Source organism: Elgaria multicarinata, chromosome 16 (assembly GCF_023053635.1).
Source record: "Elgaria multicarinata webbii isolate HBS135686 ecotype San Diego chromosome 16, rElgMul1.1.pri, whole genome shotgun sequence".
In the NCBI taxonomy this organism is placed as follows: domain Eukaryota; kingdom Metazoa; phylum Chordata; class Lepidosauria; order Squamata; family Anguidae; genus Elgaria; species Elgaria multicarinata.
The window spans coordinates 30,974,902-31,245,666 of NC_086186.1; the positions used below are offsets into that span (position 1 = coordinate 30,974,902).

At 53.3% G+C, this 270,765-nt stretch overlaps 21 protein-coding genes across 28 annotated transcripts; 9 read left to right on the forward strand and 12 right to left on the reverse strand.

The window, feature by feature from the left end:
• Positions 1–7,813: 7,813 nt before the first annotated feature.
• SEMA4B (semaphorin 4B) lies at positions 7,814–23,665 on the forward strand. Its single transcript, XM_063142765.1, has 14 exons — positions 7,814–8,076; positions 12,773–12,933; positions 14,145–14,207; positions 14,374–14,472; positions 15,639–15,750; positions 16,001–16,117; positions 17,470–17,627; positions 19,060–19,238; positions 19,406–19,556; positions 19,791–20,001; positions 21,066–21,181; positions 21,825–21,994; positions 22,105–22,184; positions 22,379–23,665. The coding sequence occupies exons 1-14, from the start codon at positions 7,983–7,985 to the stop codon at positions 23,128–23,130; spliced, it is 2,463 nt and encodes an 820-aa protein (XP_062998835.1). The 5' UTR covers positions 7,814–7,982; the 3' UTR covers positions 23,131–23,665.
• A 1,141-nt stretch (positions 23,666–24,806) lies between these two features.
• On the reverse strand, positions 24,807–30,206 carry CIB1 (calcium and integrin binding 1). Its single transcript, XM_063142395.1, has 7 exons — positions 30,104–30,206; positions 29,586–29,620; positions 28,499–28,601; positions 27,697–27,850; positions 26,669–26,787; positions 26,460–26,548; positions 24,807–25,428 (listed from the first exon to the last, which is right to left on the reverse strand). The coding sequence occupies exons 1-7, from the start codon at positions 30,152–30,154 to the stop codon at positions 25,407–25,409; spliced, it is 573 nt and encodes a 190-aa protein (XP_062998465.1). The 5' UTR covers positions 30,155–30,206; the 3' UTR covers positions 24,807–25,406.
• A 153-nt stretch (positions 30,207–30,359) lies between these two features.
• GDPGP1 (GDP-D-glucose phosphorylase 1) lies at positions 30,360–31,858 on the forward strand. The gene is made up of 2 exons (XM_063142279.1): positions 30,360–30,456; positions 30,542–31,858. The coding sequence occupies exons 1-2, from the start codon at positions 30,368–30,370 to the stop codon at positions 31,710–31,712; spliced, it is 1,260 nt and encodes a 419-aa protein (XP_062998349.1). The 5' UTR covers positions 30,360–30,367; the 3' UTR covers positions 31,713–31,858.
• A 2,537-nt stretch (positions 31,859–34,395) lies between these two features.
• TTLL13 (tubulin tyrosine ligase like 13) lies at positions 34,396–45,160 on the forward strand. The gene is made up of 15 exons (XM_063142378.1): positions 34,396–34,798; positions 35,093–35,133; positions 35,430–35,548; positions 37,641–37,771; positions 38,055–38,211; positions 38,378–38,521; positions 38,874–38,959; positions 39,733–39,958; positions 40,956–41,140; positions 41,617–41,805; positions 41,927–42,110; positions 42,839–43,039; positions 43,479–43,842; positions 44,202–44,439; positions 44,536–45,160. Exons 1-15 carry the CDS (start codon positions 34,494–34,496, stop codon positions 44,546–44,548), a joined length of 2,583 nt encoding a protein of 860 aa, XP_062998448.1. The 5' UTR covers positions 34,396–34,493; the 3' UTR covers positions 44,549–45,160.
• A 1,260-nt stretch (positions 45,161–46,420) lies between these two features.
• Positions 46,421–48,732, forward strand: NGRN (neugrin, neurite outgrowth associated). Its single transcript, XM_063142253.1, has 3 exons — positions 46,421–46,700; positions 46,782–46,892; positions 47,006–48,732. Exons 1-3 carry the CDS (start codon positions 46,609–46,611, stop codon positions 47,484–47,486), a joined length of 684 nt encoding a protein of 227 aa, XP_062998323.1. The 5' UTR covers positions 46,421–46,608; the 3' UTR covers positions 47,487–48,732.
• Positions 48,733–50,164: 1,432 nt separating this feature from the next.
• HDDC3 (HD domain containing 3) lies at positions 50,165–52,038 on the forward strand. Of its 2 annotated transcripts, XM_063142277.1 has the most exons (4): positions 50,165–50,361; positions 50,503–50,558; positions 50,749–50,989; positions 51,503–52,038. In XM_063142277.1, the coding sequence occupies exons 1-4, from the start codon at positions 50,247–50,249 to the stop codon at positions 51,631–51,633; spliced, it is 543 nt and encodes a 180-aa protein (XP_062998347.1). In that variant the 5' UTR covers positions 50,165–50,246; the 3' UTR covers positions 51,634–52,038. The 2 variants fall into 2 exon arrangements, with proteins under 2 accessions (XP_062998347.1, XP_062998348.1); XM_063142278.1 differs by lacking the exon at positions 50,503–50,558 and having other exon boundaries at positions 50,174–50,361.
• A 584-nt stretch (positions 52,039–52,622) lies between these two features.
• VPS33B (VPS33B late endosome and lysosome associated) lies at positions 52,623–65,835 on the forward strand. Its single transcript, XM_063142204.1, has 23 exons — positions 52,623–52,722; positions 52,852–52,932; positions 53,964–54,025; positions 54,230–54,279; positions 55,122–55,189; positions 56,162–56,207; positions 56,462–56,556; positions 57,039–57,143; positions 57,681–57,777; positions 58,448–58,525; positions 58,719–58,792; positions 58,996–59,082; positions 59,174–59,264; positions 60,738–60,812; positions 61,273–61,337; positions 61,432–61,486; positions 61,580–61,626; positions 61,851–61,983; positions 62,088–62,161; positions 62,230–62,331; positions 62,479–62,554; positions 63,035–63,151; positions 65,281–65,835. Exons 1-23 carry the CDS (start codon positions 52,627–52,629, stop codon positions 65,358–65,360), a joined length of 1,854 nt encoding a protein of 617 aa, XP_062998274.1. The 5' UTR covers positions 52,623–52,626; the 3' UTR covers positions 65,361–65,835.
• Positions 65,836–68,900: 3,065 nt separating this feature from the next.
• On the forward strand, positions 68,901–76,537 carry PRC1 (protein regulator of cytokinesis 1). 2 transcript variants are annotated; one of them, XM_063142755.1, is made up of 14 exons: positions 68,901–68,917; positions 69,292–69,424; positions 69,806–69,928; positions 70,021–70,254; positions 70,347–70,517; positions 70,606–70,755; positions 71,043–71,190; positions 71,294–71,430; positions 71,561–71,656; positions 71,756–71,902; positions 72,310–72,420; positions 72,676–72,777; positions 74,044–74,223; positions 76,405–76,537. In XM_063142755.1, the coding sequence occupies exons 1-14, from the start codon at positions 68,907–68,909 to the stop codon at positions 76,480–76,482; spliced, it is 1,821 nt and encodes a 606-aa protein (XP_062998825.1). In that variant the 5' UTR covers positions 68,901–68,906; the 3' UTR covers positions 76,483–76,537. The 2 variants fall into 2 exon arrangements, with proteins under 2 accessions (XP_062998825.1, XP_062998826.1); XM_063142756.1 differs by having other exon boundaries at positions 74,044–74,146; positions 76,405–76,531.
• Positions 76,538–76,874: 337 nt separating this feature from the next.
• RCCD1 (RCC1 domain containing 1) lies at positions 76,875–86,188 on the reverse strand. Its single transcript, XM_063142677.1, has 10 exons — positions 86,183–86,188; positions 85,072–85,134; positions 80,705–81,110; positions 80,208–80,420; positions 79,974–80,127; positions 79,758–79,879; positions 79,402–79,509; positions 79,097–79,258; positions 78,065–78,094; positions 76,875–77,973 (listed from the first exon to the last, which is right to left on the reverse strand). The coding sequence occupies exons 1-10, from the start codon at positions 86,186–86,188 to the stop codon at positions 77,831–77,833; spliced, it is 1,407 nt and encodes a 468-aa protein (XP_062998747.1). The 3' UTR covers positions 76,875–77,830.
• Positions 85,687–100,225, reverse strand: UNC45A (unc-45 myosin chaperone A). Its single transcript, XM_063142678.1, has 21 exons — positions 100,177–100,225; positions 99,209–99,653; positions 98,569–99,109; positions 96,236–96,272; positions 95,957–96,132; positions 94,514–94,606; positions 93,779–93,946; positions 92,853–93,021; positions 91,999–92,169; positions 91,739–91,910; positions 90,916–91,216; positions 90,715–90,809; positions 90,315–90,456; positions 89,077–89,217; positions 88,733–88,860; positions 88,170–88,236; positions 87,954–88,067; positions 87,651–87,766; positions 87,440–87,557; positions 86,948–87,103; positions 85,687–86,574 (listed from the first exon to the last, which is right to left on the reverse strand). The coding sequence occupies exons 1-21, from the start codon at positions 100,223–100,225 to the stop codon at positions 86,311–86,313; spliced, it is 3,663 nt and encodes a 1,220-aa protein (XP_062998748.1). The 3' UTR covers positions 85,687–86,310.
• Positions 100,226–103,010: 2,785 nt separating this feature from the next.
• Positions 103,011–132,322, reverse strand: MAN2A2 (mannosidase alpha class 2A member 2). 4 transcript variants are annotated; one of them, XM_063142748.1, is made up of 23 exons: positions 132,168–132,322; positions 131,455–131,712; positions 131,112–131,256; positions 119,564–119,735; positions 115,215–115,342; positions 113,713–113,886; positions 113,120–113,306; positions 112,670–112,847; positions 112,192–112,394; positions 111,890–112,072; positions 111,667–111,781; positions 111,454–111,521; positions 111,156–111,321; positions 110,446–110,682; positions 110,205–110,327; positions 107,869–107,983; positions 107,634–107,767; positions 107,388–107,532; positions 106,921–107,054; positions 104,587–104,664; positions 104,172–104,366; positions 103,860–103,970; positions 103,011–103,665 (listed from the first exon to the last, which is right to left on the reverse strand). In XM_063142748.1, the coding sequence occupies exons 1-23, from the start codon at positions 132,297–132,299 to the stop codon at positions 103,510–103,512; spliced, it is 3,537 nt and encodes a 1,178-aa protein (XP_062998818.1). In that variant the 5' UTR covers positions 132,300–132,322; the 3' UTR covers positions 103,011–103,509. The 4 variants fall into 4 exon arrangements, with proteins under 4 accessions (XP_062998818.1, XP_062998819.1, XP_062998821.1 ...); XM_063142749.1 differs by having other exon boundaries at positions 103,012–103,665; positions 107,388–107,529; XM_063142751.1 differs by lacking the exon at positions 104,587–104,664 and having other exon boundaries at positions 103,012–103,665; positions 107,388–107,529.
• A 1,488-nt stretch (positions 132,323–133,810) lies between these two features.
• On the reverse strand, positions 133,811–153,985 carry FES (FES proto-oncogene, tyrosine kinase). The gene is made up of 18 exons (XM_063142870.1): positions 153,755–153,985; positions 149,862–150,035; positions 149,601–149,697; positions 148,627–148,810; positions 148,340–148,477; positions 148,110–148,235; positions 147,579–147,701; positions 145,523–145,709; positions 145,100–145,186; positions 144,700–144,909; positions 140,518–140,640; positions 140,346–140,399; positions 139,686–139,804; positions 138,833–138,927; positions 138,002–138,125; positions 137,411–137,568; positions 136,995–137,117; positions 133,811–134,223 (listed from the first exon to the last, which is right to left on the reverse strand). The coding sequence occupies exons 1-18, from the start codon at positions 153,977–153,979 to the stop codon at positions 134,081–134,083; spliced, it is 2,490 nt and encodes an 829-aa protein (XP_062998940.1). The 5' UTR covers positions 153,980–153,985; the 3' UTR covers positions 133,811–134,080.
• Positions 153,986–157,378: 3,393 nt separating this feature from the next.
• Positions 157,379–179,780, reverse strand: FURIN (furin, paired basic amino acid cleaving enzyme). 3 transcript variants are annotated; one of them, XM_063142777.1, is made up of 16 exons: positions 179,642–179,780; positions 173,504–173,833; positions 167,294–167,392; positions 166,277–166,372; positions 164,547–164,675; positions 163,362–163,438; positions 162,981–163,069; positions 162,652–162,824; positions 162,343–162,555; positions 161,551–161,651; positions 161,280–161,383; positions 161,062–161,179; positions 160,159–160,338; positions 159,948–160,072; positions 159,238–159,354; positions 157,379–158,892 (listed from the first exon to the last, which is right to left on the reverse strand). In XM_063142777.1, exons 2-16 carry the CDS (start codon positions 173,681–173,683, stop codon positions 158,339–158,341), a joined length of 2,355 nt encoding a protein of 784 aa, XP_062998847.1. In that variant the 5' UTR covers positions 173,684–173,833; positions 179,642–179,780; the 3' UTR covers positions 157,379–158,338. The 3 variants fall into 3 exon arrangements, with proteins under 3 accessions (XP_062998847.1, XP_062998849.1, XP_062998848.1); XM_063142779.1 differs by lacking the exon at positions 179,642–179,780 and adding an exon at positions 179,394–179,457; XM_063142778.1 differs by lacking the exon at positions 179,642–179,780 and adding an exon at positions 175,263–175,400.
• A 9,239-nt stretch (positions 179,781–189,019) lies between these two features.
• Positions 189,020–194,397, forward strand: MFAP1 (microfibril associated protein 1). The gene is made up of 9 exons (XM_063142152.1): positions 189,020–189,157; positions 189,314–189,533; positions 189,740–189,869; positions 191,008–191,199; positions 191,448–191,552; positions 191,637–191,797; positions 193,317–193,476; positions 193,687–193,776; positions 193,880–194,397. The coding sequence occupies exons 1-9, from the start codon at positions 189,076–189,078 to the stop codon at positions 194,060–194,062; spliced, it is 1,323 nt and encodes a 440-aa protein (XP_062998222.1). The 5' UTR covers positions 189,020–189,075; the 3' UTR covers positions 194,063–194,397.
• A 490-nt stretch (positions 194,398–194,887) lies between these two features.
• HYPK (huntingtin interacting protein K) lies at positions 194,888–199,503 on the reverse strand. The gene is made up of 4 exons (XM_063142419.1): positions 199,289–199,503; positions 196,300–196,355; positions 195,250–195,301; positions 194,888–195,113 (listed from the first exon to the last, which is right to left on the reverse strand). The coding sequence occupies exons 1-4, from the start codon at positions 199,472–199,474 to the stop codon at positions 195,018–195,020; spliced, it is 390 nt and encodes a 129-aa protein (XP_062998489.1). The 5' UTR covers positions 199,475–199,503; the 3' UTR covers positions 194,888–195,017.
• A 3,638-nt stretch (positions 199,504–203,141) lies between these two features.
• SERINC4 (serine incorporator 4) lies at positions 203,142–211,520 on the forward strand. Its single transcript, XM_063142679.1, has 12 exons — positions 203,142–203,207; positions 206,038–206,205; positions 206,465–206,643; positions 206,789–206,868; positions 207,658–207,751; positions 207,860–208,071; positions 208,948–209,043; positions 209,127–209,253; positions 209,813–209,885; positions 210,541–210,592; positions 210,901–211,048; positions 211,257–211,520. The coding sequence occupies exons 1-12, from the start codon at positions 203,142–203,144 to the stop codon at positions 211,465–211,467; spliced, it is 1,506 nt and encodes a 501-aa protein (XP_062998749.1). The 3' UTR covers positions 211,468–211,520.
• Positions 211,521–217,684: 6,164 nt separating this feature from the next.
• SERF2 (small EDRK-rich factor 2) lies at positions 217,685–218,580 on the reverse strand. The gene is made up of 3 exons (XM_063142288.1): positions 218,519–218,580; positions 218,280–218,388; positions 217,685–217,953 (listed from the first exon to the last, which is right to left on the reverse strand). The coding sequence occupies exons 1-3, from the start codon at positions 218,523–218,525 to the stop codon at positions 217,884–217,886; spliced, it is 186 nt and encodes a 61-aa protein (XP_062998358.1). The 5' UTR covers positions 218,526–218,580; the 3' UTR covers positions 217,685–217,883.
• Positions 218,581–218,677: 97 nt separating this feature from the next.
• Positions 218,678–224,165, reverse strand: LOC134409774 (peptidyl-prolyl cis-trans isomerase FKBP8-like). The gene is made up of 8 exons (XM_063142680.1): positions 223,635–224,165; positions 222,554–222,723; positions 221,939–222,027; positions 221,593–221,810; positions 221,080–221,252; positions 220,730–220,807; positions 220,388–220,501; positions 218,678–219,310 (listed from the first exon to the last, which is right to left on the reverse strand). Exons 1-8 carry the CDS (start codon positions 224,107–224,109, stop codon positions 218,678–218,680), a joined length of 1,950 nt encoding a protein of 649 aa, XP_062998750.1. The 5' UTR covers positions 224,110–224,165.
• A 6,724-nt stretch (positions 224,166–230,889) lies between these two features.
• PDIA3 (protein disulfide isomerase family A member 3) lies at positions 230,890–243,178 on the reverse strand. The gene is given in 16 exon segments (XM_063142681.1): positions 230,890–231,288; positions 232,521–232,578; positions 232,790–232,869; positions 233,113–233,241; positions 233,366–233,474; positions 233,800–233,982; positions 235,545–235,670; positions 235,766–235,882; positions 238,385–238,514; positions 239,315–239,419; positions 239,615–239,732; positions 240,090–240,168; positions 242,182–242,439; positions 242,441–242,533; positions 242,745–242,991; positions 243,136–243,178. Coding segments are annotated over 16 exon segments (1,995 nt in total). The 3' UTR covers positions 230,890–231,168.
• A 1,913-nt stretch (positions 243,179–245,091) lies between these two features.
• On the reverse strand, positions 245,092–247,184 carry LOC134409776 (zinc transporter ZIP1-like). The gene is made up of 3 exons (XM_063142682.1): positions 247,067–247,184; positions 246,856–246,989; positions 245,092–245,879 (listed from the first exon to the last, which is right to left on the reverse strand). The coding sequence occupies exons 1-3, from the start codon at positions 247,182–247,184 to the stop codon at positions 245,229–245,231; spliced, it is 903 nt and encodes a 300-aa protein (XP_062998752.1). The 3' UTR covers positions 245,092–245,228.
• Positions 247,185–259,600: 12,416 nt separating this feature from the next.
• CKMT1A (creatine kinase, mitochondrial 1A) lies at positions 259,601–269,319 on the reverse strand. The gene is made up of 9 exons (XM_063142153.1): positions 269,163–269,319; positions 266,285–266,483; positions 264,726–264,821; positions 261,978–262,199; positions 261,474–261,559; positions 260,848–260,971; positions 260,448–260,582; positions 260,101–260,226; positions 259,601–259,820 (listed from the first exon to the last, which is right to left on the reverse strand). The coding sequence occupies exons 1-9, from the start codon at positions 269,312–269,314 to the stop codon at positions 259,704–259,706; spliced, it is 1,257 nt and encodes a 418-aa protein (XP_062998223.1). The 5' UTR covers positions 269,315–269,319; the 3' UTR covers positions 259,601–259,703.
• Between the last annotated feature and the right edge of the window lie 1,446 nt (positions 269,320–270,765).

Genomic DNA, 270,765 nt, shown 5'->3' on the forward strand with positions numbered 1-270,765 from the left:
ATCAGAATGGTCCAGCTACGCCCAAACAGCATACTTAAGCATCAGCAACATACCAGTAATGTAGTAGGGTAAATAAAAACTCTGTCGGATCAACGCGAGCTGCCTGCAGAACAACAAGGGGGAAATGGAACGGCCTGCTACCGCTCTGGCCTTGGAAGGAGCACACGGCTGCCCTGCTGCTGACACTGCGGAGGGAGAAACACTGCAGACCCGTGCAATGGCTCTGCGATTGCTGGAGGTATAACTGAAACTTGGTGGGTGACTCCCATGAGTGGAAAACAACAATTGAAGGGTATAATTTGTTTTAAAAGAACAGAAGAAATAGAAAGGGAGGTGCAGTCGCACTATATGTTAAAAAATACCTATCCCTGCACAAGCGGATGAGCCTGGGAGCCCCATTGAGCCCCAAGTAAATGGGGCAAGGAATAAAAGGAGCAGGACCGTCGGAGTCTACTACCAACCACCCAATCAAGGAGAAGACGAGGATGAAACTTTTGAAAAGCAAATTGCCAGTGTTTCAAGTGTAATGAAGTAGTGATGGGGGACTTCAATTACCCGGATATCTGCTGGGAGACAAATTCTGATAAAAGTGGCCCCTCCGAGAAATTCCTGACATGTGTGACTGATAAATTGCCTGTGCAATTTTGGAAATGAAGCCTAGTGGGCTCCTGGAGCAGGGATTCCGCCTGTGGCAGCAGCAGCGGCAGCAGCAGTGACAAGCACCAGGGAGCAGCCCGCCAATGGGTTTTGAAAAGAAATTCTGTGTTGGGGGTGCAGGGGGGGCTCCAAACATCTCCCCTCTAATTAGCTCTGCCCCTGCCCAAGACTATGGAATAAAGAAGTGAAGAAAGAGCCAGGATAGGGGAGGGAAGAGGAGGAGGAGGAGGCGCTCCATGTTTGGACATGGAGTGCAGCGAAGAGAATCCTCCAATTCTCCCGACAGTTTCCCATTCAGAGGGGAAATGTTTCTGCGGAATTTGGGGAGGATTTTACATCCCTTAATTGACTTTACGGGGTGAGGTGGTTGAGGCCTTTGTCTTGCTTTTTGAAACTGTAAAACCTGTTTAAAAGCCCTGAGCCTATTGGCAGCCCTATGAGGCACTCTGATGCAGCAAAGGCCTCTCTCTCCTTTTGGTACAATCTGCTGCCCGCAGTTATGTAGGAGAAGTGAAAGGCAGAGGCCAATTAAACCCTTTGCTCTGCAAAAGCTACTGAGCTTCTGCAGGAACCAAATGTCCCAGTCTAGGGCAATAAAATCAGATGCTGTGTAAAAGGCCAGTATTTCACTGATGGGGTCCTCTTCCTGCCCTTTCCCATCCCTCATCAAACTGCCGTGGCACACGCTCTCCCAGTGGGCAGGTAAGAGCAGGCTGTGGAAGGAAAGGCAGTGGGCCTCCCGACAGTGAGAAAGTCTCCTCACTCCCCGATAAGCCAGTATAGGTTTGCAGCCTAAATGTGTGTGTGTGTGTGTGTGTGTGTGTGGTTACAGAAGCTCAATTTATTGTTTTTCCTTTGAACTCATTATTTTTTCTACAATAGAACGGTTGTTCTTCCGAAGTAAATGTGTTTAGTATCAGGGCAACAGAAACAAACTTCATTTTATTTGGGTCGTCATGATGCTGTCAGGGTTTCAGGGAGATTCAAGTGTGGAACAGCACGCGCTCAAAGTCCTCTTTTTACCAGGGTTGGCAAAGTATTTTGCTTGCTCTAACGTTTCAGGAATGTAGACGCAGATGAGCCCTTTGCCGGTCCGTGAAAGCAGGGGTCGGCCACGGAACCCGAGCAGCGACTGCGCTCTTCGCTGGAGGGTATGTGTGTGTGTGTGGAGGGGAGAAATCCTGCTGGGGACTGCCTCGAAGATGCCTCTCCTCACCCAAGGTACCAACGCTGTGTCCCCACTGCCCACTAGAGGGCACTGCGCCCTCACTCATCCCAGATCGTGTCCCTCCTAGGGACTGCATTCGATGATGATGATAATAATAATAATAATTTATTTCTTACCTGCCTCTTCCTCTGGATCGAGGCAGGGAACAATATCAAATATAAAAATACCATAAAATATATAAAACTGATTTAAAACATATAAAATTAATACATTATTAAAATAACAGCCAGACATTTTAAAATTCAGCTGGGTAGCAGCCGTCGTGTCCGCAGCTGGGTGACGATATTCATGTGCCTTTCCAGAGTCATAAGAACATGGGGTTCACGTCTGTGGCTTCCCCTGCAGGGCTGGTGCAACAGGGGATAGATTATAAATTGAAAGCCACATGGCTTCTTGATGATGAACCCGTCCTTGGTGAGAATTACTACGCAAACTGCCACCTGACCCTCCTTACCGGGAAACTAGGGCCTGAGATCCAAGGCCACTCTTAATGAGGGAGACGAATTCCAGCTGGAAACGGTGGGAATGCTCCCCTTGGGAGGGAGGGAGGGACGGAGGGAGCCCAAGGAGAAGCTCAAGCCCAGACTGGCGGAAACCTGTCGTTCCACTGGTCTGAGCTGTGGGAATAAAAATGAGTTAGCAAGCTGAAGCCTTCATTTCTTTGGCCCTTATAATGTTGCAAGCGACCATCGTCTGGCTGGGCAAGAAACCCGTGTTCCAGCTAGAGGACAGGTAGCCAGGTTTTATTTTTTTTGCTTCAAGTTGCTCCGGTGAACCACTTGTCTGTGCTATTAAGTTTTACTACCTTTTAACAGTTTTATTGCTGTGCTGCTACTTTTAGTCTGTTGTTCTAACCACTTCCAATTCCCCCTTCCTCCCCTCTTCAGTTTATTACTGTTGCTTAAGGCCTTAACCTTTTTAATAAATCTCTTTAAGCCTTATTTTGGTGTGGTTATTTCTAGGGCTCTTCTGGCCTAAGTCCAGTGTGGGCTGGCTGGAGGGAGGGGGCTGGCTGTGTTGTTGGGTGTTTGGCCCAGGCCTACCTTGTAAGGAGGGTGCAGAGGCTGCATCTCATTCGCATGGTGGGATCGAAGCCAGTGCCCTGGAATTAACACAGGGAGGAGGTACAGAAGTGTTGAGGGTGAGCCCTTGTTCAAAGCAACCGAAGGTTTGTTGTTTTGCTAGCCATGTTAAGGTGGCCAGAAGACCCCCTGTCTATGGGGAAGAGTACACCAAGCACTCACGGTTCTGTCACCCATACCCCTCCCTTCTCCACTGTTCATTAATAGGCATCAGAATGCAGCCGCCCGGTTGCTCAAGGTTGCCCTGCACTCACCACCCCAGCAGAGCAGGGTTTAAGTCTGCTCGGCAAAATGTAGCAGTTTCCAAAACACAGCTGCTAAGCCTTGGATTCTGGATCCAAGTTGCCACTATCCCAGACACTTCAGCACACTGCTCCTTGTTATCACCCGAACCATGTCTGTCCATCCCCCAATTGGACAGCAAAGTCAGCGGTCAACTTTGCCCACCCTTGGCATGGGGGGACTTATCTAGTACAGTAAGTTACATAAATGGGACATAATTGTCACAATATTATGTATTGTTAACTGTTAGAAATAGTTTCATTTATGGAAAATGTAGAACACTGCAATCAATAAGGGATGGGAGGAGGGAGGAGCCATGACCTCATCAGGAGGGGCAGGGGATGTTATAAAAGATGTTGGTTGTGGATGATGGGTCAGAGAAGCTCGTCTTCGACCCATCAAGGGTGAGTTTCCTCCTACACATGTAGTTCAATAAAGAAATGGTCACTGCATCTGGACTTGTCTGGTTTTCCTGTTCCCTCCCATTTGGTTGGGGTTTTTACCCTAACAGCCAGGGGAAGGATTCAGAAGAAATTCCTGGCCAGGTTTTACAAGTTACGTCATCACAGCCACGAGCGGCACAGCTCCCAGTCAGTGGCCAGGATGCTTCAGCTGGAAGGGAACCATTGGCAGAGGGCGAGGGGCTGATGGGGCTGCCAGGCACCTGGTGGCCATTAAGTAATCTTGCCAAACCCAACACCAGCAGCGGGAGCCACCAAGGTAGTGCTTCCAGTTGGCAATGTGCCCCCCGCCAGCGGCAGGAGATCTATCAGCAACAGACGCGAGCCCTGGAGCTTCAGGTCGAGGCTTTAAAACTCCAGCTCCAAGTTCAGAGGAAGGCGTGAATTGCCCAAGCTAGACCATGGTTTCCTACTTATCATCCTGGACAAGATGTTCAGGTGAGGGGGGGTGTTTCTCCCTTTTTGAGATGGCTTGCAAAGATCAGGGAGTTACTGGGCCCCAGAAAATGACTGTGTTGAGGGCACAGGTGATGGGAGAACTGGCAGACTTGCTGGGTGTGGTCCCTCAGAGGGACACACAGGACTGTGCCAAATTTAAGCAGATGGTGAGACAGTGCTTTGCCTTGTCAGCCAAACACTGCCGACACCAGTTCTGGGCCCTGAAAATGACGACTCAAGAGGGCTTTGTTGTGTTGGCATCACAAATGGAAAAGCTTCTGGACTCCTGGCTGGAAGCAGTTGACGGAAGCTGTCTGGAGAAACTGTGGGAATTAGTAGCCCTAGAACAGTTCTCCCTCTTGCCAGAAGACTTAGCTGCCTTGGTGAGCGATCATCTGCCCACCTCCTGAGAGATGCAGCTTTACTGGCTGAGTGGATGGGAGTGTACTGGAGGAAAGTCAGTCTGAAGCAAGGCCTAGTCGAGTGCCCTGGAGGCCTGGTGCATAGAGGTGGAGAGCGAGCTGAAGTCGGTCGGTGATGAATTACCCTCCCCCTGTGCCTCCTCAACACTCCCCCCCCCCCCCCGTCTACTGGGTGTTACTATCATAAAGGAAAGCCACCTTAAGCATCAATATCCAAGACTGGCAGAGCAGCCATCGCGAGAGAACCCGCTGAGAATAGGGGCGCTGTGGCGGACCCCTAGGCCGTTCCCCAACCAAAAAGCCTCCAGTTGGATTGTTGTTGAAGAAGCTAGCAGAAGAACTCTCAGAACCACTGTCTATGCTTCACAGTGGATTCCTGCATTGAGCAGGGGGCTGGACTCGATGGCCTTAGAGGCCCCTTCCCACTCAACTATTCTATGTTTCTATGATAAGATCAGCTCACCAATGCCCATGACTCTCCCTCACCAGAGCTGGGTAGACCTAGAGCCTCATGAGTTGCCGTCCTAAGGAGCTAGTCCGGGAGAGAAGAAGGCCTGTGGTCATGATGGAACTGTTGCAAGTGAGTTCCCTGCCCCGACCGAGCTCCAGCTTGGCAGAGTTGCCTTCATGGGGCTGCTGCAACCTGGACAACATCAGTGGAGCCAGCGCCAGTTCAGTGAGTCCATCAAAGTGAATGGCATTGAACTCGAGGGGAGAAAGGACTCTGGAGCCACGGTGAGAACTGTGAACCGTGAATACGTCAAAGCCCATCAGATTTTGTTGGGCCAGACCTTGATGGTTGCCCCCTACAACTCCCCCCCCCATTGAGATGCACCTCACCCGGATGCCGGTGGTGTTCCAGGGCTGGGAGGGTAAAGTGACCGTCCTTGTGCAAGAGCAGGGAACTCCCTATGGTTGTTGGATGTGATTTTGAATGTCTTGCTGCCCAGAGAGGGCCCCCTGTGCAGCCTGTCAGCTCAGCCTCAAGAGGAGAGCAGTTTCATCCACCAGTGCAGATAGGCGCTCTCCCAGGCAATTAAAAAGCTAGCCACCTGGAGGAGCTACCTGTGAGGTGGGATGGCCCAGCCACACAGGGGCCTTGCTAAGCCAGACCTGGGTGGCCCGTTTGGCCAATGCCTCTGCCAGCTTGCAGCACTGGGGCGGGGTGGAGGATGTGGTGTGGAAGTCCCCGGGCCCCTCCGGCCTCAGGGGGAAGAACAGCATCCTGTCCCCCACCCTATGCAGCAGGGAGGGGCCAGCCTGCTCCTCTGATTTTGCAACTGGAGCTGCTTGCTCGGTGCCCTGGCAGATGCCCTCAGGGCCACTTCTTGGCCAGGCCTTCCTCACTCGCTCTGCGCCCGCTGGCTGGGACCTGCTCCGCTCCAAGGCTGGTGCCCGATGCTCATTGACCCGGGGCCTGCGCGCTTGCTCCATTCTCAGCAGCTACAAATGGGGCTCTTCTGTCTTGTGCTGGTTGTCATGGCAAAAGCAGGGGCTGTCATTAATAAGCTGTTTCCTTGGGAACTGCTTGAGGGAGGGAGGGAGGGAGGAGAGGGAGGGGAGCAGTTGCTACTGTGCTTTCCCTGCCCCCTCCGCCACCATTTTTGGGAAGCCGACTCAAGCAGGCCGGCAGCCATGTGACCCAGAGCCTTGGAAAGCAGGCAGGGGAGAGGAGAAGTATTTCGCTGCTGCCCCTTCATTTACAGGTGCCAGAGTGGCATTCAGAAATATAATCCAGATCCCACACAAGACAGGATAAAAAACATAAGGCGTCAGTGGTGGATTAAATGGACTTCTGCTCTGAGCTAGCAAAGCAGCTATGACGGAGCTCCCTGTTCTGAGAAGGAGTGAGAGAGACTGTTTGCACTCCAGGAGGCCCAGTGGCGACCTTGGAGGAGGGGAGGAGAAGGGTGGTCGGCCGGCAGGCTGACCGACCAGTAGGTCTGGCAGAGCCAGGGGCTCAGGCTCAGTAGATTGCTTGGCTTTTATGCCACTCTTTAACCCAAAAGCCTGCTGGCGTGGTGTACAAACCTCAATAGCAAGCCAGCCACGGCCTCATTCACAGAATTCAGGGGAAAGGGGAAAGACTTCCACTGATAACCCGTTTCCCCACACTTCTTCCATCTTTTTCTTACCAGAAAACTGCAAAGGCAGTTAGGATGGAATGGCAACACAATACCTTTTGAGTGTTAGCACTAGGAGCCCTCCGTTGGGAAGAACACTAAAAGGCATGGCACACAAGGAAAGAGAAACAGGGAGGGAGGAGGAAAAAGGCAAGCTTGTCAAGTTCAGGACCTGCTGGGATGGAAACAGTCCAGGCAGCCTGGTGGAATGGCTGCTATCTAGGTGACAGCTGGGGAGAGCCAAAGGCAGCTCTGGAGCTGTGGTGGGCCCAGTGCCAGGGAAACAAGCAGGAGCCTGTTGCAAGCCAGGCACTCTGAGACGGCCTTGCCTTGGCCTGAGAGCATGTTTGCCTCTCCCTTACTTTGCCAGTCTCTGCTGGGAGCATTGCCAGGGCAGCATGGGCATGGCGATGCCCAAGGGAGTGTCGCAGTCTAAAGTTCAGCAACACTGGCACGGCAAAGTGGCTCCCTTTGGGATGCAGCCTCCCCCCGCCCCACTTCCTTCCCATGCGCCCCTGAGAAAACTGGCTCAGCCCCGCTCCCAGGAGCCATGGGGAGAAGGGGGGCACCACCAACATGAGGGCACCTAGGAGGAAGTCTTGAGGGGGGAGGGGAAGTGCCCCGGAGGCGGCCCAGATCCTGCTAGCCAGCGGGAGAGAGCAGAGCAGGCCCGGCCTGTGCGGCGAGGCGAGGAAGGCGCCGTCACGGCCGCTCAAGCGGGTGCGTTCGTGCCGCCATCCCGGCTCGGCCTCCTGCACGCGCTCTTACGGGGTCGACTGCGCCTTCCCTATCGGATTTCCCCACCGCTTCCTGCGCGTATTTCCTACCAGAAAATATCCGCTCAGGAGGAGAAGGCGGGATCGCCGCTGGTTGGGGCCAGGGGGGCCGGGCCGGGCCGGGCCCTCCCCTCCCCGGAGATTGGAGCGGCTGGGGAGAGCTGCTGCTGCTGCTGCTCAGAAAGGAGCGGCAGGGAGGGAGGGAGAGAGGCAGGCGGGCCGGCGAGTCCGGGCGCGCGACGCAGGGCAGGGCAGGGCAGGGCTGGCAGGCTCCGGGCGGGGCCTCGGCGACTCGCCGCCCTGGCTGGCCACCCGCTGCTCCTGCTCAGCTCCGGACCTGCCTCTCCCACAGGAGGGAGGCGGAGGCGCCGGCCGACGCGGGCGGAGGGAGCGGCTAGAGGCACAGCGAAGTTTTGCAACTTGAACCTTCGCCCCAGCCGAGCGAGCGAGCGAGCGAGAGAGCTTAGCGGCTCGCCGCTGCCCCGGCCACGCTCTCAGCGGACCTGCTACGCGATGGGGCTCCGGACCGCGGCGGCGGCGCTGCTGCTGCTGCTGCTGGAGCTGGCCGCGTGCGAAGAGCCGGTGCCGCGCCTGAGCCTGCGCTACGGTGGGTGAGCGAAGTCCGCGCGGCTCGCTCGGGGATGCGGCTGGCTCCCACCCGGAGGCTGGCTGCTGTCCAGCCGACGCCCCTGCCTGCCATGGGGGACGGGGCGGGCTCCCCCTCCCCGATGCAAGGCGAAAGGGGGCGGGCGGCTCGAGATTGCGCGCAGGGGCGAGGAGGGCAGGAGCTGGGCCGAGCGCCGGCGGCGGAGGGGGCCGTGAGAGCCCGCGGAGCGGCCTGCGCCCTTTGGCGCGTCTGCTCCTCCGCGTGAAGCTCGGGACCCGGGGAGGCGGCCCCGGAGAGAGCGCCGAGAGCCGCCGCCTGCTGCTTGCGCAGCGCCAGTCCGAGGGCCGCGTGCTCGGCACCGCGCCGTGAAGCGCTAGCGCAGGCCGGCCGGCCCGCCAGCCCGCCGCGCCCCTCCCGCGGCCCCTGCTGTGGGCACCAGAGGCCTTGGAGGAGGGCCGGGGAGCTCGCCTTGCCCGGCGGGAGGGGCTCCAGGAGCGTGGCTCCGGCGAGGGGGGCGAGCGGCCGGCTGCCCTGTTTCCCAAAAACAGCCGCACCTTGGGAGTGCTGGATCGGGTCGGGCGCCTGGAACTGGCAAGAGCTTCGCTGGTTTCGGCTCCACGGCCGGCCCCTCCCCCGCAGCCCAAATCGGCCCAGTGGACTTCTTGGGGGGGGGGGCTCGCCTCCTGAGCTGCCTTGGGGAAGCCCTCTGGAGCCGGGAGGGGCAGTTGGCTGGGTGGAGTTGGGCGGCCCTGGGGAGGGGAGGGTGAGTCGGCGGTGCAGCAGCCCTGGAAACGAGGCGATCCTGAGCTGGCAGCCTCGCTCGAGGCCAGCTGGCCGGCAGCTCCTGGCCTCCCCCTTGCAGGAAGCCCCGCATCGCGGCCGTGCGTGTGGCCACCACCGCTTCGCCTGCGCTTGGGAAGGGCTCAGCTACCTCCCCCACCTGTTGCTGGGCGCAGGGGGTGGGGTGCAGAGAGGCGGCTGCGTGCCTGTTTCTGGAAGTGTGCCTCTCCTCTCCTCTGCGGCAGGGTCTGCTCTGGCCAGCCAGGCTGGTGGTCAGATAGGTTTGGTTGTCAAGGGCCTTCCTCCCCCCACCTCCAGCATCCTTCTCCCCACCTCTCGCCCTTGGTCTGAGGCACCCTGTGGCAGAAAACGTCCAGGGAAGTGGAGCACCTTCCCTCCCTCCCTCCCTCGGTCCAACAGGTTTGTCTGAAAGCAGCCGGCCTGCCCCAACACGCTTTGCTAGCAGCAGCGTTCTGCATGGTGTTGCTGAGGAAGAAGCTGCTGGGCCAGCTGGGACCTCCAGGGCCCTGGAGCAACTTGTTCCCCTCCACCCAGCTGGGAAAGAAGAACCGGGCCGCTCCAAGCCCCATCAGGACAATGTGGGCAGCCAGGGCTTGGCTGGCTGGGCTTGCTGACTAGGCTGGGCCAGATGGAGCCTCCCCACTGTCTCGAATGCTCTTGAAATCAGATCCTTCCCTTCATGCTGGCTATGAAGCAGGGCTGGCTGGCTGGCTGGCTGGCTGGGCGTGGGCTCCGTGACCAAGAACCCCCGAACAAGGGCAGCCCTAGTATGGAACACCCACCTAACATAGCTGCTGTGTGCGGCTGGGCACACCTGGTTCCTTGGATCTCAGTAGCTCATAGGGGTGGAGAGACAGAGGCAGCAGCTGCTTGCCCTTGCAAGCCCATGCATCAGCCCCAGAGAAGTCTGTTTCCATATACGGCAGGAGGACAGGTTCAGTGGGTTTGGGGAACAGATGAGGACATGTGTGCTCATCTCTCAACGACAGCAATGTCAAGTGACAACTTGCCCGTGGGAAGCAGTGATCACACACTGCAGAGTATCTGTACAGCCCAATGTGTCCTCCAAAACAATGCGCCGCCCCCCCCCCCCGGAGAGAATCCTCTGGTTCCATTAAGGAGTAAGCCACAAAAGAATGGGGTGCTTTCCTCCCCTGTGTGCATCTGCCCTAAAGCACCAGTGAGCCTGTGCTGAACCAGGCAAGGGTGCTCCCTGATCTCCGTGTTCCCCAGCCTGCTGACTGGGATTGCAGTTATTCCCCAAAGGAGAACCAGCATAACTAGGGGGACCCTGGTTGGAACCCTCCCAAGCCGGTTGCACAGCCCTCCCTGCAGCTTCCACAAGAAGGTGGATCCATCATAATGCTGCATCTCACATTCCTCTCCTCTGATGATAGTGATGGCAGGTATATCTGTGGTAATCATTACTGTGAGTGTGTTCAAAGGACTGCGCCAACGGCCACGTTCGGGCATGCTGGGTCTCTTGGTTGTGTGTATGTGCCCTTCTGAGGCACCTGTTAAGAAGCTGGTTGGCCGAGGCTTTCTAATCTCATCGAGAGCAGCAGCAAAGGCCGCTGATCCAGTGTGGTGCATCCTGGTTCAGAGCAGGACATTCGTGGCTTGGATGATCTGCCTCTGGGGCAGCCTTTGTCCCTCCTTTCAGACCCCCGACACAAGCAAGGATGAGAGGAGGAAATTGCCAAGCTCTTTTCTCCATGCTGAGAGAGGAACAGAGTTCCAGGCCCTTTTCAGCAGGGAGAAAGGTGGAATGAGGGTGGGTGGGTGCTTGACATCAGTGGGCGTGACCCTGTCCACAGAGAGCTGGCGGGGGAGGGGCAATTCGTGCCCCACTCGGCTTATGTACCTGCTGTCAGCCACCTGTCTTCATGGTTCAGCAGTTGCAGCTGGGAAATTTACCCTCCTCCTGAGTAGACCCCAAGTGAAAGGATTTTAGGGTGGCCAGGTGGGAGCTACAGCGATGACTCAGAGTCCCCCACCTGGCCTGCTGGCGCCATGGGATGTGAGAGGAGCATTGAGAAGCAACGCGGGCTTGGGATGGGGTAGAAGGGGCTCTTTGGAGGCCTGGATGAGACCTCCCGGGCAGAGTGCCTCAGGTCACCCTTCACGGTGTTTGGGCGTGGGATTTGCAGTGGAATCTCCATCCTCCTCCTCCGCTGCAGAGGGCTCCTCTGGGCTTGGCCGGCTGGGGGCCTTGCAGCAGGGCCCCTGGCTTGCCAACGATGGATGTTCCCAGAGTCGCTTCCGCCGTTGTGAGCTCCTCACCCATGCTTTTGTCACCAAGACTGATTTTCATCTTGACTGTGGGAACCATTCTCTTGTTCCATTCATAGGGACGGCACTGTTCAATTGGCATCATACTCAAGTTAAGACAGTCTCACCTGTCCAATTTGTACTGGATTCAGGCATTTTCTCCTGGTTGGGGCTTTTAGGGCCTTGGATGAGACTTGCATTGCTTTGAGATCTGCCTGGAACAGGAGAGCTTCATGCAGCTGGAGAGAGCTGAGCCCCTGAAGCCTGTGCTTTGGATGCAGTGATGCTGGATCAGCCGTGAGAGCGTCCAGCCGGCCATTCGGTATTGGCAGGGATGTCCCAATTATAAGAGCAGCTCAGCTGTAAAGCGTGCCGACAACGGCGTTTCTTGGCTCCGCTAAACAGGGTTGCAATAAGATTGTTGTTAGCTGTGGCAAGACGGGCGAGGAATGCCATGGGGCTCAGGGCCTTGTGTGCGGCTGAGTGAGTTGAGGCGGGAGGAGGGCATTGCCCCAGGGTGCTTCGAGCAGGTGAGCTCACCCCTTGGGCAGGGCTGGACAGCTCCCGCCATCCCGTAAGCAGGCCCGAGCGAGTGTTTCGGCCCTGGCAAGCCGCAGCAACAGGCTGGAACTGGTCCGGCTGCAGTGATCCGGCACGGGCTTGCGTCGCACAAATGGAACAGGCGGACCTGGCGTCACGTAGCAGGGAAGGTCACCCAAGGCCATTTGGGCTGGGCTTCACAGTCAAGCGTTGAGGCATTTCCCAGGCTCTGCAGCCAAACTCTTAGGAAGCATCACCCAGGTGGTTGCCTTAGCCAGGTGCTGGGGCCCCACTGCTATCTCAATTGCCAGGACATCCCAATTCTGGCTGTCTTTCCAGAATGAGAGGTCCCGGGACTCAGGGCTGTGCCTGAGAAGCCGGGGCGGTGTGCCAGTTCAGAATCCAGGTGGCCACACTGAGCCGGGCCGGGTGACTCACAGCCCCCCTCCCTTGCCTGCGCAGGGTCCCATCCCACAGGGGGCTGCACCTGCAGGGTCCTGGCAGCTCCGCCCACAGGGGCGCGCCGGCACCCGTTCACAAACACCAAAGGGGCTTAGGGTCCCCAGGGGCCACCTGGGCTTGCCCCACAGCCACACCCCACTTCATGGCTCGGGTGGATAGTGACACCCTGAAAAGCAGCAGCCCATGCTAGGCAGCCCCATAGAGTCCTGGAGTTGGAGGGAGGCTATTAGGCCATGTAGTCCAGCCTGCCTCCCCCACCACCACAACCGATGCTGAAGTCATTCATCATGGGGACCTTTTGCCCCCTTCGAAATTCACCACCCTTCCTCCTTCGACAGGGCTGCTGCAGCACTGCAGCCCCCCTGTCTAGGGAGGGCTGTCGTAGAGACAGTGCCACAGAGGCCCTGGGCAGCGGGAGTCCTCTGCCATGGCTGTGCCAGTGGAAGGACCTGTGGGCCCTCATGACCTCTGCTGGTACGGCCAGCTCACCATGGGAGAGAGGGAGGGAATGCCTGAGTCCGGCAGCCTGGCATGCTCAGGACACTGCGGAAGGGCGGGATGGGGCGGCCCTCGAGTCCGGACGGCTACTCACCGGCCATTTCTCCTTCCGTTGCACCCCCAGGCTCTCCACACCGACGGCTGAGCCACTTTGAAATGCCCGGAATCACCAACTACACCACAATGATGCTCAGCCCAGATGGCGGCCTCTTGTATGTGGGGGCCCGTGAGACGCTCCTTGCCCTCAACACCAGCTCCTTCTCCCCTGGGCCACAGCACCGGAATGTAAGTGCAGGGCAGCCGTAGCTCACTTTGCACATCGCACAGACAGGTCCAGAGGTGCAGTGAACATTTTCAGCAGTGGCACTAATGGCTGGCTCTGTCCAGAGGGTGGTCTCAGTCCGATAAGGCCAGCAAGGCCCGGCATCCAGTGTGGACGGCAAGCACAGGTGGGCACCTGTCAAGGAGCTAGTCCCTCAGCATTGGCAGCAGGGCAAGCACTCCTCTCCTCTCCAGGAGTCCCTAGTCTGAGAGCAGCAACCGGGGTGGGGGGATTTGTTCAGTTTCGCATTTTAATTCAAATTTACCCATTTTTGTACCTTCAAACCACTATGCAAACCAAAACTCAGTTGTGCTTCAAAACTCTCAGTTCTCCACATTTCTAATGGATGTTCTCAAATCAAAAACTTCACACAAAAATGTGTCTGTATATGGTAGGCAAAGATGCAGGACTTAGGAGGAATGGGCACAAAAATGCTTATGACTTTTCATGCAAACTTTAAAAAAACAAGTCTCATTGTCAGGATGGACCACATTTAAGACTGGAGAAATGGGAAATTGAAATGGCCCAGTTTATCCAATCTGAGTCAGGGGTGGCACATCCCTGATTGCACAAGTGCTGGGTTTGGTTTCAGGCTCAGAATCCAGCAGCCTGAGAATCTTGGCTTTTGAAGGAAAACTGTTTAGCCTTTGACTGGGAAGAACAGCTTAAATGCTGGTCAGCCATGGATGAGCAGTCAAAGGAGGGCTGGGCAGAAATTGTGTGGCCCTGGGCTGGACCTCCTTTCTCTCCCTGGCCCTGCTGCTGCTGCCACCCCTGGGAGGTGGAAACAGACGGAAAATGCCCTGTAGGTTCTAGCATTTCGCCTTCCTTGGGGTAGAATTTGGGTTGCCTTGAGGGCCGGAGATGGCTTCCTTCCTAGCCCATATCCAGCCCCGGCAGGGGTATAACTGGACTGGCATCTCTGCAGCCAGTGGCATGGCATGGTGGGTGAGCAGCTGCTAGAAGGGCAAGAAGCAGGCCCACTGCGAGGGGGAGAGGCCCTAGCAGAGCTCCCAGGCAGCTGAAGGGCTGCAGACGCGCCATTGCCCATCCGCCTCCCTGTAGGGCAGGTGATGCTTGCTAAAATGCCAGGCTGGGAGCTGCCCCCGTACAGAGGGGGGCCGTGTGATTGCTGCCCCCAGCCCCCCACTAAGTGACTCCCCCTCTCCTGCAGCTGCTGTGGGGTGCTGAGGAGGAGAAGAAGCGGCAGTGCATCTTCAAAGGCAAGGATGCCCAGGTGAGCACCTGCCCCTCCCTCCCTCCCTCCTCCTGAGCTGCTGGTCCGGGCCAGGTTGGCTCCACCTGCTGCTGGGACCCATCCATGTGTGGCAGGCCCTGAGGCCAGCAGGAGGGTGGGTCCTTGGGAGTTGGACAGTGCCTGACATGCTCTCCGCCTCTTGCAGAGAGACTGCCACAACTACATCAAGATTCTGCTGCAGCTGAATGACACCCACCTGTACACCTGCGGGACCAGCGCCTTCAGTCCCACCTGCACCTACATTGTGAGGACTCGGGAGGGCATCTGGTGGTCCAGGACCTCAGCACTTGCTCTTGTCTTCTAGGAGAACCAGGAAGCGCTTGGGTTGGGTCTTCAAGCTCAGCCCCCAGCCCCACCCACCCACCCCTGAAGCAGGGCAGCCCAGACCCCTCAACTTCGGCTTGAAGCGTCCGCAGGGGCGATGTCTGCCTCACAAGGAGGTTCCAAGCCTCCCTGGACAGGCTGGGCCACTGCTGAGCTCTTCACACCCTCCCAAAGGAAGCCCAGAGCTGCTCGCTGCGGGGGGACTTGGGCTGAGTCCCGCATTCCGGGGAGCAGCGGCCACACCTTTGCTGCCATGTCAATGCACAGCGCCACGCCCCCGCTCCACATTCAGCCTGGGAACCCCGGGCAGGATGCGTTCCTGGCAGCTCTGTGGCTGCGCAGGGATCCTCCTCATGGAGCAGGGCTCCCCGAGAGGAGGAGAGGGGGGATAGAGAGAGACTGGGAAACCACAACGCTCCCCAGTGGCTCAGTCTGATGGGGGGTTGGGGCTCAGCCCCTGGAATGGCTGCGGCCCCTCTTCCAGCCCAAGGGCCCGTTTCCAGGAGGCCACGGTCCAGGGGTGGGCGGAGCCAAAGGCAAAAGGGGCGGGGCTGAGAGACCCACCTGCTCTCGCTCGCTTCAAGCTCTTTCTGCCAGGAGCTCGGCCTGTTCGGACGGGGTGAAACCCTGCGTCGACGCCAGCCAGGAAGCCACCAAACCATCCGTGGTTGGAAGAAAGGAGGTGGGGCCTTCTGGGGAACCCTGGAGGCCTCAGCTGGGAGGCCAGGTGGGCTAGGCTTGGCTTTGGGGCCTGCCCCCCTGTCCCAGCCCATGAGCAGAGCCACAGGTCCGTCGAGTCCAGCACAGCACTCTGTTCGCACAGCGGCCAACTAGCTGCTGGTGGGAGACCCGCAAGGAGGACATGAGGGCAAGAGCACCCTAGGGTGCAGAGGCATACCATACCGCCACTCACACTGTGAAGGAAAGGAGGTCCTCTGAGCATAGGCAGAGTTTCTTCCTCAGCCAGCCCCTAATGTTTGGGATTAGTAGGAAAGGCTTCCAGGCTAGAGGGTGTGAGCTCCAGCATCTTTCTCCTTCGAAATCACACACGCCACCAGCTCCCTCATTGCATGATCTTCCCTGCAGAACATTCCAGACTTCAGCTTGAAGCGAGAGGTTTCTGGGAAGCTGCTCTTGGAGGAGGGCAAGGGACGCTGTCCCTTTGATCCTGAGTACAAGTCCACAGCCATCATTGTTGGTAAGGCGCTCCCCGCCTGGGGTGGTGGGAAGGGCGGCTCCTCACCCTGTGGGGCCAGAGAGTGGAGGGATTTGGCCATGGCGGGAGCAGGAGGAGAGGTGGGGCCTTTGGAGAGAGCCCCGTCCTGGGCCTCGGACGCAGGCCATCCACCTGCAGGGAAGGCTCTCCAATGGCGCCCGGCCCAGCAGGGGATCTAGGGGCGGCTCCGCGAGTGCCCTGCCCTAGTCCTGAGCAGGACGCTTCCTTGCAGATGGCGAACTGTACACCGGGACAGTAAGCAACTTCCAGGGCAATGAGCCAACCATCTTCCGAAGTCACGGCAGCCGTCCAGCCATCAAGACAGAAAACTCCCTCAACTGGCTGCAAGGTATGTGCAGAAGGGCGGCAGTTCTGAGGGCTGCAATGGTGGGGGGGGGGGAACGGGGCCAGGGGAGAGGGAGGCCCGCTGTGGGGGGAGTTCAGGCCTTTGGTGGGATCAGGCAGGCAGCCCACACTGGGGCTGTAGGAGTGGCTCCGGAGAGCACGGAGCCTCGTGTTAGCGAGTCATGAGCCCCAAGTGCGTTGTCCGGCGAGGATGACAGGTGGGAGGGACCACACGGCGAGGGATTGAAGTCTTCCTTGGTGGGGCACTGTCCCAGTTGGGATGGGGCACGTTCTCCCACTACAGGCCGTTGCCTCTTCCTAATTTTGAGTATTTCACTTGGGCTGCTGTGATGGTGGTTTGTGAACTCTGAGCAATGTTTTAAAGTTGCTGCCCATTTAAGTTTATTGCAATCATGTGTTTAATTTTAATGATGATGTGTTTATATTGTTATAAATTGTTAAAGTTACGTATAGGCTGCCTTGCATGGAAAAATATCTTAAGGGGTGGGATATCCATTTGTTCGAAAAAATAAAATAAATGTTGGCCAAATCCGTAAAAGATGGATGAATGACAGCGGTTTAAATTCTTTGCCTTGAAGTGTCAGAGTCTGGCGCTGGTTCCCAATGTCCAGCCCCACTTTTGCCCACCACCTTTCTTTTTTTATTTTTTGCCAATTTAGCAAATGTCCCTGCAGGGGTCTTCCTTTTGCAGACTTGGTGAAAGTATTACTAAAGTTAGGTTTCATAGTTCCCCCTTTAAATGGGAAAGAATGGAAGAGTGAGGTATGACAAGCGCGTGTCTGACAGGCCGATTGAGGCTTCTCTGGTGGAAAAATGGCTGAAGCGAAAGCCAGTCAGTGAGGGAAGAATGCAGTGGGCCGTTGGGGGGGAGTGAGAAATGGAACAGGGGGTGGGGAGAACCTGGCTGCAGGTGTGGCGTGCGAGAAGGAGAAATGCCCCTGGGGTGTACCTGTGCGTGCCTGCCTGCTAGGAGAGGAGAAGGGCTGGGGCTGCCGCTCGCACCTGTGCTGGAAGGAGAGGAAGAGGACTGGGGAGGAAAGACCCAGGGGAAGAGAGGGCGCCCGGAGTCTGTGGCGAATGGGTGACCATGCAGAATGGGCTCGCTGCTCAGAACATGACACAGAACTTGCAGCTTCCTGTTTCTGTGCTCTGGGGGCATGAGTGAATTTAGAAGAGCCTTAAACCAAAGGGATTCTGCTGTCCTTATGCGGCTTCCATCAGGAACACCTTCAGCTGATCTGGGCTGGGGTCGCCATCTGGGTGGATGGATGGGGAGGGAGGGAGAGAGAGGGAGGGAGGGAGCTTCTCACCCGCCTGTCCTTGCTGTGGCCACAGACCCGTTCTTTGTGGGTTCGGCCTACCTGCGTGAGAGCCTCCCACCCAGCAGCCCCCAGAGAGACGATGACAAGATCTACTTCTTCTTCAGTGAAAGTGGCAAGGAGTTTGACTTCTTTCAGAACGTCGTTGTGTCACGCATTGCACGCGTGTGCAAGGTGAGGGTTCCCCCCCCCCCCGCACAAGCCCTTTGCCAGTTGCCCACATCCCGTTTTGCGCCCCTGCTCTGGCTCTGCGGTGCCCCCTGGTGTCCAGCTGTTCCTGTGTCACGTCTGTTCGCTCGCCAGCCCGGAGCCTGCCCTGGGCGCCAGCAGCAGATGGCAGCCTGGACAGAGGACTGGCCTGGACTTGGAAGGGCACTCCAGAAATGGCCTTCATGCCCCAGAGAAGAAAACCCTTTCAGGAGAGAACTAGGTTCCAATTCTTGCATGATGTGCAGGCTTACCAGCAAGAGCCGGGGCCAAAGCGTGGTTTAGGGGAACAGGAATGCACCTTGGCTTATGGAACGGGGGTGGGGATGGTGCTGAGCACCCATGGCCAGTGCAAGAACTGTTTTCCATACAGTGAGCGTACAGTTCCTTCCCCCCAAAATCCACTCTTGGTTTTCTCCCCCAAACTTTGTTAATTAGAAATGAACAGTGTAGTTCAGAAAGAAAGGAGAAAGGGCCTTCTTCATTGTCGCTTCGGTTAAGCCATTGTGCGTCAGAAACCCTTGCGGATCTACTACAGATTACCCAGAGATCTGCTTGTAGATCCCACCCTACCTTTTGCTTGCCACCCCTGCTTTAGGCAGAGAGAAGGCGGGGGCTCCGTTTCTCCAGCGTGACCTTCCCTGCACCTCCAGCCCAAGTCCTCCGTGTCTGCTCATGGCCCACACGCAGCCTTGCCTTGGTGCAGCAGTGGCCTTTCAAGGACGCGGCGCTTGCAGTGCTAATGTGGGTGGGAGGTGGCGCGGAGGAGCGCCTGTCCTTGGGTGAGGATCAGGAGGCCGGGGGCAGCAGCCAGGAGACGGGTGGCCAGGCAAAGGAAAGGCCGTGGCAGGTGTGCTGCCCAGTGCTCCCACGGGTTGCCCTTCGGGGGCTGGGGAGGGGCCCCTGAGCTGCTTTCCCTTGCTGACTCCTCCCCAGAGGGCTGGGGCAGAGAGGAAATCCTCTCTGAAGGCGCTTTAGTTGGGCCAAAAGGAAATCGCAGACAGGATTGGGGTGATGCTTCAATTTAGGTAGTGGTTCCCCACCACCACCACCCAAAAAGAAACATGCTCTCTGCCCTGGAATCTTTGCTCTTTCATGCTCCAACTGTGGGTGATGCAGCTTTCAGTGATGAAGGGTGTCACTCTGCATACACTTTGGCCCTATCCCGAATGATTCCAGGGGTCAGATTTCCCTTTCAGACATGTTCAAGTGCAAACAAAAGCACCCTTCCTTGGTGAACTAAAGGATGGAAAACACCTGGAGACACCTGTGTTATCTTGAACCTGTGTGGACTTCCCAGTCTTTTCCTTCATCCTGGATTCAGGGCGTTGCAAGTCAGCAAGTGTTGGGACTGCGGCCACTCATCCTCCCTCCCTCCCTTCTCTCTCCCCGCTGTCAGGGTGATGTGGGGGGAGAGCGTGTGCTCCAGCGGCGGTGGACGACCTTCCTGAAGGCCCAGCTGCTGTGCTCCCACCCAGAGGATGGCTTCCCCTTCAATGTGCTGCAGGACATGTTTGTGTTGACCCCAGGCGAGGCCGGGCGGGAGACGGTCTTCTACGGGGTCTTCACCTCTCAGTGGTGAGCGTGAAGTGGGCGGTGGGTGCTCTGTAGGGACTGAGGGGGGCATCAGGGCAGGGCATCCAGTGCAGAGTAGCTGTCAGCTTGTGGGTGTGGCTGGTGGTGGGCCGCGCGCCTGCTCTGGATATCTGGTTGCCCACTCTTGATCTCCTGCTCCTCTCTCCCAGGGATAGGAAGGGCGCTGGGGGTGCTGCAGTATGTGCATTCTCTCTCTCGGATGTGAAGGAAGCCTTCAATGGGCTCTACAAAGAAGTCAACCGGGAGACACAGCAGTGGTACACGGACACCCGCCCTGTGCCAGAGCCCCGGCCAGGAGCAGTACGTAGCTTGCACAGGCTCCAGCACCGCGTGCCTGGGCTCGGTCGGGAAGGCCTTCCTGCATTGGGACTGAGGCGAGGGGACCTCTTCGCCCTTCCCCTCTTCGGCCCTAGGGTTATTTCCAAGGCTTTTGCTTGGAAGTAAGAGGGCTGGCGAAGACCTCTGTCTGAGCTCTTGGGGAGCCAGCGGCTGGGCCCACCTCAAGGCCGTTCTTTCATTACAATCCCTCCGCAGTGCGTCAGCAGCCACATGCAGCAGACGAAGATCGCCTCTTCGCTCCAGATGCCGGACCGGGTGCTCAACTACCTCAAGGACCACTTTCTGATGAGCAGTGCGGTACGGAGCCAGGCACTCCTCTGGCAGGGCCGCACCCGCTACCAGCAACTCAGTGTGCAGCATGTCCAGGGTTTGCACCAGGCCTACGACGTCTTGTTCTTGGGCACAGGTGGGTGGCAGGGCTGGGAAGCATCCCCTGGCTAGAGCCTGGGCTCTAGAAGACATTCTGGAGTCTTGGTGAATCGTATTTTAAAGGTGTACAAAACGATCACATCTGGTGCATTTGGGGAGTGAACAGAGGAGGTGGGAGTGACAATCAGTGTCACTGCAGAGGTGCACACGTGCCCTCCAAAGCCCCCACCTGTCGGAGCAAGGTGGTAGGGAGCACCTGCACTTCTGTGCTTCCGATCTGGATTTTCCCAATTAAGAGGGGGGAAATGGGTGAAAGGGAGATAAAACACGGGCTGGTGACTAGTGGATGACGGAGATGTCTGAACACCCCGTGCAGCGGCCATCATGGACTGCGACCATTGCACATTAAAAGGCTCGTCTGGAAGCACCCAGAGGCTGGGGCAGCGGCTGCCGAGAGCAAGGGCGCTGCCTCCGTTGTGTTTGGACACGCCACAGCCTCCCTTGAGGTGGTCAAGCGATCGTCTTCTATTCTGGACAAAATGCTGTCCCCCATTTGGGTAGTCTTTTATTCGGATGCTGGTTTATTTGATCTGGCTGCTGCTGTCTTTAATATTTTCTATGTTAAATATTAACATACTGTGATCCTGTAAGGACAGACTGAGTTAGGTTAAAAATTGTGGCAGCTTCTGAGAAGAACCCTGCGTGCCAGCTGCTGGGAACCTGAGTGGGAGGTTGCCGCTGCTCAGGGGCATCTGCTCGGCCCCGGAGTGACCTGAATGCTGCCTGAGGCCGGCCTTGGGCCTGATGCAGCTTCCGGTCTCCTTTGAGGCTCTTGTGAGACTCCGCCTGCCTAGAGGGTGCTCAGAGGCCAAGGCCGGCCTGGCCGAGACGGGTGCCTGGGCAGCTCCCACTGAGCCGCCGGCAGCTGCGGGGCGGAGGATTCCCAAGGGTGGCTGGGGCCTGCAGGCCGCCTCACACGTGCCGGTTCTCTGTGGGCAGCACTGGACCAGGGTGGAGAGGCTGGTGCTGTTCTCCCGTGTGGGGCAGGCAGGCAGGCAGGGGGACAGGCCCAAATCACTGGCTGCCCCTTCTGCATTGCAGATGACGGCTGGCTGCACAAGGCTGTGATCGCAAGGCGGCAGGTCCAGATCATTGAGGAGATCCAGCTCTTCCCTGCCAGGCAGCCTGTCCTGGAGCTGCTGCTGGACCCCACCCAGGCAAGGCAGAGAGGGGAGCGTCTTGGGCAACTCCAGCCAGGATCTCTCTCAGGACAGGGAGTGGGCCATTGTTCACCAGGCGTGAGCTGCGCACAAGCCCCCACTAGAGGGTCAAGCCGCCGGCTGGGGGCTCCTTGTACTGTTATGTGCCTCTCATTAGACCTCAGTCCCAGGACGTCAAAGCAGCTGTTCCTGATGGCTTCTTCCCCCACGTTTTTCTTAGCTTGCATGGACACCTGGGCTCTGCTTGAAAAGGGCACGGAGGATCTTGTCTTCAGCCCTGTGCTAGGCCGAGGTCTGGCCTTAGTTAGCAGGAAGCAGACACCCTTGGTAGCCAGATGGAGCGTTGAGAGGCCAGGGAACCCCTTCCTGGCTCGGAGGCCAAACGCAGGGCCTCCTTCCTGCAGCTGGCGGGCAACCCAGAAGAGCCAGGTGTTGCACATGCTGCTGGGCTTCGGGGAAGGGCTCCCACCTACTAATGGCCTGCATGGGAAGCGGGGAGGCTGGGCAGACACGCCCAAGGCCATTGGCCTGCCCAGGAGCCCAGCAGCAGCAGCAGCAGCCGCCCACAATGGCAGCTGGAGCCAGGGCTGCTGGCTTGCTGGAGTGGCGCCCAGGCCAGCCTCTCCTCGTCTCGCTGCAGGGTCTCCTCTACGCTGCCTCCTACACTGCGCTGGTGCAAGTGCCGGTCGCCAACTGCAGCCTGTACCAGAGCTGTGGAGAGTGCATCCTGTCTCGGGACCCATACTGCGCCTGGAGTGGAGACGCCTGCCTGACCTCTGCCCTGAGCCACATGAGCCCGGCCCGTGCCACGTGAGTGCGTCCCCAGGGGGGCTGCCTTCCCCTGGAAGGGCGGCTGCGGCTGCAGCTGCGCTTTCCCACTAGTCCCGGGCTTCAGCCCTGTTGCCTGCATCTCCCACCAGGCTCTGGCTCCAGGATGTCGATGCGGGCGACGCACTGCGGTTGTGTCGGACCAGCCACGTGGAGCTCAGCCACTCAAGAGGTAAAGAGCGGGGGGGCAGGGGGGGGCTTTTGAATGCTCTAGGAAAGAAAGGGATTTCGAGCACCCACTCAGGGGTCAGAAGGGGAGCGGCTGCTTCTCTGCCTTGCCTCCTGCCCGTGGGCCTCGGTGGCTCTTGAGCGATCCTGGCCTCGTGAGAGCCACAGCCTGATCTGCTGCACGTTCTCCCCCTTCAGTGGATGAGGCCCAATGCCAGCTTGTGGTGCTGCACCCCAATGCCATGAAGCCGCTGCCCTGCCCACGGCTTTCCAACATGGCCTCCCAACGCTGGGTGCGCAACGGAGCCGCCCTCAATGCCTCTTTCCTTGTGCTGCCGGAAGGGGAGGTGGTGTTGGTGGGCAGCCCGGACCAAGCCGGGCACTACGAGTGCTGGTCTCAGGAAGGCCACTTCCAGCAGCGGATGGCCAGCTACTGTGTGAGAGTGGAGCCGACACCGCCGGCCTGGCTCACGGCGGTCCAGGACCCGCTCGAGACCATCAGCACGTCCAGGAGCACCTCGCCTGGGGCAGCCAGTGGCCTTTCTGCACTGCTGGAGGGCAAGACTTATTGGACCGAGTTCCTGGCTGTGTGCGTGCTCTTTGGCATCGCCACAACTCTGCTGACCCTGTTCCTCTTGCACCGGCACCGTGATGCGCTGAAGGCCGTCCTCGAGCGGAGCCGATGCCCCCGCCCCCAAAAGGCACGGAAGGCCGGGCTGCCAGCAGAGAGCCTCCCCCTCAACGGCATGCCCAGCGCCCTGCCGGACCACAAGGGCTACCAGGCACTCAAGGACAGCCCTCTGCAGGACGCCCCAGCCCACCCCAGCGTGGCCTTGTCGGAGTCCAGCCGGCGACCGCTCAGCCTTCACGACAGCATCGTGGAGGTCTCGGCTCCTTCCCAGCGGCCCCGCGTGCGGCTCGGCTCCGAGATCCGGGACTCGGTTGTATGAAGAGCTAGTAGAGCCCATTGTGCCAACAGACCCTGCTGTGCTGAGCCTTCCTCGGAACCGGGCTTGGGGTTCCCAGTGCCTCCCATCATTAGGACGGTCTCAGATGGCAGTGCCCAAGCCTGCAATATGGAGGAGTCTGGTCAGGAGCTCTGCCTCTGGGCTACAGATGTGCACAAGGGCAGGTCCCACAGGGTGAAGAGTGGGCATCCTTTCCCTTGGAGGAGGAGGGGATCTCCGGCGGTGTGGCTGGGCCCAGCCGGGTAGAAGACCCCATCCCCACCCCACCCCGGAAGAGGCTGTACTTCCAGCTTGGAGGAGCCCAGTGGAGCAGGAGAGCTGGGAAGGCCGCACATGGCCTCTTCAAAGTCCACGGGCCAGGGCCACGGGCCAAAGTCCATGGACCGGGGCTCCCACTTCCTTAGGCTGTCCAGTTAGTTACTGCACCTTCTTTCTAGGAGAACACCTGTATGCCAAGGCACGACACACATGCAGGTTGGGTGTGGGTGTGGAAGGAAAGTCTTTTGTTGGGGATATTCTGTGCCTGGAGAAGGGGTGGGGTGGGGTGGGGTGGCTAGGGTATGGCATCTTGGTCTGGCTTCTCTGAAACTGTTACTGGGGAGAGACAAGGGGTATTTAGAGCTAGGGCCACTGTGTTTTGTGCATGGGGGTGGGAAAGCCAGGGGAGGGGGCTCTCGTAATATCTAACATCCACAGACAAAGGAAACAGAAGGTTGGGAAGGCATGTCTGTGCTGAATGGCTGCCACTGTGAATTCTGCCCGGGCTCCAGCACCGAGCTGTCTCCTGTCTGGGCCAAGGAGGTGCCTGAGCAAATTGCCGTGGCAACAGTACTGCTGGCCCACAAGTGTATTTGCCCAAACATTGTGGCAGTTGTGTGTACTTTTACATAAATTTGATACGTGTCCTTTGGCACCTGCATGAGGCTGACATCTTTTCATCCATCCCTGGGGAGTCCCACTTCAGAGGGGATCCACCATATCCAGCTCTGCCCTGCTTCCTCCGGAGTCACTGTTGAAGAGGACAGCGGGAAGGCCTCTCCCTGCTCCTCTAATGGGTGGGGCTCCACCTGGCAGGCCAGATTCGGCCCCCGGGCCGGAGATTCCCCATCCCTGCTTTAGGCTTCTGAACAGTGGAAGTTCCAAGAGCAGCAGGCACAAGTAGGGGTGCTTCAGCTGCTCTGAGCTCCAGCCCTGCCAGGACACGGACACCCTCCCGCCCTGCTCAAAACAGAGTCCTGGCAGTAGCAGAGGAGGCTGCAGAGCGGGCTCGCTCCAGCGTGGCTTCTCCCACCCCTTCCCATAGTCCATTGGAGACATCTTTGTTGTCAGAGGGCTAAACTCCTCCCCGCTTGCTCTCTCTGGGCCCTCCCCCTCCAGGGTGGCTTCCCAGGTTTTGTGCAGCCCCTCCCCCGCCCCCATTCTAAAAGGCTTCATTATATGCAGTATTAAGAGTTTTAAGCTGCCACCACCTGTTGGGTTTTGGGCCCCGCCCCTTTTACATTTGGCCACACCCACCACTGGCACACAGGCCCTTTGGTGGACAAGGGTGCCCCACGCCAGCTCCAGACCATGGGGCGGGGGGGGCGGGGAAGAGAGGGAGGGTGCCGGCCTGGGAGCTCCGTCGCAGGAAGAAATAAACGCCACGGAGAGCAGCAGGATTCCAGCAACTGGATTTTATTAGGAGTGTAGAAGCCAAACATGGCCGAGCGAGGTCTCGGGAAAGGCTTTCAAAAGCGGGCAGGGCAGCCCCTCTCCCAGCTCACCCAAGGACTCGGAGCCCTCAAGAAGTCAGGCAGGGCTCCCCTCTCCTCTCGCCAGGGGAGTGCGTGGCTGGAGGCACAGCCCATCTCCAGGCCACAAAGGAGGTGGTGCAAGGCCACAGCCAGCTCCAAGGCGGCTGCAAAGGCACAGAAACCCTTGACGCTCCAGCCTGGCTCTGCTGCCACGGCAGCGCTGGGCTTCCAGCAGCCAGTGGCCCAGAGTGGCAAGTGGGAAGGCCACACGGAGGACAGAAAGCTCCTGGAAGTGTAACTTCCCACTGCAAGTGACACAGCCAGTCATTCCTCACTCCACTCCCTTCTCGGCAGAAATGGTGGCTGTGGAAAAATGAAGACCAAAGACTTGGCAGGGCCAACACCCGTGAGCTGCAGGAGGGTTGGATGGAATGCTGGTTTCCTTTGGACGCAGCTGTCTACTTTGGCTAGAAAAAGGAGGGTCTGTCGTCTTTGCACAGAGGGAGAGGAAGACTTGGGAGGGAATCAGAGCACAATTTTGAAGGAACTGGAAAAGAAAGAGGGATGTTTATTTATTTACAATATTTATATGCTGCTCCTCATTCAGAATTTTGGAGTGGTGGACAAAATAAAGTAGAATAAAAACACATTAAAAGTACATTTTAAAAGAAACAAAGTGCAAAATAAACAGCGGCTGGTCATTAAGGGAAGGCTTCCTGGAACAACAAGATTTTCAGGAGGCGCTGAAGGAATACAAAGTTGGCGCCTGCCTGACCTCCAGAGGCAGGGAATTCCATAGGAGGGGGGCCACCACACTGAAGGCTCTTCCCCCAGTGGACACCAATCCATGATAGGTCTATGTGGAACCACCAGGGGCGTGCCCTCGGATGCCCTCAGTGACCAGGCAAGCTGATAGGCGAGAAGGCGCTCTCTCAGGTATCCTGGTCCCAAGTTGTTTAGGGCTTTGTACACTAGTACAAGAACCTTCAACCTGGCCCGGTAGCGAATAGGCAGCCAGTGCAGTTCCCTCAGCAGAGGAGTTACATGCTGGAAAGGGGCAGCTCCAGACAACAGCAGAGCTGCAGCGTTCTGCACTAGCTCCAGCTTCCGGAGCAGCTTTCAGGGCGGCTCCACATAGAGCACTTTGCAGTCATCCCTTCTTGAGGATACTAATGCCAAGCTGTCCCTGTCCAGGAGAAGCTGTAGCTGGCAAACCAGGTGAAGCTGGTAAAAAGCACTCTTGCGCTGTAGCAGCCACTTGAGCTTCCAGTGACAGAGATGGATCTAACAGTGCCCCCAAACTGCGACCCTGATCTTTCTGAGGGAGCGCAATGCCATGCGGAACAGGCAATGAGCCTCTCTCCCAGACAGACTCGGGAGACACCCACAGGGCTTCTATCTCACCAGGATTCAGCTTCAGTTTATTGGCCCTCACTGGTTCATACTGCTGAAACAAGCTCCTGGAGTACATGCATGTCCCCTCCACAGGGAAGGGGTGGGGACTAGGTGAACCAGGGAGCAAGCCATCCATCCGCTCAGCCCAACCCAAGGCGAGACAGAGAAGAGGGCAAAACGTACCTGGTGAAGTCCGGTGACCGGGAAATTATGTGCTGGAATTCAGACAGGTTGATGGTCCCATCTTTGTCTATATCCGACTCCTCTAAGATCTGCAGATATGAAGGAGCCTTGTTGGTCAAGGGCGAGACCAGCTCCAGCCTTCCCTACTGCCCTGCCCAGCATCATGAGCGACAGATGTGATGGGGCATCCTTTCGCCCTCCGCACTCACGTTCTGGATGAGCTGGTCCATCTCCACGGAGTTCAACCTGCTGTCTTCTCCTTCCCCAGTCAGGCAGTTTACCAGGTTCTCCAAATCTTTCTTGTCTAGAGTTCCATCATCATCAAAATCTAGCAGGAGGGAGCAGGAAGAGAACCTGCCATCACACAACGCTCGCTGAGCTACAAAGCACGATGTACTCCTGCAGAGGCGCTTTAGGAGGGGGTGCTTCACCTCTGTCCTGGCCCTCCTTGCAAAGGAGCATGGCCCCTTCCCCACCATATTTCAGCCTTGTTCAGCAGATATAGGAGGGGAGTGCTAGGCTTCTGCATTGCTCTGCTTTCAGGGTGAGGGATGCCTGGAAGGGACGAAGTAGCTGAGGGTATGGGTTAGGGCTTTGAAGAGGAAGAACCCTGTCCTTCTGTTCCATCTTCACTGGAATTCCGCAGGTGAGAGTTCGGAGAATTGGTTGAACTGAATTTACTGTTCACACAGGCACAACATTAAGCCCAGAGACCTGCTTGGGTCAGAGGCCTTCTCCATGGCCAGAGCAGCACCAGGGCCAGGACAACCTGGAGGGTACAGCAGCAGCCAGGCCGGCTCCAGGGGCCTCCGCTTCCTCTCAGTCAAAGCCACCAAGTCCAGAGCTGGGGACCTGGCCGGCGGCCTTCCAGATGTTGTTGGACTTCAAAGCCTACCAGCCCCACACAGTATGGCCAACACTCGTGGGTGATGAGAGTTGAGACCAACAATATCAGGGCATTTGCCTCCAAACACAGGCTTCCACTGCTCACCGCAGAGAGTTGCCATTTCTCTGCCGTTCACTGGCTTTTAAAAAGCCATCGAAGCCACTGCCGTCGTCACTTATTTAGGCAAAGAATCACATACTCAACGTCCCTGGATGACCCCTACGTTTTTCAGAGGGAAGGGTGAAATGGCAGATGCAATATCGCCCAATATAATCCCTGCCCAGAGGCTGTCATCTGGCAAGATGCTCCTTTCTCTCAGTGTCTCTCTCACACACACAGGCTGACACTCACCAAAGATGCGGAAGGCATAGTGTGATTTGATCTCTGGTGTAGCAGAGTCGCTAAAGACGCTCAGCATGTCAAGAAAATCCTCAAAGGACATGCTTCCCCCTCCATCCTCAGCTGTAGAGAAGACACGGCAGATCCGGTGCCGGAAGGGGTTTGCCTGGGGTCACAAGGAAGAACCGTAAGGCCAGGAAAAAGGGGGAGCCCTGTTGCTGCAGGAAATAAAGCTGAACCTCCACCATTAACTATTAACAGGGGACTCAAAGTGTTAAGACCCTACTTGGAATTTCACACCAGATGCCCAAGATCACCATTTCGTGCTCTTATGTCAATTAAAGTACACTTCTGTATTTGGCAACGATCAGCAGTCAAAAAGAAAAAGGAAACGGTTGGGCTAAGGGTCAGGCAAGCCACCTGATGCCCTCTAGAAGTTGCCCTCTGCAACTCCCATCATCTTACCATAGCCACTAGCTGTACCTGATGGGAGTTGTAGTCCAAAACATTGGAGGTGCCAACTTGCCAACCCTTGCATTAGGTTAAATCCCTAACAGCAAGCTGGACCTACAGCTCTATATGGGATCCAACCCAAGCAGGCCACAAGTCATTCCCAAGGAAATCTCATCAGACGCAACCCAATTTATTTATTATTTATTTATTTATTACATTTATATACCACCCCATAGCCGAAGCTCTCTGGGCGGTTCACAAAACTCATGGGATTATACACCACTGCCAGAGCCTACCCAATGCCTCTGGGCTACCCCCACCTCTGCCAGGTCCCAAGGCAACCCTCCCAAGCCCCACATACCCGCAGCTCCGGGAGCGTGAGGATCTTGCTCTTGGCGACCCTTGCCATGAAAGCCTGGTCCCGCGCCTCCTTGGACAGAAGTTCACTGAACCGTCTGTGAGCCCTGGAAAACAAACTAACAGTGGCACTTTCTGGCCTGGAAGAATTCGCCACACAGCTGGTGCCACCATCCTAGGGTGGAGCAACAGGGTGTACTTGTATATTTAAGCATGTGGTTTAAGGTTTAGGTTTGCTGCGGACAATTCTTTTCTTTTCAGGAAATAGTAAGTAAGTGGGAGTGGCGAGTTAGAATGGTGAGATGTGGAGAGAGAGAGAGAGAAAGGAAGCAGGAAGTGAGAGACAGATTGGCAGTTAAGAGTTAGTCAGGGTTGGGAGTTAGCAAGGGTTGTAGTGAGTTGGGTTTATGAGAGGCTTGTTTCAGAATAGGATTAGGAAAGTGGGGTTATAGGATTTGAAGGTGGTCAGTATTCCCTGGGAGGCGGAGGGAGGTAGATTAATGTGTACAACTTAAACGTAAAGTGTCTTTTTAACATCTTTTACTTTATGAATAAAGCACATCTGCTCAGTCATTTACTGAGTTGGTAAATACACACTCACACTCAAACAAGTAATTAAAAGAGGGTTTATGATTCTCTCATTCTTGTAGAAGACGAATAGGGTGGTGGCAGCAAAAGAGAGGTTTGCATAGACGTCACAGAGGCCTTGGCAGTCCACCAAGCAACCCTGCCTCGTAGCTGCCCTCTGTGCCTTGGGCCCGGCCTGCCTTGCTTTGCCCTGCCCGCGACTTCTCTGCCCCACACCGCACCTGCTCCTCCACCCTCCCCAGGCAGAAGGCTGCACAGAGGTGCCCCAGGTTGAGCACACAGGCGGCTCTGGGTGGCCTCTTGCCCCTGGCGCTCCCTGAGGCACTCGGGGCTCCATGCCCACGGGGGAGGACCCATACCCGGAACCTCATGGAGACGGGCGGGGCTGCTCTCCTCCGCTGCAGGCGACCTGCCCGACAGCCAAGGCCTCGTCGCCCTCGCTGTCCAGCACAAGCCCCGTGGCTACCTGCGCGCTGGACCAGCTCGCCCTCCAGGATACTCACAGCAGGATCTCCTGTTTGCTCAGGAAGGTCAGCTCCTAGGAAAGAGGGGGGAGGGTTAGTCCTCGGGGGGGGGGAGGTAGAGGGAGGGGGAGGATTAGTCCTCGGGGGGAGGGAGAGGGAGGGGGAGGGTTAGTCCTCGGGGAGAGGGAGAGGGAGGGGGAGGGTTAGTCCTCGGGGAGAGGGAGAGGGAGAGGGAGGGGGAGGGTTAGTCCTCGGGGGGAGGGAGAGGGAGGGGGAGGGTTAGTCCTCGGGGAGAGGGAGAGGGAGGGGGAGGGTTAGTCCTCGGGGAGAGGGAGAGGGAGAGGGAGGGGGAGGGTTAGTCCTCGGGGAGAGGGAGAGGGAGAGGGAGGGGGAGGGTTAGTCCTCGGGGAGAGGGAGAGGGAGGGGGAGGGTTAGTCCTCGGGGAGAGGGAGGGGGGACCCCCGTGCCCCCCCCCCGCCGCCGCCAGCCTCGGGGCCGCCAGTGCTCCGCGGAGCCCAGGGCGAGACCCCTCCAGCCCCGCTGAGCGCCCCGGGCACCTGGTACTCTCCCAGCAGATCCCGGGGGAGGCGACTGCCGGAGACCCCCATGGCGGCGCGAAGCGACCCAGCTTCCAGCCAACTCCGGGAACTTCCGCGTCGCCCCACCACAGACGTCACCGTCGCCAGGCAACGAGGCCCCGCCCCTTAAAGAGACAGGCGGGGCCGGCGGGGCGGCGCACGCACTTTCCATGGGAAAGTAAAAGACCGACAAGGGAGGGTTACAAATGGGAGAAGACGACATCTGGAGGCCTGTAACACCCCATGCGTGAGGCAGGGCAACGACAGCCTGGCCTGGAAGCACCCCAGAGCATTGGCAGCATTTGGAGCCCTCCATCTGGAAGCACTCAGAAGTAGGAGCAACTCTTTTGTGTGTGTGCGGGGGGGGGGTGCTATTCTGGGGCACCCTCTGCCCGTCTTTATTCTGTTCCATTTCAGGCCTGCAGCAGAACCTCAAGCTGTCTCCAGCATGGCAATGGGGCTGGGCACTACAAGCCAGGATCCACTGAGCCCCCAATCACAGGACGGGCCTGCCCTCTCCTCTGCAGAAGTCTTTGTATATGATGAGGGGGACTTTGTGCTGCATGGAGCGGAGTGGCAGGGAAACGGCCTGTGTGGACTGGCCAGGGGCCCCCTGTCCCGCTTTGACAGAGCCCTGCAGTTGGGCTGGAAGGACAGACTGAATAGGGGGCTCTTCCGCTACCACTTGGGGGAGCTACAGACCCGGATCCTGCCAGGGACGGTAGGGTTTGTGGCCCAGCTCAATATCCAAAGGGGGGTGGAGAGAAGAAGACCCCAGGAGATCCAAAGTGTCCAACAGAGATTTGACCCTCAGCAGTTCAATTTCTGTAGGATCCAACCCGAGGAGATTCTTTTCTGCATGACCAGGAGCTGCACTCCCTCAATGGAAGGTGCTCCCTTTATCCTCGTAGTGATTAACATCAGCCCTCTGCAGTTTGGACACAGCCTTCTGATCCCCGAACCTGCACTCTCGTTGCCCCAGATCCTCACACCGGAGGTCCTTCACTTTGGCCTGGATGCCCTGCTCCTCAGTGCCCATCCTGGATTCCGCATTGGTTTCAACAGCCTTGGGGCTTTTGCCTCTGTCAATCACTTGCATCTGCATGGTTATTATCTGGACTGGGAGCTGCTGGTTGAATCTGCCCCCTGCATGCCCCTTTTGCCTGAAGCAAACTTCTATCTACTGCAGGGGGTCCCAGCTCCCGGCTTCCTCTTCTACAGTGATGGGCAGCAGTTAGAGAAGTTGACACACCAAATTGGCCAAGTTACCAACTACCTGGTAAAGAAGGAGATTGCACACAACCTGTTTATAACCCGGGGTGCTACACCCAGGGGACCCATTCGCTCAGGAGCTCGGCCTGGGATCCGGATCATTGTCTGGGCTAGGAAAGCCTGCTTTGGTATCAAAGAAGAGTCTGCATTCAATGTAGCCCTCTGTGAGCTGGCAGGCCACCTGCCCATCAAAACTGCCAAAGATTTTGAGGGCCTCACAGAGGCATCAGCTATTCACACAATTCAGAAATACCTCCTCTCAGACTTTCAGTTTGCCAAACTACAATGTGAGCTAGTGGACCTCCTCAAAGGGTAGCATCCCAAAAGTGATTGTCCCATTTTAGATATGCTGAGAATTTGTACCTCTTTGCTAGTTTGTTCTTTGCAGGGCAAGAAAGGCCTCCCACTCATGGTGGGAGGACATGCAAGATTGCTGGCCAATAAAGCACAAGGTCAACTGGACTAGTCATTGTTCATTGGGGTCATAACTGGTAAGGAAAGATAGAAGCCTCTGGAAACATTTCTTTAAAAATGCTTACCCATCCAGGGGGCTTAGAGAGGAACCTGAATTTAGTGCAGAAGCTTCTGATGGAGTAACATACCCAGTGTGGAGCAGTATACAAATGTAAATAAATAGCAGAGCTTCATTTCTACAAGGGAGAGCCATACTCCTTTTGAGTCAGTGTCCCAGCTACTGGTACCACCATTGCCAAGTTGGGCCTGTATAATAATCATAATCATAATATTTATTTCTTACTCACCTCTTCCTCTGGATCGAGGCTGGGAACAACAAAATACAAAAATGATATAAAATACATAAAACTAATTAAAACATATAAAAGCAATACATTGTTAAATAACAGCCAGACTGGGTAGGCTTGCCAGAAGAGATCAGTCTTTATAGCTTTTTTATATTCAGAAAAAATATAAATCATTCAGAAAGAATCTCTTCCGGCAAGCCATTCCACAGTCTAGGAGCGGCAGAAGAAAAGGTCCTCTGGGTAACAGTTGTCAATCTGGTTTTGGCTGGAAATTCTTCCCAGAGGACTTGAGTGTACGGGGCAGATTGTATGGGAGAAGGTGATCCCCAAGTTAACCTTGACCCAAACCGTGTAAGGCTTTAAAGGTGATAACCAACACTTTATACTTCACCCGGAAACTAATTGGCAGCCAGTGAAGTGATTTTAAAATTGGTGTAATATGGTCGTCGTCATCCCCCAGGTGTACTGGTGACCAACCTGGCTGCCAGATTTTGAACTAGTTGAAGTTTCCGGACTAGGCACAAAGGTAGCCCTATGTAGAGTGTATTGCAGAAGTCAAGCCTAGAGGTTACCAGCACGTGCGCTACTGCTGTCTTTAGGTCTTCCAACTCTAGGAAAGGGGTGCAGCTGGTGTATCAGCCAAAGCTGATAGTAGGCACTTCTGGCCATTGCATCCATCTGGAGTGATGGATCCAGGAGCATCCCCAAGCTGCAAACGCAGCCTTTGAGGGGGAGGGTATTTATTTATTTATTTATTTTATTTAAGGATTTTTATGCCGCCATTCAGCCAAAAAAGGCTCTCACGGTGGCTTACAAAAGTATTTCTTGACAGTCCCTGCCCAGAGGCTTACAATCTAAAAGACATGACACAAAAGGAAAGGGGATTGGGAGGGAGGAGGAGGAGGGGGGAAAGGAAAGGAAATTCAGGCGCTACAATCTTAGTTGCAAAGTTCAGCAGTTGCAGTTGACAGCAGGAGGGAGGGGGCGCAAGGGGTGTTTTGTGCCCCTCCTCCATTGGTTGAAAACTTAAATCCATACTAAAAAGTTGACAACCAACCCGTGAGCCAGATTAGTAGAGATGGACCAATAACGTGGCTTAGGGGAGCTTTGTAACGGAGGAGAAAGCAGATACCGTATTTTCCGGCGTATAAAACGACTGGGCGTATAAGACTGATTTGCTCGTGCAAATCAGGAGCCGGACGAAGGCCAATGGGAAGAGAGCTTCCGTTTGCGTCACAAAGAACGTCGCACGCTGATGGCGCCGCAGCCGGCGCGGAGGCAGGCGGGCTGGCGGCGCTCTAGTCCCTCGAGCAGCCCTTATGGTTGTGACGTGTCGGCTCTCCTCCGCGCCGTCGCCCGCCCAAGGGGCGGAGCCCGCTGTCGGCATGGTGACCGCGTCAGGGCCCGAGGGAGCCCGAGGCCCAGGCGCCGCCGCTGCCCCGGGGCCGGTGAGGGGGCGCGCGGCGAGCTTGCGGGCGGAGAAGCCTCCGTGGCACGCCGGCCGCGGCGAGAGGAAGCGCTTCCCGGCGAAGCACGGCCAGCCGGAGGAGCCCGGGAGGTTCCCCCGCTGAGGGCGGGCGGGCGGGGAGTCGGCCTCCCCCCCCCCGGCAGGCGGTGAACGGAGTGTGACGTCGTCCGGCTTCCCGGAGGCCTTGTGGGAGTCGCACCGCTCCCCGCGCTCTGCACCTCTGCGAAATGGGGCCACTAAGGCCCCGCTTCACAGGAGCACGAGCAAGACGAGCATCGCAAAGCGGCTGCTGTAGCAGCCGCGCTAGATCCGCGATGAGTAGCCCTATCGCTAAACCTGATCCGAAGCCTGATTAATAACGTTAAACCTGACCCTTTGCAGCCCTGGGCGAGCCGTGGGCGCCTCCTTCGCGTCAGGCTGCGGCTCAGCCGCTTGTAAGCTCAGTCCCCCGGATGTGCCTCCGAGCCTCTCCTGGGACTGGGAGGGCTTCAGCTGCTGGGGAGCCGGTGCTGCTCTCAGCAGAGACCAGTGGGCAGGGCGGGCCGCCGCGCTAGGTAGCCCGGCTGCAATATGCACTTGTTTATTATTTCACCTGAGAGACCAGTTTCCAGTTGGCTTATAAAAAGTGAGAATTACAGTAAAACACATTATAACAAAAGCATTAAAACACCACAATATAAAGGGCACTATGAAAAAGACAAGTTCTGATTTGGATTTCATTATCAGTAATAATGTTGCAGATGCAGGCTCTGCTGACACAGAATGCTCTGTGACAACAGAATGCTGGACTAGATGGCCTCTTGGTCTGATTCAGTACGGTTTTTATGATACCTTCTTTCCTGTGCTCTTTGTAAGAGTGCCTGAGAGAATGAAGATCAACACAGATGAAAGCAGTGAGTCTGAGAATGAAACAGATGAAGACGAAGAGGAGGAAGAGGAAGGAGGTCTGTCAGATGAGTCTGCAAATGAATGCCTTAAGAGACTGGAGGCAGAAAATAAAGTATCGCAATACAACAGCTCTCAGGACAAAGAACAAGCCTTGAGCCGAGGGCACCCTGACCAAGCAGGCAAGAAGAGGGACCAGCCTGGTGTTTCCCTGATAGATCTGGAAGAACAAACAGCAGAAGATTGTGAGCCAGAAGAGACAAGGAGAAAGAGAAAGAAAAAACACAGGTGCATCTTATCTCCGTGTTTAAGACCCCTCTGCACCCATGTCGTATTTTGGGAGTGATCTCTGGGCTTTTCATGCACACATCCTAGTGCATTCTCCACCAGTGTTGAAAACCTCCCCGCCCTCCCACAGATCTTTCGTTTGGCCTCAGAGTCACTGTTTGTCCTGGGCCATATGGGCTAAGGGGCTTCAGCCTTTTGGTTTGCAGGGTGCATTTTTCTCCCAGCAGTCATTGCTTTTCACAGACCAGTTCTCCCCAGCTATTGAGCAGTTGCTTTCTCCCATCCTTTTTCTAGGCTGCTGTCCATCAACCTGACCAACTGCAAATATGAGAGTGGTAAGTTATGGTTGCTTCGTAGTGGCTTCGTCCTAGCTGGAGAGCATTGCCCAGAGCCTTGGTAGCATCTGGGGAATTAACAACCTGCAAGCAGCATTCAACAGTTGCTGTAGGGCCTGGAGAGCCATAGGGCACCTGCACTAAAGGAGAAGTTTCCAGGGCCACTACTGGTGATTCTTGTGTTTAATTCCTAGGGGGATGATCCATGCTGCTCAGATGGTTGCAGCAGGCAGGGCCCAGAGGAAACCCTGAGGCTTCCTGGAGCCCTCCATGGCCCTTTCCTTTTCTTGCTGCAGTTAGGCGTGCTGCTCGACGCTGTGGTCTGAAAGAAGTAGGGGAGGATGAGGAGTGGACTGTTTACTGGACTGACTGCTCAGTCTCACTGGAACGTGTTATGGACATGAAGAGGTTTCAGGTACCTGTAGTAGACTCTTCGAGTCTTATAGGAGCCATAAGGTATTACCTTTGCAAAGAATCTAAACAAGGGAGCTTGATCTGAGTAAAGAAAGTGTTCATATCCTGCTCCGATATCTCACTACCCTAACTATGCAACCTTAAGAATTGTAAATTTATACCAGTAGAAGTATGAATCATATTATTTGCATCTTTAATAGCAGAAATAACATTTCTATGTTTTTGGTGTTTAAGACGTCATGCCAAAATTTTACCAGGACATTCCCCATTTTCCCAGTATACCTGTCTCAAACAGGTTAGGGCAAATTCTGCTTGCTGAGAGAGAAAATATTATTTAGTTCACATTTAACTTTTTGTAACTCCTAATACAGTTGTGCTGATGGAGTACTAGCAAACTGGGTTATAAGAGATTTCAACTTCTTATCTAAAAGCACCTGTTGTGCTATTCTGTCTTTTTTTAAATGCTGCATAAGCAATGATTCGGCCCTGGATAAAGGCTTTGCTGGCCTCCCATTCCATGGCACAGGAACCCACAGTACCCTCATTGATATCAAAATATTCAGCCAATTCAGCAGTAATCTGAGATTTGAACTTCTCATTATTTAAAAGAGAAACATTAAAATGCCAAAGTCCAGAAGGCGTTGGCAAATTTGAGAACTGGACCAAACATACTGGGGTGTGATCTGAAATTACTAATGTATCGATCCTGTAAACCTTTATATGATGCAATAAAGAAGCAGAAACCAAGAAGTAGTCTAACTGAAAACAACAATGTTGTTGTGTTATAAAAAATCTAACCATACCAAAAATAACCAATACCAAATAAACCAAACGTGTTTCAGCATAGTCTTCCATAGTCTTGCATATAAGAGGTGCGTCCAAAAATAAACACAAATATATAAAAACACATTGTATGTATACATACAGCACAGTTATCAGTATAGGCCACTGCAGTATTTAAAGTGGTGAATACACAAACAATATTATGTTTAAGAATGCTTTTAACATAATTGTATTCTTTCTTGTTGGTTTGATGTATATTTTTATAGCACAATAACAGCATATTCTTACTGTTTTATGTATATCTTTTAACTATATAGAGTAAAAATATTATTAGATTTTGTTCCAATTATATTTACTGTCACCAGTCTGCCCAACCTTGTTGTTTTGTTGCTGTATTTCTAAGGGGCTGGGAGAAATCTCCTGTTTTGGTTATTCCAGAGTGATGTACATAAATAATAGAATGACAAATACTCTATTATATCAATGACGAAACTACAAAATGAGAGGCATATTCAGTTAACTAGCCAACCAATGAAGCCACCCATTCATCTAAAAAAGGCTTAATATTTGAAGTACCTTCAGCAAGGAAGAAAGCACAGAGGGCACCATATATACCTCCCTACAGAGCCTTTTCCAAATTGAGACAGTGTAGTCCCAGGTTATTTAAATCTGCTTCAGAGGCCCCTTGAGAGGGAGTTCCACAGCTGCGGCAACATCACCGAGAAGACCCTTACCCACAGTTACCTTCCACCTCGCCTCCGAAAGCAGATGCAGTCGGAGGAGGTAAGGTGGGTGATGACTGGGGCAGGGTCTTCTCTGTGGAGCCCCCTCCCTCCTGAGGGGTTTTCACTTTGTTAAACTTTAGATGCCAGGTGAAAGTGGTCCTTTCTGTGCTTCTAGTAGATCATTAAAAGCTTTTATGGTCTGATTTTATTGTTCATCTCAATTTAACTTTAGGCTGGTTTTGCTATTTTATGCTTCATTTGTGTTTTGTCCTTTTATTAAGTGTTTTGTCATTATTTGTATTTGGTTTTTGAAGTGGAAAATGCCTTGGATTTTTTTTGGGTAAAATTAAAAAGTGGGATAAAATACCCTAAATAAAAAAAACAACCAAATAAAATATTCAGTGCAATCCTAGGCAAGTTGATTCAGAAGTAACTCTGAGTTAAATGGGGCTTCCTCTCAAGTAAGTGGGCATAGGAGGACTTGCAGCCTCAGGGAGATGTTCACAAGAGCGCTTGAATCCCCTTAGTCAGGTGCGGGCGATCTCCTCCCTGTTCTGTAGCTCTGCTGCTCTTGCTTCCTTCCAGAAAATCAATCACTTCCCCGGCATGGCAGAGATCTGCCGCAAGGACCTGCTTGCCCGCAACCTCAACCGCATGCTCAAGCTCTTCCCCAAGGAGTACAGCATCTTCCCACGCACCTGGTGCTTGCCTGCAGAGTGAGTGAGGGAGGGAGGGAAGGAAGGGGCTCCAGCGCTCCGGTGGGACAATCTCTGGCCAGCACAAGCCCCACCTCAAGTAGTGGAGCTACAGCAAGGGCAAGCGATGGACTGCCGTTGTGCAGGGACGCCTGTCACGTTCCTGCCTGGCTCTGGGGTCCCTCCTCCTCCTCCTCTCAGATCAAGAACCATTCCTGCCAAGGGCTTCGGAGAGGGAACTTTGGGCAGCACAGGATTGGGTGGGTGGTTCACTTGCACACCAACAGCTGCATTCTTTGTACAGTTATGGGGATTTCCAAGCTTATGGACGCATGAGAAAAAACAGGACATACATCTGCAAACCAGACAGTGGCTGCCAAGGACGGGGCATCTTCATTACACGTAATCCCAAGGAGATCAAGCATGGCGAGCACATGATATGCCAGCAGTATATTGCCAAGGTAGGCAGGCAAACAGGACCCTTTACCCAGTCTGCAGCCACCGCAAGAGCTCAGCTGCTGCATGCCTAGCCTGGTGGGCTCTGGGCCCAGTGGAGAGAGTTGCCCTCAGCTGAGGGGACATCGAGTGCCCCCACTCGCAGTCACTCCTCCGCCTGTCTCCTTGCAGCCTTTCCTCATTGATGGCTTCAAGTTTGACATGCGCATCTACGTCCTGGTCACCTCCTGCGACCCACTGAAGGTCTTTGTGTACGAGGAAGGGCTGGCCCGCTTTGCCACCATGAGGTACATCGAGCCCAGCAGCAGCAACCTGGTAAAGAAGGGTTGTTTCCCAGGAACTGGCAAACACTGTAGGATAATAAGCTATGGGTGCCCGATGGGGCTTCTGGGGAGAACGTCCAAGTGGCACTTTGCATGCTGAGGGGCATCCCAGGTTTAGTCCCTGGAATTGCAAAGCTCCCAGGGTTGGGAAAGGGGGGGCTGTCTAAATGGATCGTGGACCTGGCGCAGTGTAAAGGCAACTCCTTGGGTGCAGCATTGAGGAGTATGGAAAGCAGGCTTGTAATGCTGCTGCGGAATGGGGGTGGGTGGGTGAATGCTGCTGGTCAAGGGATGGAAAGGCCTCTAGGCGTGGAGAGTGAGCCCTCCTGCTGTCTCTCACTCAGGACGACATCTGTATGCATCTGACCAACTACGCCATCAACAAGCATAATGAGAACTTTGTGCGAGATGACAACACAGGCAGTAAGAGGTATTGTCCCTGCCCAGCCCTCTGCAGGAGCAGAGCTCGGCCTCCTGCTTGGGGCATTTGCAGCCAGGCACTGCTGTGGGGCTCTTGGGCACCCAGGAGGCAATTGGCAGCTAGTGGGTGGATTGTGGATGTGGGGGATTGAGCCCCCCACTCTCTGGAAACCCAGAGACTTGCCCAAGACTGCCCAAGACATCAATAAAATGAGCAGGTTATTCTATAGCACTTTCCTGCATATGAAGTCCTAGTCTGTTTCTAATGTTTCTATTCTTTCTATGAGACCCTTGTGAGAGAGAGGATTTGACACAGACAGTCTTGGTCTTGGGGTGGCGGCCACAGCTTGCTGCCAGGGCACATCCTTCACATGCAGAAGGTCCCAGGTCCAATCGCTGGCAGCATCTCCAGATAAGAAGGGACCTTGGACAGCAAGGCTGGGAAAGACCCCCCCCTTCTCTGCCCATGGCCCCAGCGAGGTGTTGCCAATCAGGGAAGAAGCCTGGGCTGCAGTGCCAGCTGTATACTGCAGGCTCCTCAATCCATTGCTGCACCCTGTTGTGTAGGCCAAGGTGCCAATCCTAAGCATAGCACGCTTGCTTGGAAGCAAGCCCCAATGCAATGAATTTGGGATGAGGATGTACCTGTGTTGGTTGGTCTGCTTTGCCCTGGCTGCGTTTGCCCTGTTCTTTGTGGTTTGGAGGACAAGGCTGGGGCTTGTCCTTTCTCAAGGACAGGGTCTGTTCTTGACATACCCTCCTCTCCCTAAATGAACCCAACAGGAAGCTGTCCACACTGAACGCCTGGATGCAGGAGCACAGCTGTGACACATCAGAGCTGTGGCGGGACATTGAGGACATCATCATCAAAACCCTCATTGCTGCCCACCCAGTCCTGAAGCACAACTACCGCACCTGCTTTCCCAACCACATCTCTGGCTGTGCCTGCTTTGAGATCCTGGGCTTCGACATCCTCCTCGACAGGAAACTCAAGCCTTGGCTCTTGGAGGTGAGTGGGTTGCCTCTGTCTGTCTGCAGCAGGGTCCCCAGGAGAGGACGGCCCAGCTTCCCACCGCACCCCAAAGCACAGGGTTCCACCCAGGTGGGCTTCTTTCTAAGTTACTTTTCCAGGCAGGCTACCTGGTCTTTTGCATGTATGGCCTGATCGACTCCAGTGAATCTTGAAACGAGCAGCAATGGCACCTACAGTGATTTTGGAAGTTCGAGATGAAGTGGGAGAAGATGGATGTCTTGCATACCTTCAAACTGATCCCTTGGGTAGCAGCCATGTTAGTCTAGTGCAGTGGTTCTCAACCTGGGGCACTCCAGATGTGTTGGACTGCATCTCCCAGAATGCCCCAGCCATTCTGGGAGTTGTAGTCCAACACATCTGGAGCGCCCCAGGTTGAGAAAGGCTGGTCTAGTGCAACAGAAACACCAAAGACTCTTGGACTCTTGGACCATTGTAGAGATTTTCAGGTGTATATATCGAACCTATAGCCAGGTTTGCGGGAGAGAAAGAATTGTGAACTGTGAAGTCAGAAGGAAATTAAATGCAGAAAGTGTTGACAGTCATTTTATTGACAGCAACATGTGAACAAATACTTTGCATTGAGCCAGGATGCTGGATGCCGATCGAAGTCAATGGTGCTAACCTTGCCCAGCTGCGAATGTCGAATTCCTCCATCCCCAGGGTTCTGCCTTCTCAAGCTCTGCCCCAAGGAAACACGCTGTCCCTGCCTGACTCACCCATGTTAATCCTAACTACTCTTTTCTTTCTACTTATCTGAGTCTTTAATGTAGCCGTAAGAATTTTATTTTATTTTTTTACATTAAAATCAGAACTGATTTAGTTGTTCTAGAAAGAGCAGGACCCATGAAGTTCCGTCCCCCAGGCCAGGCCAGGCCAGGCCAGGCCAGGCCAGATCCTAGAATGGCCCCCGGTCTCCCAGGGAGTGCTGCTTCTGTCCTGACCCAGTGAAGGTCCGTTGCTCTTTCCCCTCCAGGTCAACCACTCCCCCAGCTTCACCACAGATTCACGGCTGGATCGTGAAGTGAAGGATGCGCTGCTCTGTGATGCCATCAATCTCATCAACCTGCATGCTTGTGACAAGAGGAAGGTGTTGGAGGAAGACAAGAGACGGGTGAAGGAGCGTCTTCTCCAGGCTCACCAGCCGCCACGTGAGGCCAGGTACGCCAGTGAGGACAAGCACCACAGGGCCCCAATAGGGTTAGCCATAGGAAGGGCCTGTCTGGGCCATTGGCCTTGCAGTCTTTCGTAGCTTCCAGTCGGACCAGCTGCCAGGATTTCTGGGGCCTCACCTTCGGAGACCAACGCTCTGCCTTTCCCTCAGTCCATTTGCAGCATGCTCGGGCTGCGGGGCACTCCCCAGCCACCACAGGAGAGATGAAATAGAGCAGGCAGAAGACATCTGTTTGCCTTTATCTCCCTCGGATGGGCTGCATGGCAGTGTGTGAGGGCTGGTCTTGGTTGAAGCTGTTCACTGCACCTTGCCTCTTGGGGGGAGGGGAGTAAAGAGGACCATGTTCCTGGATGTGGGCTTAATACCTGCTGGCTGGAAAGACCAAGGGAAAGGACTGCGGTGCCCACAAGGCCCCCTGTCCCAGGCAGAGCCTGTAGAGTTTCTGACATCTCTTACTTTGCAGGCGTGAACAGATGGAGAATAACCAGGCAGCCTGGCTGGCGCAAGCAGAAAAGTATGAGAACTGTCACTTGGGTGGCTACCGTCGTATCTTCCCATCACGTGGCACTGAGAAGTATGCGCCCTTCTTCAAGCACAGTGGATCCCTCTTCCAAGAAACAGTTGCCTCCAAAGCCAGAGAAGAGTGTGCCAGGTAGCTGGGAAGTGGGCGGGCAAATTGAAGAACGTGCTCACCATGCAGGGCTGGTTTTCTCAATTCATGCACATGTGAAGCCCTGTGTCGCATCCACCCAAGATGACTTGTGCCCTGCCAGGCAGCAACTGGAGGAGATCCGCCAGAAGCAGGAGCAGAGGGAAAGCACCGCCGGGAAGAAGAAAAGGGACGTGAAGGAGAGCTTGCAGGGGGAGTCGGCGGGGGAGAAGTCCCACGAGAAGGGCAAGGGCAAGTCCGCCCTCACCCGCCTGGCGTACAGCCACAGCAAGACCTGGAACCCAAAGGTAGCCCCCAAGCGGCCGGTTCCCTCCCTCCCTCTCTCTCGGTGCCAAGGAGGGGCCTGGGAAGGGCTGTGGATCCCATTGCCAGACCAATCTTCTGTACCCATGTCTGCCAATTAAAAACCTGGTAAATGTTTCATGCAGTGTTGCATGCTGGCTGGCTTGTATTGACAGAATGACTTCTTCCGCCACTTGTCATGGGAAGTTGTGAACAGCACGGTAGTCTCCCTCCCTCCCCAGATGCTTTAGCCAGGCATTGCCCTTGTGTGCCGTTTCATCCCATTTCACCCGGCATTCTAGAGAGGCTAAATTCCGCCCCCGTGCCAAGTGTTGCCCTTGGGCAGCGTGATTGCAGACTGGAAGGGTCTGGGCAGAAGAGCCCCTTTCCACCGCTCCGCTGCCTTTTTCGCCCAGTGAATGAGGGAGGGTCTGCTTGTGTGGCTCTAGAAGAATGGGCCAAAGGTCCAAATGAAATACAGATTAGGAGGTGGGGGGAGGCAGAACACCCCAGCATCCACCCTGGCCTTGTAGAATGGAGGGAGTCTGGTTTTGCGTTCATGATTGGGAGGAACAGATGTTTTTTGTGGTGGTTTTGTTTTGAAGTTCGTTATGTAAACTGCGTTGCAATCTCCAACTGCCAAGTTGGACTTAAATATTTTCTAAAGCAATGAATGAGCACCATGGGCTCAGCTCCTCTTCCCAGATCTAACCCGGGCTGTTTCCTTCCTCAGATGCCCTCTTTGCCCTATGACAGCATGACTCCCCAAGCCATAGTCGAGGAAGAGGAAGTGGAGAGGGTCAAAGCTCTCCTGCGGCGTGAAAACCTCATCCGTGGGCTGGGCATTGTAGACCAGCTGACCCGCCTGCTCCGCAACACTGAGCCCAAGCCAGTGGAGATCCAGAGGCCCCACATTAACATCTCTGAAAGCCAGGTGGGTGCATGGCTCATGCAGCCATTGCAAGTCTAGGAGCAGGATTCTGAATACTGCCAAAGGAGGTGAGCTGGGAGCCAGTGTGGCCTCGTGGATAGAAATCTGGCCCTGCATCTGGTAGACATGGGTTCCACCCCTGCCACGGACGTGAACGTCGTTCCCTCTCAGCCCGTTCCCCATCTGGAAAGGAGAATCCCAAGTGCCTCACCTCCAGGGGCAAGCATTGGTGCTCCATAAATGTTCAATACCTACTTTGGGGATGAACACGCCTCGTGGGAGAGGACAACATTCCAGCTTTGAGGAGCACAAAGAGCATTCTGCTGCTGCAATGTGACGGGGTCACTGCAGAGAAGCCTCAAGTGAGGGAAGCCCGGCAGCAAGAGGTGACTCAGGAGGGCTGCCTTTCTACAAACCTCAACCTGCTGCTTTTTCCTTCCAGCCCCACTTTCTCCAGGATGTGTTTAATAACCGAGAATCCCAGAACCTGATGACCCTCGTCCCCCTCTCCATCTTAGGGGGCTCTGTCCAGGAGCTTGGACAGCAGATCCTGCAGCAGCCCACAGCGCAAGGCCAGTTGCTGAGCCACCAAGGCTTCATCCCAACCATCCTGGGTGCCTTGTCGGGCCTTGGCCCTTCCCAGGAGTCCTCCTATTCCTCACACTTCAAGCCCCAACTCCACATCCAGCCGCCCAAGAACATGAGCTGGCTCGGCACGGCCATGGTTGGTGAGCCCTGCACTCTTGCCCGGATGCTGAAGGCCGGAGGACGGCGATTCGCCAGTGCCAAGAACAAGGTGGATTGCAGTGAGTATCAGGGGGAGGGGGCATGGGGGGCATATCCCCCGGTACTGCGTGGGCTGCTTTCTCTCTGTGTGCTCAAAAACATCAGCACTCGGGTACAATGAGAGCCCGTCTTCAGGGGAGACAGGGCAAACCAGTATCCTGGCAGGCGTGTCGGGCAGTGGTGCCATGAGACAGGCACGCAGGAGGTCAGGGGCAAAACGTGAGCTAAACGTGCCGACCTGCATTCTTCAGCCGGTCTTTTCCCCACCCTACTGAGACCCTCCCAAGTGCCTAGCATCTCCTTTGTCTGCGAGGACCCCTAGCAGCAGCCATGCAGACCAGCCGGCCATGCTTTTTGCTTCACCTCGCTTCTTTTCCAGGCAGCCCTGCCAGCAAGAGGCCCTTGTACCTGAGCTCCGGCTCCCTGAGCTGCCTGTCTCACAACGGGAAAGCACCGAGCCACATGTACAGCAGCTTCCCCTTCCCCTCCGTGGCGGCCCCACTAAACCGCTCTGATGTGCACGGACTAGCCATCAACTCCGCTTCAGCCCCCCTCGTCCGGCGCACCAGTCCACACCGCTCCAACAATGTGGCCACGCTGCACCTCAACCAGCCCAGGTAGCACCCTCTCTCCCCACCCCCAGAACTGGGGCATGCTGTGGTGGGGTTGATCCGAACGCTCCTGGCTCCTTCCTTGGTCTTCTCCTCCCACAGGAAAGGGACTTGACGACTTCTCAGCAGAACAGCGATCCTAGGAGCAAGAAGAGCTGGGCTGGGGGATCCTGCTGCTGCTGCTGCCGCCAGTGCCGAGAGGGGCAGAAAGGGAGACGGAGCCCCTGCCCTGCTGCCCCTGCTGCCCCGTCTCCCGGTGGCCCTGGACCCCCACATCCCTCTGAGGCCACCTTCCGTGAACCCCTTGAACACTCGTTCTTCTAGTGCAGAGCAATGCAGCCAGAGCACTTTTCCCTCCAGGCAGCAGCAAGTTCTGAGAACCGTCTTCAGCACCTTCGGCTGTGTGTCGTCATCCCCTGCCCTCCGGCATGTCAGCTTCCCTGTCACAGACGCCAGTCAGCCTGTCAAGGCTCAGGCGCCATTCTGGAAGAGCACTATGGGCTGGGAAGGGGGGTTCTTTTGTAACCGACTTTGTATTAAAGTTTTATACAGTTATACAATCTGCGGTCTGCCAAGTCATAGCATATAGCTGCTTCCTTAAAAACAGAGGAATTGCCCAGCTGCATCAGTCCAAAGGCCCATCTGATCCAGCACCCTCTTTCCTATCGCAGTCAACCAGATGCCTCCGGGAAGCTCCCCTGGGGGCAACGGCCCTCTCCTGCTGCCCTTTCCCAGCCACTGGTACTCTGAGGCAGGCTGCTCCTGACTCTGGAGATAACCTATAGGGCCTGTTCAGACAACATGCCAAGCCACGGTTAGGCCGCTGACCCTTGTGCAGCAAATGGTTAGTGAGCGTATTTAAGGTGTGGTTATGCAGCCACCATGATCAGGAATGGGTCACACAACCCACTAAGTCATGGTTCACATGACCTGCTGAGCCACAATGTTTAGCTCAACAGGCTTAACCGCCGTGGCTTAGTATAGTCATCAGAACAGGGCCACCGTCATCAGGACTAGCAGCCACTGACAGCCTTATCCTCCATTCATTTGCCTAATCCCCTTTTAAGGCTGTCCATGTCGGTAGCCATCAAGAAATCCTGCGGCAGTGAATTTAACTGTGCGCTGTGTAAAGAAGTATTTCCTTTTTTCTGTCCTGAATGTCCCACTGTTCAGCTTCATGGGGCGAGAGAGGAACAAAAACTTCTATCTATTTTCTCCACACCCAGTATAGGGTCCATCCCCCAGATCGAAACTGACCTGGACCAGAGGCCTGGAAAGGGAGATGTAACAACAGTGACTCTTCCTTCCCAACCCTCCAACCTGGGCTCTGCTGAGAGACTCCTTTCCACAAGGCCTGTGAAATAAAACCAGGTTAGCTCCTCATCCACATCTGAATTAAGGCTGATAGAGATTATGTTTTGGACCAACCCAGCATTCAATAACGCTAGTTGGCCAGAGGACAGCCTGGTAAGAAAACCAAGAATCTTCTTAGAATCATAGAATAGCAGAGTTGGAAGGGGCCTACAAGGCCATTGAGTCCAACCCCCTGCTCAATGCAGGAATCCACCCTAAAGCATCCCTGACAGATGTTTGTCCAGCTGCCTCTTGAAGGCCTCTAGTGTGGGAGAGCCCACAACCTCCCTAGATCACTGGTTTTGGATAAATAGCCCCTTATTTGAGATCTTTATGAACTCCTTGGTGGATACCCTGTGGACCTGCTGATTCTGTAAAAAAAAAAGAAGTTTCTTTCCCCTTCATATTATCAATAACTTCTAGAAACTCCGGGGCGCGGCCAAAGGCAACATGCGCCAGGGCGTCGCCCCGCCTTCCGAACCCGCCCGGGGCCCCTCCGCGGCTGCGCCTACGTCACCCCGCCTCGCCTTCCCGACCGAGGCGCCCATCCAGCCCGGGACCTCAGCAGCAGCAGCAGCTCTGACAGTCGCGGCCGAGGGAGGGCCTTTGCCTCGCTGCCCCGGGGCGCGGCGCACGCTTGGAGGCGGCGCGCCGCTCAGCCCGGCCGCTCGGGCTGGGGCCACCAGGGCCGGCGCAGGCAGGCAGGCAGGCAGGCAGAGCCCGGGCCGGGCCCGGCTCAATCCCGGGGAGGCAGCTCCAGGGCCGCCGGCTCGTTTGCCTTGCCCCGCGCCGCAGAGCGGGTCGGAGGCAGCCAGGTTCAGGATGGGGCCCGGCCGGCTCCCCTTCCTGCGGAGGGCCCTTGCCCGGCTCAGGGAAAGCCACGCCGAAGCTGCACTCCCCGAGGATGCGGAGAGGTAGGACCCGGTCCAAGCGCACCCCCCCCCCCCCACGCCGCGGCCTCCCCGCAGGCCCCGTCACCGTCTCTCTCCCCGCAGGGTGCTGCGGAGCCAGGCCAAGGCGGTCCGCGCGCGCAGGCTGCGCCAGCTGATGGAGCCGGCGGGCGCCCCGGAACGCGCCTTGACTCGCCAGGCCATGGAGCAGATGCGGTGAGCGCGGGGGGGGGCGGGGGGGGCGCCTTGCACGTGCTCAGAGGGCCGGGCCCGCGGGAGCCCTCCGGCGCTTCTGAGTCTCTCCCTTCACACCTGCTCCCCCGCCGCAGGTACCTCAGCCGGGAGTGGCCCGACGAGTGGCCCGTGGTCCGCCTGGCGCGAGGCTTCCAGGTGCAGCCCGAGGTGGTGCGCAGGGTCCTGAGGAGCCGCTTCTCCCCTTCCCCGGAACGGAGACGCGAGCAGGACGCCCAAGCCGGCGGCGGCGGCGGCGGCAGGGGCCCCCTGGCCAGCGAGGACACCTTCCGGCTGCTGCCCGCCAGCTCCGAGGGGGCGCTCGCCCGGCTTGCTGCGCCCCCGGCACGGGCTGGCCACGCTCCAGTGGCTGCGCAGCGAGTGAACCGGGACCGGGGGGCTCCGGGCAGCGGGGCAAACTGGGACGGGCAGCTGGCGAGCGAAGTGGAGCTGGCGGCGGCAGGAGGGCCGCCCCAGCGAGGCGTCGTGCAGAGGGGCCACGAGTTCTTCGACAGTGACGGGAACTTCCTCTACCGGATCCCCCCAGGTGCCGCAACCTCCAAGGAGGAGAGCCAGTGATGCGCCAAGCCCGCCTCCACGCCTGGTTCTGGCAGCAGCCTGTCCGGGCATCCTTACTTGCCACCATCCATGGCCTAGAAGGGAGGCCCACATTCGGCTTTGACTCTCAGGGAAGCAGTCAGCTTCACGCCTGCAGACTGGCAAAAAGCATCCTGCACTGGAAGCAAATTGCCTTTATGTGGGAACCAGGTCTGTGCTTCAAAAACACCCTGGTTCATACATAATGCCAATTCACGGGTAATTCAGCGCATGAATGGACAGGAGTGAGCACGTTGCCTTTTGCACACTTGTTGCTTCCATTTTTAATCAGCTGTCATCAACAACTTTTTAACTCTGGGCTATTGTAGGGTTAAAACCATGGGCAACTGTTCAGTTAATCTCTGCATTGTATAATCCTAAACAATCCAAAATTTCGAGTTTGGAGGTCACATCAAACAACCCAGGAATAGGGCATTGCTGGGTTGTTGATAAAAGCTAATTCAAAAGCACTCATTTTCCCATTCACTGTTTAAACAACCCATGGGTTGAACTCTCTGGCTGAGTTCGGACGACACGCTAATCGTGTCGCCTGAACTCAGCCTCTGTGTGTTTGGTGAGGAAGGCAGAAGCTAGCTAGCTTTTGCAGTATGAACTTCTTAAGAATACCACTTCCTCAGACTTCAGTTCCCCCTTCAATGTACCTTGAAAACCTAGCTGGGAGATCACTCACTCAGGGTGTAGAAGCAGCTGATTTGTTCTTTTTGTGGCCATGAGAGAAGAGTTTTCCAACTTGCACTGCAAACTTCCCAGGTAGGGCCGTTGTTGCTGCAAATGGTACTCTCTGTGATGTTTTACTGTTTGTTGCCAATTTGTATAATGTGTATTTGTAAATCAGTGGAAGAGAGTGGAGAGAATGTGAAGTGAATGCTGATTGGCTGGTGGTTCAAAGGTCTGGATTGGTTATTAGTACTGAGGGGGAGGAGAGGCAGTAGAATGTATGTGTGAGAGAGAGTTAGTTGGAGTTCGGGTCTGCTGAAGTTGAAGTTAAGATCTGGGGTTTGGCTGAGAAGGTCTAGTGAGACTGTAGGAACAACGGCTTTTATTATTTTGGGCACACATTGATTGGGAGGAGAGTGTGTAGAAAAGGGGTAGCATAGGCAGGATTGCAAATGAAACTATGAAACAAAACAGCATTGAACCAGATGAAACCATAAGCTTTGTAACAGCATAACCTTATTGCTAATTAAAGTTCTTTCGCTTTCATAAACGAGTGGATTCTTGGAGTACCTAAGGTTGGGTAGTGTTTAATGGTGGCAGCGGTGAAGGAGAAACAGAGAGTGCTGGGCTGCCTGCTGTGAGGCCAAAAAGAGTCAGTGAGTCACAGCATCAGGGTGCAGCATTCTGATGACCCACCCCAGAGTTGGGATCCTTTGATTTAAACAGAGAAATAAAGGAGGACCAAAGCGGGGTGGCATCACACTCCCCCTCCTCCCGAATACAGACGTATAGCATGCTGGGCTGTTTGTTTTGGCACCTGCTGGGCAATAAAAACTCCAAGAACAATATATGTAATAATAACTTCTTGCTCTTTTGTGACACCCAAAATCAGCTGCTTCGCCTTATCCTGTGGTAGGGCCAGCCCAGGTGTTCTGCTGGCAGCATCAGCCCTGCAGTTGAAGAACTGGGCTCTCAGTGCTGCTAGAGGACATGCAAGTCCCGCTGCCTGGCAGCGCCTTGTCATTTCTACTGTGGACCGGACCTTTTCTTGTCCCATCCCTTAGTGGTAATCCGGCCCTTCAAACAAACAAATGATCCAACTGAATGTTCTAATAACATTATCCTACTGAAATGAGACACCAACTAAAGACTTGCTTGTAGAAACCATCAAAGAACACCACAGACACTTCCTTTCGCCTCCCTTCAAACAAGGAAAGTAAGAGCTTGCCCGTGCGGGATTGCAGGGAAGGGGAAGGCAGGAGCAAATAGAACTAATTGTTTTTGCTGGACAGAAAACGTATGGGAGGGATCCACAATCCCACTACTTTCGCCGCTGAGGGTGCCTAGCATTTGACTGGATCAACATTGAGTAGTGCTTCTCCCAGGTGTTTAACAGCATTTAAAAGTTAAAAGTGCTAAGTTTGTTTTTTAACATGCCCCAGAATTGTTGTTTTTTAAATGGATACTCTTGTTTTTATACTGTAGTTTTTAAGTTTCTGGTGGTTTTTAAATTTTGTGTACTTTTTAATGTTTACTGTTTTAACTTTTGTGAACCGCCCAGAATGTAATAAATAAATAAATAAATAAATAAATAAATAAATAAATGGCAGAGCCAGGCCCAAAGAGCCCCATGTGACGAGTAAAAGGCGCCAGCAGCCGCTTGGAGAAAGCGCTGCCACAAAGCCTCCCAGTTCCCAAAGGCTGCAGCAGCAGCAGCAGCTCCAGCTCCCCCCGGCGAAAAGGCCCCTGCGCGGCCCTGCAGCCCCGACGACCCCGAGGGGCGCTTTGCGCCTGACCGGAAGCGCAGCAAGTCAACCCCCGCAGGGCGCCGGGGCTCCCCTTGCGCGAGGAGGCGGGCCTTGCTGCCCCTCCCCCGGGAAGGACCGCGCCGCCGGGGTCGGCAGTCACGGGCAGGCTTCCGCCGGATCGAGTCCCGGCGCCCTGGCTGAGCACCTCCCTCCCCGCGTGGCTCCCGCCGACTGCGCCGCCCGGGCTCAGTCCGGAGGCGGCTTCGGCTGGCCCGCAGGTTCCCGCGAGGCGGCCTTCGGTAGCGCCAGGGCCGCCATGAGCGCCCCCGATGCGGCGAGGCTGCTGGCCGCCGCCGACTTCGCCGCCCGCAAGCACGCCTCGCAACGCCGCAAAGACCCGGAGCGCACGCCGTACATCAACCACCCCATTGGTGAGCTGCCCAAACCGCCCCCCGCGTCTCTAAGCATGTGTAGAGTGCGTTTTCCTCCTGGGGCAGCGTGCTTTCCTTCCGAGTAGGCTTCTGCTTCAAGTTCCTTTTAGAAATTAAGAACTGCACTCTGTGTGCCCGCAGGTGTAGCTCAGATATTGGCGCAGGAAGCTGGAATAACGGACATTGCAGTACTACAGGTAAGGGCACCACCTGCTATCACATATATTCATCAACCCGACCCAAGGCTTCTAAGCACAATCCGTCAGGGGTCAGAATAGGTAATCGTCATAAGTGCCATTCAACACTTTACCCTCGAATTTGAAGCACAGCCAGCATGCTGGAGACACAGGCAGGCTTGAGCTTCGGCATGTCTCTTTCTATTCCCAGGCTGCCCTCTTGCACGACACAGTCGAAGACACAGACGCCACTTTCTCAGAGATTGAGGAGAGCTTTGGGGAGGAGGTACGGCGCATTGTGGAAGAAGTGACAGACGATAAGACGTTGCCGAAGATGGAGCGCAAGCGCCTGCAAATTGAGCATGCTGTGCACAGCAGCCAAGCCGCCAGGCTGGTGAAACTGGCTGACAAGCTCTATAACCTACGAGACCTGAACCGCTGCACCCCCCAAGGTGACCACAAAATCATAGAATAGTAGAGTTGGAAGGGGCCTATAAGGCTATCCAATCCAACCCCCTGCTCAATGCAGGAATCCACCCTAAAGCATCCCTGACAGATGGTTGTCCAGCTGCCTCTTTGCCTCTAGTATGGGAGAGCCCACCGCCTCCCTAGGTCACTGGTTCCATTGTTGTACTGCTCAGACAGTCAAATACTTTAAAAAGCATAAACTATCCAAGTTAAGTTAGGCAAAATAAAATCTAAAACCTCTCCAAAATTAAAACATAGGGTTTGACAAAAAGTGGGTTCAGACATTAAATCATGTGCCATTTTCAAATAGGCTCTGTTGGATTGGGTCTGCTAGATAAGGGAGCTGGACTCAGTATTCACCCCTCTTTCCAAGAGGCTCTCTGATCCCCACCTAAAGCAATAAGCTGTTCTGTCACAGTGTGCAGGCAAAGCAGCTGCTGCCATTGTTAGGTTTGTCATGTGTGTGGCTGGTTTCTGACTATTCTGTCTTTGGCCAGGTTGGTCTGAAGAGCGGGTCCAGGAGTACTTCCTTTGGGCCTCGAAGGTGGTGAGGGTCTTACATGGGACAAGCCCGGTGCTGGAGGAGAAGCTGTGGCTGCTGTTTAAAGCAAGAGGGCTACCCGAGTGAACTGCGGGACACAGACCTTGCTAAGGTGCTGGATCTAAAATGAAGAGATGTGTGGTCATTCGATTCCAGTTCCACTTACTGTTCCCAAGTCTCAAGAGTTCTGGTCCTGCCCACTCCATCCAGTGCCAAGTGTTCAGGTACTCAGAACGTGTTCTAGAAACAAGGCCACCTCTCAGAGGACTTGTCCATCCTTGGGAACAGGCTACTAAAACTTCTAAAGTTGAGCAGAAGAGGAAGAATTGATCAGAGAGAAGGCAGAAACCCTTCTCAGCTCATAAACTACATCTGCGGAGTCCAAGAAGTGCAGCAGGGTGTCCTAGTTCTTAGGATTTGTTTTTAGTTTGGTGGATACTGAAAGCATGCCTGTTGATAGTGGCCCTCAATAAAGCCCAGAGCAAAGTGTGACTCACTTGGCATCAGTCTCATCTTAGCAACCCTGCTGGGAGGGAAATTCTTTGACACCCCCCCATGAGATGGAGGGGTGGATGCTTGGGGGGCGGTGGGGTGTGGGCGGGTGTTCAATACCAGCAGCGTTTCCTGGTGTAAATAATGAAGCCAGCCCCCATTTCCCTGCCGCCTTCGTTCTTGAAGAGAGGCGAGGCCCCGGCAGCACCTTGCTTTGGGGACAAGGCGACCCTAAGCGGTACGTCTGCGAGTCCCGGCGCTAGCCGAAGGGCAGGAGCTGCTTTGGGTCCGAGGGGCGCGGCGGACGCCCCTGTGGCCGCTCGCCCACGGCTCCTGAGCCTAGAAGGGGTCGGTGTGGGAAGGGCCCCGAGGCGAGGGGCACGACGACGGTCCCGCCATGGCGAAAGCGAGGCGGGGCTCCGGGCTCCGAGCGCGCCCTCGACTCGCCGCCTCGAAGCGTGGCGGAAGCGCCCGGGCGTGGCGGAAGCAGGCCGAGCCTCGTTGTCATGGTAGCCGGCCACTTCCGGGGGCCTGAGGGCGGCTCCGGCGGCTCCCGCGCCCGCTGCGTCTGGTTCCGCCCGCTGCGCGATGGCTTCCCCCGGGCACCGCGACGCGCCGGAGCTGCCCGATTTCGGCCTCTTGAAGCGCCTCGCCCGGGACCAGCTGGTCTACCTCCTGGAGCAGGTGCAGAGGGCGGCCCGGGGCGCGGCGGGGCGGGGGGCTGGGGCGGGGACGGGGACGGGGACGGGGGCTGGGACGGGACGGGGACGGGGACGGGCTGCCTGCTGGCTGAGATCGGGCTTCTCTCCGCAGCTTCCCGGCAAGAAGGACCTGTTCATCGAGGCCGACCTGATGAGCCCGCTGGACCGTATTGCCAACGTCTCCATCCTCAAGGTGCCCTCGGCAGCGCAGGGACTTGGCGGCTCAGCCCCGTCCGTCGCTCCCGCCCCGGCAGGACTTCTGCCTCTGGCAGGCAGGAATCCAACCGGTGCAACTCTCCCTATTCTAGAGTGATGGGAGGTGTCACCGGAGCTGTTGCTTTTCTGCTGGGCCCTCAGTGCCAGAGTAGGAGGCCGCCAAGGGAGCCGTCAGCTGGGAAGGGAGGAGAAGCCGGGCTGAATTCGCAGTGCAGGGCGGGGCCGGGCCTGAGGATGGGGAGTCGAGGCCCTGCAGTTGCAGGTCGCATCACTGAGCATCCGAGCGGCCTCTTGTTTCCATCCGCCCTGCTAATGGGCCGCTGCAGATCAGTCTTGCTGCAGCAAACTTCAGGGGAAGTGGCAGGGCCACCCGAGTGACCTGCAGGACACAGACCTTGCTAAGGGGCTGGATCTAAAAGGAAGAGACGTGTGGTCATTCGATTCCAGTTCCACAGGAAACAAGCCCAGCTCTTCTGCAGGAGCCCCTCCTCAAAGCCCCCCCCCCCGGAATTGTGCAGGATGTTATTATTATCATTATTATTATTATATTTATTTGTATCCCGCCTTTTGCCCAATGCTGGGCCTCAAGGCGGCCTTACAAAGTTTAAAACCTACATTGGGGGGGGGAACAAAACCATAAATGTTTAAAATACACAACAAAATTATAAGACATTAACATAGATGGAGGGCCAGATTATTCTCCAAAGGCCTGCTGGAACAAAAAAGTTTTTGCCTGCTTCCAAAAGCCCATCAAGGAGGGAGCCAGCCTAGCTTCCCCGGGAAGAGAGTTCCAGAGCACCGGAGCAGCCACCGAGAAGGCCTTCTCCCATGTTCCCACCAAGCGTGCCTGTGAAGATGGTGGGGACTGAAAGAAGGCCTTCTCCAGAAGATCTCAAAGCACGGGCAGGCTCATAAGGGAGAATACGTTCTTTCAAATAACCTGGACCCGAGCCATAGAGGGCTTTTGATGTTGAACTACTTACCCCTCGGTTTCATCTTTCTGTGCAGCAACATGAAGTGGACAAGCTTTACAAGGTGGAAAACAAGCCAGCCCACAGTACCAGTGACCAGTGAGTGTGTGGCACAAGGTCTGCTCTGCGTATATCCCATGCTATATTCTGCTTGGCAGGAGCACATTCTGCTTGGGAAGGGGGCGAGGGTTGTGTGTCTCTAGAGCGCTGCTACTCAGACACCAGAAAGGGGATGTAGCAGAGCCATTTTCCTGACTGTTCCCCCCAGATTGTCTGCTTTTGCTTCTCTCTCTTTCTCCCAAGATTGTGCTTTTTGGTCCGGCCACGCATCAGGAACGTGAAGTATGTGGCAGGTGAGTTGGTAGCCAGCAGAACTGGTCCAGGGGAGGAGGAACAACCATTGCAGCCCTCGGAAGGTGCCAGTTTGGACAATCTGTACTGGGACAATCTGTTGCTCCTCCTGGAAGGGATGTCAGCACTGCATTATTACATGGGTGGCCTCCTCTCAGCCATAACCTTGCAGTGGAAAAGACTAGCCAGGCTAGGTTGCCAGCCTTCTTTGGCTTGCTCATGGTGCAGTCTTCTGCTGGTACCAGAATTCATGTGGATGCTGAGTAATTGAGAAGTATGTTTTCCCCCTGTCATTTATCCTAGTTCCTCATGGGCTGCCTGGGGGTAACATCTCTTGCACCTGGCTGGGCTCACACACACACAAGCTGCAGGAATGTTGGCTGGTGGGCATCTTACACAATTAGACCAAGGACAGAAACGCCACAGCCCTCAGGATAACTGCATTCAATCTATCCTTTGGGGAATGAACTCTATTTTGGTGGGTTCTCACACTAGTGAGCAGCCACAACTGAAGACAAGTAACACCCTGACCTGCATATTCTGGCCTCTGCCTTCAGCCAGGGGACTAAGGCTGCTGGGAGGCTGCCCTCCCTGCCTCCGAGAAGAACATCATAGCAGTGGAGAGACCAACCTGAGAGAGAGCATGAGTTCTGGGGAATTTTGTATTGTACTAACCTGCTGTAAGCCTCTTTGAGAATCATTCAATTGAAAGGCTGTGTGTGTCAACATTTTGTCTTAAAAACAAACAAACCCAGGTATCTTGGAGCATCTTCTTTGGGCTGCCTAGGACAGGGATGGGAAGGGCCTGGCCAGCCTCACCTGGCACTTGATCTGTTTCTTTCAGACATAGTGAACGCTGATAAGGCAGCTGGCCGGACCCGCAAGTACAAGATTATCTTCAGCCCTCAGAAGGTATGTATATGACACACGTCTTCCTTCAGCAGGGAGTTTGGCTTCTCAGGAGTTGCCTTCTGAGTTCTACTTCTGGTCCAGGGATAGCTCAGCAATTATGTGTTACCGTCTGGAAGTTCTGCCCAGTTGACCTTTGTATTGTGGGTCATATCTTGAGCTGGGTGGACTCTCTCTTTCCTGCTCTTCCTCAATGAACTTGTGCTGGCTTTAGCATGGGTCATAGGGGTGTGTGTGTGTGAAGAAGGACACCGTAGGGGGAGAAGGGAGGAAATCTCCATGCACAGAAGTAAATTTTATTTGAGCCCGACATGTTTTCAGTTGAATTCTTCCGAGGCACTGTGAGACACAACTAATGTCAGGCTTTGCCACGGTTTTAGCCTTTAAACTAAAGGCTAAAACTAGTTTGGCTGTCAGTGCTCCTGAAGAAGAATTCATTTTGAAACACATTGGTCACAAATAATCTCATTTCATTCATTGCATTTTATACCGCCCAATAGCTGAAGCTCTCTGGACGGTTTACAAAAATTAAAACTACAACAACATTTAACAATATACTAATCACCAATACCACAATAATATTCAAAAATATACTAAATACAAGTTTATAGCAAAACAAACCAGATGAGAAGATAGAAAAGAAAAAGCTTGATTGGAACAGCATTTCTCCCCCTGAAGCAGCAGCGCCTCCCAACCTACAGCTCCAGCCTTGCTTTTAAAGTCTCCAGGTGGGGTGGATGGGAGGGGAGCAGGTGGAATAGCTCACCCTGGATGGAACAGCATTTCTCCCCCTGAAGCAGCAGCGCCTCCCAGCCTTCAGCTCCAGCCTTGCTTTCAAAGATACTACTGTGTATTTAGAGGTAATCTCCCTTTTTTCCTTTCAGAAGAGAGTAATTGGTACCTGCTGGGAGGGAGGACCAGGGGAGCTTAGGGTGGGTGTTTTCCAAGGCTGAGTGTCTGTCTTGTTCTGTGCAGTTCCACACATGTGAGATGGTGTTGGAGGAAGAGGGGATCTACGGGGGTAAGTTTCAGGGATGGGGAACAGGGATCTAACTTCACGGATCTAACTCAGCCTCTGTTCAAATCAGGGGATTAAGTCTGGGGAGGTTGGACGTGCAGTTCTTCCGCTCATTGTTGGCTGTCCAGCAGCCCCTTCTCCGAGCTCAGCAACCCCTGGGCAATCACCTGGGTTATGTCAGCGGCCAGTCAAAGACACGGGAGAAGGCTTAAGTGTCAAAGGCAAAAGCCCCCCTGTGCACTCTTGGCCCCCTCCAGATGTGACCTGGGATGAGTGGTCCTTCTACCTTCTGCCTTTGGATGATGATATCATCAGCATGGAGCTGCCAGAATTCTTCCGTGATTATTTCCTGGTCAGTACTAGGTTCTGTGTCTCTTCATTCCCCCTTTCCTGAGCTAAGTGGGAGTCTTGGGCCTTGGGATGTGTTATTCATGATTACAGATAGACCTGTAGAATGAAATTGAGCCATAATTATATCCACTTAAAATAATCATGTGTTAAATCACAATTTCTTAGGGCAGATAACTGACAGGTGGACTTCAAACTGCAATGTTGATTAATAAATTAGTACAACATTTTTGTATGCTGTTAATTTGATTTGTTTTGATAGCTTCCAGAAATGCTTTCTCCATGATTAGAAACTGTCACTGTTTTTCAGTGTTTTCCAAACATCAATTTTGCTGCAGTGAACTTGTACAAAAGAGATCCACATCTTGGTGATGGAGTAACATTATCAACAGCGTGAACAAAAGTGTTAAACTTTTTCCTTGATGATGGCTTTGTGTTGCTAACCTTCTGGATCAGTCCCATCTTGTTGCTCCTGTGCTCTTGCAGGAAGGTGATCAGCGCTGGATTGGCACTGTGGCCCAGGCTTTGCAGCTGCTGAACTCCCTCTTTGGCCCATTCACCAGGACCTATGGGATCGGGCGATGCGCCAAGGTAGGGACTGGTCTCTCGGGGGCTGCATACCAAGGGGATATTGTCCCACTAGGAGGGCTGGCTGGGAGAGGGGTGTGGTCCAGAGAGTGACACACCTCTGATTAGGGGTACATTGGCATCCGGGGTAGAGCCAAGCTGGAATGGCTGAGGGTGGGGAACCCCTGGTCTGCAGGCTGGCTGTGGCCCACAGGGCCTTTGGATCCGACCCACAGCCACTCTTCTTTCCTGCTCCATGGAGCCATTACGAAGCCCCCATTTGCATGAGGGAAAGAGAGGGGAAAGGGTTGGCCCTGAGTGAATGCAGCCCTTGACATGGACATTCGGTGTCCCCTGCTCTACGCAAAGATGCTTCTGAAGCCCCCCCACCCCCAGTGGAAAGGCCTTGGCGGCGATGCCTTCTTTCGATCGTGGGGTGGGGTGGGGTGGGGTGGGGAGCAAGTTGTGCACAGCAGGTGAGTAGTTGGATTCAAACAGGATGCCTCCCTTGCCTGGGGTGCCCTGGACTGAGCGGCCAGACAGGGTCTTGTTTTCTCCCAGATGGTCCATGAACTCTGGCGTGATCTAGTAGAGGAGAGCGAGGTTGACAGCGTGGGCAGGAAGCCGGAGATTGGCCACATTTTCCTCATGGACAGAGGTAGGGGCCTGGGAATGCCTTGATGTGGGCTGTGTGTGTGCGTGTGCGTGTGTGTGCTTGCGCTCCTTGCCTTGATCCTGGCGTCCTTTGCTTGGATCCCTCAGCTAGCTTGCTCTGAGCACCAGCTGGTGAGGTGCACCTTTCCCAACCTGTTTTTTATAAGTCAGCAAGTGAGAGAACACCACACGAGAGCAGTGCTTCTCTGAAATAGGATGTGGGCTGCAGGAGTCCTGGGTTACAGAGAGCCAGGTGAGCAGAGAGAAGGCATCGAAAGGAGGGGCAGAGGCAGGCAGGCAGGCAGGGCTGAGGGGAGCCAACTGTGAAGGAACAGGATGGCTGGATGTTTCTGAGGCTGCCAGGCTCTTGGGCCTAATGGAAGCAAGCTGAGCTAGTTCTGCTGTGCTGAACTCTACCATGCTAGAAGGCAAAAAAGATCTGTGTGACATGGGAAGTGAGGCCTCTGGCCATCTGCATAGACCGGCAGCTGCTCGCCAGGTGTCTTTCTCAGCTGTGCCCTATTGCCTGCCAAATGTGTGTTCTGCCACAGAGCTATGATTGGTGGAGGTGGTGGGGAGCCCAGGAGCAAGAGACCCTGAGAGGCGCTCTGGAGGGACTCCTGCTGGGCACGCACACACACACGCCCGCCCCAATCCAGTGTCTCCCTCTTCAGATGTGGATTACGTCACAGCGCTCTGCTCTCAGGTGGTGTACGAAGGCCTGGTGGACGATACGTTCCGCATCAAGTGTGGTAAGTTCCCCACCCCCAGGCCGGAGCCCTTGGTGCGGCCTTCCTGGCTGCCCCTTCTCCATGGGCCAAGGTGTTCACCTGCCTCCCAGAATGGCCCCTAAGTGGCTAACACAACAGTCCGCCTTTGGAGGAGAGGCCACTGACAGGCCGAATGTCTGTGGGCGGCGTTTCCTGGGGAATTCTCTTTCTGCAGGGAGTGTGGACTTTGGCCCAGACGTCACCTCCTCTGACCGAAGCATCAAGGTGCTGCTGAATGCCCAGGACAAGGTGAGCCTGTGCCTGCAGCTCTTTTGAGACCTGGGAGCCATGGATCCCCAGGCTTGCTCAGATGGGTGAAGGATGTGGGAGGTGGCCTATGGAGGGAGCTGCTGGTTCCTGGCCAGGGATGGTGCAGGAGCCTTGGCCATGCTGTCTGCCCCCCCCACTCTCTCTCTCTCTCTCTCACACACACACACACGCTCTCTCTCCAGGTGTTCAGCCAGATCCGCAATGAGCATTTCTCCAGTGTCTTTGGTTTCCTGAGTCAGAAGGCACGGAACCTGCAGGCGCAGTATGACGTGAGTGGGACCGGGCAGGGAGGGGCAAGAGCAGGAGCCGGGAGGGGTGATGCCTGGCGGGCCCAGTATGCAGCCAATCTCTCCCTCACAGCGACGGCGTGGGATGGATATCAAGCAGATGAAGACCTTTGTCTCCCAGGAGCTGAAGGGCTTGAAGCAAGAACATCGCCTGCTGAGCCTACGTAGGTCTCTCTCTCGCTCCCTTTCCAGGTGGTGGGTGGGGTGGCAAGGGGGGGACCAAACGGAAGTGCCCATTTTGTAGCATCGAAACCTCACGGGGCCCTTTCTGCAGGCATCGCCCACGGCCCTCGTTCATGGGGGGTGACCCTTGAGGCCTCCCTGGCTGGCCTGCAGTGCCACTCCTTAGCCCCCACCCTGCAACAGGTGGGCTTTCTTCCAGCCTAATGGCAGTGGGGGGTGGGGGTGGATGAGATTTTAATTGCTGTGAAGGGGTGTGTCTGTATATATGTATATTTTATTTATTTTATTTATTTATTGCATTTATATGCCGCTCCATAGCCGAAGCTCTCTGGACAGTTTACAAAAGTTTAAAACAGTAAATATTAAAAACAAATATACAAAGTTTTTAAAAATAAAAAGCATAAAAATAACAGTATTAAAGTCCATTGCTGTGGTGTCTCCTATGATGTTGTAGGGTGGGCACGACCCCTCCTGCCATGCTGCACACTGGGTGCAGATGACACGCCGACCCATGGGGTAGCAGCATGCACAGGGGCAGGGGGAGCAGCCAAGGTAGGGGCTTCCCTCACTGCAGCCATCCAACCGTGCCCAGTGTCTCCCTAAGTGCTGGACGCTGGGGCTACGACATGAAGGACGACAGGCTTCCCTGTTGTGGCAATGGCCGTGTTCAGGGGTTCATCACCCCCACTCTCAAGCTGCTGCACCAATTCTTCCGAAACGCCGTAGTTTCTTTCTTAGGGCCCCCTTTGTGCTGTTCCTCATTTACAGATGAATGCTCCACAAGGAACGTAGGACATAAGTGCAGCCCTTTTTGGAAACCCTCAAAATGTAATGGACAGACCTCCCTGCACTTATTCATCTGGAACTTGGCGTGCACAATCCCCTAAGAGGCAACGAAGCCTGCACATTCCTTCCAATTCTTGTTGAGCTATAACCTGAGCCCAGGTCAAAATCCAGTACAGTCTTTACTTCTGATTTCCTTCCTCCTACAGACGTATATCTCAAGAGCTCACTATAGTCTCTTCTCATTATAGTCTGCGTCATGTTTCTGGGAATTTCAGGGGAGGCTGGCCCAGTACCTCAGCCTTCAGGAACTGAAATCTGGAAGGCTCCGGGCAGGGCCTTTTTCGTGGTGGCACCGTCAATCCCAGGCACTGTCCTCAAGCCACCTCGAACAATTCCGTTTAGACAAATTCAGCGGCAGCTAACACGATGAACCCTTTGTGTTGTTTTGCTGGGCTTTCTTTTCTTGTTTTGCTTCCGATGTTTTGTCTCAGCGAACCAAAACCTTTCAAATTCACCTCAAATGTTTTGCTTCAGGCGAAACGTGTCAGCAGCGTCTAATGGTTTTACTATTTCTGGACGATGGTTCCGTGTGTGTGTGTGTGTGTGTATGAGTGAAAAAGTTCTGCGCTCCCACCTACCTAGTTCAACAACCTTCCTTATGTCTGCAGATATTGGTGCCTGTGAGTCCATCATGAAGAAGAAAACCAAGCAAGATTTCCAGGAGCTGCTGAAGACGGAGCATGGTGAGGGGGACACCAGCTTGCCCTGTGGTCACCCAACAGCCCATTTAAAATATACAATGAAGAGCTGCTGATCTTGACTTTGGGGGGTCTCCACTGAGCGATGCCACTGTTGGGGGGGGGGGAGCCACCATGCTTGCCCCGTCACTTCAAAACTAGTTATTCCAAGGAAGTTCTCAGCCTTAAGACCTGTAACAAAACATCAGGAAGGCCTCTTAGGTGGGGGTTGTCCTGGTCCTTTAATGCCTCTGCCGCCCCTGCAACTGGTGAATCATTTGGTCTTTTTGGTTGCGATCTTTTGGCATCTCTGAGGATGGCTGTTCCAGGGGTGCTGCTTGGAGGCACAGGGGCTTTCTTTGGACTGGTGAGTGATCAGAATGGGACAGTGAGATCTGTGCAAAATCTGACAGAGCTGGAAAGAAGGGGGGGCTCTGATCTCCATTCTCTCCACTTGTCCCTGCAGCCCTCTTGGAAGGGTTTGAGATCCGCGAGACCATCGGGTTCATTGAAGAGCACATCAACCGACAGGTATGGCGGCGGATGGGGCCATCGCTGGGAGAAAGGGCAGTCCAGGGCTCTCCACTGACGTGCTTCTCTCTCCCCTGCCCCCTTGCTGGGAAAGGTCTCCCCCATTGAGAGTCTGCGAATGCTGTGCCTGTTATCGATCACAGAGAACGGTGAGTGTTTCCCTGCTGTATGGAAAGGGGTCCTTGGGAGCATGCACGGGGCAGAGCTGTGCAATGACTTCTTGGCGTTTCCGGTTTCTCTAGGGCTCACCCCCAAAGACTATCGCTCCCTGAAAGCCCAGTATCTACAGGTGAGTGGGGAAGAGCAGCCTTCCTCTGGCAGGTGTGGGGAACCAGGTGCACAATTCTCCATCAGTGCTTGAGACTCCATCCGGGGGCTGTGCCGTCCTGTCCCCCCCCACTCCCAATGGCACATGCCCCTCCGCTGTGGCTCTCGAGGATCCCCACCTCATGCAAGCGAGCTTCCTTGGCGATGGTCCTGCCCTGACACACACCTCTGCCCCTCCCCTGCTAGAGTTATGGACCCGAGCACTTGTTGACATTCCACAACCTGAAGCATCTGGGGCTACTGACGGAGCAGGTGCCTGGGGAGACCTTGACAGCTGTGGAGAGCAAAGTCAGCAAGCTGGTGACTGACAGAGCCGCAGGTAAAGGGCGCCGTGGCCCTTCTGCAGCTCTGCTTGGCCTGAGGAGGGGCATCCTTTTAATCCCAGAAGCTGCTCAAGCTTTTCCTTTGCCGTCCTCCTTCCAGGGAAGCTCTCGGATGCCTTCAGTTCACTAGCCAAAAAGAGCCATTTCCGAGGGATAAGCAAGAAGCTGGGGCTGGTGAGTGCTGAGCAGGGTGGGGGTGGGGCAGCCGGCAGCCTGGGATGATCAACACCCTTTTCCTGCAGATCCCACGTGCGGATGGGGAATACGACCTGAAGGTCCCCCGAGACATGGCCTACATTTTCAGTGGTGCCTACATCCCCCTCAGCTGCAAGATCATAGAACAGGTGCCTGTCTAAGTTCGCCCCCTTGGCCCTCGCCAGGTGATTCCAGATTGCCCTCTGCTTGCAGGCAGAGGGGGGCAGGCCTGAGATGCCCTTTCCCTGCAGGCGCTACCGGCGCCACCCGCCTTGACTGCATTCTGCCTTGTTCAGGTGCTGGAGCGCAAGAGCTGGCTAGGCCTGGAGGAGGTGGTGCGGCTGCTTGGTGGGAATGAATTCGCTGTTATGGGTAAGTGGACGGGAGGCGGGAGTGGAAATCAACACCCCCCCTCCTGAGGTCGACCACGTGCCCGTCTTGAACCAGAGGTGCCTTGTCCCTGTGCGTGCTCTTTCTCGCGTGCCTGGCTTTGAGGGTGGAGTTTATTACCTATAAATAGGTTTATAGCCTGCTTCCCTGCCCTTTTCAAAGACACAAACCTCAAATATTTATTTTTTAAAAAATATAACATTTATTGTACATTTTTTTCAAGCAACAGAACCACTTAAAATCAGCCCAGCTCTGGTCTAGCTGGCCTCTTTCCAGGTTAACCTAGCAAGATTGGGTTTATTTATAGTGGCAATACTTTAATGTTTTCTTTTATTTAAAAAAATTGCAAGATGGGAATATATGGGCACAGTTGTTTTCATCCTGCCTGCCTCAAGGTTGTGCATTCCACTGAAATGAATTTAGCAGATGGTGAGACCTTGTCATGCTGTGTCCTCCTTGCAGATGCAACTGCAGAAGAGAACCTTGCTTGGGACTGCCAACGTGTTGTGCTGGCTGTCTTCTTAGGTGGCTGCACCTTCTCTGAAATCTCAGCTCTTCGCTTCCTTGGCAGAGAAAGAGGTACAAGGCAAACTTGAGTTGGAGGGGTCCTCTCCTTGTGGGGTGGCAGGGAGCCTGCCTGGCTTATGATCCCAGATGGCAGCTATCTGGGGCACCATTCGGGGTTTTTTTACAAATGACTTCAAGTTAAAAAGAAAGTAAGTTTCTAGGCCTTATGAGCATAAGCATTATTATTATTATTATTATTATTATTATTATTATTATTATTATTGCACAATCAACGTACATGATGCTGTACATAGTAAAAGAATAAAACAGCAACACCCTGCCACATAGGCTTACATTCTAATAAAATCATAATAAAACAATAAAAAAGAGAAGGGAATGCACCTAATAGGCACAGGGGACAATAAAACTAACAGTGTGAAAGTAAGAACAAAGTCAAGTTCTAAAAGCTGTAGAAAAAAAGAAGTTTTCAATTGAGCTTTAAAAACAGTAATTGATTATGAAGGAGACAAAAGTTGAGTGTAGCCATACACGTACTCTGGATTTTAGGAAAGCTGATTTTAATAAACTCAGAACTATGATAAGTAAGGTCCCGTGGCAAGTGAGCCTAATGAGAAAAGGAGTGCAGGATGGGTGGGAGTATTTAAAAAAGGAAATTTTAAAGGCACAGTTACAAACAATTCCAACAAGGAGAAAAGATAGAAGACAACAGAGGAAACCAATGTGGCTCCACAAAAAGCTTAGAGATGACCTGAAAACAAAAATGGATACATATAAGAAGTGGAAGGAAGGTCAGGGTACAAAAGAAGAGTACAGACAAGTGGCGCAGAAGTGCCGAAATGGCGTCAGGAAGGCTAAAGCTGTGAATGAGCTGAGATTAGCGAGGGATGCTAAAAGCAATAAAAAGGCTTTCTTCAGATATGTGAGTAGTAAAAGACAGAGGAAAGAAATGGTGGTTCAACTGCTTAATGAGGATGGCAAATTGATAACAGACGACAAAGAAAAGGCTGATGTGCTCAATTCCTACTTTGCCTCAGTCTTCTCCCAAAAGCAGGTCTATGACCCCCCTGGAAAAAGTGAAGCAGAAGTTGAGGGGGCAGGATTGCAGTTTGAGATTGATAAACAAATGATCAAAGAACACCTAATTTCCTTGAATGAGTTCAAATCTCCAGGGCCCGATGAACTGCATCCTAGAGTAATGAAGGAGCTAGCGGAAGAACTCTCAGAACCTTTGTCTATTATCTTTGCAAAATCATGGAAGACGGGTGAGGTGCCGGACGACTGGAGGAGGGCTAATGTTGTCCCTATCTTCAAAAAGGGGAAAAAGGAGGAACCTGGGAGCTACAGACCAGTCAGTCTGACATCCATCCCTGGGAAATTTTTGGAGCAGATTATAAAGAAGTCAATCTGCAAACACCTTGAAATCAATGCAGTGATTACTAGAAGCCAACATGGATTTGTCAGGAACAAATCCTGTCAGACTAATTTGATCTCATTTTTTGATCGGGTAACCTCCCTATGAAGAGAGACTGAAAGAACTGGGCATGTTTAGCCTGGAGAAGAGAAGATTGAGGGGAGACATGAGAGCACTCTTCAAATAAAGGTTGTCACACAGAGGAGGGCCAGGATCTCTTCTCGATCCTCCCAGAGTGCAGGACACGGAATAACGGGCTCAAGTTAAAGGAAGCCAGATTCCGCCTGGACATCAGGAAAAACTTCCTGACTGTTAGAGCAGTACGACAATGGAATCAGTTACCTAGGGAGGTTGTGGGCTCTCCCACACTAGAGGCCTTCAAGAGGCAGCTGGACAACCATCTGTCAGGGATACTTTAGGGCGGATTCCTGCATTGAGCTGGGGGGTTGGACTCGATGGCCTTGTAGGCCCCTTCCAACTCTGCTGTTCTATGATTCTATGAAAAAGTGTGCAGAAGCCTGAGGGGACCAAGCAAGCCTTGATGCAGTCTGTGATGCTCTGCAAAGCTCCCTGTCCAATAAATTATGCAAATAAGCAAACCTATGCAGGCTTCCTGAGCTGACAGTTTCAGGACAGAGACTTTGGCTAGTATTCAAGTAAACTTTTCTAGTGCAGCTTGCCCTGCTCATCTGTCTTTGGCACAAAAAGGTGGGCTGTTGTTCTGAGCAGACCACCTTGCAATTTCACTTCCTATCTTCCCTTCTCTTAGGGCTCAGGTTCATCGTCCTGACAACAGCCATCACCAGCAGTGCACGGCTGCTAGAATCCATGGTAGAGATGAGGGCGTGACAGCCTGCAGCAAGGAAGGGATGACGGGGATCCTTTGAGTGTCCTTGGTGTTCTTTCTGAACCTGCAGCAAGTCTACCAGCAAGGATCCCTCCCTGCAGAAAGGAAGCTGGGGCATCTCTATCCTTCACCACTCAGCAAGAAAGGAGGGCTCAGCTGTGCTTCCTTCCTGGTTTAGCCCAACTGCACTTCCTGGTTTAGCCCTGGAGCACACCTGCAGGAGCCCTGCCTCTTCAGTTGCAATGTCATACTTGAAACTTGGGCGGTCTCCTTCCCTGCCTACCCGTTGGTGCCAGCCCCTTATGGCATTTGGCTCTGGGATTCCACTGGGAGATGCCAATTGCTGCCCCCACCAATGTGACTTTCCCTATTGTTGATTTTCATGCTGGTGGCACCATGCAGGATCCCAGAATAATGGGGGGGCTACTCAGGTATGGGTGGCACCTGCCTTGTAATAAAGATTTGTCTGGCCATTAACATATGATCTTGAGTTCCTGTAGACAGGGGAGATGTGGTGGATATCATTTACTTGGACTTCTAAAAGGCTTTTGACAAAGTCCCTCACCAAAGATTCCTTAGCAAACTTAGCAGTCATGGAATAAGAGGAGAGGTCCTCTTAGTAGCTGGTTAAAGAACAGAAAGCAGAGAGTAGGAATAAATGGTTAATTCGCCTGATGGAGGGAAGTAAATAGTGGGGTCCAAGTATTGGGACCAATTCTTTTCAACTTGTTCATAAATGATCTGGAATTAGGAGCAGTAAAGTGGCCAAGTTTGCTAGGGGATCGAATTATTTAAAGTGCATTTAATAGTTAAATGGAATTCAATGTAAGCAAGTCTAAAGTGATGCACGCTGGGTCAAAACCAACTTCAAGTATAACCTGATGGGATCTGAGCTGGCGGTGACTGAACAAGAAAGAGATCTTGAAGTTGTGGTGGACAGCTCAATGGAAATGTCAACCCAGTGTGCAGCAGTTGCAAAGAAGGCAAACTCCATGTCAGGCATTATTAGAAAAGGAATTGAGAATAAAACTGCCAGTATCCTACTGCCTTTATACTAATCTATGGTGCAACCACACTTGGAATACTGTGTACAGTTCTGGTCTCCACACGTAAAAGAAAAAGGATATTGTAGAGTTGGAAAAAGTGCAGAAAAGGGCAACTAAAATGATGAAGGGGCTGGAGCATCTCCCCTGTGAGGGAAGGTTACATCAACTGGGATTGCTTAGCCTGGAAAAAAGGAGGCTAAGGGGAGACATGATAGAGATGTTCAAAATTATGCATAGTGTGAAGCATGTGGATGGGAAGACATTTTTATCCTTCTCCCATAATACTAGATGCCGGGAACATCCCATGGAGCTGATAAGTAGGAGACTCAGGACAGATAAAAGGAAGGACTTCTTCACTCAGCACATAGTTAAACTGGAATTCGCTACCACATGATGTAGTGATGGCCACCCATTTGGATGACTTTAAAAGGGGGCTGGATAAATTCCTGGGGGGAGAGGGCTATCAATGGGTACTAGCCTTGATGGCAGTGGCAAAGTGTGACCTCCAGTATCTGAGGCAGTAAGCTTGTGTGCACCAAATGCGGAGGAACATGGGTGGGAGGGTGCTGTTGCACCATGTCCTGCTTGTGAGTCCCTAGACGACAGCAGGCTGGCCACTGTTTGAACAGTGCTGGACTAGATGGGCCCTTGGTCTGATGCAGCATTAGGGCTCTCCTTGTTTTCTTGTTTCATTAGTAACACTGAGGAAAGGGGGGCGGAATCTACAACATTGAGAACAGGAGGTGGCAGCTGCTGCTTTCATGGATGGTCCAATTTTATTTTACAGGGTTAGGGCGCTTCTGGCCTGTAGGAAAGTGACAAAAGCTAGTGAGAAGGAAAGTTGGGGGGGACGGGGGACAACACGTGCTGCACAGAGAATGTCATAAGGAACGTCACATTTATATACAGCACTGTTGGGTGAGGGGAGATATATAGAGTGGCGGCCACAAGCCTTCTGGCGCTCGGTCAGGGGTTGGCAACACGGGGGCTGCTGGCTGCATGTGCCCACCCCTCACCCCCGCGGGTTTTCTGCAGTTCTGCTGCACAACAAGGTGCACTTCTCCCCACGCTTTGGGTCGTGGCTCCCAGTGGTCTCCAGGGGCGATGCCCGCCCCCCCCCACACACACACCGGACATGCGAATTAACAGAAGCGGTGCAATTCCTGACCGGAGCCCCTGGCGACAGAACTGACTCACCTGCCGATCACCCTTTGCAGGGCCTTCCGTTGCAAAGGCAGGGGGGCACCCTGGGAGGCCGAGGCATCCCGGCCCCGGCTTTTGAAGCTCGCCTTCCTGGAGTCCCTGCATCTGGACGCCTCAAGGCCCCTGTGAAGGAAATGTTAGGGAAATTCCCCCAAAGCCAGTAGGGAAGGAACAAACTCCAGACTGGTCCAGATGCATAGGCTCTTTATTTTACTCGGTATGTAGGAAAACAGCTCATCCTCAGCAAACCGAAGGCAGAACTCTGCACCCATCATCCACATCAGCATACTTTTATACTCATCAAAGTTGCTCTGATGAATTCATACTTTCCCCTCCTCCCTCCCCTGACTGATCACAAGTCCCATACATGTTCCATAAACAGAAACCCATTCTTTCATAAAATGTTGCATTCTGTTCTTCTATGATAAGCACCTTAAGGAGAAATCGGAAGTCCAGAGTAGACCCCTGAGCCTTCAGAAATGCCTAAATAAATGACACGACGCGCCTGCAAGTCTGTGTCACACAGCCTGGTCCCTAACCACGAAGCTTTCCCCTTGTTTAAGGCAAAAGCAACCCACGACCCTGGCCGACCCTGGAGCCAAGAGGTCCGGGCGGCCTTGAGGCGTCCTGTGTCTCTGAATTCAAAAGCGAGGAAGGCAGGGGAGAGAAGGGGGAGGGGTGCTCGGGCTCTTCCCCACATCAAATTGAGGGGTTTCAAAGGGGTGCTTTCAGATTTCCTTGGAAGGAAGGAAGGAAGGAAGGCGCGAGCGAGCAGCGCGCTTGGCGCCAGCGGAGGGCTCCGCCTCGGCCCTCGCCTCCACATCTGCCCGTTGGGCGCGTGGGAGAGGAAGACGGCCGCTCTGCGCCCGCAGAGCCACGGGCGAGGCAGGCTGGGAGGCGGCGGCGGCGGCGGCGGCGGCGCCCCCACGAGCTGCTCGGGCGGCGCTGCGGAGGGACCAGGCCCGCTGGGCCAGGGCCGGAGAAGCGCTCCGCCTCCAGGCCATCCCTGCTCGCTCTCCAGCGCGGGCTCTCGCCTCCTCTGACGCTTGGGCAGAACGCACGCGCGGGGGCGCTATAAAGCGGAGGGGTCGTGGCTCGCACGGCAGTTGCGGGCGGGGCCTGTAGAGCAGCAGGCGGGGCTCCGGCGGCGGCAGCAGCAGCCAATCAGGGCGCTGGTGGGTTTGAATCCGAGTTTGAATCCGAGGCGGACGGGAGCCGGCTGCGCCACGGCAGCGGAGCGAGAGGCGGCGGCAGCAGCACAGCAGCGGCAGCGCCGTCGGGCGTCCTCCTCGCCGAGCCATGAGGAAGAGGTGAGCGCGGGGCTGGCTCGTGCGGGAGGCCCTGGGGCGCGCGAGGGCCGAGGCTGCCGAAGACCCCGCCTGGCTGCCCCCTCCTTCCCCCGCAGCCCGTTTCTCCGCCCGCCCGCCTGCCTGCCTGCCGGCCGCTCCGGCCGGACAGCGACATGGCGCGAAGGAAGAGGAGCCGCTCGCTGCCCACTTGCCCCCGCGCAGGCGGGCCGGAGGGCGAGGAGCCGACGCAGCTCCGGGCGGCGGGGCGGGGCGGGGCCCGCTCAGGGGGCGGGGCGGGGCCGGTGCTGAGGAGGCCCTGCTCAAGGGAGCCCCGCAGGCTGGCGGCGGCCCCGTCCTGACGCAGCTCCCCCGCTCCTTCTCCTGCTGCCGCCCAGCGAGATCCTGGCCAATGAGTCGGTGGCCTGCCTAAACCGGGCGCTGAGCCACCTGCGTGACATTTGGGAGGAGATCGGCATCCCCGAGGACCAGCGGCTGCAGCGGACAGAAGTGGTGAAGAAGCATGTCAAGGTGAGCAGCAGCGCAGGTCTCCCAGGCCGCCTCCGGCCCCAGGCCCAGCGCGCTCCCTCCTGCCAGAGGGGCAGGTGCCTCCCGCCCTGGGAGCCCCTGCGCCTTCCTTCAGCCCAGGGAGAAGAAGGCAGCGGGGCGGCTCCGGGTTCCCCTCACCAGGTCTTGCCAAACAAGGTCCCCATTCAGGGCCCCCCAAGGCAGCAGCCAGGCGAGCTCCCTGTGGCTGCACCTGCTGTCTTGTCTCCGTAGGAGGGGGCGGGCGCTCCTGAAAGCCAGCCAGCCAGCCGCTTGTGCTCCCTCTGAGTTCTGCAGCCGTTCCTTTCCTGGGGCCAAAGCGGTGTTCTCTTCTGCCCAGCCTGTCTCCCTCTTCCCGCACCCCAGGGCCTGCTGGACATGATGGTTGCTGAGGAGGAGAGCCTGAAAGAGCGCCTCCTGAAGAGCATCGCGGTGTGTCGCAAAGAACTGGCTACTCTCTGTAGGGAGTTGCAGCTGGCTCCTTTCGAGGTGAGGCTGGTGCCAGTGGGCTTGCGGGTGTGGGCTGCCGCTCTCGCTGACCCTGCAGAGCTCAGGGGCGCTCTGCTCTGCTCTTCTCCCAGATGGATGAGGACACCACCATTCTCCAGCTGGAGAAGGACCTGCGCACCCGTGTGGAGGTGATGCTGAAGCAGAAGCGGGAGAGGAAGCAGGAGCTGAAGGCGCTGCAAGAGCGGGACCGGGACCTCTGCGACTTGCTCTGTGCGTCTCCCTACTGCGTTGACGGCGAGGCCGTGCCCAGCCTGGCGGAGCTGGACTGCTTCCGGCGCCACTTGGCAGCACTGGCAGCTGAAAAGGTGTGTGAGCATGGGGGGGGGTGCGCGTGAGCATGAGGCGTGTGTGAGCGAGCATGAGGCGTGTGGTGGGTAATTTTCCTTTTGGCCTCCAGGAGCGCCGGCAAATGGATTTCCTCAGCACCAAGCAGCAGATCATTCTTTGTATGGAGGAGCTGGAGCACAGCCCCGACACGAGTTTCGAGAGGGACGTGGTGTGTGAAGAGGAAGCTGCCTTCTGCCTCTCAGCAGCAAACATTGCCGCTCTGAAGGATCTGCTGCAGCAGGTGGGTGGGCCGGGTGGGGCGCTGGCCTGGGGAATTCTACCTCCCCTCTGCTTTCAGCTTCGTTAAGGTTGGTCTCTCTGTGTCCCAGCTGGAGGTTAAGAAAGGGCGGAAGGAAGCCCTGTGTGAAGAGCTGCGCTCCAGAATCCTGGTGCTGTGGGAGCGGCTGCAGGTGCCTGCGGAGGAAAGAGATGCCTTTTCGCCATATATGGTGGGATCCAGAGCCAGGACCATGAACGCTGTAAGCAACACCAGCTGGCCTTGGCCTCCCTGCTTGCCCAGTTCCCGGAGGTTTCTTCTGAAGCCCTTTGCCTTCACCGGGCCCCGGCACGATAGGCCAGCTGCCACCTCCCAGGCGGCCTCGTGTCAGAGGCTGCTGAGCCCGGCAGGCCCTGGCTCTCCCGCTGCCCGCGTGGCGTGCGCTCTTCCCCTGTGCTCCCCGGCACATGCCTAGGAGGGGAGAGGGCAGGCGCTGCGTCGGAAGCCGCACTGGCCAGCCTGGTGAGCCCTGTTCGTCCTCTGGCCTAGCTGCAGCTGGAAGCGGACCGCCTGGAGGAGCTGAAGCTCCAGAACCTGAGGAATGTGGTGGAGGCCATCCGGGCCGAGCTGGCCGACTACTGGGACAAGTGCTTCTATGGGGATGAGCAGAGGCGGGCTTTTCGCCCCTACTATCAGGGTGAGCCAGGGGCTGAGAGGGTTCTGCCTTGCCTCTGATGGGCAGGGAGCAGCTGCCTGGGGCACCTTGTTCCTGCTCTGTAGCCCGGCCTTTTTCTTCCTAGATGACTTTACTGAGCAGTTATTGCAGCTGCACGATGATGAAATTGCACGCATAAAGCACTACTATGAGACACATCAAGAACTGTTTGAAGCGATCCGCAAGTGGGAAAACAACTGGCGCCTCTTTCAGGAGCTTGAGGTGGGTGTGAGCCAGGAGGGGGCTGGGCCAGGCGTTACTCTCTTGAGGCCCTGCCCAGGTGGGGAGGACAGCAGCAGGAGCCCCGTCTCCCACTGCGAGGGGCTCTCATCGCCAGCATTTTCCTTTCTAGAGAAAGGCAACCGATCCAAGCCGCTTCGCCAACCGAGGAGGCAACCTCCTGAAGGAAGAGAAGCTGCGAGCCAAGCTCCAGAAGATGCTTCCCAAGGCACGTGGCCTGCTGGCCCTTACCGCCCAGGGAGGGAGGGAGGCTGGCCAGCTGCTGCCCCCGGGGCAGCTCAGCTCAGTCCACTGTCTTGTGTTGCAGCTGGAGGAAGAGCTGAGGGGTCGTGTGGAGCTCTGGGAGCAGGAGCACGCTCAGGGCTTCTTGGTGAACGGGCAGCGCTTCATGGAGTATGTGGCTGAGCAGTGGCACCTGCACCATCTGGAGAAGGAGAAAGAAAGGCAGGAGCGTGTGAGTTGGGGCAGCCTCGGAGTCTGAAGCGGAGCACATGCGGCTGCTTCTGTCACTTCACACGGCATCTGCCGCCTGCTACAAGCCACCGGTTGTGTTTGTTGCAGTCGGATCGGGTTGGGTGGGGGTGGGTCTGTTCCTGTTCCACAGCTGGTGCCAGAGGGTAGCTTGCCCAAGGCTGCCTGGGGTGCACCACTGGCCATCTCTAGCATGTGTTTGAGACCCTGACCTGAGTGCCTGAATGAGTGATGTGAGCTGGACCTACTCTGCCGTGGCCCTAAAGCTCTCTCCTGCCACCACCTGAGTCGCCCTGCTGCTCAACCCTAAGCCAGGATCAAGAAGATCCAGCCCTGGCCTTGAAACTCTGCAGCAGCTCCAGCCATCGGTCCCTTCTTTCTTTCTTTCAGCAACTCAAGAAGTCCCGCCAGATTGAAGAGGAGATGATGTATGGTAGCACCCCCCGGACCCCCAACAAGAGGCGGGTTGCAGGTCACACTACACCTGGCAAAATGCGGAAGGTAAGTGCGGGATGCAGCATTCCTGTCCAAAATCTGAGGCTGTGCCCATATTTAGAGAATCACAGGCAGCTGTAGTTGCTCCGTGCATGTGCACAAAGAACAAGGCAGGGTTGAGGCGGGGGTGGCAGGCCCACTGGGGCCGAAATGGGAGCACGGTGCCACAGCTCCTCTACGGTTGTGAAAATGGAGGCCTGCTTTGCCACCCTGCTGCATTAGGGAGCACTCACTGCCGTAACCCTTGGCTTTTCCTTGCAGCTCAACGTCACAGCTACCACCCCCAACAGCACCATCCGCTCAGCTCTGGGGGGCTCAGTGTTCAATTCCCCAGCATCCCACCCACCGCTTTCTGGAGGGAAGGTAAGCCTCGAATTACCACCCCATTGCAGAGGGACTGCTAACATTCAAGGATGGGGAGTGGGGGAAGGACACCCCCCCCCCAGCCCAACTGAGCTTTGGCTAGAGAGGTAGTTTCCTAGTTCACACCTACAGAAAAGCTTTTCTTGTAGCTTAGCTGAGATTGGGCAACAGAGCATCCACCCCCCAAAGGGTAGAAAGAAGCAAAGAGAAGGACGCCATCTTTCTAACTTTCATTAGCCATGCGAATATAAATGCCATTCTGCATACTGCAGGCTCAAAGGGGCTGGGAGGGAGGGGGCGGCTCATGAGTGCCCTGCAGTGTAGTTCCAGCTACGGGTCAGATTCTGAGGGCTTCACAGGTGCCCGTTGCCTTTCTTGCAATACAGTTTGCTGTTAAACGGGTCAGGCCAGATTAGGAGGTAGCTGGTTTCGGTTCCCAGTCAAACATCCTCCTAGGTCTCAGGTTGCAGCAAAGGGTGATGTGCTTAAATTTCCCCCTCAGATCTCTCCGGCCATATCCAGCACTCGGTTGTATGCAGAAGCTTCACGCTTCATTAACTTGCATGTAGACTGGTTGCACTTTTAAGTTGCGTGTGAAGTGAGGCCCGAGTTATAGCAGTGGTTTCTCTCCTTGAAGCTAACGGGGCATTCAGCACTCACTGCTAGAGTTGCAAGCTACCATATACCTACCAGGGATCTTTTGCAATGCTGGTTGGGCGTGATGTGCCAAAACAGAAGTGTCTCTGCACAAGAGGGGAAGCATCAGAATTAGAGGAACCCCGAGATTTGTAGAAGTACAGAAACTCTTTAGCAGCTGTGTGAGCATGGAGGAAATGAATGGAGTATTCTAGAGGAGATTTGCCAACTGAAGCAGTGAGTAGAAACACTCCACACTGCAACACTTTTTTGCCGATCTCATTTCTCTCCTGCCCTGCCCCATGGCTCTGTGGTGCCTGTCACTGTAATGTTTGGTGTTCCTGAGCATAAACAGAATACTCCAGACACAGAATATAACAAGATAGCTTTTACTGAGGGAGTGAATCACAATACACACGAACGTTCATGCCTGCCTGCGATATCAGGTGAGTCCTTTTAGTGTAACATCATTACAGTCACAAGCCAACAGATATTGCAGTACAGGGGACTTCAGCAAAAACACAGTTGCAAAGTTGATGCACAGAAAGAAAAGGGCAAAAGTCCGTCCCCCCGGGCAGTTGTCAGCTAGACCACTAACCACCGTTGCCTCCCTCTTCTCTGACTTGGCAGCTGGTCCGGACTCCCAGGCGTGTGATCCCAAAGCCCTCTCACCACGGACGCGTGGAACGCAACAAGGAGAACGTGTCCCAGCTCAACGGAACAGCTCTGAGCGGTGGGTGCACCCCCACAGCCCCTGTCCAGCGTACCTGCAGCATTAATTCTGTTGCCAGCACCTATTCAGAGTTTGCGGTAATTGCTCTCTTCTCAACACATCTACCCTTACTGGTTCTGCCTCCTGCACACCACCCTCTGCCCCAGCTCACTCTGCAGCTGCCTCGTGGAGCCAGAAAGCACCCAGCAGCGTGACCTATTTTTTAGCTTTTCCTCAGTGGTGCCCTTGCAGAGGTCATGTCCAGGCTTCTGGCAGGCAGCTGGACAACCATCTTGTCAGGTATGTTTTAAGGTGGATTCCTGCATTGAGCAGGGGGTTGGACTCGATGGCCTTAGAGGCCCCTTCCAACTCTACTCTGGGATTCCTTGGAAGGCCCACTGTAGGTCCCGTGGTCTCTATGGACTGAGTGGACGGCAAGCATGGTGGGAAGAACCGCACTTGCCAGCGGGTGTCATTTTCTGGCCTCGGAAGCAGAAGTGTGCTGCAACTCCTCCCTCTGTTCCAGCACCTGTGTGTGCAGTGGCCAAAGCAGAGGCCAGCCCTCTCCTGCTCAGGGGGCCTCCAGCATAGACGCTGCCTAGTCTTGCCACCATGGAAAAGGGGCACTTTTGCAGGGTCTTATGAATTTGGCCCCTTGATAACTTTCAGCAATCTGTAGTTTGCATATTTAGGAAGCCTTTGGCTGCCAGTTAGACTACTTCTAGCCAATCGAGGCAAATATTCACCAAACAAAACATATACAAAAAATTGTGTTCAGCAGGTTCAATTTTGATTTTGTACTAAAAGGACAAAAGGAAATTCTTTTTTCATTTTTATTAGAAATATTTTTGTATCCTTACATCAGAATATATTGTGTATATAACTTTTTGTAAAACACAGCATTGCTAAAGATCCTTGGATCGTAATAGCTGAGAAAGGAGATATTTTATTCTACGTAATAAGTTCCCATTCAGTACCGAATAGACTATTCAGCAGACAGGCACTTGGGCCTGGTGAGCTTCTAAGTTCTCGCTTTCTAAAATCAGCATATATTTATAACATTTTTGTGTCTAGAAATTAACTCATAACTAAATTAACTCATAAATTTCATTGTTGTTAAAACGTTCTTACAGAATTAGAACATACGTAAAAGGCTTACACGCACACTGTTTGTGCTAGACAAGTTCAGTTTTGAATTAGACCTTTGAGAAGACAAATCTTTACTCAAAATTTGCCAGTTAAACCCAATTCTTTACATTTTTCTAGACATTCTGTATATCAAGCTTTTTGATACGTATATATTTTGCTCATTAATTGAGAAGCTTTAACTACACTTTTTACATGAAGTTATATAGTCTCACTCCAGTTTAATATTCAAATAGTGTTTTAGCTCAAGATGCTTTAACTCAGCAGGTTCTACATCCAGGTCAACTCTACCCTTATTTATTGTCAGTTACCCAGAATTCATTGTGAACATGTAACTTCCTTTCAATACAATTATTGTTTCCTTATTTACATTTTCAAATTCTTAATTATTCATCATTAATTTGTGCCATTTGCATTTCATAAGACATTCTATATACTAGCAGGTGGGTTCGCATTTTCTCAATAGACCTCCCAGCAAAACCAATAAAGTGAAATCTGCTATTAACTAAAAACCCAGGATAGGGAAACTCTTGTTACACACAAGCATGTGCAATAAGCCCCTGGCATCTTGGGCATGGAGCAGCGTATCTGGAACCTGCGTGGGTTTTTTTGGGGGGAAAGGACTAAGCACCCCTGTGCCTCTCTCAAAATAGATGTTTATTTTTCCCAAAATAGAGAAGTCCTCGGAGCTTCCTGACTGACGCCTTTTTGCCGCTAACGTATCTGCGGCTTCCTGTCCTCCAGCTACTGACACGTGTGATCTGCGTGAGGAAGGTGCTGCCGTGGCCTGGGCTCATGGGGCGCGTCCCTCACCCACACAAGCGCCCCTCACCCACACAAGAGCAAAGGAAGGGCGCCTGCTGCTCTTTGCGCCATCTTGCTTGGCTATTTATTTATTGCATTTTTATACTGCCCAATAGCTGAAGCTCTGCTGTCCATTTCACTCTCACAAAAATTAAAATGTTCAAAGTGTAAAACAAACACTATAAAAGCATGATATAAAATAGCAATACAAAATAACAACCAGGGTAAAATCAGCAGCAGTGCAGAATGCAAATTTAAAATACAAAGTAAAAACAGCAAAGTTAAAATTGATTTATAGACTGTCACATGCGTCTCTCTCCTTTCTACAGCGCGGACTTTCAAAGGCTTCCAAATCTGAGTCCAGGTCCTGCATCCTCAACTCCACAGCTTCCAACATCGAGAGCTGAACAGGAATCGTCGGCGGCACGCTGCAGGGAGGGAGGCCGCTCCAAGTGCCCCCAGTTGGACCCTCTTGTCTAGATTGCATGGCAGGGTTGGGCAAAGCTCTGCTGCTGCCACCCTAACCCCACCTGGTGTGGCTGCCCCTGGCAGTGGAGAAGGGCTGCTTTTAACTGTTGTTTTTATTGTAATATGTGTATATATATATAATTCCATTAAAGAGAATGAGCAGATGTTGAGTCCAGGCCACCTCTTCTGCACAGCCTGATGCCTCTGAGGGTTCCAGCAAGAGGCCTGGCCTCCCAAGCCCTTTTCTGCCTCTCTGCTAGGCAGGTGTGTGGGGCTTTTCCGTCCATCCCATTCGTATAAGGGAATGAAATGGGAGAGGGGAGGAGACCCTTCCTTTGTTGGCCGCTCTCTTGTTCTCTGTGGTGATTTCTAACAGCAACAGGTTGGTGTGGAGAAGCTCAGCAGGCAGCTCTTCCCTCTGCTTGTGGCAAGTGATGAGAACAGGCTCAGGGGCCTCCAGGAAGACCCTGCTGGGATCTTCCATGGCTGCTCCACAGGAAGAGAGGACAGCAAAGTGCCCCCCTCCGTTTCTCCTGGGGTTGAGAGTGGACGTTGCCATCTGTACCTGTTAGATCAATGTTCTTCACCTAGAGACGAAATCCAAACAGCCCCTAAGCACAACTCCACACTTTCAGCGATCTTGTTTTCACTACAGTCTTGTTATTTATTTTAGGAGAGCTATTCTGTATATGGAATCATCAATTGTATTCGGATTGCGGGCTTGTGTGTATGTGAGAGTGGGGTTTCTTGCTCCAGCCCCCCCCCCCCCCACTTTTCCTGGGCCTGGTCAAGTGGGCGCAGTTGCTTTGCTTCATGGATCAGCCCTCCATTCTTTTCTTTTTTAAAAAAAATTATATGATTTTATTAGTTTTCCAAAACAAAATCAACTGAATGAAAAATAAAATACATTGAATTTAAAACAACAGTGACAACGCGTGATCCATTTTCCAGCTGCCCATGAGGCTGGAGTGTATCCTGACTGCAGGGGCAATGGGATAATGACAGCACCTTTCTTAATGCCCCTGTTTTCCCCGGTGCCTTTTTAGCTCTCTTTTTAAGCTGAACAACTCTCTTCATGTGGTTGAAAGGGGGTCCCTGAGACAAAGCCACGGATAGCTGGAGCCACCGGCGGCACGCAAGGAGAACTGGCTTCAGTGCAAAGAGGCAGAGGTGGGTGCTGTCTTCGGAAATGAGGGTGCGGGGAGGCCCTCAAGGAAGAGAAAGTGGGCCTCCTGTTCAGACCACCTCGGAACAAGGGCTCCCAGTCCGCTGCTATCCTCCCAGCTGTCATCGGCCCACAGCATGAGTGTAAGTGGTCCATGGCCCACAGACCACATCAACCACGCAAAGCTTCCAGTCTACAAAGTAGCAAACCCTCCTTGGCTGGTCAGAGCTGGCTGTGTCCCGGTGTCCCAACTGACCATATTTACCTACGGACAAGAACAGCTGTTAGTACTGTGTGCCTTGGCCTTGGCCACGGCTGAAAGGGAGGGCAGGCAGGAGGGCCCCTCTGTTACTTACCCCAGCCCCAGGTGTAGAGGTCACCAGTGCCTGAAAGAGAGATGAAATGGACAGGTGGCAGAAGCTGCTGGCCAGCACGGTACAAGGAATGCCCAAGGCTGAGCACATGAGCCTGCAGTGTCTCTGCATTTCCCAGCGAAGAAAAGCACCAAGGAGGCAAACTTGCAGAGCTGAAGGATGTGGGGCTATTTGCAAACTTCTGAATTACATTTAATGTATCCTGACAAGGTGCTTCTTTCCTATTTAGCTGGGTCACTTAGTAGTAATTATGCCCAAACCGCTAATTATAATTCAAGGTCGTATTTTAAAGCATCTTTGTGCTTCTTTGGTTTGTGGAATTCCCTCATTTGTTCTTCCACAACAGGCCACTTGCCAGCTGACTGTAGTATAGCAATAGCCCTAGAATTTCTTTCTTGGTGTGGCGCTTCCCTTCCCTAAAAAACATAGCCTGGGGGAGATAAACACCTGCCTGAAATTGTGGCACTCTTTTTTTCATAAGGCCTTTACAGCCCTGCCCTTTCAGACAACGAAAACTAACTATGGAAGGAACTAACTAAGAGCATCCCTAGGGAATGTTTCTGTGTTTGTGGTACTCAGTGCTTGAGGACAATATACACTACATGTTACACTGCAAATTATATAAAATTCTGAGACAAATATCAAATGAAATGTTTAGCACCTGTAGGTAATCTTAACGATAGGGATAAAATTATGTATTTGCTTAAGCCCATTATGTTTAATACAGCTAGATTTGCAGTAAAAGCAGTCCAACTCAGAATAAACATTATGCTCAGTCTCTGCAATTATATTTTCTTAATGCACTGGCTATCTGTACATTGAATTTTAACTTGTCAATATTTGTATTAGATGGTTGCTTGTTGTTGGTTTCTTTGGCTATAACTTGTATTTCGTTGCCTAATAAATAAATGGCAATGTCTTGGTATGTGGGCAAGGAAGCCCTGGGATAGTTAGTTGTCTCAGCACTCGGCCACTCCATCCCATTCCAAGGGTCATTGAACATCATGCACTTACTTGTCACAGCAGCGGTGTGCCGTGATCCACAGCTGACCTTGCTGACTGCTGCTTCACAAGGCATGTCCAGCAAAGCCGGGAAGGGTTGGATTGAAATGAAGGCAGCTTTGTGGGGGCTGTTGGCTGCTCCTTGTGACCGTGCCACGTTCAGCGCCACGTCCCCTAGAAGCAGGCAAGCGATGAATAAGTTGAGAAAAAAGCAACTCTGCCCAAGAGATGTGAATTTGCCCTGGGCCAGATGCTGCAGCTGAGAGCATGTGACCCAGCCCCAGAAGTGCCCTTCCTTCATGCTCGTGGCCTCTCACCTCTGCCAGCCCCCACCGCAGTGGTTGCTTGACTCTCAGCCACCGCTTTAGAAGGCAGCGCAAGCTGTCCTGACTCATTCCAGCCCCAGATGTACAAGTCACCTGCCTCTGAGACACAGACACACACACACAGAGAGAGAGAGAGAGAGAGAAGATTGGATGGGCCATTTTGGCTGGCATTTTTCCCTTCAGGGAAGAGAGCTCAGGTGGGATGTATCAGGCAGAGCACCAGAGATATGGCAATTAGGTTCAAAGACGCCTCTGCTGGGGCGGGGGGGGGGGGGCTCCGCAAAAACTGCCATTGCTGAGACCAGGCGCCGGCGTCGCAGCCTCCACCCCCACCCGCACGTCCTTACCGCTGATGCCAGCCGAATGCCAGCCGCCAGCTGCCACGTCCGCCACCTCGACCCCGTGCAGGGCGTCCACGAGCAGTGGCTCCGCCCTGCTCTCCAGCTCCCCGTGGCCAAGCTGCCCGTGCCTGGAAGAGAGGACGCAAGCCGCGCCAGAGATCAGTCGCGCGCCGCCCCGCCCCGCCCCGCCCCGCCGCCCGCCGCCGCCGCCGCCGCGCTCACCTGCCGCCGCCCCACGAGAAGACGGTCCCCGCCGAGCTCAGCAGCACCGCGTGCTCGTGGCCCAGCGCCAGCTTGCGCGCCTGCAGCGCCGCGGGCAACGGCGTGAAGAAAGGCGGCCGGGGGGCCACGTACCCGCCAGGCACCAGGGGCAGATCTGCGGGCACAAGAGGCTGTCAGAAGCCGGGCGGGCGGCGGGGAGGGGGCGCCCCACGCGCGCGCCCCGGCGGCGCCCACCTGCAGCGGCCGCCTCCTCCGGCAGCAGCGCCCGGCGCCAGGCTGGCTGCCCGTCCAGGACGCCGGCCCAGTCGCCCTCCGCCGGCAGCGGCCAGCCTTCCAGCGCCGCCTCCCGCAGCAGCAGCACGTGTGTCTCCGAGGGCAGCGCGTCCAGGCAGTCCGGGGGCAGCGCCGCGCTCGCCGCGCCCTGCAGCAATCGCCCCGGCGCAGCGCCTGTGGAGGGAGAGCGGCGGCGGGTCAGGCGGCGGAAGACCCCGCCCCGCTCGGCCCCCAGCGGCCGGAGTCTCCCAGGGCCGCCCCGCCCCGCCCCGCCCCGCCGGCGGAGGGAGGCCGGGGCGCTGCCGGGCCACGGCGGGGGCGCCTTGGCACCTGCAGCCTGGGCACGTGTCCCGCGGCCGCTCCTGCAGCGGAGCGGAGCCTCTGAGCACCGCATTGCGGAGCCGCGGAGCCGCCCCTGAAGCTCGCCGCGATGGGCATGGCCGGGCGCGGTGGCTCACCGGTGGCCAGGATCGCGGCAAAGCTCCAGCTCGGCCTCACGCGGCGGATGCGCCCGGCCTCCCCCAGCGCCACCGGCGCCAGCCCGGCCTCCGTCGCCGCCCCGAAGCAGAAGCCGAACTGGAACCAGCCGCACGGAGCGGCCCGGCCCTCGCCGGCGCTGCCCGCCATCGCTCGCGACGCGGGGCCCGCCGGGAGGAACGCGGCTCGGCCCGCCTCCTGGCCCGCCCTTTCCGCCGTGGGCGGGCTCAGGGGCAAGCAGGCCGCGCGCCCGCCAGGCCAGGCCGGACCTCCATGGCCACCGCCAGGCGCCTGTGGGGCAGCGGAAGCCGACGGCGGGCCCCCGAGTGCCGCTGCCCTGGCAGTGAAGCCGCGTCGGCCCAGGCTCTCAAGGAGCCCCGGTCTTGGCTGGGAATTGGGGCAACACAGCACCGGGCTCGTGACACCCGGAACGGGTGGGTGAGCGGGGGCTTCCGGCTGTTTCGGGCTGCACCACCAAGCTGGTTAGGGCTGCTGGGAGCTGAAGCCCAACATACTCTGCAGGCGTTCGAGCTGGGAAAGGCAGGCTGCTGTAGCTGGAATAGAGGCCTCGCTCGGCAGGGGCTAGAGAAGCCCACCTGGAAGGCCAGTCAGCGCCCACCTGCTGTTTGGGTCCATAGGTAGATCCGTAATTAGAAGTGTGCACGGACCCCTCCCTGCGCCACTTTAACTCGGACCAATTCTGCAGTATTTGTTTATTTAGAATATTTATATTCCGCTCCCCATTGAAAAATTTCAGAGCGGTGTACAAGGTAAAATGAAAATAAAAACAGAAGAAAACAGTTAAAACAAAATTTAAAAGAAGCAAATACAGAAATCCAAGGCTGCATGTTAAAGAAAGGCTTCTTGGAATAAAGATGTTTTCAGGAGGCGCCGAAAGGAGTACAAGGTTGGCGCCTGCCTGACTTCCAGAGGCAGGGAGTTCCACAGGAAGGGCGCCACCATGCTGAAGGCTCTTCCCCTGGTGGATTCCAATCGGAGGATGGATCTATGTGGAACCACCAGGAGCAGGCCCTCGGATGACCTCAGTGTTGGTAAGGGAGAAGGTAAGTATGAAGAACTTCCTGCTTTTTCTCAGGCCATTTTGGGGGTGGGGAGAGTTTTTAGGTTTCCTGTTAACTATCATGTGATTTATTTAAAAAAACACTTTTTTCTCAGGGTCAGAATTGCATGATGATTGCAGGCAGAGTAGCCCCTTAGGAGGGGATTAGACCTGCCAATAACATTTTTATTCCTTGGAAGAATTGGATAAAAAATTCAGGATTCATTGCCCCACCAGAGATCATGTCTGCCAAACTGCAGACACGCAGTTTTTCTGTGAGGCGTGCCTTAGCATTTGGAGAGGCTACAAAAGAGGACGTTCCCAATGAGTCTGTTTTCAGAACTAGGGCTGAGTTATGGAGAAACTCCTAGCATGTACTAAGTGCCTTTCCCTCACCACTGAAGCTAGAGTTCATGCAACAAAACAAAACCACAAATGACAAAACATGCATAGGACTGGGCTGAAAGGGTAGTCCATTCATTAGACTGGAATTGGCTGGGCAGCATATTATGCCTGCAGTGCCATGCTCACAACTCTGGACTTACATCGGAGTAAACACACAGGAGACTAGGCTGCAAACCTCCCTGCAAAAATAACTTGTGCTGGAATCCTATGTATTTTATGGAGTTTTTATTTGTGTTGTACCTCACCTCGATCCAGAGGGAAAGGAGGGTAACAAATAATTTATTATTATTATACACACTTTCCTAGGGGTAAGCCTCATTGAACATAATGGGACTTACTTTTGAGTAGGCAAACAACCCTGCGTGGGCCAGAGGTTGCTCTCCCCTGCTTTAAACGCTCAAATAGAGCAGTCTGCAGAGCGGGGGAGGGGAGCAACATGCCAGGATCACTAGGAATCCAGTTGTGTGGAATAAGAGGGGTCCTCTTAGCCCACAACTTCCCTAGGTAACTGATTCCATTGTCGTACTGCTCTAACAGTCAGGAAGTTTTTCCTGATGTCCAGCTGGAATCTGGCTTCCTTTAACTTGAGCCTGTATTCCGTGTCCTGCACACTGGGAGGATCGAGAAGAGATCCTGGCCCTCCTCTGTGTGACAACCTTTGAAGTATTTGAAGAGTGCTATCATGTCTCCCCTCAATCTTCTCTTCTCCAGGCTAAACATGCCCAGTTCTTTCAGTCTCTCTTCATAGGGCTTTGTTTCCAGACCCCTGATCATCCTGGTTGCCCTCCTCTGAACACGCTCCAGCTTGTCTGCGTCCTTCTTGAATTGTGGAGCCCAGAACTGGACGCAATACTCTAGATGAGGCCTAACCAGGGCCGAATAGAGAGGAACCAGTAACTCACGCGATTTGGAAGCTATACTTCTATTAATGCAGCCCAAAATAGCATTGGCCTTTCTTGCAGCCATATCGCACTGTTGGCTCATATTCAGCTTGCGATCTACAACAATTCCAAGATCCTTCTCGTTTGTAGTATTGCTGAGCCAAGTATCCCCCATCTTGTAACTGTGCCTTTGGTTTCTATTTCCTAAATGTAGAACTTGGCATTTATCCCTATTAAATTTAATTGTTTTCAGCCCAGCACTCCAGCCTATCAAGATCACTTTGAAGTTTGTTTCTGTCTTCCAGGGTATTAGCTATCCCACCCAATTTTGTGTCATGTGCAAATTTGATTTTGTGTCATCTGCAAAAATTCCCTGCACCTCCTCGTCCAAATCATTAATAAAGAAGGTTCCATTGATAAGTACTTTGAGTCCGATTCTGTAGCCAACTGTGAATCCACCTAATAGCTGTTCCATCTAGCCCACTTTTAGCTAGTTTGTTATTCAGAATATCATGTGTTACTTTGTCAAAAGTTTTGCTGAAGTCAAGATATATGACGTCCACAGCATTCCCACAGTCCACAAGGGAGGTTATCCTATCAAAAAATGAGATCAGATTAGTCTGGCAGGATTTGTTCCTGACAAATTCATGTTGGCTTCTAGTAATCACTGCATTGTTTTCAAGGTGTTTACAGATTGACTTCTTTATAATCTGCTCCAAAAATTTCCCAGGGACGGATGTCAAACTGACTGGTCTGTAGGTCCCAGGTTCCTCCTTTGTGCTCTTTTTGAAGATAGGGACAACGTTAGCCCTTCTCCAGTTGTCCAGCACCTCACCCGTCTTCCATGGTTTCGCAAAGATAATAGACTCGGATTCTCCTGGCAATTGACCAACAAGCAGTCATGCCTGTGCGCCCATTTCCCCACAGAATCTTGCTTGTGCTGGAAATGAGGGCACATGAGGAGTGACGGAGTGCAGCTTCTTTCCCAACAAGAGCACTGGAAGGAGGGAAAAGCTAAAGCCTCGAGAGGCTTTTGTGGCCGGGTGGGTGTGCACAGGAGTGGTCCCAGCTGTCCATCCAATGCCCCATGTGGGCCTCAGGGCCATGCAAGTTGCCCATCCAGGTTCTAGGTAGACAAAGAGCAATGGGGTGAAGAACATCAGGTCCTGTCTCCAACGCAATGCTGGTTTTCACAAAGAGCATAGTGACATTGTTTTAAACTACCTCATTCAAAAGTATGCCCACCAAAAAACCTGCATGGTGGATTTGTTGATCTCTCATCCTCTTTTGATTGGATGGGTTTTAATACATACAGTAAGGGGAATAAATGAAGGCTGTCCCTTGGCACCACTTGTATTTAATCAGGACCTTTCCCACCAATTGGTAATCAAAAGTTCCTAAGTTGACATGGACCTTATTTCATTATTCCAAGTAGACATGAGAAGACTGCTTTCTACATTTGGGAATTATTGCAAACAGAGAAGTCTTATCTATGTACGTATTTAGTAAGATCAAAGTTTGCTACCTCATATGGGTCCTAGAGAGTCATAGAATTGAATAGTGTCATTCATTTAAGTATTTAAGGATTCGTTTGTGTGAAAACAATTTATGGCAGACCCATTTGGAAGCAATTAAATCTTCATCTTTCCACATCACTGGGACCTATAAGGAAGTTTTATTATACTGAGGGGTTATTATACTGAGAGGTCATCATTTATTAGAACAGTCAAAAATTGCTGAAAAGTTTTCTCTCATTTGCTATATGGCGCAGTAATGGTTCGGGCAGTTCCAGTAGAAATGTACTTCGCACAATTCAAAGTGAGCTCCTCTGGTCACTTCTGGTGCACCCCTCAGACCGGCCACAGGACTCCCTTCTCTAAAAGCATACAGCCACAAATCTACTTTTCTATATGTGGTGGTTGGGGAGGAAGAAACCTTGCATTCATGCTGCTGGTGCCATTGGGACCAGCCCCAGGAGTGGGACACTCAGTTCCTCAACTACCAGTGCCTCTTTGACTTTCTTAATGCCCACCCGGATCTCCATGTGCAGGTGCGGCTGGCGGGACTCGTGGGAGGGGGCAAAGGGCGGTCAACAGAGGGGAGGGGAGGGGAGGGATGCTTCCCACACTGGAGAGAAAGGGGGTCTGCTCCACAGAGCCTCTCTTTCAGCCGGATTCCCTTCGGGGCTCTCTGCTGCGGCCAAAATGCCTTTTGCTTTCTGCTCACCCATAAAACACCCCACCCCAGTTGTTGGGTCTTCTCCAGGTGTAAAACAATACAACAGCCGTGCTTTTAGGACACTGACATGCTTGAAAGCAACGAAAACTTCTGGATCTACATACTCAGAACTCTTAGTATGACCTTAACCTGGGAGACCATTGACTAGCTTTATGCCACTCATACCTCACTGAATTTTCAAACTGCCACTCTTGGTATCCATTTAACTTCACAGCTACTGACAAGGGCTGAAGCCAAAATGCTTAACAATTACGTTTTCAAATTACTTTGTTGTTTGTGTGTGAGTGTTGTGACTTATATTGCAAGATGACTTGATCTTCAGGCACCTGCTTGAATACAAGGTGCCCTTTTCCCTCCCAAGCCATCATCACACCACTAGTTTTGGGGGTTCAAATAACATGATTTTGAGAACTGAACTTCCTTTACAGAAAGAAACACTTGCATAGTTTTTTTACATTTCATACAGTACATCACATTATTTCCTATTTATATATGTCATGACAGGCTAGAGAATGCTAATACTAGGGCTCTGCCACAGCATGCAAGAGCAGGAATGGAACAGAAAGAAGAATTGTGTGGCAGTAAGGCAGTTTCCCCAACACGAAGGCAGAGGAAGAAGCCACAGGAAGTGCATGTAAGACAAAGGCTGTGCCTTCCAGCAGCAGCAGCAAACCGTTTGCACACAGCACAAGCAGCTCAAGCTGCCCATGGAAGGCACGTGCTCGGTGGCACCACCACCACCACCACCGTGCAGTTGTGGCAGCACCAGTGAGGGGTTCATTCTCCAGGGAAGGACAGACAAGAACAGCAGCAGGCTGCGTACAGCTCCTGCGGCCACAAACACACAAGCCACAGTAAATTAGGAAGGTGCCTACAGTCATCAGGCCGTGGCTGATCTACAGGAAGTGCCGTCCATCCCTTTTCTGGCCCCAGCTCCCAATTCCGCAACAAGCCCCAGTGCCCAAGCAGCTGCGTGTCCAAGCAGGCTGGAAGCGGGCGGCTCTCACTCCCCGCCAGCAGGATTGGCCTTGATCAAGCTGTAAGCCATGGCCTGAGCCAGGCACTCCTTGGCCATTTGAGCCACCTGGGGCTTGTCGTTCAGCCTGGCCATGACAGACAGGATCTCCAGCGTCTCGCTCTCCATAAGTTTCGCTGCCACCTCCTTGTCAGCTGCCACCATGTTCCTTACCACCACTACACCACGGTGCTGAAGCTCTGTGCTGGGGCTGAGCAGCAGGGCCTGCAGGATCTCCAGCCAATCAGCTGTCTGAGGAGAGGAAACATGAGAAAAGGCTGTGCTGTGGGCAAGGGGGCAACTGCTAAAAGGAAGCACTATCCAACTAGCTGCTACACAATGCAGTGATAGCTACCACTTTGGATAGCTTTGCAAGAGGGCTGACAATGCCTAGTGTACGCAAGGCAGGGTGCCTCTCCAAACGCAATGTCGCCCCGATTGCGGCCTTCCCATTCTGTGGGAACAGAATGCTAGAGTGGATGGGCGTGTGCTCTTCTGTTCTGCTTTTAGGTGAGACCTGCCACACTTGCTAGGGCACACCTAACAGGGCAAGGCCACGGGAGACAGCAGAGAAAAGCTCAGGCAGGCTGACAGCCAGCTGCCTCATAGCAAGGGCGGCACTCACCACTTGAGGAATACGGGGGCAGATCGGGGGTAGCAGCGACGTTAACACGGCCAGCGTCCCGGAGGCCGCCTGCCGGAGCCGTTCATCCTCCTCCCCGCTGTACAGAACCAGCAGCTTGAGCCGGTCGCTGCCTTCAGCTAGAAAGAGCTCGCCCACCTGCAGAAAAGACAGGCGTAAATGAGGATTTGGATGGCTGGAAAAGGAGGCTGCATCAATTCCTGGAGGAGAAGGCTATCCATGGCTAGCAGGCCTGATGGCTCTGTCCTACCTCCAGTATCCAAGGCCATAAGCCTATATACACCAATTGCTGGGGAACATGGGTGGGAAGGTGCTGTTGCAACGTGTCCCGCTTGTGGTTTCCTGGTCGACATCTGGTTGGCCAGTGTGGGAACAGAGCGCTGGACCTGATGGACCCTTGGTCTGATGCAGCCTCAGGGCTCTGATAGTCCCTTCTGGCACACGCGCAGCCCGGACACTCCGTCCCCTGCTCACCTCTCGGCTCAGAGCCAAGTTGCACATGCACTCGGTGGCTGCCAGGCGGATCATCTCATGCTCCTCAAACATGTAGCCCTCAATCATGGGCACTGCCTTTTCCTTCACAATCTTCTGTCTGTACAAGAGAAATATGTGAGGCAGCAGCCTGGGCCCAGCTTCGACCGGTGGACCTGGCGGGAGGGACACAGCTCAATCGTGGAAGCCTTACCTGAGCCGCTCGCTGGTCCCAGCCAGGTTGGTTAGGGCCATCAGCCCCTCAAAATTCTGCAGGCCAGTGTGGTTCAAGTGCAGGAGGCCCACAAGGGGCCGGACCACTTCAAAGATCTGCAGGAGGAGAGTGCCAAACTCAGAGGGCCGCCTGTTCTTTTGAAGGAAAGGCTTGGTAGCCAAGCAGGGGCCACAAACCCGTCGTACCGCCTCGTTCCAACGCTGCTGAGCTAGTCTGTTTCCTCAGGCGGTGCGACTCCCACAGCACAGCCCTCCTCCCACCTGCACGCCACCCCACACTGACCCGCTCGCCAGGGAAGGCCATCTCAGGAGCCGTCGTGATGGCGATCTTGGCCAGGGCTTGTGCTGCCTTGGTCTGCCCTGCTTCAGTGCCCTCCAGGGCCAAAGGGATGAGAGCCTAGTTGGGAAGAAAGCAGGAGACCAGCAGGAGTCAGCACTGCAGCCATCGGCTCTGGAGAGGCACAGCAGGGAAGAGGAGTGGAGTAGCTCTGAGGCTCACCTTCCCCCCTCCAGCAGCTACTACAGCACCTCTGTCCTCCGGGTCTTCTACTACAGCCAGGAAAACCCTACAGCACCAAAGAGGCACAATGAAGGGACTGGGGGGGGGGGGGAGACACAGCTCTCCCCCTCCCAAACCAAACCATTTGTCAAGGCCAATAGCAGCAAGCAAGCGGCGACCATCACACCTGTGCTGACCTTTGAGCAATTCAGCCAAGCAGGTACCTAGACAGCCATAGGGAAAGGGCCCACTTGGTTTGGCTCCAGTCCGCACACTTCATCACAGAGTATATGGAGTGTTCACCTGTGACGAGCAACTTGGGGGGTGGGGGGAGGAGGCACAGGTACAAACGCATCCTGAGGTTGAAGCTTACTGCTGGGCAGTTTTACTGTGCTGCTGGCTTTCCATGCACAAAGGCCCCTTGGGGCTGCTAGTCCTCTCTGGCTGCTGTCTGGGGCAAGGGCTGGAACACCAAGCCCCAGCTTGCCCCTCAGGCCAGCAGACCACAGCTCAGGAAACTCTCCCCCGCCCACCCACCCACCCACCCACCCACCAGGCCTTACCTAGAGATCAGCTCACGGCAGGCAGGGCTCAGGGAAGGGCTCTCGCTCTTCACCATGCAGGTGAGCGCTGACACCACGCCAGCAGCCAGGAGCTTCTGCACACGTCGGCGCACAAATGCTGGCTTGTCCTGGACAGGGAGAGACAAGGCGGGGGGAGGAGGAGAGCGAGATCGCCAGGCCCTGCCCAGGCCCCGCCCCCTTGCCAACATGATTCGTAGCCACCACCCCCAAAGGCTTCCCCCTCTGACCCCCAGCCTGCCCTCCATGGGGCAGCTGGCAAGGGAGGGGGACTCTGGCCTGCACAGCACAACACACTCCACTGGGGGCTCCCTCACTCCTCTCACCTTGGGGTGCTTCTCAGGGATGTGCTGCTTGGCGTACTTCGCCAGCTCCACCATCTGGGGGTCCAGCTCTTCGTGGTCATAGCTGCTAGTGCAGTTCACCAGGGTGGAGGCCACTGCAAACAGGGAGTTCCGGTTCTCTGACTGAGGAGAGCAAAGCAGTGGAAGAAGAAGCAGTGGAGAGCGAGGCCAGTGGGGGGGTTATTCAGCTGCTCCTTTATCGCTTGAGCTCAGTGACCTCAAAGGGTGCGTGCCTTTGCAACCTCTGCACTAGGCTGCTGTCATAATGTGCACCAGGTGGAGCCACCCTGAAAGGTTCAGACACAGCAACCCACTGTGAGCGGGACGCCACGGGCACACAGAAGCCACGCTGGAGTGCTGCATCTTTGGGGCTCCGTGGAAGATGTTGCTTTCAACCCTAACCAGCCTTTGACATTAGCTAACAGGCTTGGTCCTGCCTCCTCCACCACGGGCTTGTTCCCACTGAAGGGGCCGGCCTGCGACTGGGCTGCATCCCTCCAGTTAACAGGTGAGTGCAAGAAGACCGAATGCTCCCCAGAAGAAGGAACAGGTTAAGGCAAAGGGGTCTGGCTGCTTTCTTCCTTGGCATGCTTGCTTCTGTGGTGGGGTGGGAGAGATTTCCATCATGTGCCGCCGCCACCCACCTGCAGTTTGGAGTGCTGCAGCCGAGACACCAGCTGACCAGCCTCAGCAAGAACTAGACCGATGCCATGTCAGCCACCGCTCTGCTAAGAACACCTTGCTCACTCTTCAACCAGTGCATCATTGACTTCGGGCAGAGACAGTCCTCTCTGGAAGACATATCCCTCAGTTCAAAGTCCCTCAGCTCCCTCCCATGTTCCCCAGCAACTGGTGTATACAGGCTTACTGCAGTTGCTGGGCAACATGGGTGGGAGGGTGCTGTTGCACCCGTGTCCTGCTGGTGGGTCCCTGGTGGACAGCTGGTTGGCCACTGTGGGAACAGAGTGTTGGACTAGATGGACCTTTGGTCCAATCCAGCATCATGGCCCTTCTTTATGTTCTGGAAATGGGCTCTTTGACTGGTGGACAAGCTAGCATTGGGCAATTTTAATTCACAAATCCTTCACTGACTCTATATTTGATTCTAGGCAAGGTGTCATTACCAACATCAGGGAGGTGAGAAATTGCAGACAGAAGAAAGAGCAGCATCAGGGTTCCCCACACGCCCCAGGGCTGCTCCTGCTCCAGCCAAGCATTACCTTTGCAAGCTGGAACAGAGCCTGCAGAGCTGCCTTGTCCTCCATCAGCTCCTCCTTGACGTCTGCATCCAACGTGAGGAAGGCCAGGCCTTCTGCTGCCCAGTGCCGTGTGCCGACATCAATGGTCTCATTGCACAACCACCTAGAAATGGGGCAGCATCAGCCCAATCAGCCCCCCATCCCCCGCCTTCCACTCAAAGAAGAGCCCCCACGGTCCCACCAAGCAATGGGCAGTGAACGCAGAACTCACACCAGAAGGCGGCCGGGGGGGGTTCAGGGGCTAAAGAGCCTGTCGTCTTTAGAAAGGTGAACGCCTCCCCCCAGAAAGGCAGCCAGGCCCACAACACACCCGGGGGAGGCCAACTCTCCGGGGCGGCCAAGGAACGCCGCGCTCACTCACTTGCGGCACTGCTTGGCCAGCTTCAGGGTCGAGCCTTCCGCAAACTGCTTCATGCTGAAGTCCGTGCCCCCTGCCGAGCCGAGTTTACAGAGGCCCTGAAAACAGAACCTGCGAGATCCAGCAGCAGCAGGAACAGGGCAGCCTCCACTTGCCCAGGCCAACACACGGCTGCCCGCCTGCCCTGAGCCACAGCAGACTCACCACCAGGGCTCGGATGCGGATGCTGTCGCGCTCGCTGTGCTTGTAGATCTCCTTGAGCAGCGTAACGCCATTGGCAGTGATGAAAGTGGCACGCTTGGCCTTGTCGGCCGCGTGGATCAGGGCCTCCACAGCCACAAGCTGGTCAGCTTCCCGCGAGGAGGCACACAAGGCCAGAATACTCTCCATGATGCCGCTCAGCTCCAGCACCCGATTCCCAGCCTCTGCGGGGCCTTGCAGAAGGCACGACGCTGTCTGGATGGCTCGGAGCTTCCCAGGAACGCCGTGGTCCTGAAACCAGCCCCTAGGAAGAGAAGGAAGCGCAAGTCAGGCCGGGCTGCGGCTGGATCTGCGCCCAAACCGAACAGCCAAGCTTTCTGCAAAAGGCGCATTCGCAGCACTGACAGGCCGAACGTGGAAACGGCCCAGGCCCTTCTCCGGAGCCATGAAATAGTCACAAACTCCATCACAACAGCAGAAAGGTGACCAATGCCACAGGGGAAAAGTCACCTTCCCCTGACAGAACCAGGATTGGCCCCAAAGTCCCCAACACTGACTTATTTATTTATTTTATTAATTACATTTATATACCACCCCACAGCTGAAGCTCTCTGGGCGGCTCACAAAAGTTAAAACAGTAAACATTAAAAAATTATACAAAATTTAAAAACTATCAGAAACATAAAAACAACAGTATCCCTTTAAAAATTGATATATTAAATGGAACAGATTTATTTCCAAACAAAATGGAGATTTAAATCTCCTCTAGCGAGTCCTACAACAGAATCTACTTTCGTGAACGCTTGCCAGCCAGCAGCCGCTCTACCTGACATAGTCCTCACAGAGCCGGTGGAAATTCTCCCGCTCTCCATCACACTTCAAGTCCCCATAGAGCTTGCTGAGGAGGACAGCGGTGGTCATGTGGGTGTTCTCCGTCACACGAAGGCCCCCGGCACCGTGGCTCACTGTGCCCCCAACCTCCAGGATTTCCTTCAGACCTACAAGGACACTTGTTCTCAATGGAGCCGACAGAGCAGCCGGAAAAGGGAAGAGGCAGGCGGGGGTGGGGGGTGGGGGTGCGCGTACCTTGGTCAATAACCCAGAGGGCCAGGCGGTTGCTGGGCACCTGCGGGGACTTCCGGGGTACCACACTGATCAGCAAGTTGAGGATGCTGTCGCGGCCATAAGAGGAGATGCTGTCTCGAGCCAGGGCCTCCAGCAGCTGCTTGAGAAGCCATTTCAGCTCTCTGGACGTGTCTATAGGAGTGGCATCAAAGGGAGCAGGGGGTCAGTCCCTGAGCCCCCGCCCCCACTCCCACCCCTGCCCACAAACACCATTTCAGCTCTCTGGACATATCTATAGGAGTGGCATCAAAGGGAGCAGGGGGTCAGTCCCTGAGCCCCCGCCCCACCCACAAACACTTCAGGCTGGTGGCCAAGAGCTATCTGCCCCGCCCCCGCATACTGGTGAGCACAGTGGCCACCTTGGCATAACTTGACACAAGTCATTAACCAATGCTGCTTGTCAGAATGAAGGGCAGAAAGAGCCTGTGGGTTGGCAGGGACTAGTGACTCAGATGTTAAAAATGAGACAGGAAGCCTCCAAGGGCCTGCAAAGGCACACAGCAGATTAAGCACCACAATGAAGGCAGGCCAGACTAGAGCTCAGTTGCAAGCAACATTCATGGCCTCATCTGGCTTGCGAGCAAGCACACATTTGAGAAACTAGGTAATAGTCCAGAGGGATCTTCAACTCTCATGCAAGCCCCACCTCACGGTCCGAGAGGGAGCCCAGAAAAGCCCACATCTTAGGGCTGACAGGATCTCCACTCCCTTGATTTGCAGGACATTGGGCCCCAACAAAGAGCCGCCAAAAAGAGGGCCGATGCCAGAGGCCGGCCTGCCTACCACTGTAGGCAGGCAGGCAGCCGGAAACTCACCCAGCACCAAAGCTTCTTCCTTGTCGGGCACATCCCTCTGCAGCCCCTCCTTGAGGGCATCAAACATGACCTGCAGCAGATTGTAGGCAGCCAGCGAGATCTGCTCATCCTCCATCTCTAGCACAGCAAAGAGGCGCTGATGTCCCAGCTCAGCCAGGATCACCGTTGTCTGCAAGAAGGGCAGCCGTCCTCTGAGACCCGGGAAGGAACCCACGCCCACCTTACCTCTCCCTCTCTAGAAGAAGCCGCCCCTCCACCCTGAGCATGATCAAAGACTTGCCCACCAGGCAGGGAGCTCCACTGGGGCAACTGGGGCTCCTCAGAGTCCCAGAGAAGCCGGAGCTCACACACTTACCTAAGTAGGCAGAGTGAAGGGGGTTGAGGGTTTTTTTTAGTGGGGCAGCAGCGCCCAGGCTATAGTGTGTCTCATTTGTCCTCCTCAAAATGGCAAGGAGTCAGCCTGGTCCTGACCAGTGAGACAAACCTGACATTTCCTCCAAATACTGGAGTTGCAGACAGGGAGGGATGATCCCCAGCCCTCTTCAAGCCCCACATGAGTAGAAGCTCCTCTCTGCACCTGCTGGGCAGGTAGAGCTCTAACCACTAGAAGGCACAAAAGCGGAGAAAACCGAGATGCCTCCCACACCCTTCAACAGCTCCATGCTGGAGGGGGCAGCAGAGGCCCTGTGGATGCTTCCTGCCCTCGTACCATGTTTCAAAATGCAGCATCCAGCCGGGAGCAGGGGCATATCCTGGTGATAAGGGCCCCTTAACATCTGTCAACCCCACACCCGAGATCGTGGCTCAAGCAAACATCTCTACTTAGATCATACATAACACTGTCTTCTGTCAGGAAACAGGTCCTGCCAGTTACCAAGATCTTAACTAGAGAACTAATCTATCGTGTCTTGCTGAATGTGAGTTACCCGAGAACGATGCCCATGGCAAAGCCCAGTGAGAGTCCGCAGGGCTGCCAATGCCATATCCGGCCGGCCCGTATCCAACAGCTGCAGCAACAGGCACACTCCATCACTCTGGAAAATCTTCTCAGCGCCAGGTTCTTCTCGTGCCAGAACAATCAAGTTCTGAGCTGCCTGTCCAGGAGAAGAACCATTCAGTCTGGCAAGCAGCCCACCTTCATCCATACCCCATGTAAAAGAGCCTTCCCCATCTGCACCAGAAAGACACGCAATGCTGGGGACCTCTGGAAATCCCAACCCACAGGAACTCCTCTTCATCCTTGTGGGGCCCCAAGAGCCACGGGAGTGGATTCCCACAGAAGGAGACACAGACTCAAAAGATCACAGCCACAACGCTCTGACCATAAGACAGTGTGCATGTATGATAAATCACCCACCCAAAGCAAATCATGTTACTTAGTCAGCAAAAAGAAATCTGCCACAGTAATACTCCACTTTAGACTGCCTAATAATTAGAGTTCTCTGGGCAGTGTAAAAGGAAACAAAGCTTTCCCACCTGACCATCCCAACCATCAGAAATCCTCTATAACCTCTACCCTCCATTAAGATTTTGCCTACGCTCAGCTTCGCAAAAGCAGATGATGTTCTTTAATATATAGAACAGATTTTCAACAAGTTTCACACATGTAACACATCCAACCCGCTCATCAACAAGGTCCCTCCCGACTATTGGAGAGCTACCTTTTGCTTCTTGTCCAGATCTTTTTCCTCAGGGTCAAGCAGCATCTTAAACATTTGCTCCACTTTTGAGTCGGTACAGGACACGGCTTGCATCTGAGACAAAGAGGCATTTGGTGAGGAACCGAATGAACTGTGAGTCCAGGGATGAGATGATTAGTGGCTACCAAACAAAGGGACTTAATTCAATGACGCAGCATGTGCTTTGCACGCACAGGGTCACTGGAACAATCCCCAACGTCTCCAGGTAGGGATGGGAAACACCCCTGCCTGAAACCCTGGAGAGCCTTTGCTGCCAGTCAGTGTCAACAGTACTGAGTCAGGGGAGCCAATGGGCTGGTTTGGCAGAAGGCAGTTTCCTCGGTTTATCTTACTCATTGCAGTTATTCCTAGACCACCTTTCAGGATACAAAACATAGCATGAAAACCAAAGCCCAGAATCCTAGGTGGAGAGCAAGGCAAGGAGCATAAGGAAGGAGCCTGCCTTTGTGGCATCATAGAACTGTACAGTTGGAAACAGCCTAGAAGGCCATCGAGTCCAACCGCCTGCTTTATGCAGGAATCCACCTTAAAGCATCCCTGACAGATGATTGTCCAGCTGCCTCTTGAATGCCTCTAGTGTGGAAGAGTCCACAACCTCCCTAGGTAACTGGTTCCGTTGTCATACTGCTCTAACAGTCAGGAAGTTTTTCCTGATGTTCAGCTGGAATCTTGCTTCCTTTAACTTGAGCCCGTTATTCCGTGTCCTACACTCTGGGAGGATCGAGAAGAGATCCTGGCCCTCCTCTGTGTGACAATCTTTTAAGTATTTGAAGAGTGATATCATGTCTCCCCTCAATCTTCTCTTCTCCAGGCTAAACAAGCCCAGTTCTTTCAGTCTCTCCTCATAGGGCTTTGTTTCCAGACCCCTGATCATCCTGGTTGCCCTCCTCTGAACACGCTCCAGCTTGTCTACGTCCTTCTTGAAGTGTGGAGCCCAGAACTGGACGCAATACTCAAGATGAGACCTAACCAGTGCTGAACAGAGGGAACCACTACCTCGCATGATTTGGAAGCTATACTTCTATTAATGCAGCCCAAAATAGCATTTGCATTTTTTTGCAGCCACATCACACTGTTGGCTCATATTCAGCTTGTGATCTCCAATTCCAAGATCCTTATCATTGTAGTATTGCTGAGCCAAGTATCCCCCATTTTGTAACTGTACATTTGGTTTCTTTTTCCCAGGTGTAGAATTTGGCATTTATCGCTATTTAATTTCATTCTGTTGCTTTCAGCCCAGCATTCCAGCCTTTCAAGATCACTTTGAAGTTTGCTTCTGTCTTCCAGGTTATTCGCTATCCCCCCCAATTTTGTGTCATCTGCAAATCTGATAAGCGTTTCCTGCACCTCCTCGTCCAAGTCATTAATAAAAATGTGGAAGAGCACTGGGCCCAGGACTCCTACCTTCTCATGCATGCTGCTGCCAAGGTTGCGCAGAGCCTCTTGAAAGGCCTTATTCTTGGGCTCCAAGCTCAAACACCTCTGCAAATCCAAGACAGCCTCATCGAGGCGGCCCAGTTTCTGGAGGGCTTGGCTGCGACGGAAGAGACTCTTTACGTCACGTCCATCAGCTTCTATGGCTGGGTAAAGGCAGGAAAGCATAAGTGGCAGCAGAGAAAGAGGCTCCCAAAAAAGAATGTGTGCGCACACACATACACTGGCCATACACTCTCTTCTTCTCACCTTTGGAAGCATCCAATTCTGCTTGGGCGTAATCCTCCTGCAACAGAAAGAGAGTGGAAAGGCAGAATTTGGTACCCCAATGGTGAAAGGATTACAGAGGGAACACTAAGAGGTCTCTGGAGGGAGGGGGCGAGGGAAGAGGGCTTCCAACTCAGTTTGTGCTGCATTCAAGAGTGCTCAGGGACAGCCAGGTGTTTTTTGGGGGGGCGGGGGGAGGGAGGCTGACTCAGGAGCATCAGTAATAATGGACCCAGGTCTGACTCAGTAGAAGACAGATTCCCTCATTCCTAGGGATGCTGCCCTGTGGGAGTCACAACTGGGCTTACGAGATGGAAAGTTTTCAGAAATTTTGATACCATGGGGGGGGGGGAATCAATTTTCTTTGTTTCCCACCCAAAAAAACACATAAGCAGACTTCTCCCTTCCTTGTAACCTGAAACATATGCAATGCTTATTTTCCTATCAATACTAAGGTTGCTCTACTACTTTAAAAATGCAAAACATATTCACATAACTTAGAACATAAACTTGCACTGTTCACTGCTGTTCCTACTGGAAGTAGCACACAATTACCAGGGCTAGTAGCCATTGCTAGCCTTCTCCAGGAATTTAACTAACACCTCTTTAAAGCCATTGAAATTAGTGGACATCACTATTTCTTGTAGAATCATAGAATAGCAGAGTTGGAAGGGGCCTACAAGGCCATCGAGTCCAACCCCCTGCTCAATGCAGGAATCCACCCTAAAGCATCCCTGACAGATGGTTGTCCAGCTGCCTCTTGAAGGCCTCTAGGGTGGGAGAGCCCACCACCTCCCTAGGTCACTGATTCCATTGTGGTACTGCTCCAACAGTCAGGAAGTTTTTCCTGATGTCCAGCTGGAATCTGGCTTCCTTTAACTTGAGCCCGTTATTCTGTGTCCTGCACTCTGGGAGGATCGAGAAGAGATCCTGGCCCTCCTCTGTGTGACAACCTTTTAAGTATTTATTTATTATTATTATTATTAATTTATTTAGAGTATTTTTATCCCGCACCTCAGCCAAAAGGCTCTCGGAGCGTCTTACAATGTATCAATAAAGAAGACAGTCCCTATCCTCAGGCTTACATTCTAAAAAAGACATGACACACAAGGAAAAGTGTATGGGGAGGGAAGAGGGAGAAAATAAAAAGAAATTAAGGAGACTGCTTAGGCTGGTGGGAAGGCCCTGCTCCATCCTCTCATCTCCCAATGGAGGGGCAAACCAACAGCTCCTTCATCCCCACAAGGTGAAGATGTCAGCCCTGTAGGGGAGCGGTCCAACTGAAGCAGGCTCTGATGGTGCCTGCCTGCTCCAGTCTCCCTCGCATCTTCTTCCCCACAGGGTGAAGATGGCAGTTAGCCCTGTGGGGGGGGAGGTCCAGTTCTTTCAGTCTCTCTTCATAGGGCTTTGTTTCCAGACCATCCTGGTTGCCCTCCTCTGAACACGCTCCAGCTTGTCTGCGTCCTTCTTGAATTGTGGAGCCCAGAACTGGACGCAATACTCTAGATGAGGCCTAACCAGGGCTGACTAGAGAGGAACCAGTACCTCACGTGATTTGGAAGCTATACTTCTATTAATGCAGCCCAAAATAGCATTGTAGTAACAACTTCTATAGTTCAACAATGCTGAAGAAGTCCTTACTTTTATCTGTCCCGAATCTCCCACCAATCAGCTTCAGGGAGTGCGCCCATTGGGTTCTAGTATTATGGGCGAGGGAGAAAAATGTCTCCCTCTCCACATTCTCCACACCAGGCATAATTCTGTACACCTCTATCATGTCTCCCCTCAGCCTCCTTTTTTCCAAGCTAAACAGTCCCAGCTGTTGGAACTCTCCCTCATAGGGGAGATGCTCAACACCCTTGGATTCCTGCATTGAGCAGGGGGTTGGACTCGATGGCCTTGTAGGTTCCTTCCAACTCTGCTATTCTATGATCATTTTAGATGCCCTTTAGTTTCTCTTGCACAAGCAACTGTCCATTGCTCGTGTGCAACTGGTTATGCAAGCAATTGCGTAACCCAAGCGGAAAGCGCAATGGGTTCTTGCGTAATTCCAAACGTAGTTTCCGCTAGTGAATGGCACAGCTGGATACGCCCCTGTGGCATTTAATTTGGCCCAAAATGTCATAAACTGTCGCTCATCAGGTGCTTGGAGTGTTTACATAGATGCGGCCAATTTTAGGCCCCGAAGTCTGTCTGTCTCCCCCGTCAATCCCATACAGCCGTCCGGCCTGTAGCCCAAACCGGCGTGGCGGGTGAGACGCGGAGCTCCCTCCGTCCCTCCGCCGGTCGCAGCCTTTCCGGGCCGGGCGACTCACCAGCTTGAGGTGGCAGGCGGCACGGTTGCGGTGCAGGAGGGCGCGGTGCGGGCCGGGCCGGGCCTCGGGCGGACACAGGCTAAGCGCCCGCGTGTACACGGCCAGCGCCTCCTCGTAGCGGCCCGCCTGGAACAGGCCGTTGCCCTCCTGGCGGAGCTCCGAGGCCTGCGCCGGTGGAGAGGGCGGCGGCGGCGGCATCATCCTCGGCTCTTCCTCCATGGCGCGCCGCACTGACGTCATGCGGGCGCGACCGCCGCTTTCCGGCAGGGCCCGTGACGCCCGGGGGGCGGGGCCAGCGCCTGCCTCCGGGCACGTGACGCGTGGGGGCGGGGCCGCGCTGCGCCGGGCGCTCTGTTCAAGCAGCCGCGCCGCCGCCCTGGCTACGGAGCCCGGCGCCTGGTCCTCCGTCCTCGCTTCCCCTGCGGCGGCGCTGGCGCTGCTGCCCCGGTGGAGTCGGTAGAAGTGCAGGAAGTCGACGGCCATGAGCGCCAAGACCAGGCAGCCGTAGAGCCCCACGCCCAGCAGCGGCAGCACCGACGTCCTGCAAAGGGCCGCCCGCAGTCAGGCAGGGGGAGCAGAGGCCCAACCCCCGCCCGCCCGCCCGCCTCCCTCCTTCCCTCCCGCAGCCCCCGGCCCTCACCGGAGCTCCGAGGGAGGCGGCGCGGCAGCGGAGCCGTTGCCGCGGAGAGCGCCGCGCTCGGTGCGCGGGCAGCAGGACTTGAGTGCGCGGCTCCCGCCGGGCTGGCAGCAGTAGACGTGGCCCGCGGGGTCGGTGAGGCGGGGGCAGTAGAAGCCGGCGTGGGGGCGCCCGTCCGGGCCCGCGTAGCCTTCGCAGAGGTGCACGTTGTGGGCCGGAGCTGGAAGCAGCAGGGCAGTGAGGCGCGAGAGAAGGCGGCAGGGCCGGCGCGCCCCGGCTCCGCAAGGGCTGCGGGCCTCCCCCGGCCCGGCCCCCGCGCAGCCAGGGCGGCACCGGGCTCCCGGTTGCCCGGCTTGGCCCCTGCTCTCCCCGGGGCCCGGCCCCTCGGCCACAGCGCCCTGTGCCCCCCACCCTCGCCGGCTCGCTGCCAGCACTTCTGCGCCCCTCCCTGCGGGAAGGCTCCAAGCTCAGGCCGCCCCTCCGCTTGAGGGCGGTGGGCTGGGTCCCGCGGGGGTGAGGGCGAGGCTCGTGCGGGCGCTTCCCCGAAGTGGTTCTAGAGCCCGCGGTCTCTTCCGATCGGATATTGCGAGGGGCAGAAGGCAGCTGCTAAAGCCTTTGTTAGAAGGGACCCAGGAAAGGAAAGGCAGCTGCCCTTGGCTGGCTGGGAAACTCCGCCACGACTGAGCACCTGCAGGGAAACTGGCACTGAGTGTGGGGTGATCATGTTCTCGTGCATACCCCATTTTCACACGCACCACCACCACCACCACACTGCCTGTTGTTGAGTTCATGGCATAATCCAATGGACCAGGCACTAGCGAGTGGCTCCCTGCAATCAGGGACTTTGGCAGGCCTCCGGAGTGTTGTGGAAGCATGCCTGCAGTTACAGTTACGGGGGAGGTTGCACCGCAGGCTGTAGCACCTGTGGACCATTTTTAGGGAAGGGAGAAGAATGGCATGAAGTACAGTACCTGTCCTGAGAAAGAGCAGCGGGAGCAGCAGGCCGAGTGGGAGCAGCATCTTTCCAGCCGCGCGGAGGGAGGGCAGAGGCAGCTCTGTCTCCTCCTGGGGCGGTGGGGGGGGGGGGGAGCAGAGAAACCACACCGACCTGCCTGGTTCCCGCATCCATTACCAGGCACCATCAAGCACCTCCCAGAGCCATTAAGGCCCTACTGCACTTACAGCTTGCCTCCGTGGGGACCTTGCCAGGCTGGGGGTGGGGCAGGATCCATTACAGATGGGCCATTGCTAATGGGAGTCCGGAACCTGGTGTGGTAGAGCAAATGTTCCGGTGGAGGGTAGGAGCCACTGGTGAAAAAGAAAGGAACACCATCCCCAACAGGCTCCAAGAGGGTCTCAGCAGGCACGCCCACCCCAGGCCTACAGCCTCTTCCTGGAGGGCTTGCGCTCTCTGCCGAGATACCTGCTGTGTTCAACACGGGGCAGGGGGGAGAAGAGGCCTGAGAATTGTACCTGGTTTTGCAGGAGGGAAGCCTCAGAACAGACACAACCAAGAATTAGGGAGCTCGCTAAAGAGGGCAGCTTTTCTGGTAGCCCAGGTTTTCATTGGCAAAAGCCCACTTCATCAACTGCCTCATCACAGCTGTGTGGCCTTCAGCAAACCTTGCCTGCTGCAATAGCTGGAGCCTAGGTTAATGCCCATCAGTAAAACATTATGCTCAGAAAAAGACTTCTTGTTCTGTCCTTGACAGCAAGGGCACAGCTGTAACAATCTTGAACATTACTCAAAAACTAAGAGCAAAATAGGTCCACTCTGTAGAATGGCCTTTTTAATGTATCAAGCTGCTACATATTGGGGTCACAGTCCATCCAGCTCAGCATTTTTCTATTCTGAATTGCAGTGGCAACAGGTGGACAAGCAAAGGATTTTTCCTGGTACATCACCTGCTATCTGATCTCTTTGTTTAGCTGGAAATGCCAGGGACTTGGCTCTTTGACCTCTGGCATCCACTGACCGCCTTCTCACTTTTCCAAAGGTTACTTCCCAATCTCACCTCCAAGAGCAAATGTTGCTCTCCCCCTCCTTTGAGAGTGATGTCCCACCACACACTCTTCACTTGAAAATGTTTGGACCTCAGGGAGTAAGGAGCTAAGAGAGAACCAGTTTCTCCCACTTTCCAAGAGAATCTGAATAGAGCTTGGCTCTAGTTTTCCAACCATCCAACGAGGGAGGAGAGAGAGCATTGGCTGGCCACACTCTGCCTTGCAAGGAGAGCTTGGCTGCTCGTGAGGTGCTCCAGTCAACGTTGGAAGAGATAACCATCACCACCCTCCACTGATCTTGCTCCGTCCGCACTTAAGTGATCACTGCCGGTAAGGTCACGGCCCAGGCAGCTCTGCACAAGAGCAAGCTCTGCTCATCCCTCCAGCCTCTGGGTGCTGCTATCTCCTCACCACCACCACCACCTTCTGTGAATGAGCAGAGTTATTCCTGTCAAGCCTGGAAATGGTAGGTGTGGAACTGCCAGTCCTGTCTCACGCATACAGACATGTCCTCATTTGGCTTCAGCATCAGCTCAGTGGAATGGAGAGGCCCAGCTTTGTACTCTAGTCAGTTTCTCTACAAACAATCTGGTTCTGGCCCCTCTGGCATCTGCACTCCCCCACAAACCTTTGCATCATGCCCAGGAGAGCTGCACCCACATCATTGCAGCAGTTAAATCCACTGTCCCATCGAGCAGCAAGACGCCACAATCCAGGAACAGGAACTGCCAAAGAGCAGAAAACTCGTTGCGGGGCTCGCTGTGTATTTGAGTTCTTTCTCTGCTCAGGAGGATGCCTGGCAAGGGAACATCCCTGTTGCTGGGATGTGGCCTTGCAGAGACAAACAGGCCTGTGAGCAGAGAACTCCTTCTATGCCAGCTCCACCCCTTTCAGTTGCCCCAGGAAAGCTGTGGGAGTTCTAGAGCCTGGGTTTACAGATGCCAGTCCCCATAGCAACCAGCACCCTTAGAGGCTGGTGCTACCAAAAGCTGAGGAAACGGACTCCCAAGATGCTCAAGATGTCCTCGGCTCCTTGCCATCAGAGCAGAGGGACCAGCACTGCCTCGGTTTGCTAGGAATGATCTGGGAAGGCCACAATGAGCCCTGTGGCTGGGAGGTGGGGGAGGGGCAGCACAGAGCCCCGCCTTATCCACGGCTCTGAGCACCTGGGCAAGCCATGCTCTCTCTGAGCCTATTCAGTTTCCCCCTACACCTGTCCTTGGAACTGCCAGAACCTGTGTCACCTGCTGGAAAAGAACACCAAGATGCTAAACTACTTGGCTCTATTCATAGCAACACAGCAGCAGAGCCTTCCTCTCTGCTTCTCTTGGAACCAAGGCAGGAAAGGGGGGCAAAAGCAGCTGAAATATAACAACAACACTAGCACTTTGTGCTGGAGAAGTCTTTGCCTTCAATCCTCCCACTCCAATATGAATCTAGGACCAACTGCCAGGTAAAACTGCTTTGGATGTACTTGCAGCAAGGCTTCAGGTAATGGGGGGAGCAATGCCTTGCTCATGCCATGGGGTGGGAGAGAGTGCCTTTCTCTTCCCACTAAGAGTGGTCTCAGTTTAGAGGAGAAAGCTTCCAAACAAGGCCATGGAGCTGGGCAATTCTCTTCCCCAGGGAAAGAGAAGGCATCTCCTTCCCAAAAGACTGAGATGGGTGGACCCTGCTGCTCTGGCTTCTCAGAGGACCTCCGCTTTCTCATAGCCTCTCCACCTGGCTAAGTGTAATTCTCTGGCTGAGTCCACCAAGGCCCAAAACACAACTCGAGAGCCAAATGTTTCAAAAAAGGGCATTGTTTCTTAAAAGCATGTTCTGAGTCCAGGAAACTCACAGATCTCTCTTTCCAGTGTTTGCTACATTAGCAAGTCTGTTTCCCATCTCATCAGGTAGGAAAGTAGAACACCTAGATCTCATTCCCCAAGAGTGGGGAGGGCAAGAACTGAGGCCTTTGCTGCAGTCACTGCAGATCTCACCCACCCACTCCCCCCCCCCCCCATCAAAACATCCAGTCACCCTCGGTGGGTCTCTGTGTACAGGACACCTGGACCTGATGAGATCAGCAGCGGCCTTTCCCTGGCTTTTTATGCGAGTCGTTAAGAGGAGAGAAATAAATAATGACGTGGCAGGTGCGTTGAGTCTTTCATCCCTTGTGGCATCCTGGCACTGAGCCGCAGCCGAGGTGGCACCTATCCAGCCTAGTTGCCGACGGGGTAGAGGTGTTGATGACCAATCATCCCATTCCCACAATGTATGGCTGGCCAGTGAGTTCCAGACTGGCCCACGGAGGGGCACTATCCAAACCGAAGGCGGAAAGTGGCGATCTCCATGGGTTCCAGGTGGATGACTGTGCTGTTGGGGGATGAGGTGGCCAGTGGGTACATCAGCGTCAAAGAAGAGGGCTGGAGGGAGGCCAGCTCAAGGCCTTGAAACAAGCCACCAAGGGGCAGCTAGGAGACAAGGGGGAGTTGTTAGAGGAAAAGCCAGCGGGGGGGGAGGCCAACTTCCCACCGCCACAAGAGCCCTTCTCTGTTGCCTGAAGCTCTCCGCCCTCTTGCACATTACCACTCCTTTCCCTTCCCCATCTCCTATTTGGGGGGGGGGGGGGTGGAGAGAAAGAGGTTTTCATGTGTTCCATACATACCGTGCCCTGGGTGGTGGTGCAATTGAAGCCCAGGTTCCTGGCCTCTAGACCACAGTCAAAGCCCTTTCGGTGCAGAATCAGAGCTGCCTCCATGGAGGGCAGGGAATCATCCTGGGGAGAAGCAGGTGGATGTGTGGGTGTGCCTTTGTAGACAAGGGGCAGCCAGGCCGAGCACAGCCCATGCCCCAGTGGAGGCAAGGAGGGTTGGTTAGGCTGGCAGAAGGAGGGGAGGCAGCGACTGAGTGAGGCTGCGGTGCAGCAGCCAGGCCCCTTGAAGGGTGGGCTTGCTCATTCCCCCAGTCCTGAACTCACCTCTCCTTGCAGCGTGCGCAGATTGAGGAGGTGGAAGTCACACGGCATGGTGGCCAAAAGGGGCAGGAAGGACCGCAGTGCTGGGGGTGGCAGCTTCTCCTGAACAACGGGCATCACGAGCACCTCAGCGTTCAGGTGCATGGAGGTCATGTGGCTTAGCAGAGATGGGTAGCTTACTGGCTGGTTGTCCTGTACCTGCAGTAATGAGAACCCAGGAATGACAGGAGGGCAGGCAGATGCCCCCAAAGGCCATGAGCAAAGAAGGCAGCCTATGGCTGACAGCCTCCACCCAGGGACCCCCTAAAGGCTAAGCTATGACCACTGAGCTATGAGCTGGGCTAACACACGCACGCACACAGGGCAGGGCCCAGCTATGTCACCACCAGCTAGTGCACAAGACAGGGCTGAGCTTTACCTCTTGGCTGTCAGCCTTGCTGTTGGGAAATACCCAGCCTCTAAGCACGGAAGCCAGTTTGGAAAAGAAGCCGGAGCTCTGGGGGAGGGTCAGGGAGAGGGGGAGTGAGAACAGCCGCGTTACAGAAGCAAAACATCTCTGCTTTGAGCCCAGGCAGCTTGTGGGCCGGAGGCTCCACGTGAAATGCCCAGGAACGGTGTGCAGCTAGGCTGAAGGGGATGGCGGCCGCATGCACAGAGCCAGCTCTTCCTCAGCCTGCATCTTTAGGCACTCCACAAGGATGCCTCTTCCCTCCCCCCTCCCCCCTTTCTGCTTGGTCCCCTCCCTGCTTGGTCCCCTCCCTGCTTGATCCATGCAGTTTTCTTTGCTAGCTTCTCCCGCTCCCTCTTCTGCTCCTCTTTCAGGTTTGAGACCATTTATATCCCCTCCCCCGCTCCCGTGGAAATTGCCCCCATCTCCCCTGCTCTGCTGTCCATCTTTTCACCTGTTACTGAGTGACAAAGTGACCCTTCTCTTGCACTGCCATAACGGTTCTGAGGAGGGACCCTGAAATTTGCCCCCAATCCAAAAATACGTTTACCACAAAATCCTACCCACTCTCTGGAATAAAAGTGTCTCATCCTTTCTAAAAATCAGAAGATTGAATTAAGTGTGTGGGAGCCACCAGACAGAAGGCTCCTATCACTATCAAAGCACTGATTTCCTGATGTAAGCCACGATTGCAATGGGCTTTTCGCACATCAGCATTTGTGGTGCCTATATTTTGTTCTACCAAACCCAGTTGGACCAGATAAAGCCGTGTAGGTATGGAAAGGACCATTCCTCATCACCTCCCTCACCTTCTTTTCCTGAATGCATTTGCAGGCTCTTCAAAGATTCTCTGCTATTTTTTTAAAAAAGAAAATATTGCCTATAGAATAAGTATTGGTGTTTGGGGGGGGGGAGTTACTACATTTTATGCTGCCCCCCCCTTTCCCACCTTTCCCTGCTTTGCTCGCTGCTTTAAATTGCCATTTTCTCCCTACTCAGCTCCAACAACTGTAATTTAAAACTGTCATTTCCCCCCCTCCCTTTGTTTTAAACCAACCTCTGGAAGCTGTTTCTGCTGTTGCAGGAGGAGCCTCCTCCTCCTCCCTCCCCCAGAGGGATTTCCTTCTGTAAGAAGCATCTCCCCAGAGCCCCAGGGAACACGGCATGGACTGAGCCGACTCTGCTCCTGGTCAGCAACATGACAGGCTACTCCGTGAGGCGGAGGGCAGAGGGGGATCCCCATATTTGTTCTGAAAACTCCAACAATTTACCACCACCGCAAGACCACCTGACTATATCAGACAATGTGTTTTTTTTTTAACAGTCCTTGCACAATTGTTTCATCACGATTGTGATATAATTTATTTTCTTATTTAAAAAGCAAACTGCAAAGTTAAATGGGTGATTTAGTGCTGGGGGTAGAAGCATCGTGTTCAGCTTGAAAGTAGTAAAGGAAGAAATTAATTAAGTGGTAACACTGGCTCAGAGGACTGCACCAAATGCACGTGTACACTTCCTTTTCTTTTTTTTAGCAAATGAATAACGACGTTTAAAGCAAATGGCAAAACTCTTTCAGGAAACTGAGTTGAGTTGCAGGACAGAAATGCCTCTGCAGCAGGAAATGTACAGCAAGTGAGCAACACAGCAGGAGCATTTGCACATGCCAGGGGCCACTCCCCACCCCCTATTGCACATTTTCCTGTCCACATGTACAATGAGACCATGATGCTATTCTGCCCTTTCCCTCCTTAACGGATTTTCTGCGTTAAAAAATGTTAGGAGAATTACTGGGAAAACGCAGTAGGATTACTAATGAATGATGGTGTCATGTGGACCTCACCACTTCCCCATAAAATTGAGTGAATGAGCCCAGCACAAAGGGAGAGTGAACATTAAGGACAAAAACGTCAACCTAGTTCAAGGTCCTGACCCTGGGTACAGGGGATGAGTGAGTACTTTTATCATGCAAGAGGAACCCCGGTTCTGGGACCAGTGCTTCTCAAAGGAACACTCCTCTAGAGGCCTTTGCTTGATGGTTTGTTTGCAACAGGTGACGTCTGAGGGCTGATGCCCAGGACATCCCAAGCAGAAGCCACACCTGGGCAACTCAGCATGGGATCAGGGAGCGGAGGAACTTGTGACAGTTTGACAAAGGCCTTCTGAACATCCCAGGGAACTCCCTTTTCATGTGTTTGCTGAACTCTGGAGGGAGGGAGGGAAGGAAGGAAGGAGCCACTGGACACAGCCAAGTGCTAGCTGCACCTGCTGGGGGTGGCAGGGACAGCTAGCACCCAGCTTTCCTACCTTTTTAGCAGCACTCTGCCGTTCCAGCAGAAGGCGGAAGTGGTTACAGGTCCGCTTGTTGTCCTTCAGACCTTGTCCTAGGCCGCGATTGTCATCCTGCATGAGGCGCCGGTCCAAAATCACTTCCAGCTGACCTGCAAAAGGGGGGGGGGGGGAGAAGGAGAAAACGTGGACAAGTCAGGAGATCCCTTCTTCTCACGCTGCCTCAAACATCTGAATCCCACCCAGCTTCAATATATGGGGGATGCTGCTGCCAGCGCAGAATCAGCACAGTCGCCACCCCACCACCACCACCACTGCAACCCTCAGGCCTGTGCAGAGGGTGGGGATCCTCCAGGTAGCTCCATCCCAGGAGCTCCCGTACTTTTGCACAGGTGAGCCAGCCAGAGTTTCCCTGAGGACGGGCCCCAATTCCAGTGACAAAGCTGCCAGCGGGAAGAGGCTTCTATGTGTCTCACGCTACTCACCACTGCTAAGGCTGGAGACACCCAAGGCCTGAGCTGTGTGCAGGGTCAGGCGACTCTGCGTGTCCTGGATGTAGGCCATGACTGGCATGGGATAGAAGTTGGCCTGAAGGGGCAGCTTCTTCAGGTACTGCCGGGGCTGGATCTGCTGGGACAGGAGGACTGTGGGGAAGTGCTGCCAGCCACGTGGGCAGGTGGCCTCTCCGGCTGCACAGGGGTGGGACCTCTGCCACCCTTCCAGCCCCCTACCTGGAAGCCATTGAGATCAGTGAAGAAAGTGCCTTGACTCTCAATGTCAGTGCTGAAGCGCAGCGCCAGCTCTTTGTTCACCTGGTCCCGGACATCCACCAGGCAGGAGATCTCCAGGGAGAGCCCATCGACCCCTGGAGCCAAGCAAGGCCATGGCATTAGGGAGGAAAGCACACTGCTGCCACCCACAAGCAGCCCTCACAGTCAGCACAGTGGCGGCCTCCAAAGCCCTCACCTGGCACATTGTAGAGCCGGACCACCTCCTGGATGTGCTGGTAGTAAATAGCCGCTTCTGAGAAGAAGGGTCCCTCAGTCACCCGGACCACGGGCGGGTCTTTCGGGATGTAGGGCTGCAAGGAAGAGGAATGTGAGGGAACACGGGAGCCATTTGATTTGGTTTAAACAATTTTAACCCACCTTTTCCCAATGTTCAAGGCAGCATACAATGTAATTTAAAAACAATTCTGTAAATAATAACAAATACAATTTTGAACAGGTAAATACAAAAATTAAAAAGTCAAGTCAGAGAGGTGGCACCAGAAAAGTATAAAAGCCTGGCCCACAAAAAGCAGGATGTTACTAGGAAGCTAACAGCACTCAAAATTATACTTAGAGCCACTCAAACCTTTCAGATCATTCTGCATGACCAATCCAATCACAGGACATCTCGTGGCTCAGGAGAAGACTACCGACTCTCAGCCCATGAAATGCTGGACATGCCCCATCTCCCCACCCGCACCCCTGCTTTGGCCGTCATCAACAGCCTTCTCCAAGCAGAGTTTTCCTCAGAGATACAGCTGGACCTTAATCAGTGAAGGTTGTCCTATGAAGAGAGACTGAAAGAACTGGGCCTGTTTAGCCTGGAGAAGAGAAGATTGAGGGGAGACAGGACAGCACTCTTCAAATACTTAAAAGGCTGTCACCCAGAGGAGGGCCAGGATGTCTTCTCGATCCTCCCAGAGTGCAGGACATGGAATAATGGGCTCAAGTTACAGGAAGCCAGATTCCAGCTGGACATCAGGAAAAACTTCCTGACTGTTGGAGCAGTACAACAATGGAATCAGTTACCTAGGGAGGTTGTGGGCTCTTCCACACTAGAGGCATTCAAGAGGCAGCTGGACAACCATCTGTCAGGGATGCTTTAGGGTGGATTCCTGCATTGAGCAGGGGGTTGGACTCGATGGCCTTGTAGGCCCCTTCCAACTCTGCTATTCTATGATTCTAAGGCACCATGAGCCGTTCCCCTCCCACCGCCTGACCCTTATCAGAACGTGCTCTGGCACGTGACTCCACAGCTGCAGAGCCCTTCTGGGCAGGGCTACTCATTGTGGCACAACTCAAAACAGAAGTCTCTCTCCATCAAAAGAAGTGTCAACACTTGGATATCAAGATCACTTTGAAGTTTGTTTCTGTCTTCCAGGGTATTAGCTATCCCACCCAATTTGGTATCATCTGCAAATAAGCATTCCTTGCACCTCCTCAACAAAGTCATTAATAAAAATGTTGAAGCGCACTGGGCCCAGGATTGAGCCCTGTGGTACCCCATTCATTACCTCCCCCCAGTTTGAGGAGGTACCATTGATAAGCACTCTTTGAGTCCGACACTGTAGCCAACTGTGGATCCACCTAAGAGTTGTTCCATCTAGCCCACTTTTAACTAGTTCGCTAACCAAAATGTTATAGGGCACTTTGTCAAAAGCTTTGCTGAAGTCAAGATATATTATGTGCTACCTCCAGTATCCAAGGCAGTAAGCCTATGTGTTGGGGAACATGGGTTGGAGGGTGCTGTTGTACCATGTTCTGTTTGTTGGTCCCTGGTCGACAGCTGGTTGGCCACTGTGTGAACAGAGTGCTGGACTAGATGGACCCTTCGTCTGATCCAGCATCAGGGCCCTTCTTATGTTCTTATGCCCACAGCATTCCCACAGTCCACAAGGGAGGTTACCCAATCAAGACAGACTGACTTCTTTATAATCTGCTCCAAAAAATTCCCAGAGATGGATGTCAGACTGACTGGTCTGTAGTTCCCAGGTTCCTCCTTTATACCCTTTTTGAAGATAGGGACAACATTAGCCCTCCAGTCATCTGGGACTTCACCCGTCTTCCATGATTTCGCAAAGATAATAGACAGTGGTTCTGAGAGTTCTTTTGCTAGCTCCTTCATTACTTTAGGATGCAGTTCATCGGGCCCTGGAGATTTGAACTCATTCAAACCAATTAGGTGTTCCTTGACCATTTGTTGATCAATCTCAAACTGCAATCCTGCCCCCTCAGCTTGTACTTCACTTTCTCCAGGGGTCATAGACCCACTTTTGGGAGAAGACTGAGCCAAAGTAGGAATTGAGCACTTCGGCCTTTTCGTTGTCATCTGTTATCGATTTTCCATCCTGGTTAAGCCAGTTGAACCACGCTTATAGCCTGGAAGGGAGCAAGAGTGATTCCGGGAACCACAGAGGGTGCGACACCAACCACACCGTGCGTGTCTCCAAGGCCCGTTCCAAGAGAGGAATCCTTCCCGCTTTGTCCACCCACCAGGACAACCCCAACCCCCTGGGCTAACCCTGCTCAGACCTTGGGTTCTCCATCAGGCAGGAAGAGGTAAGCGCCACTTTTGTCTTTCGTGCTCCGAGTGCCATAGATGAGGAACTGGCTACTCAGCCTCTGCTCCTGCTCGTCACCAGCATGATGCACGCTCTGCCAGAAAGCAAGCAGAGCATCGGTGAGAAAGTTTGCTCCTGCCCTCCACCTTTCCCTCCGGCTACCTTTCCTCCAGCCCAGCCCCATTTCTGCCAGCTGGTGGGCCCACAGTCACCTTGAGCGAACCGCTGGGCCCTGAGAAGCAAGCTCTCATGTGCTGGTTCTCCAGACAGAAGTCCTCTGTGGCAGTGGGAATGACACGCACTGGGAACGCTTCATGCTTGTGCACAGGAAGGTCGCGGCCATGCAGGAAGAGGCGCACGGAGGACTTGAGGGTGTTGTGGCTGTCAAAAGACTTGCTCAGTTGTAGGATGCTAAGGCTTAGTGCTGGTAGTCGTATTGTAATGGATACCTGTCAATCAAAGCAGAGACAAGGGCGGCAGCCCCCATTGCTCCCACGCACACACATTTAGTGTGCCAATGGAGCACCAACCGTCCCTTCTAACCGGCAGGCGGGCAGTTTTGCCTGTGTTAATTTGTGCAAAAAGAACTCCATGGTGAAGCTAAGTGTGTCACCCTCTGAGTCTGCACAGAGAAGAAAGGTGCTCCATTATGGCAAAGGGGCAGGTGAGTCGGGAAGATGTGCCCCACTCACCCCCATCAGAAACAACAAATAGTGCTGCAGCACCTCAAAGGTTTCTTGTGGCAGAAGCTTTCAGGCACCTGATGGAAATGGACTCTGGTCCAAAAAGCTTCTGTTGCACTAAATCTGAGCATCACTCTGTGTTGTTTTTGCTACAACAGCCTAACATGGCTTCTTTTTGGAAACTGTCGCCACTCCCACCATGCACAGCCTCTTCCCCTGCCTACCAGCCCCCGAACTACCTGGTAGACGTCTGGTGCCACATCCGTGGCAGAATCCCACTGGGCACTGAGCTGCACAGCCTGAGGCTGCCCTTCCTCGTTGAGGACACGGACACGCGGGGTGTTCACCAGGAATGACACAATGCTCAGGCGCTCTTGCTCCAGAGGGTTGAACACAACCACAAACCTGCAAGATTGGGTTGTGTGTTCAGAAGTGTGACGTTGGTTGGCTCGCTCCCTCCCTCGCTCCCTCCCTCCCTGGCAGCCACACTATGCACTTCCCCACCCGCCACGGCACCTAAGGGCAGGCCTGGCCCACCTGGGTGCTGCATCCAACTTGATAACGGTTTTCTCTGGCAGGGAGTCCTGGTTGAGGCGCGTCTCATCCTGGAAGAGAGGAGAAGGCTCAGTGCCCCCAGGCCAGAAGCCAAGGCCCCCAGTCCCCCATGGGTGCAGCACGGCCAGGCCCCCACCCCGTTTCCCCCCCAGGCAGGTTCCTCTGGACGCAGAGGAGGGGGCAGGATGCACTCACCGCGCCAAGGAAGGGCACCGCCAGGTCGTAGTGGTAGGTCTCCTTGTCGGCCAGCACCAAGTAATGCGCCGCATTGAGGATGATGCGTTTGACATTCATGAGGGAGTGGAGCAGCCTGCAAGGGTGTGGGGAAAGGACGCGCAGAGAGGCTGTGAGGCACAGGGGGAGGGGTGCAAAACACACGGGCCCCGTCTCTCTCCTGCTGGCCTCGTCTGGCACATACCTGACCCCGTAGTCCACGACCACGGCCTCCTTGGCAGTGCCGGTGATGGCATCGTGATGCTGGAAGAGCCCCAGGTTGCGACGCGCATCAGTGAGCATGGCGTAGTCCGACAGCGGATACTTGCTGTCCATGCCAGCGTGGCGAGCGTGGCTCAGGGCTAAGCTGTACAAGATCTCAGCACCGCTGGGCCAGAGAGGAGAAGGGCACCGCTAGCACCCCTCTTCCAGGGCCGAGTGGAGCCTCCCCCTCCCTGGCTGCCCCGCCAGCAGCGCTCGCCTCGGCCCCTTCTAGGGCCCACTCACCGGAGATGGGCCTCCAGCACACGGCCCATGCTTTTGTAGAAGGGCCGGGAAGTGTAGTAGCCTGTCCAGTAGTGGTCCTCTCGGTCCGCATACGAGAAAAAATCCCCACTCACCACTGGGAAGCCAGGCGGGCGCATGCCTGGGGCGATGCCCATCTGCTTGTACAAGGCATCAAAGTAATCTGAGAGAGTTCCAAACTGCGCCTGCAGGGAGGCAGCAAATCACGCATCAGGGGCTGCAGTGGGGACGGCCCCACGACTGGGGGTGGGGGGAGAGAGCAGAGAGCAAAAGGCACCATGGGCGGCGGCGGCAGCAGCAGCAGCAGCAGCAGCAGCAGAGCCCCCCCAAAGGGAATCCGGCTGAAAGAGAGGCTCTGCGGAGCAGCCCCCCTTTCTCTCCAGCGTGGGAAGCATCCCTCCCCTCCCCTCCCCTCCGTCGGCCGCCCTTTGCTCCCTCCCCCGAGCCCCGCCAGCCGCACCTGCACATGGAGTTCTGGGTGGGCATTGAGGAAGTCAAAGAGGCGCTGGTAGTTGAGGAACTGAGCGTCCCACTCCTGGGGCTTGTCGTAGCGGAAGTCATCTCCCAATGGCACCAGCAGCACTTTGCTTCGGAAGAGCTTGGATTTCTTTCGGTACTGGTCGAGCAGCAGCTGTGCCCTGGGGAGTGAATGAATCTGGATCAGCACATCTACTGGGCTGCCTGAAACCGTCTCTGCATGAATGCCTGAGGTGCCATCGTCAGGACCTCAGATGTCAGGAGCAGTGCCAGGAGGCAGGGAATCTGCACTGACGTGCAGGGGAGCGCCACGTGGGCTGCATCCCTAGGGGTACAGTGCCCAGCCAGAGAAGCAGGGAGCAGGCAGCAAGGTTGTGGCAAGGGGCAGACCCCCTGGCCCGGGGGCAAAGAGCGGGGGTCAGAGGTCACTCACCGCTCAGCCACGTTGGCGCTGGTGATGGCCTTGGGTGGCACTTTCCAAGGGCAGTTGATTCGGCCCCCTGGCAGGCGCTTGAAGTCAAACTGGCAGCAGATCTTGGGGTCAGGGCCACAGGTGTGGGGCACATCGTAGCTGTAGAAGGGCATCATGTGGCAGAGGATATCGGTGCTGGAATCGGGATCTGAGGAGGCCAAAGCCACAAGCGCTTTAGGCTCAGGAAGGGGCCTGGGCAAGCACAGGGGAGAAGGAATAATGGGGGCCCCTCCCTGCCCCCTCCCGACACAGACACGCCCAGCCCCCGACCCATCGCAGGGAGTCAAGACCCCCGCACCAGGCGTCCACAGGGTAAATAGCTTCAGCTGGCTCACGCCAGGGATCCTAGCTGCAAGGAAAGGGAGCACCAGCCAATCTGGCCGAGGAGGATGTGACTTCTGGACCTCTAAGGTGATGCTGGGTCCATTTGCAGAACAAGCTGCTGCTCTCTTCTCCAGGGGGCACAAGGTGGGTTGTAGGAAAGACTCTGCAAAGTCAGGGAGGGACACTGGGGCAGAGGAGAGACAGGGGACACCCCCTCCATCGCCCCTCACCCCAGCTTTGCCTCCACATGAACTCCAGGTTCTGGGTCGCTGCAAAGTGCTTCTTGATGGTGTAATGCACACGCTGGATGAGCATGCCAGTCAGATTGGCACGACGCAGTAGGTACGGCATTGTGGCGCTGTGACCAAAGGGATCGACGGCCCAACCAGAGCGTGGTGTCACCCCTGCAGAGAAGGAGGAGGAGGAGGCAGGCATCAACAGCAAAGAAAAGGGGGCCTGAGCTCTCCAGGTGGCCCGTCCCATCCCCCACCCCAACCACAAAACCCCCCTTCTGAATACGGGAGCCGGACCTGACTGCGACAGACCATTAATGTACATTGATGGTGCTATATAAATAAATAATAATAATAATAATAATTAAAGCTTATCAAGGCATCTCTGTAGCCTTCACCACTACAGGAACCCATGACCAGCCGCCTTTTCCATTTAAGTTGCAGTTCTCCTGCCTAAATAAATGGAAGATGCCAAAGAAATGTCTATTGTGCCAAAAGCAGGGTGGGGTGGGGGTCAGAGGCCTGCCCTTCGGAGAGCCATTGGCCCAGCAGGCCTCTTCTGCCAGAGCTCGCTGGTCTCTGGACAGAACACTTCCAAAAGCGTTTTGCGCTTCCACTCAAAAGAAAAAAAGGAGGGGGGAGTAGCTATGTCTTTCAGCGAACATGCCTTTGACCCTCAGGGAATTTGAGAGCGGAGGAGAACAGGCAGTTTGATATTTAGTCGATGGAGGAGATTCCCGTTGTGCAGGTGAGCCCAGCACACAAGAAACAGGCTGTGGCTTTGTCACGCATTTTCCTCTCCACGGTCGGAGTCCGAGGTGCCCTGCAGACCCTGACCAGGCCCTTGTTGGAATGCACACCTCCAGAACTGCACCCCCAGAAGGGGTGCAAGAATGCAAGGGGAGGGCGTCAAGAAAGAGGCACAGGCACCCACCCAGTTAATGACTTGCCTGCAGGCTTCTTGTTTGTGGAAAATTCAATGACAGACCCCATCCCCCACTGTGGGGGCTGCAGCCAACAAGAGACAACCCCAACTCTGGATGAAGCAGTCAGAGGAGGGGGGGGGCTTCTCCTAGCGCTGTTCGTGATCCTTATGCTGACTCAACACGGAGGAGGTCTTTGTGCAGCGTTACGTTAATGACTGAGACGTCAAGTCTCAGAATTGCACACAATACTCCAGGTGTGGTCTCACTAGTGCCGAGTAGGGAGGAATAAGGAGTTCACGCGTCTGATACAGTGCTTTTTCTAATGCAGCCCAGAACTGCATTAACCCTTCTAGCAGCTATTTCGCACTGCTGACTCATGTTTCGCTTGCTGTTGATAACCACACCCAAATCTTTCTCTGATGTGGTGCTTCTTCCAACCTGTCTAAATCAAATTGCAGCTAGAGAGTCATCTGTCAGATATGCTTTGAGGTGGATTCCTGCATTGAGCAAGGGGTTGGACTCAATGTACCCAAGCACCTCGCCCTGTGCTTGGACTGGGACCACGGCACTCACCCACGTTCCGCTCCAGCCACTGGTGCCCCTCTATGAGCTGGTCAATCAGGGCAAAGTAGTGGGAATTGGCTTCATCTGGCATCACCCATCCTCCTGTTGCCATCTCCAGCTGCCCGTTGCCCAGAAGCCTGTAAACAGGAGCGTAGCATCAGGAGCGCCTGACCAAGGTTGCTCTCGGTCTTGTAACACGCTTATTATAGACACCTCATACAATAATATAATAAAAATCTATGTTAAAAAAAATCCTAAAACTCAATCCAAAAGGACTGGATGAAAACACAACACAACTGACAACAATATAGGTGCCAAGAAAGCCTCTCTAAGCAAGAGCATTCCATGACTGGGGAGACAATGAGAAGGCCCTCCCTCCTCTCAGGACTATCCTCTGAACTTCAGACTGAGGGGACCCACAGACCTGTGCAGAAGACCTTGAGGCTGAAGTGGGGACCATTTTGTCCCCAGGGGTCAGATGGCTAGCATGGGCTAGGCCCACTGGGCACCCCAAAGGACGGGGCACAGCTGCTAGCATGCGCGGCTCTCAACCAGCGCCTCAAGGAGGCTCAATGCCTCGCCTGCCCCCTATTTTATTTATTTATTTTATTTATTTATTACATTTTTATACTGCCCAATAGCCAAGGCTCTCTGGGCAGTTCACAATTAAAACCATAAAGCATAGCAAAAAGATCATGGTTTTCCCCTCCCGACAATTGGGGAGGAACCAGGGCACGCGAAGTTCTGGCTGGGCCTGCTGCTCCTCCCGGCAGCGCTACTGTTCTGGGCACCGGCTCAGTGACTGCCGGTTTCACCCGGCTCACGCCTCCCCCCACCCCACTGGGAAGGATGTGGGGCAGGCAGAGCAGTGACTGAGCCAAGTGCACCAGAGGAGACATTTTGTCCCAGCTTGCTTTGCCCGCCCAGCCACCCACCTCTCCTCCCATGGGGAGGACATGGGGCAGGCAGAGCAGTGAGCCAAGCATCTTCAAAGAGCACTCCCCAATGGCTGATCATGAGTTTTTGTCATTTTCAGCTTCGCGAGATAAATTTGATTTGCCTGCTACAGCTGAATGGATATACTTCGTTAGAATCTAGATTTGCTCCTGCTGCTTTCACAGCCTCGGAGTCCTCTTGATTATTGGAAATCCTTATTGAAGCTGATCACATATATCGACCTATGATTCATGTTGATACATACTTATTATCAGTGAATAAATACGATACACAGGAACTTAAGCAAGAATGGAACAGGGAATTGGAATGACTTATTTTATCTAATCAATGGACTGTATTTTCCCCCATCTGAGAGTGTCATCACATGGGGGCGGGGGAGTCGCATTTCCTTACTGTCGCTTCTCCACACTTCCTCATTCTTCCTGGAGATGAAAGAGGAAGTAAACAAAGACCAAGTGGCCCATCCGGAGGCTGTTTTTATTTCATTTATTTATTTTATTTATTCAAACATTTGTATCCCGCCCTGTATCACAAGGATCTCAGGGTGGCATACAGATAAAATCATACAAACAATATAAAACAATCAACATAAACAGCTAAAAACAAATCAAACCATTAAGAAGCTAAAACCAGTATAGAATGTAAAAACAGTAAAACCAATTAAAACTATTCAAACTATATACAGGCTTGGTGAAATTGGCCATCAAAGGCTTTGTTAAAACGCCATGTCTTAATTTGGTGCTGAAATGAAGCGAGTCAGGCCTCCAATGACATTCCACAGCTGGGGTCCCACGTCCCACCATAGCGTATGTCTCGGGTTGGTGGGACATGGAGGAGGGCTCCTCCGGCAGATCTCAGATCTCGGGCAGGCAGAGATAGGGAGAGTGGCGCTCCCTCAAGTATCATGCAGTTTGTCCTGTGCCCTGCAGGAGACTGCAGCATATTCTGTTTTTTAAAAAAGTTGGATTAAAAAGGGTCTATTTTGCAATGGAAAAATGAGCAGAAGGAGGAGAAGGTGTGCCAGAGGCAGACAATGTTGTCTAAATGTGTCCGGGTTTGGATTTTTACTGTCCACAGTTTTAAGTTCACCTTCCTGATGCAAGGATTGCAACTGGTTACATCAGCCACTGTAAATGTCAAGGTTAATTTGCAAAGTCTTGACGGGTGTGGTTTGATTGACAGTTCAGGTCTAATTGTTTGAGGGAGATAATATTGTGTATATAAGTCTTCTGTAAAAAGTATGTCTTCCCTCTCCTGTGTGAAAAGTTGTCCGATTATGTGAGTATGATATGCTGTGCTGTATATATTTGAATCTTCCAAGTCTTATGCCTCAGTAAATGTTACTGAAGAACTGCTGTCTGCTGTGTGCTATCTTTGTGGTATTCTTGCTTCTCTGGAAAGCTCTCTGGTCGTGTACTCTCCACCTGGGGAGAAATCTTTTACATCCAACAAAATGTCCGTAAGTGGGCAGCAGCGTGTGTGTGATAAAACACTCGTCTGATGAACCTCTGAAACAGCCCTTATACTACAACACTGTAAAGACGAATGCTCACCTCCTCTAAAGCAATGGATTGAAGACCATTCTGCTTCCCGGCTCAGAGCTGAGCAGAAGCATTGAAGAGCAGCTGGCCCAGCTGAACTAGAAGCTAGAAAAGGAAGCCAGCTCGCAGAGAGCAAGCGATCAGAGCGAGCGAACAGGGGGAGCAAACAGGAGTTTGACGGGGGAGTGTAGGGGAAGAGGAGACCAACCGCCCAGAGAGATTCGGCTATTTGGCAGTATAAAAGTGTAATAAATAAATAAATAAAAATAAAATAAAGGCAAGGAGGAGAAGAGAGGCCTCAAGGAAATCCAGGAGGCTGCCAATTCAAAGAGGCTGTGTGCTTGCCATGTGTTCCTGAGCGCTGAGTGAAGAAGTGAAGGGGTGTGTGTGTGGTGAGAGTTGCTGCAGGGCTTGAAGGGGAAATGGCCTGATTGCTGATTGTTGTTGTCGGCCACCCAGTGACCTCATTCTGCTTCCTGACTCAGAGCTGAGCAGAAGCAGAGAAGAGCAGTTGGCCCAGCTGAACTAGAAGCTAGAAAAGGAAGCCAGCTCCCAGAGAGCAAGTGAACAGGGGGAGCAAACAGGAGTTTGACAGGGGGAGTTCGGCAGGGGAGGTCTCTAATGGAAAAAACAAGGAGGGAAAACAGAAACAACAACAAAAAGAAAAAAAATCTTTTTCTTCTCTTAAGACATACTCATATAGTTGTTCACCTTCAGAGAGGACAGGACAAAGCACAGGCAATTCCACTATAATCAGAAAGGAAAAAACAAAGCAGAAATAGACAATATGGACGGAAAGGAGTCTAGCGGTGGCGACCTGCAAAGTGTGTGCAATGTTCGTGTTCCTGCCTGGGATTGACATGGCGTACACCTGCAACAAGTGCAAGCTGGTGGCACTTTTGGAAGAAAAAGTGAGAGGACTTGAGCGGCAAGTGTCCACCCTCCAAGGAATAAGAGAAGACAAGGAGTTCTTAGACAGAACAGTGGAACTGCAACAGCAACAAGAAGCACAAGAGATTGAAAGGCAACAGCCAGCTGAAACAGAAGTGGAGAATGCTGAGGTGAGGAAAGCCAACAAAGAGGAAACTCCCTGGAAAAGAGTGACAGGAGCAGAAGAACTCGAAGACACTCTGTAGCAGTGGAACCACTAGAGTTAAGCAACCACTTTCAGCTACTGGAGGCTGAGACTGGAGGACAGTTTGCAGAGGAAGAATTACAGGAGACACTGTGCAACAGTGAACAAGAGGCAGAAGGTAGGTCAACCAAGAAGAAGAGAAGAGTAGTCGTTGTGGGAGACTCCCTGCTGCGTGGGATTGAAACCCAAGTATGTCGTGAAGACCCATGGACTCGCCAGGTGTGCTGTCTCCCTGGAGCACAGATTAGAGATGTGACTGAAGGGTTATCAAAGCTCATAAAGCCCACGGACACATACCCCTTTCTTCTCATCCCTGTGGGAACAAATGATGTTGCCAAGCGGAGCTACGAAGAAATCACTGGAGCGCTGTGCCCAGTGTGTGGCTTCTCCCGGCTACTTGCGTGTAAGCAGCGTAGCTCACAATCTAAATTTTGCTTCAAGGAGTTTGTCTGAAATGAACCCATGCAAATGCAGACACATCTTTTACAACACAGTTCCGTAGACCCTCCTATATGGACTTGTAGAACTGGCATGGTCACTTTTGCTGAAGTACTGAACTTATTCCACAAGGCTCTTTCGCGAGCATGCAGAACAAAATGGGTAGACACACTGCACTTTTCCCATTGTATCATTCTTCTGAAAATATTGCCCTAAACATCTTTCTACAGATATAATGAGGGTCAAAACAATGGGTATTGGCTCCCCTGCTTCCTCCTTCCCATTACCTGCGGACAGCAGCCCGTTTCTGAGCACTGATGTTGTCCCACCATTTGGAGAAGAAGGAGATTTCAGACCAGATGAAGCGCCGCCGTGGGTCCTCCTGCAGCTTCACTACCATGCTGTTAAGGATGTGCTGTGTCTGGTCGAAGTAATATTTGTCAAACGTCTTGATCCAGCCTTTGGGTGATGGAAAAAGCAAACATTACTGCAGAGCCATTGGTCCAGGCACTTGGGCAACCCACAGCCTTGGGCCGATACAGAGCTGCATAGCCTTAAGTCTGTCCCCAATTGGGTTTCCTTTGGGTTACTTAAGGATCTACCATCTAATCATTCAAACCCATGACCCATTTAGACCAGCACCCTCAAGGGTGGGGAGGTTTGTCTTAGGGTATCCTTTCAAATGTTGCGACAAATGTACTGGCTCTGTGGCCTTTGCTCTTCAATAGATATCTGAGCTTCAGCAAATGGAGACCAAAACTGAGCAAATGCAAGGAATAAACTTTCTGGAAAGGACTGGGTTCAGCTGTGAACTCACAGAGCTCAGATATATGTCAATTTCTGAGTTTAGTTACAACACTCGGGGGGGGGGGGGCGGTTCTGCTGAAAGGCTGGATGAGGCCAAGCCACACTAGTCACTAGCCTTGGTTGCAAAAACAGTGACCCATACAAAACTTTCCCTGCCATAGCTATTACAGCAAGTTAGTTGCTGAGTCTTACAAATGTAGCCCTCCTGTGGTCTCTGCCTTAGTTACTTGGCTGAGTGGGATGGTACACCATCCTTGAGCACTGAGCAAGATAGGCTCCCTCTGACACCACTGCGGTCACTATGCCTTGGAGGGAAGGAAGCATTGGGAGGTTGGCATATTGATAGCCTTGTGCCAGGGGGAGGTTGGCAGTGAAGCTCAGCTGCAAAAGGGCACCTACCCGTACACTGCGCTCAACATCTAAGGTCCTCCTCTGAGTGCCTACTCCGAGGGAAGCTCGGAGGATGGCAACAAGGGAGAGGGCCCTTTCGGTGGTGGCCCCCAACTGTGGAATGATCTTCCTGATGAGGCTCCCCTGGCGCCAACGTTGTTATCTTTTCAGTGTCAGGTTAAGACTTTTCTCTTCTCCCAGGCATTTAACAGCATTTAACAACGCAAAGTTTGTTTTTTAACGGACCCCAGAACTGTTGTTTTTAAATGGATACTGTTGTTTTTATACTGTTGTTTTTATGTTTCTGATGGTTTTTAAATTTTGTATACTTTTTACTGTTTACTGTTTTTAACTTTTGTAAACCACCCAGAGAGCTTCGGCTATGGGGCGGTATATAAATGTAATAAATAAATAAATATGTGGGCAGAGCAGGGACCTGGCAAAGAAGGAGTCCCATGCTCACTCAGGGATCATTCCTGCCCATCATGAAAGCACAACGATGTGCCTGCAAAAGAGGTGGCACACGGCAAATACCAAAGAGCATGAAAGACAGGTCTATATGAAAAGAGCAATAGACATTTTATATCTAACCATTAAACCTTACTACCCTATGTTAATCTGGTGTTAAAAGGGTTAAATTATGCTGCAAGCAGACGGCAACTTCAAGTGAAATATGAATGATCTGATTTGGAATGGGGTGGCTTGAGTGAGGGTTTTGGGGAGATTTACAAGAAGACCCCCTAAAAAGACCCCAGACTCATATCTGAAATAGCCCCAGAAGTATATTCCAGACCCCTGAGCCATGGACATGAAGACCTTGAAGTTTGATTCTATGCTAATTGATGTTATACCATTAACTAAGACTTTAGCTAAGACGTGCAGGACTGTCTTTAAAGAAAGGCGGGGAAAACCCACAGTGGACGTTTACAAGTGGTTTCTCAGAGCACGGTCAAGGCCACGGTGTGCTGGGTGAGTGTGCTGAGAGAGTGTGTGTGAGTGTGCTGGAACAGAGCTGAGCATGCTCAAGATGTCCACTAGGAGGGGAAATTGTTTTGAGATCTTGGGGTGGCACCTGCTGATAAGAAATGTCCTCACTCGAAGTTGAGCGTGATAAGAAGTATACTGAGCAAACGGGATGCCTGGGATATGACCTAATGGAACACGAGTTCAAAGGAGATATGATAGATATTAATATGCCAATCAAGATAAGACACCCAGATGGCAGCCATGGTTTCTAGACCCCATGAGTATAACACGTGAAATATTGGGAAGGGGGAGACACCTAACTTCTGATTGGTGAATGGGTGGTCTAATCACTTATTCATGCCAATTGTGATTGGAAGATGGTGGTCTCATCACTTATTGACCCCCACCTTTGAGCCAGAACAAGTGTGTAAAAGCACAGGTAGCAGACCTGTAAGACAGAATTATTATTATTATTGGAACTTCACCTCGGACATTTGGAATGACGCAGTTAGGTAATTATGAATCTCTTTACAATTTTAGACTTTGGGACTCAAGAGTATTTTCTTGAAGGTTGGGACTTAGAACAATGATACTAGAATATATAGCAAAGGTTAGGAAAGGAAGCACCAAGTCCAAGAGGTCACTGGCATGGAAAATGAGCAGTGAGAGACTAACATACATACCCCACCCAAAACTCAGGCTTGCATGTCCACTTGAAAGGAGAAAAGCTTCAGTAAGTCATTAGCAGGTGGGGCACATGGAGTTAAGGTTCAGCACTATCTCTTACTAAGGCCTTAGCTAGACCTAAGGTTTGTCCCGGGGTCATCCCTGTTCATGTAAATGACACACAGGGGATCCAGGGAGCAGGCAGGGACGACCCTGGGATAAACCTTAGGTCTAGCTAAGGCCTTAAACTAAAAATTGCCTCACAGATTAGCCACATTAATCAGGAAGTAGGCATAAATATATCCAGGGTAAAAAGTCACATATCTCCAAATTGTTACATAATTACTTAGAAGCGTGGTGATTAAAGTTAAACGACTGACCGTCAAAGTGTCAAAAGAAGTGTTCTTCCAGCATTCATTTTGCCCAGGTATGTTGCTTGTTGTTAAAACCCCAGGCTCAAAGGCTCAGTGTTTCTGGCCTCCATAGGTTCAGTACCACCTCTACCATGGTGAATGGAAACCCAGGGTTCCTCGTTGCATCAGCCGGCTTTACTCTTTTGGCTGAAATCCCTCTCAAGCCATGGGACCCAGGGTTCTGCCAGACAGCCTCATCAATCCATTCCCCCAGAACCACTAGTTTTGGCCACCTAAGACCCCACTTTCACTGAAGTGGTGACCCCCTCCCAGACTTTTTCAAGGTTCCCCTAGCTCCATCTTCAGGAGGATCCAGCAAAAGGTAACATTCAGACTTTATTCTATTTTCTGGGTGTCCTTTGCCTACAAATTGTAGCCTCCACCCTCTTTATCTGCTTTCCTATTGTGTGCCGAATTTTGAGAAGTTAGACCAAGCATACTGGCTTGGCTAGCCCCTGGGCTACACAAGTGCCTTGTACCAACCACTGCAAAATCTTCCTTCTCTCTCAAATCTGTCATTCTCTCCCCAATCTGTTTCTCCACCCCCCCAAGCCCATAAAGTCCCAATTTGAGCTCAGCTATCTGCAAAGGAGAGCTTTCTCTATCTGTGGAAACTTGAGATTTTAGAATCCTAATGTTTGACATATGACAAGCATGCCCAGTGCAGTTCTTTTTGACAGTGGGAGAAGAGTACCTGGAAACTATCAATTGAGACAACAGTGGAGTAACTTCAAGGGCATTGAGAATCATTCTGCCTAACACTGAAGAAGTGAGGGAAAAGAAGACTGTTAGAGCAGTACGACAATGGAACCTATGACCTAGGGAGGTTGTGGGCTCTCCCACACTAGAGGCCTTCAAGAGGCAGCTGGACAGCCCTCTGTCAGGGATGCTTTAAGGTGGATTCCTGCATTGAGCAGGGGGTTGGACTCGATGGCCATATAGCCCCCTTCCAACTCGGCTATTCTATGATTCTATGACAGGGAGAAAGAAAAGGTTATGCTGGAATCCAGTGCAGGCTTATTCAGAGTGAAACTTTTCTAAACATACAGGGACAGATCTATTCATTTGTAATATCTATCCAGTTAATTACATATTTGTGTGTGTGTGTGTGTGTGTGTGTGTGTGTGTGTGTGTGTGTGTGTTGTTTGTGTATGTAGTTTGTGTGTGGTGGGGATTAGAACACTGTAATAATGTTTCCTTTTTAAAAACCAGGGAAATTCAATACTCAAAACACCAGTTAAGGTTATCTCATGTTGGCTCAAGCTCGAGATCCAGGACATTGGGAGCTAAGGCAGATGCTTTAACAGACATACCCCATGACTGGTAATGCTGTTGTGCAATGTCACAAATTGTGCTTGCTTACAAGCAACAAATAGGTATGATTCAACTCACAGGAAAATTCCTCTAGCAATATAGTAAGGCTCAGGTGCTTCATAAGACAATACAGGGTCATCTTTGCTGGCCTCAGGCATTCCATCCTCCCCATCTGGATTTGGGCCTGAAAGACCAAGGAAAAATGTGGCTGCATGGAGGGTAACTTGTAAGGGAGCACAATTTGTGACACAACATCATTACGGATCATTGGGCACCTCTGTTAAGGCATTGGTGCCCAGCTGCGACAATGGACTGGTTGAGGGCTAATAAACTGAACCTCTATCCAGACAAGACTGAGATGTTGCTAGAGGGTGGTTCTTCTGACCAGATGGAGGGCCCTCAACCTGATCTGGATGAAGTTGCACTCCCCTGAAGGAGCAGGTTCACAGCTTGGGTGCTCTTATTGAGTTATGTTTGTAACTTGAGCTCCAGGGGCCTCAGTGGCATGGAGTGCCTTCTTCCAAATCCAGCTGGTGGCCCAGCAACGGCCCTTATCTGGACAGGGATAACCTAGCTTCAGTTGTCTGTGCTCTGGTAACCTCCAAGTAAGATTACTGCAATGCACTCTACATCGGGCTGCCTTAGAAGATGGTTCAGCAGCTGCAGTTTGTGGAAAATACAGCAACTTATAATAGGTATAAGAAGGTCTGAACATAGTAGATCAATTTTGGCCCAATTGCATTGGCTGCTTATATGCTTCCAAGCTCGATTCAAGGTATTGGTTTTAACCTATAAAGCCCTACAAAACTCAGGACAGCAATACATGATGGAATGCCTCTCTCAAAATGAAACTACTCATATCTTACACTCAGCATCCAAGTTCCTCCTCTGAGGGAGGCTCAGAAGGCGGCAACAGGAGAGGGCTTTCTAAAAGGTGGCCCCCAATTGTGGAATGATCTCCCCAACAAGGCCCACCTGGCACCAACATTATTATCTTTTCAGCGTTAAAACCTATCTCTTTTCTCAAGCATTTAACAGCATATGATGAGTTCTTAATCATTCTTGGATTTCTCTTTTATGGATGATTACTCAATGTTCCTTTGTATACTGGTTGTGTGTTTTATGTAAAGTTATGTAAAGTTTTTTTTAAAAAAAATGTAAGTTTAATAATTATAATTATTAATACGAATACTAATAATGAACATAAATATTAGCTTCCATTTCCCTGTATTTGTGAAGCTTGAACCAATTCTGATTTTAAACCCTTAGATTGTATTCATTTTATTATTTATTACAGTAATTTACACACTGCCTTTTAGGATATACATCCTACCAAGGCAATTTACATGCACCACATAAAAATAGTGAAACCACAATAAATACTAACAAATAAAAGTAAAATAAATAGATCAGGATCCCTCCCCCAGAGCAGTTGGTGGAAGATGGCCCTGAGGACAGGAAGACCGCTGTGGTCCCTGCCTCCCTCGGAATCCTTCCCACAGGTCGGTATATGGCTTTTAGAGTTTAAAATTTTAAAATGATCTATTAAAAATTATAAACTGGATGCGCTACTAGTGGCCATTTGTTTTGTTTTTTGGAGTGCTGTACTGCCAGGATCAAGCTTGTTCTCCCTCGCGTGAGGGGAGGGGTTTCAGTCAATCAGATGCAGAATCTGAAGGAGGACTAGAAATTTACCAGCCAGGACCAGAAGTGGGGGAAGAGATCCTCCAAGACTCTTTAGGAGTCAAGGATGAATCTTTGCAAGAGTTTATTAGAGAGAGTCCATCCTTCCATGGTCCCTGGGAACTCAGCCACTGTCAGAGAGGGAGGGGACTTCAGAGTTGACAGATCCCAGTCTCTGCCACAGGGTCAAGCGAGCAGAGTTGCAAGCACCAAAGAACTCTTGAGAAAAACAGTCCCCGAGCTAAAGTAGTTGGGGGGGGGGGGATGCTGTCTTTTAGTTAAGAGCAACTGCCTAGCTTAGTCAGCCCAATTAATCTTAGAGGAAATCTCCTTCCTTCAGGTATGGAGATATGTTGATTTGCTGAATAAAGCTTTGTGGATTACACAGTAGACCTCTTTATTGTCTCACATCTCAGTGGGAGGGCTTAGAATCACAACCTCTACCATGCGCATCACATTGCCTGCATATCAGTTGATTTATCTGGTTTTGTGGCCAGAGAAGGGTGGAGCCCAGCTGAGGCAGGCTCTGAGGTCTGAAATGTTTTTAACCTGGGTTTGGAGGTGTGTCAAAAAGTTCTGGATGGGGTTACACTCCCCCTGAAAGGCTGTATTCGCAGCTTGGGGGTGCGTCACTCCAAATGACAGCCCAGATAGATGCAACAGCTAGGAGTACCTACTATCAGCTTCGGCTGATACACCAGCTGCACCCCTTACTAGAGCTGGAAGACCTAAATTTGGTAGTGCACGCGCTGGTAACTTCGAGGCTCGATTTCTGCAATGCACTCTACATAGGGCTACCTTTGTGCCTAGCCTGGAAACTTCAACTAGCGCAAAATATGGCAACCAGGTTGGTCACCGGTACATCCAGGGGTGACCATATAACAACCATCTCCTCACTGACTGCCAATTAGTTTCCGGGCAAAGTATAAAACTCAGTTAGCTGGGGGAAAGGTAATAATGGCCGGGGAAGGCAACAGCAAACCACCCCGCTATAAGGCCTGCCAAGAAAACGTCAGCAAAAGCTGGCGTCCCTCCAAGAGTCAGCAATGACTCAGTGCTTGCACGAGAGGTTCCTTTCCTTTTCCTATTACCTTTAAAGCCCTACCTGGTTTGGGTCCAGGTGACCTGCAGGATTGCCTTCTCCCATACAATCTGCCCTGCACACTCAGGTCCTCTGGGAAGGATTTACTCCAGTCAGCCACAACTAGGCTGGCAACTGTTACCCAGAGGACCTTTTCTTCTGCTGCCCTCAGACTGTGGAATGGCCTGCTGGAGAAGAATCGTCAGCTTAATGCTGTGTTTAAGACGGCCGTAAAGACTAGTCTCTTCCAGTAGGCCCACCCAGATGAATTTTAGACCGAAGAATTTTAAGATGCTGTGATTATTTTAATATTGTATTGGTTTTATATGCTCTTTTAACTAATTTTATGTATATTGTATTTAGTGTTGTTTCCCACCTCGATCCAGAGAGAGAGGTGGGTAATAAACATATTATTTTGACCCTTTAACCTTTTCCAGTCCTTCCAAGAGTACTGTGTCCAGTTCTGGCTGCCATATTTTAAGGACAATGACAAATTAGAGCATGTCCAGAGGAATGTCACCAGAATGGTGAGGGATCCTGAAATAAATTCCTACAAGGAACAGTTGAAAGAGCTGGGTAGGTTTAGCCTAGAGAACAGATTACAGGGAGACACGATTGTGGTTTTCAAGCATCTGAAGGGCTGTCATGCAAAAGATGGGGCACACTGGTTCTTTGTTTCTCCAGAGAAAAGACTACGACTATTTGGTGGTAATCACAGGGATGCAGATGAGGACGAACTCTGTAACAGTACAAGCCATTTGACAGAACACGTTGCCTTGGGAGATGGTGGGTTCTCCTTAGCTGGAGACATCTCAGCAGAGGCTGGATGGGATGCTGCAGTTACATCTTGTACATGGAATGGGGCTAGCTGGCCAAGGTCCCTTTGCGGGGACACACTGCAGCCCCAAAGTGGAGAGCACTCAGGAGCACTGCAGCACTGCCCAGGAGCAAACACACACCAGCACTGCCAAACACTCAGATGGCAGCCAGAGCCACAAACACCTCAGTCCCTTGTGACTTCCATCAGCCAGGATAAAGCCTTGTGTCCACACAGGTGAGGCCAATTGTTTACACTTCCCTCCCCAAACCCTTTCCTCGTTACAGGGTGCTCTTGAGCACATGGGGTAGATGGGCTGCCCAGTGCACCATGTGAGAAAGCCAGCCCAGCTGAGAGAGCACCAACATCATGCAGACAGCTGCTCAAGGGAGGATTGAACCACATCCTTTCAAACAGGGTCCTGTGCCATGGCACACTGCCTGGCAGCCTCCAAGAGGGTGAACTCAGGCCTGCTGCTTCTTCCTCCACCATGCACCTGCCAGCGATGCTGCATGTGATCAGCAAGCACACATATGAGGTCAGCTGTTCCTATGCATATGGCGCACACAAGGTCCTCTCAGGCAGGGGGTCTATTGCTGGTGGGCCATGGCGATTCCCTGCATAAAGAACGGGGGTGACCAGCAGGTCCAGGCCCAAGCTCCCAGCAAGCTTTTTGCCCCAAGTGGCAAAATAAGGAAGTAAGAAATGTGGTGAAAGCAGAACACATTCTCTCAGGGATACCCTCCTCAGGGTTTGGAGAGGGTTCTGCTGGTGCAGAGGGAAAGGATGTGGCCACCCACTCCCATCTAGCACCTGTGTGCTCCCCCTCAATCACAAAAACACCCCCACAGTAGTCTCGCTTGGCCTTGGTGGGGTTTAGCACCTTGAGGGTGTCCAGAACTGGGCCCATTAATACAACTGGCTGCTTCTGCCTCATCATGAAGTTATGTAGCACTGGCTGCACCACCACCACTACCTAGGCTTTGAGGTCTATGTCACATGTCCCCCTCATATAGTATAGACAATGGAAGTGCATCTTCATCGTGCTGAAGGCAAGTTCAGTGGCATTGGCCTATATGGCCAGGCAGGTCAATGGGCATCAGGAGTCACAGCTTCTGGTGGTAACCCACCACTTGTTGGGAGAAGTACAGGTGATGAGCTACTTTGCTGACTGCTCTCCACCCGTCATAACACCTACCCAAAAGCCAGCCGCACCCATCAAGCCTGGAGTCCAGGAAGATCTGTCAGTGTGATGCTGCTAAAACCTGGAGTCCCAGACATTCCCAGAGTTTAGCATTCATGTAAAGATGCACTGAGCATCACAAGTATCTGTTGCAGTACATACTGGGAAGGAGTGGGGGCAAAACTGTCCTATCTGTTGCACCGAGGAAGCCCATGGTCATGTAACATGTCCCCCAACCTTGAACCCTCCTCAGCTTCCTCTCAAAAGGGGGCAACAATGAGATCCTCACACTAGTGCAGCGCTGCTTCAAGGAAAGCGTTGAGGCACCAGCGAGCATTAGGGGATGATCTGCTTTCAGTTCCACCCGTTAGCATGCAGCACACATTCTATCGCACCCTTCATCTCCCTTGGCCAGCGAGGACAGCCTTGGAAGGCCACTTGCTACCAGGGCAGCAGACAATGGATAGCAGTTCCTTTGAGAGACAGAAGCCAGTCTCAGACCACCCCCAACCCCGGCTCATCTCGGCAGCCCACCTATGCTAGGTACCTTCTTCTGCCATTCAGCCCAGTCGCTTTCCCCTTGTGGTCATGGCCTCTGGCACAAGGAGGGAAAGCCTTGTCAGTAAGGGTCAACAAGGACCCTCCAAGTCAGGTTGGCACAAAACAGAAGAGGGAACCTGTGCAGCAGAAGGGAAGACGGCATTCACGCATTCATGACTTCCAAAACATTATGCGCGGCACATCCGTGTACTCTTGTGCCGATACACTGAAGGAGGATTCATTTCCAAAATCCAGATAAAGTCTGGGCACTGCACCCACGAGAGATCAGGCACTGCATGTCAGAAGAGGTGGAATGACACTCACTGATCTATTGGGAAGTGAGCTCAGTGGGAAAATCCATCAAAGGGTTCCAGAAGCCCTGGATTGTGTTCTCTTGCTAGAAGAACACATTTCCCACGACATCATACCTAGGGAAGTTGGCAACAAAAGCCTTTCAGGTGAGTCCTTCTGCATGGGATTAGGGATGCAATGGCATCTTGTGTGGCAGCCAATTGACCACGGAGCCCTGGAATATTGCATGGTCCCTGGGAAAGGGAAAGGAGCTCAGTCTCTCCCCTGAAGAGCAATCACCTGTACTGAAGGTGGTTCTGTGCTGTGTTGGCCTGCAAGATGCAAGGATGTGCAAAGGGACATGTCATGCTGCATAGTGCAACTCCAGTTGCAGGAGCAAAAGGCAGCGCGATAGGCCCCTGGTGAGGACAGCAATATCTGTTTTCATGATGGCCAAAGAGCACACTGCAGCTTCAACCAGGCAGTCAGCCATGTGCCTCAGCCCTGGTGGGGGGTGGGGGGTTTACTTCACGCCATGGCTGCCTGGCCACAGAGTGACTGATGCTGCAAAGGCGGATCCTCCTCTTTCCCTCAGAAGTGTGTGGAGTCGATACCAGCCTCTCCCATTTCCATAAGCTTACCCCAATATTTGGCTGCATACATTTTGTGACATGCTGGGGGTAGGGGATGGGGACGGACGGACACTGTCCTCACAGTCAACTTCTTCCCAAAGCTCCAGAACTCTCCACCTGCTTTGCCTCCCTGCTGTTCTTTGACCTGATCAATTGCTTACCAGACCAGAGAAGTAGCCACACTGGGGCAGCAGAATGGGAGTAACAACAGGGGCGCAGAGGAGGGCAATCCTCTCCAATCCCCCCACCCGAAGGATTGCGGCAATAACCCTAGAGGTGGTGGGAGGGAGCTTAGGCCACCCAGTGATGGCAGCAATGTGGCAGACCAGGAGGGAGGCCAGGCAGGCAGGCTCTCCGTGCTGTGCTGGTGGCCCCTCACCTGCCCAGCCGCCCTCTCACCCAGTTTATAAATGGCTGCATCCACACTCTCTCGTCTTTGTAGCTCCCTCCCTTGCAGGGAGCCATTTCCCCTCATATAGCTGCCAATACAATTATGGGTTCGCCACAGACCTTCCTGTCCATTGGACGGCAGAGCTGGCTGTGTGCTGCAGTAGTACTCCTTCCTTCCTCATCTGTTTGCATGGCAAAAGAGTGGCAGGGTGCCGGCTCTTGGTGTGTGTTCAGTCAGGGGATTTCACCCCCTGTCCATAAGCTACAGGCATCAGTTACTCCTCTCTTTGGTCTGCTTTGGGGAAGGGTTGTGGCCTCTCTCTCTCTCTGGCTGCTGCTTGTGCATCGTGTGTGTATGTGTGGCGGGTCGGGGGTTCTCATTGGCTGCTGTCTTACATGAATGGCACTTTTCCGTATGGCTAAATGCAGGGCATCGTTGGCATGTGACCTCACGATTAGTGCCTGGTGCCTGAGACTGTCAGCATTACTGCCTTCACTTTCGTTCCTGCAGCTGTTGCCGTCCTGTCAACTCCGTTGCTGTGCTTGGGCAGAGGAACATGATTATATTATTTTGCCATTAGCTCTGGTACAGCAGGCACCAAGGTCTGGCACAACTGTGCCTCCCGCCAAGCAGGTGGAAATCCTGACTGCCACTTGCTTACCTGGGTCATTGTGGGAATGAGGTACCACAAATACTTGCAGCAGCTCCGTGTTCCATTCGTGGGGCTCATAACTGATATCAAAACCTTGTTTCCACACCCCACCATCCTGGTTGTCATATGGGAGTAACGCAGAGACAGCCAACATCTGGGAAAGGAAGACTTAGCAAGGGAACTGTCTCCTTCATGGATCACCTGCCCACCTCCCCCCAGTTGCCTCCATCACAGGTGCATCCTCAGGACTCTGCTACCAACTCATCTCTCCCACTGGCCCACCCAGCTCTCAGAGGTTGTCCTATTTGCCTTGACTCGCCTCCGTCGCCCAGTCAGTCCACCCCAGCCTCACCTGTAAGTCTGCCTTGTGGCCATTGCTCCCCAGTGCAAACTGACAGTCCTGAGAAGAAACGGAGTAGAAGCTGGGCCGGCTCTCAGGGGGCAGGATCCAGGAGCCGTTGGGCATGTGGAAAGGCAGCACTACAGGCGCCCCCTCGGCATTGGCTGTCAGCTCCAGAACAGAATCCTTGATGTGGCTGATGATTTCATGGTTCTCCTCCAGGAGCTGCTCCAGCTGCTCAATTCGGTTCTGCAGCACTGAGATCTGGCTCTGGGGATGTGGCGGGGGGGGGGGGGGGGACGGGGACACACACACACACACAAAAAGATGAGACAGCAAGTAGAGGGTTTCCCTATCTGCCTTCCCCTGCCTTGCCCCATGGCAGCGGAGCCACTGGGCAGGCCGGCCGTCTCCCTGCTTGTGGAAGTACGGATGGGGCCTTTAACTTGAAAGGGACCGGTGCGGCTCTCCGCAGCAGGACCTGGTCATTAGGAAGGAGGGACAAGGGACCAGGGGGTCTCTAGAAAGTGCCCCCCCCCCGAGCGCCCTCCCATGGACCACGGGCTTGGAGAGGTCCAGGCAGGCACAGCCATTGCTGCCAGGGCTGCCAGCAGCAGCCCTGCCTGACCGCCCCGCGCAGGCCCCGCCTGGCCTCCAGTGCCGGCCGGCCGCCTCCGCAAGAGGCCTGGGCAGGAGGCCCCGCCCGCTGCGTGCCCACGACTCACCCTGGGGAAATTGCCCCCATTCTGGTGCCGGGCAGGGTCGTGCTGCACGCGGTCCAGCATCAGGTAGAGGGAGAAGACGGCCACGCAGAAAATGGCTGCCCCGCACACCGTCACCTGCTTCTTCAGCTTCATCCCGGGGCTGCCCGCGGGAGCATCTGCAAGCAAGCCAGCCGGTCACACCGCACGGCCCACCCCGGCTCCTCGACGTGACCCGGAGCGGGGGCCCCCACCCCCAGCCGTGACCCGCGTCGCCCCGCACGCCGGCCGGTGCTGCGCCTGCCCCGGCTCAGCGCCCAGCTCGCGGCGCCCACGGGGCCCTCCTCGACGCGGCGTCCCGGACCCACGGAGGCGCCACGGGCGGCCAGGCGGGCCCCCTGGAAGCCCCGGGGGGAGGCGCGGCCGAGCCCGGCCCACCCCAGCGCGCCTCAGCAACCGGAGCCACGCAAGGGCAGCGCGCGCCTCGGCCTCCTCGCCCGGCGGAGCGCACGCGCCACCACTCCACGGCGCGCCACCAGCCACGGCGCCCGCCAGCGGAGGAGCGGGCAGTGGGTGCCCCCGCCCGAAAGGAGCTGCCCTGCCAGGCCCTTCGCCTCGACGTCCAGCGAGCCTCCCGAGAGGCAGGCGCCGCCACCGCCGCCGCCGGGCCCACTCACCTGGCCTGGTGCTGGACGAGGAGGAGGAGAAGAGGCCGCCGCCGCCGCCGCCGCCTCCCCGGCGGAGCCCCGCAGCGGTGCCCGAGGCAGCCGGAACCCACGCAAGGCAGGCGGAAGGATCCGGCGCTGCCCGGCCTGGAGAGCGGGGGCGGGGCAACCTCCCTGCCTGCCTGCCTGCCTGCCAGCCAGCCGCGGCCTGCAGGCCAGGTGGACGCGCAGCTCAGGGAGCCTGGCAGCACTCGGCGGCGGCCGGAGGAGGCGCGCGAGGCTGGGAGAGATGTCCAAGAGGGCGCTGGTCTGGGGGACGGAGGGGGCCTTTGGCGTTGCGCGAGCGAAGAGCCAGGGAGAGGGGGCCGCCTCCGCCAGACCACGCCCCGTGTGCCCCCCCCCGCCTCCTGCACCCTGGGTCCCGCAAGGAGAGTGCGGGACACAGACACGACCCCTGCCCCGGCCTGGCAGAGAGGCCGGGGTCTTCCCTCTCACCCCACCCCTGCACGTAAAACGTGGAAGAGCTCAGCGTGGCCGGGGTCTAGGACCATCCCACGGCCTTACTTCGCCACAGGACCCGCCAATAAGGCGTCTCTGCCCGCTCACGGAGAGCCTTCCTCCCATCCCTGGAGAATGGCTTCTCGCCCTTCTAGGCTTGGGACCACCTGAAGAAAAGAACGCTTGGATAGGACGAGGGGGAGCCCTGAGTCACGAGCCGTGCCACGGCCCAGGTGTAGCCGAGGGACCAGCCTGGAAACAGTTCACCTTTCGTCACGTGGGATGGGCCCACTGCATCAGACAGAACCGCCGTCTGGTCCAGCAGCCAGTGTCCATTCAGAAGGTATAAAAAGTCCCCATTTCCTGGCTACTCCTATTTGGCGCAGGCTTGGAGAAGGGCTGCCTGAATGCTGAGGTGGGCCAATTCCCACACACAGAGATAACAGTTTAAAATAAAATAGAATGCTTTTATTAGGGAAGCGTAAAAACACTCTATTTGAGCCTTTATTACAGTGGTATTCAATTACAGAGAAAACAGATACAGCTGAGTTTGGAGCCTGGGCTTTGGGGTTGTTCTGGCCACCACAGCTGGAAATGTTGGACAGACTTCGGGGAGACGGACTACCTGGAGACTAGGACAAGGTCCGTATGACCAGAAGGACATGCCAAAAGCAAAGGGCAAAGGCCTGGTTTGTGGACGCAGCCCTTGGCGGGGGGCAGGCAGCTCCATCCTGGGCGAAAGAGGGCTAGCCAGCGCTCTTGGAGATCGGCGTCTCACTGCTGCCGCTTCTGAATAACAACCAGCTCTTGGTGGAGGGTGTTAAAGTTCGGTCGGCTCTCTGGCTCGTATTCCCAGCACCTCAACATGAGCTGGTACACCTCTGCAGGGCATTGGTCCGGGATGCTCAGGTGGATTCCTAAGGGGGAAAGTTCAACTGAGAAGGACGTGGCAAGGAAAAGAGTCAAGCAGGTGTTTCGTTGTGCACCTCACACAATGCTTCTGTGTCAGTACAGGGGAACTGTTACTTTATTAGTTAAAGCCTTTTGATTCCACCCTTCAGCAAGTAAGATTTTGGGGCAGAGTACAACACCTTCACGAACCATATTACAATAATCTGAAGTTAATCAAAGATGACAATAGAATTGGGGGACTACATAGAGGAATTATATGCAGTTTAAAATGCCTGGTGCAATAACAAGGCACCTAAAAGCGTTTAAGATAAACCCCAGGGCACATCCCCTTTGGAGGGTATTTCAAAGCCAGGGTGAGCACACTGGGAAAGTCCTCTGCTTTCTAATCACACAACACACTTCCAAAGAGGAAGGCAGGCCCTTGGAGTTGGCTTGCAGCAGGAGATCTTATAAGACATAAGCCAGCTGGCACTGGAAGAGGCGCTCCTTCAGATATTCGAGTCCTCGGCCATTTAGGGCTTTAAAAGTAAACTCCAGCCACCCTGAGCTGGGCCAGGAAGTGAATATGCAACCCATGCAGTCCTTTTAATATTATAGTAATATGAAGAAACCGGGCTGTACTAGTTAGAATTCTGGCAGCCAAATTCTGCACTAATTGAAACTTCTGAGTTCAAGGACCACTCCATGTATTACAGTAATCCAACTGGTCAGTTACCAGAGCGTGTCCCATTCTTACAGCTGGGAAACCAGCTGAAGCTAGTAAAACAAACTCCTCACCATTGAGGCAACATGGACCTCCAATGACAAAGGAGCAACCCTGCCTCCCTTTCAGGGAGAGTGTAACTCTGTCCAGAACAGGCTGAAGATCAACTCAGAGGTGTTCAGAGGAGGGCAACCAGGATGATCAGGGGTCTGGAAACAAAGCCCTATGAAGAGAGACTGAAAGAACTGGGCATGTTTAGCCTGGAGAAGAGAAGATTGAGGGGAGACATGATAGCACTCTTCAAATACTTAAAAGGTTGTCACACAGAGGAGGGCCAGGATCTCTTCTTGATCCTCCCAGAGTGTAGGACACGGAATAACGGGCTCAAGTTAAAGGAAGCCAGATTCCGGTTGGACATCAGGAAAAACTTCCTGACTGTTAGAGCAGTACGACAATGGAATCAATTGCCTGGTGAGGTTGTGGCCTCTCCCACACTAGAGGCCTTCAAGAGGCAGCTGGACAACCATCTGTCAGGGATGCTTTAGGGTGGATTCCTGCATTGAGCAGGGGGTTGGACTCAATGGCCTTGTAGGCCCCTTCCAACTCTGCTATTCTATGATTCCCTGAACCCAAAGTACCTCCATCTTGTTAGGACTCCATTTCAGCTTGTTGACCCTCATCCAGACCATTACTGAGCCCAGGTCCTGGAACCACTGCTTTCCCATGGCCCCTACAGCCAACCCACAGGGTTGATCCCACAAGATCACTGGTGCTGAAATTTGGAGACAGGTCAAGGACAACCAACAGGGCCACACTTCCCGTCTCCCCAAAAAGGACATCTATCAAGATGACCAAGGCTGCCAAACCTAGGCCTGAGCCTGGATTGAAATGGGTCCAGATCATCCTTTTCTTTCAAGAGAGCCTGGAGTTCTACAGCCACCACCCTCTCGAACACTTGCCCCAAAAGGAAAGATTTGCAATTGGGTGATCATTCCAATCTTCAGATCCAGAGAGGTTACACAACTGCCTCTTTCGAGACTGTCAGGACTGTTTCTCTCTCCTCTTGGAGCTGGCTTGCTGAAATTAGCCACAATGAGGGTCAAGAGCACTGGGGGGTTTGGCTGAGTCCCTCCAAGCACCTGGTCTACATCAGGCCACATCAACAGAAACTCATCCCCAAAAGGGAGAGATGGTGCTTTGGATGCCTCCAGAGGAACTGCACCCACGGTGGGATCAAGGACAGCGTGGGTGTGAGTGACATCATCCTGAAACTATCCTGCAAATCTTACACAGCAGGATAAGGGTTAGGGTTAGGGTTAGCTGTTCCAATATATTCCTTCCCGGGTTCACTTGCAATCAACCTTTTACCTCCTGGAACAGCTCTGCTGGGTGGCTCTCAGGACGCAATGGTGGCTGAGAAGTAACTTCACTTCTCCATCACTGCTACAAAGTAGGCGTGGTCATGCCCTCCCACTTGTACGTGGTCATTTTCACCATGAGACTTGTGCCACTTATGTGGATGTCTGTCTCGTCCCCGTTTCATTGCACTGAACTGTCTGGTAAACCAGGGAGCTAACTTTGCTCTTTACAACAGAAAAGAGCAAGTAGGAGCAACCATGTCGAAGGCCTGTTCCATCTCCAAAGTAAGACCAGAGCCTTGACAAGAGCACCAGTCACATCAGCTGGAAACTCCCCAAGAGCATTCAGAAGTCTATCAGATTCTGCAAGTCTCCAGGAGCAGACCAGTTTCATGGATCCACCAGTCCTGCAGAAGGAAATGGCAGCTGCCAGTCTAAACCTCATCAGGAAGTGGACTGACCATGGCAATGGGATCCAAAGAACAGCCCAGGCGCGCACACTTCCCCAGACTTCCTGCTCAATCAAAAATACCAGTGCTAAACAGTGACCTGCAGAGCATGTGTCGGGCCAGCAAGGTATCGAGGCAGCCCCAGAGTTGCCATGGAAGCCAAGAAGGCCACGCCAAAGCCATGGGCCTCATTGGCGTCAGGAAAAGGGTGTTTGCTTCCTGCCCAGATAATGGTCTGCCCAAGCGCCCACCCTGCTGGGACTCACCCTTCTCTACAGCCTCACGGGTCTGCTGGTTGCTCATATTGGGGTACGGCGTAGCACCCAGACTGAAGGCTTCCCACATCAGGATCCCAAAGCTCCAGACATCACTTTCTGAGGAGTACCGGCCTAATGGGAAAGGGAGAGTTGACACTGAGTTGTGGGACTTTCTGGATTCTTGGGTGAAAGCTGCCCAGGCCACCCATGACCTCAGCCTGCTGGGTATACAGACCCATCTGCCCCTGAGAGGAAGACACACGATCAGTGACTGGCAATGGAGATGAACCAAATGTCCTGCGGAGGCTCATCAGGAGATCCTCTTTTCTGCTTAATTGGAATAAGGCCTCTCCACTGCTCTTCCCTGCCTGCTGTGCTGGAGTAGACCTCTGGAGCACGTGGGCCTAGAGCCACAGCTTTGGTACCGTAAGTGAGTGCCTCTGGGGCTGTCCACTTCACAGGGATCTGTTTCATGCTGCCCGTGGAGGAGTAAATGCCATCCTCCTGTTCCCGTGACATCCCAAAGTCGCTGATCTTCAGAGTGTTCTTCTCTGTCACAAGGCAGTTCCGCGCTGCCAGGTCCCTAGAGGGTGGGAGACCCAAACCCATGGCTGACACCAACATTGGGGGAAGATTTACATCTGCCAATGCCGGGAGCACCCCAACTTTCCTCCAAGCCAGCCTGTGCCTGAGCTGGCTGCCTCTGGCTGCCTCTGTTCCCTTCCTGCTAGAGGAAGCAGAGGCAGGCAGCACACGTGGCCGAGGAACAAGCCCCTGGTGGACTGCTCCAGCCCTCACAGGGGAAGGGCTCCCCCGGTCCCACACCACACCTCCGCTAAGGCCCTGCGGAGGGGTGGCCTCAGGGGATGATGGGCTCAGCAAAGATGGCAGCATCTCAGGGAAGGAGATGCTGGGTGGCAGGAAAGACCCTGGAGCAGCCTGGGCAAAAACGGCCATTCCCGGCCAGGGAGGGAGTCGCTCCTGATGTAGCTGTGGAGTGGGCTGGGCTGACTGACCGGTGGATGCAGTGCTTGCTGGCCAGGTATGCCATCCCTGCGGCAGCATTCTCCATCATCTTCAGAAGCGCCTTGGATCCGAGCTGAGCTCCCTCATTTCGCAAGAAGGTCAGGAAGTCACCCCCTGAAGGAGGAGAGGGTAGCTGGCTGGCAGACAAGGCGGCAATGGGGACCCGAGTGACATAACCCTTTAGGCCCCGAGAACCGCAGGCAGTCCCTTGTGAGGGGTCACGGAGCGCACAATGGCCACCCATGCACATTTCCCCCCCACCCCACGGAGGACTGTTGGGGCACATCAAGTTCCCCCCCTCCCCGCCCTCAGCAGCCCTGCTCCAGATTGCCCTTTCCCCAGTGCTATTAACAGTGGGGGAACCACAATCTGTTCTGTTCCTTGCCCCCTTCCCCCAGCTGATGGCCAACCAGGTGGGCAGTAGGGAAAAGAAGGTGGGAGGCCATGGGCTGCGCAGGGAACAAAGGGCCACGTGCACCCTGCAGGCCCTGTGCATTTGAGCTAGGGACGAGGGCTGGTGGACACCCCAAACGGCCCAGGGTTGCCCGAGAGACACATGCATGGAGATGCCTTCCTGGTTGGGAGGGAGAGAAGAGGGAGTATCTGCAGCTATGTGGAGAAGAGCTACTACACATTTAATGGCCACACAAGAGACTGCTCTCGATGGGCCCCTGCAACAGCGCAGGACTTGGGAGAAACGTCTCTAATGCAAACGTAATGATCCTCAGCAGCTGAAGAGTACAAACATTCTGGAGAGCTTTAAATCCAGGCCCCCCAAGACTGTAGAAAGCCACAAAGATCACTTGAAACGCTGGACTTACCCTGGACTAGCTCCATGACAATGTAAATGGGATGTTTCTGGGTGCAAACGCCAATGAGCCGGACAATATTGGGGTGGCTGTACTGCTTCAATATCCTGTGGGGGGGGGGAGCCAAAGGGGGCACCATTGGGGAAGGGTAGGTGGCATGCCAGCTGCCAGGGGAGGGCTTCCTCAACAGCTAGGCTGCACTACGGCCACCTGCCTCCTCCCATGGAGGTCAGAGGAGCCCCTGTGGCTAGGAAGGCAAGAGCTCTGTGACAAGGCAACTGCATCATGGTTGCCAAGCTCTCTGCTGGTCGTTCTGTGCTGGAGGTGGAGAGATTTGGCCATTAGCCACATGCCAGAGCTGGCTGATCAAACACTGCCATCTTTTGAAAGACCTCTTCCAATAAACCATGGCACTGAGAATCCTAGGATCTCCCCACCCACCTGCTAGTGGACTGGGGAAAGGGCCATCACACGGTGGGAGAGCACACAGTTTCTGTGCATGCCAAAGGTGCCACAATGATTGATGGATTGCATTTCCAAAGCTGTGCGGGCGATTCACAGCATTGAAACCTTGGCATGTCCTTGTAGGACTAGGAAAAGCTCCTGCCATTCCGGGCTGTGCATTTAAAAGCATTTTATGGTGTAGCCAACATGGAGCCAGGTGGATCTGTTGCCTGACTCAGCAGGAGGTAGCTATATGGGTTCCTATGTTCATTTGAAACGAAGATCCCAGGGTGCTAGCAAGGGTGAGACCCTGGAAAATTGGCTTTGGCCAGGAATCCAGTTGGCTTTGGCCAAGGTCCCCAGCAGCTAGATGAACCTAACAGCCTAGCCTCAGCTGTCCAGGGGCTTGCTCCATACCCACCTGGCCTCCTGCAGGAATCTGACTTTGAGCTCTGGTGGGAGAGTTTCACGGCAGGACTTCACGGCCACTGGAGTGTTGTCGCAACGCAAGCGCCCACTGAATACCTCTCCAAAGTTGCCCTGGAGAAAGAAGGTGGTGGCCTAGGCACTTCCTGCTCCCCATCTACCCAGCCCACCTTCCGTCCATGGAAACATGGATAACAGGGTGCAGGGCTGGTCTCAGAAGAGTGGGCAGCACTGGGCTGCGTCCTACTGGCCACCTGCAGGCACCTGTGCATTCCAAATCTAGTTGGTGCAGAGCTCCAGGGATCACAGGCTACAATGGCATCACAAGGAAGCAGGGTGGCCACCAAGGGCCAGCCTGCCCAGGGCAGGAGCTGTGACTGTGACACCATCGGAGAGAGGCCCTCCGATCAGAGGAGCCTTTTCAGAAGTGGAATAGCGCTCGGCCCCTCTTAACTGGACTATTCCCCTTTAACAGCTAAGGCTGAGGTGACCTGTTGCTAGAAGCCACAGAGCATCTGACCATTGGGATTACAGGGCTTTTGGCAACAGCTCTACCGCACGGGTTCCAATCCAAGTTGAACAGCCTGCAGGCGATGCCCACCCAGGGTGCTCCCAGTGCCTGCATTGTAACTGTCCTCCCCAGAGGGTCGCTCACCTGCCCTATACGCTGTCCAAGCAGCACATCCTCGTGGTCCAACGCCCACTTGTCCTGCAGCAAGAGCAGTCAGTCACAGGGCAGAAAGCCCTCCACCCGCCTTGTGTGCTGTGCTTAGCCCAGCCCAGCCCAGCCCAGCCCAGCCGTGTGTGTTCTCAGTCAGGAGCAGTACCTTCATGACAGGCTTCACCAGGATGATGCCCGTCTTCTTCGTGATGGGCTGCTTGGACTTCAAGAAATGGTCAACGAGCCGTGGGATGCTGGGAAAAGCTTCACCCTCCAGGCGATACAGGTTCTGAGGGGAAATTCCGCAAGGGCAGCCCTGTTAGTCGGGAGCAGCCCGTTGGCACAGGCCCTGCTCTGGCCTGCCCAGGGGTGGGGGCACTGAAGGGAAAGAGGCCATGGGGCCAGTTCATTCAGCTGGTTTACTCCTCACTCTGTCTAAGTCCCTGTGTTGGGGTTTATCACATCCCCACTCCTGGGACTGATTCGCTGACTTATTCAAGGGGATATCAAAATGATTAGGGTACTTTCACATGACCTAGAAAGCTGAAAATATGTAGTGGGGGGAAATGGGAATTGCATGCTGCTACTAATATCATGGCTAGCAGGCATCAAGTGCATGAGCAAAACCCGTGGTACTTTTGACTCAGAAAGCTCTAGATGTGGAAGACTTGTGAATTTGGAACAGGGACAGTTACCAAACATTGGGGGACATGAAACCCGGACTCTAAGAGCATCTCTACATTAAGGGAAATCACATTGTTTACCTGGGGCTGTTGTACTTCCTGGTTCTTTGGCACGATTGATATGGGCTGCATTACACAGGAGGAGAGGGGCGACAAGGGGGAAGATCCTGCTGCTTCCCGGGGCTCCTTTATACAGCAGACATGTTTCGAGGGAGCGCTTCCCTCCCTCCCTCCCTGGCACGTGTGCAAAGGAGGGGGAGTTTGTGTGCAACCCTCAGCACATTTACTTGAGAGTAAGCCCCATTGAACATAATGGGACTTACTTCTTGAGTAGACACATGGGGAACTACTAGCAGAAACTAACAGAAGGAAGAAACAAATTTAAAAAAGAATCACAAGCACAACTCTAATCTAGCATAATGAAGGGTCTCCCTTACTTGGGAATAAGCCAGATCTGCCTCCCTTTGTTGCAGGGAGGCATTTTACCCTCTTCTCCCTCTGACAGCAAGGAAAGTCCTTCCTTGGCAAGTTTATAGTGCAATGTCAGCTTTACACAGTGCCAATTTCATGCCATTAGGGGTTCATTCCAGTTTATCGTTAATTTTTTTAAAACCATGGGAGACATCCTGTTTGTTTACAGCGTCATGTAATCCACCTGGAAACTTCCATGACCAGCCTGTCACAAGTGTGCTATAAATAGCTTGTTTAGAGAAGTCCTAAAACAGTTTTGGGGTGCAATCCTAATCTTGAGGCCCACGGGGACTACGGTCTATGAGGGGAGCTTTGCTAGGCTGGCAGAACAGGAGATATGGCCGGTAACAGCAGCAGGAGTGTAACAGGTATGCCCACTGAACACTCTGCCCACAGAGCTGCCCCACTGGTGAAGATACATGAGTGGGCTTGAAGGCAACCCAGGGGAGGAGGAGGAGAACTACGCCAGAGTCTTCACCCTTTTGCTCCATGGCCCTATGGACAGCAGAACTTTACTGCAGCTCAGTCATGGCACAAATAATGTTCCTTCTCATTTATTTCATGGGGGCATTTAAAAGACCCTGCATCAGCAACAACCTCATTTATGCTGCAGCAACAGAGTTTAGGACATGGTATGATTCAACACTCTCTCACAGCACACCACAGCCTGTTTATAAGCTACACAACTCAGATGACAGTCCATGGGGGTGCATCTCTCAGCCCATGTCACATGCACACACACACACTCTTCCTGCTCACAAGGGGGAACTGTGGTTCATGGTTTTTAATGCCTTTATACAAATGCTCAAAGTATAGGAAATAAACTCTTGACTCAAGAAGGCAAAAGCTGGGAGAGTGGGCATCCAAATGGCAGATGCAGTTCAATATAAGCAAGTGTAAGGTGATGCATGCTGGGGCAAAAAAAAACAACTTCAAGTATAACCTAATGGGGTCTGAGCTGGAGGTGACTGAACAAGAAAGAGATCTTGGGATTGTGGTGGAAAAGCTCGTTGGAAATGTCCGCCCAGTGTGCGGCCGCTGTAAAGAAGGCAAACTTCATGTTGGGCATTATAGGAAAAGGAATTGAGAATAAAACGGCCAGTATCATACCGCCCTTATACAAATCTATGGTGAGACCAGACTTAGAATACTGTGTACAGGTCTGGTCACCACCTAGAAAAGGAAATTATAGAGCTGGAAAAAGTGCAGAAAAGGGCAACTAAAATGATTAAGGGGCTGGAGCATCTCCCCTACGAGGGAAGGTTACATCAACTGGGATTGTTTAGCCTGGAAAAAAGGTGGCTAAGGGGAGACATGATAGAGGTGTACAAAATTATGCATGGTATGGAGAATGTGGATAGGGAGACATTTTTCTCCCTCTCTCAAAATACTAGAACCCGGGGTCATCCCATGAAACAGATTGGTGGGAGATCCAGGACAAATAAAAGGAAGTCCTTCTTCCCACAGCACATAGTTAAATTATGGAACTCGCTACCACAAGATGTAGTGATGGCCACCAACCTGGATGGCTTCAAAAGGGGGTTGGATAAATTCCTGGAGGCAAAGGCTATCAATGGCTACTAGCCCTGATGGTTGTGTGCTATCAATAAGCCTGTGTGCACCAGTTGCTGGGGAACATGGGCGGGAGGGTGTTGTTGCACCTTGTCCTGCTTGTTCATCCCTAGCTGATGGCTGGTTGGTCATCAGTGCCACCTGAGGAATGGTTTACTTGGGGCTGTGTTCCTTGGGGCTAGGTAGTAGCTCCACATCGGCCTCTGAATCTGAGAGGTGTCTCTCTCTCTGTGTCGGGAGGGGCAGGGTTGTGAGTCCATGCAGGCCTCCTCCGGAGCAGCTCCAATGTCTGGGGGAGCTCCTCACCTTTCCTAGAGTGTCTTTTTTTGGCAGGCATATGAAAGGCGAATGGGGACATGTTCCCCCTTTCAAACTCCCATCTCCTGCTTCCCAACCCCGTGACCACGGGAGGCAGAGGCGACTGCTGTCAGTGTCCATCCTGGCTGGGTGTCCTTCCCTTTCCTTGCTTGGCAAAAGAGTTTCTTTCTCCCCAGGTGGGTCTTGAACGCTTGTCCCAGGAGGGCAGCATGGGCTCTCTGCAGCTAGCTTGTCCGTGGAGCTATGTGGGGGCTATATTGGGTGGATCTCCTGCCTTCCCTTTGGGTGAGATGTTCCAAACCAGCATCAGGGGATTTGAAGCCCTGTCTGGAAGTGATGTTATTGCTGCTTGACCCAGGCTCTGTGAGCAAAAGCTTACATTTTACTCAGATGAAGTCCTGTTTGGCAAAAGATCCCGCTTGTACCTGCAACTCCTTTCTCCTTTTGCTTAAAGTTGCCTCCCAGCAGAATGCACAGTGGCTCTGGCAGCAAAGAGGAAACCAGTAGTAATTCAAGCCTGATCCCACAAGGAACAGGGAACTGCCCATTCGTTGAAAGCCCTCATGAGAGGCGGCCGTGCAGGAAACACTGGCATGCAGTGGGCTGGCAACACCAACACCTGGCTTCTCCAGGGGCTTCCAGGCAAGGCTTTTATCCCATGGGCATCATTGCCCTGCCTGCCTCATGCACAGAATGTCATCATCTTCTACTTGTAATCCTCTTGAGTTTCCCACCACTTTTTTCTGACCTTTTTCTTACTGCAGAAAACCATTAATGGGAAAAAGATGGATTCCCTGCAGGAGTCAAGCAGCCCTCCCTCCGCCTGGAAGCACCTTCTCTACAAAGAGGGTGAGCCCAGGAGGACCAGATGGAAGTGCCAGGGTGGAAGCCCCCCCACGTGTGCACTGGCCTGGCTTCGGGGTTGCTTATTTATCCTGTTCCTTCGCAGGAACAGGAGCATTACCGTCACACCCCCCCCCCCCCGGATACACAACACACCCACAACTCTTCCCACCCCGCTTGCAAATGGACCTACACGGCCGCCCTGAATTTCCTTCTTTGAGGGGAAGGTTTTTGTTTTTAAACTTGTAGATTCCTGAATAAGGCGAAACAGATACTTTGGCAATCTCACTCCATCTACCAGGTTCCAAAGAATCGGAAGTCACTGAGGCAGGGCTGGCTGGCAGGCACCCACCTCAGAGAGCAAAATGCCGGGCGCAGGCCTAGAGGCAGCATCGCCCAGGCTGGGCCCCTCTCCCTCCCACCACTGGCTGCCCGCCCTCCTCGCCCTCCTCGCCACTCACGTCAGCCGCCTGCAGAATGAAGTGCCTGGGCTGCCCATCCCACAGCACCGAGAGCACATACTCCTGCTTGCCTTGGCTCTCCCGGACCAGGAAGTCCCCCGCGGTCCGCAACAGCCTCTGGACCTCCACGCGGGGGATGGCTCCGTGATACCAGGCTTGCTGGCCCAGCGGCTTCTGCACCTCGGGCAGGAGGGGCACCGGGGGCGGCAGCTGAGGACAGAGAGAGCAATGGGGTACGGCATGCAACCAGCCTTGTTGGCCGCCCCCACCCCAGCAGGGAAGGACGGGAGAAGCAGGGGTGGCCCCTCCCCACAGACACTCAGCGGACGCAGGGCTTGCCAGGAAGCACAGCTGAGTGGGGAGGCGGGTGGGCAGGGGAGCCCCCAGGGCGGGCACTCACGGACAGGCGTGGGCGGAAGATGCCAGTGAGGTGGTGTCTCAGGGCCTCCAGGGCAGGCAGGCGGCCTCCATCATGCTCTTGCTGCCCCTGCCAGAGGAGGAGAAGGGCACACATTGACTAAACTCTGGGGGTGGGGCAGAGGACCGTTAGGCAGATGGAGTGGTGGGGGCGAGGGGCTGGCTGAACTGAGCTGGGGTTGATCGGCTGCCCATCCACGGGGCCATGGCCACGTACCCCAAAGGCTTGTGATGCCACACATCAGAAGGAAGGGTGTGGCTCACGGTGAAGCTGCCCTGCTTCTAGCTCCAAGTAGCACCAAATCCACAGCCGCAGGGATGGTGCGGTGCAGAAAAGGGTGCTTGTGCCCACCCCTCCTGGTCCCTTGCTGGGACTGCCCAGACCCACCAGGCGGCCTCCACCCACCTCAGGAGACGGGGACAGACCCTCCTCCTGCAGGGCTGCGGCAGGGGGAGGGTCCCTGGATCCCAATTCATCCAGCTTGTGCCGGAGCAAATCCCTCTGGGCCTGGAGCTTGTCCTGTGCGCCCTGGGCGAGCTGGAAGAGGTGCCGGGCTTCGTGGAGGGCCTGACGCTTCCCCAGCAGCGCGATGCTGTCGAAGAGAAAGACAGAGACAGCCACGTCCATGAGGGGCGGTGGGGGTGGAAGGCGCCACGCAAGCTGCTGTCATCTCTCGGACTGGGCAGCTCCCCTCCGTCATGAGCCAGGAAGAGGACACAGTGACCGGCACAGCTCTTCAGGCAGGAGGACATGACGAGCAGCAGAAAACAGGGCTTTACAGAGTGAATAGCAGAGGTGTGGGCGTGGGGATCTGGCCCCAGGCCACGCCTCATCTGCCCCCCCCCCACCCGGTGTGGCTATTACACTGTGTGTGCGTTGCATGCAGGGGGGCAGGATCCCATTGAACGGGACCTTTTCTTCCCTAATTGCCATGTGGGGATGGAAAGGCTAACCTTCAACACGCTGCGACCCCCCCCCCCCCGAAAACCCTCCCTGACCAAGAATGGGGCTTAAGAAGAGAGCTCCTGTTGGAGCCCGGGGGTAGCGGGAGACGGGTGGCAAGTGGCAACGAGGCAGGGAAGGATGGGGAAAGTGAGAGAATGGAGTGTGCGTCGATGGGTCTGAAAGAGAGAATGGGGCAGCTCTGACTTTTGGCTCGGCCCCCTTCCTCCCCTCCCCCCCCCCCCCCCGCATACACCCCTGGACAGGTTACCCCAGAGGAAAGGCAGCTCTCAGGGGGAAATGGGTTTTCCATCTCTGACACACCAAAGGAGCAAAATGATGTATCCAACACAAGCCTCAAGATTTCTCACAGCATCAGATTTTGAGGAAGCCTAGGAACATGGTGTAGCAGGGTGGGTGGTGGTGGAAGGAGCCAAATATAAATAACAGAATCATAGAATAATAGAGCTGGAAGGGGCCTATAAGGCTGTTGAGTCCAACCCCCAGTGCAAGAAGAAGCTCAGAAGCCTTGACATCTGATTTCATGCACTGAGGATTGGGCAGAGAGATCTTGGAGTCTGACGTCCAACTTAAATATTCAATTTTCTGAATCAGTGGCTGTTTAAAAAACAGGGAGCAGAGTGTAGAACTCTCTGGACATTTCTCACAATGGAGGAATGCAAGCCATGGGCCCCCCACAGATCTATATGGGATGACTGGTGCTTTGCAGTTTGATCATCAGTGACCTAGAGTGAGGGGTGAGCTGAGCAGTGAGGGGCCGCGCCTGTTGACGACCGCTTGTCCACTCGTAGAAAGAATGTTCAGAAGGGGGACCCCCAGGTCCCAAGGAACTAGAGGCAAAGAGCATAACGCATTTGGACTCCCTTTTTAGAACTGTCGGTAATTAACTTGTGCTTCTGTTCTCATATTGTCTTAGATCTCTTATTTTGAATATTACGTTCATTCCTTCATTGTAGGTTTGTCATAGACAAATTTTACTTAAAAATATAAATCTTAAGTTTAAAATGTCTATTTCTGTAAGATGCAATATTTCATTTGTGGTATTCTTGATATGTTGAAACAGCAATAAATTATAATAATACTTTTAAAAAGTTAGTTGAGAGCAATTGTTTAAATGAAAATGAGCAGAGGAGCCAAATGAGCAGAGGAGCTGCTGAAAGCAGCGGCAGCAGCAAAGGGTGCAGCGATGAGGCCAGCGCAGAGGAAGCCACCAAGGAAGTGGCCAACTCTGGGTTAAAAAAAGTCCCCCCTAAAACAAGACCACCGGGGCAGCGATACTTCAGGCGGCTGCACGTACGCAAGAGACTGCTGTGCTGCGCCTTCGAGGAAGGCCAGCTGGCCGGCCCACGGGTTGAAGCATCACTGAAGCTGGGCTCCCGCTTGCCCGGCCTTGCCCCCTCCTCCCTCTACAGCTGATGTCCCCATCCTGGCGTCCCCCGGGATGCTTTCTGCTGGGGGTGGGAAGGGGAGGTTGGGGAAGGCTGTGCTGCAGTCTCACCGCTCTCCAGGGCCTCCGGCCACCTCTGCATTCTGGATCTCAGCCGCCAAGGTCTGGACACGCTGCTGGTGACTCCTGCTGCTCTCGGTGGCACCAGCCAGCTCCTCTTCCAGTGACGTAAGGCTGCAGGAGAAGGAAGGGTGGAGATGGCCACCTCAGCCTTTGGCCAGGCACAGAGAACACAGAAAGGCAGAGCCGACGGACACCTGGAGGGCTACAACCCCCCTCCAGCTTTCTCGAGCTTCCATCAAGGCAGAGCACAGGCCAAGAGCATGGTCCCGGGCCCACCGGCAGGGAGGGTTGAGCCAGATGTCTCCTTTCCCCACCCCCAGCCTCAGCCTCTTCTTCTCCGTCCGGGATACGCTCCGTGGGGCTGGGCTGGACCTGCCCTGGGACACGGGTCCGTGCCCTTTTCTGCTGGGCAGAATGGGCACAGAGGCACTTCTGCCCTGAGTCGTGCCGTGGCGCGGGAAGCCGCCCTGGCCCTCCCCAGCCAGCCGCCCCTCAGGGCAGCCCCTTCCCCATACGCACGTGTGCTGCATGCTCTCCAGGGTGAGCTCATTCAGCTGCAGCTCGCCTGCTCGCAGGCCCTCTGTCTGCAGCTCCTCCAGCAGAGTCTTGTCAAAGGTCGCCACGACTGGGGGCTCACTCCCACACCTGAGGGAGACACATGGCCAGAGCAAGAGGGGGAGGCGGCTTGCGGTCAAGTGCCGAGCCAGGGGCAGCCCCAGCCCAGGGACAGGCAGCCCAGCAGGCGGTACCTGCACTGGGGGAAGAAGCCTTTGTATTCTGCGGCCGGCTGGAGGCGTTCAATGGCCCGGCCCATGGCTTGGTGCACGGTCACCATCTCTTCCTGCACCAGGCTGGTGATGCTGGCGTACTCCTGCAAGGTGCCTTTTCTGTTGGTACAGAAACAGGACGCTGAGCAGGTGACCCACCAGGGTGGGGAGGCAGAGCGCCCGCGTCCAAGCCGCCCCAGTCCCGCCCCAGGAGACAGCAGCTGGTGGAGTGCTGCTGCTGCTGCTGCTGCTGCTGCTGCTGTGCTTACGTGATGTGGGCCATCTCCAGGTGCAGGCTGTGTAAGGACTGGAGCGCCCCAGGCAGGGTCTGCTGGTAATGGGTCGTGTGCTGCACTTCAGCAGCCTTCAGAGCCAGCACATACTGGTTGTGCAGAGAGTAGAGCTTCCAGAGGCTCCGGACATACTTGTCTTTGGCCTTCTCGCGTTCCTTTTCTGCAGGGAGAGTCACACAAGGAGCAGATCAGGACTGGACCAACTGCACATGCGGCCGCATTATTAGGCAAGCCACTGAAGCAGCCAGGAAAGAGATCTTGAGGCTGTGATGCATTCCTGCCCGTGAAAAGGACAAATTCCATGCTTGGGGATCTTTAGGAAAGGATCAGAAAATCACACAGTGCCAGGATTGCAAGGTCCATGGCATGGCCACATGTGGGAATGCTGCGTACACATCTCAAAATGGACATTGTCGGGCTGGAAAAGGTGCAGAAAAGGGGCACCCAAATTATCAAGGGGCTGGAGTAACTCCCTTACGAGGAAAGGCGACAACCTTCGGAGCTGAGAAAACAAGCGAGTCAGAGGGGACAGGGCAAGGGGGAATAAAAGGATGCATGGAGGAGAGAGAGGGGATCGTGAGAGCTTTCTCTCCCTCTCCCATCATGCTCGACCCCAGTGAAGCTGGACGGTGGGGGATTCAGGACAGAGAAAAGGAAGGACATCTTCATATTGCCCACAATTAAACAAGACACTGCACTACGGCAGGATGTAGACAGACTCATGGAGGACACGGCTCTCCACGGCTGCTCATTGTGATGGCTCTGTGCCACCGCCCAGTCACTGGGGATCGACAGCAGCAGGAGGCCTGCTGCCCTCGCGCTCTGCTTATGGGCTTCCCGAAGGCCACTGCGAGGAGCAGGAGGCTGGATGGAAATCAGGGCTCTTCTTCAGCCGTCCCATGGCACCCTGCACAGTCCCTGCCAGCGCAAGGGGCTCCTGCCACACCCACCTTTGGTGGCCTCCTGGTATTTGCGCTTGGCCTGGGAGCTCTCCCGGACGTGGGTGCGGTACTGGGCCTTCAGGCGCTCAGGCTCTTGCTGGGTGGTCTGGAAAGCAAAGGGGGGAGCATGGGCCCCCCCTGAACCATCAGCTGCCTCCTGGCAGTCAGGCCCCAGAGGAGGCAGCTGATCCTGTGGCATTGCAGAGGCAGAGAGCTCCCACCCCCAGGGGACACTGCTCGGCCACTGGGAAGTGGGGCAGGCATCCGTACCTGGACGAAATCCTGGTTCATTTGCTGCCACTGCTCGCTGTAGCTCCGGCGCAGCAGCTGCTTGTCACGAATGAGCAGGCCCATCTTGTTCAGGGGCCCAGAGACCAGGGCTTCTGCGTGGCGCTGCAGTATCTGGCTCAGTGCCTCTGTTTGGGTCACCAACGACCACCAACACTGTAAGCAGGAAGGGAGGAAAATGCACAGGGCACCTTTCCCGAGGCCTGGTGAGCCCCAGTGCTCTGTACGGCGCACAGGTAGCAGCCACACCAATGTGGCATGGGGGCCCTCTCCTTTCATGGGTGCGGCTTACAATTCAGGAGTCAAACCATTCCCAGTTCTCGTTCTGGTTCAGCTGCAATTGGAGTTGTTCTGCTTTGATGCCAGCTCAGGGTAGCTGAACTACCAGTTCTGGTTCATATGAGAACATTTAAATAGAAGGCATGGTGGGATGCAGCAAGTGAACGGGTCTAACACTGTTACATCTGACTGTCAGCAATAAATGAGTACAATGCGTCATACGTGGGCCTGCCTTTGAAAATTGTCTGGAAATTTCCTCTGGTCCAAAATAGGGTAGCAAGATTGTTAACAGGGACTGGCCAATAAGATCATATTATGTCAGTGCATTTCTGGGCCAAATTCAAAGTGCTGGTATTTACTTACAAAGCCCTAAAGGGCTTGAGGCCAGATTAGTGAAGGATCATCTCCTTCCATATATTCTTGCCCAGATGCTACGATCAGAGGCACTTCTCCAGGTACCCCCACCAAATGAGGTGAGGCACGTGGCTACTAAGAACATGGCCTTTTCAGTAATGGCACCCTGGTTGCGAAATGACCTCCCCAGAGAGGCTCTCCTGATGCCTACATTGTGATCTTTTGGGCACCAGGTGAAGACTTTTTTTTAAAAAACCTCCCCAGGGTTTTTAGCCAACTGTAGGGGGGTGATCAAAGTACCATAGTCAGCAAGGACACTGATCACCTTGGGGAGGGGTGGTAGACCAACCTGCAGGTAGGATTTGCAGGCCGAAAATATGGGTGAGCAAGGTACAAACCCCTTGTCCTGCCACGACAGGCCAAAAGGGGAGGATCCATGTTTTTGCAATGAAAAAGCCCAGAAAAATAGAGCTCTAAAGCGAATTGGTCTGTTTATAACATGTTTGAAGCCACATTGGACCATGAAAAATAAATAAATAAAAGCATCAACATTATTAGGACCAAAGGCAGAAGAGCCCCATGGCGCAAGTTCAGATATGTAGAAAATGTAATTTCAGAATTAAAATAGAAACTTCTATTTCAAGACTCATGAGATGGGATGTATGGGACAGACCATGGCATGTGTGTGGCAGAGTTTGTACTGGGGGCCCGCAACAAAAAACAAAATGAAAACAAGGGAAGATGCTTGAGTTCCTGGGTCCAGGAAAGATCTTACACGGGGGGAGGGGAGAATGGGATTAGAGAAGAGACATGAGGCCACTGATCCTGCCATGGGGTGGGGAAGCAGAATGGCAGGAGAAACCATTCAGGCCCAGGAATCGAGGCTATGACAGCAAGCCTGTTCCAGCACCATGTACAGCACCATGTACATCTACTCTGTACAGCACCATGTACATTGATGGTGCTATATAAATCAATCAATCAATAAATAATAATAATAATAATAATAATAATAATAGATGGAGGGAGGGAGGGAGGGAGATACAGGTGGGGCAGTGGGGTGAAAAGCCTTCAAGGAGACGGGGGGATGCCAGCATAGAGTGTTGGGGTGAATTTCCTCCACAGAGGAAAGAAAGGGCTTTATGGAGTTAAAGTGCTTGGCAGATTTGTCTCTGGACTGCAGCAGGTGTTCAGACCGGAGCCTGGCAGTTTGGCCCACATGCAAGACCTGGAGCAGAGACAGTTGGTTCATTGAACCAAAGGGGGAAAGTATTTAAGATGTCCCTGTTTAAAGGCATCTTGTTGTCAGGTTGTCAGGTTGAAGTGTGCTGTATATATCGATGACCATATGTAAAGGAAAGTTTGTTTCAGTAAAGTTATTCTTACTGACAAAATCCCGTGAGTATTGATTTTTTCCTCAGTAAGCCTCTCAAGTCAGAAACAGTGCTTCCAGCTATTGCGTGTGCTACGCACTCTGCATATTATTCAATTCCACGACATAGAGATTTGAAGAGTCAGGAAAAAACTAAGGTGTGTGTGGGGGGGAATAAACAAGGACCGTTTGTTTTTTTCTGAAAAATTGGGAAAAAATGAACAGCTTTGGATTATGAAATGTTTTCTTTTAGAATTTAGTAACCCAGCCTTTACTCCCCACAAAATGATTTCTCAAAACTATGTAATAGAAACACTAGAGTTGTAAAATATCGGGAAAGAATGAAGCCATGTAGAGAGTGGTGATTTTTTAATCCTCTCTGTAAGATTCTCATCATAGTTATTTCTTCCATTCTGTGCTAAAAGTATTGATCTAATGTAACTTTTACTGAACGACATTTAGGGACGCTCCAAGTCATGCTCAGCCTCCCAACATGTGAGCAGAGTCACCATATCATAATATGGAAGGAAATGCGTGTCCTTGCCAGTTTGGGCTTTGTTCTACAGAGTCCTGTGTTTCTGGGCTTGTTTTGGTTAGATGGCTGTAGCACTCAATTAATATAGTTGTAACCTAAAGTCCACACGTGGGGGGTGGGGGGAAACACCATAGGTAACCCTGCCACTGTCACCAGATACAGCGGAACAAAATATGGGTTTTCCTACTTAGGTTTCTTTTCTTTTTTAAAACATTAATTTTGGGGGTTGGGTTTATAGAACTCACTGCCAATTTTTTTAAAAAATAAAGTTCTCAATTAAACATCACCACTAGGGAATGCTGCCTCAGCTATAAAACTTTTTAAACTGCTATAACTATAATAAACCCTCTCTACCTAAAAGAAACTCAGTAGCCTGGTTTCACTGGCATAGGATTGGCACTACCACTGGAGGCCACCTTTGAAAATTAACCAAAAAAAAAGAAGATATTCATTATCAGAAATTATTTACAAAAGTGAATAAAATGTCACTCTTCAAATAACAGGCTGAGATTGCGTAAAGGTTCTTAAATTAAGTATGGTTGCTCACCATTCCTAAGCCGAGTCATTCCCAGCAAAATAAAATCTAGACAGCTTTTCCTTCAGATCAGATTTCCCTAAACTCCACCCCAGACACAGGAACAGGTCTAGGAATTTCCCTAAACTTCCTTACAAGAAGGAACAGAAGTTGCACACTGGTCTTCCTCTGCCTCCAGTTCTTCCTGCTTCTTCGATGATTCAGGGACTACTTGCTGACATCCCCTCCAGTCAGTCATAAAATGGGAACCTAAAAGATGTACAACTTGGTTTGCCCATAAAATTATCTTGTTTGGTATGAAAATTGTAAAAGTGTAGTTTATTCAGACAATAATTATTTGCTAAATGAGTTTACTTTTAAAAGTTTTTTAAATATAATAATTTTATGAGCAAACCAAGTTTTACATAATACAACTTTAGGGACTCAAAGGCTGCTTTATGTTTCTACGCAGCCTCCCCCAGCCTGGTGCCCTCCATTGCAGTTTTTGACTACAATGCCCAGCATGCCTGACGATTGGTCCTGCTGCCTGAGGCTAATGGGAGCTGAAGTCCAAAATCTCTGGAGGAAACCAGGTTGGGGAAGGCAACAGCGATAAACTGATCCGTAGAGAGCACTTCAAAACAACAACTAGGTGTTGCTTATTTTTCCTTCCCCCAAATCTTTGTTCCCCCGGAAAAAAACAAAAACACGCGGCTTCAACCTGGCCAGAATCGCGCCGCCTCGCCTCCCGGATCTGGAGCGGGACCAGGAGACTGTCCTGCTGGCCCCGCCCCCTCTTCCTCCGCCCCGCCCCGGCCCGCCTCGCCTACCTGGCTGATCTGGCAGCCGCCGCTGGGCTGCGCGCCGCCCTCCTGCTTGCCGGCCAGGCAGTGCATCTGGTGCAGCAGCGCCGCGTACTCCCGGTCGCTCTTGGCTCGCTGCGCCATCCACTTGCGCAGCCCCTCCAGCAGGCGCAGCTCCGCCTCCTGCAGCTGCAGCAGGGCGCTGTGGCCCTCCGGGCAGCCGAGCTGCAGCCCGAAGCCCATGGCGGCGGCGGCCGGCCCGGCGCGGCTCCTGCCCTGCGGAAGCGCCAGCGTCCAAGTCAGCCGCCCGCCCGCCCAGCCCAGCCGCGCCGCTTGCGGGCTCTTCCCTCTGCCTCTCGCTTCCTCTCCCCCCAGCAGCCTCTGCGAAGAGCCACCTGCCCGGGGGAACTGGGCTCGGACGGGGCCCCCGAGAAGGGCTCCCACACACCCTGCAGCGGGCTTGGCAGACGGGCGAAGGGGCCGATTCCCACCCCTGGCCCACATCCCAGCTGCCAGCCGGCTGGACTAGGCTGGCGGCGGCTGTGCGTTTCCCCAGCCAGCCACTTGAGCAGAGGCGGGGGGCAGCCGCAGTGCCCTGGGCCCGCCCGAGCCCCCGCTTGCCCTCGAGGGTGGGGCCGCCGCCGCCTGTGTGGGCTGCCGCAAAGGCGCGCTCCCCCGGGGCACTTTCTGCGGGGAGGCCCACAGGCTTCACGGCCAGTGTGGCTCAGGGCAGGGGCGCTGGCTGTGGCCAGGGGGCCCTAGCTCACCACCGGTAAGGCCGGGCCACGTCTCGCCTCGCCCTGTGCACATACCTTGCGCTGCCCGGCTGCTCCCGCCTGGATCTGCGCCGGCCTGCTTTGCGCGACTGGCGCTCTAAAGAGGAACAGGAAGCCTCCACGAACCCTCCCGGCATTGCAAGATCCCCTTCTTGCGTACTTTTGCTTGCAGCCCTGAAACTTGCGGGCGGAGGGAGACGCCCTGGCAGGAGACGCACATCCCGCAGGGCAGGGGCCAAGAGCCCCTCCCTTTTCAGCCGGTCAGGCCCGAGGGAGACAGCCCAGAAAGGGCGCCCCCAGCCCTAGGCTCAGGCCTGGCCTGCAGGTAGGCCAACAGGGTTTTTTGCAGGGCAAGTAGGTCTGCAGCAAGGGAAGCCTGCAGAGTTAATCCTGTGCTTGGAGCCCATGGAGCGTACGTTATCAGAGCCCTTCAGCGAAGCCCCGCTGGATCAGACCGAAGGCTCCCACTTCCCCCAGTGGCCAAATGCCCCCCAGATGCCTCTTGTGCCCACAAGCGGGATGTGAGCACAAGAGGCCTGTCCTCTGCCCCCCAGTACTGGCATTCAGAGACATGCCGGAGGTAGCAGAGGTGCCACAGACAGCTTCCTCCTCCATGAACTTGCACAGCTTTAAAAGGGGACTAAGCAAGTTGGTGGCCTTCTCCACATCCTGTGGTAGCAAATTCCGCAGCGTGCAGCTTGACCTGAATCTCACGGCATTCAGCTTGCTTGGATGACTGCTGGTTTAGCCCTTAGGAGGAAGGGAGGAGACTGTCCCCCTCTCACACCATGCATCATTTTATACATCTCCATTACGCCCCCGCATTACCTTTCTTTAACCTGAAACGCTCCACAGGTTGTAGCCTTTGAGTGGAGAGCGCAGGGCAAGTACTTCAGCCCAATCATTTTGCTTGCTCTTTTCTGTACCTTTCCAGCAATAAAACATCCTTTTTAAAGTAGAGCAAGTCTTGTTTGCCTTAACATGGTCAAGCACTCTCTTGGCAAGCCCCCCGCCCCCATTTGGTACAGAGTTTTTCCATGGCACAGAGTTTACCCTCCTTGCTCAGGGCCATCTAAGCAAGTACTGTCAGGATGGTGTTTTATTGCAAGATAGATAGGCACGGATTTCCGCCTCCCTGCAGTTTAAGAATAGCAATAAAAATATAAAACCGACGGCTTGCCATGTGGCAGTCATTTATTTCGCAGCCTTGGTATTCCTTGCTTGTAAAGTGCAGCTTTTGCTTACAACTTTGTGCAGCTCTGCTTGGCCAGTGTAGATTTGTATGCACAGGTCAGCCCAGTTGATGGCTTGCATGGCAGCAATATTAGGCTCCCCTAACCAGCATTTTGCTGGTTAAGGGAGGGGTCACAGCCCAGTGTGACAGAGCACCTGCTTTGCATGTGGAAGGCCCCAGGTTCAATCCCGGCTTCTCCAGGTAGGGCAAGGCAACGGATCCTACCTGAAGCCCTGGAGAACCATTACTGCCAGTCAGTGTCAACAATGTTGGGCTTGATGGACCAATGGTCTGATTCAGTATAAGGCAACTTCCTATGTTCCTGGGATCCTATGCACCTAGGTCAAGCTGGGGGATCTTGGCATTCTACTAAAAAGTAAACCCCACAAGCTTGAAATCTGCCCACCTCTGATTTACAGCAGCTGTCCAAGGACTCGAGACCTTTGCTGAGGCAGATGAGGACCTACATACAAAACAAGCTCTGACCAGGCACTCTGCACGTCGCTTAGGCTAACGTGCGTGCCACCCTTGTTCCTGCATGTAAGTGTAAAGGACGGCAGCTGAAAAGTACCAGGGCACGCCAGGAGCTGCGGTACTCCCTTTCCCAACAGAGCAACACTCCTCAACCACAGAAGGCCTAGGAGTAGTGCAGGGAGCGCTTATCAAATCTGCAGAAGACACAAAATTGGGTGGGATAGCTAATACCTCGGAAGACAGAAGCAAACTTCAAAGTGATCTTGATAGGCTGGAGCACTGGGCTGAAAAGAACAGAATGATATTTCATAGGGATAAATGTAAAGTTCAACACCTAGGAAAAAGAAACCAAATGGACAGTTACATGATGGGGGATACTTGGCTCAGCAATACTACAAACGAGAAGGATCTTGGAATTGTTGTAGATCGCAAGCTGAATATGAGCCAACAGTGTGATGTGGCTGCAAAAAAACAACAAATGCTATTTTGGGATGCATTAATAGAAGTATAGCTTCCAAATCACGTGAGGTCCTGGTTCCCCTCTATTCAGCACTGGTTAGGCCTCATCTAGAGTACTGCGTCCAGTTCTGGGCTCCACACTTCAAGAAGGACACAGACAAGCTGGAGTGTGTTCAGAGGAGGGCAACCAGGATGATCAGGGGTCTGGAAACAAAGCCCTATGAAGAGAGACTGAAAGAACTGGGCATGTTTAACCTTGAGAAGAGAAGATTGAGGGGAGACATGAGAGTACTCTTCAAGTACTTGAAAAGTTGTCACACAGGAGAGGGCCTGGATCTCTTCTTGATCCTCCCAGAGTGCAGGACATGAAGTAATGGGTTTAAAGCTACAGGAAGCCAGATTCCAGCTGGACATTAGGAAAAACTTCCTGACTGTCAGAGCAGTACGATAATGGAACCAATCCCCTAAAGAGGTGGTGGGCTCTCCCACACTAGAGGCATTGAAGAGGCAGTTGGACAACCATCTATCAGGGATGCTTTAGGGTGGATTCCTGCATTGAGCAGGGGGTTGGACTTGATGGCCTTAGAGGCCCCTTGCAGCTCTACTATTTGATGATTCGATGCTATGGAAAAAGAAAAGGCAAAACCCACAGGATTTGGAATAAAGTTCTGTCCAGAGAATACAGCAGGGGAAAGCAAGTTTGCATAGTTCCAACATTTAATAAACTTTAATCTCTAGCGTTATATCCACATCCATTAAATTAAAAAAAAACACTGGCCACAGGAATTGGCTCCTGCTTTAAATTACAAGAAATTATTTGTGCACCAAAAAGTTATTATAGAAAAAGAGTCCTGGGCAGCCGCTCTCCTGCCCCAACTGGCAGCCCCCTCCCCGGAGCCAGCAGCAGAGGACAAGGACCACAGCCGGAGGGAGGCAGGCAGGCAGCAGGAGCCCAGGACCAGCGAGAGATTGTCATCAAAGAAGAGGAAGAGCAACAAGGCACATGAGGAAAGGTGGAAGCTCCAGTGACTTTGGGCGGATCCAGGGAGGTGGCAGAGGCAGCCCCTCCCCCACTCCTGAGGGATTCCTGCTCAGGCTGCAGGGAGGGCGCATGGCACGGCACTTCCCAATCCCACGACACACGTGGAAGAGGCGCCTGGCTCGCCTGCCCAGGCTGGGCGGCATCTCAGCAAGGAAGGACAAGGGCCTGTGTGACTAGGCAAGGAGGAGGCCATAGGCAGAGGCACCAGGGCCACAAATGGGGGAGGGGGGAAGAGAGCAGCTCAGGCTGTTTATTGCAGGCAGTGGAGCGGTGGCTGGGGGGATGCCTCCTCGCCCCTCCCCCCGGAAGGGGCATTCTGCCACACAACTGGCTGGGGACAAGGTTCTTGGGCCACAGAGAGGGGTCTTTGCTCCCCGCCCCGCCCGCCCCCCAGCAGGGAGGAGGGGCTCCTCTGCCGCTCCCATCGCAACAGGGACAAACTGACCCCGTCTAAAAAAACCACTTTGGTGAGTTAAAACAGAACAGGGTAACCGAGCGATCTCTCCATCAGCTTCTGCCCCACAAGCCCAGGGAGGGCGGGAGGGCAGCTGGAAGAAATGGGCACAGAGAGTCAGGCCCCTGGAAGCCTCCCTGTCATGCCGGGGGCCACAGGCTCATCAAAGGGCACTTTGGTCTCTGATGAAGGCAGTCCTCTCGCCCTCGTCTTCCTCCTCCTCCTCCTCCTCCGGCCCTTCATGCCACATGTCCGATGGCAGCCCCTTGTAGGCAATGATGCCGCCCTGCTCGAGGGAGTACACTTTGACCCCACGCAGGCGCAGGCCCGAGCGCAGCTGCAGTACAAGGAAGACCGTGACGAACACCAGGACGATGAAGGCACAGCTCAGGCTGGCCACCAGAATGGGCAGGCTGGAAGCGGGGCTGGCCAGAGCTACGCCCTCCCCCAGGGCGGGCGAGGCACGGCTGCTCTGCGTCTGGTGGGAGCAGGTCTGCTCCTGGCTGTTGTAGTGGGCGTGTGCCGGGCAGGACAGGCACTGGGTCCGTGCTGTTCCCAAGCAAGTGGCACAAGACGGGTGGCAGGGCACGCAGAGGCGTGGGCGCAGGTGCGGATCAAGGCTGTTCTCCAGCGGTGCTGGCCTGGGGCCTGGGGTGAAGGCGGGGGGGCAAGTCTTGAGACAACTCTTTTGGTGGAGGTAGAAGCCTTCTTCGCACACTGCATGGAGACACGGGAGGGAGAGCAAACAGGTCAGGCCTCAGCATGCTTCTAGACAGGGCAAGCAACAGCAGAAGAACCGGGCGGCTTGCAGCCCAGAGGAGGGCTGCAACCCTCCACCCCGTTGTGCAGTGCCAGGCAGGTTCTCATGCATTTCTGCCCAGGGGATTGGCGGGGCGGCAAGATCCCCCAGGCAGGGTTGTGTGGCACACACTTAGCCCCCCGAGTGCCAAGAGGAGGATTATAGCTCTACTGGGGCGGCTGGGAATACCCGCCACCCCCACCCCCACATGCAAGGATGTGGCCGGCCTCCACTTTCCAAAGTCATGGCTCTTCCAAACTTACCTATGCAGGCCTGGCTTGTGGCAAGAGTTTTGCATCCACTGCTCTCAAACTGGTTGGAGAAGCTGGGGGGGTCAGTGGCCGTCCCATACAGAACCAGGGTAAACTTGGTGAGAGTGCCTGTGAGGAGCAGAAAGGCAGAGAGAAGTGAGGCAGGACACAGAAGGGGCCCTCCTCCCGGCTGCCCCCCCAGGGCCAAGGGGAGCAGGATACATGGAACCTTGGGCAGCCATGCGCGGGTCCCAGGAGGAGCTTCCGAAGGCTGCCTGCCCCAGGAGCATCCCTACCGCCACTCCCGGCTGCTCCCTTGGGTGGAAGCTGCACTGGGACTTCCAGGAGCACCTGGGCAAAGGCAGCAAGAGCCCCCGCCACAGGACTGGCTGATCGGGGGGGGGGGTGCCAGCTGGGCGGCAGAACTCACGTCCAGCCCCTGCGAGGACTCCAGGCGGCTTCCGGCCCAGCCTAGCAAGAGTCTGGGCTGGCAGCTGGGGAAGGGCCCCTCCTCTCTCACCCTTCGAGGGCCTCAGCCAGGGGGAACAAAGCAGCTGCTGGGCTGGGCGGGGAGAACCCTGCACGGCCGGACCGGGGCACGGAGCATTCCAGAGAGGCCTGGATCACAGCTGACAGGATGAGGGGGAAGAGGGAAGGCTGGGCGGACGGAGCCTTCTCAGGCCCAAGGAAGCCAAGCCAAGGGGGGAGGGGCGCAGCGCTACCGTAATTGTTGGCTTCGCTCGTGTTCTCGATTTCCAGCACCCAGTCTCCGGCCGGGTCCTCATCCCACGAATGTGTCGTCATGAACGCCCAGTCACTGAAGCCGTCGGCAGAGTAGTCGTGGGGCCTGGCCGGGGCAGGAAGAGAGGGTGGTCAGGGGCGCCCGGCGAGCCGGAGGCCTCCTGCAGGGACACGGGGCACACGTGGGCTTACCTGGCGGCCAGCAGGGTGGAGCGGGTGCCCATGGGGCTGACAAGGTGGATGGCCAGGTCTCCGCGCCGGTTGTAGGAGAGGCTGAGCCGGGCTTGGACGTGCTCCAGCTGGCCCACGTAGCTGGCCTTCCCACGGCAGGCGTCCACCTTCTGGCGCACCTCCAGGCGCTTCCCAATGTCCCTGCAAGGACACGACAGCCGCTCACCGCAAAGGCCATGCAAGCAGCAGAGGCCTGGCCACCCCGACCCCAGCACAAGAGCCCAGCAGGAGCCTCGCAGGGCCTGCTCCAGCACCTATCCCTCGACTCAGGCCTTCAAGTGGCACCGAGGCAGCCCTGGCTCCAGAAGGAAGTGGCTCCTCACAGTGGGGCTCATGCCTCTCGTGAAGACTCTGCCCCCTCCCAGTGCCGGCAGCAACACATGTTCTCCCCCCCCCCTCTACATGGAACACCCCCCTCCCCAATATACACAGTGTGAATCTTGACGCACGCTGTGCTCCATCCCTGGCTTCGGGCGGAGGGGCAGGGCAGGAGCAGCCTCCCTCTTGCCCAAGCCATCCCAACACAGCAGGAGAGAGCCACGCTGTGGCAGAGGCCTGCATGACGGCCTGGCTCACGCTGAGCCTCCCTGCCACAGCTCCCAGCCCTGGGGCGGGGGCCAGCACAGCCAGTCAGCTCCAGCTCATTCCCAGGAAAGCTGCAGCCACCTCTTCTTCCCTGATCTCCAGTCCACGGTCTCCTGCAGACGGGCAGCACTGCTCCATCCCCCCTGCAGTTCTGGCAAGGTGCCCCACAGCACCAGTCCTCCAGAGGCCCAACCGCCCACACTAGCTCCCGCTTCAGAGGCAAGAGCCGCTTCCTGGCAGGACCCTCCCTCCCTCCCTCCCTCCGCACTCGGGACTAACTTTGGTTCCGTGAGGATGTCGATGCTGCACTTCTGCTGAGGTCCCACTGAGGTCCAGTTCCTGGCAAGAGCCACCATGGCACCCGCATCCAGGAGCCCATAGCCATAGGAGTGGCTGACTGCAAAGAGACCAGGCCAGGTGGTGGGTGAGCGAGCGAGCGAGGGCTGCCTTTGGCCTCCTCACACCCCCTGGCGGCCTGCTCCCAGCGGCATGATTACCTTTGCGGCCCACCCCGTTGGTGGCCCAGTCGTTGGTGTTGAGGTGGGCGGGCTTGGAGCTCCGCACCACAAGATGCTGCATGTCTCGCCAAGTCAGGTTCTGGCTGCAGAGAAGGAGCAGCCGGGTCATGGGCAAGAACAGGCCTCCCCTGACCCTAGCCACCATCCCCTCTCCTCCCCCGCAGGGACGGGGATGGACACACACACGCACACACAGAGCCCCTGCCGCAGCCACACTCCAAAGAGCGCCCCCTCCTCCCTGCTGCCTTACTTGGCCTCCAGGGCAAGGGCAATGATCCCAGCAGCCAGGGGCGCGGAGGCCGAAGTGCCTGTGTGCGAGTCTGTGCACTTCTGTCTCAGATCAGTCGTCACCTAGGAAGAGAGGGAGGGGCACAGGGTGAGCGGACCCAGCTCCAGGGCCAACAGGCACAGCCTCCCTGCCATTCCGATCGCTTGGCAAGCAGCTGGGCCTCCGGGAAGGGACCTGAAGCAGCGGCAAAGTTGCAGCGCACAGTGGTGGTCCACCCTCCATTTGCAAAAGCCGTGGAGGTGGCCCCCCATCAGCCAGCCGGCCCGCGGGCCCTGGAAAATGCAAGTCCTCACAGTCCTCCTGGGCTCCAAGTGCCACCAAGTCACCCACCACCAAGGCCTGTAGAAGGGAAGCCTCCCTTGTGCCTCCCTCTTTAGCCCACTCCGACCTCTCCTGCGCCTAGGAGGCCCCCAGCTCCCCATCCAGGATCAGGCTCTCCTTCACACACACCCTGCAAAAACTCAGGGTTTGGGGGGTCTTTTCCTCCCACTCCAAGCCTCCTCTATGGAGTTAAATGCTGGTCCCATTTCAATACTGTTCCTGTAATTATTCTTCCTGTTTTCATAATGAACGATGCAATCAACCCCCCATCAATCTGGCTTTGGTGTCTGATTTTGCCCGCCTGCATGCTCCACAGACTGCCACAGCCCACTGGCTTTTAGCTATGGATCCTGACCATGTGCAGGACGTACGTAATGGGACATGGGCACACGGCCCACGCCCACGCCCACGCCCGGGCCAGCTGGGACTCACGATCTGTTTCTCGTTCTGGCTGCCGCTGCTGTACGTGGTGGCCAGGGTGGAGGAGCAGGCCTCGCTGTACCAGGGCACGTTGCCGTACTGCGTGGTGCTGCTGATGGAGAGCGTGTAGATGCTGTTGGTGTAGCCGTCACAGTTGCAGCTGTCGTGGTCACGGCCGCCATTGCCCGAGGCCCAGACGAAGATGGAGCCCAGCCCGTTGCGGCCCTGGGAAAAGGGCCCAGTGAGGCAGGGAGGCTCCCCACAAGAGGCCGGCCAGCCCTCCCCATTCCCACCCTCAGGTAGCCCAGCCCGCTCGCCTACCTGGCTGACGCCACGGTAAAAGGCCTCTTCGGCCAGCCGGGCTGGCCCATCCACCGTCTTGCCATCATCCTCGGGGCCCCAACTGGCACTGTAGATGTGGATGTGGTTGGGGTTGAGGCCCAAGGAGCGGGCTTCCACGGCATCCGTCACCTCCCCGTCCAGCATGCGGACACCTATGGCAAAGGCACGGTCACCTTTCCAGGGCCACCTCAAGCCAGCGGCACAGCGAAGAGGCCTGCAGAGCCGGGCGGGGCTCCTCCTGGAAGAGGAGGCGCCATGAGCCAGGCCGTCGCGCAAGGGGTGCCTCCGCCTCCTGGGGGCCCACTCACCTCCGATCTTGGCATTGTAAGCCACGCCCACACCACAGATGCCATTGTTGGCCACAGCAGCCACTTCGCCCGCGCACCGAGTGCCATGCCTGCCACGGGAGAAAGAACAGGCAGGTTGGACCTTGCGGGGGGGGGGGGGAGATGAGCTGGCCCACCCCAAGCTTCTCCCCCTCCGCACCCCCAGTGTGTGTGCAAATCAATGTCTTGCGGTGCGCCGACAAAGACGCAAAGCTGTGAGCAGCAGCAGCAGCAGAGGGGGCCTGGCGCATCCCACAAGGAGCCGAGCTGGAATTCCCCGCCCGCCTGCCCGCCCCCACCCGAAGCCCACCCATCTCCAGCGGCTGAGCTCCCTGCCTCGCCACCCTCCGAAACAGCTCCCACCTGTTGTCATTCATCTGCGTGTAGCGTGGCTGGGGATCAGAGTCCTGGTCATTCACATCAAAGCTGGCTGCGGGGTCCTGCGGAAACAAGACTCCGGCATCAGCCTTCCCAGTCTCCCCGGAACTGCCCCACGTTTCCTGCCCTGGAGGCACAAGGACTCCCCATCTGTGGCCCGTGGAAGTCAGGAGGGGCCACCCTCTCCCTCTCAGGTGATCCTGGTGGGGGTGGAGAGCAGCCCCCACCAAGGGGGGGTGGGGGGAGTGCCCAAGTCCGTTGGCCTGGGAATGGCTCCAGGGGCAAGCTGGGCTGGGGTTGGGGGACCTCAGGAGCTGCTGCACATGGAGTCAGAGCCCCCAAGTCCACCTAGCCCTGGACTGCCAACACTGACAGGCAGCGGTGGCTCCCAGGGGGTTCAGGCAGCAGCCTTTCCCAGTTCTGCCTGGAAAAGCCAGGGACTGAACCAGGATCTCTTCTCAACCATTCCAGAGTGCAGGACACAGACTAACAGGCTTGAGTTACAGGAAGTCAAATTCCGACTGGGCATCAGGAAAAACTTCCTGACTGTTAGAGCAGTATGACAATGGAACCAATGACCTAGGGAGGTGGAGGGCTCCCCCACACTAGAGGCGTTCAAGAGGCATCTGGACAACTAACCATCAGGGATGCTTGAAGATGGATTCCTGCATTGAGCAGGGGTTGGACTTGATGGCCTTAGAGGCCCCTTTCAACTCTACTATTCTATGATTCTATGACCTTCTGCACCCAAGGCAGTCCTGGGGAACACTGGAGTAGGGTGTCTCTGTGTGTGTGTGATAGAGAGAGAGGGGGTGGAGAGGGCAAGAATGAGGTGGGGGTGGGGGTGGGGGTGGAGAGAAAGAATGTGCCTTCTGTGAAATAGGTCTCTGCTGGTGCTGAGAACTGTGGGGTCAGAACCTGCCCCTGCCTTGTACTTCGTCTTTTGCGAAAGCTCCTTGTCCGGCGTGATGAGCCCCCCCGCCCCCCACGGCAACCATTTTGTGGCAGTGCCCAGAGCAGTTTCTCAAATTGCCAAATGTGCCACAAAAGGCTGAAGACCCATGGCCTCGAAGGGGATACTCCCGGAGGGCACAGCATGCAGGCATGAAGCAGGGGTGCATGCTGGGAGCTGCACGTTGTCCCACTGGGCCCTGCCTGTCCTCTACTCACATAGTTGGCTTCAAGATCAGGATGGTTCTTCTCGATGCCATCATCCAAGATGGAGACCACGATGCCACGACCAGTGTAGCCCTGCTGCCAAGCCTCCTGCACGTTCAGGTCTCTCTGGTTCCCATTAGACTGGAGGGTGTGGGGAGAAGGAACAGCCATGGCCCAGTTCCACTAGCAGAGCCCCCAAGGACAACCGCTCCCTCGTACCCCTTGACCAGACCTTGGAAACCAAGGCCTCCCTCCCCATTTCCTTACACTGGCAAGATCAAGTCCCCCACGTGTTACAAGGTAGCTTCTGTGAGCAGTACTGACTCCATTTTGAAGCGACCCAAAACCCCACCTACCGACTGAGAGCATTCACAGAAGGCCTAGGTCAAGTAACCATTTCCTTCTTCAAATGCATTCCCCAGAGACAAAGGTAGGGGTAAAACTAAGCAGAATATGAATGCTGGATGGCAAGAGTCATACCTGGTCATACACATGCTAATATAGCCCTGTTGCTGAACTCCAGGCTGCATCAAGTACAGCCATCATCCCAAATCACCCTCTTTTGTTCCCATAGCAAGTAGATCTTTAGATGAGATCATACAAAAACCCTCAAGTTGGAGAGAAGAGGCAGGCCACCTCTCTCTCCCTTTTGAACCAGAAGCACAGAATAGACTACACTTTCCAGCTTGCGAGAGCAAGCTGCCATGGGTGAGTGCTTTGCCTCTGTCTTCTTTTCCTCTTCACCTAAGACTAAGAGTTGCAATGCTCTCCAGTTCTGCTCTACAGGAAAGGGCTGCAGCCCAAGGAAAGGTATATTGCCTTTAAAGATTCCCTCTACTCTTTCCGCTGCTGTCTCTGTGTGTATGCTCTTAAGTCTCAAGAGGTCTATTTTTCAGTCTTGAAACTGCTTCTAAGCTTCTACTTGCTCAGCTACTTTCCCCCAAACTAGCTTGTGCCTTTGTATTTGTTTCAACCTCAATAAATGTGCCATTGTGGCATTATCCCCTTCAGTGCTGTAAGTTTCTTAAGTAAGAATCGCCTTACTTAGCCACAGACGCTCTATTGCCAATGTCAAAAGATTCCTTTAAGCGGGTGTAAGTCTCATTAGAACGTGTGGAAGTTTGTACACAGGTCTAATGAGAGCACATCACGTAACACATGTGCATCTGGGTCGGAGAATACAAACGCCGCCCCCCCCCCCCCACCAGAATGCCAACACTCCACCCCTCAACCCCAGCTCCATTTTTTCTGCTCAAACAGGCTCTGTTGTTGGTTCTGCAGTTAGAATTCTGCAGTGACAGATTCTGCAACTGGTGCCAAATGCCCTGTTGATGCCTAACCATGCCGGTCGAGGCCCCAGCTTCAGGGAGGGACTGTTGCCAGAGTGGGGGCAAGCTGATCCCTCCTGAAGACGTCCCCTGGCACCGCATCAGGGCCTCTCACCAGACAGATGAGGCCAGGCTCCAGGGCTGCAGCTCCTGTGAGCCCAAGCAAGGAGGGGCTTGTTCACAGGCTCACGCTAATCCCAAAGGCCGGGAGTGATGGACTCTGCCAGAGGAGGAGGATTAACCAGCAGGCAGCTCCTCAGGGCAGCCTCACCCCGACTCTCCGTGGGGGGGGGGCACCACTGCAAGGATTAGTTGCCGGAGGGGGGGCTGCTTTGTTCTCCCACAGCAGGTGGCACAGCAGCCCGGGCCTGGCCCGCTTGCCAGAGGCTCTGCTTCCTTGCCGGGGGCACTTACCAGGTACCACTGCTGCGGGAACTTGGGGTCTGTTGGCTCCAAGAAGGCATCTCGCTTGGTCCGGCGTTTCGCCACCTGCTGTTCTAGCCAGTGCACCTGAGGCAGCAACAAGAGGAGAGATGCATATGGGCAGCCTGCAGCCTCCCGGCCTCAGCCAGGAGCCACCAGCAGCCATGTCCTCAATGGCAGGGAGGCGTCAGCACAAAGCCGGAGAGCAATGGGCGGAGTTGGGACCAGTGGAGATGGCAAGCTTCCTCCTGCCTGCACCAGACCTTCACCAGGGCTTAGAGCAGGGGGGCAGAATTGGTCTAGGGTGGCCGGCCCCACCAGGACTACTTGACGCCATCAGAGAACGGGCCCAAACGGCCTGCCAGTGATCAATTTCCAGGGTTCATCATCTGCTTCAATATATCACATTTCCTTAACCCAGAGAGGCGTCGCAGCTGTTTCGAACTCGCTATGTGAGGAGAGCGTCCCCTCGGCTCCACCATCCCCTCAGCCAATGAGGCCAGCCAGCTGGGCCCAGGCTCTGGAGCAGGGGTGTAAAAAATAGCCAAAGGCAAGGGTGGAACCAAGTAATCTTCAACCATAATATTAGTAAAAGTTTTATTAAAGTGGCAGGGTTAGGGTTAGGGTTAACCCTGTTGGCACCTGGCACTTTAATAAAACTTTTACTAATATTATTGTTAAAGATTACTTGGTTCCACCCTTGCCTTTGGCTATTTTTTACTCCCCCACGGGGTTTTCCTTGCTTTCGCACTTCCGGAGCAGGGGTGCCTTGCCTCTTCCAAAGAGGGCCGTTCCCTGCCACTCCGGCCTGCAGACCCCCGGCCAGCTGCAGATCAGACCGGGTTTCCCTCCAGCCTGTGTGACTGAGTGGTGAGGGTGCTGGGCAAAGAGACCAGACCTGCCCAGCCATGAAGCTCAACGGGTGACACAGGGCAGCCACTAGACGTCTCAGCCTCACAAGATAAGGGGGGGGGGGAGAACCACATACGCTGCTCTGAACTCACTCACCTGTGGCTCTCTGCCCAAGGAGTTGTGCCAGGAGTGATGGGGCGAGAGGGATCGCTTTGCCACAGCCCGGTGATAGAAGTGATAATAGTCTCCGATGATCTAAGACGTGGGAGAAGAGAGTGAGACCGGAAGCCCCAGGCCTGGTTCGGGCAGATCACTCCCTGCCCCCACTGGCCCAGGCAGGAGAGAGGCCTCCATCCACAGCTTCAGCCCCACCCCCACCCCGCTGTGCCCAGAGGAGATGCTCCCGCACAGCCCAGGGCTGTGCTCTTCCTCTTCCCCTGCCGAGATGCCAGGAGGAGATTCTCATAGAACTCTCCGGCATCGTGTGCCGGTACAGAGCAGCAGCAGCAGCACAGGCCCCTTGGCAGCGGAGGAGGAGGAGCAGCAGCAGGGAAGGACCTTTCCACAGCTCCAGGCACAAGCCCTCTAACCCGGGGGCAGGGGGATCCATCAGGGGCGGATGCCAGGGGAGAGATCCCTCTGGACCGAGGCCTGAATTGATGGCTCTCAGAGGGACTTTGGAAAGGAGGCTGCAGGTCGCCGGTTGCCCACTCCAGCTCACGTCTGTCTCCAAGGCCCATGAGGGACCCCCAGCCTGGATGGGGACAGAGAGCAGCCATAGAGCTGCCCGCCAGGCTATTTTAAACCTCCCCTCCAATTTCCCTCGGCCACATCCTGGGCCAAGTGAGCCACCAGGGCTTTCCCAGAGCTGCCAGGAGCCTCTTCAGACCAGAGCAGAGTGGAGAAGCTGCCGCATGCTACAGGGAAGGCACAAATCCACCTCCATTGTGCCTGCAGGCTACCTTGAGTGCCCTTTTTGTAGAAAAGCAAGCTACAAAGGACATCAATAAATAATCACGAGATCAAGAGGGGAAGAGAAAGAACGGGGGTGGGTGGGTCTAGGGCTACAGGGTTGGGCTCCTGCCCACACTCCCGTCTAAATTTCCTCTCAGCTCTGAAACTCACTGGGTGGCTTTGGTTCAATCTGTCAGGCTAGCCTACCTCATAAGGCTGATGTGAGGTCAATCTCATGGCCCCAGCTCACTTCCTTGAAGGGAGGCTGGGCTACTGTAGCCCAGCAGGGGCGCGGGGCAGGTGGTTTCTGCCAGGGGCCCCTCCCAGTGTTGCCAGCAGGGGCCCTGCAGAGTGAGGTGGGAGGGGCTGGAGCGTGCGCCCAACCATGGAACCATGAGAAGGGGCTGGCCCAGATGGCAGCTGCAGCACAGCCTGCCCCCCACCCCCACGCCAGAGAATTATGGGATGGGCTGCCATGGCAACAGGAGCTTATGTGTAAGAGGACACCAGTCTCCGTACCAGAAGTGGGACAGCTTGCAAAGAGAACGCCACAGTCGGGCAGGGAGGAGAGAAAGGCCCCCTCCTCACTCACACACAAGCACCTGGCTGACTGCAGCAGGGGCTGTCCAACTGAGGATGCCTCAGCTGCAGCACGGACCACGTGCTGCCTGCCTCCAGCCCCCAAGCAGAAAGCAAAGTGCCCCAGATCCCTGAGCCAGCTGCACCTGCCCCACTTCTAGCTGGGAGGCATGCCCGATGGGCGCCCTGTCCCTTCCCCGCAAACAAATGAAAAGCCTCTAACAAGGCTTCCTGTGTCATCCACGTCGTCATCATCATCATCGTCATCATCATCATCATCATCCCACCTTTTTCCCAATACTGGAACTCAAGGCGGCCTTACAAATTGTGAACCGCCCAGAGAGCTCCGGCTATTGGGCGGTATAGAAATGAAATAAATAAATTAATTAAAACATCTATATTTAAAATAGATAGAAATATACAAAAATTAAACATATAATTAAACATACTACAATATTAAAACATTTAAAATACAAATAATTAAAAACGGATAAACAGAAGTCCAGCCTACTGCCCAAAGGCCTGCTGAAACAAAGAAGTGTTAACCTGCCTCTGGAAGCACACCAGGGAGGAAGCCAGTCTAGCTTCCCTGGGAAGGGAATTCCAGAGCTTGGGGGCAGCCACCAAGGAGGCCCTCCCGCGTTCCCACCAGGCATGCCTGTGATGGCTGTGGGAATGAGAGAGGGCCCTCCCCTGAAGATCTCAGGGCACGGGAAGGCTTGTAAGGAAGAATACGGTCTTTCAGACAATCTGGACCCGAGCTGTAGAGGGCTTCATAGGTAATAACCAGCACTTTGAATTGTGCCCAGAAACAGACTGGAAGCCAGTGGAGCTGTTGTAACAGGGGAGTTGTTGTCTGCTCCCTGTAACCAGCCCCAGTCAACAATCTGGCTGCAGCTCTTTGAACCAGCTGAAGTTTCCAAACACTCTTCAAAGGCAGCCCCATGTAGAGCTCATTACAGTAATCCCAACGGGATGTAACGAAGGCATGTGTCACCGTGGCCAGGTCCGACATCTCTAGCACCAACCCTGAGACGATCCTGGCTAGCTCAGGAAGGGAGACTGTTGAGCAGCGGGGTGGACGGTACACCAACAGAATGCCTGCTCTGTCCTGGGCCCCCACCTTCAGGCACACACATTCGAACCCCACAGACTGTGGGACAGGGCATATGGCCAGGGCCATGGAATCCCTATGCCACTCCGCCTCCCCACCCCCCAGGCCTTGCCTGCTGCTGGACAGAGAACCCTGGGGGCAAAGCTGACCGAGGTGAACCCACCCCCCTCCCAGCTTCGCCCAGCCAGGCCTCTGTGATACAGGCCAGGTGGGCCCGCTCCTCCGGGATCATGTCCTGGACAGCCGTTGTTTTCCCATTCACCGACCTGGCGTTCCCCAGCAGCAATTTCAACCCAGGGGGGCTGTTGCCATCCAGGTTATCTGAGTTGTGAGGAGACAGCTTAGGGACAGCCAGCACCCGATTGCTGTTCCCTCTCTTATTAAAACGTAGCTGCCTTCCCCCTCCATGTCTCCCTCTGCCCTGCATAACGGTGATGGCTGCTCCCTGTCTTCCTGCCTTGCTACTACAGACTGGCAGTACCCTCCACTGGTGTTAACTGCAGGCAGGCAGGCAGGCCAAAGCTGGAAGCAAGCAGCCCCCCTCCCCCCTTTCAAACAGGGGGACAAGCCCTCACCCGTAGCCCTGCCAGTGGTGGTACCGCCCCCGCAGGGGCCCGCCTCTCAGCTCCCAAAGTTGTTTGCAGCTGGGGGGGCTTTGCTGGACCCGAGCCTGCAAGGAGGCAGATGCAGAAAAGAAGTCCCGCAGGGCCAGCTACTCCCCAGACAGGCAGGAGCAGCAGGAGCCCCAAGAGGGAAGGTTGCCTTGCAGACTGCAGCACCGCCTCTCCTTGCAGGATGCCAGCACCACGAGCCCACTCAGCCTGCTGCCCTGCCCCACAGAGGAGCCAGCTGAGCACAAGCTGAGCCCAGCCCCATCTATGCCAACAGCTGCTGGCACAGCAAAGAGGCCGGACAGAAACGTGAGGCCCGAGCGAGGCGCAGGCAGGCTGCTCCCAGAAGGGCACTCGAGGGCCGGTGGGGAGATGCTGCAGCGAGGGCTCGGGTGGGGAGGGACGGCCCCCACCCGCGGAGGGCACATCGGCCAGGTTCCTGTTCAGCCACAAACTCTATACTTTGGTGCTGCTGCTGCTGCTACCCCCCACCAACACACACAGAAAGCCAGGCAGGGACAGCAACTCCCAGGACAACACCTGGGGCGCTTTAGCTAAGACAAAAAGCACGTAAGAGGGGCATAGCAGAGGTGAACACAATGATGCACAGTGCAGAGAGATTGGGAGAGGGAGGCTCATCCCATGATGCTGATTGGTGGGAGAGGAGGACAAACAGGAAGTCCTTCTTCACACAGCGTCCTGTTAAGCTATGGTGTCGCCTACCACAAGATGTACTGATGGCCACCAATTTCCAAGACTTTATAAGTTCAGGGAGGGGAAGTCTCTCAGTGGCTACTAATCCTGATGGTTTTCTGCTACCTCTAGTACACCAGCTGCAGGTGGGTGAGCCGTTGCTCCATTCATGTTTTGCTGATGGACTTCCTCAGGCAGCTGACCAGCCACTCAGAATGCTGGACTGGCTGGGCCCTGATCCTGTACAACTCTTCTTATGTTCTTACATGAAATCTGGGCCCAGCACAAAGTAGCCCCTCCTGCTGTCCCAAGAGTGCCTGGGGCATCAAAGCTTCACCGAGAGATATCATCACTTTGCTTCCTTCTTGCCTCTCCAGAGACAGAAATCAAAAGCCCAGCAGGACAAACTTGGAGCTTGGGCACAGGTGGGCCCTCTCTTCATTCAGCACGAAGAGAAAGATTGTACTTCTGCATGCCTATATCGCCTACCTGCCCCACAGGGGAGTGTGGAAATGCAGAGGGCTTGGGCTATTTTGCCTTCTGCATGCAACAAGCGGTCTCAGAAAAATACTGGAGGACAACGAGAGCAGCTGCTTTGCCAGAAGCTGGCCCCTGGACTCAACTTATGTTCTAGAGCAAACCCACCATGACCCCAGAAATTGGCAGGAGCCCGGGACACGCTGCGGAAGCCCAGCACCTGGGATGAACAGGTTTCCTTGCACTATTCCTCTTGGGGGGACACCCCGAGGGATTTCAGCCCAAGGAACCATGGCAGGGAGGGTCCCATCAGCTTGTGCATAGGGGCAGAAGGCCTGCCTGCCTCTCCTCTCCTTGGTCGCCTTGACCTGGGCTGCCCATGAAAATGCTTTCCTGAGTGTAGAAGATTACATTGGGCTGGTTCTAAGAACTGGCAAATGAAGAACAACTTGCACAGATTCTCAGATATAGATAGGAGGGGAACGTTAAAGTACACAGCTGGCTTAGACTGCATGCCTTCAGCAGGAAGGAAGCATTTTGCCCACAGAAGATGTGCCAGGAGGCTGGGAGGGGGATCCTAAACAAAGAGGCAGACAGGCAACCCCAGAAGAGTCAGCCTCGGGGCCTCCTGCTCCTTCCTCAGTGGTGCCACACGTCAAGGGGCGGCACTAGCATGCACACGCCAGGGGGCCAGGGGGCTGCTGCCTCCCAATCCATGTGGGAAGTGCTTTCCCAGAGGACTTGCTTCAAGACGGCCTGCACACAGCCCTAGGTCCCCCTCCCCTCCCGGACCTGGTTCAATCCCACGTGCTCCCTCTGGTTGACACTTTCTGATGCTGCTGACTCCCCCAAAGGCCAGTGCATGCTTCGCCCCACCGAAGTCCAGAGCAGCTGAGCTCCTGGAGAGGCTGCAGGAAATACCAAACTGAGCAAACTGAGCTCCAGGGCAAGAAAACCGCTCCGAGGCCTCTGCCGCCCCATCTAGCGGGCAGGTGATGTGCAGTCAGCCCTGGGGGACAGGCCCATGCGCAGAACCCTTCAACCTTTTCCCTGTTGATGGAACTGGCATCCCTGTGTCTGCTGCCAAGCCAAGCAGGCACCCGTCCTGCACCAACATGGTAGCCGGGCCCACTGCCCACATCACCACTGCCAAGATAAGAACCTGCTGGAGCACATAGCTGACCGGTCACCCAAAAAGGACAATTCCCAAACAGCTAGCAACAAATGCTCTCTTGTAAAGGAGGCAAGCATCAGCTCCCCACTTCATGCTGGGACCTGCCCTAGCAGCCCACATAGCCAAATACGTGGCTGGGTGCCCTTGCGCTAGCTGGAACCTGCCACGTTTCACTCCCAGGGCCTGAGCAGAGGTTGAAAACAAGTCCCCCTGAGTCCCACTCCAGGCTAAGCCCCCACGCAGGAAACAGAAACATCCTTCCAGAAGGACAGGCCAATGAAGCAAAGAGCTCAATTGCTCTTTGCTAATAAAAGTTAATAAATCCATGGACTTCAGGGCAAAGAACCCCCCTGAGCGACATGAGGCCCAGGTCACTGGGAAGAAATTCCTTCCTTGTCCCAACAAACCTTCTAAAGGGGAGGGCCCTCCCATCCACTCCCAACATTTGACCTCAGATTGTGGCATCCCTCCTTCATGCCTAGGAGGAAGGGGTAGCCTCACACATGGAAACCACCCCCCATCCCGGCAGTGAACGAGACAGGCCCTTCCGAAAGCTACCCTGCTATGCAGAAGCCCCAGCAAGCACCTGTTGCAGGGAGACTATTTCAGAATGTGAGCCGTGTCATCTCCTTCTGAAGGCGGCAGCAGCAGCAGCAGCACCCACACCCTTGTTCTCTCCCCGCCCCATGGCGCTTGTAGAGGCTCACACAGGCTCCTTTCCCCTGAGTTGCAGAGCCCAGCTTGGCGTCACGCTCCTCACTCACCGGACCCATGTTGAGGAATCCGTGCTTCTTGGCCATCCGTTCTGCTTCCTGGGGCCCGGCAGGGACCAGCACGGCCCAAGTGTTGGTGTAGACGTGCTGGCCTAGCACCTCTCTGACCAAGAGGGCCAAGGCCACCATCAGCGTCCACCACAAAAGCAGCAAGGGTGGTCTCAGATCCATGAAAGCCAGGGAGGGGGAGCCCAGGGAGCACCTCAAAGTGGGCTCTTGCTCTGCCCAGTAAGGCCCCAGTCAGTCCAAGGAACCATCGGGGGAGAGCTCAGGCAGACAGGGACAGCCGACGCTCGCAAGCTGAATTCAACTGCACAGCACCTGGGGGGGAAAGGGAAAGACTTAAGCTATGGACAGACAGACAGAAACACACACACACAAGACGTGCCCATGGACTGCTAAAGGCTACCAAAGAACAGGCATTGCTCTCATGGCCAGGGCCTGCAAAGACCCACTCAGTTCTACCACATATCTCAAGCCACATGGCTGTGTTGGAAGCAAGGTGGCTCCCTCCTGATGGGCCATTTCCAAAACTCTTTGGCCATAGCCAGCCTCATCTTGTGCCTTCCACTCTCAACATAAGCCCTCCATGACAGGCACAGGAACACAACTGGCCCCTTGTTGAAGGAGGGGAGGGGAGAAACCAGGACTCCATCTGCCACTCATGAGGCAGCAGGAGGCCTATGGACAGGGCAGGCCTCACTGGTGCCCTGTGCAAGAGCTCCCCTGGCTACCACACAGGTCTGTGGGGAACATAGAAACTGGGATGGCTTGAACTACTCCCTGGGAGTGATCAGAGGAAGCCATGTGTGGCCTCCTCTCTTGACTCAAAATATTTATTTATTTTTATTTATTTATTTATTTATTAAATGTATATACCGCCCCATAGCCGAAGTTCTCTGGGTGGTTTCCAAAAGTTAAAAACAGTGGACATTAAAAAAGTATACAAAATTTAAAACCATCAAAAAATATAAAAACAACAGTATAAAACAATTTAAACAACAACAGTTCTGGTCCATTAAAAAACAAACAAACTTAGCATATGTTGTTAAATGCTGTTAAATGCGAGGGAGAAGAGAAAGGCCTTGACCTGGCGCAGAAAAGATAACAGTGTTGGGGCCAGGCGAGCCTCATCGGGGAGATCATTCCACAATTGGGGGGCCACCACTGAAAAGGCCCTCTCCCTTGTTGCCATCCTCCGAGCTTCCCTCAGAGTAGGCACTCAGAGGAGGACCTTAGATGTTGAGCGCAGTGTACGGGTAGGTTCATGTCGGGAGAGGCATTCCGCCAGGTATGGTCCCAAGCCGTGTAAAGCTTTATAGGTTAAAACCAGCACCTTGAATTGGGCTTGGAAACGTATAGACAGCCAATGCAAGTGGGCCAGAATCAGTGTTATATGTTCAAACCTTCTGATTCCAGTTATCAATCTGGCCGCTGCATTTTGCACAAGCTGCAGTTTCCGAACCATCTTCAAAGGCTGCCCCATGTAGAGGGCATTGCAGTAATCTAATTTGGAGGTTACCAGAGCATGGACGACTGAAGCCAGGTTATCCCTGTCCAGATAGGGGCATAGCTGGGCCACCAACCGAAGTTGATAGAAGGCACTCCATGCCACCGAGGCCACCTGGGCCTCAAGTGACAGAGATGGTTCTAGGAGGACCCCCAAGCTACGAACCTGCTCCTTCAGAGGGAGTGCAACCCCATGCAGAACAGGTTGAACACCCACCATTCAGCCAGAAGAACCACCCACCAGCAGCATCTCAGTCTTGTCTGGATTGAGTTTAAATTTATTAGCCCTCATCCAGTCCATTGTCGCAGCCAGGCACCGGTTCAGCACATCCACAGCCTCACCTGATGAAGTTGAAAAGGAGAAGTAGAGCTGTGTGTCATCAGCATACTGATGTAACGCACTCACACTCCAAACCTCCGGATGACCGCACCCAATGGTTTCATGTACATGTTAAACAGCATGGGGGGCAAGACTGACCCCTGCCGAACCCTATACCCCGAACCTCCACGGGGCCGAGCAATGTTCCCCAAGCACCACCTTCTGCAGCCAACCCACCAAGTAGGAGCGGAACCACTGCAATGCAGTGCCTCCCAGTCTCAACTCAGCCAGACGCTCCAGAAGGATACCATGGTCAATGGTATCGAAAGCCGCTGAGAAATCAAGGAGAATCAACGCAGTCACACTCCCCCTGTCTTTCTCGAAACATAGGTCATCATACAGGGCGATCAAAGCGGTTTCTGTGCTAAAACCGGGCCTGAAACCCGGCTGAAATGGATCCAGATAATCAGTCTCATCCAAGAGTGTCTGGAGCTGGCCCGCAACCACCCGCTCAAGGACCTTGCCCAGGAATGGAACATTTGCCCCCGGCCTATAGTTGCTAAGATTTTCTGGGTCCAAGGAAGGTTTCTTCAGGAGTGGTCTCACTGTCGCCTCTTTCAGACAACCTGGGACCACACCCTCTCGCAGAGAGGCATTAATCACTTCCTTGGCCCAGCAGGCTGTTCCATCCCTGCTAGCTTTTATTAGCCAAGAGGGGCAAGGATCCAATACGGAGGTGGTTGCACAAACCTGTCCAAGCCCCTTGTCAACATCCTCAAGCTGGCACTTGCGGGGAAGCTTCATGGCCCAGGGGAGCAGTCTTGGTACACTGCTGCATGCCGAGAGAGCTTCACCAGGGCCTCTAGAAGGAAGCGACTGTGCAATCGCAGTTAGGCCTCACTACATTTACATATGGGAACCTCCCTGGGATTCTTTTTATTGATGGCCAGTATAAAAATATCTTAAATACATATTTATACATCTCATGCAATTTGCTTAGTTCCTTATTTTCATTACTTTTGGGGGGTAGGCAGAAAGGGATGGGGTTGCAGCTCATGGAGAACCATGCTGAATTGTGTCCAACAAGTCAGCAGAGATGAGAAGCCCGCTTGAGGGAAGGGGTGAATCACCAATAATGCCTACAATCACTTAATAATCCCACCTGCAACATACTGAGGGTTCAAAGAAACCCCTTATCTCTGGTCCTGTGCTGCCACCCCCACTTCCATCTCCCCATCCAATGCTTTTCTATTGTCCTCTGTACCACAACAGACACGGTCTACAGTGCACCCCTGATTTCCCACACACACATCTGTAGGATTAGAGAGGAAGCAACAGAAAAACACTCTTGCTGGGTGGAAAACGTGTGTGTGTGTGTGTGTGTGTGTGTGTGTGTGTGTGTGTGTGTGCGCACGCGCACGTGTCAGGGTGAGAGAACCAGAAACCTCTTGGATGCAGAACCCCTGCGAGTCCAGCCACTGAGCACACAACAACAACAACAACAGAGCCCTTGGCCATTGATGTAGGAATACCAGAATGGACTTTAGACTTCGCCACTAAATTTGAGGTATTGATTCCATTTGTTCCGGCCAATATTTACTCTTTTCCATCCCCCCCCCCATGCCATTGCCTGCAGAGTTACTTTGACCAGAAGCAACTCCAGGGGATCAGCAGCGGGAGCTGCCAACTGCTTGCTGTCAGCAAACAAATCTGCCTTACGCAGCCCAACACAGCAACTGCTTTCCCAAGCCCCGGGAAGATTTCCCATCACCTGTTCCCTTTTAACCCAAGATGCCAGAAATCCAACCTGGGACCTTCTCCTTACAAAGCAGGTGCTCAGCCTGCCCTTGGGCTACTGCAAGCCTTGTGCAACTGCTAGAAGGATGGCACAGCTGAAGCAGAACCCAGTCAAACCTAAGGCCCTGGGAATGCAGTGGTCCAGAGGTCATGAGGAGGCTGGACCACCCCCTACAGAGGTCACCCACTCTTACAGGATCTATTCTGGCCCAGTCCTTCAAGCTGTGGCTGCATCTGGAGCACCGATGGAACCCTGCAGCCGCCTGCCTCCCTCTACTCCAGGGGTGGGGGGGCCCCTTCAACCCTGGGGCCAAATTCTATTTTGGAGAAACTCTTGGGGTAGCATTCCAATGGCGGACTTGAGTACGAAGATCTTTGCTGCCAGCAGAAGGGCAGCAGAGAGGGAGGGCCCCTCGCCTCCCTCAGTAGCTGCAGAAGAGACCCTCTCTTAGATCACCCAAAGCGGCCGCCTCAAAAGGAAGGCCTCTCCTCAACCCTTAATACCCCAGCAGGCTCATGTGGGAGAAGGTGGTCTTCTGGCTAGCCTGGTCCCAAGCCATATAGGGCTTCACAGGTCAGAACCAGCACATGCCTGGAAGCTGTAACAAGGCAGCCACTTGCTCTCTGCAGTTGGCCCCAGTCAACAGTCTGGCCACAGCATTTTGGGCCAGCTGCAGTTTCTGAAGAGCTTTTGAGGGCTGCCCCCCGTTGAGCACTGTTCCGAAAGAGATGTCACCACATGCGTGACCGTGGCCAGATCAGACATCTCCAGGAACAGGCGCAGTTGGCGCACTAGCCTCAGCAGTGCAAATGCACTCCGGGCTACCGCCAAGACTTGGGCACCCTGGTCCAGGGCAGAGTCCAGGAGCAGGCCTTCTCCCTGAAGAACCTTTGGGACTGGAGACAGCCTACTGCAGATTTTGATTTGCACCTTGTGGGACAACAGCAGCAAATGCAGCAGCTTTTACTTTCATTAGCCATGGCGATGTTAGCAGGGCTGAGCAAAGGCACAACCCCTGAATTAGGGCTTGAATTAGCCAGCAGTTGTTTTCATTCCAAAATAAAATGAAATTAACACACTGCTAACTTTCTGGGGAGTCCTTAAAGGCCAGGAGGCCTCATCGGAACTGCTCAAGCCCTCCCACAACAGCACCTTCTACAGCGGCGTCAGTGGACGGGTCCTGTCTCCCCCCCCCCCGCCCCGCGCCCTGGTCTGCTGGGCCCAGGCCAAGCAAGCGGCTGGCCCTGCGGCTCGGGCACAGACTTGGCCTGCTGCTCAGCCTCCTAAGGGTCTCAAGCACAGGAGGCTCTTGCTCCCACGAGCCAGGAAGAGGATGTGCGACGGAGGAAGGGGATGAGTCGAGGCGGGCCTGCGAATCAGCAGGAGGGATCGCCCGCCTGCCCGCCCCGGGCAGCATTGCCACAAGCGCCTGGCAGGCCAACCTGCCCGCTCTCAAGGAGCAGCTAGGCGGCAGCGGGGCTCTCGCCGTTTCCGGGGTGGTCGGAGCGAAGCTGCGCGAACGAGCGAGGGTGGGTCAGGGAGAAGCAGCCGCCTCGGCCCGCCGCCAGCGCCCACCTGGGCTGGGCCCGCCCCACTGCCGTGACCCGGCGGCCTTGGCCCCAGCTCGGCGCCCATTCCCTGCCCCGACCCTCCCGCTTGGGTTCCCTCGGCCCCTCCAGGGCGCTGCTGCTGCTGCTGCTGCTGCTGCCCGAGGCCGGTGCGGGGCCGGAGGGTGGAAGCCCACACCGGGCGTCCGGAGCCCCGCTCTCCACTTCCTAACGAAGGGCACAATCCACTGGAAGCAGCACAGCGCCGGAGCAGTTCCCGGGGAGCTCGGTGCGCCCACCGCCTCGCCTGGGCCCCCGCGCACGCCACCCACGGCTGGCCCCGCCGACGCCTGGGCCAAGCGGCTCTTCCCACGCCAGCGCCTCGCGGGAGCCCGACTCCCGGCCAGATAAAGCCCCGCAGCGCCACAGCGCGGGCCGGGCCGGGCCTGTTCTGCTGGCCGGCCCAGCTCGCCTGGAAAACAGGGCGACTCACGCCTCTCTCGCCGCGTCAACGCCTGAGCCAGAGGGCGAGGAGCAAACCGGGCAGCCAGCCGAGCGGCCGGAGGAGAGTGCACGGGGCTCCTGCCGCCAGCAGCGGAGCCTCCCGGGGGGGGGGCTCCTGCCGACGCCGCCCACCCCCACCCCCAGGCCCATCCGGGGCGACCGCAGAGGCGCGCCGAGGCCCGGGCCCGCCCGCCGGCCACTCACAGCGGGGCGAGGAGCGGCCGTCGCCAGCACAGGCCGGGAGAGGCCAACCGCAGCCTGCCCGTCGCGGGGCTCCCGGCTCAGCTGGCCCCGGAGCTGCCTGCGTCACGAAGGCGCCTGTGCAGGCACGCCTCCCCCGTTCGCCGGCGCCCCCCTCGCGCCCTGCCTTGCCCTGGCGCCCGGGGGAAGGACGAGCCGCTGCAGGCTGGGGGCCGCTCTCGCCGCCCGCTCGCTCGCTCGCTCGCTCTTACCCGGCTGGGTGTGCCTGGGCTCCGAAGGGCTCGCCCGGCTGCGTTCCAGCGTCTGCCCGCACCCGCCGATCCGCGGCCTCTTTATGGGCGGCAGCAACGGAGCAGCGTCATCTCGACGGGAGGGAAGGACCGGGAAGTCCAGCCCGAAGGAGCCCCCGCCCCGCAGGCAGGAGGCGGCGGCGGCGGCGCGCGGCTTGTTTACGCGGCGGCAAGCCCAGGGGACAGGGGGCCTCTCGCTCGGAGGCGGGCCCCACGAGGGCCCCGAGGGCGCGGGCAGGCGCCTCCGACTGCCGTCACTGCCCACTGCCGCAGCGCCCGGGAGAGGAGAGGCGGTCCTCCGCGCGCCCCTCGCCCGCCGTCCCCAAGCAGGAAGCCGCTCCAGCGCCCCCGTGGCCGCTGATGCTGCCAGGCGAGGCCCATGGATCTTCCGGCGGCGCTCCCGGATGTCCCGGCGGACGCTCCGGCGTGGCCCGCCGCCCTGCGAGCTCCGCTCTGGGCACCCGGATCCCATTGCGCGCACGCAGGCTCCGAAGCCCTTCGAGGCGCCGAAGAGCGACGGGCCCAGGATGGCTCCGTCCGCGGCGTGGCCAGGCGCAGGCTTCACTGGCCGGGCCCCCATCCTCCCCCGCGCCCTTGTCCCGGCACATCCCGCCCCCCTCCGGGTGTGAGGCCTGCTTGCTTGTTTCAGCCGACCTGGGAAATGAAGGGCCGGCGGGCTCCCGGGCCTTTTCTGTGTGTGATCTGCCCAGAGCTGCCCAGGTGGGAAGGGGAGAGCAAACACTGCTGGCCATGATTCCAAGATGTGCTTCCATGAAGCAAACCAACATCGCGCGAAAGAAGCCGCTCAGCCTGGGGCATCAGAGGGACGCTCCGAATGGATGCTGTGACCCGTTTCAGCAACCTTCTTCCTTCCCTGCAGATGCCCGCTCCTCGCCCCCTGCTGCGTGCCCAGTGTCGTTCAGGACTCTGGGAGGAGGAGGAGGGTGTTGGGAATCGTTTCCCTCTATAATCGTGATCTTGTTTGTGCACAGCAGACTTTCTTGCATGGTGACCCCAGAATACACCTATAGTTAGGGGTGTGCTCTCTACGGAGGCTGCTCCTTCCATTCTGCTTCCAACTTTTGTGAGAACAAGGAATAAGAAACTGGGAACTAGAGGCCAATTTCATCCTCGGGTTTTCCTTTCTTCTTGGCAGCCCACCCCAAGGAAGAGCTCAGAAGGAGCTGGGGAGGGGGAGGGCAAGATAAAGAGAGGGCCCTTCGCCCTCCTGGCCTCCCCGTCTGCATGTGGCCTTCCCTCTCAGGGTGTTTCTGAGATTGGCTGAAACCTCTCCGTTCAGCTGGGAACCATTTCTTCCCCACTCCATAATTTCTGGCTTCACCTAGAAGTCAAACCAGGATAAACATTGTTTGGAAGTTTGAGCTGTGTTCACATGTTTGGTTCAACTTCCTGTCACCAAAGAGGCTCCTGGGGGACTCCGGTTTGGGATGGGAACTGTGCAGTTTGCATCTCTGAGCTGGCAGCCTCTTTGCTATGGCCACCGAGGGGGCTGCCAGGGAGCGCCATCGGACAGCAGCACACAGTGATAGGCACTGTTCCTGGCCTGACATGGCAGGAGGGGAACGGGCATGTGTCCAGCATGCGTGCGTGTGCATGCATGCACACATACACACTGTTGCACAACATGGGATGTCCTGAACCAAACCTCGTTCTGAAGAGAAAGAGGAGAGAGGGCCGAGAGCTGTTTTGTGGGCAGTCAGGGCCAAGACTAGCAGGGCCAAGGGGAGTGTACAGCTCACCAAACAAAACACAAGCCCAGAAGAAACGGCTACAAGCCCTCACGGAAGTGGCCGGTGTCTGGCCTCCCTGGCAAAGCTGCCAGCTCAGAGTCAAGCCTGTGAAAGAGACTGAGGTTGCAGTCATAGAATCATAGAATAGCAGAGTTGGAAGGGGCCTACAAGGCCATCGAGTCCAACCCCCTGCTCAATGCAGGAATCTACCCTAAAGCATCTCTGACAGAGGGTTGTCCAGCTGCCTCTTGAAGGCCTCTAGTGTGGGAGAGCCCACAACCTCTCTAGGTAATTATTCCATTGTCGTACTGCTCTAACAGTCAGGAAGTTTTTCCTGATGTCCGACCTCCTGCTCAATACAGAAATCCACATTAAAGCTTATCTTAAGGGCTTGAGCAAATCTGATGAGACTTCCTGGCCCTTTAACAAAATGTCTCCTCAGAAAATTAGCAATGTGTTAATTTTTGCTTGGGTCTCCATGGCCAATGAAAGTAAAAGCTGCTGCGTTTGCCACTGTTCAACCACAAAGTGCAAATCAAAATCCAGAGTAGGGGGGCTCCAACCCCAAAGAGTGACCATAGAATCAGAACATAAAGGTATGTAGGGATCTCTGGCAGCATCTCCTCTGGCCCATTCCCTCTGCCTCCAGAGCCTGTAACCTTTGGTCTGCCTCCTAGATGCTGGACAGTTAAGAATGCACCAGTAGTCAATCTGCTTCCAAACACCAAGGGCACCGGGGTTGGCTGAGACAGTTTGGGAGAGAGCTGTATTACGCTGACAGGGTAATGAGAGTTCGAATCCAGTGGATTTGGAGGGCACCAGGTTGGGGAAAGCTACTTTAGACAGTGATCAGCCGGATGACTCGGGAAGGTTCGCGGAAGAGACCTGGTGCTGCTTGTGGTCCTGTCCTGGCTCAGTCCGGTTGTCAAAGAACACAGCCGCTGTATTGGCTCTGGTAGCAGCTTTCCTGGGACTCAGGTGGTCTTTTCCAGTGAAAGTTTAACTGGAGTTTGACTCTGCCCCTGTATGCAGAGTAGGAGCTCTAATATGGAGCAAGCTCCTCCCTGATATCTTAAATGTGGGAAACAGACAGAAGTAACCACCTTGCAAGTCCCATTCTTACTAGTTCCTGACACCGCTTTCACCTTGTTCAATGTGTGTCTTTGACCTTTTATTGAAGCGGATCTATGCGGGGCAGGCACAACCCAAGGAACTGCCATGACCGTTCTGTTAGCCATTGACACTGAGTATGCTGGGCATAAGTTCCATGTTAGCATCTCTTCAGAGTGCACAGGAAATCGGGCAGGTGCCTTTGGTGTCACAGAAAGAAAACCAAGCTGGCAGGAAACGATCACCCCGGTAATTCTCTTAGAATAACCAGACTTACGTCAGCTTCGCCACTGGAAATCACACACGCCTGATAACCCAAATGCTGCTTCAAGGTGGTTTTCGGGGAAAGAGATGGCGCTTTGAAACCCATCAGGCATCAGGATTTCCTCCTAATGAAGTGAACACTTTATTCCGCTTTACAGGAAGTGGCTGTTCTGGGAAAGGCCTCGGTAAGCACAGCTCATCAGTTAGAAACGGTTCTTCCGAAGCTGACACCGAGTTACTCCAAAAAGGCGGCACAGTCCATTTCCCCAGCTCCTGTCATTTGCATCTTCTCCAATAGTTGTGGGGAAAGCTCTACACTTGTCTAAGGGACCTTTGAATTTTGGCTGTAGCATGTCATGGCAGAGGTGACCCAATGAAGCAAACTCACACAGAGGTTTCTACAAAAATGGGAACTTTATTCAATGCACAAGTGCCAACATACACAGTAATTTTTCTTAGGAAAAATTAGCAGATTGTCTAAAGGCACTACATGAAGTCCAGGATGGATTCATTTAATTCATATATTACAAACAAACCTATACATCATAAGCAAATGAAACAAAAGGCAAAATGCTTTGGGTTCAAGTGGTAAGGAAATGAGCTCAAAAGCTTTTTTGGCAGCTACAACCAAGGACTGCAGTTCACCACAGAAGCCACATTTACAGATATGCCTGGAGTGTCTGGATCAGCCTAGGTTGGACTACCAAAGCTATTGCAGAGATCAGGACTAAGCAAATGGGGGGCCCTGACAGTGTTGGGAGAGAGAGAAAGGTTGGGAAAATGTGATGGCAAGAGCAGGGAGCGGGTGGTGCACCCTTGCGCACAGTCACTGTAACAACAGTGGAGGGCAGGACGCCAGTTACTTATATCGCAACTCACACAATCCCTCCAAGTCCCAGCGCCTTGTGTGCTATTTGCTTCCTTATGTTCCCTTTAACAATCGTCTTTGTTGACCATTTCTGTTTTTATCAAACTGCCCCAGAGACTTTTTAATAAAGAAATGGCCGGTTGGGAAAGGTGAACCGAAGGGGATTCCAGCCATAATCTTTCCCAGTGGACAACTAGGGCAAGGCCACACCAAGGTGGCCAGGCTTCCATCCCAAAAGCTCACCCCAAACATAACCGAAATCACCGAGCATTGCACATACAAACATGCCATAGGGAGCAGGGGCAGAGGCTACAATTTGTAAAGAAAGGACAAGAAGACAGAACGGCACTGAAAGATACTTCTCTTGTGATTCTGCTGGATAGGCGGTGCTGGGGTGTGGGGAAATCCCTGAGGTTTCAGCGAAAGGAGCCCCTGGGAGAGGCTACTGATGGCCAATGAGTGATTTCAGCAAAGTGGGACCTGGAGGGGAGAATATGGAGGTCTTGGAGCCCAGTTGTTGTTTTAATCGAGCTTTTAAAAATTCTGAAATGGGGCTCAGAGTCCAATGAAGACAATGAACAAAAGAAGGGAGAAGACTTGGGCAAAGTAAATATTAGTTTTGGATATCCAGATAAGGGGTTGATATGACTTGCTGCTAGAGTGAACAGGGGCCATAAAAGGATTGGCGAAAAGATCAGGTATCTGGAAACAAAGCCCTTTGAGGAGAGATCGAAAGAAATGGGCATGGTTAGCCTGGAGAACAGAAGCTTGAGGGGAAGCATGAAAGCACTCTTCAAATACTTGAAAGAGGAGGGCCAGGATCGCTTCTCGAGCATCTCAGAGTGCAGGACGTGGAATAATGGGCTCAAGTTACAGGAAGCCAGATTCCGGCTGGACATCAGGAAAAACTTCCTGTTAGAGTAGAACGACAATGGAACCAGTTACCTAGGGAGGTTGTGGGCTCTCCCACACTAGAGGCATTCCAGAGGCAGCTGGAGAACCATCTGTCAGGGATGCTTTAGGGTGGATTCCTGCATCGAGCAGGGGGTTGGACTCGATGGCCTTGTAGGCCCCTTCCAACTCTGCTATTCTATGATTCTATGATTCTATGGCCAAAAGCAGAGACCCAGATAGCCAGTGCTGGATAGCCCCACAGCTGGTCTGTCAGATTGCCTTCCTAGCTTCTGGAGCCCAGGATTAGGAAGGTAGTACAGCTGCCAAATGACAGAAAAATAAAAACGGGGGTTGTGCTATGGCACCTATATAGGTGAAATACCGATACTTTCTTATTTAATGACAGAACTGGACTAAAACAGCAGGGATGTTTTTGCCTTGTGTATCAAGGCTGGCAAATTTCTAGATAAGAGCTTCAAAGGGTTTTGTGCAAAAGCATCCTTGACATTTTGAGGAAGTTATGCACTGCTTTTAGTAGATTTAAAGCTTACCAAATTGTGCAGACCTTATTAGGGAGAATGGAAGTCTGAGTTTATTAATACTAACCCCAAAGTTATTAATGCTGAATGTTAAGCCAAAACCCTGTAGGTAAGCACTTCCTTCCTTTTTAACCTCTTTCTTAAACTGCCTTCCTATATTTTAATGCTCACTCTGTAAAAACTTTAATTTCTTTGACTCTACCCCTATTGTTTTTACTCCTCTTCGCTCCAAGAGTTCATCCACACTTTGATAATCTGCACTATATTTAACTGCCTTTCTTCAACATTACTTTACCTTTTTACTTCAAACTATTATTTTACAAAAGCAAACATGCTTATACCGGGTTCTTCTGGTCTTAAGTGATCCCATATTTCTGCTTGGCCCTTTAGCTACTCCTGACTTTTCAGGACTTTCTTATATGGTTCAATCTACTATTCTTGGCGTTTTATCCCTGGCATACTTTCTTTTGTCATTTCAACACTGTGCCTATGCTCTTGTCTATACCGTTCTTTCCTGTATGTATTTAGTTAGGGTAACTAGCAAATCATTCATATGTACTAAATGCCATGTATATTTTCCCATTTGTGTCAATTGTTTTTATATGAAAGTTCTAAACATGAGCACCACCCCCGTATTCTTGCCCCACATTTTCTGAAAGTCGTTCTGTCTAGTCCTTACTGCTAACTTCTTTGATTTTATAATATTAAACTTTAGAGCCAGCCTCCCTCCTACAAAAGTCTCCTCCTTTCTCTTTCTTCATGTAATATAAGCACACACCCATTCTTTCTCATGGCTAAACCCAAATTCTGTGTTATTGTCTGCTTTAACTCTCATTCAGAATTGGCATTACAACAAATTTTCCTTCTCTCGCTTTCCCCACAAGTTCCAACTACACTCTGTTCTAGGTTTCTACCTGCTTGCGCCCTACCCCTTTTGCTTGTCCTCCCGACTCACTGTGGAATGGTACCCAGTTTATACCATTTCAAGTAATGCCAGTGTCCAGCAGGGCCCATTTATAAATACTTTAATAATAATAATAATAATTCTTACCCGCCTCTCCCTTTGGATTGAGGCGGGGAACAACATTAGTACAGGAATCAACACATCTTTAAAAACTCTTGATTTTACATTGTCTGGGTAGGCCTGCCGGAAAAGGCTAGTCTTCAAAGCTGCCTTAAAATCACATAGAGAGTTAATTTTATGAATCTCGTCCGATTATGTGGGAAATCTCCACTGGATCGCAATCTAGTCTCCCCAGATAGGCCCATTTTTGTGAGCTCTATACTGAGGCACCCTTGTGGGCATTTCCACCCATTTATATTTATGAGACCCCATGCCTCCTTGTTGGGGGGATCTGATGGCTCCTGAAAGACCCCCTTAGCTATTGCTGCCTCCAGAATTTTAGTGGTGGGGGCTTTGTTGAAACAAGATTTGTGTGAACCGCCCAGAGGGCTTCAGCTATTGGGCAGTATAAAAATGAAATAAATAAATAAAGATCTGCCCTTTCCTCTGTCCTTCATTTTCTTCCAAAGCTTATCTCTCAGGTCTCTGACCTCTTCCTTTATCTGTTTATTTTCTTTTTAAAAAAAAAAAACTTTTGACACTTTGTTTGGAAATACCGTGTAACCTTAAAGTGTAATTGCGCTGCCTGTGCTAACTTGGCATTTGTTCTGTCTTTGGGGTTGTCTTTGTTCTGCCTTTGCACCTCCTTCGGCCCCTCAGGCGTGGAGACCTTCGTTTTGCATAACATTTTGGACAGAGACCTCACATTTTCCACGCCTTCGATCTTGAAAATAGTGGGCATCCCCAAATTCTCTTTTTGGCTTTACTGCCTAGGACCGGTGTGCTTATCCTGAAGTTTGGGGTCTGAGAAAGGTAACTCTTCTGGGTAATGTAAAAACTAGAATGTCCCTTTCCCCTGACACGCAGGCACATGCACCCCCTCTAGGACACCCCACCAAGAGCCCACCCAAGGACATCTGGAAAAGGTGAATGGGCGCATAAGCCGAGGGGGGGGGGAGGGAGTAGCTGGACGTCCCTCAGTAGAAACTCCATTTACTCCGTGCAAGCTCCTTTCTTGCCAGACGATATTGATTGAGTTAATCCTGCCGAATCCACTCCACTGATTAACTGCCCAGTCAACACCATAGGTCAGTTTCAAATGAAACAGTCAATCCCAGCCAAGTCCTTGGGTCTGCCCCCTAGCCACATCACCAGAAGGGGAGGGGCTGCAGACCCAAAGCACATGGCAACTTCAGCTGCAATTCCCCTTCTGACCACTGCATGGAAGTATATAAGCTATTGTCCTGCCTCAGCACAGTGTGACCCTGTCTTTGCTGCGTGAGCGCCAGGTCATCACCTATTCTCGAGAATAAACGTTTGGTGCCCAACGCCTTGCCTGTGATCTTTCACGAGTGTCTCAATATTAGATTTTGGCACACTCGATTTGGCATAATTTATGCAACATGGGGAATAATTATTTTTATGGCCTTGCTTTCAAGAGCCTTCTCAAAAAAAACCACCCACCCTTTCTCTGAGATCTTCTGGTGGGGGTGCGTGGGACTCCCCCCACTTACTAACCAGATTTCAGAATTTTAGCAAGAGAGAGGGCCTTCTCAGTGGTCCCCCACCCCCGCCCCCGCCCTGGTTATGGTCATCTTTTTGGCACCAGTTTAAAATTGCCCTCGTCTCGCAGGCAATTGGCAGCATACAATGAGTTTTAAATTAGAGCTTGGATCATCTTTGGCTAATGGTTTAACAAATTGTTTCTTTCTCTGTCTGTTAGGTTTATGTGGTTTTATGTAATTCCTTTTTCTTTTATCACTTTGCATAATGTATTTCTAACGGTTTTTAATTTTAGTGAGCCACCCAGAGAGCTTCAGCTATGGGGCAGAATAGAAGCGGAATCAATGAAATGACTTTGCCTCATCTACCATTGTGCATGTGCACCCAGTGTGCCTCTCCATCATGTTAGGCACTGTTTTGAGCAGATTTAATTGTGCAGATTCCTTTTTAGAGAGGATGAGATATTCCTAGTATATTCCTAGTGTATATTCCTAGTGAAGAGTTTATATGTGACTTTTATTGAACAAAGTTATTCAAAGAGTAAAGCCACTCCTAAATACCTAAGCTATAGTCCAGTCACTCTCATACTCATATCTACACAAGTGTTGGAGAAAGGCAGTTTTCAAAGAAAAGCAAAATGTTAAAAATGAACAGGATAGTGTGGGCTGAGATGATTGCGATATGCCCTCTTTTGTCATGTTTTGGTGTCTTCTTGACTTTGTAAAATGTAACCTTCTAACAGTAGCAACAACAATCCTACCATTTGATCAGCCAGCCCAATGAGTTTTACCAGAATAATAATTTCATGGGACAATGAAACATAAACATGTTTTAAATGATGTAGGATTGTTGATTCCCCCCCCACACACAAATAGTTTTTGTTTTGGTTATATCTGGGAGACAGTAGGACAACTTAATCCTGAAGCATTAAACTACTTCAAGAAAGCTATGAGAAACGATTTTTTTTAAAGTGAAATTCAACATTGTTTTTGGATTTTATTTTTAAAACTTTGGGAAGCGGCGCTTCATCCCCCGCAGAGCACCAGGGCGGCGGCGGCACTGCTGACCGGGCGTGGCTGCAGGGCTTTGGCGCGGACAGGGCTGCAGCGGCGGCGGCGGCACGAGCGCGCCCCCTTCCCCCGCGCCCCCTCGGGCCCAGATCGCCGAGCGCCAGAAAGGCCGCGGCGGCTTCGCGGGACTTGCAAGAGGTCGCCCCGCCCACCGGCTCCGTGACGCGCGGAGGGAGGGCGCTCCGCCTCCCTTTCCTCCGTCACTTCCTGCCAGCGGCGGAAGCCAAGCCGGCCGGAACCAGTCGCCGTTTGTTGACGTCAGCGCTATCCCGTTCCAGTCGCGCTTCCGGCTAGGAGGAGGTGGTGGTGGTGGTGGTCGTCGTCGTCGTGGTCATGTCGGGCTCCAGCAGCGCCCTCATGAAGCAGCCCCCGATCCAGTCCACGGCGGGGGCCGTGCCCGTCCGCAATGAGAAGGGTGAGGAGGAGCCCGGAGGTGGCGGGTTTTGCTTGCTCGCGCGCGCGCGCCCCGCGGCCGGGCTCCGGGGAGGGAGGGGTCGCGCGAGGGTCTCGGCCGCCTTCGCTCTGCACACGCCCCGGCGCCCCTGACCAGCCCCCCGCCGTCTTGTTCTAGGGGAGATCTCCATGGAGAAGGTGAAGGTGAAGCGCTATGTCTCGGGGAAGAGGCCGGACTACGCTCCCATGGAGTCCTCGGACGAGGAGGACGAGGAGTTCCAGTTCATCAAGAAGGCCAAGGAGCAGGACCTGGAACCGGAGGAGCAGGAAGAAGAGCTGGCCAGCGACCCCCGCTTGCGGCGCCTGCAGAACCGCATCACGGAGGACGTGGAGGAGAGGTGAGGCGCAGCAGCCCTGCCCAGCTGCCTGCCGAGGTCCTGGCCTGTTGCACACTTGAGCATCGAGCAATTCCTCTCTGTAGGGTTGGAGAATGGGCAGCTAAAGGGATACCTGTGGTGCAAAGCCTGTGATGATATAGTATGGTGCAAAATGGGCACACAATGCGCCACTTCATTTGCTTGATACGTGAGTGTCCCTGTTCTAGGTTGGCAAGGCACCGAAAGATCGTGGAGCCCGAGGTGATGGGGGAAAGTGACTCAGAAGTGGAAGGAGAGGCTTGGCGTGTGGAACGAGAGGACACCAGCGAGGAGGAAGAGGAGGAGATTGATGATGAGGTATGGGCAGGCCTGAGGAGCCCCACTCTCTTGACAATTGCTCAGCCTTCACTTTGGGCTCTGCAGTCTGAATTGAGTCGCATGACATGAGGCCCGAGGATGTGGACAAGGTGCTTGGCCATAGTCCGGTCAACCACCTGTGTGCTTGACCCGTGACCCTCATGGCTCATTACATCAAATAAGGAGAGGATCACTGGCTGGGTCCAGGAGGTTGTAAATGCCTCCCTGAGAGAGGGAGTGGTGCTGGCCTCATTAAAAGAGGCTGTAGTCAGACCACTCCTGAAGAAGCCTAACCTGGACCCGGAGGATGTTGACAATTACAAGCCGATCAATTACAGAGATCTTAGTAACATAGGAAGCTTCCTTGCAGAAGATCTGACTGTTTGTTTGTCCACCTTGTCCATTATTGTCTCATTTGACTGGCATCAGCTGTCTAGGGTCTCAGGCGTTTTTTCCCTGTGCTACATGGAGGTGCTTGAGCTGGAATTGAGCCTGGAACCTATCCCTGAATAAGTGGCAGGGCCAGGTGGCTAGTAAAGGATGAATGTTCTCCCCCCTCCTCTACCTAAAGCAGCGCCTTCTCTCCCATAGTCTTGCACAATTGCTAAGATAGTCTTTTAGGCTCTTATCTGGGTGCCACCGCCCACAACAGTGTGACAGGTGGCTAGCAGGGAGAGAGCTTATTCTGTAACAAATATGTAACTTTTAGAACGGCTAAATTTCTTGTGCTGGTCCTGCTCTTGCTCACAAAGGCCAAAGGAAGGAAGGAAGGAATGTGACACATCTATGTGAAGCTGTATGATGGCTGGTTGCTAAGTACAATAAACTTGACTTAGACTTGTAGTACCCCCACATCTGTGAAATGTGCTTCATTGTATGCATTTAGACACCAGAATAAGGCCACCTTTTTCCTCCAGACATTTAATTTGTAATCTGATTCTTAAGATGGTCCTTAATTTTAATTTTAATTTTTGTATTTTAATATTTCCATTGTAGTTACTGCCTTGCTGCTATTGTTTTGGGAGTTTTGATTGTAAACAGCCCCAATGTCATTTAAAAATACATATTTTTTTCTGTATATATTAAATGCCCCTTCCTGAGGCAACCACTTGGTTTCCTTTCATCTATTTCTTGATAGGAAATTGAGCGTCGCCGTAGCATGATGCGCCAGCGTGCTCAGGAGCGTAAGAATGAGGAGATGGAAGTGATGGAAGTGGAAGACGAGGGCCGTTCCGGGGAGGAGTCTGAATCTGAGTCGGAGTATGAGGAGTATACAGATAGCGAGGATGAGACCGAGCCACGTCTTAAACCTGTCTTCATCCGCAAGCAAGTGCCATCAGTGTTGGGGGAGGCGGGGAGGGCCAATCTTTGAAGAACTGGAGGTGCGTAATTGGGGGTGGCAGAGAGCTTGACCCAGCAGGGTTTGCTTGTTTCTGTATTTTGGCAGCATGTGAATGTAAGTCCACTTTCAGGTACAAGGCAGGGAAAAGCAGTGGTTCTTGATAAGCAAGTGACTTTCAAGAGAAAAGTGAACTTGGAGACTGTTCAGAGCTCACCACAAATGTCTGTTGCAGGAAGGACAGAGTCACAGTCCAGGAGAGGGAGGCAGAGGCATTGAAGCAGAAGGAGCTGGAGCAGGAGGCCAAACGGATGGCTGAGGAGAGGCGCAAATACACCCTTAAGGTATTGGGAAAGAAGTGTGTGTTTGAGGGTCAAGAAGGAAGTTGGAGCACTTTAGGAAATTCACTGTCCACTAACATACTATAGATCGTGGAAGAAGAAGCAAAGAAAGAGCTGGAGGAGAACAGGCGCTCCTTGGCAGCCCTTGATGCTCTGGACACCGATGATGAGAACGATGAGGAAGAATACGAGGCTTGGAAAGTGCGGGAGTTGAAACGCATCAAGCGGGACCGTGAGGAGCGAGAGGCGTAAGTGAGAGTGAAGGAGAAAGCAGAGCTGGTGGATTATATTGTGTTCCCTTAAATAACCTATTTCAAAGTACCAGAGCATAAAATGAGTACTTTTGTTTTATGAATGCACCTCTTCCTTTCAGTGTAAAAACATTTCTAGGGTGGCTTACAAAACCATGCTTAAAAACTCCTGTGAAATCAAAGGATAGAAGTAAACAGCAGAGTACAAGCAGGTTAGAATTCCACCAAAGATTAAAATATTAAAAACATCAAAAGCTGGGTGAAAAAAACCAGTTTTGTCTGGTAACAACAGGACACTGGTGTTGGCAGCAGAGGAGCCTCCCTGGAATATGCATTGCATAACCAAGAAAGCCCTCCCTCCCTCCGTGGAGGGGCCCTGAAGACGATGAGAGTGTGGGGGCAGGTGATTGTTGGGTTCCCAGGTCTGAAGCCATGCAGGGCTTTTAAGAGAAGCACTTCCATTAGGTGAAGCACAACCCCATCCAGAACCCCATTGAACTTGACCACTCTGGGCAGATGAAGCATCTCTGATTCATTTGGATTTAGGTTCAGTTTACTGATGTCAGATACTGATTTAGCAGGTCCACTACCTCACCTTACTTAGATGTAAAGGAGAAGCAGAGCTGAGTGCCATCAGCATATTGATAACACTGCACTCCAGATCATCACAATACCTCGCTCAGCAGCTTCACAGGATGGCACTAGGAATGGGACCCCATAGCATAAATGCCACAGGATTGAGCAATAGTACTGCAGCACCACACCTTCTGGAATCAGTCCTGCAGGAAGCACTGGAGTCACTGAAGCACAGTGCCCCAAGACTCAAATTAGAGACTCTATTTGTAATGATTCCATGATCAATGCTATTGAAGGCCCAGCTGTTCTTCTCTTAGCATAGGTTATCCATCAGGGCTAACAAGGCAGTTTCTATGCCAAAATCAGCCCTTAAATTAGGAAAACTCTAGGAACCTCGGTTTTCAGGCTGGTCTAGGCCATGGTTTAGTATTATGAGAATGAGCCACATCAAGTCTTGCGCTTGCATGCTCCCACTCCCTGACATGTGCCGAAGGAGACTGAAAGCTTCTGCTTTAAATTTTGAGCTGATCAGAGTGTCGTTGCAGCCAAACTCTGGTTAGTTTGAGCCAGGGTTGGGGAGCCTGTGGCCCTTCAGATGTTGCTGGACTCGCAATGGGAAGTGACGATGTGAGCCAGTGCAGCAACATCTGGAGAGCCACAAGCTCCCCAGCCCCTTGGTTGACACAAACAAGCCAGGATCAATTAGGTTTATTGTCCTTGCTTGTTTGTAGCTCATGCGTGGTTTAGCGTTACATCTGAACTGCCCCTTCAAGTAAGTAATGTGGCTTAAGTCCAAAGAGAAATCCTTAATTCGTCCATATAGCCATGATTCACCTGGTCTATTTATATGCAACTTGGCCCAAGGCGAACTCCTGTGCAAAATAGTGTGTTTAGGGCAAAGAGGATATCTTGCTGTAATGGACATTTTTACTCCATACAGGCTAGAGAAGGAGAAGGCAGAGATTGAGCGGGTGCGGAATCTAACTGAGGAGGAACGCCGTGCTGAGCTCCGAGCCAACGGCAAGGTCATTACTAACAAGGCTGTGAAGGGCAAATACAAGTTCCTTCAGAAATACTACCACAGAGGAGCCTTCTTCATGGTGAGTGACCAACCTGAACTTCTTGCCCCTGGAATGGAAATGCAGGAAGAACGAAACGCAAGGCCGGTGGCCAGACTGGAGTTCTGGGGCGGGTGGACCTCTTAGTCCTCTCCTGGGACTGCCCCTGCTCCTTTCTGGCTTAACTCCTCCTCTGCAGCTGGGGTGGGGAGTCTGCAAATTCTGGCCTCAGCTGTGTGCTTCTTTCTCCAGGATGAAGATGAGGATGTGTACAAGAGGGACTTCAGTGCCCCAACTCTAGAGGATCACTTCAACAAGACAATTTTACCTAAAGTCATGCAGGTACATGGGAGGGGGGGCTGCTGTTCCCTGTGGCCTCCAAGTAGGCTTCCAGTAGAGGCCCCTGCTCAAAGTTCCCCATGCATTATGTTCTCTTTCTATCCAGGTGAAGAACTTTGGGCGCTCTGGACGAACGAAGTACACACACTTAGTGGACCAGGACACAACCTCTTTTGACTCTGCCTGGGGCCAGGAAAGCGCACAGAATACCAAGTTCTTCAAGCAGAAGGCAGCTGGCGTGCGGGATGTCTTTGAGAGACCCTCTGCCAAGAAGCGGAAGGCTACCTGAGTGGGAGAGTCATGAAGGGCACTTTCTTGACCAGGTTGCCCTGTACTGTGGCTTGGGACAACAGAATTCTGCCATATGCCTGGACTACTTATTCTTTATGCTTGTGGTGGAAGCCTCATCTGCCTGGTCACCTTACCCTTGTGTCTAGGGCGTTGGTACTGGCACAGCAGGTTCTCTGTTATCCCTTGGAGTACATCTTCTCCCTCTCTATGGTTGTGTTTTTAATTTTGCCTGGCCATAAAGATCCCCTGATCTTTATAGAGGCACTGTTGTTAAGGGGGTTTGGGGTAGAAGAGAAGCAGATTTAAATCTGTATTAAATGTATTTCCTATCAAGGTGGTGCTGTGATAAATGAGGGCTGAGACATATCTGATGTATACCCAAAGTCCTTGTTGTAGCAAGATGGATCTGTATGTGTGTATATGAGAAGGGAGGATGGATGGGATGTTTGTGAAAGAATGCATGTCTGTGGGTGATGATCAAGAGAGATGGGAGAACTTGAGTTGGCTGGCAGGGGCAGAAGAGAAAAAGATCATGCTTTCTGAGAAATATATTTCTGCTGACGCTGAAAACTCTGGGTTCAAAGGAGTTGTTCAGTGTGTTGCAGCTCAGACTCTTCTGTTGGGAGTAGGTTTGATTTTTCCCCTGGCTCTTTTTTATTCTTATCTTGAAAACTGGTTGCTATGATTCTGCAACAAAAGAGTGCAGATGTAGAAAGTGGAGGATGCCTGGAGGAAAATGGTGCCCCAAGTTATCACCACCAGTCCTTCAGTCAGCTGAGGGAGAAAGATCTAGCTCAGTCAATCATATAAGCCACATCAACAGTAAGCTCAAGAATGGCAAATTTATTCCAATAATTTTAAAATGTGGGGTGCAGCACACAATCTGTGCAAAGAAGACCAATGCAAAGCTGTTTCTTCCCTTTGTCCATAGAAATATATACAGTAGATGGCTCTCAGTTGGTGAGGGTTATCAGTGCCTCAACTACATTCCCCATGTGTTCACGCAAGCTGCGCTCTGCCGCTGCCCTGGATATCTCCATCTCATTCATCTGTAGGGAAAAGCAAGAAGCAGAAGTGAATCTTTACCCAAGAAGAGCCAAGTTGAGAGTACCTGGAGCTGCTCTATGGTGACTTTGTCAAAGTCAAGATCAGCCCAAGCTATCATCATCACTGTATTATACTCACAATTAACTCCAAATCCTCCTTCTTGATGGTGACTTTGGCCAGTTCTTTTTCCCTAAAACAGAAGGAAGGAGAGAAGATTCAGGACTCCCTAACCAGCTCTAGTCTATAATGCAGTCCTTGCTGCCACTTTTTCCCCTGCCAAAACACAATAGACTTTTGGGCAACATTTTTGCCTGCAGAATAGGAACTACAAGTAATGGCACAGTTCTAGCTTTCCACAAGCAAGGGACAGGTATGGGGTATGACATTGTAATACCCATTAATTTCAGGTTCTGCAAAGCAAGCCTTCTGCCAGGAGAGCAACAAATAGATGCAGAAAGCAGAGTGATTTAATGCCAAGCTGACACTTAAATATCAAACATGCAAGCTCTTCCTTAAGGGTAATCACACAGACAAGCTGGAGTGTGTTCAGAGGAGGGCAACCAGGATGATCAGGGGTCTGGAAACAAAGCCCTATGAAGAGAGACTGAAAGAACTGGGCATGTTTAGCCTGGAGAAGAGAAGATTGAGGGGAGACATGATAGCACTCTTCAAATACTTAAAAGGTTGTCACACAGAGGAGGGCCAGGATCTCTTCTCGACCATCCCAGAGTGCAGGACACGGAATAACGGGCTCAAGTTAAAGGAAGCCAGATTCCGGCTGGACATCAGGAAAAACTTCCTGACTGTTAGAGCAGTGCGACGGTGGAATCAGCTACCTAGGGAGGTTGTGGGCTCTCACACACTAGAGGCATTCAAGAGACAGCTGGACAACAATCTGTCAGGGATGCTTTAGGGTGGATTCCTGCATTGAGCAGGGGTTGGACTCGATGGCCTTTTAGGCCCCTTCCAACTCTACTATTCTATGATTCAATAGTTTAGTATGTAAACAGCATTCCACTTTGGTATGCTATTCAACCTCTTAAGCTTGGTATCAGCCCTAAACATCAACACTAAATGATGTTTACACCTTGAGGCTACCAACTTACGTGGTTCTTGTAGAGAGGCAGCTCCTCAAAGAGGCAATGGACAAAGCTGCTCTGATAGCAGGAGATTAGAACAAGTGCTTACCGCTCCTGTTTCGCTTTTTGCTCTCTGGATCTTCGGTCTCCTATTACTGACATAGCCTATACAAGAGAAAGTGAAAGGAAATGTTCTCTGAATAATCCAAACGCAAACACAGGTAAGGGTGTTCTGATAGCCTTTACATACTTGAACTTCCAAAAAGCTTTATTTTATTGCATTTCTATACCGCCCAATAGCCAAAGCTCTCTGGGCAGTACACAAACGTTAACTTAGTTTCTCATCAAAACTAGAGTCTTGTAGCACTACAAGCATTAACAGATTGATTGTAGCTATGTTTTGTTGGACTGCAACTCCCATCAGCCCTGGTCAATGGTGAGGATGGGTGCAGTCAAATATCGCCTGAAGGATCACCCGTTGCCAATCCCTAGCGCACTTCATCAGATACATGAAGTGTTATTCTTATGGGCAGGTATTACCCATACACATGGGTATAAAGAAAATATGGAGTCAAATAGCAACAAAAATGAAATGCAGTCTAAACAGTAAGATTTCATGTAGTTGAAGTAGACTTTTAGTCTTTAAGATGCCACAACAGTGTTGATTTTGCTGCAACAAATTAACGTATCTATTCCTCTGGTTACTGAAAAAGAAAGCAGAGCATAAGAACAGAGTTTTATTGAATACTTGTCTATACACGTGCAACAAGTGCAAGCTAGTTGTACTATTGGAAGAAAAAGTGAGTGTACTTGAGTGACAAGTGTCCACCCTCCAAGGAATAAGAGAAGACAAAGAAGACAGAATGGTGGAACTTCAACAGGAGAGAGAACCACAGGATGTGGAAGAACAACAGCAAGTTGAAGCAGAAGTGGAATATGCTGAGGTGAGGAAAGCCAATGAAGAGGAAGCTCCCTGGAAAAAGGTGACAGTTAGGAGCAGAAGAACTCGAAGACACTCTGCACCAGTGGAACTAGTAGAGCTATGTAACCACTTTCAGGTACTGGAGGATGAGGCTGGAGGATAGTCTGCAGAGGAAAAATTAAGAGGGGACCCCTTTGCAGCAGTGAGCAAGAGGCAGGTCATTTCAGCAGAGGCAACAATACTAAGGCCTACAACAAGAGAAGAGTAGCTGTTGTGGGAGACTCCCTCCTGCATGGGATTGAAACCCAAGTATGTTGCGAAGACCCATGGACTCGCAAGGTATGCTGCCTCCCTGGAAGACAGATTCAAGACATGACTGAAGAGTTGCCAAAGCTCATAAAGCCCACTGACACATATCACTTGGTTGTGCTTTTTATACTGTATTTTGTAATTGTGCTTTTAACATGTTGGTTGATTTAGTATGGTTTTAATTTTTGTGAACTGCCCAGAGAGCTTCAGCTATTGGGCAGTATAGAAATGTAATAAGTAAATAAATAAATCATTTTCTTCTCATCCATGTGGGAACAAATGATACTGCCAAGTGGAGCTACGAAGAAATCACGTCAGACTTTGAAACTTTGCGAAGGAAACCCCTTTGGGGTCCAGATAGTTTTCTCATCCATCATCCAAGTTCTTGGAAGAGGACTAGAAAGGGAAAGAAAAATACTCCGGATGAACGACTGGCTGCAAAGGTGGTGCCAACGTGACAGTTTCGGATTCTGGGACCACAGGCTGTGCTACTTGGAAGACGGACTGCTGGCAAGGGACAGGTTGTACCTCACAAGGGCTGGAAAGAATGTGTTTGGCCACAGCATGAAGAACTTCATCAGGAGGGCTTTAAGACGTAAACTCTGGGAAAAAAATTATGCAGAGGAAGTGGGCAAGTTCCCACTGGGCAGTGAAACAATCTTTTTGTGTCTGGTATGTTTTGTGGCTGATCTATGATGCACTGCTGCTGGCTTTGGGCTTGGGCAACACAGAGTACAAGAAAGCAAGGGGCAGGGGCTGAACCAGGTGATCAGCCTATGATGAAATGAGAGCCAAATAAGATGTGATGAGGTAACCACATTCACATCTAAAGCAGGGCGTGTGGGATGTCAACTCATAATTTATTCAGTTTACGTATCCTAATTTCCAGAACAGCTTTACAAAATACAGTATAGTAAAACACAATTTTTTAAAAGAAATAAAACATAGCAACATTAAAAGATACTTTAAAAACAGCAATATCAAATCAAAACAACTGACAACTGTTACCCAGAGGACCTTTTCTTTTGTCGCCCCCAGATTGTGGAATGGCCTGCCGTAGGAGATTCGTAAAATTAACTCTCTCTCTGAATTTAAGACAGCTTTAAAGACTAGCCTTTTCCGGCAGGCCTACCCAGATGAATGTGAAATCAAGAATTTTTAACATGTGTTGATTTGTTGTACTAATGTTGTTCCCCGCCTTGATCCAAAGGGAGAGGCGGGCAAGAAATAAATTTATTATTAGGTGTCTTCCAGAATAAAAAAATGAGTCCAATACTTTTCTAAGAATAATAAGGAAAGGAGTTTGGCGGCTCACAGGTAGGGAAGGCCACAGCCGTCTTGCCTCTGTTAACTTAATGTAAGCTGCTCTGGGACCCTTTTTTCCAGGAGAGCTCTAAAGAAGTTTAGAACCTCTGACCTCAAGGCCTGGACAAGCTCATAGTGTGAAGATGGCCAGGGCCTAGTTTGCTTAGGAGTTAAAGGCTGACACCAGGATATAAAACTGAGCCTGAAAGCAAACCGTTGACTTAATGAGAAGCTCCCACCAACCTGCTGCTACCAGTGTCGCAGCGGTTTCCAACCTGGCTTTACATGAGATTAACTGCCCTCATATCCTGCCCTTCCTCCAGGAAGTTGGGCTCGGCTGGGACCAGCTGCCCCAGGCGGGCATTGGAACCAGGGCCGCCGCACAATCCAAGCCAGACCCACGCAGCAGCCCAGCCTGGGGGCGGCTGGGGCCCGGTCCACCTGCCGGGCAGAGGGGCGCGCATGCGTCCGCCGCCGCTCCGCGGGTCGCTTGGGGGTGGCCATGGCAACCGCCCCCTCCCCGGACTGCCCGCCGGCCGCGACCCGGCGCATGCGCCCTCACCGTTTCCAGGTTGGAGCTCTGGATCTCCTTCTCCTCCGCGTAGTCCGTGACGCGCTCGAGGTCAGCCGCGCCGCTGTCGTGCTTCCGTGGCTTCTCGGCCGGCCGTCCCCCGGCGCCGTCCCCGCCGCCAGCCGAGCCATTTGGCTCCGCTTCCAACTCCAGCTCGACGTCCCCTTCAGCCGCCATCGTTCCAGAGGCTTTCCGTTTCCGTCACGTGCATTCGCGACTTCCGGGAGAGGTGAGAGAAGCGGGTGGCTAGAGCGGCAGTGCTCAGTGCCACCATAGAGGTAGATTGATGTAGAGGGGTCTGTAGGAGGCTCTTCCAGGTTCCTTTTTTAAAATGGTAGGTTATTAATTGTCTAAATGAAATGCAAACACAGAGAGACAAATAAACAAAAAAGGAAATTAAGTCAAGTTATTGACAGAGGGAAATACATTTAACAAGCTCCCCCTTTTACATGAAAGATATGGGTGACCAAAATGCAATCTCCTGGCTCTACAACGCACCACTCACTGCTGCTATTGATTCCTGCTGTGTCTGTTTAGTGCGGATTACAACCGTGCCGTTCACATTGGCAGCAGCTCGAAAACTTTTTTTTTAAATTCTCTTAAGAACTTTAAGCTTCCCACGTGTTAACATAGGCAATGAGTTTTCACGTATAAACCAACAGACCCAAAATTTCCTCTTAGAATCATAGAATAGTAGAGTTGGAAGGGGCCTATAAGGCCATCCAGTCCAATACAACTCTTAAAGATACAGGAGCCCTGTCCTCCTTTTCAGGTCTCCAGTCCCTCTCGCGTCCTCCTCTGACTGTGTCTTTCCTTCCCCCACCCTGTTTTTATTTTTAATTATAGGTATCTGCGGAGCTCCACAGACAGAGATTATAAAATAAAAAAAGGGAGGGGAGGAACAACCCCGTTCCTCTTCCCCCCCCCCCGGTTTTTTTGTTTTTGTTTTACTTTTCAAGAGGCGGGGGCTGGAAAAATCGCACTTGCTTTCCTTCCCGTGCAGATGCCAGGAAGAAAGGCAAGTGCAGGTGCAAGGCACCTCGCAGCGCCAAAGCACCTCCGTAAAGACGGGCCTGCGGAGGTCGTGGCCTGTCCCACTCTAGAGGCATTCAAGAGGCAGCTGGATAACCATCTGTCGGGGATGCTTTAAGGTGGATTCTTGCATTGAGCAGGGGGTTGGACTCGATGGCCTTATAGGCCCCTTCCAACTCTACTGTTCCATGATTCTATACCTTTCCATACATCATAATGAGTCACCAGGGCAGACCAAAATCCATAACCTTCTTGATCAATAGACCACGTACATTCAAACATGTCACTATCTGATTGGTCTCTTAAATGTCTAACTTGCTGAGTCAGTTCCTCCAGGAATACCAAGTTCCACACTCTCCCATACCAATCACTCAAATCAGGGAGCCTGTCACACTTCTAGGTTTTGGCAAAAACGTGTCTAGCAGCCAGCAGAAAAAATGAAATTAGATCTGTTTGCAACTAGTTAATATTGAATTCTTTATACAAATTAAGAAGGGCAAGACCTGGATCAAGACTAATTGATTAATTGTTAATTTTATTTTCAATCTTAACCCAAAAGAGTTGAGCAAATGGGCAAGTCCACCAGTGATGGAGGCTCCACGACTCCTCCAGCATAGCAGGGATTTACTTTCAGTTACTCTTGCAAGTTTCACTGGAGTGAAGTGCCATCTAAAAGTCACTTCTCCAGTATGAGCTGAGATTGATTGCAATGAATTGACATATCATTTTTGGGGGCCAGTTTTTGCCATTTATTTCATAACCTAGAGCTTGCTCACAGGCTATTTTTAAACCTCTCATGCTATAATTAGCAGTATCAAGAAGGTATTTATAAAGTTGTGAAACTCTTCCTTTAGAGCCTGGCTTATAAATAACTATGCAGTTTTCAGATTGTGTTAAGCAGCCTTGTCTAACAGGAGGCATCAATACTAAATCGTTCTCATCACAAGCTGCCATCAGCATGGACACAATTAATTCCTTAGATGTCACTTTTGCAATTTCATCTTCCCATATTGCTAATAAAAGCAATGCTGAAGTGACATATATAGATTGACATATATAGACATATATAGATTGTTTGCCATTTCTAAGAATATCACATGCAAAAACTATAACACAACAGGACATGACAGCCACATATGAATATATAAACCTTGATGGTCACAGTTTCTCCTAACATTTGTATTATCTGTAATTGCTATCCTTGCCAGACACACAAGTGAAATATGCCATTGGTGTAACAATTTCAATAAATTCTTCCTAAGGGTTGTTGATACTGTTTTCTTTCATTAATTTATCCCACACATTTTGCTCTACTGTTCAGTCCATCTGACATACTTGCAGCTATTTCAATAAGATGTTAATAAATTTTAGAAACGAATCCTTTTGCAGTAACCATATTTTCCAATAGAATACATTCAAATTTCATCATATTTCCAGTCATTCTTTGTCTTACTATATGATTAGTAATGATGTGATAAAATATTTGATAAAAGAATCCAGTTCATTTGCATTCTCTGAAACTTTCCTTTTAATTTTGCTACAGTGAGGGGTTCCTTGAAGCCCTACCTTTCCCTTAGCCCAAGGGCTGCCCATAGAAAACAAGAGAACCCTGGATTTTAGCATAGCTCTGACTAGGTAGCACTCTTTCAAAAACAGAAAATATAACAATAAAGACAGAAGTTCCTGCTCCACTCAGGTCTCATTTCATGTGAAAAATGTGATTTTAAAAAGCATTTTAAAATTCACCTTGCCAACGCCAATGCAGGCCATTATTCCTGTATTGCAGGAAAGAGCGTAATATAGTTATAACACATACATTGCAGGCAGTTGCCCACGAGAGCATCTGGTACCGTGGTCAACATTGACATTGCAGACACTCCTCATGACAGTCCCTATAACTAATCACCCAACGAGAGTCCAAAAATCCAGGCCGCCGTGTGGATCTATATCAACAAACCTGTTTGAGCAGTTTAATCTCCACTGGGAGCAGGTCTTGTGTCAAGCAAATGGGTCTTATTTGCCCATTCAAGATCGAAAGATTTTGCATCACAACAGAAAACAATATCTTGTTGCTGGGAAATCCATTTCCCCGCAGCTATGATGAGAATTGCAGCCAAGCCCAGAGGGAACAGGGAATTCTCAGGGGGGCTGTGGAAGAGGATGCCAGGGTCCCTGCTGCTTAAAAAATGCCAGCGCTGCCCCGTGAGCTCAGGCTGCTCACACCTGCTTGATCCAAAGTCGCACCACGGCTGCCAGGCCAAGAGGCCAGTCGTTCTGCAGGGGTGGGGTGCGATGGGTGGGTCCCAGCTGCCTGTTGCCCTCCCTGTGCTCAGATCAGGGTCACCGAGGCTCATGAGCCAGGCCAGGACCTGCCTTTCACTCAGTGACACGCTTGCCCTCTGCTCCCTGCTGGGTGACTTCAGGCAAGAAGGCGCCTGTCCCTTTCATCCTGCAGAAGCCTGATATCCCCCTGGCTCCAAGGAACAGCTAAGCTCTCTATTTCTGTTGGGTAAGAGGGTTAAGGAAGCAGATTTGGCTCCTGACATAATCAGGCAGAAAGGCAAGTTTCACCTAGAGATCAGGTGGGAAAGCTTCCCCCCCCCCAACCTGGCATGGCCAATCACCAGTCCCAGAGATAAACGGTGGAGGAAGGGCTGTTCACTGTGGGCCAATCCTCACCTCCTGACTAATTGGCTTTGCCTTTGCATCACCTTTCTAGAGAGCAGAGAGATGGTCTCCGCACTTGGCAGGTGCCACCTGTCCCTGGGCTCTGCGGCTGAGCAAGGGCCTGGGCCCATAGAGCTTGGAGCAGATGACTAGGGGGGCAGCCTCTCTCCCAGGGAGAGACGGGATGGTGCTGGCCTGCTGCAAGGCCCAGGTAAGTGGGAGGAAACGGGAGGCTTTGTGCCCATCGAGGGCTCCTGAGCAGGCTTGCTCTAGTGGGTTCTGGCCACAGCTGTAGGAAAGGCATCCAGTAGAGGGAGGGTGTGGCCAGAGCAGGTGATGTCATCTGTGTCGTGACAGCGCTCCTGCCTTGGCCAGGTGGCATCGTGGGAGATGTAGCGCTCCCAGCCCAACCTTGCAGGCCATGCTTCTGTGCAAGGTGTGGCTGCCTGGCATGAGGAAAGGTCCTTTCAACCCCATTTCCCTGTAAGCCATGCAGTGACTGAGAGGTCTGGATGGACATGACGCAGGCCCCCAGTGACTCTTGCGAGCAAGGGACATGTGCGCTGCTTGGCCTGCCCACTGTCTCCTGGTAGCAAAGAGGGCAGCTGCAGGAGGATCCTGCAGTCCTCATAGGATGGCTGATTCTCTTTGCAGGCCATAAGAGTGGCCACCTTCCAGGGTCAGGCCACATATCCGTCTCTCTAGGCAGGGCAGGATAGAAAGCCATTTCAGCTGTGGCTGCCCTCGCCTGGTCATCAGAAGCTCAAGCTTTGAACTTTTTCAATCTTTCACAATTTTCTGCATGTTTACTTTGCTCAAGCTTTCCCAGCCTTTACTGCCCATCTCAAATCCCATCTGTTCCCAACTCTTCCTTGCCCTCTTTGTTCAAGCAGCCTTCAAGCTGGCTGGGATCAGATGGCACCAGACCAATACTAGAGATGGCCCTGGTAAGGTGCCAATACTAATGGCAACAGACCAATACTAGAGATGGCCCTGGTAAGGTGCCAATACTAATGGCAACAGACCAATACTAGAGATGGCCCTGGGAAGCTCCTTGGCATTATTCAGTAGCCCAGGAATGGGTGGCGGGCACTTAATTTTATTCAAATGGATTCCTGACAGCCTCTTCTTTTGAGAGGGAGCAGATGATGTCTCTGTGTCTCTTTACATGTCCTGCTGTGTTGCATCTGTGTTGGGTTTCTGGAGATGCCCTGCCTACAGAACTTCACTGAATTGATTGCAAAAGGCACAGCCCATCTCTCTTGTTCCGGCAGCCTCTGGGCACATGGAGTAGGAGGTCTTCACTGGCCGATATCCCGGCAGGTTTAGCAACACGCTAGATCTCCTTCCCAATTGGGCGGCTTTAGCAAACAGGGTGGGGTGTAAGATGTGCAAGTAAGAGCAGCGGACTCCTGTAGCAGCGCATCTAATCCTCCTCTGGCATCTTGGTGGCCAGATGGACTGGTCAGTTCGGTGTAATCCTCTTGGGTAGCCATGGGTAGAAGACTGTGGCTAGATGCTCTGTGCGGACCTTGCCTTGTAGGGATGCAGTAGTTGGGCTCAGCAAAAGAAAATGTATCAGAGCACAGGAAAACCACCGTGTCAGTCTGTAGCAGCAACAAGAGAGGAAGCGTAAGGAGGAAACTTGTTCTTTGTGGCAGGCGCTTCTGAGTAGAAGTGAAGTGACTGACTGCGAAGGCTGCAGACATATAGAGACACCCAGGAGGATCAGGCAGACTTGTGAGGGAGGAGGGCGCCTTTTCTTTGGCAAAATACACTTAAAGCATACAGGCTTTGTGAGGTAGTCAGACCAAAAACTAATCTACAAATACACCTTCCTGTATGTCCACAGTGACATTTATCTGCAACAAATGGCAGAAAGCAATTTTATCGAGGTGGAAAGTACAACGAATGGTACTGGGAATGCAAGCAGGGCTGACATTGAGCGTTAGGAGACCCTGTGCAAGGTGCCCTCTGGGCCTCCCAACACCCCCCCCCCAGCAAGCTTACCAGGGGGTGACTTGGGTGAGTGCTGCTGCTGTGGAAGACAGCAGTGGGGGGCGGCGGCGGGGGGCAACCTGGCACAAACAAGAGACACACCAGGCAAAGAGCCACCAACTCAACTTCCCCAGGAGCATCCTGGGTGAGTTCAGGCCACGGCCCCCGCCTTGCCCAGTGCTTCTTTTCAGAGCACTTGGCTCTAAAGGTCTGGAATTAAACGGGGACCGTGGCATCGGCAGTGGTGGGCCCTGGCCTTTGCCCCACCATGCCATTGGCTGGTTCCAGGCCTGCAGATTGGATATATTTGTCCACTTTACATTTCTAACCTGTTGTGTTCTAGAGTCTCTTGAGTGAGTTACACTATACCTATGAGGGTACAGAAATATTGCAACCCACCATTGGAACGTACGATACTAGGAGGAAGTTCTGTGTAAGCTGTCAAGCCATCACCGGGGTGGTTTTATATTTTTTTGCCTGGCCGGGGCAGAGGCTTGTGGGTGGTAGGACCGCCCTGGACTCAGGAGGCTCCATCTGCAGTGAACACGGCCACCCCACCCCCGAGCAACAGATGGTGGCTGAGCTCCCCACTCCCCCTGACCAGTCCACGTGCCCCCCTCCCTGCAATAGAGCCAGGCCAGAGGCACAGATGCAAAGCCCAGGGGCCCTGCTGGGTGGGGCTTTCCAATGCAGCTGGACCACTGCCTGGCCGGGGGTGAGTGTCGCCCCTCGTCCAGGTGCTGTGGGGCAGCGCTCTTTTCAGGACACTGTTCAGTCAGGTAAGGCAGCCCCAGGCTGCCCCTCGACCTCATGGGCAATCCTGGCTCGGCTCTGCCTGTCTCTGCCCGATGGCCTCAGAGAGGCAGCAAAGGTGAGGAGGCCAACTCATCCTGGGTCTCTGGAGCTACAGGGCAAGGAGCCCTCCTGGCTGCATCTGGAGCCCTCTTGGCTGTGTGTTGAGCCCTCCTCCTCCTCCTCATGAGCCAGGCCGAGGGGGGTGCTGAGCCAGGTGTCATCCCCTCCTCCCCCTCCCCCCTGCTCAGGTCTGCTGCTGCTGCGGCCCGGCTCCTTGCGGCCTGTGCTGCCCCTGCTGCCCCAGCATCAAGGTGTCAACGGGCACCCGGCTCCTGTACATGCTCTTCCACATCTTGGCCTGTGCCAGCTGCTGCTTCATGCTCTCCCACACTGCGGCGGAAGCCATCAAGGAGAACGTGAGTGAGCGCTGGGGGCGGGCAGGCGTGGGTGGGTGTGCGGGCGTGAGGACCTCTCACCATCACTCATCGCCTGGGAGACAGGCTCTCCCCGCAAGCAGCCTCTGAGTTGTCCCCCAAAGCGCCTGTCCGAAGGGTCCCCTCTTGCGAGAGGAGCCTTCCCCGGCCGAGTTCTTCCCAGCGACGAGAGCTCTGGTTTGGAAACCCCTCCCCTCCCCTCCCCTCCCCGTGTCTCACCCAGGGCCTTTCCCCCACCCAGGTGCCTTTTTACGCAGTGCTGTGTGAGCACCTCCCTGGGGGCACGGACTGTGACATCCTGGTGGGCTACTCGGCTGTCTACAGAGTCTGCTTTGGCACTGCCTGCTTCTACCTGGCTCAGGCGGCCTTCCTGCTCAACGTCAGGTCCAGCAGAAACCTCCGGGCTTTGCTGCACAACGGGTAAGAGAGGGGGAGGAAGACACCCACCCTGGCTGCGGCAGCGGCGGCGGCTGGGCTCCTTGGCTCTGTGCTGGAGCAGGGGAAGTGGCAACGCCTGCAGCCCTGGGCCCAGCCTGCCTTTCCATAACCTTGGGTTCTATGGCAGGTTCTGGTTCCTGAAACTCCTCATTCTGGTGGGGCTTTGTGCAGCAGCTTTCTTCATTCCCGACCAGCGCTTCATCCGAGGTACGCCCTCCCCGCTGACTTTCCATAGATGCCCCCTGTAAGGGGGGGAGGGGCCACTCAGGTGACCCACAGGAAAGGTCAGTCAGGGGCTGCAGCCAGTGGTGTGTGGGGCCAGAGCCCATAGGAGAACATTTCATTGAATCATAGAGTTGGAAGGGGCCTATAAGGCCATCGAGTCCAACCCCCTGCTCAGTGCAGGAATCCACCTCAAAGCATCCCTGAAAGATGGCTGTCCAGCTGCATCTGGAAGGCCTCGAGGGTGGGAGAGCCCACGACTTCCCTAGGCAATTTATTCCATTGTCATACTGCTCTAACAGTCAGGAAGTTTTTCCTGATGTCCAGCCGGAATCTGGCTTCCTGTAACTTCAGCCCATTGTTCTGTGTCCTGCACTCTGGGAGGATCGAGAAGAGATCCTGGCCCTCCTCTGTGTGGCCTTGCAAGATGGGTGCACTTTTTTGCTCTCTCCGGGCCACCACTACCTCTTTCCCACTCACACCCACAAGTGAAAGAGTGATTCCCAGGCAGGCGGACTGGCCTGCAGAAGCTGCACTGGGGCTCAGCTTCTCCCCCCACCCCACCCCACCCCCACCCCTGTAGGGAAAGCCCCCAGCTGCAGATCACTTCCACCTAGTGGTATCTAGCACAGCAGAGCAGCAGTCAGGCACTACTGACCAGAGTTACCCCCCCCCAGCGGGGTAATGTAGCTGGACAGCCAGTGGCCGGGCTGAGCTTCCTTGGTCACTGACCCACCTGCCCACCATGCTCCCTTCTGGCTTTGCCCCCTGCAGCCTGGCACTTCGTGGGCGTCTGTGGAGGCTTTGCCTTCATCCTAGTCCAGTTGGTGCTGATCACAGCCTTTGCCCACACCTGGAACAAAAACTGGTGAGTCCACCTGCAGGCTGGAGGGGGCCAGACTCTCTTGGAGTGAGGGCCACATGGGGGGTGGGCGAGGAGAAGGCAGCAAGGCTCACAGCAGTTTTTCCCTCCCAGGGTCAGCGGAGCCGCCAAAGACAAACGCTGGTACCTGGCCGTGTTCCTGGCCACGCTGGGCTTTTACACCGTGGCTTCCATGGCCTACACCGTCCTGTACAAATTCTACACCCACCCAGGAGGCTGTGTCCTCAACAAGGGGCTGCTGGTGCTCAACGGATGCCTGTGCCTCCTCATGTCCTTCATGTCCATCACGCCCTGTGTCCGCCTGCGTGAGTGCCGTGGCCACGGGCCTTGGCTTCTTCCTGGCGCTGGCTGGGACTGGGGGCGGGGGCGGGGCGTGGACACCGCCTGCAGACTGCCACCAGTGCCGCCTGTGCTTCGAGGTGCTGGGGCAAAGCCCTCCTCCCAGGCCCAGCTGGCTGCCAGACCCGAGCAGGGAGGCTTCTCTGGCTCCGGCTTCTTTCTTTATGGTCTTCACAACACTGAGCATGGTGCGGTTTCAGTGACAGGACTAAGTTTCCCAAGAGAAAATGAAAGGGTACAATTCTTAGACCAAAGCTTTGCTTCAAAGGCAACTGAAGGGAAGGGGAGCTGCCCGGTACGCCCCTTTGGCCGGCTGCTTCTGCCCCATGGCATCACACCCTTCTTAGCACTCACTGCAAAGTGCCTGGTCACTGGTCCCTTGGACACCTGGGATGCTTCGCTTTGCCCACTCGGGTAACAGCTGGGGTGGAATGAAGGAGGGAAGAGGGGCAAGCTCACATTCCGGAAGGGCGGCCCTCTTAGTGGGTTGCAGCGAGAGCAACGAAGAGCTGCTCTGAGGCATGAACTGAATGCACCGTCTCTTCCTGCCCTGAAGGACTGTCATACTGAGCTGGAGCAGTAAGGCTGCCTGAGAGGGAAGGCGCACCTGACGTACATTTCATAAGAGGTGTTCAGTGGGTTGGAACAAATATTACTGCTGGCCTTTGACAAGCCCCTGTTGTTCCTGTCCTGCACAGCTGCGCCGTGCCTAATACTGCCATGATTTATGCTTCCAACCGGGGGTTGGACTCGATGGCCTTTTAGGCCCCTTCAACTCTACTATGCTATGATTCTGTGATCTTGCTTCCTGACAGCACCCCTCCTTCCCCCTGTGCTCCTAGGTCAGCCAAGGTCCAGCCCCCTGCAGGCCTCCATCATCTGCTGCTATGTCATGTACCTGACCTTCTCGGCCCTGTCCAGCCGGCCACCAGAGAAAGGTCTGTGTCTCTCTGTCTTTGCATGACCATAGAGAGTTCAGCAGGAAGCAGGACTTTGATTTGCTTACGCTTTCCTCCCACAGTGCAGTACAAGGGGCAAAATCTTACCATTTGCTTTCCCAGCGTTAGCAAGGATGGAATGCAGACGGAAGACACCACAGTTGCTGTGCTGGGGGCAAGCGTCATGTATGCCTGCGTCCTCTTTGCCTGGTGAGTATTGGCCTGCATGTGCCCAGCGACCTTGGTCCCAAGGCTAGGACTGACCCCCTACCAGGCAGCCTGACAAGAATGGGCCGGACCAGCAACTTGGGGGGAACGACTCCTGCACCCCCTCCCCATCTGAACTCTGGGCAATGCCCTCAGCAGGCTGCGCTGGGAAGCTGCTTCCTCCTGAGGCTTTTCTCAAAGCAATTCAGTTCAGAGATTAGCCTGACCAGCCCTGCCCCCTTCACTTGCCCTCTCCCGTCCCTTTGAGCTCCAGTGCTCCATTCTTGTTCTGGAAGCACCTGCTCAATTAAAATGCCTCTAAATCTGGTTGGATTTGACTCCCAGTTAGCAGGAGTGTGGCTGAACCTTGTGTTGACTCAGTCCCTTGAGCATCTGGGCTGTGCCTGGAGCTGAGCCCATGGGGATGCTAGGATAATGGGATGGATGCTGTGTCAGGGAAACAGGAGATACATGGGCTTCTCCTCCACTGCCCACCCCCCGGCCTGCCCTGCCCTGCCCTGCCCTGGTGGATTTGTGCATTCATGCCCCTCTCCTTCTGCAGCAATGAAGCATCCCTGCTGGCGGAGATGTTTGGGCCCTTGTGGATGTTCAAGGTCTACAGCTTTGAGTTTCAGGTGGGTATGAGATGGGGTCGGGGAGGCCTTTTTGGGAAGCAGCAGCAGCTGCTGAATATCACAATTACCATGCAGCTCCTGAACACCCCAGCCTCTGCCAGAGAGAATTCTATTTTTGTGGGTGTGCATACTTTGTTTTCATTTAGCATTTTAAATTGTAAACAACATTGAATGGCTTGTCCAAAAGGCAGTTTATAACTGCAGTAAATGAAGTACATAAACGGCCGAGTAGTTAGGGCTGCTCCTTGTGAGAATTCCTGCACACAGGTTCTGTTGTCCATCGTCACAGTCCACATGTCTTACTCCCACGCAGGATGCACACGACTCATAGATTTCCCCTGCAAAATGCTAGCCATGGTGGGCCCACTACTACCTTGGTCACCACGTGCAAACATTTTGAAGTTAAAGGCCATGTTTTAAGCATACGTGTGCCCTTCACGAGTGACGCAAGATTCATGCACGCTTCCTTGGCAATCAGATCTGCACAGGCTGTTCGTGCCTGAAAGGGTCGGCCAGGGGACCCCCATCCTGGCAGGTGCCGCCCACGTGAGCTGCTTGGCTCATGTTGTGAACTAAAGGGCAGCAGCCGAAGCCGTGGCGGTGGGGAGGAAGGAGATGCTTCTCTGCCTGACCCGTGTGCTCCTCCTCCTTGCAGAATCCCTCCTGTTGTTTCTGCTGCCCAGAGAAGATGGAGGAGGAGCTGGCAGGTGAGTGCAGCTGGGCTCGGGGAGTAGGCAGGAGGGACTGAGGTGTCCCCCGCCCCCAGTAGCTCTCTTCCACAGCACGGAGGGGGAAGAGGCAGGGGACACTTTTCCATGTTGCCGGAATCTTTTCCCCAGATGCTCAAACAAGGGACAACAGGGTGAGTAAGAGACTCGCTTGCCCACAATGTGGCATCCCTTAAAAGCCAGGACATCTGGCCGTCCTCCTCAGCACTGAGCAGCAGCACTGAGCTGGTGCTGGAGCCCATGGGGGCTCCGTGCTGAGGAGGGGCTTCTGTTTGTACCTGGCGCAGGACAACGACTTGGCCGGGAGGAGCCCTTTGGGGGGCAGCAGATTGTCAACAATGAGCACGACCACGTGGTCTACAGCTACTCCACCTTCCACTTTGTCTTCTTCCTGGCATCGCTGTACGGCATGATGACCCTCACCAACTGGTTCAGGTAGGGATGGCTCCTGTCTTGGGCTGCTCTGGCACTGCATCCCAGCAGGCCGCCTCCTCCCTTGGTAGCTGCCACTGCCTGCTGCCAGCTCCTCTGCCATGGGGTTTCCTCTGGCTGCCCAGCTGCTTGGCCTGTTAGACTGGGGGCTTGGAAAGTGGAGACGTATGAGCTCACAGCACAGTCTCACCCGCCCCAATTCTCTTTGCAGCTATGAGAATGCTGAGCTGGAGACCACGTTCACCCACGGCAGCTGGTCCACCTTCTGGGTTAAGGTAGCTTCTGGCTGGGCCTGTGTCCTGCTCTACATCTGGCTTCTGCTGGGCCCACTATGCCTACCAGACTCGCGCCAGCACAACCGGCCCCTGCTGCGCATGATACGGCGGAGGCGCGCACTTCACCGCGTTAGTGTTGCTACGTAACCTCCAGTCTGTTGCCTTTGCCACAGCTCGCCATAGGCCCAGCCATCGCTGGGACTGCCAAAGGCTCATATCAGGAGACGGGCTGGTGCAGGCCAAGGGCACGATCCGAAGACTTCCTGGCGGACACTGGTGCTGCCACAGGCACTGCTCCAGCTCATGAATGCTCCTGGACCGTCAAGGCGGAAGAGCCAGCGCAGGGCAAAGCCTTGTTGGGGCAGGCTCCTTACAAGCCACGGAGGGATGCTAGAGGTGCTCCCAGTCCTCCAGCACAGGCCACAAGGCTCTGCTGAACATGGGGAGAGCTCCAACGTGGTGGGTCCCCAAGGAGGTGGACTAGGACAGTTGGGAAGAGGGTGAAAGCAGGACGATGCAAAAAATGGCTAGCTACCTTTCTGGTTGGTTGTAGGAGTAGATTTCCTACATTGGCCAGGAGCTGCACTACTAGATAGCCTTTGAGGTTCCTTCCAAATCTATGCTCCATGACAGTTCTATGCTCCATGATCCTCAGGCCAAGGCAACCTGTGAAGCAGCCAGTGGGGCTTTGAGAGTCTTGGTCACAAGGACCTGCAAAGCCGTCGAGGGCTTTGCATTGACATGGGGGTGGGGAGGGGAGAGGGCTTTACACTGCAGCACCCCTTTGCCTGAGGACAGGTGGCGCTGGGAGGGAGGTCCTGCCAAGTGGGCAAAGGCAGGTCCAGTGACAAGGCGCATTAACAGGAGTCACACCCAAGGGGGCTGGTGGTCTTCATGGCCATTCTACATGTTCTGCAAATAAAGTCTCACTCCACTATAATCCTGCTGAATGCATTTATGGAGGAGCCCTGAGCTACTTCCCTTTGCCTCTTGAGCCTGGGCCCAGAGAGTAGAGGCCACAATTATTTATTTGTTTGTTTGTGTGTTTGTATCCCGCCTTTTGCCCAATACTGGGCTGCAGCCCACATGGCACTCCCTTTGGACCCAGGACGCTGAGGGAGGTGCTTTGCCCTCTACAACGCAGTGGGCTGCATTTTTAGTGACCTCCAAGACTTGCGGATTCTGTTCATGGCAGGGGTTAATGGTGCTACCTGGCCTGTTTGCTAGTTTGACAGGGCCTTTTAGCCTAGCAGGGCATGGGGAAGAGGAGATGGGGCGAAGCAGAAATGAGTGCAGCCGGCAAAAGTAGGATCAGAGCTGAGAAAATAAATGCGGCAGGCTTTTCTCGCTGCTAGAGCTCTTGGTTGTCCCAATGGAACTGAGAGGCAGCTTTAGGATTCACTTCTTGGTCAGCTGCAAACAGTTAGGGAAATGCTGTGGGCACAGATGGTCCTGGGTGTCTCAGCTTTTAATTACAAATTCAAAAATGGGATGAAAGCCCCCTGGGGCCTTGTTGCCAACAGATGCACCACATTGTCCACAGATATCCCCCCCCAAGCTTTTAGACAGACAGTGACGGAATGGAGGCTTAGCCATCATTAGGGACTGTGGAAGCTCCAGAGTTTAGTTTCAAAAGAGGGTTTGGAAAGAGAGAGAGCTTTGAAAACTGAGCTTCTCCCAAACATTCTCGGTACGATTTAGAATGGTTGCTCTCAGCCTGAGGCTTTTGGTAGCAGCTCCCCGATGCTCTGGGCTCCCTCCTTTACTACTACCCACCCTTAACTCAAAGACAGCTCCTATGAAGGCTGCCAGCTGCCCCCCAGGCCTCGCAGGTTGAGCCATGTTCTTGCAACACATGAAACCTGGCTTTGGACTCAACAGGTACTTTACTAGGCTGAACATCTTTCTCAAGGTGTACAAGGCAAACAGATCTAGGTGAATGAAGCAACAAAGGTCCAAGAGGAAACGTGGGGTGTTCTGCCTTGGGAATATGGCACAGGTGCCGGAGGAGAAAGCCAGTGTGGCATAGTGGTTAGAGTGCTGGACTGGGACCCAGGAAGACCAGGTTCTAGTCCCCACTCAGCCATGGAAAGCCACTGGGTGACTTTGGGCCAGTCACAGACTCTCAGCCCAGACTACCAGGTTATGAGGATAAAGTCTTAGACGCCAACTGGTCTTTGAGTTATTCTTAGCACTGAGACTCACAAGCTTGAGACCTGCCCTAGCAAAACAATGGCCCACTGCCTGGACTCCCACAGTTCTAGGGCTCAAAACAAATGAGAAAAAGGACTCTGAGGCCCCAAGGCTGGACTCAGGATGAGTCGAAACAAGAAAAGAACGCGATGGGAGCTTCCTGGACATTTGGTTGATTCAAATACAGCCAGTTATACAGGGCAAGATCGATACAACAAATGATAATTGTATCTGAACTTGTTGACCTGGTCAGGATTGGACTGTTATTTCCTGCCAATCCTGGCTAAGTTAAAGATTCTGAATTTGCTGGTGGGGTGGTGGCATATGGCAACCAGCTAGGCATTTGTGTGTTACTTCGGAGCAATTAATGGAGGAGACACGAGTACAACCGTTGCCCTGCATGGACCACCCAGGAAATGTACTGTACCAAAATGCAGGTCCCCACCCAGGTAGCATGTAACAGGTGGGATTGAGGGTGGGATTATGCACAAATTTATTTGGCCTAACTACCTCGGCCCCCATGGTGCCATATTCACAATCAGTGGTGTAGACTAGACTCTCTTCTTCATCAGTAACAAGGGGGAAATCCAGAGAAAACCCTTAATAATGTAGGTCATGATCCAACAGTGTGTGTGGCCAGAGAACATACTTGAAGGGTTGCATCCCAAATACCTTGGAGGTGTGACTGGGGGGAGGGAGGAATTTAAGTGGTACCTGCTGAATGATGAAACCAGTTTGAACTTGGGAGTAGGTGGAGTTTGGGCTCTTGCCTCGATCTCAGAACTAGATTAGTGTCCCCCCAAACCAATCTTGCATAAGCATCCCTGACTCTGGCGGGTGGGGCAGTTCTTGGCCTGAGGGCACCTGATGCAGCCACTTTGCTGAAGCTAGGCAGGCCTGCGCCTGGCCAGTGCCTGGATGCGGGACCCCTGGGCATCTCCTGTGTACGCTGTCTTGACAGTGACAGGGCCTCAAGGGCAGCTGCAGAAGCTCCATCAAAGCGGATTAAGGAGGTGAGACCTGCAAGGCAGCTGCCTCCAAGCCCATCAGCAACAGCTCTCTGGAAGACACAGGCCACAGGGAGAGGGAGCCAGGCTGCTTCACATGGTTCTGGGGGATGCTCAGCACCTGCAAGACTAGGAGCTCTTTCCCCGGCTCCAAGCTTTTGATGATCTGTTAATAGCCTGAGACATTAAAAACACAGGGGGCAGGATTCTCTAAAGTTGACTTGACATCCTTAAGTTTACCTTGTGGCGGTGGTGGGGAGTGGGGGAACCCTAACCTTTGCCTCTGTCCTCTATGTCAGCAGCAGGTTTCTGACATAGAGGACAGAGATGGCTGGTGTCTCTCCACAGCAGCACTGAGCCAAGGGAGTTGAGGGGCATGACGTGAAAGGGTCCCTCAATTGCCTTCTTCAAGAAGAACTTGAGTTACCCACAGACTGTGAGTCACTGTGTAACCGAATGCATAACAGGGTCCAACCAGGACCCAGTGCAACCAGTTCCTAGTCTGGACCCATATGCAGCCAGACTGAAATGGAACTCAGAGCTCAAAATGAATATTGAACCTGCTCAGTGGAGCTCCACACTAGATGCAATAAAGACTTCAGCAATAGCCTTGAGATGGCACCTTGTGCTGCAGAACTGATTGCTCTGGGCCTCCTGCTGAGTTCCAGATTCTAGGCATCCACCACTGATCACTGTTGGAGGTGAAGATCCTTGGGCACGGCTCCCCATTTGGGTTGAACCAGGATAACATGATACTCAACTTCTGGACATTTCTGGAGATCCATGCCATATTGGGTCAGCCCCCAATGACTGGACCCACATGCACAGCCAGAAGATATAGCTAAGAAGGGCATTTTTAGTGCTAAATGTCCTCAGATACAAGAAGGCCAAGTCCACACTAAACTGTGAGAGTCGGCGAAATGCTAGTACACCAGTTGAAATAGAATTTAGTCTATACCTTAGGATGCCAGTATGGTTGAGCTGCAGAGTCAAGGAGGCTGTACAAGGAGAGAAGAGGCAAGGGGCAGTGGAACACATCCATGCCTATGAGCTGTCAGACACATCTGCCTGGACACCAAATGCTGGACCAGATGTACCTCAGCTTAATTCAACTGTGACAGAGAGGCCCAGCCATGGCAGCTCCTGCACATGTGCAGTTTGTGTTTTGGGGTTTGCATCTTCCTGCTTGCGTCTTGGCTACTGAATCCATTTTGTTCACAGAAAGGCAGCAAAGAGGCTTGCAGGCTTCCAGGAATGAGAGATGCAGCTGATAACAGGGGGGTGAGTACTTACCTGGCTACCCACTGATTCTATTATAAAGCAGGGTGGGGGGCACTTTTCAAGGGCCAACTTTTGTGCTGGGAAAGCTGCTGGGCCAATGGGGAACCACTGTGAGCCTGCACCCAGCCCAATGGGTCATCAGTTCCCTGTTACAAGGATTTGCCCCCATGGAACTCCAGATACATGGAAATGCCCAACTATCAGGGTTGCTGCTCTTGCCAGGCAGCCCATGAGGGTACCGATCAAGTGGCTAATTTACAGCCTTGACGGGAAATATGGCCCAATCCCTCGTGATGCCTTTTGTTCCGTATACCTGTACCTGTCACTCCCCCACTCCCCCAAGCATAGCTGGTTTGAGATTAATATGAACTCTGTTATGCATTCTGTTACTCAGTGACTCACAGTCTGTGGGTAACTCAAGTTCTTCTTGAAGAAGGCAATCAGCGAGCTTTAGTTCATTCCAGGAGCAGGAAGCTCCTTGAGGTCTCCTTACATTCCCAGAAGAACTACGGATCCCTTTGTCCTCTCCCATCCCAAGTCCAGCCCCAAAGTAAGAGAGCCCCAAGGTGAGCTCTCCTCTCCTCTCCCGCCCAGGCCTACAGAGCCCTGTTCTGAGGGATGGTGCAAAGGACAGGGTCCGGGGCCACAGTGTGTGTGCACAGGCGTTCTTCCCCTCTGTGTGGTTGTGTCTGGTTGGTTTCTTTCTAGCATCATCTCGTTTTCCCTGAGTTAAAGAATCATCATCTTCTAGTGCTGCTGCTCACCTCAGCTAATTTTTGTGAACTTGCCTAGAGGGCTTTGGCTATCGGGCGGTACAGAAATGCAACAAATAAATAAATATTCCCACAAGAATGTGAAGAAGGTGCTGGATCTTAGCCTGGAAGGGGTGGATCTATAAAGAAGCTGAGGGTCTCTGGCAAGGCAGGAGCCGAGAGAAGGTACAGCAGTCCCCTGCCAAGGGCTACGTTGCCGCCACAACCCCCAAGACGGCGCCTCTGAGGCTGATGGCTGAGCAGAGCTCTCAGGACAAGGCTCCCTCTCAGCCAGAGGCTCCAGCACAAAGCCGCCTTGGCTCTGCACACGCCACCTGCATCACTTGGATACATGGCAAGGAAAAGTAAGACTGCCAGTACTTCTGGGAACTCCTCAAGCCAACCCCAGTGGCCGCAAACCTAAAGTGTGGGGTCTTTGTACAGTTGTGTGCATTTACCCTTCAGTCCTTATTCAACTGGTGCCCTGTTTTTGGTATTTCTGCCTCTTCCGGGTCAGCAGCCTGACAAGGGAACCTCCGCCCTGCCCCACAGGAGACTCCTCTGTCATCTCCTTTGCTTTTTGGCACTGGACGAAGCCTCTCCTGCTCTGTTGTGGCTTTAGAGGTTACTCTTACAGCCACCTCTCGTGGATGGTGTAACTGGTTTTCCTTCACATTGCAGAGGGTTAGACTAGATGATCCCAGTGGTCTCTTCCAACTCCACAATTCAATGAGTTGATCTGGGCTTTCCATTCTTATGCTGCCTGCTTCACTGGTTTTTAGCTGCTGCTATTATCTCACATACTTTAACATTTTTAAAAAACGTTGGTTTAGGTTTTTGATGATTGTTCAGATGCTTTTATGAACTTTAAAACCAGCTTAAATGCAATGTATACATTAAAACAATTCATACATTAAACCTCTTCCATGTTACTGCAGGCTAGCTCTGCCTCTTTATGTAGCACCCATTCTTCTGCTAGAGCAAAGCTCAGATAGCAGCTATAGACCGTCATACAAAGCTGCCAACACCCACAACCTGGCATGGATGAATCACAGAATCTCTCTCTCTCTCTACTTCTGCTTGCTTTAAACCAGATGCTGCTCACTAGCTGCAGTAATTCTTCACCCAACGCAAATGGAAAAGCTATTTTAATGATGCATACCAATTCAAGCATTTGTGTGATCAGGGTGCTGCCGCAGGCGTGCTCAGCAAGAAGAACAGCCCTGTGGGCCACTACAGTTCCGTCGCGGTTACAAGCCAGAGCAGCAAAGCATGATAGCGAGGGCACGGGAGCCTAGGCCGGGTTTGGCCCTCTTGTTTTCGCCAGATCCTATTTTGGCTGTGGTGGCTCCTTCTTCTCATTGGCGGCCTTCTGCTTTTGCTGCATGATTTCAGAGTCTCTGTGGAAACAAAAATGTGCAGCATTCTAGCAAGCTGTGGTTACTGAAACACACGATGTGCCGCTGGCCGCTGGCTTAGATAGCTTCGGGGGGGGGGGAAGGAAAGGGGGGCCTAGCAGCAGCAGCAGCAGCAATCTTGGCGGTGGCAGCTGCTCAAGGGAGCCTGCGTGGCCTGAGCCAGACTACTACAGGCCCCCAGTTCCCTGTTGCCCAGGCAAAGGCAAGGAGGGGCGGAGGGGCGGGCTGTTGCCTGCCCGCCCCGCCGGGAAGAGGCTTCTGGGCAGACGGGGCGGCCGCCCGGCCGCTGCCTCTGGTCTGGACCTCACCGTTGCTTGCGGGCGGCAGCGGAGAGCCCGTCGTCGCGCCGCTTGCCCTTGCCCGTGTCCGTCTGCTTCTTCATGTTCTTGCTTCGCGCCAGTTCGCGCTGGTTGCCGCCTGCGGGGCACAGAGGGGCGGGGAGCAAGGTCAGCCCGGGAGGGGAGGGGGCGCCGCGGCCCGGTTGCCCACCCCCCGCCCCCCGCCCCCGCGCTGCCCGGCCAAAGGGAAAGGCGGGGGTCTGGCTCACGCGTCATGGCTGCACTCGCGCCCCGTCCGTCGGCCGTCCCGTCGCAGGCCCTGGCAGCCCCGCCCGCCCCTACCCCTGGCCCCGCCCCCGCCCGCTGATTGGCCGCCCCGCCCAGCGGCCGCTTGCCCCGAGTTCGCGCGGCCCGGAGGCGGTGCCTCCCTAGACGGACAGCTCAGGGATTGGCTGTGGGGGCGGGGCCGCAACGTGGCGGCCCCGAAGCCGCGCCCCTCCTCCGCGACCGACTCTGGTGACGCAGCGGGGCGGGGCCTGCTCCGCCTCCCGGGAAGCAGAGGCTGTGGTCCCGTTCACGCGTTCACGTCCGGCACGTGTGAATGGAAGTCGAGGAGACGAGAGGGAAGGGAGGCCCAGGTTCCGCCCAGCCAGGGCCGCGCGGGGACGGTTGCGCGGCGACCGAAGCGGCCACGCTGGCAAACACGGGGCTGCCCCGTCCCGGCCCCAGCGGGATGCGACCCCAGCGGCGCTCCTGGTGCGCACTCGCGCTGCCGCTGCTCGCCGGGCGAGTCTCGCAGCTCTGCCTGGCAAAGGCAGGCAGGCAAGCAGGCAGGCGTGGGCGCGCTTGCTTCCTCCGGCCCAGGACAGCCGCCGTGCGCGCCGACGGGCGCTTAGTCGCCGGCCGGCCAGCCCCTTGCCCCGGAGAGGCGGATTCCTCAGAACTCCGTGAGAAGCAAGGAAGGGCCTTCCTTGCCGCCTGCTGCTGGGGAAATCCGGCGGGCACTTCCGCCACCCCATCCCGGGATCACAGGTGAGGCGGGGGCGGCTTTCGGTAAAGAGCTTGTATACAGGACATAGGCGGACAAGTTCGACAGCCAGCCAGATTTATTTATCCAGAAGCACCCAAAGGAAAATAAATAGGCAGTTGGTCCCTCGACCCGCCCCCGGACTTGTCCCTTCCTGATGAGGAGCTGCTGGCGGCGACCTGTAATCGTCCCTTTCTGGCCAGACCTGCAGTCACCCTCAGGAGCTGCCGTTCCTCCTGTTGCCAGAAGTGCAAAGTGTTGATTGATAAATGATGAAGCCTCTTCTCACTGCTTTGCCCAGAGCTGTGTTTCAAGCGGGGAGGAAATAACCAAACAGAAAACAGCCAATCAGTGGCATTCAGTGTTTTGGGTTCTTAAAGCTCTGGACAAACATTTAACTGTTATTATTATTATTATTATTTAATGTAAAGCCCAGAAGCACTGGATGCAGAGCCCGGTGCAATTGCCACAACAGAAGCCGCTGCACCAGTTCCTGCAGGTAGGTAATGCCCTGAAAGTTGTGCTCTCAGCCTCTGGGCTAAGTGATACAAACAGGCCAATCTCTGGGTTGAAGATAGCAAAGTGAAGAGACTCTCCAGCAAACCCAGTAGAAAATTGCAAGGGCACGAGCATCCAGTGCAGAGCTTCAGCTAAGATATGGAAAGTGTCCACCCATCAGCAAAGTAGCAAGGTGGCTATGGAGCAACATCAAAATGAGCTTCAGTTGAAAAGGATTTTCCAGCTCCTCCTGCAAATGGACTGCCTTCATTTGTTCTTAAAAAACATCATCATTATTGCTCAACTGAAGTTGCCTTGACCTGTTGGGGCAGCACCCACCTCAGTACTTACACCCTCATCTCAGCTGTGGGGTAGGAACATCTGTCTGCCAACAAAAGGGGGGAGGAGAGAGAGGGAGGAAGCAAGTGCCCCAGAATAGCCTCTCCTGATGCCCATGAGGAAAGCTGCCCAGGGGACATGCTGCCTTTGGCACAGGCGTGGGGACTGAGCTCAGCACCATGGGCCGGGGGCAGGGTGAAGAGATGGGAAGCGATCTGCGCGAGGGGGGCTGACTGTGCAGGGGGACCGCTTTACCCTAACCCTGATGACAAACCTGAGAGGTGTGAGCAACGGTGGCGGCTGCAGCATCTTCCTGGAGGTGCCTTGCTGGGCCTTGTGGCTGCCCCCTCTGCCGTCTGGCCAGCTTGGAGAGCTCCGCATGGATAGCCTACAGACAGCCAATGCCTGTTAGTCCTCCTGGGGAGCCCCAGGCGAGTGTGTTCTGGGACGGCGAGCTGCCCCTCCCCGCCAAGCGCTGCTCTATCTGCCCGATGAGCCTGATGGCACAGTAGCACGCTGGGTGCTGAAGCAGAGAGAAGGCGGGGCGCAGCCTGTGCCACTCTCTCCATAATCCTCGCCCCCGGCCTGGATTCTCGGTTGTGCTCTGTTGCCTCACCTTGGTGGTTGGTTCCAACTGAAGGGCTCGCTTCAGAATGGCCATGGCAGCCTGGTCCTCTCCCCGCTCCGACAACAGCTGAGTGGCAGAGGGAGAGGTTACAGAGTGGGCTACTCATCAGGGTGGCCGTAGCCCTGCCTGCCTGCCTGCCTGCCTTCTCTGCAGCGTTCCTGTGCGTTCTTGCCACTTTGGCCACACGGGCCCCTTCCTTGCCCTCCAACTCAAGTCAGAACCAGCAGCTCAGGCCTGGCCCACTCCAAGTCTCGGGTAACTAGGGAGCCTTAGGCTGCTCTGGCCCCGGGCTCAGCCCCCCTGTCCTCAGGCTGATGTCCCTCGTTCAGCTGCCATACCTTGCCTTTCCTGTAAAGGGCCTTGACGTTGTCTGGGTCCAGCCGCATCACCTCATTGCAGGATGCCAGGGCCTCATCTAGCAGTTGCAGCTTCAGCTGGGCAGCTGCACAGTTATTGAGGCATTTGACCTGAAGTTCACGTAGCTCCTCGTCCTCCTCTGGGCTCAGGCAGTCTGAAGGGAAGCCCGAGCAGGCCCTCTCAAACACATGACGCCCGGAACTGGGCCTCTGTGCTAGAGCTCGGTCAGGAAGGAGCGTGTGCTGCTGGGCCTGGGCTGCACACCTCCCCCTGACCACCCAGGATGCCTGTGCTTCTTGAGCAGTGCCCAACTTTAGGGGCAATGCACTGTTCTAGGGAGGCGAGATGCCCAGCAGCAGCTTTCCTTGTCCAAACTCCGTTCTAGCCAATCCCTGAAACTGCCCAACGAGCACCTGCGTTGCTCTGCCAGGATGGCTCTGCACTCGTGCTCCTGGGCCCATGGCTTCCCACACCCAGGGACCAGAATGCCGTACCTGTACTGGGCAGGAGCAGCACACACAGAGCCTGCTGGTAGGAATGCAAGGCCTGCTGGTACTCCTCCCGCTCAAAGTGGAAGTTGCCCCACTCCCGGTTCTGGTTGCCCAGGCTGAGGCGCTCCATGGCTGGCAAGAGTGACGGGTCAGGGCTGTCCTGCACCTGCAGTAGGGTCACCTCATACAGCAACTTGGCCTCCTTTGGGATGTCAGGTTCTCTGTTAATTGAGGAGAGGGGGGTGGGAACATGCATTTGCCCCTGATGATAAAGCAAAATGTTGTTGAGACTGTTTTTGCTCTCCATCCCCACCGGCTCCAGTCCAGAGCAGGACTTTGCTAGCCCTACCTGCCCAAGTGGCCGTAGGCACATGCAGGATTGGCGAGGAGAAGGGCAACTTCGCCTAGCTGCATGGACAGGACTCCAAGCTCCAAGGCCTAGGAAGAGAAACAGGAGGGGGATGCCCCAAGTGTCCCCCTCATCCCACGGCCACACTGGGCGCAACACATTGCAAGTGGAGTTTGGCTTGGTGGGAAAAGCCCGTTAGGCCCCACAGGGGGCTACATCCTCTGCACCGGCCTCCGTGATGGAGCATAGACCAGAAACGGGGGGGGGGGCACTGTGAGCAGCAGCGTGAGGTCTCTAGCCCTTCCTGTTGGCACAGGCTTGCCAGAAAACATGCGCTGAGCTCAAGCAAAAGCAAGAAGGAAGGGCTCCTGTCCCACATGACTAGGACAACTGGATTCCCCCAATACTGCAGTGAAACAACAAGAAATTGGGCAGGTGAGGTTCGGAAAGGGCTGGAGGACCTCCCCTGGTTCTGGAATGCTAGGCAAGGGCAGGGGGCCAAGATAGGAGAGGATGGAGGTGCTTCAGCCTTGCTGGGAAAGCCCCTCCTCGGCCATCTTGCCCTGCCAGGAACAAGAGGGGCAGCCCAGTCGTCACCTTCATCCCACGCCTGACCTGAATGGCTGTGCCCTGGCCGAGGACAAAGGTGAGCTTTGGGTCCTTCTCCACCAGGCTCTGGTCCTCCAGGACTCCCAGCAGCTTCACAGTCACCTCCTGGCCTGGCCGTGGCCTGCCGCCCTTTCCCTGGCCAGCTCTCACCAGCCACTTCCTCAGGCCCTTGTCCTCTGGGGAGCAGAAAGGGATACGTCAGGGAGGCCTTATCAGAAGGGGCACAGCCTGCCCTGGTCAGGTGGAGGGGTTCTGGCTCAGCTCCTAGCACTTCTAAAGGCCAGCCTGTGAGGCCCTGAAATGTCACATGGGCTCCATACACACCCTTTCCCTTTCAGTTATGATTCCAGAACACCCACGGTCCAGGAATATGGCCCAGCTCACTAGCAGCTGGATTCTGCCAGTCTTTCGGTGAGCCCTGCCTGACAACCCCCCTGCCACAACCCAGATCTTTAATTCCCCATTCCAGCCAGAACCCAGCCTTTGCAGTTTGATTTTTCTGTGCAGCCTCTCATTTCTCCAGCCCTTTGGTTCACCGTAATGGACACAATTCATTCTGTGGGGATCTTGGCTTTACACAATCCATTTTTTATTCTCTGGTGCCCAGTGGGGTCAGAGCAACCAGCCACTTCTCTGGCTTGCCAAGGCAAAGATGCAGATTCCAGTTCAGAGGGGGGGCTGCTGTGCCCAGCAGAGAACATGGGAACTCGCAGCTGACCTGGGCTCAGAAGTCCCACAGAACAGGCGGTTTCCAAAAGCCTCATCAAAATGCCTCCCACTCCCCTGCTCTAGCCCCACCAACCCACCTGGGCAGTAGGCAGACCGGAGGCAGGAGGTTCAGCAAGCAGTCCATGGGGCTGGCCTCACCTGGTGGTGGGTTTGCTAGCCAAGGATGGCAGCTGACCTAGACAAGCTAGGTGGCAAGAGATCTCAAATGGGCTCAGACCCACAGCAGGTCTTCATGCCAGGAAGAGGCTGCCAGCAAGGAGGGGCTGCTGTCAGAGACAACCTGGCAAGATAGCTTCCCAGAATGTGGTGGGCTGGAGAGCTCCCCTTTGCCACCGCCCCCCCCCTCCCCAGGACTCACCCAGGAGGTCCTCCCAGCCGTCAGCAGCAAAAAGGTCCTCAAAGCTGCCTTGCTTCGCTGGTCCCAGCAAGCGCTCCAGGCGCTGGTAGAACGGCTGCTCCTCCTGCTGGGGCGGAGGCACCTGGATCGTGGTGTGGGGCAGCAGGAACTGGACTCTCTGCCGCAGGCGGGGGCTGCCCTCTGCCTCCTGCCCATGCCGGCCACTTGGCTCTTCCCCATCCTCCAGGGCTTCCATACCAGGAAAGATGGAGCGCTTTGCTGGGGGGCTGATCATCAGGTCCTCTTGGGGCTCGCTGCTCCCCCCTGCATGTTGCATCCAGGGCAGGGCTGGAGGTGGAGGCGAAGGCGAGAGGCTCGTAGGCCAGCTAGACTGAGTGGCTGCTAATTCCATTACTGCCTCTGCATGGCGATTACAGTAAGCCCTCCCTACGCCCCAGCTGCTTGGCTCAAGCTTCCCTCCAAGTATCGATTCCATGTGTACGTGTGCATCAGGCCACAGCTGGTTTCACCAATGCCTCCAGTGTCATTCTGTGTCAGTGTTTCTGCTAGCTTAACACAATTTACCATTGGTCTAAGCATATTGTTGCTGGAAGCTGAGGGTTCCAACCAGGCCTTCTAAGCTTTAAAAGACTGTTAGCAAGTAGCTTCAGGGCTCAAGGAGCACAAAGGGGCACAGACTCTTGTAACCAAAGTACAGACCCAGAATGTCTCTTCAGGCTGTGCTCTTCAGGCTCCCAACCCAAACGGAAAAAAGCACATGTGGCAGAGAATCCTCAAGAGCAGGGCTGACCATGAGAGAGGTACTGGGCACAGGAAGGGGTTTTCCCCGTCTTTCCCATGGCCTCTAAAGCTGGAGTTGGAGGCGAGGCAAGAGAAACTGCCACTAGGGTCTGCAAGCTGGGCTAGTCCAGGGGAATCCTTTCTCTCTTCATCCCCCGTTCTCCAAGAGCAGGTGGCACAGGGGAGCATCCGTCTCTCCAATTGCGCCTGCCCTCAAGGCTCCTCCAGAAGTAAGTTGCTGCCAAAATCCTCCTCAGAGGAGGGGGCACCCACCTGGGAGCCCTGCACGATCTTAGGCCTCCTTAAGGGATGTTACGGCCCCTCCCTGTTCTGCGGATTAGGACCAGTTGCCTGGGCCTTAATAGGCTTAGTGATAAGAAACAGGTGGCCACGAAGCACATGGCCGAAGCCCTGACTTGGTGGGCATCACAGGAGAACAGGGATCTCTGTCCACAAGAAGCAGGTGACTCTGGGAGCAGCTCTGGCCCTTTGGGCCACCTGGGCAACATCATGGGCCAAGCTCCTCAGCAGGCCAAGGCAGAGGAGGGAAGAGTTCTGTGCTGGCTGGCTGTACCAAAAACAACATAAGCTAAAAGCATTTACTGGAAAATAAAGTTGAATACACACATATGGCTTCTTTTTCTCAATCTTGCCCTTTCTTTGACAAATAGAGTGTGATACTTCCTTTCTGTGAATTTTTCTAGACTTTCCTTTTGCTCTTCTTCACCCTCTCCACCAACCCTTCTTACTCTCGCTTCAACCACTTTCTCTGACAGCTGCTAAACAACGTATGCTGAATTTTTAATTTACCCCAGAATAGTAGTTTTAAATCAATATTATTTTTAAATAGTTTTTCTGCTTTTAAATTTTTATATATCTGTTTTTAATGTTCATTGTTTTAAACTTTTGTAAACCGCCCAGAGAGCTTTGGCTATGGGGCGGTATATAAATGTAATAAAATAAATAAATAAACTTGCCTATGTCTTCTGGGAAGTCAGCCCCTTCATAGGGAAGGGGTTTTTCTTTTCTTTTCTTATACAGCTCACCAAACCCCACCGTGGCAATGACTAGTTTTCAGCCTTACATTTTCTTGTAAATGCTCTGACTCCTTTTGACATTTTCAATGGTCAGTGTGCTCTTTCTTTTCATGACTCTTAGTCTGCATCAAGATTTTAAAAGCAGCCCCCAAGTATCCATTTTCCTTGCTTAGGTTTTGTTTCCATTTTAAAATTTGAGAGATGCTTTTCATACTCCTTTGCACTCTCGTGTTCTACCAATTACTTATTTTCAATGTTTTCCTGCATTGGTTGGGTCAGTTGTGCACATATTTATCTCTGCTAGATGTAGCACAACTGGGTTCAGACAACACAATAGTCAACAGTTGATTAAGTCCTCCACGGTAGACCAAATAGTCCATCGTTGATTGTTGTGTCTCCTGTCGGGCTCTACGGATTATTGCCCGTGCCTACATGGTTGCAAGGCAAGATCGGCAGAAAGCCCTGCTGCTCTTGCCCTGATAGGCAAGGGTTATAATCCAGTTCTAAGAAGTGCCTCGGGAGGTGCTGATTACGCTGTCCCTTGGGGAGGCGCCACAACCCACAGCTCCCCAAATGCTTCCTGGGACAGGCCCACCATTCTCGACACTGAGGCCGGAGAGAGTTCTCAGCGTCTGCTCTCTCTGGCCTCAGCATCAAAACAAATGGGGAAGGAGCTGGAGGAGGCTCCCCTGCCTCCTGGTTGCTGCATCCGTGGCTGCACTGTGTGTCCTGCCACGGCCAGAACCTGTCCCCCGATTCTGGCTGTGGCAGCCACAAGGTGGCCGTGGAGCCTCCACTGGGGAAGGATGCGGCACAATCTCTTCCTGATGGGGGATGACACGCTATCTCCTTCCCCGGAGGAGGCTCCCAATGTCCTTGTTGCTGCAGCGGCACCCATGGCGTGTCTCTCTCTGCGAATGCCACAGCTCGAACCGGCAGAAGCCACAGCCTGAGGTGGCTTCAGCAGCCCTGGTGGGACATGTGCTGTGGCCACGGCCACAGCAAGAACTACCCCTTTGGGCTGCAGCAGCCATGGAGGGACACACACTGCGGGTACCGCTGCAGCAACGAGGCGGCAGGGGAGTTTCTCTTCCCCCTCCCCACAGAACAGCGGCACCCTGAGAAGGTAAGGGGGAACCTGTGCTGCCATTCGGAAGGGAGGGGGGAAGAGAGCAATAGCAAATCCTACCCTTATAGCCTACTCAGTGGACCATTTATTAACGTGTCTCCCAAGTACAACATACAAATAGTCATCTGTGGAGTGGCCTATAGGGGCAGGGTTGGCTAATGTGTCTTCCTAGGTGGCTTAGACTTTGATTTCCTGTATTTTTCAAATTGTTCTCCAAATAAGAAGAGCAGGTCTTCCACACCAAATGCTGCTTCACTCCATGAATTTCCCCCTGCCATATTCTTTAGATGTTACTATGTTTCTGTCAGTTTTGTTCCTTCCATGTTTTATTTTGCTGGAGATTTAATCTTCAGCTTGGTCTATAAAACTTAGTTTGAAAAACATCTGGGAAAACACTGTGTCAAAGAACACTTGAGGTTCTCCCTCAGACTTTCAACAGCAGGTCAAGATGGCAACAATTACTTAAGACAAACCTCCAATCACCTTGGAGCCTCTGGGCAGGAGCTCTCTCTTCCCCACCTAGCCTTTGAATAAAACAGTAATTACTTGGGACAAATCTGCTACCACTCCGAGTTCTGTCAGCTCTATCTAGTAGCTTAATCATACTCTTAAGTGGGAGCTGCCCTCTCCTCTGGCTGCCTTCTCTTACTTCCCTCAAGACTCAAGGAGCTATTACTAGATTCCTTGATCAAATCACACTCAATTCTTGGTTCCTTTATATACTTCAATTCTCTAGAGATTTAGGGCTCCATCACACCTACTTTTTTTTCATGGCATGCACCTGCAATTTTGACCTCGGTTTCATTAGCGCAGCAAGCGCTCGTCCCTTTCACAATTGTCGCTATACCAGTGAACTCTTTTCATTTATTTGCTGCCCCGCCCCACCCCTTCTCCTTCCCCCTCCAGTTCATTGGTTCTTGTCATTGATAGAGGAGATCCCAGTGTTGGTCAAGCCCTGCTAAGGCCCCCCTATTCCCAAGCTGATAGCACTTCACCTTCCTCCCTGGAACAATGCCATGGAGTCTGATGTGGAGCAGGATTTAAGACCACAGTTACATAGTTTCCGTTGAACTCCCCAATCCCAAGTCTTGACTTGCTGTCCATCTTCAAAGAGGCATGGGTGTGTGTGGGTGTATGATTTTCTTTTCTGCATTGTAGATGGGAGCCTGGGATGATGCAGCGTTGTCTACCTTTGTGAGCAGTGTTGGTGGCATAGCAGTAATCTGAACTGTCACCCAGCAGTGGTTGCTCTATAGGAGGTGACTTCTGTTCAAGAGAGCGTGCTTCAATAGTGTCGATATGTCAGAGACTATAACCTCTCCAAGCTGCTCTTGTTAAGAGATGGGGGAAGGAGGGTGACTTCCCAGGAGTCAAATACAGACACAAGATGGAACCTGTGGCAAGAACCCTGCTACAGTGATGTCCTAGCAAAAGCTCAGAAGAGTCAAAGGCAGTGCCAAGAACTGCAGCCAGGGCTGCATTGTAAGGCACTGGTGGGGACATGAGCATGACAGCTCTTGGTGAAAGCCAGCATCAAAGAGGGAGGCTGTCTCTCTGGTCCATCAGACTGAATTACACAGTCTGGGCGAGGAGTTTAATTTTGCTTCCTGACTCCTAGCTGAGCAGAGGAAGCTGCCCCAGCTGGTATAGAAGGTACACAAGGAAGTGAGCTCCCAGAGAGAAAGAGATCAGAGTGAGAGAACAGGGAGCAAACAGTTCAGCAGAGGACGTCAAGGGAGAGATCCGTAACACACACACACAGAGTTTTCTTTTAACACACTCCTATAGTAGGGGACTGTTAACCTTCAGGTAGGTCAGGACAAAGCACAGGCAATTCCTATACAATCGGAAAGGCAGGAAAAAGGAATAAAAGCTATGGAGGGAAAGGATTTGCCAGTGGTGGTGACCTGCTAAGTACAAGCAATGTTTGTGTTCCTGCCTGAGATCAACATGGTGTACACCTGCAACAAGTGCAAGCTGGTTGCACTATTGGAAGAAAAAATGAGAGTACTTGAGCGGTGAGTGCCCACCCTCCAAGGAATAAGAGAAGACGAAGAGTTCTTGGACAGAATGGTGGAACTCCAAGAGAAGCACAGGAGGTGGAAGAGCAACAGCAAGTTGAAGCAGAAGTGGGGATTGCTGAGGTAAGGAAAGCCGAAGAGGAAACTCCCTGGGAAAAGTGGCAGAACTAGAAGACACTCTGCACCAGCAGAACCACTAAAGAGCTATGTAACAGGCTGCAGAGAAGGAATTTCAGGGGACTGTGCACAACAGTGAGCAAGAGGCAGAAAGTCAGTTGAGCACAGGCAACAACAAGAACATAAGAAATGCCATGCTGGATCAGACCAAGGGCCCAAGAAAATGTGGGTGGGCATGGAATTGCTTGCTTTTGGCACAAGCTTTGTCCAGCACAACAGCAGGCTGTTTCCACATATTCCTCCATCTGTTGGCCCAAATCTGTTCTGTAACTATTTGTCTCTCTGCACATAAAGGTTTCCTGCTTCTGCCCCTGGCTTGGTCTGTGGCAGCCCAACTATACTAAAATGGGGTAAGTTGTCCCTATCCTCAATCTTCAGTTGCCATGTTTCACTAGAGAAACCTTCCCCAACCTGGTGCTTTCCAGATGGTTTTTTAAGTTAAAATCCACAGGATTGGTCATACTGGCTGGTGCTGATGGGAGTTGAAGTACAAAACACCACCCAGCCACTCTGTAAGTATACTTTGTTACTCAGTTCAAATGAGTGCTAGAAAAGTTGGTTGCTTCATCACTGCTTCATCGTCGTTTGAAACTTAATATGGCAAAGACTGAATTGCTTGTTTTCCTCCTAAACCTTCTCCTCATCTCTCATTCTCTCTTACTGTCAATGATGTTACGCTTACTCCGGTCAAGGAAGCTCGTAGTCTTGGCTTTATATTTGATTCCTCGCTCTCCTTTATTCCTCATATTGAGGCAGTAGCTAAATCCTGTCGTTTTTTCCTGTATAATATTGCCAGGATTCGATCATTTTTGTCTGTCTCTTCTGCCAAGACTCTTGTTCATGCATTGGTTATTTCTCGGTTGGACTACTGCAACCTCCTTCTCACTGGCCTTCCTTCTTCTCACATCAGTCCGTTGGTTTCTGTTCACCACTCTGCTGCCAAGATCATCTTCTTGGCTCGCCGCTCTGACCATGTTACTCCACTTCTGAAATCTCTTCATTGGCTTCCAATCCACTTCAGAATCCAATATAAACTTCTCCTGTTCACCTTCAAAGCTTTTCACGGTCTAGCTCCTCTCTCATCTCACACTATTGCCCCGCTCGTGCTCTTCGCTCCTCTGATGCCATGTTTCTCGCCTGCCCAAGGGTCTCTACTTCCCTTGCTCGGCTTCATCCATTTTCTTCTGCTGCCCCTTACGCCTGGAACGTTCTTCCAGAACATTTGAGATCTACAAGCTCAATCGCAACTTTTAAAGCTCAGCTAAAAACTTTTCTTTTTCCTAAAGCTTTTAAAACTTGATGTTGCTCGGACTTTATACTGTTAGTTTTACCCTACCCAGTGCCTGTTTGCATTCCCTTCCCCTCCTTATTGCTTTACTATGATTTTAGTAGAATGTAAGCCTATGCGGCAGGGTCTTGCTATTTACTGTTTTACGTTGTACAGCAACATGTACATTGATGGTGCTATATAAATAAATAAATAAATAAATAAATAAATAATAATAATAATAAAGGTTTCTGCTATTGAGTACAGAATTCAGCTTCTGCCTGAAGTGCATCCCTCCTTTTTTTCTTTTTAAAAAAGGAAGCAAATTTGTAGTGCCTGCTTTAACAAACCTTCCTACACAACCCCAGCATTTTAAGAGCGTGTGAGGCAATCCTATATGAACCAGCCTGGGAATAGATCCCATTGAACTCAATGGGCTTACTTCTAAGAAGTCATTTATAAGATTGCACTGTAAACGAGGGTGCTCTTGTCACTGGTGCCTGAGCAGAATTGCTTACAGAAAAGATTATGCTTAGCCAGAGCACAGCATCCAGCTGTTCTTTGTGAAGAATGCAGGTTCTTCCTTTTCTTGAAGTACCATCAACAAAGAGCTACTACAGGCTACATGCTGATTTGTGGGCAGTGTGGGGGGACACAAATCCTGTTGAGGCTCACCTGCAGATCTGGGCTATCCTAAGCAAAAAACATTCCAAGTGCAGCTGACATTTAACACTGTTTCAGGCAATATCCTCTGGCAGAGCAGCCTCCACACAGAAGCAGACACACACATCTCTTGAAGAGGCTGAAGAAGCAACATTGGCTGCTCCCACCATCACACAGGCAATTTGGGGCCTAAGGGTCATTTATTGATTCACTCCTCCAAATGTACAAAAAAATAGAAAACAAGCCCTCCCCAGTCCCACCCACAAACATCAACCAGTCCAGGGCATCCATGGCAAGTGCAGCTAAGAGATGAGGGGGCAGAACTTAAATGAGGGGGCAGCAGCTGGGTCCCCTCTGCCCAAAGTGGCTTTACTTTCCAACAATGTATGCTGCACTATGGGGCCTGGCCTCCAGCTGCGGCTGCAGGGCTCCTCTGCAGACAAGGTGATGCCAAGGCCCCTCACAGATCCTCCTTGGGTGCCTTCTTCTTCTTCTTGGGCTTTTCATCCTCCTGCAGAATGGGCGGGTATGTGGCCTCCCTCTTCAGGTAGCTGATGAAGTCACTGACCTCACGCCCTCCCTGCCAGGAGAAGAGAAATGAGGCACAGTGGAACTACTGCTATGGGGCTAGACTCACATGCCTTCCTCACTTCCCCTTGCCCTTTGTGGCTGCTATTGTTTCACCCACCACACGCTACACTAAGGACATATGAGTAGCCATGCTGGATCAGAACAAGGGTCCATGTAATTCATCACTCTGTTCATACAGTGGCCAACAAGCTGTCGATCAGGAACCCACAAGCAGGACACGGTGCAACAGCACCCTCTCACCTAGAAATGTAAAGGCCTGGGGAAAAACTGGGAAAATCCCCCCCCCCAATTGGAAAAATGGAAGAAAAAATGGATTATGGGAAGTTTTATTTTAGCATGATGAATAAAATGTTTAAGACAAGGTATTAATATATTTACTTCTCCAATTTCTAAAAACTGTACAGTATCAGATTATTACAATTTCTGTGCACCGAGGACAAGCAAGACCTAGGTTGCAAATTGAGATTACAACTCTCAAACGCAAAAGCAAGATGCATTTCTGCCTCTAGGGGGCAGCACTACCACTGAAGCAGAGGCTGAAACTGATAGTGATGGCTATAGCTCAGAAAATAAGTCTGATTAAATTTCATGCATATTCATTGAATCTTGGTCCCCCCGCCCTTTTTCTCAGTTCTTTTTATGGGAATGGGTGCTTTATGTCTGCTTGACAATGTGGAGGACTAGCAGAAACATTCTTTGTTACTAATGTTAATGGTTTCCTCTGTTGTTATTTTACATTATTTTTTTCCTGCTCCTCATAAACTGGCAAAACCACGGAGGTTCCTTACTGTTCAGGTGTTCCTTACAGTTCAGGAGCTTGTAGCTCCATTTGTTACCAAAAAAGGTAAAAAATTTAAAAAGTAAATTTAATTTGTAATAATTGCTTGAATACACTGTACATTTAATATACCAAATGTGATAATTTTACACCAAACCAACTTGTACATAATTACATTTTATGTTCCTAAAGTAATGAAGTGACTTTCAATCTGTAAAAAGTGCTAATATTGCATTCCCCCCACCCAATTTTTCCAAAAATTTGTGTTTTCATGGCTTCAAAATTTCCGTAAATTTTACATCTATACCCCACCCCTGTTCCACAGCAACTGGTGTATACTACATAATTAGGTAAAGAAAATGGCCTTACTGCAGGGAGACCACTATTGAGAGAGATTGTGGAAATCTTGCTCTAGAAAAACCTATTACAAGCTGACAACTCACCTCATATTTCTTTGGACTCTGCTTGCTACCCGCAGGAGTAAAATAAATTGTGGGGAAGCTACCAAAAAAGAAAAGACAGACCAGATACAATTAGTGCTGTGCTGTTCCTCCTGAATAATTGCCCTACAGAGTACAGAGGCCTGTCATGCCACAGGCCACACAATACAGCACTTCTTCAAGGTGACAATGCCAGGCAATCCAGCCCAGAGCTGGAGCCCAAAGCATTCATATGAACCCAGATGCCAATTACCACCCAGAGCTTTTCTTACCCTCGGACTTCGTAGGAAGAAGGCACATCATTGGCTGTGGCATCCATTTTGGCTATAATGATGTTGGGGTCTTTGCCAAGCTGTTGAAAGATAAGTCGATCAGCAAATGCACGTGGCAGCTGTGGCTAGAGGTTTGACCGGAAACCAGCCTTTCAGTCCCCTTGGGGCTGTGTCACACCTAGAAAAGAGCTTGCCTGGCAGCTATTCCGCCTGCATGCTCAAAGCCCCACCATCTGCAACAGGGACCACCATGAAGAGAGAGCCAAACTTGGGCACTGCCTACAGGAGCTGTCCTCTCTGCCCTAGCCCTCCACATGGCCTACCTTTTCTGCCAGCTCCTTATATTTGGGTTCCAGATTCTTGCAGTGCCCACACCATGGCGCATAGAACTCTATAAGCACGTCTTTCCCCTCAGCATTTACAATTTCATCAAAGTTCTCAGCCACAACCACCTGGAGAGAAAACATGTAGGCTTAAATCAGTCTTTCAAGTGTCACACAGAGTTCAACTTTCCTAAACAGGCTAACTAGCTCCGAGCTCTCTTTAGGGAAAGGCACAAATAGAAGCAGCTCCCACCTTCACAGGTCCATCATTGCTCTCTGGGATTGGCTCCGATTTCAGGTATCTTTTTAAGTTTCCATCAAAATAATCCTGAAGGAATCTTTCCAAGGCCTTCCCGTCACGGCTGCAAACCAAAACAAGAGAATGTTTCCAACTAGTTTGCTCCCATCTGCGACTCCCTCTAGAGCTGCTAGGGAATTTCAGACCGCCGTATTGCAGTTTTGTCAAGACTGCTGCTTTCTATCTGTTCTGGGGATCTGCCCATACTGATAATTTGAATGATTCAGTATAAAGTCAATGCAATGTCTTTTCTTCAGAATACTCCAGGAACAGTTTGCAGCCCGTCTCCTCCCCTCAGCAAAAGGTTTACTTGCATGTGTGCCCCATGCTGTTAAACTGAGATGACAATCCATTGCTAAGGTGAACACCGGATGAAGTGCTCCACTTACGAAAATTCCTCCTGCATGGCAAATTTCTCTCCCTTGGCTGTCCTGATAGCAACCAAAGGAACATCGGCAGTGGACCCATCCAATCCAAACTCAGAGAGCTCATGGCCAAAGGTCTTCCGACTAGCAACAGCGAAGTTCAGTTTGTGCCCTGCATCCAAGAAACTCCGGGCAACCTTCATCACTCTGCAGAAACAAGTTAATGAATTAGATCTACTGACTTAATTAGCGCCAACCTTGGCAGTTCCCTGGCCCTGGAAAGGTTCAATCCCATGCAAAGTGGAACTCAGGCCCTTCACTGTGAAATTACTCACAATTTCCGCAGCTAATGGAATTCAGAGAATTGGGAGCAGCCTAGTGGAGCCCACAAGGTTGTTACCGGCAGAGGGCACAGTCTAGAGAACAGTGCTGCTTCCAGGCCGAGGCATGCTGACAAACTGTTTATACTGACAGTAGAAAATGACTAGGTTAGCTCAGTAGCAGCACTCTTCCTTCATATACAGCCCCACGGATAAAAAGGATTCGCAGTTCGCTTTGGTAAAGGTCAAATTTGGCTTCTTCTAAACAAGCTAAATTTGACCTTTTTAGCATTCCATAATAATAACACCACCATTTTGGAGAAGGAGCAAATAGTGGGGATTTTGGCCACCAAATTTGCCAATGTGGTAGTGGGTTGCACCAGGGGCCACATGCACACCTGCTATACAGGTAGCAGGACTAGAAAATGCCTTTAATATGACAGGCTGGATTACATAGTACAGGAGTCTGATTCTGGATAAAGAAGTTCTGCAAATAATTGGTGAGCTCATAAGAATGTGTGTTCTGGAAGGATTGTTGGCCACTGCATGCATTTTTTAAATAGTTTCAAGTGTTTTTTTAGGAACCTTGTACTTTACAGGGATATTCTGCAGGGACCCAGCACCAGCCTCTTACTTGTTTTAATGACTTCGGGGGGGAAGCTCACCTCATCTCCAGCCTGCCCTTAGAAGGCTCGAATCTGGGGTTGGCATGTTTCTCCTGGGAAGGAATGCAATTGCCTGGGCCTTCTCTTACCTCCATTCATAGCTGAGCAAGCACTTCTGCAGCCTCCTCCCCTTATGCCAGCCTGTTGTTGGCGTCTTTCCATCATTCTCCCCAGGAAGGAGATTATTAAATCAACTCTCACAGGCAATGGTTCAGCACTTCTGACCTGGGTGGCAAGGCTGCAGAGCAGCAGCAAGTAGTGTGGCCAGCCAGTGCTGTGCACTCAATCAATTTTGTAAACCGCCCAGAGAGCTATGGGGCAGTATATAAATGTAATTAATAATAATAATAATATAGAACTACAACTGAAATAAAAATACACACAGATCTAATGCATGTGCCTGAACTTATCATCCAACAGGTGTTTCGTAAATGGGCGCTGTTAAAGCAATTATCACTGTCTATATTTTCTGTATTTCAATTCCTTTTCCCCCAAGCAAATATACACAAATATTTACGAACATACACTCCTCAGAATAACATTTCATGCACCTGATGGTGGGCTGCAGTCCATGAAAGCTTATACCATAATAAATTTGTTAATCTTTAAGATGCCACAAGACTTGTGGTGGAAGTCTAGTCTGTTTCCTTGAACAATCTGGGAACTAAACCGTTTGCAGTTCTCTGCTGTTTTATCTGGTGATTCAACTTTAGCCAGAAAGGGAAAGAATTTCAGTTCCACAGGAAAGTCATTGCTATACCCTTGGCAGGGAGAGGGATCTCACCTATTGCGCCAGTAGTTGGAACCCTTGGGATTCTTTTCGTAGTCCACATCGTAATAAGCCACCAACAAGTCCTTCCCTTGGATCGATTCTTTATTGTCTTCAGTCATGTGTGGACAGATGCCAAAGCTAAAATACAAAAGCAGCACCCATTTTGTTAGTGTGTGAACCCCTCCATAGGAGAGAACATGCACACATTGAAGCTGCAGAAGGGCTGCACTCACATGTTGTCCTGAAGAAACTTCTTGATCTTGCCAGTAGTGATCTTGTCCTCTGAGTATTGCACAGAATCGTCCTCAAACTTGTTTGCCAGATGTGGGGGACGGAACAGCAAGATGCCCCTGTGAAAAGTTGACCATTGCAGCTTAACAGTAGGCAAAACACCCCCAGCCAAACAGGCTGCACCTGCTACGTTCAGCCCCCAAATGGGGCTACAACCTCTTTCAATACAGGCTTGCAGTCCAATAAGTTGGCAGGTGCCTCAGCTGTTTAACCAACTCCCTGAGGACATGTTGCCTGACAATCAGCAAGCACCTCAAGCTCTGACTTGTCTGCTCCCTGCAGGTAGTAGGATAAACAAGAAGAAACCGGCCCAGAAGGGACTTGGGATTTTTTTGCTGTCAGTGAAAATGGCTCCGTGGAAAGTACAAGCCACTGACTTGCAAACACAGTTGCCAACAGCAAGGCCTGGCTATCCTGGGGAACCACCTCATGCAACTCATCCCCTGCTGCTAAAGCTCAGCTCAACAGCTTCAGCCTCAATCCTTCCTAAGAACTTGCCACACAAGTGGGTAAAATTAGTTGCGAAAAGCAGCTCTCCCACTCATGTGGGGCCACCTCCAAAATACTGGCCAAAGCTTGCCCTGGCAAAGTGGCAAGTTCCTGCATGTAGGCTCCCCTCCCCCTCAACTCAGTGACATACCTCCCGTTACTGAGTAATGTTGGCTTCCCTTGTCTGCCAGGCAGCAGTGGCAGGGGCAGAACTTCGATTAGTCCACTCTCTCCCAAAGAGCTGAGGAAGAGGCTGGGAACGCAAACTGCTCAGTTGCGTCAGGTTCCCATTGATGCGCCAGGAGAGCAGGAAAGGACTGTCCTGCACCTACTTGTTTCTGTCCAGGTGGTCACCGAGGGACAAGTCTGGCAAAAACCCTAATCCCAGTCCTCCCCTCGCTGACTGACTAAGTGAAAGAAAGACACTCTGTTCGCTTTCCCCCACCCCAACCCTGTAGTGGTAGTTGGGGAGCAAACAAAGGTACCCTGACATTTTCTAGAAGGTAGAGCAAAAGACTGACTGAAGGGTTCCTCCTCTCACAGCCCTGCCTTCTCATGGAAGAGTTAATCCCTTCCTGTGGCCTCCACCCTCTGCTGACAAAAAACTTCTGGCCTGCAAGCCTAACATGCCCCACCAGCTGCTCTGCAATCACTGACTGGAGACATGACCATTTTCCTGGTCTCACTTCCAGAATGCCCAAACCACCCAGAGCACTTTGGCTATGGGGCGGTACAGGAATGTAATAAAATAAAATAAATAAATGAAAAAGCCAAAAGGCTTTTAAAACCCTAATTTCACCATGGAGGGAGGGGGCATTGTTGGAGTGGCTACTGGGGAGGGAAGCGCTAACCCTCCCCAACACTCTTGACTACTCCTTGCTGCAATCAGGCTTTTAAAATACTGTGTAATTTTAAAAAACTAGTTGTAGCGGGGTGCGTGCGTTGGGGTTACCTGTGGTTGCTGGAGAAAGAAGAGCCAACACTGTCCACCCTAACCCTGCAACCCTCCCCCCACCCCCAGAGTGATTTTAACACCAGAAAAAGTGGTGAGGAGTTAGGTCTGGTGTTGAACTTACACAGTTGTCCTATATGCTGTTTATTAAATGTACGTTTAAATGTCAATTTTCTTGTTTCTTAGAGTAGACCCCAGATATATTGGGTAACTGTAGGCTTCTCATAGAGAGGGACGGGCATCAAGCAAGCAGGCACTAATAAACATGCTAACAATTGCTAGCTATCTTCATGTTAAGCAGCTGCCTAATTTCCTCTTTACTGAGTTTCTTTCCCCCTGTATTGGAGTGTTGGAATCCATCATACAGAAAGTTAGTTATCGCTTGCAATGCATGTACTATCAGAAAAGGATATAAAGATCGAGCTGAGGCTTAACCAATTTGGCCTCGCTCCAGGGAAACATGCACAATCAACCTGGACAGCTTTGGGTTCTAGGAATGATCTCTATTATGCTGTTGATTGGAGCCCCAGCAAATGCCAGCTCTTTGGGAGTGGCAACTCCATGGGCTGAAGAGATGTGTGGACTTTGTTTGCATTGTTATACTGCATCCATTTTCTATCAATAAACTATTATTCCTTTACACAAGTGGCCTAGTTTCATTTTGGTAATCCAAAGAATCAACTTTGGCTGGGTCCTGAATAGATCACACCTCCAGATTAAGACACCACCATCCCTTGAAAAATCTCTCCTCCCGTTACAATCAGCCTGATCGCAGTGGGGGATGGGACAATGTATGAGTGTATGTATATGAATGAGCTAGCCAGTTTACATGTCAGTTAAGACACTGTCGATTAATTTAACTGTGGGGTGCTGCGGGCCAGTGTGTGAATGAGGCCTGGGCAATCGCATTTCAGCACTAAATGCCAGCAGCAGGACAGACTTGCTCACTTAGGGATGTCGTCTCCAACGTGCTTGTCCAGAACCGATTTAGTCCTCACACCGAAGAAAGTTCCCCACTCCTATTTTATACCCATGTGAACTTCTGGAATTTGTGTGTCTTGTTTTACTTGTATTTTAGTGGGAAAGAAAGGATAGGAGCCACCACACACTAAACACTTACTCTCCATCTGGCTCATATTTCTTAATTAGCTCCTCATCGCTGGTGTGCCCAAAGCGGTAATGGTCCCGCAAGTTGCTTGCTGCTTTCATGAACTCTGAATGTGCATCCCCAAACAACTCCTTGAAGAAGCCTGCAAATCATCATAAGAAGCAACAGGGATGATCAGCGGTCTGGAAACAAAGCTCTCTGAAGAGAGACTGAAAGAACTGGGCATATTTAGCCTGGAGAAGAGAAGCCTGAGGGGAGACATGATATCACTCTTCAAATACTTCAAAGGTTGTCACACTGAGGAGGGCCAGGATCATCCCAGAGGGCAGGACATGGAGTAATGGGCTCAAGTTACAGGAAGCCAGATTCTGGCTGGACATCAGGAAAAAAATCCTGACAGAGCAGTACAATGGAACCAATTACCTAGAGAGGCTGTGGGCTCTCCCTCACTAGAGGCATTCAAGAGGCAACTGAACAACATGGATTCCTGCATTGAGCAGGGGATTGGACTCAATGGCCTTATAGGTCCCTTCCAACTCTACTATTCTATGATTCTACAAAGCAAAAGAAGCTGTGTGAGAGAGGATCAACAGAATTACTCTTCCTAAACCCTACCCTAAGGAACAGCTCAGCCTGCCCAGGCCAGTAGACTGCTACAAGAACAGGCCTGGGCTCCAAATCCCAGTTAAGAAACATACCCAGCCCCTGGCCTCTGACATTTGCAGTTGGGGGAGAATTAGGAGTGTATCACATTTGCTTTGGAAAGGCAGAGACCTACCAAGGATGCAACACCTCAGGATGAAATGGAAGAAGCAATGGAGCTCTGCCATGTACAAAGCTGCCTGGGGGCCTGTGCACATCTGTGGGATATGATGCTCAATACCAAGAAGATCCGTGAGGCTTGCCTCCCCCTTTGCATGCAGTGGCCCTCGAGCTACTTACCCACTACAGCAGCATCCTTTTCACTGATGAATTTCTCAAAGCCTTCAGAGCGGAGAGCGACTGAGGCAGGCCCAGCCTGTTTCTTCAGATGGCTCACGATTCCATCTTGGAGGAAAGTTGAGCACAATTAGAGCATGCTTTGGGCACCCTAAACGTAAACAGTCCTCAAAAAGTTCTCTTTGCTTTAAACCTACATTCCATTAAATCCTGCAATAGGACTGCAGCAGAAATTAGCTCTTCTGGTCAGTCTGGGCTCCTTTGGCACTACAGCAGCCAGAGACTTGAACTGTAATTCCTTACCAGCTGTCCTTGGTCCATCGTAACTGCCTGACTCCTCCCCATTCCTGAAGATCTTGAGAGTTGGATAGCCACTCACTCCATACTTGTTACAGGTGTTTGAGTTTGCTGTGCAGTCAACCTGAGAAAGGATGCAAGTAGACAGATACTTAAAATGCATGCTTACAACTCTCATTCTAACATGTCTCACAAAAGCTTTCAGCAGTGTGTACTAGCGTGAATATGTGTGCATGTACAGTCACACATGTACACATGTCCATCCTCAACAGAGACTCTTCTTTCCCTCCCAGGGGAGGGGATGGAACAAATGAGCAGCAGACACAGACGCACGAAGCCTATTTTCATCCAACCTTAATATCCACAACATATATATATATACACTCCACAATGGGCTTATCCCTATCAATAATCAAGCTATTAAAACAGCAGTATTCTAATTAAAGGCAACATCTGTGTAAAACACAAATGTAAAACCAACCTTCACGAGAGGAACTATTCCTTTTAGTCTGGTGGCAGCTGACTCGTACTCTGGTGCAAGGCGTTTGCAGTGTCCACACCTACAAGATAATGTTAATTATAATGAATCATAGAATAGTAGAGTTGGAAGGGGCCTATAAGGCCATCGAGTCCAACCCCCTGCTCAATGCAGGAATCCACCTTAAAACATCCCTGACAGTTGTCCAGCTGCCTCTTGAATGCCTCTAGGGTGGGAGAGCTCACAACTTCCCTAGGCAATTGGTTCCATTGTCATACTGCTCTAACAGTCAGGAAGTTTTTCCTGATGTCCAACCAGAATCTGGCTTCCTGTAACTTGAGCCCATTATTCCATGTCCTGCACTCTGGGAGGATTGGGAAGAGATCCTGGCCCTCCTCTGTGACAACCTTTCAAGTATTTAAAGAGTGCTGTCATATCTCCCCTCAATCTCTTCTCCAGGCTAAACATGCCCACAGTTCTTTCAGTCTCTCCTCATGGGGCTTTGTTTCCAGAACCCCGATAATCTTCGTCGCCCTCCTCTGAACACGATCCAGCTTCTCTGCATCCTTCTTGAAGTGTGGTGCCCAGAACTGGACACAATGTTTTTATACTTCTATCTTATTTATTACATTTTTATACTGCCCAATAGCCGAAGCTCTCTTATTTCACCAAAGACTACCACTGGCCTGAGATCTCACTTTCATCTCAAGAACTTGAACAGGAACGAACCAGCCACTCTCATTCATAAGAACAGAAAAACTATACTGAATCAGATCAAGGGTCCATATATTACAGCATTCTGTTCATCCAGTGGCTAACCAATTGCTTGCGAGAAGCCAATGAGTAGGACCTGAGTGCAGCAGCATAACTCTGCTTGTGTCCCCCAGCATCTAGTATACACAGGTAACTGCCTCTGATACTGGAAATAACACATAGCCATCATGACGAATAGCAATAGTTAGTCATATAATCCCCTTTTAAAGCTATCCAAATTGGTGGCCATCACTGCATCTTGAATTACGTGCTTTATGTGTCCTGACTCTCCCAGTGTTCAGCTTTAAAGATAACCATAAAGTTCTAGTATTATAGAAGTGGGAGAAAGGTGCCTCCCTATCCACTTTCTCTACACCATGCAATCTTGTACACCTCTATCATGGCTCCCCTTACTTCCCCTTTTTTGAAAGCCAAAATATCCTAGCCATTGTAATCTTTCCTCATAGGAGTTGCTGTGGCCCCTTAATCATTTTGGTTGTCCTTCTCTGCACCTTTTCCAACTCCATAATATTCTTTTTAGGCATGTACACAACATTTCAAGTGTGGTTGCACCAGAGATTTGTATAAAGGCAGAATGACAACGGCAGTTTTTGTTTAGACGCTTCTCCTAATTAGGTACAACACATTATTTCCTTTTTGACAGCAGCCGCATATGGGGCTGACATTTCCCTCTACCTATCCACCACGACTCAAAGATCTCTTCCACTAGCTGACTCTGAATGGCGAGAGCCTCCCAACCGGTGCTCGCTTCCGGACAGCGGACTAAGGCTGCTCGGCGAAGGGGCCCCTCCCGCACAGTCCCCAGCCAATCCCAGCGGCGACCCCGTCGAGGAGCCATTCAGGAGCAGCCACGGCAACCAGTCTCCACCCTCCAGAGACAACTGCCCCAACGCATGCTGGGGGCTGCAGTTTTTAGAAACCACTGCTAAGACAGCAACCCCGGCCCGCCGCCGGACTCTCCTCCGGAAGCTCTTCGGCCTCGCCGCCCCGGGCTCTCCTTCCCCCCGCAGTCCGGCTAGCCGCGCAGGAAGCCCCTGCGGCCCCTTTCCTACACCGAGCTCCCTGCCTCGGCAAGAGGGGGCGGGAAATCCTCCAAGGCGCCTATGAGGCGAGGCGGTGCTACCGGCCCCGCCGACCGCCGCCTCCTCGGCGAGAGAGGGAGGCCTCTGGGGAGCAGGAAGGCCCCGCGACGCCCCTCCGCCCCGCAGGCCGGAGCCCGGCTGTTCCCTCGCCCCGCGGGGCGGGCAGGAGGGAGGGCGCGCTGCATGCACAGGCCCCAAGGGCGCCAGCGCCTCGGGCGCGGCCCACCAGCACCACCCACCAGGGCGCGTAGAACTCGACGAGGGCGACGCCGCGGTCGGCCAGGCCGCTGTCGAAGTCGTCGTCGCTGAGCTCGAGCACGTCGGAGGCGCGGCCGGGCCGGGGCACGAGGGCGAGCAGCAGCGCGAGCAGCAGCGCCTCCATGAGGGTCAGCCACCGGCAGGCGAGCGGGCGCGAGGCGAGGCGAGGCGAGGCGGAGAGGCAGGTCCGGTGGAGGCGGCAGCGGCGACTTTCGCTTTCTCTCGCGTTCGCCTCAGCGGGCAGCTAAAGAGGAGCCGGAAATCCCGCCCCCTCGGGGAGACAGGCCGGATCTGCAGTGTGGCAGCCGCTCATTGGCCGGCGAGGAGAGGCGTCTGCTGAAAGAGGCGGGACGGGCGTGATCTCGTCGCCGGAGCGACGCCGGAGGGGCCCGTTGCGGCCTGCCCCCTCCCCCCCGGAAGCCCCGGAGGTGGGTGCGACTCGCCGTGGCTCGCTTCGGCCTGGGAGGACTCGTCCCTCGCGCCGTGCTGTTCGCCAGCGTTGCCCGGGCAGCCCGTGCCCAAGGGCCCTGCCTGGGCCAGCTACCGCCCGCTGCTCTTGGGCTTCCACCGCCCGGGCTGCTGCTGCACTGGCGGAGACACGTCGACGTACGAATAGTTTGTCTCGAGGCGGGCGCCTTTGAAGCTGCCCCCGCAGGCAGGAGTGCTGCTGCTGCTGCTGCTTTGGCCAAATTCTGCCCCTTTCGGCAGCGGTGGCCCGTCGGCCCTCGTGAGGCGAGTCAAACCGCTGGCAGAAATGGGGCTTCGCCCCAAGTTGCGCAACCACGCGTCGCCTGCAGCCCCCACGTCTCGTGGTGGACCACCCCATTCACACTAGCAGCACAGGCCTCCGCATCCCCACAGAGGCCAGCTCACTGGCTTCTATCCCAAATCGACCCTGCTAACGCCACACTCTTGTTTCTCTCTCCAAGCCCCACCCGACTCCGCCTTCAGTTTTCTGTCCACAGGGAAAGGACTCATTGTTCAAAATCCCCCAGTTCCCAAAGCGGTAAAGATTGGCATGTAGGGTGTCCGATTTCGGGGTGGGGTGGGTTCTGCCAGTGCTCCAAGTCCAAAATAAACTCAGAAGGAACCAACTAGCTGTACATGCCTTATATTTGCCAGTATTCCTCGCCTATCTCTTAGGCCTAGAGATGCAACAATTTTAATGAGTTTGCAAAGTAGCTCATCCTGTTTTGAAACTCCTGTTTTGCACAATAATTTGTCGTTAACAGGAGCCCCTGACCTTGACTGCCCTCATGGAAAGGATCTGAGCTACTATGAAAGAAAGGGCTCCACTCCTCGTTCACCCAATTTCATAAAGAAGTGCCAGTCTCGTATACACTCAGGTTAGAAACATACTTACACATTTCTACCCAGCTTATGCAGCACTGGATGTGTTTCCCAGTCCAACATCTCTATAGTCTAGCTGCGGCCTGTTGGAAACAGCAGCAGAGGAACTGCTTTGCATGCAGAAAAATCCAGATTCAGGCCCTGGTTACTTAGGCTCTCTGTACCAAGAAAGTTCAGCTAGCAAAGTCTTCTCTGCCTGAGACTGGAGAGCGAGAGATGGTATGCATACCAACAGGGGGCACTGCAAGCCCACCAAGTTCTGGGTCTGTGCAGAGACCTTCCAATTTCTCGCCCAGCCAGCTGTCTGGCCAAACATTGGGGGAATGGGGGACGGAGTGGGTGGCTGGAGAGGGAAGACAGAACTACATGGAGGTTCAGAGCTACATAGAGATGTGGGAAAAGGAGAAAAAGCACCACTAAGCGGTACAAGAGAAGAGACTAACTAGTGCTATGGATCATAGAATAGCAGAGTTGGAAGGGGCCTACAAGGCCATGGAGTCCAACCCCCTGCTCAATGCAGGAATCCACCCTAAAGCATCCCTGACAGATGGTTGTCCAGCTGCCTCTTGAATGACTCTAGTGTGGAGAGCCCACAATCTCCCTAGGTAACTGATTCCATTGTTGTACTGCTCTAACAGTCAGGAAGTTTTTCCTGATGTCCAGCCGGAATCTGGCTTCCTGTAACTTGAGCCCGTTATTCCGTGTCCTGCACTCTGGGAGGATCGAGAAGAGATCCTGGCCCTCCTCTGTGTGACAACCTTTTAAGTATTTGAAGAGTGCTATCATGTCTCCCCTCCATCTTCTCTTCTCCAGGCTAAACATGCCCAGTTCTTTCAGTCTCTCTTCATAGGGCTTTGTTTCCAGACCCCTGATCATCCTGGTTGCCCTCTGAACACGCTCCAGCTTGTCTGCATCCTTGAAGTGTGGTGCCCAGAACTGGACGCAATACTCTAGATAAGGCCTAACCAGGGCCGAATAGAGAGGAACCAGTACCTAACGTGATTTGGAAGCTATACTGCCCAAAATAGCATTTGCCTTTCTTGCAGCCATATCGCACTGTTGGCTCATACTCAGCTTGTGATCTACAACAATTCCAAGATCCTTCTCGTTTGTAGTATTGCTGAGCCAAGCATCCCCCATCTTGTAATTGTGCATTTGGTTTCTATTTCCTAAAAGGAAATAGGATAATAAATCTTTAATGGTATTGTTGAAAAAATAGATCTGTAGTTAAAAAAGCTCAACATTTCGGATACCAGGATCCTTTGTCAGGAGCTGATAAGCAGTGTTCACTGTTGGGGACAATATCATTAATAGCAAAGTTAAATAATTTATCTGTGGAGCGTCCACGTCGAGAGCTGCGTTTGCTATCCAAATTTCCCATCTGCAAGTCTAATGCAACAGGAATGCGGGAGAGTAAGTAAAAAACAACCCTAGTTTCAGACAATTAAAAAAGTGAGGTTTTAATAAAAACATTTCAGGGCACAGCCCATCAGTACCCATTTTAGAAACAGGGCAGGTGGGGGATGAGAAGGGCCATTCCAGCCCTTGACTGCAAGGAATGGCCTGGGAAACTCAGTCTATTTTCAGCCTGCTCAAGTCTCCACTTCCAAAGGCAGTATGGGTGGTGGTGGTGGTCTTCTTTGGCTGCCAACTTTCAGCTCCTCTATTCCAGGGAGCCTTAGCCTAAGAGGCGCAGGCCAGCCATGCCTGAGAAACCCAGCAAGACAGCAAGGACTTTGGGCAGGCGGCTGGCAGGGGAGTTCAGCTCGTGGGGCAAGATTTCCAGGAAGGTGATATACATGAAGGTTCCAGCAGCCACGCCTTCCAGCACAGTCCGGGCTGTGGCACTGCCTGTATCTGGGCTGTGTGTCACTGCCATACCCAGGCCAACACCGAGTGGAGACATGAGCACAAAGGCAGCAACAGAGGCTGCAAGCCAGCGCAGGGGCAGCCGGCTCTGGAGCAGCAGCAGGGCCAAGCTGAAGGCAATTATGCTCTTGTGGAGCAAAATGGCCACAGCCAGCTGCAGCACTTTGGCCTCCGTATCTTGCAGGCCCACAGCAAGGCCCTCAAAAACTGAGTGCAATGAGAGAGAAAGTGTCAGCACCAAGGAGCGGAAGGATGAGGGGAAGTGGGCTTCAGGAGTACCAACTCCAACATGCTGCTCGCCAAGGCTGGCCTCTTCACCATGCCGGTGAGTGGGACTGGGTAGGAGTGGAAGAGAAGCTTCATCTCCATGCTGTTCACTACAGTCCAAGACCACGTGCTCCAGCACCAGCACCAGCAAAAAGCCTAGAGCTAAGATAAGTTCAGGCACTGGGAAGTCCAGCTATGGAGGAAAGAAGAGGGTTGTGTGTCAGGTTAGCTTGAGAATGGTCCATGCTCCACCAATATGCCCCATCAGCTCCATTCCATGATAAAGCCACAATAGGATCTCAGACCACAGGAAAGAAAGCCTGCGGCAAGTAGGGGCACTTTTGTGGTTCCTCCATGCAACTGTTTCAGCCTGGGGCAGGTTTTGGGTGGCAAACAGACCTCAAAAGCATAACCCTGGGTTGACTTTTGCTGTGCTTGAATTACAGGAGACTGCTGTTTTCAGAAGGCTAAAGGGCAGCTATGGTTTGGCTACAATTGGGAGCAGTCAGCAGGTGAGGCTTGAGGTTCTCTTTCCACCCACCCAACCCCCTTTCATTCAGGAAAACTGAAACCTTGCAGGGAGCAACTGCCAAAATCCAAAGCTAGTCAATTACTTGGTTCACATGATCAAAACAAGCTACAGTGGATTGTGCTCTATGTGCCAGACATGATTTGCCTGGCAGCGGCTTATGTCATTGGAACCTGGGCACCAACAGCCCATAAGCCAGGCAGTGATCATGCAAATGGACCTTGGCTCACAAGTCACTGGGGATTGATTTGACTGTGTGAATGAGGTCAGCACCTTTAATGGTACTGCTGTTGAGATTCCAAGGGGTCTTATGCAGCCAGGATCTGCTCCATGGTCTGTAGATGAGTCAACCTAAATGCTGCTGTCCTGTCATTCGTCTGATTTATTTACATACCACGCACTAGCCAAAGCTCTCCGCCTATACCCTACCTTCAGTACTCCAATACTTCAGTATTGCTTGGCCTGCCCTGCTGCTCCTACAGAGCCTTTGCAATGGCTACTTTTTCCAAAGTGAAGAGTTGCCACAGAGCCGAGTTGGAGCATCTGCCCTGCCCCTCCGGCAGGGCTGTCTATTCCGGGGCCGCGGCCGCCGCGAACTTCCCTCCTCCCCTTCCCGCTCAGCCTCCCTCCGCTTCTCTACCGAGAGGCTCTGTCGGCGCAGCTCGTCCCGTAGATCGGCCAGCGAGTCAGGCACGATGTCCAGCAGGCAAGCGGCCAGAAAAACCCCGCCGGCCGCGCAGCTCAGGATGCTCCGCCCGTGCAGAGAAAAGAAGCCTGCGAGAGGGAGGACAGAAGGAGGGTGAGAGGCTGCCCGGCCCGCCCTGCCGCCCGCCCCTCGCGCGGTCACGCACCGGTCCCCAGGGCGCCCCGGCGGCGGCGGAGGAGCGCGGCCGGGAGGAGGCCGCAGAGCAGCGGCAGCAGCGCGAGGGCGACGAGGCAGCCCAGCTTCAGCGCCGGCAGCGACCACATGGCTGCCGGGGCAGCGCCCTCGGCGGGTATTTAAACCTTGGCGCCACGTGACGGCCCCGCCCACCATTGGGCTCCCATTGGACAGCTGCCCGCGGTGGGCAGGTCTGCGGGGCCGTGGGTGGTCCACTCCCTCCCTCCCTCTTCCCCGACGGCGCTCGTAGTGCGGCCTCCCCAGGCGCTTTGCGGCGGCGCCTCCTCGTCCTGCCACGGACGGGCGGCCCTCTCCCGGGCCAGGCTAGGCGGGGCGGCCCGTGGGCGCTCGGGAAGGGGCTCAGCAGCGCTTGCCGCCCGCAAGGAGCGAGCCCAGAGGGGAGCGCGCGAAGTCCCGTCCGCCCGCGCACCAGAACAGTCGCGTGCCCGCCAGGCACCTCCCTCCCAACACCCTGCCGTCGCCACCCCCCTCCCCAAAACTCAAGCAACCTGAAATAGGTGCAGTTAAGATGGGGTGGCAGCCATTTTGAAAGATGGCGTCTAGAAAACCTGTCCCAGACTAGGGTGATGCTGTCCCAAATTTTTCTGATTCTCTTATATATATATACTAGATGGTTTTGTTGGTTACACAAATCAGAACAGATTTTTTCTAATGGAACTTCATTACAGGGACTGGACTGTCCAGTTTGAAGAGATCCTTTTCAAGCTCCTCCCAATCCAATTTTGTTTTAACCACCATAAGAAAATGTATGCCAACATTCGTGACTTCACTGCTCACTCCTAATTCCAGATCACTTGGGAACAAGTTAAAAACACTGGTCCCGATACAGACCCTTGTGGGACCCTGCTGTTTATATACCTCCATTGTGGGAATTGGCCATGTATTTCTACTTTACCAATCCATACCTCTCCTCTTCTTCCATGACTACCGACTTTGCCAAAATACTTTCTCAAACCCCTTTTTGAAGTCTGGAAACAAAGGTCATTGGTTCCATTGCTGTACTGCTCTAACAGTCAGGAAGTGTTTCCTGATGTCCAGCCGGAATCTGGCTTCCTCTAACTTGAGCCATTATTCCATGTCCTGCACTCTGGGAGGATCGAGAAGAGATCCTGGCCCTCCTCTGTGTGACAACCTTTGAAGTATTTGAAGAGTGCTATCATGTCTCCCCTCAATCTTCTCTTCTCCAGACTAAACATGCCCAGTTCTTTCAGTCTCTTCTCATAGGGCTTTGTTTCCAGACCCCTGATCAACCTGGTTGCCCTCCTCTGAACATACTCCAGCTTGTCTGCATCCTTCTTGAAGTGTGGTGCCCAGAACTGGACGCAATACTCAAGATGAGCCCTTACCAGTGCCAAATAGAGGAGAACCAGTACCTTGCACAATTTGGAGACTATACTTCTATTAATGCAGCCCAAAATAGCATTTTGGTTTTTTTGCTGCCACATCGCACTGTTGGCTCATATTCAGCTTGTGATCTACAACAATTCCAAGATCCTTCTCGCTCGTAGTATTACTGAGCCAAGTATCCCCAATCTTTATTATTATTATTATTATTATTATTATTATTATTAATTTATTTATATAGCACCATCTATGTACATGGTGCTGTACAGAGTAAAACAGTTAATAGCAAGACCCTGCCGCATAGGCTTACATTCTATTAAAATCATAGTAAAGTGATAAGGAGGGGAAGAGAATGCAAACAGGCACTGGGTAGGGTAAACAGGCACAGGGTAGGGTAAAACTAACAGTATAAAATCCAAACAGCATCAAGTTTTAAAAGCTTTAGGAAAAAGAAAAGTTTTTAGCTGAGCTTTAAAAGCTGCGATTGAACTTGTGGATCTCAGATATTCTGGAAGAGCGTTCCAGGCGTAAGGGGCAGCAGAAGAAAATGGACGAAGCCGAGCAAGGGAAGTAGAGACCCTTGGGCAGGCGAGAAACATGGCATCAGAGAAGCGAAGAGCACGAGTGGGGCAATAGTGTGAGATGAGAGAGGAGAGATAGGATACAACAATCTTGTAACTGTGCAAGTATGGCAATGGAACCAGTGACTTAGGGAGGTGGTGGGCTCTCCCACACTAGAGGTATCCAAGAGGCAGCTGGACAACCAACAGTCAGAGATGCTTTAAGGTGGGTTCTTGCATTGAGTAAGGGGTTGGACTCGATGGCCTTATAGGCCCCTTCCAACTCTACTACTCTATGATTCTATGATTTGGTTTCTTTTTCCTAGGTGTAGAACTTGGCATTTATCCCTATGAAATTTCATTCTGTTGTTTTCAGCTGCTGCCAGTATGTGCTTGTTGCCTGTGTTGGGCCTCCCTGTCCCCAACCCTTTTCTTCCCTGGGTGGGTCTTATAGCATTATTGTATCTAGGTGGTTGTTTGTTGTATGTGGGATAGCAGGGGAGAACATAATGGGGGCACCTCTATCATCATGAGTGAATTGGATCTGGCTGACATGGGGACGTTCTGCGTATCGTCTCCACATCTTTGCCATGCTGTTGTTACACTGGCCGTAACTGGTGAGCACTCGTAGTGTTGCCCTGGATGTTGAGGGTGTAGTTGTCATCCTTGATCCATTCTGTGCTTATCCCCTCCTGTCTGAGTTGTACAAATGTAAAATATGTTGCACTGGCAAAACTTTGGAGTACAGGATTGCAGCATCAATGAATAAAACAGAACAGGGTGTGAAGTGTGTGGGGTTGCAAACCTTTTGTTACAGCTCTTGCACAAATAGAAGAAGCACATAGCAGACTTCAAGATGAGAGCAGTCAGCCACATGGCACTGGGGCTTTCCACAGAACTGAAGCTGCCTTCGCATCTAAATTCCCCTTGTGCTAGAACTGGCATGCCGGGATGACTGATGCTTAGGTGACTCTGAATCACTATGAACCATATGGACACAGTAGGAAAACTCTTGCATTCTCCCTTCCTCTTTCTTTGGAGACAGCACAGCTGAAGGTTTGTCAAACAAAGGAAACCAGCAAAGTGAAGAGGTTTATGGTTGCTGGAACCAGGTTGGGGATCGGGGGGAGGGGCATTTTGGAGGCCAGCTTCCTGTGGCTGCATGTTGCATGGCCCTGGTCTTGCCCTGTCTTATTTACTAATTGGGTATCTAAATAAATAGAAAAACAAAAACAAATAACTATCATTCACTGGGTAAGGTACAAAAAGTATTAAGACCCCACACACATGTAGAGCAGTACGACAATGGAATCAGCTACCTAGGGAGGTTGTGGGCTCTCCCACACTAGAGGCCTTCAAGAGGCAGCTGGACAACCATCTGTCAGGGATGCTTTAGGGTGGATTCCTACATTGAGCAGGGGGTTGGGCTCAATGGCCTTGTAGGCCCCTTCCACCTCTGCTACTCTATGATTCTATGAAAAGCAACAAGTATAATACAAAAGCAGCACTAAAACAATGTCAAAACCAGCCAGTGAAATACAAACTTAAAATGGACAGCAAATAAAGAAGCACCTTAAAATGCAGCAAGACAAACATTAGGAAACAGATTTTAAAGGTTTGGGAGAGTAACGACGGTCTCTGTGTCTCCTCTTCTATGGGTGGCAGGGGCTCCATTGATTGCTTACTCAAAGGCCCCAGTCATGGACCCTGCCTCCATTTTCCCCTTGGATGTCTCAGGAGAGTGACATTAGACAGTTGAAGGTTAGCTGCTGTACCGGTGGGGTTACCAGTTCTGAGCAGAGGGCACTTTTGACAGGAAATTACATGTCAGCTCCTCCTTGGGTATTATATAGGCACAGATGAACCAGTGGGTAAGCTCATACTTTGGCACTGGTACCTATGTTGCATAAATTATGCCTAATCCGAGTGTATCCAAGTCCAATATTGAAACACTCACGAAAAATCACAGGCAAGGGTTTGGGCTCCAAACATTTATTCTCGAGAATAAGGTGACTTCTTGGTGCTCACACTGCTAAATCAGAGTCACACTGTGGTGAGGCAGGACTTAGCTTATGTATTTCCATGCAGTGGTCAGAAGGGGAATTGCAGCTGCAATTGCCATGTGCTTTGTGTCTGTAGCCCCTCCCCTACTGGTGATGTGACTAGGGGGCAGTCTCAAGGACTTGGCTGGGTTTGATTGGTCAGTTTCATTTGAAACTGACCTATGGTGTTGTCCTGGCAGGCAGTTAATCAACAATGTGGATTCAGTAGGATTAACTTCAATATCGTCTGGCAAGGAAGGGGCTTGGAAGTTGCCTTATGTGCCACTTGAACGAGATTAAATGAAGTTTTTACTGAGTGGCATCTGGCTACTCCCCTTCCCTGCCTTGTTGTGCCCATTCGCCTTTTCCAGGTGTTCCCGGGTGGGCTCCTGGTGTGGTGTCCTAGAGGGTGTCTGCGTGTGTGTGCACGGATGGGTGCTTGTGTATACACGTGTGTCTGTATCCATGTCAGGATCCGTGTTTGCCTCGGATCCATTTGTCAATGCAAAAAATATTAAAGACAAATCTACAAATGAAACCAGAAACATTCTTGTTGGGACTTATGAATGATCAACTTAAAGAAAAAGCAGGAACGCTACATGACAACAGCTGCCAGACTACTCTATGCACAATACTGGAAAAATGCACAAGTACCATCAACGGAGGAATGGCTGCTTAAGGTTTTGGAGTTGGCGGAGATGGCTACACTTACGGCACTAGTAAGAGAAAAACCAACAACCTCATTCATATTGGACTGGAAACCTCTAATAGAATATATGCAAGAGTTACAAAAGAATGATGTCTATGTCTGTGGTTTTTACATATAATCTGTGGTCTTAATACACAACACTGGGCTGGCTAAAGTGAAGTAATAGATAGCCCATATGTCTGACATGAAAAATGCCTTAAATGGAATATGGCTTTATATGTTTTGCATATGAATTTTTATTAGTTGTATTGTATTGTACTGTTAGTTAAGTGTGTGATGTTCTGTTATGTTTTCTTTCTTTGCTTGTCTTTTTTTTCTTCCTTTGTAGAAAACAATAATATTGTTATAACAGGAAAAAACAAAATTAATCTCAAACCTGGTTTAATTGGCTTTAATTAGTTTTAATTATTAGGGCTGTGCTCCGCTCCGTTTCGGATAACCGAAGCAGAGCGGGCCGATCCGGACCTCTGAAGCCCAGTTCCAAAGTGGATTGGGGGAGGTTCAGATCGGCGCGGAGTGGTTCGGAATGGTCCGAAGCAATTTGGACCCTTCTGAAGCTCCGGACGCAGGTAAGTGGGGGGGAGGGGCTTACCTGGCACCGGTGCCACAGTCCGTCCGGCGCCAGCGGTAGCCAGGTAAGGGGGCAGGGGGGAGGGGGGCTTACCTGCGTCCATCCCAGTCCAGGCAGCAGCTTCAACTGAGGCCCAGGCCTGAAGGCAGAAACAATCCGTTTCCGCCTTGAGGCCTGAGCCACAGTTGAAGCTGCCGCTCGGACCGCAACGGAAGCAGGTAAGTAGGGGGGAGGGGGGCTTACTTGGCTCCACCGCCGCCACTGTCCATGTGGCGATGGCAGCAACAGTGCCAGATAAGTGGGGGAGGGGGCTTACCTGGCGCCGCTGCGGTCCGTGTGGTGGTTGATGGCGAAGCCAGGTAAGGGGGGAGGGGGACCTATTAGGCCCCCATTTTGTCCCCCCTTCCCCACTTACCTGCCTCCGCCATCTACCGTGGAGGCAAGTAAGTGGGGAAGGGGGCAAAATGGGGGCTGAATCTCGCTCCGGCTCTCCGGCTCTCACTCCGGCTACAGTTCTGGAGTGGATCAGGAGAGGGTCAGATTGACCCGAACCGGTTCGGGCTCAATCCATTAGTTCCGGACAGGGCCCCGAAGCAGTTCAGGGTGGTGGTGCACAGCCCTGTTAATTATCCGTTAAAACCCAACTAGAAACCCATTAAGGGGTAATATGTTTTTAATGGATTTTAATTGGAAGTTAGAAACGCATTAAAAGGTAACTTTGTTTTAATGGGGTTTTAATGTGCAATTTAAAGCCTATTAAAAACTCAATAATAACCAATAATAAGGGGAATTTAGTTATAACTGATTGTAATTGATTGTAATGGGCAATTAAAACTGGTTAAAACCCCTTATAGTTAATTAGCCCCTAAGAGGTTTTAAGAGGGGTTAGGTTGTAATCCTATAAACACTTCGTAGGCAGCAGTTCCCATTGAACACAATAGAACTTACTTCCAAGTAGACATTTCTAGGATTTTACTGCCAATGGGCTTTTAACTGCCACTTTTAACTGGCTACTAGGAGCAGGGCTTTCTCCGCTGTGGCACCCAGGTTGTGGAACGAGCTCCCCAGAGAGGTCCGCCTGGCGCCTACACTGTACTGCTTTCGTCGCCAGCTGAAGACCTTTTTATTCACTCAGTATTTTAACACTTAATTTTAACTTAAATTTAAATTTTACTGTTTTAACTCTGTATTTTAATCTTATATCAATTTTGCTGTGTGGTTTTATCCTGGTTGCGCTTTTTATACTGTATTTCGAAATTGTGTTTTTTAACCTGTTGGGTGTTTTATTGTGGTTTTAATTTTTGTGAACCGCCCAGAAAGCTTCGGCTATTGGGCGGTATAAAAATGTAGTAAATAAATAAATAAATAAACAAACTTAAAACCACTAAAAGCCTACTAAAACACATTACCATTTAATGGGCTTTAATGAGTTGCTTATTAACACCCCCATTTAAAGCAATTCCCTCTTAATGAGTTTTAATGACTTTGAGTGGCCAATTAATAAAAAACATTAAAATTATTAGAAACCATTTACCCCTTAATTGACCTTAAATAGGTTTTAATTGTTAATAACACCCATTGGAACCCATGAAACAAATGACCCTTTAATGGTTTTTCAATGTTTTTGTAGCTGCCTTCTAAAAACCATTAAAACCAATTACTTCTTAATGGGTTTTTAAACGGGGGTTTCATGAGTTCTTAATTGCCAATCCATTAATAACTGAAGAACACCGTGCAACTTAGGTCTCCCCACATGGCCCTTCGTGATTTCTTCTTTTACTTTCTGGCTTCTTGCATGCTGACTGGGTCAAGAGGGTTCCCTTTCCAGTTTGACTTGGCATGGGTGGGCTGGGTGATGGCAGACGGCGGGTGTGTATGCTCTTGAAGCAGAGGGTAAATGTCCCGGATGTGAGAAGAGGAGGCAGGGCGGGGGCAGCCTCACCTCGCAGCTCATTGTCCACTTTGCAGTCCCTCCCTCTTGACAGCAGAAAGCACATGCTCAGAGATGGCTCACCAGGCTGGGCTGCCAGTCCCTTTCTGCTGGATGGGCCACATAGGGTTCCACCTTAAAGCATCACTGACAGAGGGCTGTCCAGCTACCTCATGAATGCCTCTTGTGTGGGAAAGCCCACAACCTCCCTGGGTCATTGGTACCATTGTCGTACTGCTCTAACTGTCAGGTTTTCCTGATGTCCAACCGGAATCTGGCTTCCTGTAACTTGAGCCATTATTCCATGTCCTACACTCTGGGAGGATCAAGAAGAGATCCTGGCCCTCCTTTCAAGTATTGAAGAGTGCTATCATGTCTCCTCTCAGCCTTCTATTCCAGGCTAAACACGCCCAGTTCTTTCAGTCTCTCCTCACAGGGCTTTGTTTCCAGACCCCTGATCATCCTGGTTGCCCTCCTCTGAACACGCTCCAGCTTGTCTGTGTCTTTCTTGAATTGTGGAGCCCAGAACTGGACGCAATACTCTAGATGAGGCCTAACCAGGGCCAAATAGAGAGGAACCAGTACCTCACGCGATTTGGAAGCTATACTTCTATTAGTGCAGCCCAAAATAGTATTTGCCTTTCTTGCAGCTCTGCAAGAAATATCACACTGTTGGCTCATATTCAGCTTGTGGTTTACAACAATTCCAAGATCCTTCTCGTTGTAGTATCACTGAGCCAAGTATCCCACATCTTGTAACTGTGCCTTTGGTTTCTATTTCCCAAATGTAGAACTTGGCATTTATCCCTATTAAATTTCATCCTGTTGTTTTCAGCCCAGCACTCCAGCCTATCAAGATCACTTTGAAGTTTGTTTCTGTCTTCCAGGGTATTAGCTATCCCACCCAATTTTGTGTCATCTGCAAATTTGATCAGCGTTCCCTGCACCTCCTCGTCCAAATCATTAATAAAAATGTTGAAGAGCATTGGGCCCAGGACTGAGCCCTGCGGTACCCCAGTCGTTGCCTCTCCGCAGTTTGAGAAGGTACTCTTTGAGTCCGATTCTGTAGCCAACTGTGAATCCACCTAATAGTTGTTCCATCTAGCCCACTTTTAGCTAGTTTGTTAATCGGAATGTCATGTGGTACTTTGTCAAAAGCTTTGCTGAAGTCAAGATATATGATGTCCACAGCATTCCCACAGTCCACAAGGGAGGTTACCCTATCAAAAAATGAGATCAAATTAGTCTGACAGGATTTGTTCCTGACAAATCCATGTTGGCTTCTAGTAATCACTGCATTGATTTCAAGGTGTTTACAGACTGACTTCTTTATAATCTGCTCCAGAATTTTCCCAGGGATGGATGTCAGACTGACTGGTCTGTAGTTCCCAGGTTCCTCCTTTTTGCCCTTTTTGAAGATAGGTTTTGTGAACCAGCCAGAGAGCTCCGGCTATTGGGTGGTATAGAAATGTAATTAATTAATTAATTAATTAATTCGGAGAGTTCTTCCACTAGCTCCTTCATTACTCTAGGATGCAGTTCATCAGGCCCTGGAGATTTGAACTCATTCAAGGAAATTAGGTGTTCTTTGACCATTTGTTTATCAATCTCAAACTACAATCCTGCCCCCTCAACTTCTGCTTCACTTTTTCCAGGGGGGTGGGGTCATAGACCCGCTTTTGGAAGAAGACTGAGGCAAAGTAGGAATTGAGCACTTCAGCCTTTTCTTTGTCATGTGTTATCAATTTGCCATCCTCATTAAGCAGTTGAACCACCATTTCTTTCCTCTGTCTTTTACTACTCACGTATCAGTTTTAGCTAGTTTTAGCTAGTTTGCTAATCAGAATATAATGGAGCACTTTGTCAAAAGCTTTGCTAAAATCAAGATATATTATGTCCATAGAATTCCCACAGTCCACAATAAAAAAATGTGATCAGATTAGTCTGGCAGGATTTGTTCTTGATAAATTCGTGTTGGCTTCTAGTAATTACTGTATTGTTTTCAAGGTGCTTACAGATCATAGGCATACGCATGGAGTGTGCTCGGTGTGCCCAGGCACACCTGAATGTCTCCAGGGCTGCCTCTGCTTTCCTGCCCATCTCCCCACCCCACCCCCCGTGGTTGAATCAGAGCCTTTAAGGAGGGCGGGAAAGTGCTGTGCAGGGATAAGTATTTTTAACATATAGTGCAACTCTGCCTCGCTTTCTATTTCTTCTATTCTTTTTGAACAATTGCTTTCAATTGCTGTATTCCACTCACGGGAGTCATCCCACCAAGATTCAGTTATACTTATCAAGTCGTATTTGCCTTTATGTATTAAGAGTTCACGTTCATTCTGTTTGTTTCTCATACTCTGGGTCTCATCCAGCGCTTAGTCTGAGAAGGAGAAGCCCCCCTTGCAGCCCCCCCCCCCCGCTGCAGCATTGGGCAACTCCCTCAGGACTTGGGAGCTCCATTTAGCTGTCACTGCTAACTGCAAGCCAGAGCCTCATCCTCTGAATGTGCCTTATCCTTTTGCTGCACACACTCTGTGGCAATGAGAACCAGAGTGCTGGATGGGGTTTTGAGGCCTGGGCAGCTTGGGAGGCCTGGAGTGGGGCAGGAATCCCACAGGCCGGTGCTGGGTCAGAATTCTGGTCTGTGTCTCACTAGCCTAACATCAGAAGAGCCCTGCTAGATGAGACCAAGGGTCCATCTAGTCCATCACTGTGTTCACACAGTGGCCAGCCAGCTGTGGACTAGGGATGCACAAGCAGGACATGGCTGCAACAGCACCTGCCCACTCATGATCCCCAGGAGCTGGTGTATATAGGCTTGCTGCCTCCTGCCTTGCCTAGGCTGTGCTGAGCAAGGATCCTGTGGAGCAGTTGCTACCAAGCCAGAGGCCAAGGAAGGGGAACGAGTGAGGCCTGCTCTGACACCCTGACCTTCACGGATGCCCAGGGAGGCTCCAGCTGGGAAGAAGGAGCCCAGAGAGGGGCTGGAAGGTTGAACATCTACTCTGAGTAGGGGTCTGTGCAAAGCACACAGAGTGATGGGGGTTGGGGCCCATGCTGTGCCAGCTCAGTCTGTCCTCCCACTTCTGCGCGGAATCTGTTTTCCAGCAGCTTGGGCCTCCGGGCCCCTTTCCGCTCAGCCTGGAGTGTGGCCCAGGTCAGTGCTCTGGCCCAGGACAAGTTTCACGACTGCTTGGATATTGTTAGCTAGGAGCCCATATTCAGAGTGGATCAGTGCCAAGCTGCCCTCAACCGAGCCTAGCATGGCCCCCCCCCACAGACCCTGCCTCCACCCAGAGGGCCCCAGGAAGCCCACTGCTGCCCTTGGGCATTTCTCTCAGGCCTTTGGCTGAGGAAAACTCCAGCCACAAACAGACACAGCCCTCTTGGAGAGACGAAGCACATCCATTTCGAAGGTGAGGTGGAGCTCAGGGCACAGTGGTGGGACCCCCCGCCATGTGGCTGTGCTTAGGATCAGTCTGTGCTTGCCAATCCTGGGGCCATGAGGCCACTGGAGATACTGCAGCTGAGCTTGCTGGACCTTCACCTGAGGGAGGAGCTGTGGATCCCCAACTGGGAGGCCTTATCTGCGTTGTGGGTGCTGGAAGGCTAGACTGATGGGCAGGTGAGGGCCCTTCCTTCCTTCCTTCCTTCCTTCCTTCCTTCCTTCCTTGCTGAGCTAGGCCTTGCCCATTCTCCGTGGGAGACCCTTGGGAGTACCAGAGATGGCCACACTCCTGCGAGCAGGCCCAGCTCCATGGGAAGAATGCCTCCCACTGAGGGAAGAGTTTCCCCTCCTGTCCCTTCCCTAATGAGGCAGGATCCGCCCATGAACCCGAGGCCTTGAGCGCCAGTCAAGGCAGAAGCTGCCAGACCTGGTGGGGTTTTGCCTGGGAGCCGCCTTGCCCTAGTCCTTGGGGGCTTTTGCTGCCTCTCCCCTTCCCCAGATGCAGGCTGTGCACCCAGAGCAGGCGAGTGTCTGCCAGGCCACGCACTGCTGGGCACCTCCTGGGTGAGCGAGATCAAGCAGTTGAACAGCCACACATGCAGGTAGGAAAGAGCAGAAGGGTTGGCTAGCGGAGGGCCTGGAAGCATCAGCATCAGCAGGGAGGATTCCCCGCCCCCTCCGGCTGGGGAACTCATGCCACAAAGGCCGCTGCGTGACTCCCTTGGCTGCATGCTCCCCTCCCGGCCTGGCCTGATGGCTACTTGTGCTGCTGTCAGGCAGGAGTTGGCCTCTGCCTGCCCATCCCTCCCTTTGAGGGTGGCAAACCCCAGGCTGCTGCAGAGACTGTGCCCCCGCCCCCAAAAGGCCCTGCTTCTTCCCTTTTGCGGGCTCAGCTACTCTGAGGAGAAAGTGGAAGCACTGGCGGGCCCTGATGCCCGCGTCCCCTTTGGCCCTCCAGGGATTTTCACGGAGCTAGGGACACTGGCAGGGAGGGGGCGAGCCCCCTTTCCCATCTTTGCCCCTGCTTACACCTGGCCTTTCCGCCAGGCTTCCTTCGGGAGCTCTGGCCCGCCTCGCTGCCCTTCACAGACTCACCCTGGTCCCAGAGCAGCCTTGGTCTCTGGCCCTGTGGGCCACGGACCTGATCCCCACGCTTCGGAGTGTCTTGCTGAGCTGGAGGTGTGAGAATGGCTTGGGTGAGTGAAGGAAGGGCCTCTCTATCAGGATTCTGAGCCTGAGCGTGAAGAGGCTGTGTTTGCAGTGAGGCACCCAGGCTTCCTCCTGAGGAGGCCAGAGACCAGCTCCTCAGCCCACAGAGCGCCCAGGCATCCGTTGTGACAGCCCTGCAGTAATGTCAGCTGGCCCCCAGCCAAGAGAAGCCCCAGCTCAGGGGAGGGGGACACCTGCCAGGATCACCGAAGCAGGCCCCCTGCCCGCACACGTGCCTGCCTTGCACGCCTCAGCCTGGCCCCTGCATGCCCACTGCATGGTACACTCTGTGGCATTGCTGAGGCTCTGCGCTGACCTCTCTCCCCTTCAGTGTACAGGCAGGCGTGGGGTGGAGCACCACCTGACTCTTCCCTGCTGCATCCACCCTGACCTCTAATGTGCTGGCGGCAGCCTTGGGCTGTGCAGTACAAGTGCCCCTTGGCCTGCCCTGGCTGTGGCCCTGCCCTTCTCTGAGCTCACAGGAACAGAGGAGGCTGCCCGGCTGGACCCTCCTGCGCCCTGCTCCTTGGGCATTTTGAGTGGAGATGTTGCCACAGATTGAGCCTGCGGCCAAAGCGTGTGTTCCGCCACAGAGCAACGGCCCCTCCCCGCCTGGCGCCCCCTCCCTCTGCTCCCCACCAAGGACTAGAAACAGCCAGAGCCAGAAGGATGTCACAGCAGCTGGAGGTTTATGGGGATGGGTGCAGTGCTTCACGGGCAGTTCCCCTGGAGGGCCACGTGTGCTGGTGCTCTGCAGAGCCCCGGGCCCAGCTGGGCTCAGCTGCGGAACTGTGGCACAGGGGACGGGATGCGGATGTCTTGGCCTCGCTCCAGGCGTCGTTCGCAGTCAATCAGGTAGTTCACCCCATCTATCACCAGCTGCACCAGCTCCACCTACCGGACAGGAACAGAAGCAAGGATGGCGGGGTGGGAAGGGCAGGGCTGAGGCAGCTCATGGCCTTGCCCTCTGATCCATCCCACTGCAAAGTCCAATTGCTCTAAACAACCCCACCCCACCCCAGCAAGCTGTAACAGTGGCGGCCTCTTCTGCTTTCCCTACGTAAGCCCCATTTCATGCTCCTTTCCCTACAGCCATGATTGTGTGGTTGCTCAAACACCCATGCCCCCAACACACCACGGTGTGTACCCAACAGCGCCAACTCCCCTTGGGTACCTCTGATTTGCCCAGGCGATCCAGGTTGGAAATGTCAAACGTGCTCCCTGTGGCTGCTGTATCCACTCCGCCCGTTCCACGTTTTTGCAGCCTCAGGTTCTCCAGGATCTTACTGAAGCGGCTATCCTGCGAGGGGGGGGGGCGACAGGTGTCAGTGCTGCAAAAGAGCGGGGGGGGGGTTTCCTCCAGAGGCTCCTTTTGTAGCCATGTGAGGCTCAGGCCAGGACCCTCGCCGGGATGGCCTCTCTGGGGCTTAAACTATCCTGGGAAGGGCCGTGAGGACTTTGTGGAGAGTTCCTGGCAGGAGAACAATGGTACCCAGGACCCCTCTTCTCACTAGCACTTACTTTGCTCAGCAGCGGCAGCTTGATGTGCACCCCAGCACGCAGCCCAGTGCCAAGGTTGGAGGGACAGGTCAGGATGTAGCCCAGCCTCTCGTTCCACATGAACTCCCAGCCCCTCTCCTGGATCAAGCGCTCCACCTGCTCACAGAGGAAGGACATAGCACTGAACAGGCTTTCCTTGGCTCAGTGCCCCCAAACTGGATTCCTCCTCTGGCACACTGCATCCTACCCAACCGCCCTCTACACAGCCTGCTCCTGCCTGGCTGCTCTGAGGCCAGGCTGCTATGGCCTCAACCTGGACAGCAGCAGCACAGATCAACCTGGTGGCCCAAGACCAGCTCCATGACTGCCAGGAGGCAGGCATCCGCTGGGTGGACGGGCAGTGGGGAGCAGGTGTACTCGCCTCCTTCAAGCCCCGGCAGAACCTCTCAAAGACTCTCTTCATGTTGCCCCCTTTCTCCATGGAGATGACACGGGTGTGGTCCTCCTCATTCACCCAGATCAGGAAGGTTTTCTCATGGTTGTGCCTGAATAGAAGGGCTGGCCGTTATGGGGATAGCCGTGGGGCAGATGCCAAACCAGCCCTCCAGCACGTCTTCCCCCAGCCCTCCAGCACATCTCTGAGAACTTTACCAGCCTGGATTTCCTGAGAGACATTCCTCCTGCTTGAGAAGGAGTTCCCCACTGGCCTGTCCTCAAAGCCCTTTGTCTGTCTGTCTGTCTGTCTGTCTGTCTGTCTGTCTGTCTGTCTGTCTCTCTCTCTCTCTCTCTCTTTCTCTCACTCACACACGCACACACACACACACATACACACACATGAGTGGGTCTGTCAATGGGGGCCAGGGAGGGGCCCAGTCGTGCCATGCCTCTGCTACTGATCCACAGGTGGATGCGAGGGCAGCTGAGCGGCAGGCAGGCAGGACCACCACCTTCCCAAGGTGCTGGTGCTGGGAGTTGGGGGGCGGGCTCCTTGACTGGCTAGTCCCTCCACAGCCCAGCCCCAACTGAGGGAGCCAGCAGAAGCCATACCAGATTCCTCGGGCATCAGGCCAGTCACGTGCCATGCCTGCTGCTGTCAGCAAAGGGGAGACGGGCTTGTCAAAGAGGAAGTGGTCCTGAGGAAGGAAAAGAAGAGGGCAGCTTATCACGGGGACCCCAATTGGGCAGGGGGCAGAGAGCTGGGCCAGGGTCAGCCCCAGGTGGGCGAGGAAGCAGATGTCTCGGCATGCTGTCCCAGCCAATGGCGGCATGCAGGAAGGCAGAGGTAGGCTGAGCCAGAGGAAGGGAGCTGGTAAGCCGGGGAGGGAAGACATCCGTGGCACCTCACGGGAACCCCAGGGGCAAGTGGCAGCATTGCTCTATGGTACCAGGCAATGGGGCAGGGGTGGGGGCGGCTGTCTCCTGCCAACCTACTCTCCCATCTAGCCCCCCACCCCCGGGACAGCCTCTCAGTTGGCTTCAGCACACCTGCTTCACGGTGGCAGGCCACACGCAAGCAGGCCCTTCGTGCACACGCCACACCTGGCCACTCACGTCAATGAGCTGTTGCTGCTCCTTCTCCGTCATTTCACTGAGGCGGTAGTACTTCCCAGCTAGGTCCCCAGTCAGGCCACTCAGGGCGTCCGCCGTGACCTTCTCCACCTCACGGCGCTCAGCCCGACTGCAAGCCGGAGGCAAGCTGAGGCCACGGATACTGCGGCCCGTCCGCACACGTGATGACAGCACGTAGCGCTCGTCAAAGTGGCCAGCCTTGATCTGGAAAAGAAGAGGCACCCCAGGGAGATGGGTGCGAGGCACAATGAGCTGGGCGGGAGGGAAGGGGCACCTGGGCAAGGCCACCCCGGCCCATGTGGGCTCAGGCAGGCTTAAGCCTAGCACAGAGGAAAGCAGGGAGCTACTGCACTGCATCTTGTGGCCAGTAGAAGAGAGAAGGGAACTTTGCACGCCAAGGCAGCATTCGGCACCACGTTGGCTGGCTCCAGAACACACATGGGACCTTGAACACTGCTAAGGCCAGGAAAGGGACTTGAGACTCCAGAGAGCAATACCCAACCCCACTCCACACCGGCCACCGATGGTGCTTGTGTACTCTGATGCTTGGATCATCTTCAGATGTCTTTCTCAGGCCTGAGCGGGCCACTTCGGTCTTCTTTAAATTTCCTTGTTTGGAGGCCTCCCTGATTTCATTTTCCATCTCAAGGTCACCCTGAGCATACTACTCTGGGGGACGATCACATTGTCACCTACAGTACTTCTGTGGAAGAGTGTGCACCAATGACAGGGGTGCAGCTCCATGGAGACACGCAGGGGGGGGGGAGGGAGAAGAAAGGGCTGGGGAAGCCATTGAGGGGCTTTAAAAAAGCCAGTGGGGAGAAGTGGGGTTTCACCTTGGGGCAGGGAGGGCTGTTTGTGTCGTAGGTGAATTGTGTGTGTTGTGTGGGAGGTGAGGTGAAAGGCGATCCAGGGACAGAGTGTCTTTTAAGGTGGGGTGAGCCTAGGAGGGTGTGTTGCCAGTGTGGCATAGAAATGGTTTGGGGGCAATCTTCCTATTTTGGAAAAAAAAAAGTGGTGTCCTGCTTGTGGGTTCCTGGTTGACAGCTGGTTGATCACTGTGGGAACAGAGTGCTGGACTAGATGGACCCTTGGTCTGATCCAGCATGGTTCTTCTTATGTTCTTAATTTTGCAATAATTTATTTTGAGGTATTTTGGGGAAATAGGTTTGCCTTTCGGTGAAACATGTTTTGTTGGAGCAGAAAGGAATGTTGGAGCAGAAAGGAGTTCAAAGGAGTGTATTTGTCTTCTAACCTCACCAGTTCACCTTCCTATGAACATGGGTGTGTTCTTCAGCAGTAAATGTTGTGGTTATCCACACCCGATGGCAGCCATTTTGTGATACACAACTGAAAGACAACTATGTTGTGATGGTGCCTGCAACACTTCTCAAAAATCAAAATATGCCCTCAGCCCCCAAAAGGTTGGGGACCCCTGCCTTCCCATATTCCCATTTGGATGACCTGGAATAGTTCCATCCTCCTCCTCCTCCTCCTCCTCCTCCTCCCTTACGAGTGAGTTTTCTGGAAGCAGTGGTTCCACCATTCCCACTTGCTTTCCTTCCTTGTGCCTTTTTTTGATGTTAAGCACCAGCCCTCTGGTTCCCAGGAATGGCATCTCTTTTGTACAGGCTTGGCTTCTCTGCTAATAAATGGAACCCCTTCTCCCAACACCACAATGCTAGATTGGTTATTAGTTTCCAGTTCCTTATTTGCACAGCAGTTTGAAACAGAACTCCATTAGTAAGCTTAATAAGGAAGTAGGGTTCATGTTTCTCTTCCCTCCAAAATAAGGTTTTACCTACCTTCTCTTACTTAGCTCCTTGCCTGGAGAAATGTCCCCTATGAGATGCTGAATTATTCTCTCCATTTTCCACAGTCCTCATTAAAGACTGATAGCCTAGATTACAAATAAGAAATAGGGGCATCTGCCTCCCAAACTAAGCTTTGGGCCACCCCGGATCATACACCCAAATGTTAAAGGGAGTATTCTCTACGGGATGGCACCGAAAGGGGTTGCATCCAGTCCAAGATGTTGTATTGGTGCAAGGCAGATGCCATCATGCATGGCAACCCTGGACCAATAATGGCCAAAGCCTCTAGAGATGAATGTGCTTAGTGAGGGTCACCCTGAAGTTGCCGTTTCTTATTTATTTGCACATACTTCAGATATTATTGGAATGGGGGCAGCATCTCTGACGGTCTTGTCCCCCCCCACCCCCAGAAGCATGAATCTAGATGGGATTGTACACCCTCTTCCAGAGGATATTCTCCTGGAGGTGAATATGGGCTTTGTGGTGACACAACATATGCTGTGGAATGCACGCCTCTAATTCCTTATATTTCTACATGATATATATGCTGGTGTGGGCATATGCCCTTCAGGGTATCTCCTAGCAAAACAAGCACTGGGTGGGATGCAATTCTATGTCATTTTGTAGAGGACACTCTCTTTGACACGTCAGCGTATGATTTGGGTGGCCTAAAGCTTAGTTTGGGTTGCACTCTCCATCTCCTTATCTGGGGGTAACCACACATTAGAGAGTGTTGCACAAAACCAATGGTTTGGATTGGGAAGAATAATTGTGGATTTCAAAGGGGGAAATGAACCTCCCCCACAAGTCTTTTGAGGAAAATCCTGTTGTGCCAACAAAGCTCTGTGGAAGAGGATTGGTGGCCTCTCAGTCTTGTCAGGATCCTTCTCTGGGGCTGCTTTACAGGACTGCATACCTTACTGGCTTCCAGGTCTGTAGGGTGCTTCATGGTGTGGGGGTTGTAGCCATTGTGTCGCTCCTCAATCACCGGGTCAAACAAACCAGCAAAAACCTGGAGGCATAATAGGGTTGTTGGATAATAATAATAATAATAATAATAATAATAATAATAATAGTAATAATAATAATAATAATATATTTATTTATTTATTTATTTCTTACCCGCCTCTCCCTTTGAATCGAGGTGGGGAACAACGTTAGGACAGAATCAATACATCTTAAAAATTCTTGATTTTACATTGATCTGGATAGGCCTGCCGGAAAAGGCTAGTCTTTAAAGCTGCCTTAAAATCACATAGAGAGTTAATTTTATGAATCTCCTCCGGCAGGCCGTTCCACAATCTGGGGGCGACAGAAGAAAAGGTCCTCTGGGAAACTGATGTCAGCCTAGTTTTAGCTGACTAAAGTAACTTCACCCCAGAGGACCTGAGTGTGCGGGGTGGACTGTATGAGAGAAGGCAATCCTGCAGGTAACCTGGACCCAAACCATTTAGGGCTTTAAAGGTAATGACCAACACTTTGTGTTTTGCCCAGAAACTAATTGGCAGCCAGTGGAGTGACTTTAATGTTGGGGTAATATGCTCACCCCTAGATGTACTGGTGACCAACCTGGCTGCCATATTTTGAACTAGTTGAAGTTTCCAAACTAGGTACAATGGTAGCCCTATGTAGAGCGCATTGCAGAAGTCAATCCTTGAGGTTACTAGCATGTGCACTACTGTCTTTAGGTCTTCTGACTCTAAGAAGGGGCGCAGCTGGCGTATCAGCCGAAGCTGATAGTAGGCACTCTTGGCCGTTGCATCTATCTGGGCTGTCATTTGGAGCGATGGATCCAGGAGCACCCCCAAACTGCGAACACAGTCTTTCAGGGTGAGTGTACCCCCATCCAGAACTGGCTGACACACCTCCAAACCTAGGTTGTGGCCTTCGACAGCGAGCACCTCCGTCTTGTCTGGATTCAGCTTCAGTTTGTTTTTCCTCATCCAGCCCATTGCCGCCTCCAAGCATTCATTCAGAGGAGACACACTATCCTTAGCTAACGCTGCTATTGAAGGCATAGAGAAATATATTTGGGTGTCATCAGCATACTGATAGCACCCCGCCCCATGCCTCTGGTTGATCTCTCCCAGTGGTTTCATGTAGATGTTAAACAGCATTGGGGATAGGATGGCACCTTGTGGTACGCTAGACAACAGCTCCTTTTTTGAGGAGCAGCTATCCCCCAGCATCACCATCTGGAATCTGCCTGAGAGGTAGGACTGGAACCACCGGAGCACAGTGCCCCTGATTCCCAACCCCCTCAGGCGTTCCAGAAGGATACCATGGCCAATGGTATCTAAAGCTGCTGAAAGGTCCAAAAGTACCAGCAGGGACACACTCCCCCTGTCAATACTCAGGCGGAGATCATCCACTAAGGCGACCATAGCTATCTCAACTCTTAATGACAGGAGGAAGTGGTGGCAGGATTGGTGCGGGATGCAGGGAGGAATGCTGGCTGCCTCTGGCTCCACTCACCTCATAGGACTCTTCATCTCCCGCCACCATGCCGACGGTCTTGATAAAGGGGTGGCCAGGGTTGTCCACCCCTGTCTGGATGCACTGGTCCAGAGTCCAGCCATTGGGGGTGGTTTTGTCACAGAGCTGGGCGTAGAGGGCCGGGGTCAGGTTGCTGGCCATGCAGTTGTTGTGTTTGCGCAGATCCGGGTACTCAGCACTGGCGGAGGGGCGGAAGGGGAAGGATGAGCATGGTGTGGGTTAGAATTAAAGGGATAAAGCGAAACCCACAGCTTCCTTTATTCTGACCTACCAATGTTTGCATGGGGTTCCCAGGTGTTTTGAGTGAGGGTCAGATGGGTTTTTCGTATAAGTACCTAGACATTTAAAAACTGCAGTTCTTTTAACTTCTCTAGTTCAGATTTGTCATGAATTTTACTTTAGGTGAAATTTAATGGCAGTTCTAACCTTAACTCTAATAATAGTAATATTATTCATAATTAGCACAGCTGAGCCCTGATTTGGAAAACAAGCTTTTGGCTGGCCATGCCATGGGGCCCTTGGGTTGTTCCCCCCTCTCCCTACACCCCAGTAAGGAGAACAGAGCAGGGTGGGGGGCTCTCCCACTTCTGGTTTCTGGGGACATGAGCACTGCCCTGGCCCGCAGGCCTGCTTCTGTGGCTTCAGTGTCAGAAACTGTACGCTGAAGCCACAAAGAATGTCTGCTTGTTCTCTCTCTCTCCCTCTCTCTCCCTCTCTCTCTCTCTCTCCCTCTCTCTCTCTCTCTCTTTCTCTCTCCCTCTCTCTCTCTCTCTCTCTCTCCCCCCCCTCTCTCTCTCTCCCTCCCTCTCTCTCTCTCCCTCTCTCCCTCTCTCCCTCTCTCTCTCTCCTTCTCTCTCTCCCTCTCTCTCCCTCTCTCTCTCTCTCTAGTCTCCAGTTTGTGGTCCTGGGCTCCAGTCCTAATGAGACTCTCGTCTTGGCTTGGCATATTCACTGCATGAAGGCAGGATGGTGGCACCAGCTTGAACTAGACTGAACTGAGACCTCTTCTCTGCTCTTGTCTCCTCGTGTGACAAACTCCACCTGTCTCCTGCCCTTGCTTGACTATAACCGGCAGCTAAGAGTGACCCCAGTGGGCAGTTGCAACCACAGCAGCCAATGGGGCTCACACAGCACTGGAGGGGTTTATTGCATTAAGGAGATGCTGTCCTTAATCTGCTTAGTGAGCGGCTGTCTCATGACCTCATTCCCAGTTTAGAGGGGCTTTGAGTTTTTCCTGACCTCCCCTGGAGATTGCAAGTGTGTGTGTTGGGGCTGGGGGGGTTGGAGCCTAGCTGCTAAGGGCTGGGCACTCTGCTTGCTCCCTGAGAGGCCGTTGCTTGAGAAAGCGGCTCCTCAGTCTCCCAGCTTGCAGCCAGGGTTGTGAAAGGTCCAACACCCTTTTTAAGAGAGAACAGTCTTGCAGCCACTGTGAGCGGGATACCTCTTGTGCTGGCAGAGACAGAAAACAGAGCTGCATGGCATTTCAGCAGGTATAATTTTGTTGCCTGAGGCTAACCTTTCACTGCCCAGGGAGGTGAATTGGGCTGCTGACCCATGAGACGTCCGATCTCCTCCTTGGAGCCCCCATCCTTGAGGGGCCAGCTGGGATAACACTTTGGGGGCAGCTGCTAAACTCAGAGGGGGCCTGTGCACTGTGACCCATGCTGCTGCCCTCTTGTTGATGCTCTGGAATTTCAGAATGACCCCTGAATCCCATGGAGCTTCTGCTGCTGCTCCCCCTGCCTCTCCCCCCCCCGCTTGAAGAGTTGGTCTGCCCCCCCCCCTTCCTGGAGGAATGTTTCTGGGGCACTTCTCTGTCTAGTAGCCCATTGACAAGGACCTGAGGGATGAGGCTGGGACTGTTTGCCCTGTGTTGAGGGGGCAGTAGCGGCTGGTGACTCCGATTTCAATGGGCCTATGTATCCTTTCTGGGTTTCAGTGAGAACCAGCTGAACTCACAAGGAGCTATCCTAGGGGCTAAACCCAAACCCCCAAATAGGTTCAGCGCATTAGGCAGCTCCTTTAGAGATCTGGCTGGTTCAGACTGAAACCCAGAGTGGATTCTCAGCCTGCCAAAGGCAGCGCCATCAAGTTCGGAGCAGGGTACTGGGAGCCAGGCCTTTGTGGGCAGGCAAGCTGGCCCCTGCAGAGGCCCCTGATCTCTTCTGCCCATGGAGGAGGATCAGGTCGGTCCAGGCCTCCAAGCTAGAGCTTCTTGGGCACAGCCAGGGGCCATATGGGATGGGAATGAAAGGGAGGTTGCCCCGGAGCATGAGCAGAGAGATGGCATTTCCCCCCACCAAGGAGCAGCCTCTGATGCTGCCCCTCCCCTGCCTCGCCGCCAGTGCCGCAGTCTCGGGCTCCGGGGCTCCTCCCGGAGGGCACCCTGCCCTACTGAGGAAGCCCGAGCCCCGCGGGTGATCGGGTCTACGGGCGGGCGGCTCCTCTGGGGCTCGCCTCACCGGCCAGGCAACGGAGCCATTGAGGGACTTGGCACATCCGCCTCTTGTCCGAGGGCTGGACGCCCGGCACAGGCAGGCTTTGAAGGAGGCCACCGCCTCTCTCAGCGCCACCGCCACCTCCGAACCGTGAAGCCTCCGTGAAGCAGCGAGAAGGAAGGCGGCTGGCGGCCGGGCGGCGTGTCCTGCTGGGCGCAGCAGCGTCTCTCCCATGCCGATCGTGGGGGCCACACGGCAGAGAGGACTCCCAGGCGCCCCGGCCTCTGCGCCCCCTCCCCGCTGTCCTGCTGCGGGCCTACCGCCCCCAGGAGCTCAGCTCGTCGGAATGCCTCCCGTCCCAGCTCTCCGTGCCAGGCTGCCGCGCTGCGGGCATCCCCGGAGCACTGCGGAAGCCATACCTGGGCGGGTAGAGGCGCCGCTGGGCCCCCGTGGCGCGCACCGAGTCCCGGGAGAGGAGGAATCCTGCTGCCACCGAGCCGGCGGCACCTGCCAGGACCAGGAGGCGGCCGGATCTTCGGGCGGAGAGAACGCGGGCGAACATGCCGGCCATGGGGCTGCCGCGGCAGGACGGAGGGGCGAGCGAGGCGGGCGAGCAAGCGAGGCGGGCGGGCGGGCGGCGACTTCGCACAGCGAGGCGGGCGGGGACGTGCCGCGAATGCCACTGCTCGCGGGGGAGGGGAGCAGCGCGGGGATTACGCCGCCGCCGCCGCCAGCCCAGCCCAGCCCAGCCTGGCCGCCTGCCAGGGGTCCTGCCGGCGGCGGCGCCCTTCAGCACCCGCGCGGTGGACAGCGCCGGCCCGCGGGCGGGCCAGCCGAGGGAAGTGCCGCGGGCGCGGGCCGCGAGCCGGGCTGATCCCGCCGCAGGGGCAAAGTGCAGCTTGGGCAGGGCGCGCCCGAGCCTCGAGGCCGCCGCGCCCAGCCCGCAAGGTGCTCCGGGAGGCCGCCCTGCGCTCCTGGCGGCAGCTCCCGCCCGCCTTGCGCGAGGAGGAGGGGGGGCCAGCCCAGCAAGTCCCGGAGGGCCATTGCCGAAGGCTGCCTCACCCCCACCCCACCCGACCCCACCCCACCCCCGTGCTGCCTTGGATCCGGGAGGAGAAAAGGCCCCCGTTATGCTCCGAAAGCCCTTGGGCCCGTTAACAAAAGGACTGCAGGGATCTCAGGTCTCGTTTTTAAAAAGCGTCTCCAGGATCAAGTCCTTGCGTTAGACTGCCTGCGGGGAAGGCAACGTTCACCGAGGCAACGACTGCTCAAGCTCCCACGCGTGTCCAGAGGCGAGGCTGCTTCAGGCCCAGCACTCTTTCGTGGGCACAGCGCCCTTTCTGCACATTTCCCGTCACCAGAGTTCACCTTCCTTGGGAGCTCTGCATGTGCACAGCCGGAGGCCAGGGTGACGGAGCCTCTTGCCATCTGCCCTCTCCTCTCTGAGGGCCTCTGTTCATCCATCATGTGCTGAGACTGGGTGCTAAGTGGCACCCAAGGCCACCTGGATCATGAGAGCCAGGGGGCGGGGCTTGTCCACGTCTGTCCCCAGCCCCTGCCAGCATGTGGCCCTGGGCAATTTCCCTGGAAGAAGTGTCCCTCAGAACAAGGGGGAGGGCTCCTCACCCCCATGCCACGCAGTGAACCACTGGAGCCTGCAGCTGTCTGTGGGACATGGGGCTGCCCTGCCCTCCATGGGCTGCTTTCCCTGCTTGGCCCCTTGCCTTCGACCCTTGCACAGGAGGGTTGTGTGTCCTCTGGAGACTCCAGCCAGTGTGTGTGTGTGTGTGTGTGTGTGTGCATTAGGTGGGCTCCTCTCTCTCTCCTTCCTTCCTTCCTTCCTTCCAGGAGAGCCCTGCCTCTCAGCCTGCCTGTGGACTGGCAGAGGAGTGGCCTTTGTAGCCTGTGCCACTCGGATGCGGTAGCATCACTGTGTGTCCTGCGTTGCAAGGCAGGGTGTGTGGGTGTGTGCTTGGGGCATATCCCAGCTAGTCATTCATTTATTTATTAATTTATTACATG

Excerpts from the sequence above, each read along its gene's own strand:
- TTLL13 (XM_063142378.1), top strand. The coding sequence starts at position 34,494 with ATGAAGATCAACACAGATGAAAGCAGTGAGTCTGAGAATGAAACAGAT. Across the intron at positions 38,960-39,732 it reads GACAACACAGGCAGTAAGAG|GAAGCTGTCCACACTGAACG; the intron begins GTATTGTCCCTG and ends TGAACCCAACAG. Across the intron at positions 43,040-43,478 it reads TTAACATCTCTGAAAGCCAG|CCCCACTTTCTCCAGGATGT; the intron begins GTGGGTGCATGG and ends TTTTCCTTCCAG.
- SEMA4B (XM_063142765.1), top strand. The coding sequence starts at position 7,983 with ATGGGGCTCCGGACCGCGGCGGCGGCGCTGCTGCTGCTGCTGCTGGAG. Across the intron at positions 8,077-12,772 it reads GCGCCTGAGCCTGCGCTACG|GCTCTCCACACCGACGGCTG; the intron begins GTGGGTGAGCGA and ends TTGCACCCCCAG. Across the intron at positions 16,118-17,469 it reads CTCCCTCAACTGGCTGCAAG|ACCCGTTCTTTGTGGGTTCG; the intron begins GTATGTGCAGAA and ends CTGTGGCCACAG.
- UNC45A (XM_063142678.1), bottom strand. The coding sequence starts at position 100,225 with ATGCTGCTCCCACTCGGCCTGCTGCTCCCGCTGCTCTTTCTCAGGACA. Across the intron at positions 93,947-94,513 it reads ATCTGGACAAGAAGCAAAAG|GCAGCTCAGAACTTGATTGT; the intron begins GTAGCTCTCCAA and ends TCTCCTGGACAG. Across the intron at positions 92,170-92,852 it reads GGAAGAAGCTTTGGTGCTGG|ACACGTCCAGAGAGCTGAAA; the intron begins GTGAGTTTCCGG and ends CCACTCCTATAG.
- RCCD1 (XM_063142677.1), bottom strand. Across the intron at positions 81,111-85,071 it reads AGAAAGTCAAAGAGGCACTG|CCAAGACCGGGGCTCCTTGA; the intron begins GTAGTTGAGGAA and ends CCCAATTCCCAG. Across the intron at positions 79,880-79,973 it reads TTCTCGTGGGGCGGCGGCAG|GCACGGGCAGCTTGGCCACG; the intron begins GTGAGCGCGGCG and ends CCTCTCTTCCAG.
- FURIN (XM_063142777.1), bottom strand. The coding sequence starts at position 173,683 with ATGGATCTGAGACCACCCTTGCTGCTTTTGTGGTGGACGCTGATGGTG. Across the intron at positions 166,373-167,293 it reads CCTTGGGCAGAGAGCCACAG|GTGCACTGGCTAGAACAGCA; the intron begins GTGAGTGAGTTC and ends TTGCTGCCTCAG. Across the intron at positions 160,073-160,158 it reads TCCACCCTGCTGGCCGCCAG|GCCCCACGACTACTCTGCCG; the intron begins GTAAGCCCACGT and ends TGCCCCGGCCAG.
- VPS33B (XM_063142204.1), top strand. The coding sequence starts at position 52,627 with ATGGCTTCCCCCGGGCACCGCGACGCGCCGGAGCTGCCCGATTTCGGC. Across the intron at positions 52,933-53,963 it reads CCAACGTCTCCATCCTCAAG|CAACATGAAGTGGACAAGCT; the intron begins GTGCCCTCGGCA and ends CTTTCTGTGCAG. Across the intron at positions 62,332-62,478 it reads GCTGCAAGATCATAGAACAG|GTGCTGGAGCGCAAGAGCTG; the intron begins GTGCCTGTCTAA and ends TGCCTTGTTCAG.
- CIB1 (XM_063142395.1), bottom strand. The coding sequence starts at position 30,154 with ATGGGGGTCTCCGGCAGTCGCCTCCCCCGGGATCTGCTGGGAGAGTAC. Across the intron at positions 26,788-27,696 it reads CTATGCCTTCCGCATCTTTG|ATTTTGATGATGATGGAACT; the intron begins GTGAGTGTCAGC and ends CCCTCCTGCTAG. Across the intron at positions 25,429-26,459 it reads CGGTCACCGGACTTCACCAG|TTCCTTCAAAATTGTGCTCT; the intron begins GTACGTTTTGCC and ends TTTCTTTTCCAG.
- MFAP1 (XM_063142152.1), top strand. The coding sequence starts at position 189,076 with ATGTCGGGCTCCAGCAGCGCCCTCATGAAGCAGCCCCCGATCCAGTCC. Across the intron at positions 189,158-189,313 it reads GCCCGTCCGCAATGAGAAGG|GGGAGATCTCCATGGAGAAG; the intron begins GTGAGGAGGAGC and ends GTCTTGTTCTAG. Across the intron at positions 193,477-193,686 it reads ACAGAGGAGCCTTCTTCATG|GATGAAGATGAGGATGTGTA; the intron begins GTGAGTGACCAA and ends TTCTTTCTCCAG.
- MAN2A2 (XM_063142748.1), bottom strand. The coding sequence starts at position 132,299 with ATGAAGCTGAAGAAGCAGGTGACGGTGTGCGGGGCAGCCATTTTCTGC. Across the intron at positions 115,343-119,563 it reads AAACGGGCTGCTGTCCGCAG|GCTTCTGGGCAACGGGCAGC; the intron begins GTAATGGGAAGG and ends TCCTGTTTACAG. Across the intron at positions 112,073-112,191 it reads GTGCTGGAGGCCCATCTCCG|CGGTGCTGAGATCTTGTACA; the intron begins GTGAGTGGGCCC and ends TCTCTGGCCCAG.
- HYPK (XM_063142419.1), bottom strand. The coding sequence starts at position 199,474 with ATGGCGGCTGAAGGGGACGTCGAGCTGGAGTTGGAAGCGGAGCCAAAT. Across the intron at positions 196,356-199,288 it reads AGAGCTCCAACCTGGAAACG|GCTATGTCAGTAATAGGAGA; the intron begins GTGAGGGCGCAT and ends TCTCTTGTATAG. Across the intron at positions 195,302-196,299 it reads CAAAAAGCGAAACAGGAGCG|GGAAAAAGAACTGGCCAAAG; the intron begins GTAAGCACTTGT and ends CTTCTGTTTTAG.
- FES (XM_063142870.1), bottom strand. The coding sequence starts at position 153,979 with ATGGGCTTCGGGCTGCAGCTCGGCTGCCCGGAGGGCCACAGCGCCCTG. Across the intron at positions 137,118-137,410 it reads CCCAGAGGCACTCACTTACG|GCCGGTACTCCTCAGAAAGT; the intron begins GTACCAAAGCTG and ends CTTTCCCATTAG. Across the intron at positions 134,224-136,994 it reads CCGTGAGGCTGTAGAGAAGG|GAATCCACCTGAGCATCCCG; the intron begins GTGAGTCCCAGC and ends TTTCCCCCTTAG.
- PRC1 (XM_063142755.1), top strand. Across the intron at positions 71,431-71,560 it reads GCCTCTTTCAGGAGCTTGAG|AGAAAGGCAACCGATCCAAG; the intron begins GTGGGTGTGAGC and ends TTTCCTTTCTAG. Across the intron at positions 71,903-72,309 it reads AGAAAGAAAGGCAGGAGCGT|CAACTCAAGAAGTCCCGCCA; the intron begins GTGAGTTGGGGC and ends TCTTTCTTTCAG.
- GDPGP1 (XM_063142279.1), top strand. The coding sequence starts at position 30,368 with ATGCGTGAGGCAGGGCAACGACAGCCTGGCCTGGAAGCACCCCAGAGC. Across the intron at positions 30,457-30,541 it reads CCATCTGGAAGCACTCAGAA|GCCTGCAGCAGAACCTCAAG; the intron begins GTAGGAGCAACT and ends GTTCCATTTCAG.
- SERF2 (XM_063142288.1), bottom strand. Across the intron at positions 217,954-218,279 it reads GCTGCCGCCCGCAAGCAACG|AGACTCTGAAATCATGCAGC; the intron begins GTGAGGTCCAGA and ends TTGTTTCCACAG.
- HDDC3 (XM_063142277.1), top strand. The coding sequence starts at position 50,247 with ATGAGCGCCCCCGATGCGGCGAGGCTGCTGGCCGCCGCCGACTTCGCC. Across the intron at positions 50,362-50,502 it reads GTACATCAACCACCCCATTG|GTGTAGCTCAGATATTGGCG; the intron begins GTGAGCTGCCCA and ends GTGTGCCCGCAG. Across the intron at positions 50,990-51,502 it reads GAACCGCTGCACCCCCCAAG|GTTGGTCTGAAGAGCGGGTC; the intron begins GTGACCACAAAA and ends GTCTTTGGCCAG.
- NGRN (XM_063142253.1), top strand. The coding sequence starts at position 46,609 with ATGGGGCCCGGCCGGCTCCCCTTCCTGCGGAGGGCCCTTGCCCGGCTC. Across the intron at positions 46,701-46,781 it reads CTCCCCGAGGATGCGGAGAG|GGTGCTGCGGAGCCAGGCCA; the intron begins GTAGGACCCGGT and ends CTCTCCCCGCAG. Across the intron at positions 46,893-47,005 it reads CAGGCCATGGAGCAGATGCG|GTACCTCAGCCGGGAGTGGC; the intron begins GTGAGCGCGGGG and ends CCCCCGCCGCAG.
- CKMT1A (XM_063142153.1), bottom strand. The coding sequence starts at position 269,314 with ATGGCCGGCATGTTCGCCCGCGTTCTCTCCGCCCGAAGATCCGGCCGC. Across the intron at positions 260,583-260,847 it reads TCTGCCGGGGCTTGAAGGAG|GTGGAGCGCTTGATCCAGGA; the intron begins GCGAGTACACCT and ends CTCTGTGAGCAG. Across the intron at positions 260,227-260,447 it reads AGCTGCCGCTGCTGAGCAAA|GATAGCCGCTTCAGTAAGAT; the intron begins GTAAGTGCTAGT and ends CCCCCCTCGCAG.
- LOC134409776 (XM_063142682.1), bottom strand. The coding sequence starts at position 247,184 with ATGTGGTCGCTGCCGGCGCTGAAGCTGGGCTGCCTCGTCGCCCTCGCG. Across the intron at positions 246,990-247,066 it reads CCGGGGCGCCCTGGGGACCG|GCTTCTTTTCTCTGCACGGG; the intron begins GTGCGTGACCGC and ends TCCCTCTCGCAG. Across the intron at positions 245,880-246,855 it reads TGCGCCGACAGAGCCTCTCG|CTGGACTTCCCAGTGCCTGA; the intron begins GTAGAGAAGCGG and ends TTTCCTCCATAG.
- LOC134409774 (XM_063142680.1), bottom strand. The coding sequence starts at position 224,109 with ATGGAATCGATACTTGGAGGGAAGCTTGAGCCAAGCAGCTGGGGCGTA. Across the intron at positions 222,028-222,553 it reads GCCAGGGCACAGCCATTCAG|GCCTTGGAGCTTGGAGTCCT; the intron begins GTCAGGCGTGGG and ends TTCTCTTCCTAG. Across the intron at positions 220,502-220,729 it reads AGTTGGAACCAACCACCAAG|GCTATCCATGCGGAGCTCTC; the intron begins GTGAGGCAACAG and ends GGCTGTCTGTAG.
- SERINC4 (XM_063142679.1), top strand. The coding sequence starts at position 203,142 with ATGACTAGGGGGGCAGCCTCTCTCCCAGGGAGAGACGGGATGGTGCTG. Across the intron at positions 203,208-206,037 it reads TGGCCTGCTGCAAGGCCCAG|GTCTGCTGCTGCTGCGGCCC; the intron begins GTAAGTGGGAGG and ends CCCCCTGCTCAG. Across the intron at positions 209,044-209,126 it reads CAGCCGGCCACCAGAGAAAG|TGCAGTACAAGGGGCAAAAT; the intron begins GTCTGTGTCTCT and ends TTCCTCCCACAG.